The following is a 262589-nucleotide window of genomic DNA, read 5'->3' on the forward strand; positions in this document are numbered from 1 at the left end:
TCTATAAGTCTGTATTTATATAAATAAATAATAGAGTAAATAAATAAAAGAAGTAGAAGCTCTTTTTAGTAAAATAATTCTTATTAATAAATGTAGAAAGACTGAGAGAAATGCAAAACTATCATTAGGCAAACACCATCATCATAATTGCTGCATGCAAGATCCACCAGTGAATGAAAACTGCAGCGAATGAAAATTTGAGGAGAAACAGAATATTTACAGAACCTCAAAATATCTCCCCCCAAGATGCTTAAAATTGCAAAGGAAAAATGGTAAATTTACATTAGAGAAACGTAGGGAACACCACATTAGCCACATGACTGAAGGCCCTACCACTGATTATAACGCATATGAAAATCATTTCCCCCTTGTTATGATGCAGTGAAAAAAATCACTTCTCCAGTTCTTTTACCAAAGTGAATAACCTCATTTTAATCATGAGAAAACGTCAGACAAAAACAGACTGAAAGATACTCTACAAAATAACTGACCAGTATTCATAATGTGTCAAAACACGGAAGATAGGGAAAGAATGAGGACTGTCACAGCTCAGACACAACAACTAACTGTGATGCGGAATTCTCATTGGATCATGGAATCAAAATGGGATATAAGGGGAACACTGAAATCTGTAGTCCAGCTAATAGTGGCATAGCAATGTTAATTTCCTGGTTTTGATCATTGTACTATGGCTTCGAAAATTATTAACACCATGGGAATCCGAGTGAGGGTTATGTGTGAACTCTCTGTGCTACATTTGTAACTTTTCTGTAAGTTTAAAGTTATTTCAAAAATTTTAAAAAGTTGTGTTATAGAAGAATTATAAAAATGGATGCATTTCTAGAAGTTTATTTTTGAATCACAATAGAAGAAAGTATCAGTCACTTCTTTATCTCTCACAATTTAATGTAAAATCATGCTATTGTTTCAATGTAGAAAACTTCCTAGGTTTGAAGTACTAAACCAAAGGCAATATTGAAAACCTCATCTTGTTTTTCTAAAAATTAAAGAAGATTGAATCTCAGGCACAAAATTTCAGGTTTGTTGCTATCAGGGAAGACTTCTTAGGAAACTTGAAAAAAAGTGATTGTATTATGTCATTTTATTTCATTTTATTCAGTGCTCTTATTTGGTTTTTTATGTTTTTTTTTTAGACTCCAAGTAGTTAACATATAGTGTTGTCTTGTTTTAGGCGTACAATATATTGATTCCATACTTATATACAATACCTTGTATTCATCACACCAAGTGCACTTCTTAATCCCCTTCCTTGTTTCACCCATCCTCCCCCGCTTCACTTCTGGTAACCATTAGTTTATTCTCTCTAGTTAAGAGTCTGTTTCTTGCTTTGCCTCTCTCTCTATCTCTCTCTTTTTCCCCTTTGCCCCTTCATTTTGTTTCTTAAATTCCACATATGAGTTAAATCATATGGCATTTGTCTTTCTCTGACTGACTTATTTTGTTAAGTATAATACTCCTCTAGCTCTATCCATGTCATTGCAAATGGCAAGATTTCATTCTTTTTTATGGCTGGGTATTATTCCATTATATATATATATATACCACATCTTTCTTATCCATTCATCAGTCGATGGACACTTGTGCTGACCATAATTTGCTTATTGTAGGTAATGCTACTATAAACATTGGGGCGCATGTGTCCCTTTGAACTAGTATTTTTGTATTCTTTGGGTAAATAGTAATGCAATTTCTAGATTGTAGGGTATTTCTATTTTTAACTTTTTGAGGAAACTTCATGCTGTTCTTCCAAAGTACTAATTATTTTTGAAAAGAGCAAAATTCTTGCTCAGAAATAAAAGAAATTGACCCAGCAAAACATTTTTGAAAAATTTACCCATGCATGGCCTCACACATGCATGTAAACTTGTATCAGGATTTTTAAAATAGAGTACTTTGCAACTAATAAAAAGAATAAGGTTGGCCTGTACATTTTCATGAGGAAATAAGAATTAGTTGTAAAATAAAAAGGTAAACCAGAATAGTGTATATTTCATATGCCAAGTGGTTGGTGCTTAAAAATCTCTATAATTTATATCTATATATCAGTAGGTATGAGTTTTTAGGTGAGAATTTTCTCCAAATTCCTCCATGAAAATCTTAAAAAAATTTTTTTTAATGTTTTTTATTTATTTCTAGGAGAGAGAGAGAGACAGCATGAGCAGGGGAGGGTCAGAGAGAGAGGGAGTCACAGACTGAAACAGGCTCCAGGCTCTGAGCTGGCAGTCAGCACAGAGCCCGACGCGGGGCTCGAACCCACGAACCGCAAGATCATGACCTAAGCGAAAGTCGGACGCTTAACCGACTAAGCCACCCAGGCGCCCCTCCTCCATCAAAATCTTAATAGTATACTTCCAGAGAGTAGAGTTACCAGGGTAGAATAATTGTATATCCTTCTATGTCATTTGAATTTTTGTTATAAGACCTCTAGTTTTCACAACAGAAACAGTAAAAAGAAAATCTTTTTGGTAATTGGAATAGAAATTTCAGCATATTTCAGAATCTAAATGAAACCAATTGAAGGACATCTCAGAAAATATTCAATCACAACATGTACACATTTTTGCTTGCAATCAAAATTGTCCAAAGAGAGAATTTTACTGTTTCAAACCACCATGTCAATTCTATTAATAGAAGTATTCAGGCACTGGCTCATGAGATAATAACTTTGGATAAATCCATGGATAAATAACTTTGGACTCCCAAGCATGGAAGAGTGGTCAGACTGGATGATTTTGAGATCCATTTCATCTCTCTACTTTAAACAATTAGTGTACAGAATGGTATCTGGGTCACCTGAGTGGCTCAGTCGGTTGAGCGTCCAACTTCAGATCTACTGTCTCCCTCTCTTTCTGCCTCTCTTCTACTCTCTCTCTTTCAAAAATAAATAAACCTTAAAAATTAAAAAACAAAAAGAATAGTGTCATGCTTCAGTCTTAGAGTACATTTACAAAGTGATGAGACTTTTCTATTTTTTCAGAATTTTGGTAATTTTCTGAATAATGAAAAAATTATTATTATTACTTAGATATTTAAATATTTCAAATTGGCATATTGAGATGCCATAAGCATTCTGTCTCCCACAGGAGGGAAATTATTAGAACAGTGTGAATGTAAAGAGTGAGTTACATTTATTTGGCTCAGTGGTATCAATGTCTTTTTCCTAGAAGATGAGTAAAGTTTAGATGTGTCCTTTAAATTCAGATATAGGACTTAGTGGAAGAACAAGCAGGAGATTCAGTCTTTGAAATAAAAGAAACCACCTTTTATTTACCTGAAAAGCAAAGCACAGATGAATGAGGTGTGGATACCACGACTTAATGTAATCCCAACTTAGATCCTAGTTTAAAACAAAAATATGTTGGAATCAATAAATTTGATAAAGTTTATTTCATGCTTCTTATTCAGGTGAGAATAAAGTTATATACATATACATACACACACATATATATCCATATATATATATATATATATATATCCATATAGAGTTATATATAACTGAGCAGAAGTGAAGAAAATATGATGAACTGTTTTGGCATGAGGGAGTCTTTGATGGGACTGGCAGATCTGTTAGCAAGATGAACTTCTGGAGTAGGGTGGGTTCTGCTTTGATTATCGTCTTCTTTTTTGAAAAGGTGTTTTCTTATAAATTGGAATATATAAGAAATTTATGTGTCAGTAAGGCCCTGGATTCAGCCTTCTAAAAGCTGAATATTTGAAAAATAACCTAGGAGCAGCATCAACGTGAGTATAGCGTTTGCCAACTTAAATCTTACCAGTGAATAAACAGATGGAGAGAAAAATTATTGAACGGTATAAATGTCACCTTCACTTTTTTCCATACAAGCAAAGAATTGTGTGCCTACTTGCTTAGAAGATTTTTGCTGGACAGATGTATGCTCAGATCCAGCCTATTTATTAGAGAACAGTCTCGGATCTCATTTTCAATTTTAATCACTGTGTCAATTTTAAAAGGGCAGTTCTCATTATATAAACATTTGGAAGTTATAAAGCTGAAAGGTCAGAGTATAGACAAGACAAAAGATAACATGCCAGCAGCTGGCATACACTTCCATAAGCAAGAGTTTTCTCTCAATAAGCTCATCCCTAAGATAATAAGGTCCTAAGACATGGTCCTTAAACATTCTTCTATTTCTCCAGAAGAATAATTTTATTTTATTATTATTTTTTATAGATAGTTTATTGTCAAGTTGGTTTCCATATAACACTCAGTGCACATCCCCACAAGTGCCCTCCTCCATGCCCATCCCCCCCTCCCCCCACATCCCTCAGTCCTCAGTNAATAATTTTACTTGTGTTGGGAGAGTTACACATATCTTTCTACCCAAGGATTATGCAAAATGCAATAAAACTTTGTGACAATTAATATAATGATTTGATTCAACCAAATATTATAATCTAGAATAATAATCATAATTGCTACTATTTGTTTAGCAATACTATGTACCAATTGTTTTCCCTGTGTTGTCTCATTTAATCCTTACCACATCTCTGTGAGGTGGGTATTTCCATTACCAACATACAGAGATTGAAATAAGATATTGGGAAATTAAGTGATTTTCTCAATTATCATACAACAGGTATGGGTACATCTGACACTTTAACCCATGCCATTGTCACTGTGATATGAACCTCTATACTACAGTATCTCCTTTAATGAGTACTGCTTGGGCTGAAGCTTTTATTCAAGATACAATAAAACTTGTACTGTAGGAATCAAGAAATTCTAAAACACCTGAAGCGCAAAGGAAGTATCATAAATCGTTGACCTCACTTTATTGTCTTTATGTAAAAGGTGCAATATAAACTGAAAGCTTTGAAGAGTCTTGAGGGGACTCCCAGTCAAATATGGCAAGTTTTTTTTTCTCATTCTTTTTCTTTGAAACCAGTGGAAAATAATAAATACTAAAAATACAGATAAACTCAAACCCAAAAAACACATTTGCAAAATAATATAAAATCTGCATCAAAATACAGGATAAAAGGAGATTTGACATAGTTTCTCCAGAGTTTTCTTGAAAGTAAGGAGAATCATCTCCAATGGCCCATATAAATGTAACATTGAGCTGAGAGACCAGAACCAGGGCTATATGTGCATCACAGGAGAGAATGGGTAAGATGCTGTTAGAGCTTCTTAGACCACAGAATGCAAAAGGAGGTAGACCTGAAGGAGTAACTGTAGATCAGGTACTTTTATGTTCTGTCTGTCAGTCCGGGGAAGCCACTGGAAGGGAAGATCGGATGAAGGAGAAAAGGTATAAGTGATTGTATGGTAGTAGTACAGAGAGCTGCCACCTAATGACTTCCCCAATAAACCTCTTGGGCACTAAACAACAATGATAACAATGACAAGTAAATTGTCCCCAGGGCAAAAGAAATAACACATTTATTGAGAGTCCTTGCAACCTCAACCCCAAAAGGAAGTTGATTACTCCCCACATGACTCTTTAACAAATAGCTTCATTCGAAGTAATGACCACAATGGAATCAGTATAAAACTTTCAGATGGGGAAGGGGATGAATAGAGAACTGGGAATAGGTAAAATCCAGATAAAAGATATAGCACGAGAGTAAACCGCTAAGGAAACAGAAAAGGAAATCATAAAACTAGTTCTTCATGGACATCGCTGTATTTTGTAAAGACAAAAAAATACAACTAAGCTTTCAAAGATAAAATTACAAAAGAAAAAAAAAAATCAAGAGATGAGACTGGACCAGCAAACTTTTAAATCAAATGTAAGAAGAACAAGTACATTTAGAGCAGAAATCTGCATTAAAAGTAACAGCAAAATAGATATGATTTAAAAGAGAAAATGGTAAATAGAATAGAGAAAATCACACAAAAAGGACCTTCAAAGAGGTCTTATAGAAGTCCCACTTTTTACAGAATAGTTGTATTGAACTAACTCATTGCACTGATAGCAGTTATTAAGACATGTGAAAACAACCTAACAACCATATGCGCCGCTAAAGAGTGACTAGTAACCGGCAGCAGCTGGAAGAAAGTGAACCTTTTAAGAAACTTTAAAGAAAACAAACAAAAACATAACAACAACAACAACAACAAAAAAAACTTTTAAGAAAGTTTCAGAAAAATCTTTTAAGAAAAAAGGAACTGCACTTTGTGACATGGCTTTTCAACTGATGGCACTTCCCAGTGACAGCAACATGGTAAAAAGCTGTAGTCTTCCTGACTTGAGAGGTACCAGGACAGAGTTTGGAGCGGCCAGAATCAGGAAGACAAAGGTGTTGCACTGGGGAGAGCCACTGGAGAGCACCAAAATTTAGTGTATCAACTGCTCATATTTTTTACCCAAATTTGCAAATAAGTGGACTGAATCTGAAAAGAGCAGGAGACCTCAGCTGGTAACAAGATGATTGAACCAAGTAGAGAGTTCAGTTGGCTTTCTGCAGGAGAGACAGAGCTGAGTTTGAGTCAAGCGACATTAACTGCCTTCTTGAACTAAAACAACACTCTTTCAGAAAATATACAGAATTAGAGTCTCTACAATGGATTACCCAAAATGCATAGGATAAAATTAAAAATTGATACTATCAAAGAAACAGGAAAATGTCACTTGTAATAAAGATAAAAAATAGCCAACTGAAACCAAACCTTAGATGACACAGATGTCAGGATTAGTTTATAAGAATTCAAAATAGCTATAAATATTTTCCAAAACCAAGTAAAAGAGGGTCACAATATATTAATAGACAGACCATTCCAACAAAGAAATGGAGACTATGGTTTTTACAAAAGCAAATTAAAATTAGAACCTAAAATAAAGTATCTGAAATGATAAACCCACTAAATAGGCTTAACAACTGCTTAAAGATGGCATCAGTGAACTTAAAGACAGATTAATAGAAAATATTTAATCTATAAATAGGAGATTTAAAAAAAAAAAAGGAAGCCTATATGGACTGGGGAACAATATCAAGGAATCTATTACAAATATAATATAATCTCAGACATGGCCAAGAGAGAATAGATCTCCCCAAAAGTTTGCCAAGCTAAAGTTTGGCAAGATGTTGTGAAAAACATAAGTTTACAGATGCAGGAAGCTCAATGAAACCAAGCAGTCTGCTGAAAACCAAAGATAAAGAAAAAATATTGAAAGTTGTCAGGGAAAACAACAAGTTATACACCGGGAAGAAATGATACAAATGATAGCAGACTTCTTTATTAGAAATAATAGAAGCCAGAAGGTAATGAAATTCCTTTTTTTTTTTTTAATTTCTGAGAGAGGAGAGAGAGAGAGAGACAACATGTGCAGGGGAGGGTCAGACAGAGAGGGAGACACAGAATCTGAAATAGGCTCCAGGCTCTGAGCTATTGTCAGCACAGAGCTGGACACGAGGCTGGAACCCACGAACTGTGAGATCATGACCTGAGCCAAAGTTGGGCGCTCAACCAACTGAGGCACCCAGGCACAGTGAAATAATAGCTTTAAAATGCTAAAAGAATTCTATATTCAGTTTCAATGTATTTTTCAAAAACTAAGGAAAATATATACATTCGCAGAAGAATGAAAACATGGAAAATTTTAGCAAGACATTGTAAAAGTTCTTTTGGCTGAAAGTATGCAACACCAAATGAGAAATCAGACTTATAGAAACAAATGAGGAACACTGGGGATGATGGTTATATTATTTTTCTTCTATTAGTTTCTTTAAAAGTATGCAAAGCTTTAATAAAAAGCCAAAAGTAAAATGTAAATGCAATGCTAAAAATTGTTTGATGACCTCAAAGGAAGTCAAAAGAGAAACAGAAGAATAAAAACCTGAGGAAACAAATAAAAAGAAAATAGCAAATGGCAGACATAAATCCAATTATATAAGCTGATCGAATTATATATAAAATGAACATTCCATTTAAAAATCAGAGATTGTCAGACTATATATAAGAGTAGGATTCAACTAGATGCTTTCTCTAAATGATTCACGTTAAGAGATAAGCTGGATAAATAAACATGAAAACAAACACCATGAAGACGATAAGCCTAAGGAAATTGTCACGACCATATTAATATCCAAAAATATGAAAGATTATACCACCTTCACGGTTTGGAAGATTCAGTATTGTAAAAATGTAAATTGCCATCAAATTAATATATAAATCAAATTTAACTATGAAAATTGACAAAATGCTTATAAATTTATATGGAAATGTAAAGGCCCAAGAATATCCAAGGCGTTACTGGAGAAGAACAAGGCTGGATGTTACAGTGCTGGATATCAAAATTTATTACTAGGTCTAATAATTAGGAATATATGGTAATAGTTCAAGGAAAAAGAAATAAACCAATAGAATAAAATTGAGAGCAGAGAAATCATGATCTCTTTTATGGTCTGGGTGACTATTCAGTGTATTACAGAAAAGATAGTCTTTTCAATAAGTGGTGCTAGGAAAATTGAATATTCAAAAAAAACAAATTATTACCACTACCTCACTTAACATACGAAAATAAAGTCAAAATCTTAACATTGAAGTTAAAACAATAAAGCTTTTAGGAGAAAACATAGGAGAATATCTTCATGACTTTGGAAGTAGGGAAATATTTTCTGAACAGGACACAAAATAAATTTTTAAAAAATTAATAAATCAGACCACATTATAATTAAGACCTTATTTTCATCAAAACACCATTAAAAGAGTAAAAACAGCAGAATATGTTTGAATTACATATTATTCAACAAAAACATTCTTATCCAGAGTATATAAAGAAAATGTAAAAAATCAATATGAAAAATGCACACAACAGGATACAACAGAATGGAAAATGTGCAAAATACCTGAAGACAAAGGAGAACACGCAAAAAGTACTCAACTTTCCCTTTTTTTCAATGATATTTAAATGAAAACTATAATGTGATCTATCTTTACCCCCAACAGAATGGCTAAAATAAAAAATACTCCTTCTGTGGAGCAACTGGCACTCACACATTGCTTGTGGACTGGAAGTTCATAAAAGAACTAGGAAATTTGGTAAAATCTACTGAAACTGAATACATGAATCAAATGTTCACCAAAAGACATGTCCAGCAATGCGTATGGCAGCTCTATCTGTAATAATTTCAAACTAGAAACAAACTAATGTCCATCTACCATAGGATGGCCGAAAACATCGTGGTATATTTACACAATGGACATATTCACACAGGAAACTGAAGAACAAGAATGGACAATCTACAACTGCAAGAATAAGAAAGATGCATCTCACAAACAGAATACTGAGCAAAATAAGCCAGTTACAAAAGACTTCAAGTGCATGATCCCATCGTTATCAAGTTCAATCCAGGAAGCTACCTACGTGTTAGAAGTTAGTGTGGTAACCCCTTGATAAGGTGAATGAACAGATGGAAGGGGACGCCTGAGTACTTCAGGGAGCAGGGGCTAAGATGCATTAGGGGTGTGATAGGTTTATGGGGAAGTAACAACTGAGACTTAGAAGTGAGATGGAAGCCCGACTGGGAAGTGAAAGCCATTATACCCTATGCTGCTCTGACAGACTTGAGCAAGAAGAGCCTCGAAGTGAAATGCCAATTTGAGAAAGTCTCAGCCAATCCAAGGGGAAACTCTCCAAAAAGACTACCACATAGAGGAGTTCTACATCAGGCGTAAATGGTCAGGCCATGGTAACCAACTCTGCACTCAGTGACTGGCTGGGGGCTGCCACAGAAGAGTGGCAGCTGGCTCACTGCACTCCTAGCAGATGAAGACAAGTGCTTTCTCACAGAGAGATGAGAGCAACACTTCCATGGCCGCCACAGGCGGAAGGAGAGCTTCTGAGCTGCCAAAAGTGTAGCTTTCTTCATCCCCCTTCAGTTTATTATTCAAGTGAGCTCACTTTGTGAAAAATTTTTTAACTCTAGGCTCATGAGTTGTGTATTTTCTATAGTATATTATACTATAATAAAATAATTTACTGAAAATTACTCTAATCTCTTAATGTTTGGCCTAATATTTTATTCTTACCTGGGCCATCTCTGGCTCTTGCCCTTTTTTTGTTCAGCTCTGGGGCTGAGAATGCTTTTTAAATTTGTAAATGATTGTGAAGTGCAGACATCTCACACAGACATCATGTGTAGTCCACAGCCTAAAACATTTGCTCTCGGACCTTCGACAGAAAGAGTTTTCCCACTTCTGCTTTTGCAGTGGTTCTTCTAGAACTAATCTGTCATGTGGTGAGAATGGGGAGGTGGCGTGAGTGGCAATGCCCATTCGACACGCCTGAGGTTGACCAGTACACCTGGTGATCTGGTGACCTGGGGGGCAGGTGGTGTCACCAAGATGTCCCAGCACAGAGTGGTGCCTAACAGAGGTAGCAGAATAAATCTAAAGTTCAGCATATCTTTAACTTTTTGTCTCAAGTAAAACTCTATTTCATTGATTATTAAAATACTATTGTAGTATATTCATTTTTGTCCTATTCTTTTTATCTGTATGTGTACAGAAAACTATGTCTACAATAAAGGTAACTGAAGACAGTAAAATTATTTCTAGGTTTTGGGATTACAAATAACTTAAGAAAACCTCCTTAGGACTTTTCTTAGTTACATAATTTATATAAAATATGACCATCACATGCTGAAAACAATAAAACAATGAAATCTATTTATTTTAAAAAATAAAATAAATTTCTAAGTGGATTGCATAGTTTGATATAACTCCCACTTCACACACACACACACAGTTTAATGTAAAGATATGGTACTTATTTGCATGTTGCTAAATGCTGCTTTCCATAGTCTTAGAGATCCACAGGAAACAGCAACATGTGATGATGAACTAGCATAATGTGATTTATAAGAAACTGGTTCATCAAGAGTTGGGCTTGGTGTGTTGTTTTCTCAGCAAGGAAGAAATAAATAAGGAGGAATCACATGAACTCTGGAAGTTCCCACAAACCACAGATGCATTTCTCACTTCAGAAGCATAGTTAATCTTACCCAACACCATGGTGTTGCCAAATATCTTTTGATCTTTATGTTCCTTGTGAAAACAACTAGAGGCATAACAACTTTAGTAAAGCCACATGTAAGGGGACGTTTCCTTTGAATTCTATGACCTCATATATGTGAGACTTCACCACTGACTTGACAGAACTCTAATTCTCTAGTTCTTACTTCTTTTCCCAACCCTCTTTTCCTTCCAAAAAATAGGGCACATTAGAAAAAAATACTAACCACAGAGTCAAAAGTCTTGTATTGAAATCTTTCTGCCTGTCCTTGGCAAAATTAGTTTCTAGCACTGAATCTCCATTCTTCTTTTGTGAAGTGAAATGAAAGGGGATTTGTATTGGTTTACTATTGCCGTTGTAACCAATTACCTACCTCAAATATAAGGACTTCACCAACGGCAAATTTAATATTTCTCAGTTTCTGTCTATCACACAGGACCACTCAGGATCTCACCAGGCTGAAACTCAGCTGTCAGCTGGATCTACGGTTTCCATCTGTGGCTCAGGATCCTTTTCAGAGTTCAAGGGCCGTTGGCAGAATTCCTGTCTCTTCTGGTGTCGAACTGATACCCTCGTTCTGCTACAGCTGCAGATGTGGGACCAGTCTTGTCACCTGGAAGCTACCCACATTCCTTGCCATGTGGTCCCTCCATCTGCAAAGGCAGCAACAGAGAAACCTGTCACACAAAATCTGTTGTTTCTCATCTCCAACTTCTTCTGTGTCTGACCTCCAAACCCAGACTTAAAGGGTTCATTTGATTAGATCCGACCCACCCAGACAGTCTCTCTTTCTACAAGTCAGGGGTGCCCCGCCAGAATAATGTAATTACAGAAGTAAACTCTATGAGATTTACAGTCCCAGGGTAATGTGCAAAAATATACAAATATGGAGACCTTGGAGGCCATTTCAGAATTTTGCTTGCCACAGGATTTTTTTAAGTGTTAAATAAGATAGCACACAAAAACACTTATCTGAATACCTGGCTCTTAAGGGGGGTCTACTAAATTGTGATTTAGTCTGAGTATACTTGGGGGGGACTAGTCAGTAGTAGTGAACTAGTACTAACTACTAGTAGTTCACTACTGCTAGCTAGTCATCTACTCAGGTGAACCACAGGAAATGACCATTTTGTAGATTAAAAATAATAATATATAAATGATTTCATCTGGCTCTATTTACTATATCTGGTTAATGTTATATTTCACAAAACATCGAAGAAACATCTCTGTATTAATTTTTAATCAGTAATTCATTCTCTTCTTTCATTCACTCATTGATTTGTAAGTCTGGGCTAGCATGTAGTTCCAATATGTGCTAGCCACAGAGCAGGGCAATTCAGAACATCTGGAAAGGGACAAGATCGTATCTCTAACCCTCAAAACTTGAGGATCTAATGGATCCGAGTCCTCATAGATTTTAACAGTACAGTTGATACTAAACAAAGCTGCTTCTGAGAGAGCTAAAAGAAGCAACACATATAGCTTTCTCATGTGTCTAACCTCATATTGTTTATAATCGTATGACAAAAACAAATGGAGAAGATAAATTTAGAGGAAACTCGGTACTACACAGGCTCTCTGACAAATGGAGTTTATAGTGTTGGCAAGCAGCCTCCAAGGTTTTTCAGTGTTCGCTGGCATCCTACTTTGGAAATACCTTTCTTAGTTTCCCAGCAACAGTTCAGATATGACAAACAATTCTAGTGTCTCCTTTTTTGGCTTCAAATAAAATAGCATAAGCATATTTAAACATCTAGCTTCTTCTGGCTTCTAAAATCCTCTCTCGCATAAGCACTTAATTCATGGCTCTGTGCACCTTACTAGAGTCTCCTAAGGAGAGTTTTCCAAACTTTCCTGGAAACTGAAATCTTCCTTTGTCACATGACTCAGAATTCTGTGCTTTCCCCATTTGTTTTTCAGAATGCAGGCAATTACTGCTACAGATACAGTCATCTTTTCTGTCCTGCTGACTGATGGCTCCTTGGTTGAGTTACACTGTGATAGAAAGACAATTCCCACATCATTTTTAACTCTGCTCTCTTGATATAATGAAAATGATAAAAGGCATGATAGAATATATCTTTGACACAATCTAGTCTGATCCCCATTATACTCTGAACTCTTACTGCAATATCTGTACGTAGTTGACATTCAGTGTCTCCTCAAACACTGGGATTAAAGGGAATCCACAAGCAGAGAAGCATTGCTCACACATTTTGTTCTTCATTTCCAACTTGAAAAAAACTGCATTACAACTACATCACTGCTGAATTCCTGGTATTTGGACTGGCAAGAAGAGACTCCCCCTTTCTCCCCATATACACACACGTTAGATTAAATTCTGGATTTAATTAGCCATGAACACAAATAATTAACAGAAGCAATATGGACCACACAAGTGAGACACAGATGTAATTTATCTTGATGTGACTTTTCCTGGGCCTCCAGTTCACTAAAAAGGCAGAAATGGATAATGCTTTGAACAGGGTGAGATAATGCCTTATCTGAGAAAACAGTCTAATTTTTGATACCAGGAGCCTTTTATACTCAGGGTTTACAATATGATATATTGTAACATATAAGAAGGGCACCCCCTTCCTACTCCCAGAACCTGAGATTATGCTAAGTTTCTTGGAAAAGTGTGAATTAAGGTTGCAAATAGAATTAAGGTGGCTAATCAGGTGACTTTACGGAGCCTAATGCAAACACAAGGGTCTCTTAAAGCAGAAGAGGGAGGCAGAAGAGGAGGTCAGAGTGATTTGATGTGAGAAGAAATTCAACTAGCCTTCTCTGGCTTTGAAGTTAGAAAGAGGGTCATCAGCCAGGGAATGTAGGTGGCCTTTAGAACCTGTGAGAAGATTCTCCCCTAGAGCCCTGAGAAAGAAATGAAACCCTACGGCACCTTGGTTTTAGTCCAGTGGGTGGTTTTTAACAGTGACTTGATTTTAACTCTTTTTGACTTCTGACTTTCAGAACTGCAAGATAACATGTTTGTGTTCTTAAAGTCACTGATTTTGGGGTAATTTATTACAGCAGCAAACCCAAAACTACTACTCTTTAGTTAGGTTGGTTTTAGGCTGTGGAGTAAGAATTCACACGAAAGTGTGTTATTAGCAAGTGTTCCCAGAAAAAAAATTGTTTAGGAGCATAGGGAAGTGAGATCAGCAAGGAAAGGAAGCCACTCAAGGGAACCATTTTAAGCTAAGTCCATGGAACTTTGGCTTGGTTCCACTGGGGAGCTCTGGAGACAGCGTGGGTCACTTCTCAAAGTCATTCTAAATCAAATGTCAACAGGACTGAGTTATTAATTCTCCTCTGCCTGGATGTTGCTTGTGCATTGCCCATGGTGGTGAGGCTATAGAATTCCACTCCCAGGTATTTTTAGATCTCTCTGCAGGTAGAAAAGTGGGAACCTAAGGTCTGAGGGCACTTGCCTACCAAGAGATTCAGTGTCTCACTCTTAGAAGTAATGGAGCTCATGTATATGAAACAATAGAGACCTGACTGGAGATGGGTTGAATGACAGCAGTGTCCACCACAGTCTTGAGTGCCTTAGGCATTGGTGTAACCTATGCATTTCCACTTAAATGAATGTTAACACATAATAGATTTTTCTGTGTTTTTGTATCAAATTCACCATATACAAGGCTACATACCAATTAGGGATAGAAAGCAGAATAAGTGTGCAAATGGTTTTGGAAAGTATCTTTGCCTTCTCAAAGATCCAATCATCGTTAAACAGCTTGAGTACCTACTGTGTTCCAGAAACATTTCTGAGTATCTAAGATATATAACACATCTCCTAGGCTTCAGTGGGTATACAATTTTTAGAGAGCTAGCTAGCTAGCTAGCTAGATAATTATACTGGGTGAGAATAATCCCATTTTATATCATCTGTCACTGACCTGCTAGTATGCAACTACATAACTCCAAAATTTTTAGAATCACCCCTGACTCTCCCCACAGCCCCAAGTTTTCTTTATTAACTATCTATAAATGGATCTGTTTCTGAAAGAATTAGCTACATCACTTTTCTAAATCACCATTTATCTTGAATGGATATCGTCTTTAAGATTATATATTCAAAACTGATTGTTTTTCCCACTAAATTTGCTGTTTTCCCTATGTCTTTCTTCTTATTGAAGTCATCACTATTTTTCTGGCCTTGTGTGTTAAATTTAGTAAGCTTGGATTTATTCTCCAGGGTCAACTTTGTCACTAAGTCTTGTGATATCTCAGCGGTGGTCTCTGTGTCCCCAACTTCTGACACAATTTGTGTTTATGCTGCTGTTACAGCTTAGTGTAGTGAGTCCACTCTTCAATGAATCCCTTTCCATGGTACCAGAAAATATGCCCAAAATACTGTTTATCACTTTCCACATGAGGGGTCTTTATACAAACTAGCCAATTTCTCACCACTTGCCTGTACCCCACGTGGGCCCTTTGAACTCACCTCATAATTGGTCATTTTCAAAGGATCCTCAAAAGTCATGATTGGGTCCCACCAAAAGTAATGAACACCTCACAGATACTGAATGGTCAAAGCTGTTACCATGGGTGCTGTACATTTGTGATTGGTGCTTATATGATGATGTTATACGTGCAATGTGTGCACTGTAACACCTCTGTCCCTTACACCATAAAAACCCTACTTGCTATTGTTCGGGGCTTCACCCAGCTGCCACTACACCGGTGGACGGGTGAGTCCTGGCTTGAGCTTGCAATAGAGACCCTTTTGTACTTGCATCGGTGTCGGCTCCTTGGGGGTCTCTGAGGACTCGCGAATCAGGCACAACAGGGTCAAAAGCCACAATCTATCTCTGTTTACTAAACATTTTTCTATTTGATGCCACCCTGTTCGTGTCCTTTATTTTTTTAATTTAAATTGAAGTTTGTTAACACACAGTGTAGTTCTGTTTGTTTCCTTTATACAATTTGAAATTGTAGATATTCTTTGTTTACTGATTTATTTTCTATTTCTTCAATTAAACTATAAGTTTCCCATTGGCAAGAACTAGACCTTTATGTTCTCTGCATATCTTGTACCTATGACAGGCTACTGTATGCACCAGGCAAATCAAAGGTACTTAATAAATACCTGACACAATGGGAAAAGGAAGCAAGGATGGAAAAGAGCAAAGAGGGGAGGAAGGGATTGTTCTGGTTTTCTCACTGACCACACCACCCACTTTTTTCTTCCTCTACCCTCGCCTCCCACACATACTTCAGGATAACTGTCTGCCTTTTCTTATGCTCGACTCCTTCCCTCAGATATTTCCCTGCTTTCCTTCCAAATCATCAACTCACAGGACAAGTCTTGTCTCATCTCAGCTTTTGCTGGTTTCTGCACCCATGCTCCTACTAACAGAGGCATTTCTCACACTTAAGAGAAGTGTGGTTTCCATCTGTACAATTTTGAGCATCTAATAACGTATTTTCTTATGCTATCATATAACTGTTTTAGCATTTGGTATCATTTCTGCAAATAGACAATATCCTTCAATGTTTGGCCTCTACCTGTCTGCTCTCAGATTCATGCTCACTCCTTCCCTGCTTTGCTCTGCATTATTTTCATCTACTTTGACCAGGTTCCCTAGTCTCTAGCTTCCCAGTAAATTCAGTAGTGGGAGGAATCCATGGCAAGGGAGAGGGAGGAGAGTAAAACACAGCACATTTTTATTTTCAGCAGCCATTCTTGCAGGTGCTATACTCTATCCGTGGCTCCAGCTCCTGACAGGTAGCATCTGACATGGGTCTTCCTCTCACCAGATACCCCAGGTCCTGGGTTCTGATAATATCATGTCTCCCTGTCAGTTCTCTATTTATTAGGAAGGGCAGGACTTCCTGCTGACTAATCTCTGGGTTACTCCAACCTGACTTGGTCTGGCTTATCAGTTCTTCCATTGCATCTATCAGAAAAAAAAAAAAAGTTTCTTTTTTTCCAGCAGGACACTGACTGACATACCTTCTTAACCAGGATAAAATTTAAATCCTATTTTATAGGATTAAAAATTGCCCTATATTCTTCCACAGCTGGTTATATAAAAATTGCTTAGGTCTATTGACTATTCTCTATGAGGTCCACATGTTTATATCAGAAACAATCATCTGGAAAATATTCCACTGTTCTTTATAAACAAGAGTCAAACAGTGAATCCCCAACTCATTGGGGAAAGTGGTTTTCTTTTCTATAGAGCTCACCTAAACTGACTAGATTTTACCTGGGATAAATAAAGGTCCTTAAACGCTAAAGTGAGTTTGACTGTGTCACAGATATCAAGGAAAATAAAAGTATGTTCTCTGCTTTTAGCAGTACACATAAAATAAGCCTTCTTCTTTCCCTTCTTATTTTATGTCCCGAGTCACATCCTAAGCAACTATAAGAAGTGTTAGCTAAGACTCTAAAGATAAGAATCAGAGTTAAATTGTAACTAAAGTTGCAGTCTATGCTTTCAAGATAGCAAGTGTAGTCTGTATATCAGTTAATAGACAAGATGTATTTAAATTATTTTATTTTCATCACCAGAAATGAAACAACTTCAAAGCTTACCAGCACACATGCCTTCTAGATATTTTATTGTTGTTGTTCAACGTATTATTTTATTTTATTTTATTATTTATATTCAAGTTAGTTAACATACAATGTAGTCTTGGCTTTAGAAATAGAGCCCAATGATTCATCTCTTACATAGAACACCTGGTGCTCATCCTGAAAAGTGGCCTCCTTAATGCCCATCACCCTTTTAACCCACCACCATCAAACCTTAGTTTATTCTCTGTATTTAAGAATCTCTTATGGTTTGAAAACCTTATTTTTTTCCTTATTTCATCCTACCACTGACTGAATCTCATTATCACCTTTTCCACTGTCTTCTACTTTTCTCAACTCAACAAATGACCATATTCCAAAAAAATAAATGTGAAAATTTTTAATCAGAACAAAAGGGGTCATCTAGGTGGCTCATTCAGTAAGTGTCTAACTCTTGATCTCAGCTCAGGTCATGATCGCATGGTTCATGAGATTGAGCTCCATCACAGGCTCTGTGCTACAGCACAGAGCCTGCTTGGGATTCTCTCTCTCTCTCTCTCTCTCTCTCTCTCTCAAAAGGAGTTCTTAAAAAATGCGTACTGTTCGTGACTATCTGAGTATAAAACAGAACTGTAAAATTTCATTAGAAAGAAAAGGCACTAGATCTAGAAGGCCTGGAAAGATAGAGGAATGGTACTAAACCCAGGGCTGTTCAAGATGTGAAATGTGGCTTTAAGAAAGTCAGTGAAATAGTTAGTTTCCTTCTGTCTCCTCATCTTCGACATTCAGAGCTGGACTGACTAATCTATTAAGACTCTTTAGCTGAAGAAAGAAATTGATACAAACAAGTAAAAACCAGAATTGGGTGGTACTTCTTTTGATACTAGTAAAAGATCAATCACAAATCCTTTGTGCATTGAAGGACTGTGGAGGTTGAAGCTCATACTCGGAGGCTCCAACAACACCTTTGTAATTGTTGAGCCAATTCCTTTATGGACGACTGAACATTGAATAGATTGAGAAATAATCTTTTTTTTTTTATGGCAGGAGGTAAGCAAGTTTATAATATTCAAGACTGAAACTATAGGTTTAGTTAATGGTATTGTATAATTTGAAAGCTATTAAGAGACTTGGGAACATTCCATGCAGTTTTCTACCATTTTGAAGGAAATCATTTTCCCATTGGAAAATCACTTGATAGCTATGCGATTTTCTAATAAAAACCAAACAAAAACAAACTTAGGTAATGAGAAAATTGCGCATAAAACTTTGGGCCATTTATAGACCTGCTGAAGTGATGTGTGTGACCCATGACCAAGCCATCCCATTATTTAACAGATAAAAATTTGGTACTCAAAGAATTTAAACAGATAGTCCAGAGAAAGCAGGGCACTTATGGTGAAAACTATACAAAAATACATTTCCCTTACTCAATTACTCTATTTCAAGTGACTAATTTGGCTAGCAAATGTTAATAATTAATATTATTGATAAAATAATAGGATTATTGTTTCTAATTAACATTGTTGATTTAAAAGGAAAAGGCCGTAATATTTGAACCAAATGGTGAAATGTCCAAGAGATAGGATTTAAAAAATAAAACAACAGTGAAAGATTTCAAGCATGTGTGAGAGACCCCTTGTTGATTGTTGGGTCCTGCCTGACACTTGTCCTCTCTCTCTCCTTTTCCTTCTGCATCACAAAACTATGCCAGTGCAGGAGCTCCTTGGGATTCCAAGAGAGGGTAAGAAACAGCATATGAAGTCAATATCACATTTAGCAAGGAGAGGTTATGGGAAAGACCAAGAATATTCATTATTTATCATTGCACGTGTTTCTGTGGATTTGAGCTACCATCTGGAGTCATTCCCTTAGCCCACTTGAGCTGTGTTCTCTCTCACCTCCTTTGCACTGTTAATGGCAAATATATTACATCTCTATAGGTCATAGGCTCAGAAATTCATTATATGTCTATTGTTTTGTTTTATACAATTGGTGTTTAAAATAGTTAAGAGAAGAAAAGAGAAGAAATAGTCAGTGTACTCTTCCATAATTACTTAATAACTCTTACAGACGTTCTTTGTTTTTTGTGTGGATTTGAAAAAAATAAGATCCTTTGCTTTTAGCCTGAATGACTTCTTTTAGTATTTCTCAAAGGTACATCTACGAATAATATATTCTTTCACTTTCAGCTTATTTCTTAATGTCTTTTTCCTATTTTCATTTATGAAATGATTCAGAATTTTCTGAATATTGGATTGTTGGTTAACACTTCCTTTTTTGAGCATATTGGATTTGTTATCCCTCTGTCTTCTGGCCTCCCTCGTGTCTCAGAGAACTTACCTGTTAACCTTATTGGAGTTCCCATGCAATGATGACTCATTTTTTTCTTGCTACTTTCAAGATTTTTTCCTTGCCTTTGGTTTTCAGCATTTTACTGTGACTTGTAGATCTGTTTGCATTTATCCTATGGAGTTTGGTGATGTGGAGATTGTTTGCCTTGATGTACCTTGATGTATAGATTAATGTTTTCTAAGAAATTTGGCACATTTTCAACTATTATTTCTTCAAACTTTCTTTTTCTCTTTCTTCTCCTCTGCTTCTGGTATCACATTATTTGGTATAGTTAGTAGTGTCTCATATTTCTCTCAGAGTCCTTTTATTTTTCTTCATTTTTTCCTTGTGCTCTACAGATTGCCTAATCTCTATCAATCTACTTTCGAGTTTGCTAATTCTTGCTCCTACTTGTTCATATCTACTGTTGAGCTCCTCCAATGAATTTATCATTTTGGTTACTGAAATGTTCAACTCCAGAATTTTCATTTGGTTCTTTTTCTTTAAAATAATTTCTATCTTCTTACTGATACTGTCTATTTGTTGCAACATTGTCATGACAATCTTCCTTAACTTCTTGGATCATAATTTTCTTTAATTACTTGAACATATTAGTAACAGTTCCTTTGAAGTGAAGTCTTTGTTAAATCTGACATTTATTCACACAGTCTACTTTTTCCCCAATGTATGGGTCATATGTTCTTGTTTCTTCGAGTGTCTCATACATTTTTGTTGGAAATGACATTATAGACAATATATTGCATCAATTCTGGTACCGGTCCCTCCTCTCCAGGGATTGTCATTGCTGTTGCTTTTTTAATTTTTAAATGACTGGCTGGACAATTTTAGCAAAGTATATGACCCATCCCATGCCACCCCCACCTGCTACTTGAATAGCCCACAGTTAAAGCGTTGAATAGCCCACAGTGACCTTGGTATGGTAGTGTTTTGGCAGGACTCTCTCTCGTCTCTTTCTCTGCCCACACCTAGCTCAAACTGCAATAATTGTCAGCTAACTGCTTTATTGTTTTCAACAATGCCCTGGGGTAAGAATGTTCAACAGACTGATCCAATCAAATTTGGACTCATTTGAAGGGATAGCTCCTAGGCCAGTGTTGGAGATTTGTTCTTGCTCAAGGAGTGTCCTCCCAGCTGTCTCTTTCCACTGGCTCTCGTCGGCAAACTAACGAGCCAACGCTATTGCCTATATCCCCAATGACTCTACCAATCTTTTACCTATTGTTTGGCACCGCAACTCCCACTGAGTTTGAAAGAAAACTTTAGGCTTGAATTTCTCCACGCTCTGTTGCAAATTAAGTCCGTTCCTTTGGGAAGAGATTCAAAGCTCTATAATATATATCCTGATTCTCCCTCGAGGCAAAACATATTAGTGATAACTCTGGGGCTAGGTATGGGGACAATGGTCAAGTCTTTCTCTGAGACATTTGCTTTAGTACCTGAATGCTGAGTGGAAAGGGGCAGATAGTAACCTCAGGTCTTCTCAGCTCGCATCTCTCAGCATGGAAAACCAAGAAAAAGCAATCCCCAGGATTCTCAGTGGTGCTGTACACAAGGTAGAGTCTTTGTTCCATGACTGACAGCAGAGAATGGAAGAGAGGATCTCCACTTGTCAGTTATAACAGACCTAGAACTTACCCTGAGCAACAGATAGCTGAGAGCAGGCTGAGAAATGTGGTGTCCTACCCCTTCTAGGAAATCACTCTCTGACTTGGAGCTAGGATGAGAGGGAGCCCTGGGTTCTTAGCTATCCAAATCTAGGGCGGATTTTCCATGTGGCTGAGACAGGAGAGCAAAGGAGAGAGTGGGTCTTTGTTGGCATAGCACCAACTCTCACTGTTCTTGCCAAGCTGTAGTAGATTTTCTTGAATAAATAGTTCTTTGTTTGCTGCATGCCCTTACATCTATTTACAGGTTGATTTTCAATATTTTTCATTAGTTTTTCAAGAAAGCAGATCCACAGAACTCCTCACTATTATCATACTGGAAGTAGAGTTTGCCTATTAACTTACTTTACCTTCAAATATTTTGAAATACTTTGAAAAACCCACCTGTGAATTTAAGTATTATATTGATTGTATAAAGAAATTGTTCTTATTCCCCACTGCAATTCATTTGTGAGTGAGGATTTGAATAGAGTCCTTAAAAATGCAGATTTCAAAGCTCCTTCTCTTTTTTTTCTTAAATAGTTTATTGTCGAGTTGGTTTCCATACAACACCCAGTGCTCCTCCCAACAAGTGCCCTCCTCCATGCCCATCATGCCCCCTCCCCTCTCCCCAACTAATTTTCCCTTTCTTCTACTGCATGGTCCTCCCTTAGCTTCCTCCTAATCCATCTACATATGCAAACATATGGTATCTGTCTTTCTCTGCCTGACTTATTTAGCTCAGCATAACACCCTCAAGTTCCATCCACATTGCCAGACANTATAACACTAACTAGTTTAATAGCAAAGAGGGGATATAGAAGAGAAATAATTACTTAAGTAAAATAGTGAGATAACTTACTTACGATTTTGAAGTGCAGAGACCTATCAGAATAGATACCTCAGAGAGCAGGTGCCCTGTGTTATTTTATATTCTGGGACTGAGGGAGTGTCTGGTAATAGAGATTATTTAATAGGTTTATTGCTGAGTTAATGCAAAAATGAATTATGGTGGGGGAAACTTTAATGGCTTTGTTCTTTCATTTTTAATTTCAGTTGATCATTTTGAGATAATATATGACAATTTTGTAGATTAGGAGGAAAAAATCTATGTAGAAACACTGGAGGTAAATAGCCTGAAGGACTCTCTATTGGTAAAGATAAATCAAGTCTAAGAGCAATTAAATCATTAGGGGCATTCATAGGCTTTATATCAACCTCTGACACTTCAAGACAAAAGAATACGCAAATAAATAAGTAATCAGCTAGTGAGTGTGAGTACTACGCAACCTCTATGTAACTACTTCAACACTGGCTCCTTCTTATTATTTGTAAATTTTCATGAAAAATTTAAGGTAGATAGCAATATTAGATTAAGCAATGATTATTTTACTTAATAATTATACATATTAATGGTTTTAGATAGTTATATATCTACAATAAGTATCTTAGATAAGTATACTTTTAGATAAGTATATTTCCTATATAATTATGATCAGCATTATAACGTAAATATTCTGTACTAAGTTTGTTGTAAATTTTGATAAACCTATATTTTAAGTAATATACCCAAATAGTTCTAATAAATATTTTTGTTTTTATCTTACCTATTTAAGTTGTAATTTGTTTTGAGTAATGTTTTTAAAGTATGAAAGTTTTTAGTTTTCATGTTTTTAAAAACTGTATGGATGAGGTCTATACATTTAGCAATTTGTGGTAAATGGCATCCTACAATCTGATGGGAGTTACTAAAATCACTGCCATAATACTTAGGATAGTGTTTGCCCAAATGTGGGACTCAGACTATTTGCAAAAGAAATTTCTAAAATCCTTCTTACAAGTGTGCATCCTTTGGCTCCACTTCACAGCCTTCGAAACAGAATTTCTAGCAATGTGGCCCAAGAACCTAGTTTTTTGTTGTTTTTTGGGGTTTTTTTTGTTTATTTGTTTGTTTTAGTTTAGAGGAAAGATTGAGTGTTTGCATGGGGGGAGGGAAGGACTGAAGGAGAGAGAGAGAATCCTAAGCAGGCTTCACTCTTAGCGGGGTTCAATTCCACACTCTAGGATGGTGACCTAAGTGGAAATCAAATCAAAGTAGGATGGTCAACCACATGAGCCACCAGGCACCCCCTCCTCTTCTTTTTTAGGAATCTAGTTTTTTGTTATGCATTCCCCAGATGATTCTTAAGCACACAAATATTTGAGAACTATGAATCAAACAAATCAAATACTAATAGATATACTCTAAACATCCAACCTACCCGAAAATACCAAACACTAAGCAGGGATAAAGCAAAGAACCTTTGAAAAAGACACTAGAGCAATCAGAGGTAAAGAGATGGAAGGACCGGTCAGAGATGAAAAATTTCTTTGCTAATATGTAGAGTTAATATGTAAACAATTGTAAGTCCGACAGAGGAGAAATGGAAAATGTTTATTTGATATAAATAATTTACAAGCCACATACACAATCAGACCAAATTTAAAAAATATGTTTTGTCTTGTGTGTGAATGAGCATAATTATAGTCCCTCAGTCTTGGCATATGACAGAGCAGTTTAAGTTTGATATTTCCTTTTGACAGTAGACCTCTAAAGGGATGCAAAGTAAAGAAAATGATTTCTCCTTTTTTATATTAGGTTAAATGGGTAATGGTATATTGAAGAATTAGAATTTCATCAAAGGTCATTTAAAGCAAAGCACTGTAATTATTCACTTTTTATAGATGCTAATTATGTTTTTACTCATGCTTTTCAGTATTTCAAAATGAAATTGCTGTACACTTTCATGCCAAAACATCTTTACAAAAGTTGTTACAGATTATTTCCAATACCTTTTGCTCAGCCATTTGGCATCATCACTATTCAGGCAACAATGTTCATATGGTAATAGTTAAATTTGTTTTTCACTAGGGTCCTCTCATCCAAATTTTTCATTTCCAGCCTGCACATGCTGAACTCTAGAAAGTGTTTTAATTATTTTATTTGAATGTGGGTATTTCTAATTCAATTGATCTCAAATATGTTGCCAATTATTTTTTTCTGCGCTAAGGATAGGCCTTACTGTACAAATTTAAGATTCTTTTGATTTTATTTTTCGGGTTTCATCGAGTCAAGAAGACGTGGGTTTGAATTCCAACTCTACTTCTTCCTAGCTGTGTGACATTATGAGAGTGTTAACCTCTCTGAAACTCACTTTATTCATCTCTAAAGTGCAATAACACTCACTTTGCAGTATAGACAAGATTTAGGGAGTTGGTTGAGATAATGTGCAGAGCAGAGTAAATGGCACATACTAATTGGTTGTTATTGCTGCCTAACAAATTACCTCAAAATTATGAGAGCAAACATTTTACTTTGTTCTGCATGCATTGATTATATATTTGAGGAAAGCTTGACTGCGCCATTTACTCTAAAGTTCTCTGATACTCTTACACTCAGATGTTGACTGGGACTATGGCCATCTGAAAATCTAAGTGGTTTGGATGTCAAAGATGGCTCACTCAATTACTGACACTTGGAGTCGACTGTAGGCTGGAAGATTAGCTGTGCCATTGCTTCAGTGTCTACCTGTGTCTTCTCCAGCATGTAGATATCAAGATAATTAGACATAAGACATGGTTTCTGACTTCTCCCAGAGTGAACTTCCCAAGAGAGCCAGTTGGAAGATTCATGGTCTTTTCTGATCTGGCCTTGAAGTTGCATAGCTTACATCTAGTACATTCTTTTAACTACAAGAGTCACTAAAGCCAGTTCATATTCAATGGAAGGTAATTTTAGACCCCAAATCTTGATGAGAAGATATTCAAACAATTTTTTAAAATCCACCACCGAATCCTACAGATTTGAGATATGAATAGTCCATGTAATTTTGTTAACTTTCTCTTAAGTTTTCATATTTTTATATCATTGGATGTATATATAGAGATGAGTAGCTATAGTTTACTTGTTATTATACATATACTTTACATGTTATATACATGTTTTATAGGTGTATATTTTATATATAAATTCTCCTAACATGTATATCTATAGATAGGTGTAGACATTAGAAAAATTCACCTACAGTTGTCAGCTAAAGATTATTAACCAACAAACACATGAAAATATACTCAACGTCACTCATCGTCAGGGAAATGTTAATCAAAACTACAATGAAATATCTCCTCACATTTGTTAATGGCTAAAATCAAGAAGATAAAAAACAGGTGTTGTCCAGGATGTGGAGAAAAAAGAACCTCATGCACTGTTGGTGGGAATGTAAATTGGTATAGTCACTGTGGAAAACAGTATGGAGGTTCTTTAAAAAATTAAGACTAGAATTACTATATGGTCCAATAATTCCACTATTGGATATTTACCTATTTTCCTTGGGAAATACTCAATGATATATATGCACTCCCATGTTGATTGCACCATTATTTACAGTAGCGATACAAGGAAGCAACATAAGTGTTCATCAATAGACAGATGGATAAAGAAAATGTGGAATTTATACACAATGGAATATTATACAACCATAAAAAGGATGAGATCATGTCATTTGAGACAACATGGATGGACTTAGAGGGTATTATGCTAAGTAAAATAGGTTACGCTGAGAAAGACAGATATCATACGATTCCACTCATAAATGGAATCTAAAACAATGAATAAACAAACAAAAAGCAGAACCAGAACTATAAATACAGAGAACAAGCTGATGATTGCCAGAGGACAAGGAGGTTGAACAAAATAGGTGAAGGGAAGAGAGATATAGGTGTCCAGTTATGGAAGGAGTAGCTTATGGGAATAAAAGCAGATCATAAAAAATACAGTTAATGATATTACAATAGCGATGTAATGAGACAGATAGTAACTACACTTGTGGTGAAGACCTCATAATGTACAAACTTGTCAAATCACTAAATTGTACACCTGAAATTACTTTGATATTGTGCATTAAGTAGATCCATATAAAATAAATAAATAAATAAATAAATACTATTTCTTCCAGAGGATTAATTTTTTAATCATAAGTGTGTAAACATAGGCACAGACACTGACTAAAAGATGTTTTAAAATAAATAGTAACCTAAGGGTTCTATAAATCTATATTCTGAAGAGAAAACATAATACACAAAGAAATTGCGATTTTACTCTATTCAGACACTGGTTGCCTAAAGAGCAAATTGAAAATATCTTGTAAGCATTCCTATCATATATATGTTCTTTTGCTCAGTCATTTCATTGTTACATCTATGAATTTTTTTCTGTTTAAAACAATGAGTTCATATGTGAATGCTCAACTTTGATTTGTGCCCCAGTATTCTAATAACCTAATTCTCCATGAGATTGCTATAGTCATCGATAAACACACAGATTAAAAGCAAAGTTAAGTAAGTTTCTTAAGGACAGGTTTTTCATCAATGTGGTAAATTTCTAGATAGGAATTTAGCTTTCTTGCTTCCAGTGACTGAAAAATATAGGCATTCAGATCCAGATTTTTTTACCTGCAATAACAAATAACTTTGGGGCCAGAGCTGCCCATCATAAGCTGGGTATTGGATGACCAACCAAACCAAAAGGTTCAGTGGGCACAACAGCAAACCTGTGTGTGAATGGAGACAATGACTCTTACAGGTTCAGACTTGAGCAGGTTCAGAAAGAACAAGCAAATCACATTAACAGACTTCCATGGAAGCCACCTCTGTTGTATTACTGCCCTTCCTTCAAATCATATCTTCTAGAGGTTGACCACTCTGGCAAATGCTGAGATTTCCTACCCAGATCTCCCTTCAGGAATAAAGGACTCATCAACACCACATACTGCAATAACCAGCCCTCAGCTGTCAGCCCTTTTTGGGATTGCCTCAGCTGAACAGACTTCCCTGCCAAAGATCACTTTCCTTCTTGGGTAGCCTACATTCTAGGACCATTGATAAAGGATATAAAGAAAGGCCTGGTGCTTTAGTTGAGATCAGGACAGCTCTCAAGAGTCTTCTGGTCTTCAGCCTTCTTTTCAGGGCTGTCTAAGGCATTCCACAGATACTGTGTCACAGCTCAATTTTCTTCCTGCCCAATCCTGCTCCCTCCCCTTCCCTTCCACAGATATTGTTCTCAAGAGCACACTCTAATAAATGTCTTGCATGTTAAATCTTGCATGTTAAACAGAATCTGCTTCCTGGGAAACCCAACCTGAAACAATTATGACCAAATAACGGAGAAGGAGAACCTCTGGTCTGGTCCACAGATGGCAATACATAACACATTGGGACTAGCCAGAAATGTATTGTGGCCACACCACAGCCTCACTCAGAGGTGGCCCCACAAGGCTGTGGTTAAGAATTTTCTATCAATGTTAAAAACTGTGAGCAGTACAGTTCATTGTTTACCGTGTGTGGAAGGGATAGTGCTTGAGCTATGAGTATATATTGATTCCTGTTCCTGAAGGAACAATAATAAAAAGTCAGAGACAAGGAAGTCTGGAGAATAGACAAATCGATGGAACAATGCCAATGTTCATGGTTTACCTCAATACCTACTGAAGAGCATTCAACACACAAAAAGGCAATCAACAGCCAACTGGACAAGATGATCCATCTTGTGTCAATCATCATATTTACTCAGCCCAGTGGGGCTGACACGATGAGTTATGAACGATGTGGCCATTTTGCCAGAGATAAAGACTACCTATGGACTATGTAGCATGGGCTCTCTCTCATCCAGAATGATCGAGCTGCTGCCATTATTGAATGTCCTATCACGAGCAGCAATGTAGCACCATCATGGAGGAGAATAGCCAATCACCTGATTTCAATTCCATTGGACCTCTTCCACCCTTTATCATCCTTACCAGAATTGACATCTAGGCTTTTGTTTTAGGTCTACAGAGCAATTCCAGCACTACCATTAGAGTATTTGCCTACTACATGAACCATTGACATGGTATCATGTACGACATCGCCTCACACTAACAAGTATTGTTTTCTACATTTCAGATATATCATACATGTTTATTGCAATTCATGATAAGATGAAACACAGCACATGCTCCTTGACATTGAGGTCTGAGTCCACATAGTGAGCAGTCACAATCTCATGGGCAGCTCTGTCTTCCCTCCGAGGCCAGAATTAAGGCAGCCTCCTCTTCTGAATACTCTATAAAAGAAGCTTCTGTTTGGTCTGGAAACTGGATGACACATTTCTCATATATATCTAATGCCACATTTCCCTCATTTTATATTTTCACTGATGTCACTGACACATTCGGTTCCATCACCTCATGCTGCCAGGGGGTGGAGACACCCTGTAACAAACTGAACAGAGAAGGTATTATCTGTGGTGCCCAGCTAAGTTCTTTTCACTGTAGAGAACTGCTCAAAACCCAAGATGTCCATGGGGATGTCTGCATAATAAACTGCATGGAGATTGAGACAGAAAGGGGCAATCTAACATATTTGCTTCCAGCCTCTTGAAGTTAATGTTCTTAAGCACAGGGTGTTCTCTCCAGCTGCTCCATGGCCCTCACAGTCCAGTTGTTTGAGGATTCTTGGTGAGTAACAACAGCCACCATGTCTGAGTGTCAGCAGCAGCAGGGACCTACTTCTCCTGGCTCTCCTGACCCTCACACATGCTGTGCTGTGCTGTGCCTTCCTCATGGCCTATACACACACTCTGTCCACTCCCTTATTTTGAAGTTTATTTATTCTAAGTTTAAAATGTACCCTTCTGCACTATTGCAAAAATTCACTGGTACCAAACACTTTGCAGCTAGTGAGAAAGCAATAAAAAGTGGATTTTTAAAGTTTTTTTTTAAATTTTAGACAGAGAGATAGCAGAGGAGATAGAGAGAGAGAGAGAGAGAGAGAATCTCAAACTGGCTCCATGTTCAACACAGCCCAAAGCAGGGCTCAATCCCATGACCCTGGGATCATGACCTGAGGAGAAATCAAGAGAATGACACTCAACCAACTGAGCCACCCAGATACCCTTCAAAAGTTTATTTTTAAACTCATTACTATCAGTTATTCTTATAGTCCTTTGCAAATTCAGAATTTCAAATTGCATTTTGCTTTTCTAAATTGCCCACAGCACTTGAGGTTCCTGATGCTAAGGCAGATGTTGCAGAAAGCAGGAGAGCAAGGAGGAGATAGCAGACACCAAGGGATTTCCATTTCTCTTTTGGTGCCCATGTATCATGGGCACCAGCCTGGCTGTATCTGTAATCAAACAAACAGCTCTTCACCATCACTGGATGGCATTCTTAGCAAAATTCCCTACCCTGTGATCACTGCAAACAACCATAACTTTTGCAACACACTTTGGATTTACTGAATAATTTGCAAAATGAATTTTGTTGCCCTAACAGGTTGCATCCACCATGAAATCATTTAAGTTGAATAGAAAGCTGCACATGTATTTGTCATATACTTTCCCTCTTCTATCTGCTTCGTCTTGAGAAGAATAGACCAACTTGAGAGCAAAAGGGACAAAAGAATAGATACATATCCATCGAACCCTTTAGACTTACAATGTAAGATATCAGCTGAAGTAGAGCTGACTATAGAACAGAAGAGTAGAAAGGTTTGACAAAGGCACCAGCTCAAGTAGCAACCTGTGAGGTGCGGAATGTGGTTTGTATTCTGAACGAATGTCTCTTTCTGGTTCTGGGTCCCCAGCTCATTGGATACACAGGTTTGCGAACCAAGGGTAGAAGGGGGGTTGGTACTTCTCACCATCACTCCTGGTGACACGCTTTCAGAATGCATGCTTCTCATCACCACCTTTTACATTACATTATCATTAGCCTTATTTCCCAGGGTGCACTGCGAGCATTCTAGTGTAGCTGCAGGTACAACTACCATCAGGCCATGTTGGGCTCATCATTCCAGAGAACCAATAAACAAAGAGTTAACTCTGCAGGGGATAATAATTGACCTTAACGGGCATGGGGAAGTTAGAATTGCTGCTACATATTGGGAACAGGGAGGAAAGTATATGAAAAAGTGGAGGCTCACTGAGATGTCTTTTGGTGCTTCAGCACATAGTGCTAAGAATCAGCAGGTACAGCAACCACAGCCCAGCAAGGACCAGGCAGTGAAGGCTTCCGAATAAAGGTCTGGAGGCACTCCACCGGGCAGACGATGAGACCATCCTACTAGTCAAATATAACAGAAATTCAAAATAGAGAGTGGAGGAAAGAAAATATTGATTACGGTTTTAGGACTTACATCCAAGCACTGAGGACTAACCTTCATTCAACTAACCTTTTATTAAATCCTCTCAAATCTGGCCACCACCTTGAAAGGGACTGTGTAATGGGAATGAGAGGAACTGAGACATAAAAGGGATGGACTGTAGTAGATACGTCTTGAACTCTGCCTCAAACCCTCCCCACATCCTACTTCAGGACTGCCGGCGACTTGTTCTGCGAAAGCTTCACCCAGCTTTCCGTACGTGCAACCCGACATTCGACTGAGGCCTGGGGTAAGTATCTCTCAATTTCTACCTGGGTATTTTGCTTTTCATTTGTTTTTATTAATGTTTATTTATTTTAGAAAGAGAGGCAGAGAGAGAGAGACGGAGACGGAGACAGAGACAGAGCATGAGCAGCGGAGGGGCAGAGAGAGAGGGAGACAGAATCCAAAGCAGGCTCCCGGCTCTGAGCTGTCAGCACGAAGCCCAACCCATGGGGCTTGAACCCATGAACTGTGAGATCACGACCTAAGCAGAAGTTGGATGTTTAACCGACTGAGCCACCTGGGTGCCCCTGTTCGATTTTGGTTTTGATGCACCTGTGTGGGAAGTATGTAAGAACCTGTGCATCATTCAGAAGTGCAAAGGAGCTTTAGTGTGGTTTCCCTCGACCAGTGGGGGAAAGAAGGTAAAGGATGTGTCCACCATTTTGACACCTCGTTGGTCACTTCTGAAACACCTTCCATAAGGCTCTTTAGAAAAACAAAACAAAACAAAAAACTAAACAAAACAATAAAACAAAAATGAAATACCACTTTGAGTACCGCTGGTGTGGCCAACCTTGTAACTCACCCCTAACCTGGCTTTTCCTCCTTCCTGTTTAAATCCTCCACATCCTGTTTCCCAGTATCATTTCCTTCTTGTTCTTCAGCAATTTATGAATATACCACCTGCAAAGAAGCCTTTGCCTTAGAATCTGCCTTCAGAGAATGTCTAACACAAGTGACTGTCAGGAAACCTAACGTGGTAAGCCAGGATGGAGGAATTTCTGAAACATGAGAGTGTCACCCAACTTGAGGCATTATATTTCTTTCTACACAGGAACCTGGGAAACGGCTTGTTTATTATATCAGGATTCACCCTGATTAAAGTATATTTGAAGCTTTCAGAAAACTAATTTATGGGGGCATTTTATCCTCGTTACATCTGATGCTAAGCCCAGAAACTATTCTGATAGCTAGGTTTTTTTAAAAATCCAGCACATGAGGTAGCCAAGTCTGGAGGGATCTCAACCTGACACTCCCAGTTATGTCACCAGGATGCGCACATGAAGGTCCAGAGACAATGCTTGGCTGGCCTTTAAACAAAGGGCGGTCTCCATGCTGTGGCAGATAGGCACTGACGCACTTCTTTTCTGATTTCAAAACACTTTCCACTCATCTCTGGACATTTCTCAATACCTCTTGGGAAGCTGGTGCCCTAAAAATACAACAAGCAGGATGAATTTGAGGTTCACAAACACTACTTCCAACTTTCCTCTGCGTGCCACATTTTTTAAGCATTCCACATCAGTATGCAAATGTTTCCATGTTTTCTTTGAATAAACAAATTCTCAAACATCACAGGCTTTCTGCTGGCATTGTAGATTTAAAGATTAGACAAAACATATAATGCGGATGGTTATCAACAAAGTTTAATCATTCAGCTCTTCAGATTTGTCACCAGTTCAACATTGTGATGCCTGAAAATTAAGTCAGGATATTTTTAGAGTCTGAAATAATTTAAAAAATTTCCTACATATATACGACACCCTTACCAAGCAAATGTGGAGGGTGCTGAAATTATTTGTGTGTGCATTTTCAAATTAGATAGCAGTGATAATTATGTAAAGTTAATATCAGAAGTTATATGCTATATTCAAACATAAAAGGTACCATTTAAAAATTACTGTATTCTTGACTAACCTGAATTTAAATGAATAATGACGGTGATGATAAAGAGGATGATAGCTAGCACTTACAGGCACTTTCCATGGCCCAGCATTTTGCTAAGCACTTTCCATCTATTATCTCATTTCATCCTCCAACAACTGTATCCAGTAAATTCTGACGCTACCTCCATTGGGTAACCACAATTCCACAGGCACAGAGAGATTAAAAGGTCCCACAGTAATAGCCAGGTTGTAAACCACGAAGCAGCAAGGAAAACCATTCAAAAAAACAAAATAGAGGGGAAAATTGTTTCCTATCTCTCTGAGATTTGCATTCATAGTCATGTCTTTCCATTTAAGGGAATGGGATAAGATTAAATGATAACAACTGTTACTCCCTTAAAATAATTTTAATTCTTATTATGGATCTATCAACAGTACTGAAGAGTCGTTTTAGAAACAGATTTTTTTTTTTTTTAAATGAGGGGCGCCTGGGTGGCTCAGTCGGTTAAGCCTCCGATTCGGCTTAGGTCATGATCTTACTGTCTGTGAGTTCAAGCCTTGCATCGGGCTCTGTGCTGACACCTCAGAGCCTTGAGCCATTTCAGATTCTGTGTGAGTGTATGTGTGTCTTTCTCTCTCTCTCTGCTACTCTGCCACTCACGCTCTGTCTCTCTCTCCTGCAAAAGTAAATAAACATTAGAAAAAAAAAAAGTGAGTCACAATGTAGTCAGTGAGACTGAACCATCGAAAGGGCCTTTAAAATACACATTTCAGGGGCGCCTGGGTGGATCAGTCGGTTAAGCCTTTGACTTCGGCTTAGGTCATGATCTCATGTTCATGGGTTTGAACCCCTTGTCCGGCTCTGTGCTGACAGCTCAGAGCCTGGAGACTGTTTCCGATTCTGTGTCTCCCTCTCTCTCTGCCCCTCCCCCTCTCATGCTCTGTCTCTCTGTCTCAAAAGTAAATAAAACATAAAAAAGTTTTAAAAAAATAAAAATAAAATACGTATTTCAGTTATGAAGACTTCATGTCCTATGGTTGTATCAAGAGCATCTGTTCTCAGGCTTCAGTAAACATGTCTGTCATCATATTACCAAGTGCTAAAAAATGTACAAAACTTTTAGCCTTGTTACAAATGTCTGTTGCCCTGCAATGTGCATTTGGTTTGTCTCTTCTCACACTGTCTTTGTGCTTGATGAAAGTGCCCTTGGGCTCCTCTAGTTTATTCAGGGAAGGGGTTTCTGGACCCTCTGTGGAATCCTTGGGGCTTTTCCCGTTCATCCCTTCCCAGCTGTTCCCCTCCACCTGGCCGGGTTCCGAGTAGATGATGCAACGCTGTGAAATGGGACTGTGCTTGGGATCCAGCTGAGGGGAAAGCATGCCAGAAAGGTCACAGAAACTTCCACATAAACAGCTGTGACTTGACCGGTTGTGTGTTAGCAGGGCTAGAGGCTGGTTGTCCTTCAGAGGGGAACACACAAACAGTACTACTCAACATTCTCCACTCCAGAAATACTTCCCTGTCATTTATGCACCGGTGGGAGGGGCCTTTGAAATTTGTTTCCCTTTTCTTGTGACTACGATTCAATGTCTCATTATAAATTATTTCACCACGTTATGAAACTTACTGTCTGATATGCAGAGCAGGCCCTAAACACGATTATAAAGCAAGCCAGATTCATCTACGGAAGCCTCCTCCTCTTTGGTATTGTCTGACACCATTGTCTTTGCATTTTCTGTGGGATTTTGAATATTTACGTTGTGCTAATCTGATGTTAATGTGCCACACCTAAGCCTGATCTCCCTGATGATTCAGTCAACACAAATTTACTAGACCCTGTGCCATTCTTAGTTTGTCACCTCAGAATCTGTGGTCTTTAACTGGCATATAATTTTCAAGGAGAGTTAAGGTGTTCATTAGGTTTAAATTTTTGAAAGGCTGTTAGGCAATAAACTACTATGCCCCAAAGCAAAGTTCACAGGGAGAATTCAAGCCACACTTGACACAGGAGAGGGCTTTCTTTGTGAATATGTAGTTTCCCCTGTCCCTCAGCCACAAGTGCCTTCTCCATTTCATGGTTATGTATTTATGTATTTTTGCCACCTCTGGAGAAGGCTAAACACATTTTTAAAAATTCCTCATGTGTAATTCTCTTTATCATGCACATTTTGTCTATTGCTTGGAATTCTTGTCTTGGAGGATTTCCCAGTGCCTTGTAATCCAGGTCTTAGCCTTGCCAATCCCTTCCAGTCTGTCCAGTTTGCTCATTTCAACCCTAGTCTGAGCCTTCTCCAGCTTTCTCTTTCTTAAAATAAAAAGCAAAGGAAAGGTAGACAAGAGTGAAGGATCTTTAATACTTAGAAATAAAGCCTTATACCCTCTTGGTCTGAATACAATTACTTAAGAAAAAGTATGGTTTTTATGTGTATGCAATGGAATACTACTACTTGACAATAAAAAAAGAATGAAATCTTGCTATTTGCAACAATGTGGATGGAACTGAAGGGCATCATGCTAAGTGAAATAAGTCAGAGAAAGACAGTTCCACTCTTAGGTGGAACTTGAGAAACTCAACAGATGAACACAGGGGAAAAGAAGGGAAAATAAGATAGAAACACAGGAGGCAAACCATAAGTGACTCTTAAACACACACAACAGACTGAGGGTTGATGGAGAGGTGTTGGGTAGGGCGATGGGTTAAATGGGTGACAGGCATTAAGGAGGGTACATTTCAGGATGAGCACTGAGTGTCATATGCAAAAGAGAAATCACTGGTTTCTACTCCTGAAGCTAAGACTATACTGTATATTAACTAACTTGAATTTAAATTAAAAAAATAGGACATCTCAGTGGCTTATTCAGTGAAGCGTCCAGCTTCAGCTCAGGTCATGATCTTGTGGTTTATGAATTCTAGCTCTGCACTGGGCTCTGTGCTGACAGCTCAGAGCCTGGAGCCTGCTTCAGATTTTGTATCTCCCTCTCTCTGCCCCTCCCCTGCTCATGCTCTCTCTAAGAATAAATAAACATCAAAAAAAGTAAATACATATATATATATCCCAGACATATACATATATATCCCATGTAAAGTAAATACATACACACACACACACACACACACACACACACACATATATAGTCATGGTGTATATATATATATATTTACTTTTTGTTTACTTATATGGAATAAGTAAACAAAAGATGTTTCAGACTCAAAAAAGAAAAAGTATGGTTTTAACTAATAATCTGACTTACCCTAAGAGAATATCTACATTAACCAGAAATGGTCATTTGTTTTTTAAAAAAAAAATTATTTGGCTCAGTATTTTAAGTCTAGAGCAAAAAGTATAGGGACTAGAGTCAAAAAAAAAAAAAAAAAAAAGGATGTTCATTTCTCAGCTGTGTGGGCTTGAGCAAGTTAGTTACCTCCCTGGATCTCAGTGTTTTTGTGAGTAAAACAGGCTAAATATAATTTAGACTGCTACAAAATTAAATAACATGATAGCACATACATAAATGTCTTTATTTAGTAACATATACTTTATATACAAAAAGGAAGAGAAAATCAGCAATAAACAACCAGGCAGAAGCAGGCAAATGTAGGTCTTTAAGTGTTCTGTGATCATTGCCAGGTCCAATGGCACGTGTCCTCTTTAGGGATGTACGATCCCCCAAGGAAATGGAGTAAGTCTACTCATACAATATACAAAGGCCAGTGTGAGCCAAGCTGTAGTTTCTTCTCAGCCTTTTCTCCCGAGGCCTCAGTCTTCCTCCCTCTAGCCACGTCATCCCAAACTGCCTGGACTCCCTCAATTCCTCTGTCATGTCATGCTTTACTACTTCTTGCACAAACCAGTCCTCCCACCTAGGAAATATGTCTCCATCTTAATTTCCTGAAGAAACTAAGACATTTGTACATGCTCATGCGCATGCGTGTGCATGCATTTACACACACACACACACACACACACATTCACTCTTTCAATTGCGTCCATGCTATACCACACCACAAAGATTCTAAAAACAGGGTTAGCCCCAAAATGCACTTTCACAAATGACCTTCAGGAAGTAAAATAACCTCCTGAAATCATATGCAGAATTTTGTTTATATGTGCCTTTGCACATTTTCCTTAAAAAAGGAATTTGCTGTTTTGGTCACATTCTCATGAGGGTCTGTGATCCAAAATAAGTAAGGACTATTATTGCAGTTCTGGGTGCAAATCACCACTCTCCTGTGATATTGTCTGCAGATTGTGTGTTCCTAGCTGCTAAAGTATATAGGGCTCAAAAGGCATTTGACGGATGATTAATTGCATTTGCAAGAGAGCATCCTCTAGGTATCAGAAATGATGGTCACAATGTCACATGAGGAAAAGTGACATTCATAAATCAGAAAAGTCCATCCTTGCTTAGCTGCTATAAGCTAAAGCTCGGTTGGTGGAGTTTACAATTTGCTAATAATTAGTGCCTTTCTATATACAAAATTAATTATAGCATAATAAAATCCAATAGCATTTGTTCTTAATTCTCCTCTGATCTGCATTCTGTTGTTTATTCTCATTTGTTCTGATAAGGTCCATTGTCTCTAATGGTGCTTCATAAAGGGTAAGAAATAAATCAATGGTATTTAGCTTTTCTAACCATCTGGTCTGGCAAACATCCCAAAATTAATGTTTAAATCTGGGTGCAGTTCATGTATTTTGTCTTGTCTTAGGGAATATCTCTGGAGAGAGGAAATGAGGGCTCGGAATTTCCCTCTAATCTCACTGAGAAATTTGATCTTTTTGTAGATAGTGCTCTATAAATACCGTGGGGTTTCATTGCATGTTACGGGGTTCAGTTCTACAACAAAGGCCGTGATTGGTCAGTTTGAAAGCTCCCGCCTAGAGAGAAGGAGTTTTGTGTTTTATGAGAAGGAGTTAGCAAACCTTTTCCACTAAGTGGCTAGGTAGTAACTATTTTAGGCTTTTCCAACTATACAGTTTTTGTTGCAACCACTCAGTTCTGCTGTTGGTGCAAAAACAGCCATAGACAACATGCAAAGAAATGGATGTGGTTGTGTTCCGATGACATTTATTTACAAAGAGAAGTCACTCCTTAAGTCAGATTACGGAGGTTAGTTCACAAAGGACCACACACTCCTGATTCTCCTGGGATGCTCACTCTGAGGAAGCCTGCCTGATTAAGAATAGTATTTAACTCAGCCTTCTAGAACCTTCATATTCTGACACTCAGCTGCTTTCCCTGCCTTACCCTGCTCTATCCCATCGGTATATGGTCTGCTTCTATATGTGGCTTCTGCGACAGCGTCACTGGTGGGAATAGCATGGCAGCTGCTGCTTGGTGGTTGGGGTAATTGGATAGTGAGAGGAAAGAAAATACACAATGATTCTGGAATTCCAAAGTTGAATGAAGAAGAGGTAGTACCTTCGGTAGAAAGGCTGAAGTCACAGTAGGAAATTTATGTGAAAGAAAACACGAATCTTTCTAGCATAAAACCATTGTAATCATGAAAATCCTGTCTTGTGTACAACGTCCCTTCCCTTGCTCATCTCTCATTTTAGCACGTTAGACTGACAAAACCTCCATCCTGGTTAAGTTCAACTCTGATTGCTCTGTTCCGCCCCCAGGCCGAACATGGCTGGGAAAAGCACACAACTTTAAATGTGCACCACTGCGCACCAGGCCCCTGATGTTCCTCTGAAACCACATCTGTTTCCCCAGTCTATCCATTTCCCTACAACTAGAGGAACATTTGGAACCCCCTTCTCTGTGATCATATGCCCAACATTTCCATTCCCACCTTCACTTGAGCTGTTGACCTTGCTTTCTATTCAACAGAGGAAGAGAAACAATGAAAACGCAACTCCCACAGCTTGCATCACCACATCCAGCCACCTATCAGCCTCCTTGCGAATGCATTCTCCCAAGCTTCCTGTCGTCTTGCAATTCTTCCTCTTTTCCAATTTTCTCTCTCCACCAAATAGTTTCCAACAGTTTATATGTGTACTATCATCTCTCTCACAATAAAAAAAAAAGAATCCTTCTCTTGAGCTCACAGACCCCCTCCAGCTCCAAGTCCACTCTGGTCTTCCTTTTATTTTTTTTTTCTTTTAATGGTTTATTGTCAAGTTGTTTTCCATATAACATCCAGGGCTCATCCCCACAAATGCCGTCTTCCATGACCATCACCCCCCTTTCCGTCTCCCCCACACCCATCAGTGCTCAGTTTGTTCTCAGCCTTCAAGAGTCTCTCATGGTTTGCCTTTTAGAAGCTGTTCGCATTCATGGTATTTACTGTTTTGAAGTTTCTTCTCCCTTACTCTTGAACTCCTTCTGATTTTTGCCCCACCGTTATACTTAAGTGGATCTGTCAGGTCGCCAGTGCCCTCCGCATTGCTAAATCCAATGCAGAATTCTCAGTCCTTACCACTCACCTCCCTTCCGGGTTTGAAACTGCTCGAACTCTTTCTCCATCTGGCTGCAAAGATTTCACGCTCTCCCAGTTGCTCTTTACCTCCGTGTCCACTCCTCCCTGGCTCCTACGCAAGTTTCTTGTTAGCTCCCCAACATCTGCACATTGGCGTGACCCAGAGCTCAGTCCCTCAGGCCTCCTCTCTCTCTTCTCTGCAAACACGAACGCAGTGATTCGTTCAGTTTTGTGATTTTTAAATATCATCTATACGATGATGACTCCCAAATTTATAGCTCATCAGGCACTCTTCTGCACTCCAGACACGTATGCCCACTGTCTTGCCTTATTTCTGTTTCCATCTGGAGGGCCAGTCGGTATCTCAAACTTGTTGTATCCAAAACCTCACCCTCTCCCCAAACCTCACCGCTGTCAGTCTTCCCAGCCTCAGTTAATAGCAACGCTTTCCTTCCTGTCTTTCAGTTAAAACTTGAAATTATCCTTCGTTTCTCTCTTCATATCTCCTATCTGGCCTATTAGCAAATTCCTTCGGTGCTACCTTCTAAATATATCCAAAATCTTACCTCATCTTCCACATCCATTGCTTCCACCTCTTACAAGGCTATTGTCTCTGACTGAATTATTACAGTAGTTTCCTAACAGATGTCTCTGCTTCCACACTTGCCCACACACTCTGCATTCTAGTCTCAACACCAGCCACATCATGTCAGCCCTTCTAAAACTTTCCATTCTGTTCCCAGCTCATCAGAGACCACACCACCATCTTTAGGGAAGCCTATGAGGATCTCTGTCTCCTGGCATCATCCCCTCACCTCTTCTGCTCTTCTGCCTCTCTGTTTCTGCCCAGGAACACTGGCTTCCTTGCACCTAGTCGAACATTCCAGCCATGCTGCTGCCCTTAGAGCTACTGCACTCTGTTTCCGGTGCCCACGAGGCTCACTCTCTCACTCTATTCAGGCTTCTGTAGCAATCCCACCTTCCCTGGGAGGTCTTCAATGACCACCTTGCTATAAGCTGTAACCTGTCCTTGGCTGCCCTTCTCTGCCTCCTTGTTTCACTCGCCTCTGTAGCACTAGCACCGGTTGACTTAATTCCAGCCTCATTCTACTCCATGGAGCCTGGATGTGGCTGCGCAGCTTAGGTGAAGTCCTGTCATGTTGCAGCTACACAGCACTGGTTGCTGCACCAATGACTGGAGGAAAAACGGCCCAAGAAGATGTGAGGCAGGACACGTGAGGCCCCCAACACAGATGTCAACTAGCACAATCATACTAAAAAATCAGTCTGGATCTTCGAGCCTGTCTATTTAAAATACTGCTTCTCACCTCCTTTTTTTTTTTTTTTTTTCNTAAATTCCTAGCAGTGCTATTGCTGGGTCATAGGGGAGTTCTATTGTGAGTTTCCTGAGGAACCTCCACACTGTTTTCCAGGTGGGCTGTACCAGTTTACATTCCCACCAACAGTGTAGGAGGGTGTCTCACGTCCTTTTTAAAACTGATTGTATGAACATAGATTTGGAAACAGATTTACATTTCTCTACCTGCACCACCCTTCAACAAGCACATTGATCTTTCATTCACTATTTTTTTTAAGAATTAAAAAAAATTATGCTTACCCTGTCGCACCTTCAGTCCACAAGTGGGAAATGTACTTGACTTTATTGACGTTTCTCTAATCCCAATGCAGCAGTTTGTTGAGCGTCTGGAAGGTGACCTTTTCTGTGAAGGAATAAGGACATAGAATTTTGGTATACTTAGTTACGCTTTTGTTGGGAATGCCTTACCAAATAGATTTTTAAAATCATATTCTAACAATTTGCTATAACTAAATATGAAAGCAATGTCCCTCAATATGTGCATTTGTATGTTTACATGTTTTCAAAAATAAGGGGAAAATACATAATACTTGGGAATAAAATATGAAAATCATTTTCACAAGTTACAGATGTCCTGATAACTCAGAAGTGGTGAAACTATATAAGGTCATCTCTAATGAGTGAAAACATTTTTGATTTCACACTTCCCACATCTTGTACTCTGTTTACAGGAATTAGTTAAGATTTGAAGATTTTAAGAATTTTTAAGTGATAATTTATTTAACTATCAGAACCTAATAAATACATCTTTATACAAGTTTGGTATTACAAAGCTTTCATTTGACACAGAGGGGCTTTGACATTTTTTAAATTGATAGCTGAAAGACATTTCTTATCACTCAGAGCACTCATAAATCCTGTTGTCTTCCTAATCATTATAAATACATCTACCTTAACATGTTTCCATGTGGCAGAGATTTTTTTTTTTGGTGGGTTTTATGATGTAACTGATCTCAGAACAACAAGAAAAATTTTAGACATTTATTCACTTTTTAGGCCATTTCAGGGACAGAGTTCAGCAATAGAAGCATAATAATTTTAAAATTATGTTTCCCTAGCTTGGAGAATTCCAAAAATCACTAGGAAAGTAAGTTCAAAGCCTAAGCTCATGGCAGTCATGTTAATCATGTGTACATTTACCATAATACCTTGCCTTCCATGTCAGTGGGGAGAAGATATGAAGAGACCAAATAAAAACCTCATTTACTGGAACCCGGGTACAAAGTGAGGTATGTGACTCAGATCTGACCACTCACGATATCAATCCAACGGTCCTGGTCACCAGCTCAGGTATATATACATGGCTCCACCATTCCTAGATTTTTTTCATGCAGAGGTTTACGTGAATTTTTCATTCCTGTGAGTTCTCTGAAATGGGAAGATATGAACTCAAGGCTATGTATAAACATATCACCTGTCACATGGGAAAAGTTTATATAGAGTAGGAGAGAATGAGACCAACAAAGACAGGTGTGAAATAATAAGAAATATATATAGTTCTTTCCTCACTGGTGTTGCATCTCTCTTTACGTTACAGCCTCTTCTGTAACTAGAGAAAATGGAAACATAGCAGATAAAGTGATAATTTGGAAAAAACGAGAAACCTAAATTCCCTCCAGGCAATACACATCAGGTGATTGAGAAAAAGAAAAAAAAAAAAAAACCTGCATCAGAATGGGTAGGAGAGACTGAGACACAATCCCATCCTAAACCACAGCCCCAGTGCAGTGATCCACCATCAGGAGGGAACTCATAACCCCGAGCGAGCTTCCTGGGAGCAGTGCTTTCCCCACATGTGGCACCCCAACTTTTAAGACCTGTGCTGAGAGAAGTCCCAAAACATCTAGCTTTGAATGCCAGTGGGGCTTGCATATACAAGATCTACAAGGCTATAGTGCACGGGGAAATGGTTGCTAAATAGTTCAGGCAGACTCACCCTGGCTCTACCCCAGGGCTCAGTACAGAAGCAGCCAGCTGAAACCAGTCTTTCTGTGAGAAAGGCCTATTAGCTTATCTTCAGAGCTGTGGCCCGAAGGGCAGGCTGCAGCTTAAACACACATCTGAAGACCCTCTGTAATCCTCTCCAGAGACCTTAGAAAGGTGGGCACTATCTTTGTGTCCTCCTTCTACATGAAGATACATATATTGGCCTCTGCCTCTTGTTCCTGCTGATATTTGGTCTTTGCTCCTGATTCCTCACCCAGAATTCTTAAAACCTTTGTAATATCCTGTAATCTCTAAAGCACAGGGTTCAGAGAGTTTCCGGTTTGGTGAACACATCCACATGCCAGGATGGTGGCGCATCCCCAACACCATGGGGATAGAAGCTTCTGTATGTGGGTCCCTTCCAGACCTCTGCCCATGTATCTCTTCATCTGAATGTTCACTTTTATCCTTTGTCATATCCTTTATTATGTAATAATCCAGTAACTATAAGTGAATGTTTCCTTGAGTTCAATGAGTTGTTCTAGCAAATTTATTGAACGCAAGGATGAGGTTGTAGGAACTCTGATTTATAGCCAGGCAGACAGCAATATAGATGACAACCTGGGGCTGTGCCTGGCTTCTGAAGTGGGGATGGTCTTGTGGGACTGAGCCCTTAACTTGTGGAATCTGATGCTACCCTCAGGTAGACTGTGTCAGAACTGAACTGAATTGTGAATACCCAGCTGGTATTGGAGAATTGGCCAGTTTGGGAATAAACCCACAACCCACATCTCTGACATCAAAAGTGTTATTAAGTGTGGTTTTCCCCCAACAGTAAGAGATCAGGAGAAAGGAAGTCTTGGTCACATTGCTGGAATCCGGCAATCTTGTACCTGAGTCTTGCTTGTACAGTAATAGTAGTAGTGGTAGTAACAATAATAATAATGATAATTCCTTTGTTTCTTATGATAGAGTTATGTTTGTGTCACTTCTAACTAAAAGAAACTTGATTAAGGGGCGCCTGGGTGGCTCAGTCGGTTAAGGGTCCGACTTCAGCTCAGGTCATGATCTCACGGTTCATAGGTTCGAGCCTTGCATCAGGCTCTGTACTGACAGCCAGCTCAGAACCTGGAGCCTGTTTCAGATTCTGTGTCTCCCTCTCTGACCCTCCCCTGCTCACGCTGTCTCTCTCTCTCTCAGAAATAAATTTAAAAAACATTTAAAAAAAAAGAAAAAAGAAACCTGATTAAGAAACAATGTAAGAAGTTAGTGAATTAATTAATTAATGTGTGATTAAGAAAAAAAAACCTCCCCACTACTGGGAATATTAACTATTCAGTATGCAAATTTTTAATGGTAACAGAAATCTGAATAACTAGCATTTTCCTACTGTTTTATATTTGTATTAAAGCAGTCTTAGCAGTATATTTCAAATCAATATGCTTTACTGCTTTATCTTTCAGCACACCAGTCAGAGGTATAAAACAAGGGCTGCTATCAAGAAAATGGATTTCTAGACACAAGAAATAAATCACAATGACCTCCTTATTTGAGGAAAGTTTCACCTGCAAAGAAAGGAAAGGGGGAGCATGGGAAAGTATCTTCCAGAAAATTATATTTTCCCGAAGGTAATTTTGAATTTTAACAATTTAATCAGCCATCTGATACTGATTTCAAGACTCAGAGAGGTTCTGGAGTGAATTCATAGAGGTTCACTTTATTATAAACAGAAAAACTTTTAGTCATTCAAATATTGATGACAGAGAATATCACCGGTAACTGTACTGGGCAGGAAACAGGAGCCAAAAAAAAGGAGAAAGATGCTTTATGTCACTCATCAATTTTAGAGTATTTGCCACCCCCCAGGACCATCCTCAAGCCAAAAGTGGGGAAACGTTTCCTACTTTTGCACATGATTTTTACCCCATCGCTTGCACGATCTGGGTCTCTGAAACTTGGTTTCTGTCTACGTATCTATAGAAAGCCTTATCCGGGTGAAATATACACTTTTGCAGGCATTGATGTGATCTCCAGGTTTGGGGTTACCAGCGACCTGAACGGAGAGAAACTAGGTAATGCCTGGACAGGACAAGAAGAGAGAGGGGCTCATGGGGCTGCCCCGCTGCCGTTGCTCTGTTCACAGTGAGGACTGAGCCATTCTAATCCCCTTGGATTTTTTATCTACCAAAACAGCTTGGGCCCATCAGCAAATTGCAGTGGCATATGGTGCAGGTTTACGAGTAATCTGGCACATGATTAAGGCAAGGGGGATGTCATCCTTCAGCAAAAACTGAAAATATTGTACAGGAATTTGGTGGGGTTTTAAAAAGTCAAACTGATAAAATTATAATTATGAAATGCTCTCAAAATTCAACAATTTGGAATTCATCACATTAAAATTTCCTTTAGATGTAAGAAGTTACCACGGGGGAGAAAAAAATCATGCCCAAAGTGTTTAGAATTAGTAGTTCTGTTTCTCTGCTGTAGAATTAGTGGCTTGTACGCTGGATCCCATTAGGCCATGTAGACTAGGCGTGGACTTCACTGCAGACCATGTTTCCACTTTGCAGCAATCTTGTACTTACAGCCATTCGAGGGTCCAGTGATGGGGGGAAAAAAGTTCAAAGAGAGGCTGATGTGCAGACAGGTATAACGATAGACTGTATCTAATACAACCTCCTCCATGGTCCTCAAACTGGAGTAAGCCTCCAGCTAGAGCATTGGTGCTTACCCCTAGGGAACTGCTAGATTTATCTGGTGAGATTTTTTAAAATATCGATGCTAAGAATCTTTCCCAGAGAGTCCGATTTAATTGCACTTCAGCAAGACACAGGCATTGGCATTTTTATAACGTTACCCTAGTGTCTTCCCTATTCAGGTAGAGCTTTGACCCTTTGAATTAGGGCAACGCCAGTGTGCTCAGTGGTACAGAAAACTTTTGGAGAAAAACTGAACATACCTTTCTGGACAATTCAAGTTATTCAAAGATTTGGGGAAGAGAAACTGGCTTTTTTTTTTTCTTCCTCTTAAAATGCTACTATAAGATGTTACACAGATATAAATACCCAGGAAAGTACAAAATTCACATGAGATTTTCAGGTGAAACTGTGCCCCCAGCACCTTACTCACTCATCTTTCCCTTCCTTAAGAGACTTATTTTAAGTAGAGACATATTTTAAGTAATAAAATACATCAAATATTATGCTTTCATTGAAACTTCCTCAGTGCTTTAAATTTCTCCCATTTCTTTGCTCATACACAACGATCTAATAATTACATACCTGAGTATTTATCTAATCATCAATTTAGCAATATACGTGTGTGTGTATGTGTGTGGGTGAGTTGCTCTTTAAATCGGGAAAAAGATTTTTTGAAAACAACAACAACAACAAAAAGAACTTGTAATGCTCAATTGCATCTAGTTCCAAACAAGTTTAGCACTTACAGGTTTACAGGTACAGTTACATAAGCCTGATTTACACTCTAATTCCCTCACAGATTATTCAGCATTTATGACTGAGGGAAGGGTAAGTAGCAAATCGAGCAGCAGAAAGAAAAGAGGCAAAAATTTTTATCTCATTCTGCTTAAGACTGCAGTGTTCTTTAGAGCCACAACATAGAGTATAAAATTTTTCAGATTTTCTCGTTGTTTCAGGCATTGTATTCTTACTCTATCAAATTATTTCTCATTGGATTAAAGCTAGTTAGTAATGCAGAAATTCATGACCATATAATTCAATCTGTGTATAAAAGCGATTAAACTTCCCTGAGTTTCTATATTCAGCACATGCCATAGGAGAGACAAGCCAAGTTTAACTTCACTGCCTTTTAGTCTTTGACCTTGAAAACAATACCAGCATTTGCTTCAGTAGGGTTTCAGCAACTACCCTTACCAATGAATGACGTTATGTGTCTTCTATTCTCTCTTTAGGGTTAATTAATCAAAATTAATCAAAATGATCAAAATTATCTATTGATTCATCTTTACTACAGCTTCCGGGAGGAGAAAAAAATAGTTTTATTTTGCTCTCATCAAATCAATTTTTGCAAAATCTCCTGCTGGGTAAATCAACCAGTGAGCACTTGGCCAGCTGCCGCGTCAAAGCAACCTTGTCACGCCATCATGCAAAGACCCCCTGCACTGTGTGGGCTTTCAGGAGGGCGCTGTACCCAGCAGGACAAACTGGCCCGGGAGAGCAGACATGAGAGATTCACAGGCCTGGCTCTGTTGAAAAAAAAAAAAAAAAAAAAAAGCAAAACAAAAAAAACCAAAAACAACTCAAGTTTTCATTTAAGATATTCAGGTTGAATATTTACATCATTTGGAAAACCCCACAACCGTAAATCAAATACGTGGCACAGGAGGTTGGACTTGATCTTTGGCCTTGGAACAAAGTCTTGAACAGGCCGCCAAGCTCACTGGTGGGTGTGGGAAATGAGACTCCAGGGTGGTTTCCAACACTGGAAGGAATCAAGTCACCTCCCCCCAAATGGGAAGATCAGAGTGGATTTGGGTGACTTGCAAGGAAAGTCACTTCAATGGGTGGGAGCTGTTTTGCAGTCTGTGGACTTTTAAAGCAAAAAAAGCAAAAGGATCATAGCATGAGGACACTGTAGGCCAGGCCAGAATCCGTGTCAAAGTGTTGGAAGCGATTTTCCTGGCTTTCCCATGAGTCATATACATTCTAAGAGTATTAGAATGAGTTTGGGAGAAGGAATGAGCTACTTACCTCCAATAAGATGTTTTCAGGGCTGATAGAGAAGGAATTAGAGACCATTGNGGAAGAAACAAAAGAGATGATTAGGTAAGTGAAGGGGGTTTCCTGATAGAGATCACACCAAATTCCTCCCAGCAAATAAAACAGTTAAAGTAATAGTAGCAGCAATAGTTGCCATTTACGGGGTCCCAACTAGATGCCAGGTGCTTCCAGAAACTCTGAAGTGTAGTTACCAACCTAACCTAGAATTCATAAATGAGGAATTTGAATTTTAAAGAAGGACAGCAACTTGCCCAAGATTCGGCCAGGATCCTGACTCAGAGCTCTCTAATTTATGAGCTCGTGCTCTTAACTATTCCCCATTGCCCATTAGCCATTGTCCCATCTCCCAGGATTCACTCATTCTTCTTTTAATAAATGTGGCACACTCACTTAGTGCCAGGTGTGTATTAGATATAGCAATAAACAAAATGCTATGAATTTCTGCTGTCTTGTAGATTACAGCCCATGTTCCACACATACATTTCAGCGGCTATTAAGCATTAGGAAGGCTAGAACAGGGTAGAAGCTTCGATACATGAATGCCTCTCATCCCTGCCCACCTCCAAAAATGCAGACTGACATCTCAGTTACACTTTTTTTCATTACTGTAATAAATGATATATAATAAATATATAAATAAATGTAATAAATCCCTTTCTATAAATTTATCTCTATATCTATATCATCTCTACCTTTCTATTCATCTATCTGTGTACTCAATGTACTTTTTTTCATTACTGTTATGCCCAGCTAGTCTTTTATTTCTATCTCATGACAATCCTCTTATTCTTGCAAACCCTTCCACTCTCCTCTTTGCAGAAAGTTTCCTAGATCTCAGCCTCTTTGTGAAAATCTCTGTCTGATGATACCATACATCTAAAAGCCCACTTAAGAATTAAACTGAAAGGCAGCATTTGCAGTTTCAACTCCACGTGGCTGTATCAAACCTTGCTTCTCTAAATTCTTGCAAAAAGTATGTCTAGCTATATCACCCACATCATCTCCATCTCTTTGTTTACTTCTGTCATCTCAGTGATACTTGGTTGAAGGTTTTCCTCTCTACTCTAAGTTTTATAACCATTCTTAGTGATTTCCACAACCATATGGATGAATTAGTCAACATCAACTCCAGAACATATCTCATCTCCACTGTAGACACACACCTATGGCCATAGCCAGGACTTCACCATCACCCTGAGCTCACATACCTCTGAAATCCTAAAGTTCTGTGTCCAACCTATCCACAGTTTCCTATCCTTCTAGCTATTGTGTTTGTACTAATAACCTGTTTGTTTCCTAACTTTAGTGAGACTTGGAGTTTATTGACTTCCCCAGTCTTACCCATTAGTCAGCCTCCTCCTGTCCCCATTTCCCACGGGGACAATAATCTAGAACTCGAATCATTTCTTCATGCATCAATTGTTGTACCAATGTCATGATCCCCACTACTTAAAATGGAGAGGGAAGAATAAAACATGAAATTTGGTAGGTCCATGTCACTGCAAGTTAATAGCGTCCAGTAGGGCTTTAATAGTGCCTGAAAAGCCTGTCATGTTCTTAATCAGCTTGTCCCTTACTATCCAGAATAACCATACAGTTTTATCTGTTTCTCCCAAGCTCCCTATTCTGTAATTCTAGCCTCCACACTCAGCAGGAGGCCTCCCATCATGCTTTACAGAGAAGACAGAGACCATCCGGTGGAAATTTGGCCAACCTTATACTCACCACCCATGTTTCCTATATTTGCTTTCTATTCATTTTCTGTGGCCTCTCTAGAAAAGATACTCTACCGTTCTTTCTAAAGCTAATCCTGCCATCCACTTTAGTTCCCATACAGCAGGGGTTCAATTGTTTATTCTCTTACGCAAATTCCCTGACTTCTTCTTTGTTGACATGTTATTTTTTTGCGTACAGAGCTGCTCAAGCTTCTGCCAAGCAAAGCGTCTGCCTTTAACCTGCTATTGCCCTCTAACTCACACACACACAGTCTCTCCCCTTTTAAATAGAAGTGGGTTCAAAAAAATAGTCTGTTCATAGGTACTTTAGTTTCTTATCATTCATTTCACTCTTTTCATCTTCTGCCCCCCCCCCCCCCCCNGTTCTTTGTGTGGAGAGCTTCTGGTTTATACTTGTCCTATCATAGGTATCAGTAACAATCTCTGTATTAGTTAGGATTCTCCAGAGAAACAGAACCAACAGAATGTGTAGACAAATTGATAAATAGAATGATAGGTAAAGAGAGACAGAGAGAGAGACAGAGAGAGATAGATCACAGATACATGAATAGAAGGTAGAGATGATATAGATATAGAGATAAATTATATAGAAAGGGCTTTATTACAATTATAGAGGCTGAAAAGATCTGTTGTCTGTAAGCTGGAGACCCAGGAAAGCTGGCTGTGTGTAGTTCCAGTCCAAGCCCAAAGGCCAGGAGAATTGATGGTGTAAATTCCAGTCCAATCTGAAGGTCTGAGAACCAGGATTTCTGATGGCATAAATCCCAGACTGAAGACTGGAGACACCAGTATTTGCACTCACCTGACTCAGGTGGAGAAACAGAATTCTCCCTTCCTCTGCCTTTTTGTTCTATTCACACTCTCAACCTATTGAATGATGCCCTCCCCAGTGGAAGGCATCTGCTTTACTCAGTCTAATGACTCAAATGCTAACTTCATCTAGAAACATCCTTACAGACACATCCAGAAATAATGTTTAGCCAAATATCTGGACACTGCATGGTCCAGTCAACACATAAAGCAACCATCACAGTCCCTTCACTCTCAAATTTATTCTATTTTGGATGACATTTTGTATCATCACTCTTTCGACTTTTTGGTTCTTAATTTACTTGACTGCATTGCAACAATTACCTCTGTGACCCAGCTCTTCCTTTGAACTCCTTGAACTCCGGGACACCACTCTCATGCGATTATACTGAGACTTCACCAGCTAGTCCTTCTCAGTGCCTTTTATAATCTACTCTTTATCTACTTCTTGAATATTTCTCTAGGAATACTCCTACTCCTATTTCTCTAGGTTTATCCCTTGGCCAATCTGACAAATACATCCATACTAACGATGACAACTATTATCACTATTCAATAATTCCCTACTGTACATGTCTAAGTCCAGATCTCACTCCTGACCTCCAGGCTTTTATATATAACACTTACTGTAATTTCCGCTTGGATGCCAAAAAAAAATGCCATAAACAGAATCCATCTCAGAGTGAACCTTAGTTTCCTTCCAGATCTGCTTCTTTTCTCAGCCTACCCTAACTACATAAGTGGCAGCACCCACACCCATTGTTCAAATCAGAGTCTTGAATATCGTCTTTGACTCCTTGTCTTCCCTGACTCCCTTATTCCACATTAAATTTGTCATCAACTTCAGTTAATTCTCCTTTTTTGGAGTACTTCTTAAATTTGGGGGATCTGCTTATGTCAACTATGATTACCTTGGTTTAAGATTTTATTAGTTCTCACTTTGTTAATATAACAATCTTTTATCTGGTCTCCCAACCTCCACTTGTAATCACCTTTAATCTACATGCCACACTGCCATCAATTTGATCTTTCTAAATCCTGCAATGCCTTCACAGTGACTTTAGGCCACACTCTTGCCTAAGTCTACCTGCCTAGTCCTTGCACCACATATGCCAATATATTCAACTCAAAATTGCTCATTTGAGCCATGTCTCTTATGCTTTTGCATATGCTTCTTCCCCCACTCTCATCTGGCTTCAATATCAACCACCTTTGAAACTCTTCTAGTCTGGGTTAGGTGGTTCTTCTTACACAGCATCTGTTGCTGCCTTTCACCACAGAACACATCATCCTGTAGTGCTAATTGGAAAGCTGGTGTTTGCCTCTATTACTAGACTATGAGATTTGGGACATGTCTGCATCCACTGTGCCTATTTAAGATTTGGCATAGAACAGGCACTAAGTTAAGGTTTGTTAAGTTAGTCATTGAATGGATGATGATCAGCCAATTAGAAAAAAATTATGCTACAATAGATAGAGTACAGGGATCTGGGTGGCTCAGTCATTCAAGCAGCTGACTCTTGGTTTCGGCTCAGGTCATGATCTCACGGTTCATGAGTTCAACCTCTATGTCAGGCTCTATGCTGACAGCACAGAACGTGCTTGGGATTCTCTCTTACCCTCTCTCTCTCACCCCCACTCAGGTGCATGCTCCTCCTCTCTCTCTCTCTTTCTCTAAGAATAAATAAACTTTAAACAAAAATAATAGAATGGAGTACATTTGAATAAAACATGTTTTATTATATATATGTATACAATTTCTTTTCTTAAAAAAGATTTTAGTTCAATCCAGAGACTTTACAGTGCTGCAGAAGTGCTTAAGTTACTTGTTAAGTTCTGCTCCATAGCCCAGGACTTTCATTTCACACTTTACCATGTAACATCTGCAGCTTCATTTCTTTCTTGTTATTTATTATTTGATCATTAAGTCATACCCTGCTGTCTGTTATGGTTATACTAAGGCTGTGCTTGTGCAGTATTTCTGGCTTCCAGAAATGCAGACCAGCCATTATAGACATTCTTTTCTTGTACAGCCACCTGCTTCCTGAGGCATATGTTTCTCTCTTTTCTAATACTTGTGTTTCTAAAGTACTTTTAATCTAGGCACTACTCTAAAGACGTTCGGTATTAGAATTTTACTTCTCTTTTAAACTCAAAAAGTTGAAGGAGTAATTCTCTTTTTCTTGGCTAATTTGTGAAATAAGATATTTTCCATTTTGTTTAAAAGAAAAACCGTGAAAGGGAAAAAAAGGACCTATCATTAAAATGGGAAAAATAAATCTTCCTGCTTTTGCCATGCTACCCCAATTGGAAAGTATGAAATAGTCATTTGCTACGAAAGGTCTATGTGAGCATCAATGAGAGATTTGATGTAACTTTGAATACAGAAATATCTCATGCTTATTACCTTACAAAACAAAACAAAAATCCATATTGAAACATGGGAAACTCTAGTTGGAAAATGAAAGAAGCTATCACCTATGGAGAAATTAACTCACTTTATTCTTCAGAAAAGTTTTGGGTGAAAGGAAAGTAATAGAAATATTTCTTATTCCACTAAATTTCTGTTGCGAACTGTTAGAAACCTTTCCTTGCTCATCGATAGAGCAAAATTCTCCAAAACTTCATTCATAAAGAATTCTGTTGGTATTTGCCCCTCTTCCTTAATATTCACTCTGCTTTTCATAGCCTTATACATTGGTAAAATTTGGGGGAAATAACTTTATATATGTTGAAGTCCAACTTGAAACAAAGAGAAATGATATAAAATATATTTAAAGGTGTGTCCAAAGAGGGTAAGGCGGGAATTACTCTTCCAGCCTTCCATCTAATCCAGCAATCTCATTCAGCCTCTTTCTTTAGAATTCCTCACAATAAAGGCATACTTGGATATGTCTTAACCTCAAGAGTTATTCACTTTTTTAGTCGCTACAGACTCTTTCTTTTGTGCCAGCCTAAAAAACATTTAAATAAAACTTTGTATAATTTTTCCATAAGTTTATTTTAATTAAGAGGAAATTTTAGAATAATCTTCTCTACTTCTAGAAACAGAGGCACATCTTATGTCTTTAATATAAAGAAAAACCTGTAAAAAAGACTCCAACATAAAAGAAGAGGCAAAAAAAAAAGGATTATAAGAAAAGATTTCAATTAATATTCCCACAGAAGTTAAAGATGAATTTACAGCCATGTAACACGGACAGGATAACATAAATGGAAAACATTCATATAATGGGAAAGTGCTTTTGGAGCTTAAAGATATGAGAGAAGAAATATAACTAACGAATAAGAATGCTGTAAAATGAAGTTGAGGAATTGATCAAGAAAGTAGAACCAAAAGATGAACAAATGGAAGGGAGTGGTCAGAAAAGGATCAATATGGGAGATCAACATGAAACTGATAGAAAAATAATCTTTCAAAAGAATAAAAGAGGAAATTATTGATGACAAAATACATGGAAGTTTTCCATATTCTAGAACTTAAGAACATGTGTTTGTGATTTCAGATTCCTCAGCAAGAAAACTCCACTTGAAAAAAAGGAAAAGAGAGAGAGAGGAGGGAAGGAAGGAGGGAAGGAAGGAAGGAAGGAAAGAAGGAAGGAAGGAAGGGAGAGAGGAAGGAAGGAAGAAAAGACTGCAAAAGCTTCCAGAGAGACAAAAAAAAAGTTATTTACCAAGGATCAGTAACCAGAACAGCATGAAACTTCTTAGCTGCAGTGCTGGAAGCCAAAATAGGAGATAGTGAAGAAGTGACACACAACCCAGAATCCTACAGCCAAAGGACCAATGTCTGAGAAAATGGAATAGAGATATCTTCAGACATGCAATGTTTCAAAACATCCATCTCTTACACAGTCTTTCTCAGAAAGCTACTGGAGAAAGCACTCCAGCAGAATTAGGAAGTAGATCAATAAAGCAGAAAACATGAAAGCAACGTGAGATCCAAGACAAAAAAAGGACAAGATGACTGTGAAGAAATCCAGAAGATCTGGCGATTGACAGGGAATATTTGAAAAAGAAAATTGAAAGCTCATGGAGAAATATTAAAAAACTCAAAAAAAGTAATTAAGTCGACAGCTTATTTGATGTGTTTGGGTAGTTCTTTCATGGAATTTTATGAGTTAATAATACAGAAGTAAATGAATTCAAAAGAATTAGTAGCGTTTAAAAAGACACAAAAATGCAAAAATTGTAAAAGTATAGGGAAACCACTTTATTATATCAAGTGGCTCAGCAGCTGATAACATCTATGTAATAAAAATAATGTAAATACTGAATACTGCCTTAAGGAAAAGAGGCAAAACAACTATATTAGAATGATAGGGGAGGGTCACATGCACACCTCAGTGACGGCTGCAGGAGGAATAGGGTGTGAATATTTATTGTCTCTAGTAAGGAATGAAATAATAAGGTCTAAAAGTTTTAAAACAAGAAATGACACTAATGTTTTGCTATTTAGGCAAATAGGAATACCAAAAGCAACAGCAAAAAAGGTTCGTGTTGAGAGGTAGAACTCAAGGATGGAGAGTGAGTATGATAAGCGATTACTTGCTTTACCTGAAACCTCTGTATATAGTTTAATTCAAACAAAATTTAAACGCATAATTTAATATAGCCAAGAAGAAATATCAAAATTAAAACTCTATTAACCTGCAAAGGCTTCTGGCCTCTTCATATAATAGTGGCTCTTCCATCAATGGCATAATTTCTGCCAGGTCTGCCAGAGAAAATCAAGTCTTGTGTGGTCGGTCCTTTACCTGCCTCTCTCCTGGTGGTTCTTATGAGTTTGACTCTTGGAAAAACAGGTCCGTCGTTTACACAGTAACACACTAGATCGCTTTCGTCACCAATTTGATCAGCACAAGCAGTGCTCTTGATGTACATTAAGTTTGCAATTCTCAATATACACTGTGCTGTTCGCACCTTCTCACTTCAAACTTCATCAGCTCAGAGTCACTGATGCAAGCCCAGATCATTAGCACTGGGTGCCTTAGTCTGAGAGAGCGTCCTATTCTTACCTAAGGAGGCACACAGCCTCAAGTCTGGTCTCAGCAGGGGAATCTTTGAAATTTACTCCTCACTCACAAGGAGGGCTTCCAGCTAGAAAGTTGTAAAACTCATCAAGATGTCTTATAATCCCTTCCAATCCGTACACTATACAGAGAACAATCCACTGTGGCCAAGAAGAACCAATCCCACAAACAAACAAGCAAACAAACAAATCACTACTACACAAAAAATCTGCGAATACAAGTTCAGTTTGACAACCCTTTGAAAGAATCATGCTGTAGTACTCATGAGAATGTATGAAGAAAATACATTTCACAATATTGCAATGAAGTATTTTTAATTTTATCTAAACTCAGTGAGCTCTTGAGAGGTTTTTGCACCTGTGGTGATTTGCCTCCATATAAACATGTCTGGATAGCGGTACATCTTGGCTTCCTCTCCTTAGAGAGTTTTCATTTAGTATGGGACCCAACCAGAACTAAAAATGCCTTAGAAATCTCATGATGAAGTTTGTTTTCAGGAAGTTTCAACATGAATTACAATTGTATAAGCAGCTCTTAAGAACCTCAGAGAGAGCAAGATGAAAACCTTTCCCAAGTGTGACCCCAGATGTAATTCCAACAATTGGCCTTATGCACCCTAACCTTGTTACCTCCTTAGTCTTTGTGGAATCTAGACCAAAGCCATATAGCACATTTCCCTCTAATTGCAAACATCAGCTGTCCACTTGTGGAGGCTGGTTTATGCCAGTCAACACAGAAGCCACAAGGAAGCCAAAGTCACCATTTGTTTGCTGAAGTCTGGTACCATCTGGTGAATTTCCAGGAATTTGGGGATATTCTGTCTCTAGACCACAATGACCTTTCCTGGGGGCTCAAAAGTAAAGCAAATCTATGCCCAAAGAGGGAAAATGCCCAAACTCAAAGACCTTAGTCCTCCCAAAGCAAACCATGCTTAGCCTGAGGAGATGTTCCAAGCTCATTATCTATTTAAAAGATGCAGACAACTTAGCTTGATATAAAAGTGAGTTGTTACCCAATTAACTGTCATAGAGGGTTGCTCTCCTTATCAAACAAGCTCTCAGGGCTACTGATAGGAATGGCATTATAACTAGATCATAGTTAAGGAAACACATAAGCATGTTGAAGAATACCTCATCTCATCAGTCAGAAAGTGGGTGCCAAGGAGAAAGCAAGAAGAAAGGGAAACAGGGTCCAATCAATTTAATGATGTTTTTCACAGGGATTTTTATAGGAATCAGTGGCCAGAAGAAAATTCCCAAACTGAATATTAACTTTCCATGACTCATGGCAGAAGAAATCGGGAGCACAACTAGCCAACAAGAGGAAATATTTCCCACAAGAAATCCAACAAAACATGACTGATCACTTGACTTCTAACCATATTTTTGTACTGAATTATACTTTTTGGGTTTAACAGATGGGGTCATTTGTCCAAAGAAAATAACTTATTCGTAGAAATTATTCCAAAAGAGATGTTATGTTATATCACATTTTGACAACTGAAGCCCCCACATAATAAATGACACACACACACACACAAAGAATATTGGGTATCTAATAGAATACATCATGTCATAATGAAGTTGAGCTCATAAGCTTTTCTAGTTATTTCTGTACTCTCAGCTAGCACATGTTTCCTGAATGAATAAATGAATGAATAAGTCTATTATGGTGTCTATAACAATGAGTAACAATATTAATACTCTCTTATCTTAATTTCAACACTCCAGCCCTAGGAAGTTAGATTTAGGATAGGTGGCAGAGCACAATCTTAGCCATGTTAGACCAGGGGCAATTCTAAGGATATGCTCACCTTGCTCACCTCTGAAGAAGAGTATACCTAAGGTCAAAAGAAACTCCGAGAGATGACTAATTTTCCAAAATCTATAAAAGATTTTTCATCCTGATTTATAAATTCACTGGCACCTGTGACTAACAGTTTGCTCTAAAGCAAAATTCAGCATAAGGCAGGTCCATCTTGAACTCTATCCAAAGGGGTTTAATTACTGAATCACACACATAAAAAATCTTGTTATAAAATGCATTTACCCAAAGGCAGCCAGATGGCCTACTTCCAATGCATTAGTGAGGATAAAAAGAATGACAAACATGTTGTTTCCCCCTTAAGATGTTTGTTGTGTTGCTTAGAGGAGTCAAAACCCAGGTAATAAGAGGAAGTTGATGCCCGAGAAAGGAGATGAAATTAGCTTTATGACATCTTGCATCAGCAACTGAACAGAATCCTTTGACTGGGGTCTCAGCAGATATTGGGGGAAGACCATTCCTCTAGACCAGGATCACTGTTTCCAGAAAATGTGGGTGCTACTTGCCTCCATGAGCAACTGTATCTTAGGAACAGAAATTTTAATTGACTGAAACCCACTGTGTGAAACTTAGAATGGAAATTGGGTTCTCCACCTCCGCAGCACCTTTATTTTGGGCAATGAAGCTTTGGAAGGACAGCAGGGAGTATAAACTGGCTATTGGCTGTATTATTCATTTATGTAAAAAAAAAAAGGGGGGGGGGGAAGAAAAAGAATAAAAAGACCTTCCTGGTTCTGAAGAAGTTACACAAAAGATAAGAGCACTGCTAGAGGGACATGTGTGTGTGTTGGCTTGTGAAGTAAATGGACCGTTTGTACATTTCATGATGAAAGGAAGAGTCATTGTCATCTACCATCTCTGAGAAGAATGTCACCCTTGAGAATGGCACCAGCACCCTATACTGTAGAGCTTTATCCACCTCTGAAGGGATCTCTCTAAGGGCAGGCACTATGCTTTATTTATGCTTATTGCACCAGAGTCAATAGACTGCCTGGCACTTAGTAGGTTCCCAATAAATATTTGTGGAATGGAAAAACAGGTGAACCAATGAAATAATGAATCCATCCTATGTATACTTCTGTATTTTTTATTTATTTGTTTTGAGAGAGAAATGGAGCAAGTGCATGTGAGTGGGGGAGGGGCAAAGAGAAAGGGACAGAGAGAATCCCAAACAGGCAACCAGCACTAACAGCATGGAGCCTGATGCCAGGCTTGATCTCCGAATGCTGAGATCATGACCTGAGCCTAAATCAAGTGTCAGACGCTTAAGTGACTGGGCCACCCAGGTGCCTTGTATATTTCTGTAGTTTTAGAAAATACAAAAATACGTAGGCAGAGCATATTACAGAATAGAAAAGAAAATGTCTTGTAGGAAAAGATCTTAAAAATCAAGTTTCAGTGTCTTGATTTTAAAGATAAGAAAAAGAAAACTTGTAGAAATTTAACATCTTATATTGACCAGAGGTCTCAAGGTTTTAAAAAATACATATCTAGTATGTGTGAATGCCACACTGTTTCAATTATATCCACTCTACACAGCTCCCTAATGACCTCTAACTCGCTTCTGGATTCCCTTCATGTTTGTTTGCCCAAAGAATGCAAACTATTTTAAAATTAGCTTCAGTAAAACATAATTAAGTAAGCTATATGTTGCAATGATTTCTAAAGATACATGAAAAATTTCTTCTCTGTGGCACTCTCTGAAGATCGATCACAGTATTGTCAGAGTCAGCTGTTTTGAACTGACCAGATTAGATGGAAGGAAGAACCACATTGAGAGGTTTTCCAAATGGATAGAGTGGTAATGTTATACAGTCACCAATCAAATGTGAAAGGCCAAATCTGTACAACAATCATCACGAGCTGAGCAGACACTGACTTCTCTGTAGTGTGCACAAGAGAAAGCAGACGTAACCCCCAATTCATTGCTTAGGCTCCACGTGCACAACCCTAGCCTTACACAACGGGGAACAAGTAAGTAGCCACCATGTAGTGTCGTATAATGAGCCTTTGCCCCAAACTCTCTTTGCAAATAGCTTCCTTCTCAGATGCCTGAAATTTCATTTTGTGTATTAGCAACTTAGCTAAACACAAATGGGCCTGGAAGAATTGTATGTTAAAAGTGTGTCTTTTAGGTAGAAAACCCCACAGTGCCGCAAGTAGGTAGATAAGGATTCAAATTCGGGTGTCATCAACACTTTCTAGTCAGAAGAAAGTTAATCTGTAGAACTTCAGTGTTCTGGTTTTTTTAATCAGTGAAGATTTGACGTCTCACCTTTCAAAGTCATTACAAGAATTATATTAAATATTATATGCAAACGCACTTCAGTGCTTGAGGAAGCGGGAGAAGGGAGCAAGGTGAGGACAGGTGGTTTCTCTTGAAGATCAAACATGTCTGTTAGAAGGTCTGAGGTCAAATCTTGGCTCTCTTAGAGGCTGTGCAACAAGGCTGTGCAACGTTGGGCAAGCTACTTACCTTCTCTGCATCTCTCTCTCTGTTTTTACGTCTATAAATAAGAAATAATAATAGTACATACATCACGGGTTGTTGTATAGACTCAATGATATCATAGTGGTAATATGCTAGTGCTGGGGCTCAATAAATTCAGTTTAGCTGCAGAAATACAGCAGGTGTGTTTGAAGAGATAGTAAGTGAAGAGGAAGCATGTCAGGGAAACAGGTAGTTAGTTGTACAGGGCCTTTAAAAGGAGTATCACTGGGTGTCATGGAGATCTGCTTATTCAAATATTTATCCAGATATGTACAGAGTTCATCTTTTCTAGCATCTTTCCAGAAAAGCTAATTTTTATAATCAGATGTCTTGGACTTATTAATTGTAATTTGTCTCATTTTGATTTTGAATTTAAAGCTAGCATTCAACCACTGGCCTTATGCATGGACTTAAAATTAGCAAGTGAAAACATAACATATTTACATCCCCCCCCTTCCCATACTGACTACAGCGGAACCACCCTTCCTTTAATACTGAGGCTAAATAGATGAGGCTTGCCCTGTGCCCTGGAGGTTAGCGCTCTCAGGCTGCAACAGAATAATGACACAAATCAGTTCCAAAATGGAAAATTCTCCACCCTTCTGGCAGGGTTCAAACTCATGACCTGACAAAGTCCATGGATATCACTAATGGGAGCATTCATATCTCGTCACAAGTTGTAAGTTACTTTCTTCTTGAAATCAGAATGTCCGGGTAGTTACTGGAGTATCTGTTTGTACGTAAAAGGTAGGAAGAAAAGAAGTACCAAGCCACTGAGCTTGGCCCATGTGCCTGGGAGAGTGAAATACTATTGTCAAGTCAGTCCCAATCCTCTGTGTCTGGGCCCAACACAGGTTCCCAAATGAGTTGGATTAAATTATAAACTTCACTCCTGATCCCTTTTCATTTCTGTCAGATGCTTTGCATTTTTGTCTTATTACTCATCACATTTTACTAGTAAATTATGGTTTTCTTTTACACATTTTACACATAGTACAACATACAGAGCTTATGTGTGGAGTTGGCTGAATTTTGACAAATGACACACTTATGTAATATCACCCACTCAAGATGTAGAATTCCTTTACCCCCTTAAACGTTTCATTTCTAGACAATCATCCTCACTCCTCCCTGGAACTTAATTATTTAAAAAAATTTTTTTAATGTTTCTTTTTTGAGAGAGAGACAGAGGGACAGAGTGTGAGCAGGGGAGGTGCAGAGAGAGAGAGAGGGAGACACAGAATCCAAAGCAGGCTCCAGGCTCCAAGCTGTCAGCACAGAGCCCTAAGTGGGGCTGGAACTCACAGATCCTGAGATCATGACCTAGGCCAAAGTTGGACGTTCAATCGACTGAGCCACCCAGTCTGCCCGGAACTTTATTTTAAAATTTTATCACTATAAATTAATTTTGCTTGAACTTGAACTTCTTATAAATACAATCATGCTGTATATACTCTTTCATGCTGTTTTCTTCTGATCCGTATATTTTTGTGATTCATCCATGATGTTGAATATATCGGTATTTTGTTACTATTTTTCCATCAAAGGAATATAACACAAGTTGGGATTTATTTTTATCATGATGGACACTTGATTGTTTTCAGTTATTGGCTGTTATAAATAAAGATACTACAGGCATGAATGTACACGTTTTTGTCCAATATGTGTTTTCATATATCTTGGGTAAATACAAAGGAGTCGAATTGCTAGGCTATAAGGTATGTGTATATTTAACTTTATCAGGTTCTACTAAACCGGTTATGTCATTTTACAATTCTACTAGAGATCTGAGAGTTACCTTGTTCACCACCAATACTTGGAACTGCCTATCTCTTTTGTTTTAGCAATTCTAGTAACTGCAGGGAAATTGCATTTCCTCAAAGACTAATAATGGACAACTTTTCATATGCTTATTGACTATTCGTTTATCTTTTTTTATTAAGTATTTGTTTGCCCACCTTTTTATGGTTTTTACTTTTAATGGACAGTTAAGACTTGTTTTCTGCATGATGGATATAATTGTTTATTGGAATCGCACACTGTAAATATTTTCTTCGAGTGGCTCACTTGTCTTTTCATTTTTAACAGTGTCTTTCCACAGACAAAAGTTTCTGTGTTTGTTTTTGTTTCTAAATGTTTGTTTATTTATTTTTAAGAGAGAGAGAGTGAAGGGCAGGAGAGGGAGACAGAGAATATCAACCAGGCTCAGCACTGTCAGGGCAGAGCCCGATGCAGGGCTTGAGTGATCTGAGCTGAAACCAAGAGTTAAATGTTTAACTGACTGAGCCACCCAGGCACCTCTCTCAAACAAAAGTTTTTATTAATTTTGATGAAGTCCAATTTTCAATTATTATGTTGAATTGTATAATTGTATTATAATTATATTGCATTTAATTGTAAAGCACATTGTATTCTATTGTATATTTATAATTGGTTGAGAATTAATGCATTATATTATACATGTTTCTCCTAAGAACTCTCTGCCTACCCCAAGGTTATGAAGATATTCTCATATGTTTATTTGCTTATAAGCTTTGCAGGTTTAGCTTTTACATTAAAGTCTATGGTCTATCTCCAATTAATTGTTCTGTATGCTGTGTAAGAGACAGTTCGTGTATTTTGTTATGGCAGCCTGAGCAGACTAAGACAGCCTCTACCCTATTCACCAGGCGCTAGCCATGTTAACCTCCTTTTAGTTCAAGTTCATCTAATCCCTCTCAGCCTCAGGACTTGCTGTTCCCTATCCCCGGAACTGGTTTCCAGCTCTTTCTATCTTTTAGACCTCAATTCACATCGTATATACCCTAAGCACTCTTCTCAAATAACCTTATCTGAAGGGGACTTCCCCAATTACTCTCTACTTAACCACCCAGTTTGTATTATTCACAGCACTTTTTTTCATCTGTATTCATTTATTTATTTACTTACCAATTTGCTTACTCACTATCACTCACCACCACTCCCACGCACAATCAGCCCCATCTGAGCAAGGATCTACATATTCACCAGTTTACTGCCAGTTTGTAGCATGCTGGGTTCACTGCTGGGACTCAATAAATATTTTTTTCAATAAATATTTTTGAGTGAATAAATAAATGACCAGTTAATGAAGATTCTGTTATCTAAATAAAGTCTTGCTTTATAATTCAATTTATTGATAGTCTTTATTGAGTGGCAGCATAACATTGAAAAGAAAAGGATTAGGATATATTTTTTTAAAGGAGCAGATTCTAACCTGCCAGTGGTTTTCATATGACTTTGCATAAGTCAATTACCCTCCTGGTTATCATATTTCAAAAATGGGCTTAATAATATTTATCCTACCTGCCTCAAAGAGTAATTCTGAAACTTGAGTAGGGTTCTGTATTTAATTGTATTTATATATTTATTGTAAAATACTTTATAAACATGAGGCACTGCTTCCTGTTAAGTACCAGACACCTTAGGGAGGAGTAATAATTTAAAATATACTCTCTTTGGCATTGAAAATTGCATTGGTCAATATTGTAGCCTCTAGCCACATGTAGCTATTTGCATTTGAATTAATGAAAATTAAATAACTTGAAATTTTAGTTCCTCAGTTACACTAGCCACTTTTCAAGTGCTCAATAGCTAAATATGTCTAGTGAGTATTCTGCTGCATCGCACAGATAGAGACTATGTCCCTTATGGCAGCAAGTCCCATTGGAAAGCTTCTGTCCAGAACTTACAATTATTTTAGAAGACAAAATAAATATCCTTGAAATAACCTGAGAACAATCAACATGATATGTTAGCATCTACAAAGTAATATTCTAAATGATACAATAATATGTAAAATAAAATTCTAAGCAAGCATACAGGAAAAGGAAAGTCGGGGAGAAGTCAGAGTGTGGCAGGTGAATTCAAATAGGCTTCCCTGGAAAATAGGATATTTGAAATGTCTTCTTAAGGAGGTGAATCAGGAAAATGACAGATGGATTTCAGCAAGAGGGGAAGAGAAGGCACGTCAGGATGATACACACCGAAACAGAGATCAGTATATGTGACATATGAGTTTCTAAACTAATCTAAAGATTAGCGGGCATTTATTCATACACTAAACATTTATTTCCTAGTACTAGAATTGAGAGTACATAGACGCATAATATATAGTTTCTGTCTATAAGAAAAAGAAAACTATAAAAAAGGCATCTAACATGCAGGTCCAGTTAAGTGTTATACAATTGTTATAAAGGCCCTAAGGAGTTCTGCACCTCATGTCCATTGAGGGTTCCTGGACAGGGTGCCTAATGAGCAGAACTTAGAAGCACAAGTAAAATTTGGGGAAACAGGTGATTTCAAGGGAAAGCAATGGAGAGAAGAAGAATAATAGAGGCGGTTCACCAGGCTCCGGGTGGTCCAGCTGGATGGAACTAAAACACATAGATACGAGAACTGAGAGAAATCTGGAAAATATAAACCTGAGAGTATAATAGTTAAAAAGATACAATTCCTAGCTTTAAACCTTATAAATAATCAGGAATCTCAATGCAGAATGTTAGGTCCTCTGCTGAAGAAAGTACAGGTGCTTTGGAACTACAGGGAGGGAGTATCTAGTCAAGCCTTTGGGGGGAGTGAAGGATACATTTAGAAAGTGATCTGAGGGCTGATATTGGAAAGATAAGTAGGGACTAGCCAGGTAAAGGGTAGAACATAATATACAACAAAGACAACAATGTTCACAGATTCAAAAAGGGAGGAACATGTTGTATTGAAGTTTAAGGCAAGAGGTTTAGTTAGAGAGACATGCTGGAGAGGAAAGCAAGAACCAGGTCATAAGAGCCACTGCAACCCACTTCCAATTGTTCATACTCAGAAAATATTTAGGGGAACCTGAGTGAGCATCTGATTCTTGATATCTGCTCAGGTGGGTTGAGCATCTGATTCTTGATGTCTGCTCAGGTCGTGATCCCAGAGTCAAGGGAACAAGCCCCATGCTGGGCTCCACACTAAGCATGGAACCTGCTTAAGATTCTCTTTTTCTTTCCTTCTGCCCCTCTCCCCTACTCACACATTTCTCTAAAAAAAAAATTAAAGAAATTATTTAAAGATTTTTCTCAAGGATGAGTCTAAATCAGAGTTTCATCATTCCCCTCTCTCCTTCTCCATGGCTCCTGATCTCTCTCTCTCTTTCTTATAGTGTGGATTGGAGAGAAAGGAGACCAGAAAGCCAGACAGGAGGCTATTGTAGCATATTTGGATGAGAGGCAATGGTGGTCTGAATGTAGGGAGTCATCATGGGCTAGAGAGAAGTGAAACACAGGCTAGAGATGTTTACTACAATAGCAGGACTTGGTCATTGATTGAATTTGGAGTTTGACGGGAAGAGGGTTTTCCCCTTTGTTTTCTGGCTTAGGTAAAATGTCAAAGGTTCTGTTTTGGACATGTTGAGTACAAATTGACTCTGAACTATCCAAGTGATTGGTGTAGGGCAGTGGGTAAACAAGTCTGGAGTAAGAGAGACCTCACTGGAGATAAAGGCTTAAAATTCTATAGCACATCAACAATACCATAAAAACTTCCAGAAAGAACATGGCTCAAGTATTTTCTAATTAGATTTGCTTTTTAAAGAGGAATCAACTCAATTTTCTTGATATTGTGGTAATTACCATGCCATTGCTTGAAGCAGGTGCTTTCATTTCTTGTCATTTACCTCCCCTATATAGAAAAAAAAACTTAATCATCCACATGGAAATCTTAAAGTGCCTATCATAATCTCAATCCTTTCATTTAACTGTTTATTTTTCTTGGGACATTCCTAGAAACATACTGAGATTTCAATGTTGAAATATCAAACGATCTTAATTTTGTAAAGTAACCAGCATTACAGTTTGAGGAGGAAGGATATTGTCAAACGCCTGCCCTTTGAAATACCCTCATAAAGTTTTTTTTCCTGTGACTCACACTATTTCCATGTGTGCAAGAAGAGTTTCTTGATCATGCAAAGCATTTTTACTTCAATGCAGATTAGGATTCCATGGATATCCTAATATGTAAATTTGCATCCAATATAAAGTAGTATATGGAGAGAGAAAAAAGTCGTAGCAAAAGTTCTAAAATCACATGAATCCCTCCATGATTATGAAGTTCTTTCCCTTCTTTAAATTCTTTTGTGACTTTATGATTTGTAAGCATTATTTTACATCATAAAAAATAAATATTATGGATACAGTGGTTTCACTCTCTTACTGCATCATATGTGTACAAAATACTAGCTTCAGTATTGTTTTTAGTGCTTTGAATTGTATTATCCAGCATTCCTTTAAATGTCTTCATTACTCATGGACTCATTGTATTTTATTGTAAGCAAAATGTAGTCCAGGTACAGATGGTATAAGATGACTTAATAAGCAGTGAACAAATCTTTAGCAATCTGGTTCTATATCCATCATGAGACTGTAGCATTAAAAATGGCCTTTATCATACAGATAATGCTGAGAGAAGCCATCCATGGCTGTACAAGTTGCCAGGTAGTGGCAGAAATCTTTACATGTGGGGCTGGGGATAATTATTACCATTTAATATATTTTAAAAAGTCAATTCAATTGACCTTTCTATTTCCAGACTCAGTATAACTGGCAAATCAATATTATCAACAGTAATTAAAACTGCCAGCAATATGAAAGAAGTCAGCCTGATAAATTGTATACAATTAAACTCTTATTTAAGTGGTTTTCTAAAATTATCACAAATGAAGGAACTGAAGGTGAGAACTACATTTTTTAAAAGTGTATTACATGCTTGGTACTGGCAAGGAAAAAAAATAATTCTAAGAACTCTTCTGTTTGTCTCTGCAATAAAATGCTGTCATATTTGTCTTGAGAACGAAAACCAGGCATCCCCTACATACTCTGTACCTTATGGAAGTTTTTAAAAAGCAGGCGAATAAAGAAAAGAAAGAAAGAAACGCTCTATGCACTCATCATCATGTCAGGGACAAGAGTGTTCAACAAAGTATAGCTTCCTTTTTAAAAGAATCAACTGGTTGATTACAAACTACTTTGTACATAGAACAAAAATCTCCTATAAGAGTTACTTAATAGCAGTTACAGGAGGACATGTGAAAATTCAGATTTTAAAAGGGCATATTATTCATTTACTTTCAGTAACAATTGTATAGTAATGCTTCTGTTTATTCACTAAGTCAATGAGAAGAAATGGAGTAACTGTTGTATATAATACCTAAAACAATCTCATTTATTTCATTTCATTCATACTAGCCTAGTATTTTGTTTTGTTTTGTTCTCTAATATAATAAGGTGTCAAATAACATAATTTCCTGTAAATTAGTCATAGCCCTCTTTTTTTTCCAAATAAAATGTTGGTGGCCAGATTCATAACCTATTGGAGTCCTGTATGTGTCTTCCCCTGGAACATTTCAGAGACAGATGTGCTGGCTGGTTTCTGGTTAAGTTTAGTAGTTCCTTAAGGAGAAAACTATTTGTTTTAAAAATGAGTTAGAGGCAGTGTATCACAAGGGCACAAATAAAAATCATTTTATCTCAAATACTTCTCCAACTTCAAGTGATTCTAAACATGGAAGATTATTTTTTCATATGCAGATGTATCTACTGTCCTTTTAATTGTATCTCCATCTTCAGAAATTGTGGCTAACAAATATAATATTCTTCTCCTGAGTATATGATTCTTTGTAGGTTTTTGTTCATTTTGATGTTACCTAACAAAGAGGTAATGTCAGGTTAGAGCCTGAAAACCTATAGAGAGAAGTATAAAAAGTCAGAGGGGAAAGGGCAACATTAAAGCCTTTTTGCTGAGATGTCCTTTCTGACAAGAGCTTGAGACAGAACACTCCTGAATGGCTACTTCCTCTTGAGCAAGTGATTAATGTTATTAGCAGAAAGACATGACCACAACATGTAGCTCAGCAACTCAGTCTCCTGTACCTGATTTATGAACCCTGGGTCAATATAAATTGTTGTAGGAGAGCTCACAACCTTGTAATTCACTAGGGAACAATAATGGAAAAGGAAAACATGGCCTTGATGTTGTCTTTGCTCACCATTTTCATTGGCAGATGTATAATTGAGTAAAAAACTATCTTGGCATTTAATGAGCAGGTAAAATATGAAGAATAGCCCTCTTTGAATTCTGTCTTTAATCTTCAGTGATAGCTCAGGCATTAGAGACAAAGGTGAGTTTAAAAGGGGCAGAGTTGACTGTCATTCCATTAGAGGACTCATCAACCAAGTTCCCTGGTTGAATTGAGGTATTTATTTTTGTGTTTTACATTTTGAGTAAAAGAATTCTTTTAAAGCATGCACATGTTGGGGAGATATTTTGCATGTGAAAACTATGCCTTTCAAAAGTACAGAATTCAACAATTCAACGTAATACAAAAAGTTCCTGACTTTGAAGTTTATTTTAAAGTCAAATGGAAACAGCCATCTACATTATTATCTCCATGTAATATATATCCACCTAGATGATTTTTAAAGGACCTTTCAGGCCATCAGACTAAAATAACAAAATAAGTCCTAAGCACGGCATCATGAGCTTATTATCACCCCATTGTCATCTAAAGGGCTCATTCCTTTTATTACATCTATTTCTCACATTATCCTTTTTTAAAAAAGCTTTCACACTTAAGCAAAATTGTTCTCATCAATAAAAGCGTTGTCTGAATTATATAGTTCTTCAAATGTGGTGTTCGCTCTTTAAAGTTACTCTATGCAACCAACCCAGGAAGAGCAAACAGTCATTCACTCTTTTGAGAGGCACATCCCGGATCCTGAATGAGATGAACAATATTCAATTTCAATTGTAGTTATAGAGGAGAAAGGAGGAAATGGATGAGTCTCCAAGAAGATGTCCAAGTGAAAGACAAACTGGAAGATTGGTAAATAATTGTGGTCATATCAACTTACATTGATTTACAACATGTCACATGATTTTGCTATTCTATTTACCAAATGCATTTTAAAATAATGTTTATTTATTTTTGAGAGAGAGAGATACGGAGTGCGAATGGGGAGGGGCAGAGAGAGAGAGGGAGACACAGAATCTGAAACAGGCTCCAGGCTCTGAGCTAGCTGTCAGTACAGAGCCTGAAGGGGGGCTCGAACCCAAGAACCGTGACAACATGACCTGAGCCGAAGTTGGACGCTTAACCGACTGAGCCACCCAGGCGCCCCTACCAAATGCATTTCTGAAAGTTGGTTTAATTTAAAAATATTTTTTAAAGTATATTTATGTTAAGAGACAGAGAGAGCAGAAGAGGAAAAGAGAGAGAAGGAGAGAGAGAATGTCAGGCAGGTGCTGTGCTGTCAGTGCAGAGCCCTATGAGGGCTTGAACTCATGAACCATGAGATGATGACCAGAGCCAAAACCAAGAGTCAGACACTTAACTGACTGAGCCACTCAGGTGCCCCATGAAAGTTGGCTTAAATTCTCACAAGACTGTGTCTGGACAACCTAAAAGTAAAGTAAAATAAAGCCAAATCAATATTTTTTATTGTTTAATTTTTTGAAGAAAAAGCTAGATATCTGAGAACAAATGACAGGGTGAATTTATTTTCACTTGCCATCTGAATCGTGTAGCAAGAATATGTACATATGCCATAATATGAGTACTGCCAGAGGATGCCTGTTGAACTTCATTTCCGACACAGCATGCCTGGACAGTATGTATGTCTGGAATTCATACTGTCAGTCACTTTTTCAGAGGAAGGTATCAACAGTCCTTATTAAAGTGAGAAAAGAATTCATTGACTTAGTAACCACTCATTACAAATTAGTTAATGAGATTAGTTAAATAGTAATCTGATAGTAATAATATTGGCTAACACCTGTGATAGTTGAGGACATGGGGCCTAAAAGATGGGGGACACAAATAGGCCACCATAATAGTGTCAATGGTGTTACAAAATGGAGAATATTTTTCCCACACACTCCCAAAGATAAATGTAATGCCTCATAGTCTTACCAAGAATCAGTGATAGATAGACTGAGATGAAAATAAATGTGTTTGTGCATATACAAATACATATGTATACATATAAGCACACACACATGCATAACAGGTTTATATAAATGTGAATACCGCTGAGACATTAGTGATGATATGAACTAAAAGACCAATAGTGTCCTAAAATCTAAGGCATAGAACACTTATGTGAAATCTACAGAGTTCAAGTTCTAAGTACACTTTTCATAAAAATTACATTTAATTAGGTTCAAACAGGTATATCTCATTTAGAACTTTTTGCAAGTTTTGTCATTCTTTTCAGTCATTTCATTATCGTTAATTATTATTTATTGAGTAAATGCATGATTGTTTATTAAGGGATTGAAATAATTATTATTTATTGAGTGCTCACAATATGCCAGGGACGGCTGGCAGAGCATAAACGGACACTGTCCTGCCCTTGAAGAATTCTTCAGATAAAGAGGAAAGACAGATGCACTTGGCCTTAGCCTTTAATGAGGTTATTGGTGCTCATGTCACACCAGTAAGATGTTCATGCGTATGAGCGTGTGTGTATTCAGTCAAACAGTATGTGACTGGCTTGACTATTTCATTTCATCACCAATTCTAGAGGTTTGGCCCTCAGAAAGTTGAGATGAAAGTCACATGTCATGTTGGAAATTAGTATTACTATTGGCCTTGTATAACTAGAGAGGGTCCATGATGGTGTTTGGCTCTTTAAAATCATTAAGTATGAATGCTTTTAAACATAATAAACAATAAAAATAAAAAAATAAAAAAATAAACAATAAAAATAAAATACTATAACAGATACCTATAAATACACCAGTAAGAATAATGTTTTATTATATTAGTTAACATCTATTGTATTTATTATGTGTCAGGCATGAGGCTTGACCTAATGCTTCACAGGATCTCCCATTCCTTTCCATTTCGCTCCAACCAGAGGTAACTACGCTGTATCATTCCCATAGGGGTTTTTGTACTTTTAGTCTCTCTATATTTATCTATAATATAACATATATTATTGATTTGTTTGTTTTAAAAATGTATACAAATTTTGCCATATGATAGATTATCTTTAGGCAAGCTGCTTTTTTCACTCAATGTTCTATTCTTGAGATTTCTCCATATTGATACATTTATTTTAACTATATGAATGCTCCATGGCTATTCACCCTGTGATCCACAAAAAAAGCATTAGATGACTTCCACTCTTTCATAAGTACTGGTCCCCAATAAACATTTGCACCCGAAACTCCATCTCACCATCTGCTTCTGAGAAACCAGCCTGTGTATCTCAGGCAGGTAGTCCCAGGCACTGTATTTTGAAACACGCTTCTGATTCCTAAAACAGATATCCAGACTTTTATGACTTTTATAAGCCCTACCCATTCTCATCCTTCTCTATCTCAGTGTCTTCCTCAATTTCCTGCTCTAACTAGAAGCTCTATTTTCACCTTCTCACCTTTTCCCCTCACCACATAAAAAGACAAAGAAAGGCCCATGTCCCATTCATGACAAGGCCTCTGTGTGCATTCTGGATCTTGTTCCGCTCTTTGGGGATTGGGGTCTGGTATCACATGACTTCCTTCTCTACTGGCTTCCTCCCACCTTGGTCAATAAATAAATTTAGGGCATCTCATTTTAGAAGGAAGCAGTAACAAAAAATAAAATTTCTTTGGTCTACAAAGTCCAATATCTGACCTTTCCAGCCAACCTCCCTATTAACTTCTTATCCCACTGAAATCTGGCTTTTACAACCACTAGTTCACTGAAATTTTTTTTATCAAGGTACCTAGTCACCACTTGATCACTAAACCCAGTGGATATTTTTCAGTCCTTGTCCTACTTAACTTTCTTCAGGACTTCGAAAAGTTATTCAATTTTTGGAATTTTATTAATATTATAAGTATTTCAAGTACTCAATTTCGAATATAAAAACACATATAATAAATATAACTGACACTCATTACTTATCATTCAGATTAAACAAATATAGACATGTTGCCATATTTTTTGAGCTCTACTAAAGAATAAATAAAACATAAGAGATACCTAAAAATCCCCATCCTTTCCCTGTTTCTTCCTCTCCAAGAGTAACTTTTAACCTTAAGTCAATGTGTACTCTATTCTGTGCTTCCTTTTACAAATACTATGATCCATTAACTTCTACACATCACTCTTTCGTCTTTCTCCCCACAGATTTGACTATTAGTTTTACAATCATTTTGGGCTCTACCTCCATCCATATATTCCTGCTACAAGTATTCCCTGACAGACAATTGAAAATTGCCATTTACCTATTTCACAAAAGTAAATGAGTGGGACCAGAACTAAGTTCATTGTTCCCCTACAGTAATTAGAGCGAAGCCAACTGCTAGACTAAATAAGCTCATATGTTCCCTACATGAGTGGAGTAATTTTAAAACATACCCACAAATTCTTTGACTCTCCTCCCTTCAAAAGGTGGAGCCTAATCCTCCCATTGATGGTAAGCTGGACTTAATGACTCCATTCTAACAAATAGGATGAGGCCGAAGCAATGGTACCCAGCTTCCAAAGCAAGGTCATTAAAAAGCATCATGTCTCTGTCTCTCTCTTTCTCTCTCTCTCTCTCTCATCTCTCCTCTCACACTTGCTCTGGGGGTGAAACCTTCTGTGTCATCTGGACACTACTCAGGGAACTCTATCAAGAGGTTCACGTGTCTATGACTGAGGTCTTCTATCATAAGCCATGTGAGTGAGTTATCTTAGAAATAATTTTTAGGGCACCTGGGTGACTCAGTCGATGAAGCCTCTGACCTCAGTTCAGGTCATGATCTCATGGTTTGTGAGTTCGAGCCCTGCCTCAGTCTCTGTGCTGACAGTTCGAAGCCTGAAGCCTGCTTTGAATTCCGGGTCTCCCTCTCCCTCTGCTTCTCTTCTGCTTGCACTCTATCTCTGTCTCTCTGTCTCTCTTAAATAAATAAATAAATAAATAATCATTAAACTTTTTTTAAAAGGAATAATTTTTAGCCCAGATCAAACCTTCTCATATTAATGACTTTCGCAAGTCAATCTCTTGCTTAAAAATAAACAAACTTTTAAAAACAAAATAGCCTTGATTAGTCCATTACCTAATAATTATCTTCCAAACACTTTAAAATGGTAGGGGGGGGATGGTAACATGACACTGGAGGTCTTTGAGTAACTTTCTAAGCTCACTCATCTCATGACGTTCTCCTTACTTCAAATTTCAGATTTCAACCATGCTGAACTTCTATAATTTCCCCCCAAGGGGACCATGTTCTCTTTTGCTTCATTGATATTATATATACCTATCTGCTCCTCCTTCATCTTTACCCTTTACCTATTGAGACTCATGTCAAGTGTATCTTCATCGAGAAGTTTTTTTCTGAACACCTAGTTGGTATTTGTCCACTCTCCTATAACCCCCAATAAACACAGCTCTATCACTTTCTTTTCTTTGTCACTAGACCCTTTTGGAATTAGAAGCTTTACTGTGCACCTTTCCAGTAGGATTCCCCTGCAAGATTTTTTTGAGGAAGCAGGGACAGGAGGAGAGGGAGTGTGAGAAGTATAAGCAGGTTCCCCGCCCAGTAAAGAGCCAGACAAGAGGGGGCTTGATCTCATGAACATGAGATCATGACCTGAGCCAAAATAGAGTGAGTCATCCAGACACCCTCCCAAAATATTTTTAAATGACCAAATGCATGTATGGATGAAACAAGTTTATGAAGTCTTTGACTTATGCTGTTCAATATAATAGACACTAGTCATAATCAAATTTAAATTAATAAAAACTAAATAAAATTGAAAATTTAGTGTCTTGGTCATTTTAGCTGTATTTCAAGTGCTCACATAAGCCTAGTGGTTACCATACTATACAGTGTAGATTTATAGAAGTCTTCCATTGTCTCAGAGAGTTTTATTGGACAGTACAAATTAAGATTAAAATAATTGGAGTAGAAATTGTTAAGAAGAGAAAGGGAAAACTTGTGGTAGCTAGTAAGACATAGGAGAATAAAGAAAAGAGGAAACTGATTATGATTTCTAGATGCACGATTAGTTGATGAAGTGATGGACATAGGAAATGCCAAGCTCTGCAGAGGTCAAGATGAGAGATTATTAGTGTTGTTGCTGTTGTAGTTGTTGAGTGTGAGATGGCAGTTGCACATCCTGGTGGATATGTCCTGTGTCACTGCCCAAGGTTAATATTAAAAATCTCTGTTCTACACCTTGCCTTTATATAGGGAGATCCTTCATTAAAGATTTTCCTGTTTCTCCAACTGCTTAATTTGGAGAACACCCCAAACAATGCTGGATTCTCACTGTCCTTGTGATGTCCTACATTTAGAATAAATGCATTTTGTGAAAATCACAAAATTGGGTTGTTTCTCCATTTGTTTTTCCATTCAGAAATATATATATTTTTCCTGTGGATTAAATTTACCATTAAAAAATTCATAATGGTATCATATGGGTAAATGTATAGAAATTTATCCAGCATTTGAATTTGTTTTTAAAAAAATTGCTCTTAAAGACCTCAAAGGACTTTAAGGTTTTTTTCCTAGAATGATACAACACTAACTCCTATTTTAACAACACTGACACACTGCTCCTTAAATGCTTCAATACACTACTTTGAGATTCCTACATTTATCTTGTAAAAGGCATCACGGATTTATACAAATACATATTAAGTATGATAGATTGATTACCTTAGAATTCATAGTTTGTCTATAATGGAACACAGCTGTTAGCACTTGCCCAGTAATTGTCTGGTTACGTTAACTGAATATAAGACTTTCCCTATTCCATATGACTAAACTTTGTTTTTAAGCCAAATGTCTGAGCAGGATATTGAAGAAATCTCTGTCCTAAGAAGTCTTTGATATCTCATGTTCTAAATGTTTTAAAGAGCATTAAAAATTATACAAAATTCTGTCCAATTAATTAAATAAAACTGACTTGCATTTTCCTTTTTATATATAAACCTCATATCACATAGTGATCAATAGATCTTTTTGAAATAAGCCATCTAATTTTTCTTCCAGTTGTATATTTAAGCCAGTCATGGGACATCACATTTCTTTAATTTCAGGTGCCCCAACTCTCCCTGACAGCCTACGCCTCTATTTTCACTTGTGTTTTCCTTGTAAAACTTTATTTGTTGATAATTTGTTTATGTTCTTCTGGGATTTACATTGTTTGGTGGGTTTTGTTTTTACGGTGTTTCTATTTTTATTGTTAGTCCAAAATGCGAGCCTTTTTTTTTTTGAACAGTGAATCTTTATATTTGACTTTTTAAAAGAAGATTATAATCTACATAAAACCTTTTCTAAACATTTAGTTCTGTTGATAATTTTTTACATCTATGTAACTATCAGGCACAACAAAGTACTGATTCTCAAAGGTTTGCATACATTTAAAATCCGTGAGAGAGCTTATTAAGATACAGATTGCTGGTCCCACCTTCTGAATTCCTGTTTCTATTTCAGTAGATCTGTGTGGGACCCAAGAATTTGCATGTTCATCAGGTTCCCAGGTAGTACTTACACTGCTGGTCTGGACCACTATTCAAGGGTCACTGAGTAGAGAGCCCTTTATTTATAGGCAGCACATTCCTTCATTCTCTTTTCCAGTAAATCCAACACTCCGCACACCCACCATCTAACCACTTCCTTATTTCTCCCACTAAAGTTTAGTTTTGTCTGTCCTTAGACTAATATAAGAGGAATGATTACTTTGTGTCTCATTCACTCAATATGAGTCCTTGAATTGTTTTAAGAAGTTCAAACTATTCCATTAGGCATTGTTATATATATGTGTGGTCTTCAAACATTTTGAATTTTTGATTACTGTATTTTATCTTTCATTAACTGCTCATCTTTTATATTATGTGTATTTGATATGTTAAATTTTATTTTGATTTATTCTTTGCTATACTTACTTTATTTGTTATATTTTTGTGTCATTTAGTTAGACTTATTTTTACTTTCCTTTCTATTTTAATCTTTCTCTGATAAAATGGAAACCATTGAATTTTACAAATGAATTTAAGTCATTTTTATTTGTGATTGTAAATGATATACTTGGTCTTCTGACATTATGGTATTTTAGTTTCCATAGTTTGTCATTATTTCATTGCCATTTTATTGCTCGTTTTTATGATCTTATAAGCAACTTTGTTTCATTTAGCTTTATTTTTGTGTTCCTCTGTTACCTGGATATAAATAATTTACTTTTAATGCTATAAATGTCTACTTTTGAAACGACATTAAACATTTTTTCAATATAAGTGATTCTATATTTTCTTTAATTTTTTAATGTTTATTTATTTTTGAGAGAGAGACAGAGTACGAACAGTGGAGGGGCAGAGGGAGAGGGAGACACAGAATCCAAAGCAGGCTCCAGGCTCTGAGCTGTCAGTACAGAGCCCGACGCAGGGCTCGAACTCAAGAACTGCAAGATCATGACCTGAGCTGGAGTCGGACGCTTAACCGACTGAGCCACACAGGTGCCCCTCAACATAAGTGATTCTAAATACCAAACTCAATAAATAATTGACACATTCTTATTCTCCTATATGTAATATCTCGGATAACATGCTACCTGACCAGGCTTTGTGGCTGCCCTTTGCTCTAGGTAAAGAAAGTATGCTTTAACAAGTTAGCAAACACCTAGTGAAATTTCCTTGTTTCTGGTCATGCTGGTCTATAAAAGTCTTTGTCCTCATGAAGCTCTTCAGAGTTCCTTTCTACCTGTTGATTGGATGCTGCCTGATTCATGATTTGCTGAATAAAGCCTATTTGGTCATTGGGTTGTAGAAAAATTTCTTGTGACATTAGTTAGCTGATTAAGGGAGGTAAGTGACTTGGAGGGTAAGGTCTTTTAAGTTCATCATCATGGTTTTATTATTTGTCTCTTTTTTCTTAATTTAAAAAGATTAGCTGTGTTTTTAGTGTGACTAAATATTCTGTAGCATCTATTCTGATAATGTTGGCTTTTGTTCCTCTAGCTATTCAAATTTTAGTTTCTTTCTAGTTTTTACCTTAACTCACATAATTTCCTCTTCATCTCACTATTGTAGTCTTTGTATCTCACACTATTAACTTTTAATTTTATTCTTTTCTTTTATTAAGGATATTTATAAATAGCTGCATCAGAGATTGCAACCACAATGGCATTTTAAATGGAAATATATCTGCTTTTGAGTGAACTTATAATTTCTTAAAAATAAAATTCAGTATTATCACTCTTTTGTGTACATCGACTGCTATGCTTAAATTTATGGATCTAAATCTTCATATGCATTTATTATGTGATTTTAATTGTTTATATAATGAATTCATAGTATAGTTACATATTATAACCTAGTATTTTTAAATTTCCCATGTGATTGAGTATTCTTCAATATATTACATGTACCAGAATTTAATTTATTGTTATTTAGATGGGATCCAATACTTTATTATTATTGATTTGCTACGATATTTTATCATACGGTTATATTTTTGTTTAGGTCTCTAATTTCTTTTCTTTTTTAGGAAATAGAAAGCAAATTATTTGATTCTAGAGGATACACATATTAATTGTCTTCCTGAAGAGTTATTTATTCTCAAGAGCAGTAGACATTAGAAAACTACACACACACACACACACACACACACACAACACACACACACACACTCTTTTTTTTCAATGTTGCCAATTGGTGATCGACTCAATGTCTTCTCATAGAGTTCTTCAGCTTTGTAATAGGAAAATTGAAAGCAATAATTCAGAATTAGGGATTTGCTTTGGTGGATGTGGCCATTGACTATAAACAATGACTCTGATACTGCTGAGCCTTTCAAAATTACTGGTAAAGAGGCCTTGGTTGGCGTGAAGAAAACTAGAATTTTTCCACCTGAGTTTCAATAAATTGGATTGATCTGAAGTTAAAACAAACATAAATTTTCAAATGCCATTATGCAAATCTGAGTAATTTTTAATTCAGTTTCATTCTCAAAGCATATGATATGAATTTAAATTGTTACTTGAAATAAATTTATTTCAAGGAAATATTTTCACAGGCCAAATTCTTAAATTCATTCTCTATGTGAGTGTGGTAGACAGAATAATGCTCCCCGCACCCAAAGATGTCCAGACCATGTGATTATGTTACCTTACATGTCAAAAGGAACCTTTCAGATGTGGTTAAGATGAAGGTCCCTGAAATGAGATTAACCTGGGCTCTCCAATCTAATCATTCTTTAAAAGTAGAAGAGAAATGCAAAAGATTAGGTCTGAGAGATGCAAAGTGAGGAAGGTCTGACTAGCAGTTGTTGGCTTTGAAGGTGGAGGAAGGAAGCCATGAGCCAAGAGATGGGGTTGTCTCCGGTGACCGGGTGGCCATCACTAACAGCCAAGCACAAACCCAGACGCCCTAACCTTATAACCTCAAAGAAACAGATTCTTTTTGCCTCCATAAAAAATGCTGTCAGACTTCTTATCTACAGAACTAGAAGACAGTAAATTTGTGTTGTTTTAAGACTTGAGAGTTATGGTAATTTATTATATCAGCAATAAAAAACTATTAAAATTAGAGATAAGAAGCTTCATAATGGGCAAGAATCCTGTTTCCATCTTTTTCACCGCTGTGAATCAGTGACCAGCAAAATGCCCTGGAATGTTGCCAGTAATTAGTAAATATCTATTGATTTAAATAATTAATTAATCAAGCCCCGTACATTGTTTTCATTATTTTGGCTTTTCTTAGTGGGGGAAATGGTCTCACTAGAGTTTAGAAGAGGAACATAAAACACTGATTAAATTCTGATTTGTAACTAGCTTAAAAATTTGAGCAAAACCCTGGCAAAAGAATAATACTTTATGTGATTAGCTAAATACAGCTTTGTATGAATGGGGAGGATGGATCCTTCCAATGTAATGCTTGATCTCATTTTATTTGATTAGGCAAATTATGGAGCGACAGTATGAAATACATTGCTGTACTAATGCTGCCTCCAAAATATGAATCTCGTTATAGCTGTGGCCTTGAGGCCTTTTAACGTTGAATGGGAACAAAGAAGTTTTCCAAGTTCAAAAGAATGTTCACACACACACACACACACACACACACACACATTATACTCTTTTGCATAGGAAAGCTTAACTCTTGGGCTACAATAAAAAGTAAAGGAAATGGCACATCTGTCAGTTTTTAAACATGATAAAAGTAATCAAACAAGATGAATGTTGCAGCAATTCCAAAACCTGAGTATTTAGGGGCGGAGGTTCAACGGAGCCTTGCTGTTGCTCGCGGTGGGTGAGGGTGAGGCATGGTGGTGACTAGTCCAGCCTTGCAACCTCTAGTGAAGTCTCCTGGCTGCTAGTTCAGGGTGGGCCCTCAACTCACTGCCACTTGTTTCCACTGGATGGAAGCCGGAATCCAGCAGGAGAATAGGAACTCACTGCCTGCTTCTGTGATAGAGGCGTGAGGGCTTGGAATAGCAACTTCCCACTCGGCTCCACTGTAAACACCAGGGTTGGGTGAGGGTGGCATGTTTCTCTTGCTGTTTGGTTGGATTTGACCAAGGATTGCCAGAAAGACTTCCTGTTGGTAGGCCACCTTTCCCTTACCCTTTGGCTGGCTGCAAGAGGTTTCCTTGGTGCTTTCTATGTCCTGTTGGGGATTCCCAGCTGGAAGTCTTGGGGGCAGCCTTTCTGGGGGAATGCAGTAAGAAAACCCAGGGACCTGCATGTTGTTCCTCAAGTTCTATGGCCTCTGCCTTCTTTCCACCTTTCACAGACTTCCTATGTTTTTGTGGTGTTATGTGCAAGAATTTTGGGTTGCAATAAGGAGGACACGGGAGGCACTGGGGATACTCAGTCATGGAGGAACTGGAAGTCTGAATAATCAGTCTCTGACTCATTAACAAATATTCATTGAGAGACTAGTATGCACCAGGCACTCGGCTGTTGTGTTATACTCACGTTGCTAAATGAAGAGGACTGAAGCAAGGAGGGAAGGAAGGAAACACTACAAACCCTAACAGTCTCGGCGACAACTTCCCTGTCTGCCCTAATGACTCGGCCTAGGTTATCCCCCTCCCATTACATGCCCCAAGAGCACTTTATATTTCCCCTTTACAGACCTCATGACCTTGGTATTGTCTTGTTCAATGTCTGTCCTCAGTTGCCAATTAGATTGCCGAGACCAGTTTGGCTTTCTCACTGCAGTATCCCATCGCCCAGTACACAGACTGGCACTAGGCAGGCATCACCAGTATTCATTAGGTGAGCTAAGTGTGTGAATCCAAGGCCGTTTCCTCTCTGCCTGGCTTTGCTCTTATCTTTGCTTTCCATGCCTTATAAAATGGCTGTGTTGAGGTCTCACTTTGTTGGTCAGTTTTGGCAACAGAACCAACTCCCTGAATTTAGGTATGGTTCACATTAATCTGGGGGTGTTCACCTTCCCTGGCTGCTAAGTACAACTAACCTCTTCTACCCCCAGGACTCCACCCCAGACACATCATGCCGCCATTTTCCAGGAGCTATGGGAAAATTAGGGTGCTGAGGGATTGTGGTGCCTGGCTTTGTCCTTCACAACAATGTGCTTCACCTGCTTCGTGTAGGTCAGTTGGTAAAATGGAGGGGAAACATTGATGTCAAATGGAATATACCTGGAAGAGTTAATCATCGCGAGGTAAAAATGCAAACTATAAATCTAGTTCAGTTTTCCATGGTGAAGGGTCACGTCACCATATGATCCTTGGAAATTAAAACCAAGACTGAATTAATTATCCTTTCACTGTCTTGGGTTTTCTTTCCTTTCTTGTTCAACATTAACTGCCTCTGAAATTATGTTAAAGCAATGATCTCTATCATAATGTCCTTCAGCTGGCCCTGAAAACAATTTCCTACAGAAACCTTTATTTTTCCTAGGAATCATGTCAACCTTCTTAACCTCATCAGTTTTATGGTATTTTGTTTTGTTTTGTTTACCCTTAGGGGATATTAAATTTTTATGTGGCTTAACTTATCTGTGAGTTAGACCAAAGTAATGTTTTAAAGTACATTAAATGATTTAAAAGTATTTTGCTTCCTCAGGAAGGCTGTTAATATACATGGAAAATTGTGTGGCAGCAAAATGAGATACTCTCAGCGGTTCAGAGTTTATCTAGGGCTGCCCATATAAAGCAGGCCTCATTTAGCATTAAATCTCATTTTATGTGATCAGGGTTTATTTTTAAATGGGCCACTCAGGATTCATGCTGCAAGACTTTTTACTGAGCATCACGGGAAGGCCATTTTTTTCCACCTGGACCCTTACACCACAATTTCACACTCAATTTGCATAGGTTTTCACCAAGTTTGCACTGTATACATAGTATGCAGCCAATACATATTTATTAAATAAAAACAATGAAAAATACATGTGGAAGTAATTGGGAACATTATAAAAGGATATATGAATGCAAGTTATTAGTGTTAAATGATTTGCCTGGTTTTCTTTGAACATGCTAAGAAATCATTGTTTTCAGATGTCAGAATGCTTATGTCAATAGTCAGGGTTATCGTTAGGGCTGTGAAACACATGAAAGTTCGTAGTTTGGGCCATTTATAGCATTTTCAAACACAAATATGTTTCCTGGAAAGGAGCGTGTGTGTGTGTGTGTGTGTGTGTGTGTGTGTGTGTGTGTGTAGCTATATAAAGTAAAAAATATGAGAGATGTAAATGCTATTCCTATTGCATGTAGGGAACCTAATAATTTCTTCCTAAGAACTCAAGATTCATTGGTACATGATATAATATTTTAGGGGATATCTGGAGAAACTGATCCCTTTTATTTCTATCATTTCAGAGTTTATCAATTTGATGGATGTCTTGTTCAAGATTGCTTCTTGAACAATGTTTGAAATAAGTGTTAGTTTTATTGACTCTAAGATCACTCTCCTTTCTACTATATATATGTATATATGATATATATATCTTATTAAGATATATATCTTACTATATATGTATATATAATATACATATTATTATTATATTATTCTAGGAATAGGTGGGGACAACTTACTATTTAAGATGTCTATAATATTACCTTAAACCCATTCATCAGTTTGAATGGCCAATTCTCAATATTTTTGCACATTTTCAGAGAGGCTCATTTTTATATTAATCTTATGGGTCATTTTACCATGCCTTGACAGCTTTTCCTGAACTCAAGCAACTTCCTTAAATAACACCAACACGGAGTTAGCAGACAAGTGAAATTTTGAGGCGGTAGGGCTTACATCGCAGGAATGCATGTCATTGAAAACGGAGTACCAGGCATTTCCATTCTTAAAAACACAAACATCTCCTGTCATTTCCTCAATTTATGTTCTAACCTCCTACAATGTTCCTCAGCCCTTTTCTCTCTCTCTCTTCTTTTTTCTCCATTTTATTTTCCTTCTATTTCAGGGGAGGGGGAAATGCCTCCAAGAATTGTTTTATACAGAGAAATTCAGGCTCGTGCAGCCGCCGTTGCAGAACTCAGATCAGAGATTCACTTCACGTGGGAGAACTGAGCTGAGGCTTTGAAGGGACGACTTACAAGAGCCCCTCCTCACTGAGTTAAGTTCTTAGACAAAGGCTGTCATGCTTTCATTCGCTACAAAGAGGAGAGCAAAGGCAGTTTATTATTCCAGTTACCCAAGTGCATAGGCAACTGGAGTATGAGATATTTTTAACTCCTCGTACTGCTTTGAATAATAGCAACTTGAAATGCAGTTCCCCTCTATGAATCGCTGTTCTTCGGAAAACATATACATGAACTTATACTTACACAACATTTTAAAGAGAAGATCTTTCAGCACTTCACACACATCTCCCTCCTTCCAGTTTTGCCTCCTAATGCTTACTCTCCACCTAGGAGTTAGAATCATTTTTTCCCATGTATAAAGCAGAACGTATCACTCTGCCGCTCAACTCCTCCAATAGCTGGCTTTCTATCATGGTGAGAGTATCGTCTTCTCTCTTTCTAGGGCCTTGGGAGACTGCTTACACCCTCTGCTTTCAGCCACCTCATCTTCTTCTCCTATCACAGACTTTCTCTCTCTCAACCCCCTGCCCTTCTCTATCCAACTTCTTGTTCTTACCAAGCTCTTTTTGGCTCAGCACCTGAGAATGTGCTCTTCCCTCTATCTGGAATTCTCACACCATCCGAGAAACCTTCCCTGACCACCTCAACTGTAAATCCTTTTCTACTCAGTTTTTATCTCATCCTGCTTTATTTTCTTCACAGCACACATGGCATGTATCATATCTTTGACACTTTAGGAGACCATCCCTGGAAGTCCTGTTGTTTATTTTCTAGTTCCCCTCTTGAATGTAAAATCCACAAAACCAGAGATCTTATTCCTTTTCACTACTATTTCCCCAGACCTTTTAAAATAAAGTATGACATATCATTAAAATGGGACTCTTTTGTCTCAGGTGTAGCAGAAGCCTCAAGAGTCAAGGATAATTTAATAGGAGTGACATCTGAATGTGCATTACACTAGGTCTTCTGGGCAGGACATTCTGATTGTGGAACTGGTTGTAGTAGCATTCACAGGTCACCGCTAGCTACTGTGAGGGTAAGGCTGAAGAATTTACGATGACAACAAGAGACTCAGAGTGACGCCAGACCCCAGTGATGTAGCCACAAGGGGCGAAAAGTCCCACAGAGATGGCATGTGTGGGGGGGAGGTGGTACCATGGGCCAAATTATTCAAAATAGTAGTACTCTTTTTGAATCTTTAAAAGTAGCAGAAAAAAAATACAAGTGTGAAGCAAGAATGACTAGTTCTAACTTTAAACACATGGCATCTGTTTAAAACTGAGGGGTATGTTTTAATTGAGGCAGTAGAAACTAAATGCTCCCATAATTCAAGGGGGTATAAGAAGCTCAGAAATATAATATCCAGACAGTGCACAGTGATGTGAGAGTTTAGGAGAGATGTTGAGTTATTTGTGACACACCCTTTCCTTGATAGCCTATTCTCTAATCTATGCCTCAAAATGTCAACCTGATAATGTTGCTTTCCTGCTTTGGACCTTCAATGCTTGTCCAGTCACTTTTCAACCTGAAGATACAGTAAAAACAGTGAACGTGGCCCTATACATTCTGATCCTTCCTCAACCACCCTGCACCTTCTTTTCCCACTCTTCTTAGCGCTTTATGTTGTAATTCATATCTTTTGGTCCTCGGGTAGCCTAAATTCCTATTAATTCTAGGGCATGCTTTTCCACTGTCTGTAACGTTCTTCTTTCCTTCTCCCTTACTGTCCTTCTCCTTCCAAGTTATTGCTTCTTCCAGTTTTTCACTAAAACCCTCAAGGCAGTTAAATCTTCACTATTTGCAACCATAGCGCTCACACCTTTAAACTGCTCATCCCACTTGTTACCTCTTCACTTAAGCTATTTTCTTCTCCAGTAGGTTAGCTCAGCTTACTCATTATACCACTTCCCTAATGATCCACATATTGCCTAGCCCTCAGTAGGCATCCATTAGTCTTTTGTTGAACTTTCTGTTGTGGAGTGTATGCTCTGGAGTGACATCATACATGGGAACAAACAATATGATTAAGACTTCATTTTAGGGGTGCCTGGATGGCTCAGTCGGTTAAGCATCTGACTTTTGATTTAGGCTCAGGTTATGAGCCTAAATCTCTCACTATTGGAAGATCGAGTTCCATGTTGGGCTCAGTGAAGCCTGCTTGGGATTCTCTCTCTGTACCCCTGCTCAAGCATGTGCACTCTCTCAAAATAAATAAACTTTTTTTAAAAAGACTACATTTTATACATATACATACATACATATTATATATATGTGTGTGTATATATATATATATATATATAAAATGTATGAGAGGAAAGAATGANATGCCACATGATTTGGGACAAAATAGTCAGTACAAACATTTAAGAAATGTTTTTCAAGTTCCTTTTTATATGTGTACTTTCTGATGTTAGCAACATCCACTTATTTTTGTCCTTTGTCTCTAGTGATATTTTAATACCTTCTAACTAGATTTTCAGTAGGATAGCGTAAAGTATCACAGGGACTAAATCTAGGTTAACTTCTGGGCTTGTGCAGATAGGCCAGGTAAATTCTCCAGAGGCAACAAAAAACTGCCCATATGCTTCTCAGCCTTGTGTGAGGGTTATCATCTGGCAAAAAATCTTCCAAGAATGTATCCCTTGGCATTTTTCCTTTTCTGAGAAAAATTTCAAGTAAAATATAAAGCAGTAGAATGGGGACAAATGGAATTCCTCCAAAAACAAAATCACTTGTGTGATGACAAGATCTAAAGAATATGGGCAGGCAAGGATTTAATGGACACAGTTGAACTCAACTGGTGTATTTTCTTAGGGTATCACAGACAAGGAAAGTATTTAATGAAAGGTAAATCATACTAATCTCGGTAGTAAGCTGAATAATCTCCCCACAAGATGTTTATGTCCTAATCCCCAGAACCTGTGACCGTTACCATACATGGCAAAAGGAACTCTCAGATGTGATTATGCTAAGGATTTTGAGGAAGGAAATCAGAAAAACAAAAGGTGATGTGATGACCGTAGCTGAGGCTGGAATGATGCATTTTGAAAACGGTAGAAGGGGACACAAGCCAAGGGTTACACGTGGCCACTAGAAGCTGAAAATGACTAGGAAACAAACTCTCCTCTCAGAGCCTCCAGAAGAATTGAATCCTGTTGAAACCTTAACTTTTTAGCTGATTGAAACTGATTTTGGACTTCTGACCTCCAGACCTGTAAGAAAATAAGTCTGTGTTTTAAGCTATTATTTGTGATAATTTGTGACAGAAGTAATACAAAAGTAATATGAGCCCTGTCTTTCCAATTTAATTGATATAAAATTTTTTTTCCAAGTTGGAAATTATAGACATATGCATAATGACCATAATGATAATTTTGGACTGATTTTGGAAGAGTTGAGGGGAATCATTTTTAAAGTATAGTAATCCCTTCCATTTTATACACAATTAGTAAAAATAATTTGATGAGTATGCTAGTTTTACTCTACCAGTTCAATAGATTTAATAATTCTAAAACCACTTACATATTGGTCTTTATCATTTGAATTGAATTTTTAAAATCACTGATATAAACATATCATTTCAATGCTTTCTGGATGGTTGTAGGAATACAGAGATACTGAACATTAATGCCACTGTGATTTTCTTTTGTGTTTAGTGTTGTGCCATATTATTCTAATCATACCAATGTCTTTTAAAATGAGATAAAACATTCTGAATATTTACCAATATACTCTTTGATACCCTTTTGAAAAATATGTTTAGGGGTACCTGGGTGGCTCTGTCGGTTAAGCGTTCCACTTTGGCTCAGGTCACGATCTTGCTGTTCCAGAGTTTGAGCCCCACGTCAGGCTCTGTGCTGACAGCTCAGAACCTGGAGCCTGCTTCAGATTCCGTGTCTCCCTCTCTTTCTCTGCCCCTCCTCTCAAAAATAAATAAACATTAAAAACTTAAAATATATAATATATATTATATGTATATATATAAAATCTTTTCAAGCCTTCTAAAATATTCAGCTCTTCATGAAGAATTCCATGAAATTAATTACAAAAGTCATGGAGCTTTCTTTCATTTTTTTTTAACATTAAGAATTTGTTGAAGATATTTTACACTTGAACATATTGTTTAAAATATAATCTTTCTCCCCATGTGACAGCCTCACACAAACAAAGTATTTAAAGAAGATGAAGGTCTGTCATTGCTCTATTTAATTAACAGAGACTTTTTGGATTATAGGATGTTAAAAAAAGAACTCAAAAGAAGATAGTCATCTCATTTCACATCAGAATTTCAGCTGGTAAAATTTCTATTTACAGGTGTCATCTGCTAGAACTAGTCAATCTTATTTTATATTGTGAGTTCTTCTTTCCCCGGCTACTTACACAAATCAGATGGTGAAGTGCAAAAGCATGGCTAGAGGTTTACATTTGCTTCTAATTTAGCATATGATGTAACAATTTCCTTTTTCTATCATCTATGATTTTGGAAGCTCTCAGTTCCTTTGTTTTGCATCTAAACTGTTTAATCGCCTTGCCTTTTAGTGCATGAAGGCAATGCATATCTTTTGGATAGTATACATTCTAGAAAATTAACTCTTGATGTTTCTGACCAAATTGAGACTTACTTAAATGTACATCTTAACAACTTTTATAACTAACTTTGGATTGTCCACTGACATTGACAATCTTGCCAATATAATTCATCTAAAACATAAATAACTTTACAGTGATTAGGAGACAATGTTAAGCATCCATTTTCTTTTAATTCTTACTTCCAAAGTTTTCTTCTACAATAAAACAATGGTAATTTTGTGGAGATTTAGCAATTCTAGAATACTGCATATCCTGAGTAGTATTCAAATGACTCAGTAAAATGTCTTCCATTGAATACTTCCTATGGGGAACATAAGCACAGTTACTGTCAATTAAGATTGTTTTCCAATTTTGACTAAGGAAAAGAAAAGTTTAACTTTTCTTAACTTCAGTTAACTTAAAGAATAATTTAATTTCTGCAGCATACACAGTACCTCATTAAAATTAGTAGCATAAATATATTGTAATAATTTCTGTACATCTTCATATATGACTTTGGGGCACGTGCTATGACTGCAAAGTCAGAGTGAAAAACACAAATAGACTTCCCATTCTTTTACTCATCGTTTCAGAGATTTCATCAGATATAAATTTTATTATCAGTTGCCTCTTTGACAAATTTTAGTTGTAAGAAATTAACTGAGAAATTACTCTATTATGGCTAATTATAAAATTATGTACTATGGTTCAATGTCTTTTTGGTACCTAAATGGAAGTTTACAGGGCTAATATTGTGGTGCCCTCCAAATGACGCAAGTCATTAAAAATATGAAATACATAAGTACTAAAACCTCCAATATGACTGTATTCACAGAAATGCTGTCAGAGCTGGAAGGGACTTGAGATATCACCAGTCCATCTCTAGTCTATGGTTGAGAAGCTGATCAGTTTAATTTCAGCAAGCTACCTGTGGCTAGCTCTAGGAGCTAGGATATCCATCACCCGATTCCTATGGGAAGACTGTGTAGCACATCACACTGACTTCCGCTCTCTTTCTTACACACACACACACACACACACACACACACACACACTACCTTGATATAGTTCTTGTAAAGTAATCTGAACAGTTTAATATAAATTTGCATGTTCTACTGTGTACTTTTTAATCAACATTTTCTTTTGGCAGAAAAGCACAAAAATAAAGTACATTTAAAAAAAAAACAGGGGCGCCTGGGTGGCTCAGTAGGTTGAGCATCCGACTTAGGCTCAGGTCATGATCTCACGGTTCATGGGTTCGAGGCCCGCGTCGCGCTCTGTGCTGACAGCTAGCTCAGAGCCTGGAACCTGTTTCGGATTCTGTGTCTCCCTCTCTCTCCGACTCTCCCCTGCTCATGCTGTCTCTCTCTCTCTCTCAGAAATAAGTAAAACATTAAAAATAAAAATAAAAAACGGCACAGGGCTTGCTGCATTATGTTTTCAATTGTTTTTCATTTGACCAATTTGACTGACTTTGATCTTAGAAACTGTAGTAATATACCAAAATTAAAGTGTTTTCAGAAATCTGCCACAGAAATTCACTAAGCAAAGACTTAATCTAACCCCATGACTAGAATACACGGCTGCACTCATTTCATCACCTACAGACAACCTTCTCCAGCCTCGCCTGCCCATTTCTTTCTTTAAACATATGACAGGTGTGCCAGTTTTCTGATTCTACATTTTATAGTTCCTTTCATATTAAAATAAAGAATGGATATATTTCTCTCCTGAATTATATACCCACCAAATTTTTTTTCGTAATAAAACAATAATAAACTTCCTAAAGTAATGTGATGCCATCTAGAACTAGAAGTTAACCACAGGTTTTGCCACAGATAAGGAAGTTACAGTGCTTTACAGCACTTGTAAATGTGGCCTAATCATATTTTGCTCTCTTAAAATTCAAAAATAATATATGTGAAATGATCAATCAAAATGTTTTAGACACCTTTTGGCCATAATACAGACAGTGTTTTAACTTTAAAGATAAACCAAAAAATTGCCTCTGAGCAGTAAACAGTGGTCAGTGATATGTAGATAGTAAAGTTATTAACTGCACAGAGACACCCAGATCTTATATACAGTAAGGATTTATTAGAAAAACAGATATTGAATAATTTATGATTTTAAATGGTTCAAATAAAGTTCAGGAGGAATATAAGCAAATCATTTCTCAAACAATCTGAAATATAGGAGGTTTAAACCTTCTATATTTTTGTCAAAATAAGAATTATCTATAGATGGCATGTGCTGTGCCCTACTTAATGGAGGGTCTCAAATTTGACTCTGCATCTCATTGGGAAGGAAATATAAATTTTTAAAATAGAATTAACTTGGGGAAAGGCATCAGTGCTGTAACTCTTAGCACCAAATGTTTTTTCTTGGAGCACCAAATGCTTTAAGGAAAACATTCCAAGTATCAAAGTTTTCAGATAGATAAATATTTATGGATCAAATCCATAAAGAACAGACATTGTTATGAAATATATATAGATGCCTTCAAAACTTTCTTTCCAGGCGGAATAGACACATAAGTTAGGAGTCATTTCCCACTTAATTGTTGTTGCAACCTTATGCAACACAAATGGATTACGGATAAAGACGTACTCATTTAGACACAGAAAGTAGATCTTGACTGACATTATGTCCAGAAAATTAAACAGGACCAATTCCTCTCTATAAAATATACACAATGTTATTAAACTTATAGAAGTGGTTTTATTCTAACCTTTTACTTTCCTGACTAAAAAGTATAGAGGTTTTTGATTTAGTTCTTTGGTGAGAAAAGAGTACTTTTTCAAGGCAAATTCTTCTATTTGCTAGATAGCAAAATGAGAGAAAATAGCATAGATCTGGTTCATATCATTAAGTGCAATGAAATTCCACCTGTCTTTGAGCTTTATGAATGGTACTCTTTTAGTCTACATATAGGCCATTGCTTCTCCCTCTTCACAGAGAGCTCTTCATAGTGGTATTAGAACTGGAAACCCATTTACGTTACAACCTACAGAAAGCTATTTAGCCCTTTAAGGACAGAGGTCTACTCACATTGCTCATGTAGCAAAATACTAATGCAATACAAATGCATTATGTGAGCCATACGATAGTAGACACATTCCAAGTAACTACTGAAGAAACAGCCTTGGCTTCTGTACTATCTTTGGTGTTCTTAAATGCCATTTACGGGTAAGCAAGGATCAGAAATGAAGTGCCAGTTTGAGAAAACAGCAAGAAGGGCCATCCCAGATGAAAATGTAGAACAAAGGTCTACAAGAACTCATTGGGCATATTGGCTTCCAAGTTACACTTGCACCCATGGATAATCACTGCCAATAGTATCATTTGTCAACGTAAGCGACATTTTGGAACTGAACAGAATTCTGTCCGGAAACTAACCAGGACAATAATATATTTAACCAAACAAAGCTTGAGTTTATGTGGGCTTAAAGAAAATGGTAGCAGAGGCACAGGTAAAATTTTATTTATGAATATGTAGACACATGACTTTGGATCCAGCCAGCCAGTGACATAAATAAACTTGAGCAAAAGATTCAAGCTAGAGGATATGCACGTATACATATATTTGGGTGTGCATGAGTAAGGCTTCTCGGAGCAGTGCCACAAATCTGGACACCAACCAACAGAATCACTCCCGTCCTTTGAAATTTCCATTAAGAGCACAATGGGGGTAATTATACTGGGATGCTCCAAATCGCTGTTTCCATCTTGTGCACTCACATGCCCGCCAAACATGAAATGTTCACCTTCTCCCTTCCAATGTGATGGTTGTTGAACTTATTTTTAGTGTCATTTGATAAGCCTTTGTGCTCACAGAGAGACATCCCACTGACCCAGCCACTGGTCATTGTCTATACCAGTTCACATCAAAGCAGGCGCGCTTTGTCAGGTTTCGAGTCGAATATCCATTTCGCATCTGAAGTACAGTATCGAAAGTGACTAGATCATTTGAGCTTTTTTCTTCAGCTGCTGCCTTCTTCCTCCCCCACAGTGTTTCCGCTCACGCTAACATAATTTGGCATCGTCGATGTGACACGATGGTGGTTTTTCTAAAAAATTAAAATACATACATTTCGACGGTTTGTGGTAGCCGATCCTCCTGAAAATTTAATTTATAAATTGATGAGAGGAAGTCTTTTTTCCTCTACTGAATCATCACCAAGGTAGAGTGCCCCTCAAAATCCAAGTAATGCGCATACAGTAATAGGTCATTCAATGTCAAAAGGCATAAAAAAGATGAGCAAAATCTTCACAGGCTGCTGCTTGCTGTTGCCTTTAATTATATTAATTAAACTTTGAAATTTTCATGCAAAGAGAGTTGCTGGCTTGTGACGCTGAAGAGCCCTTGGAGGCTTGGAGGAAGGAAAAACCCTGAGCGGAAGCTTTGTGGTTACTGCTTCCTTTAAATTAAAAGCAAAACAAACTCCTGGTATGTTTACAGATATTAATGCTTTATGCACTACTAAACCCTAAACATAGAGAGAGGGTATATCTACCAATCCCAGGGATAAGTTCTCGAAGCACAAGTCCCTTAAACTCCACTCAAGATCTCTGCTTAGAGGCTGTCTTCCTGTGGAATAACGCTCTATTAATTTTCTTCTTTTCCTGGGTGCACAATGAAAGAAAGGTGTCTTCAAAAACTAAAGGGCAAAATCTTGCTTGCTACCAACACCTTGAGGCATCCTGTCTACATTTTGTCATGCGTGTGCACTTTTCAGTGTTAGAATGACAAGATTTTCCAGTCAGAAGGTTCCCGTAAGGCACATTGTGATAGGGGACTTAGGAGGGTTTTGTGATCTGACATAGCTATAAGGCAACGGACTCCTTTATTTGCTTTGCCTGGTGAGAAACTTCATACTCTGCCCGTGGCTAACAATCTTGTGCTGTAAAAACACCAGCGCCATGTTTCCATATAAAACACTCCTCTCTCCATTATGGATCCATCACGGCGAGCTGTTCTGTGGTCCCTATTTTGACATCATCTTCATGCTGTCGTTTCTGCTTTTTCCTCTTCTACACATTCAAACGCACTTTCTTGTATAAACCATAGTGTGTAGATTAACATTAGTCTTTATTTTCAATGTCATGAATCATGAGTTACTACTGGGTTCCATCAACTCTCATGTAGATGGCAGAACAAGTATTTAAAAATGTTTGGTGCAAGCAAAGCAGAAGGCAGAGAAAACATTTCCTGACTGAGAGGAATAAAGCTGTTCTTCCAAAAACTTCTGAAATGCATATTTTTTTTCATGTGGTTGGAAATCAGCAGTGTGAAGATGTATCTTCATACCTTCTTGGTCTTCCTGCTTTCCTTTTACTGAGACGGAACTCGGGAGAAGTTTATGCACCGGCCCTAGAGAAGAAAAAATCACTATTGAAATATGAAAGCAATTATAAAAAGGCATAAGAATACCTAATTTTCCTACCATGATATAATAGACAATTACCCCAAAACGGGTCAATGTTAAGATGAAGTACGAAGTCATTTTTTCTTCCCCTTGGGTCAAAGCAAGGTGGTGGTTCATTCAGAACTTTTCTAGAGCAAGTTCACCTACACAATCGTATGGTAAATTAGAGTGGAAAAAACTCTATGTAAAACAGAACTATGTTATTGCTATTTAAAGTATAGCATTACTATCTTAGCAATAAAAATATCAAAGCCAAACCCTATGTTTCCTTCTATAAGGGATTTAAATGAAAGTATTCCTTTATGCAATCTGGTGCTTTTAAAACTGACATAAAAATGGTGCTTCTAAAATGTATACATGAAGAATGTATTTGAGAAGTAGTAAAAGACTGAGGATAAGAAGGCAGGGAGGAAGGGAAGAGATGCCATCTCTTTCTGTTTGCATTTTATAACAGGCTTTTGCAAAAGCCTTAGTAGAAAACTCATCCTCTGTTGTTGACCATTTCTCTGTGTGCAACTACACACCACCATTGTGTGCTCTTTCCAAATGGTGACTATGTATTTGCATTTCATCTTTTCTTTTCTTTGCCTTTTCTTAGAGACCACCTCTGTGCACATGCGCGAACCAGGGAGGGGCAGAGGGAGAGGGCGAGAGAGCATCTCATACTGGCTCCACGTCCAGGGCAGAGCCCGACTTAGGGCTTGATCTCAAGACCACGAGATCATGACTGAGCAGAAATCAAGTCAGACACTCAACTGACTGAGCCACCCAGGTGCCTCTGCTTTCTACATTTCAGACACTTTGTCATTCCAATTTCTTAGCACTTCAAGGAAGGTTATGAAGACACATTGTTTCCTATGTAATTGTAAATAATCCAAGAATTATTTGAAAACAAAGTTTTAAATTATTGATAATGGGTCTCCTCTTTCCATCTCCTGGGTATGGCCATGGTGATATCCTGTACAACGTAAACCACATCCAGATTTCTCAATAGGCAAAAAGCTAAGCATACTGCTTTCTAGTTTTAGGGAAAGACTGTCATCTCACTGAGATCTTCCTATTTGTCATAATATCTGCTCTATAACTTCAGAGTTTAGAACTTCTCTTTATTTTTCTTTAAATGTGAGCAATAAGTTTGTTTTAAATACCCAATACCTGGTAATATTCAAAAGAAACAACAAATATTGTTGGAGAAGATAGCTTAGAACATAAAAACAGGGGGCGCCTGGGTGGCTTAGTTGGTTAAGCAATCGACTTTCGCTTAGGTCATGATCTCGCGGTTCGTGGGTTTAAGCCCCGCGTCGGGCTCTGTGCTGACTGCCAGCTCAGAGCCTGGAGCCTGTTTCAGTCTGTGTCTCCCTCTCTCTCTGACCCGCCCCTTCTCACGCTCTCTCTCTCTCTCCTAGAAATAAATAAAAATATTTTAAAAAAAAGAACATAAAAACAGGATTTTGGTCCATTTTCCTCTCAAAAATGTCTGCTCCATAAATTTAGAAATTTCGGAAATTAATGAAGAAAGAGAAAAGTATAAAAGCAAACTTATTTCCATTAGCTTTTGCTGAAAAGGCAGAAATTCATCAAAAATGTACATTTTCTAAATAGTTTTGGAGGCAACATCATTACAACCGTCAATTTTATTACCTATTTCACACCTAATGTCTATAAAGAATCGCTGTACAAAGGGGAGTGGGAGAAAAGCAGAGAGAAGACCATCTTAGAATGAGGTTAAAATGCCTTTGTCATAGGTCATGGACTCGGCCTATATTTTTGTATTGTCTAGAACCTTCAAACAAGATCTTTAAAATGAATATTAAGTGAAAAGATGCTCTTCTCCAGATTAAATATGACACCAAAAGCCATGGAAACATTAAAAATGTTATTTTCATTACATATCCCTTTTCCAAACATTTTTGAGGAAAGGTAGAAAAAAATGACGAAACTAATAAATGTTTCGGCAAAGCAATAAACAGTGCTTCCAAGCCACAATAGTGTAACTTTATGTGTAATAAGAAACAGTTCTGAACTATGCATATTAAAACAGCGATGGACTGTTTTTTTAATAAAAATATTATCTTCTGGAGCCTTCTGGATCGTATGCCCTCTATAGTGTCACTGCAGTATCTAACATAGAGCAGCCTTGTAATAAATATTCACTTAGAAACAAATGAATGGATGGATGATGAACATATAAATCAATGAATACATAATAATCAGACCTCAAAAATAGGAAGACAGAATAAATGTAAATTTGAAAGAGAAAACGTGTTACAAAGGAGAAAAATACAGCAGTGGAAAATGAGAGAAGAAAATACAGATATGGTGGAAGAGAGTAGTCCTAAAAAGGGAAAGATACAAATGATAACCAAGAAAAAAGGGAACTATTGGACAGAAAGGAATTTTTATTCAGTACTCCATCAGGGATCATACTCCCAGGGAAATCTGTCGACTACTCACTCTTGGGATCACCATCAACTACGAACTATGCAAAGTTTTCCAGCATTCAATGTTCTTATAGATCACTTTTTACTCATCTCTGGGTTGTACTTATAGGTAACACCCTGGTCGAACCCATCTGAATGCAATTCTACTCATGCATGCTCATGCATGAGCATGACACAAGCCAATGTGAATACATTTTATAATCCACAATCAATGCTTCATTCTTACGATACACAGTTCTAAGAGTTTCCATGAAATGCCTGTTCAACCACTTGTTCAGGTCACAAACAGTGATCTAATTTTTAAAAATGTGTTTATGTGTGTGCACACAAATGCACACACACAGCCTATCTGAAATGCCATGCATGCTGGGATTGAATATATTTAAATAAGAATATAGAAAAGCTCTTCAATTTTTATACTGCATCAATCTTTCTAACCATATGCCTGGTATCTAGGGGCACATATTTCTCTATTAAATCAACAATGTAGAATATTTATACCTCTGGCACTAATGGTGATAACTTTGGAATCCTTTCTCTCCAGATCATTTGGCAAAACTATCTTCAAAAGGCAACTTCTAAGTGAAAAGCCAGCCATGTGTTTCTCTATGTCAGGTTTTATACGATAGTCCCTGAAGCCCTGAGTTTTCTATAAGGTGCCTCTGGGGTCACCATGGCTGGCATGGTGCACACGAAGGGGATGGGCTGGCACACTGCAAGCCCCTCCATCCTCATCTGGCTCAAGGAATTCCACTGTCACCTACCTTTTAAGTTGCAATTCATGTCAAGTTTTTGTTTATATTTGTACTAAAAATACATTTTGATAACTGTTATTCAAGATATACATGCTTATGCTAAGGCAGGTCACCGATAAGCTATTTACATATCTGGACGTGGTTCCTTTACTCTTCTTTAGACCTGCTTTCCTAGATCTATGACACCACTGCAGCGTTATTCCCTCATCTTTTGGTCCTATGGAGAGCCCAGATGACTTTTGGTCATATGAAGAGAATTTTGCATTTTGGAAAACTGCTACTGAGAACACAGAGAATAAGGGATTAATTCTTGAAATTAAGAGCCAGCTAGGATAAAGCTTGCCACTTCTGGTTAAGTTTATGTGCTTCCCTTATATTATATAATGGCAACTATATAACTCAGCCTTTCTGTTCGTAACTTGGCTTTCAAAAAACTCAGGCATATGATGTTCTAGAAGCTAGAAGCTAAACCACTATTAGTGTTCATTTTCTAGTATACCTATAGTTTGACTTGGGCCCATAATTCTTTCTTTCTTTTTATTCTGTAGTTTTATGATATATATTTTTTTCTTATGATTTCTTTAGAAGTAGACCCTGTATAATTAAATGTGAACTAACATATATTTCTTTCTTAATTCTCAACTTTCTTACACATAAAGACTCCATATTCAGGTAAATCTTCAAAACCCTCCAAAAAATGAATTACTCAACCTTTATCTTATACCGAAAGATAATATCATGTTTACTTCCCTTCTTTGTTGCTTTTTCTTATTCTGGTGGGACCTAATGAAGTATTCTGCAGAGAGCTGATGTCAAATAATTATTAATTTGAAGTTAATCTTAGTTAACTTAGATAACTAATATGAACCTGAAATTTAAACTTGTAATCATATTAAACCTATAGTATTCTTCATAAAATCCCAAAAGTTCTACGAGAATATCCTAGGTCTAAAGATTGAAAGCTTAACTTTGTGTTCTTTGGCTTCTAAAAAAAATCAACACAATATGATTCTTTATATAAACTTGAAATACATTAACATCTTGATTCATCTATTAGAATAGAACTCTAGGCAGAAGCTTTACTCCATTATTGACTTTCCCTCCACCTAAGAAGGAACAGAAGGTACCAAAGATAAATCATAAATAAAACTCTGGTCATAACAAAGTCTAAATTCACAATTAGGATCTCTCAGCTTTAACATCACTTAAGTGATTTTCAGGCATTTAACAAGTATTTATTAGAGTAAGAAGTTCACTGACATTTCTCCAGAAATCCTTGTTGGCAATAACTTCTCTGGGTCTCATAAGAAGTGGGAAAGGGAAATTGATGCCCCCAAATAAAAGTGCTTGGTGTTGTTACTGCCCTTCAGTTAAGTAAACCAAGAGATGAAAACAAGATAATAGTCGAAACTGACATATTTGCTGTTGGTTACGTATGTAGACCCCAACCTTTTGCGATATTTGAAAACTGATTTCACCCACTCATTTTCACTGTAGCCAGTAAGAGCAGTGTTAGTCAGAGCAACTGTCATGTTTCCAATCTCTTGAGCATTAAAATTCTGCTGGCATTAACGCTTGTGAACTCCTTTACTAGCTATCTGCACAGGATATATTTCACTGCTATAACTGTTATAGTATTATGCTCACCTCATAAATATCCATTGACAAGCTAAAGCATACAACTGCACTTTAGTTGAGACTTTTCAAACACAGATAACTGATTTATTTATATCTTCACTCTTAAATTTACTAAACCTTCGTGCTTTGTGCAACAGTAAATAGTGACTCAAATTTAAAATTGTGTACAAAGTACAAATACATATAGAAACAGACACAAAACAATTCAAGAGGTCCAGAAAATCATTATTGTCAGGAAAGAATGTCAACCTGAGGACACAATAGACTCATTGGGTGGAGATTTTCTGCAGCAACTGAAGGTACAAGACTGAAGAGAAGTCACATACTATCATCTTTCTCTCTTTCCCCTATACGTGTAACAGAGATCTATCTATATATGATATGTATCAAGAGAGCAATTCATATATGTAAACACACAAAATTTTACAATATATACACATATGTGTATGTGTATATATATGAGAGAATCTTTACTATCCTCTGCTCCAACTAAAAGTATATAAATTCCACATACTCTTTTGTAATGGAAACTCAACCTATAAATGTCCCATTTACGGTACAGACCACACACCATACGGATATTCATTAGATGTCATGAAGTGAAGTGCTGAGTTTGCTTGACAAATTTGCTTTCAAATGCTTCCCCCGCCTTTTCTTTCTATTATGGCACCTGCAAAATTATAGTGACTCTACATATACTGTTTAACATTTACTTTGTAAATATTCAGGTCTCTTAATTTTTCTTGATATTCAAGCATATAGTTAAAAGTTAATAAAATATCTAACCCATACTTCACAATAAACAGATATGATATTGACTCTTTAAAGTTATTACTTGATATATATTTATGTAATTTTGATGGTTTTCCAGGAACATTGCTGGCAATATGTTCTTAGGCCTCATGATACATTGTAATGGGAAGTAAATGTCCAGTAGAATTATTTATGTAAAACCAGAATTCCATACATTGTTTCATTTGGACACAAAAGTAGTGTAGGAATGATTTTCCTCTTTCTAATCTCAATTAGGGTACTAATTGTATCTTAGGTCTTAAACTAATGTAAAAAAATAACTACTTAAAAAATATAACTTAAAGCTATAGAAAAACAAAGTATAAGTTCTATACATGCACAGTGTAACATTATGGGCATGTAACAAAAGACTGAAAACTATCCAAATACCCATCAGTAAGAGACAAGATGAATAAACTGTAAGATATAGATAAGATAATAGAATATTATAAATCATATACAGCTGTTAAAAGAGTGGGGGAGATCTCTTTGTACTATTAAAGAATAATGGCCAGAATCTATTAATGGAGGAAAAAAAGCAAGCTGCATATAGTCTATAAATTAGGCTATATTTTATGTTACAAAGAAGAAAAATACACTAGAATTTATATACACTTGTATTTTCAAATGGAAAGAAAAAGCCAATATTTGCTTTGAAAATAAAAGCAGTTGCTGATAGGTGGAAAGGGGACCCAGGGTGAGACCAGGATGAGGAAGTAAAGGAGATCTTTGAACAGATCTTGTTATGTGCTATCAAATGCAATCATAAATATTTCCCATTTGCAAAAAAAATCAATAGAAAAGAAATCCCTAAAAATAAACCTAAAATAGCCTTGACTAAGTACAAGTCAGAACTCTGCCAAAAACTGAAGACATGGCAGGAAAGCTGAGGGAAATCCCTCCATAGTACATGCATGAGGTTTTCCCCAAGAACAAGAGAGTAGTCAACTAAAGATGGGAGAAAGGCAGGAAGAAAGAGAAATATTTCCCTCTCCAAACGGACCTTCCCACAGGGAAAGGAAGCAGATCACTGAAGGTGTGGGGAATGGCAAGAGGGATGAGAAAAATAACCCTGAAGCACCTGGGCCTTAGCAGCCTGCTGAAACTTGAAAACAGGAGAACTGAGAAAAATCCCTTTAAGTTTCATGAGGTTTTCTGAGAGTGCAAAGCATTGGCCAGTCAAAGGCTGTAAGCAGGAATCAATATGGAACGTGGTCTCCCAAGATACAGAAAGTGGCAGAGGGTGTGAGTGAGGGGATGTGATACTGACAGCTGGAGAGCAAAGAAAACTCCTCTGCTAGCCACAAAGCTCACCGGTGGGCTGTAAAACAGAGAGGGAGAGAAAGAGAGCTCTGATGAAAAAAAAATCCCTGATCCTGCCTTCAAAATTTGTTAAGCCAATAGAAAACTAAAAATAACAAAAATGGCAACAAACTGACCCAGCTTAGCTACAGATTAACATTATAATAGAAGAAGTGATATCTATGTTTCTAGAGGTAAATATTATCTAAGTCTCTATTTTTATGTACAATGCCCAGCATAAAATAACAAATTATAGTACACACAAAGAAGTAGGAAAACATGACCCATAATTACTGGAAAACACAGTCAATATAGGGAAATCTGCAGCTAATAGATACAAACTTTAAAATAACTATGATAAAAGTATTAAAATTTCTAATGAGAAAGATAGGTAGCATGCATAAAAATATGGTGAGTTTCAGCAGAAACTGCAAATAAGAATGAAATCGAAAAACTAGAGAGGAAAATGTAATGTTAGAATAATGTTTTTGATTCACGTAAAATAGACAACCTAGCAGAACAAAAGCTTACTAAACTGGAAGGTAGGGGTATAGAAATTGATCAAATTGAAAAACAAAGAAAAAAATAACTAAAGAGAATCTGAGACTTTTGGGGCCATATCTAATGGATTAATGAGTAATTGTTGACCCAGAAGTAGAGGAGAAATAATGGACAAGAAAAACTTTAAAAAATAATGGCAGAGAATGTCCTAGAATTGATGAAAGGCATAAACCTACAGATCAAAGAAATTTAGTGACCCTCAAACAGGATTAAAACACAGAAAACTATATCAGGAAACAAATATTAAAAGTTATGAAAACCAAAGAATATCATAAAAACATACCTCTCTGTCCCTCATCACCCTTCCCAGACATTACATACAAAGAAAACACTAACAAGCAGGACGGCTAACTTTCTATCAGCCACAGTGGATGACACAAGACAATGGAATTCCCCAAAATATGCTAAATGGGGTTGAGGGAAGGTAAATCAACCTAAATTTCCATATCCAGAGAAAATGCCCTTCAAAAATGTAGGCAAAATAAAAACATTTTAAGATAAGCAAAACCTGACATAAATGTATCTATAAGAGACTTCAATGATAACAAGTGCTAAGAGTTCTTGAAACTAAAGTAAAAGACACTAGATGGAAGCCTAGAGTTGCAGGAAGAAATAAAGAAAAACAGAGGAGGAAATATGTGAATAAAGAAGAAATACAAACATAGAAAATAAATGAAATTTCTTTATGACACCCATTGATTACTTAAAGCAAAAATATCCTATTATTGAATTTCTAACATATGTAGAATTACAATACCTGACAACAAAAGCACACAGAGTTAGAGGGGGAAATGGAAATTAGGCCATTGTAATGTTTACATATTGGTCTTAAACTGCTATATTATTTGATAATGAATTGTGAAAAATTCAAAAAGGATATTGTTATCTCTACAGCAACCACAAAGTAACAGCAGAAAAATCTAGTTAAGAGAGAAGATGAAAGGGATTACAAAAAATGGCTATATTAGCACAAAAGAGGGCAGAAAAGGAGAAACAGAATGAAGAATAGATAGAACAAATACAAATCAAATTTGTGGATGTAAGAACTGGAGACTAAAACAAATGAATTGGATGCATAACTACATCCAGAAAATAAGTATTTCAAGTGACTAAAAGAGTATTTTGCCTGTATACCAACTACAGATTATAATCCAAAGATAAACAGAGCAGCAAAGAAAAGTTTTATTTCTAATCCATCTTAATTTTACTAATAGTACTTTATTATTAATTTATAGGTATGCATCTGACAGATTAAAGCAAATAAGTACATCAGTACTGTTAAGGCCAAGATTTTTCATGTAAGGTAAAAGAGGTACAAGTATAAATTTTAAAATATTCAGTAAGAGCTCTTAATGCTAAGCTAAAATTGAAAATATACCAAAATAATTTCATAATATTTTTCAAAACTATTCAATTTTCTAGCTATGTGTACTGAAATGCTTAAAAGCAAGACAGCCCAGTAACAATTAGCACCCCTAATACTCAAAATGTGTTCTCTAGATACCATTACCTACTAAAAACATCTTGGGTTCTTTGGAGTTGAATGGTTTATTCTAGTTTTAAAGCAGAAAATGTAAAAGATGAGTCTAGGACACATTATGCCAAAATAAAATGAATTTATAAAACACTAACATGGGTCATGTTAAAAATATATAATAATCAATACGATGGATCAGCCTTTTACAACCTGCGTTCTCTGATCTATCTTGGCTACCTAATAGTAGAACAATCGATGTGATACATTATAAAGTGCACAGCACCACTTGTGAAGAAGCCATGCCCAAAGAAAAAACTTAATCTGAATCAGAGTAAGGGGGTACACAGTATCAGTATATATCAGTCTGTGTCGGGACCATTGCTGGAGGAGTTGTAATTGTATAAAAAATGTTGAGATAGCGCTAGAGCAGAGATTCAAAGTAAGTCAATGAAACTGTGACTATCTATGGAAGAATAATTCTGTTAGAGAAACCAAGTGCAAAGGCCCTGGTGTAAAAGTACCTCTGGCATATCTATGGACAAGTAAACTAGTGTTGCAGGAGTAGATTGAGCAATAGAGAAAGTGGAAGATGAGGTCAGAGAGGAAGCAGCGATCCTATCACGCAAAGCCTTGTAGGGTAACTGCTATAAATCCTCCCTTTTAAAACCAAAGTTACTAATTATACGAAATTAACATCTGGATCCCCCTCAGCTCTTTTACAGTAGATAGAATTAAGCTGCTAAATGAGTTACTTTTCAAAGTTCTTAAGATTCACATGTAGCGAAATATTCTCCCTCCCTCCCTCCTTCCTCTCCTCTGTCCCTTTCTTACACACACACACACACACACACACACACACACACACACACTCAACAGACCATATCATACTAAAGAACTCAAATACTCACCATTATATCAAATAATGGCTAACTGAAAACTCAATTCATATGTGAATTATGCATTTAGGAAAATGTTTTAAAAATCCAAATGAAAGGTATATTAAATCACTAGTGTTAATCAGGGGAGAAATAGAATAAATTAATTTACGTAGTGTGGAAAAATGCCATGTGAAAATACCAATTTTCACTAGAGTATTTCTAGATTTAAAATTTTACGGTAATATTACAGAGCAAAAAAATTACATGTAATTCATGGATTTTTTCCTAGAAAATTAGGCACTGAAAAAATTTGTCTTTTCAGATTGCTTTTGTCACAGTTAAAAGAAATCCTGAATACTTATACATATTAGCACTGAAAAATATTCATTGAGAGATTTTCCTCATGTATATGACCCTAAGGATGCAATGATGTATCCCTGGATAAGTTAAATTTCTAAGAATTAAATCCTCACTTTGGGACCATAAAACAGTATGTGTTGTCATGCTCAAAAATTAATAACTAAACATATGTTGATGAATTCAGCCTGCTCTTGAGTCATACAGATTTTTATTAGCTCTCTCTACTTAAAAGTATTCACAGTTCTTTGTGTCATTTATCAGACAGCTAAATTCCCAGCTAATTTGAGACTAAGATTTTTCAAAGAAAACCAATTATTAAAAACTTCACTTCAAATTTTTAAATTGATACTGCATGGATAATATCAATTAAAGATGCTTTATAGAAATGTATGGTTTTTAAAGCTTCATTTTGAAGGGCAATTACAGATTACTTTCTAGAAGATTATAAATAAAAACTTTTTATGAAAAATCTGCCTATCACTTCAGCTGGAAAATTAGTTACTCTGATACTGTTTTCTTTCAGCATAGCAAATATTTATGAACTCTTTCCAGGCATTCAGTCTTAAGAGAAGGTATATGTATGCATTCAACAAATATATATAAAAATATATATAATACTTATTGTACTTATTTTTATCAAATTTTGGAAAAACAATTTTATTTTTTTAAGTTTATTTATTTTGAGAGAGCAATAGAGAGAGACAGAGACAGAGACAGAGAGAGAGAGAGAGAGCATGAGAGGGTGATGGGCAGAGAGAAAGAGAGACAGAATCCTAAACAGGCCCTATGCTGTTAGCATGGAACCTGACACGGGGTTTGAACCCACTAACCATGAGATCATGACCTTAGCCAAAACCAAGAGTCAGATAATTAACTGACTGAGCCACCCAGGTGCCCTTGGAAAAACAATTTTAAACAACTGCTGAAGTCATTTTTATATCTACTGAGAAGATATCCAAAACCAAAAAATTAAGTCAGGACTTAATTTTGCGTATTTATTAGAGACCAATATTGAAATGTATGATAGGAAACTATATATGCCTTTCTATAACATTTAAGTAATGTGGATTAAAATTCTTCACATTGTACCTCTACATTCTAGACTGTTAGCGCAGCAGCCAAATGACTACATTTATGACTAAACTTATACTATGGAGAACAAAACTTCAAGAGGCACCTTAAATTGTATATACTAGAATTAGGCTGATATCAGCATGAAATCTATCCCTACTTTTATGTGCAGGCCCCTTTCAAACATAGCCACAGGGATTTATATTGCAAAGATAGATACCACTATGACCCAGATGTCATTTCACTGATCAGTGAGAATAAAATGGTATTTAATGGGAATCACTTGTTCACAGTTTGAAAAGAAACTAAACATGCATTAATTTTGTCCCTTAATCAATATAGGCATTCCTATTCTACATAACGCATCAACTAACTACACTGATTTTAAAAGTAATTGTGGAAATATTAGACCATCTCAGGAGATATAATTAATCCAACATAATTTCCCCAAACAGAAAGAATAAACTTTCAAAGTTTAAACACACACATAAAAGGATAAAGATGCATTCAAATAAGTGAACAAACATATTTATGATAGTGTTTCCAATTACTAACTACTCAACTTGTGTGTAATAAGTTACCTCTGTATTCAAAGGACTGTTTGCCTCTTGGTCCATGGAACTCAAAGAAGATGAAGACATGTATATTGAAGAGTCAAGAAACAAAAAGCGATTGGCTTTATTTAACCTCCATTTGACTGTCTACAGGTAATTACTCAACATAAATCCCTGAACTAGAAGGTAGAGTTTAGGTCTATCTATAAGTATTGGTCTAATGTTTGTGCAAAACATGATAGATGATAGATAAATAGATGAACAGACAGATAGGAAGATATACAGATACACTAATGTGAATATAGATTCAATTTTCAGTTAGTTTAGAAAAACAAATTCTGATATTCCAGACCAAAATGATTCTCTAAACCAAAAATTATATTATTAGCCCAGTATCTTATCCTACTACAAAAAATAGAGACTCTGGATGAGAGCCAAATTTGTTCAGCATTGTAACAGCTCTCCTAATTTATTTTTAACAAAGAAAACTAAGTATTTAAGTTCTATCTTCTTTCCTAGACTACAAGCACCATGTTTTTTCCCCATCACCATTTTGCAAATGTCTAAGACAGTGTTCGCCCCACAGTTTAAGTGCTTAACAATATTTGCTGAGTTAATAACCACTGGGTTTGAAATATTAAATTTAACCTATGCAACTACTATCTCTCTGAAACATGTTACTGACACTGATATCCATATAAATATTGAGATAGTTGAATCTAATAAGACAATGATTAGCAAGCTATAAAATAAAATAGTTACTTGCCTAAACATAAAAATACAAAACAATAAAACTATACTTCAGTTTTTGCTAACTGACTTGTAATTAAGCAGTAGTGGCCATCATACCATGGGCAAAAGTCATCCTGGCTTTTGAGACATAAATATTCAAGCCATCCCAGATGTCCCATTTCCTATATGCCAGGTCAATGGGTAGGCAGAATAGGGAGACGGCTGAGCCACAGGATAGAATTGTTCTAAGCTGGGAAACAAGGAGGCATTAGAGAGAAACTGAACTTTATGTCAATTTTAAATGGAGAGCAGATGGTAGAAAGTGAGGTCTGTTTCATGCTTGAAACCACCAACAGAGAAGATACAGATTAAAGTATATATTCTAAGTCCATTATGATTCTTAGATCTAATCAACACATGTTTTGACAAGCAGAAAGTAGTCATTACGAGCAACCCAACCACATGTAAACATATTATGAAGCAGTGAAACATTAAATCAGTGCCCAGTTAATTAACTGATTTCCTGAGCATTTATTTTCCATTATCCCTTAGCTATTCTCTGTCAAAGAAATCAATATTTAAAGAAATATGATATTTCTCCACACAAGTGGCATACCACTTGCTATCTCTACATGTGTTAAAAAATTCTGGAGACTAAGTTATGCATCAAGGAGGGATTATTCTACATTTGTTACTAACATCATTGAATCTGAAAATAATACAACACAATTTATGCAGATTTTCCAAAACACACATTTTTAAAACACTCTCACCACTGCTGGCATTTGCTGACAAATGTGAAAGTTGAGGATTTAATGCATACTGGGCTCTTCGTCAAAAAGAAAGATTTGGGCTTAAAAAGATTGAGAACATGCTTTAAAAGAATAAATATAACTTGATAAATCAATGTCAACTAATACATCTTTAACCTGCATTGCATTATGGGAGTTATTCTTCCTTTGGTGAGAGGGTATTAGAAAGTATTAATTCTATGGCAGGACTTGAGCAAGGAATGTTCTTCAGAGTCAGGCAACATGAAAGGAAAGGACAAGAAACTGCCTTTTACAATTGCAAAAAATAATAATGTTCATAAAGCTTGCTTTCTTTGAATTCGGCCTCTGGTACACTATTTAAATAGGACAATGAAAATTCACTTTCAAAACGCTGCCGCTTTAAAGCATCTCTTTGACTGAAACAAAAACAAGGTAGTCATGCATCAGTACAATGCCATAATAAAAGCTGTGCCAGGCTGTCATCCTCTAACCTGGCATCCTATCATCACAGATAGAAAGGCTATGTGAGATGACAATGTAATGTGTTGCTTGACTGGCATCCCTGAGAGAAACCCAACTGCAGCAGCACATTTTTAAATCTAAACGTGAAAGATTGGTCATTCTAAATATATATCATTGTATTTTTTCGTCAAAGTCAACACCTATCTTTGGAACTTAGAGAACACTGAATGAATAAAATATTCTTGTATTGGCAAACCCCAAACATGGACAATCGTATCAGCGTTTTTATTCTCTTCTGACAACATCAATGCACCTTGCAAAAGGAAGCCAGAAGTTCATTCTACTTGGTGCTATTAAAAGTCTGTTTTATAGACTTGAATTATATTCAGTTTTTTTCCCCCAAATGATGATGGCATTGAAGCTTTTGATAATGAAGAAAACATATTTTTATGTGGATTTTTGGTACTTCTAGCTGTAAATGTACAATTTAACATACCCTTGAAACAGAGCATATGGAAATAAGAAAAAGAAAATCTGAATTCCAGGCTCAAATATTGGTTCTAAAGCTACTTTAGGTAGTTTCAAATCATGAAGGTTACTGAGACTCAGAACTAACTGAAACATAATCTCTTTACTGTAATCATACTAACCTTCAGGACTTAAAATTTCCACAGTTGATGGTTTATTGTTCAGGTTCTACCAAATTTATTCACAGACTTTTTAAAGGATTATATCAAGAGAATCCTTCTCTTTGTATGACTTGGGGTCATTTTGTACTGAGCAATACTAAAAATAACACTTGTATAAATCAGCCAGTGAATAAATTAATTAACAGCTACCAGTACTATTAGTATAACGACCCTCATCTATCCACTTAACTGCATTATCACAGGAGTGGTGTCCACGAAAAAGTAAGTACTGAGCAACCAAAGTCTGACAAAGAAAATTTAACATCATTCAGCTATTCTCAAGACGAAATTTTTAAAGCAAGCATTTTTCTTTTGTTGCTTTTCACTTTTATGGGAAAAAGACAAATTCTACCGAACAAAATGATCTTAGAAGCTACCTTCCACCAATCGGAGTATTCTTAAACAGTCACTTCAATGTCCTAAGTTATTTACCTTTGGAGAACTGTACATTAAAAATGGATTCAAAGTGATGGCTTTGGAAAACTTTCAAGATGGCCAAGATGTGCTGAATTAATAGTGATTCATATGCATTGAATGAATCGGCCAATATTTGTGAGTGAGAATCTGAATCCAATTTCTGTATGAATTAATAATCCATTTAAGATTTGTATATTCTTGTGCATGTTTTTGAGAAAGTTCAGTTAACCAAAATATTTAACTTACCAAAACACAGCAATCCCAATCACGTCCATGAAAACAGTTTATTGTACCATGTTGTCAATGAGATAGGAAATGTGTCTAACATGATGTCAGAAGTAAGGTTCGAGTTCTAACCCTTATTATTTTATAAACCACATGTCAGCTTCCTATCTTGAAGGTTGTGTTAGCTTATGTGAGTGGAAAGAGAAGTGAGATGGTTGCCATATTGAAGCAAATTAAGAGATAGGATTTTAAGCTGAGAAAGGAAAATGAGAATTTATAAAGATCTGTAAAGACTTGCAAGTGAAAGTAACTATTTTATTTTAAAAATAAATCAATTTCATCAAATGTGGAGACAGCTGAACATAACATGTCTGTAGATATTTTTAAATGAACCAAGAAATCCAACTATGTTTCTTATATGGGAAAGCTGCTATGAGGTTACCATAATTTATCATATAAGTCTTTTATCTTTGTATTCCCATGCCAAGCAAAATGCCTGAGTTGGAAGTACATACTACCTGTTTACAAATGGGAAAAATAAGTAGAAAAGTAAAAACTAAAAAAAAAAACAAAACCTTATCATTATCTCACTTCACATCCATTAAGACAGCTGTTCTCAAAAACATAGGTAAAATAAATAAATAGACAAAAACCAAGTGTTGGAGATGTGGAGAAATTGGAATCCTCACGCATTGCTAGGAGATGTGTAAAATGGCACGCTGTGGAAGACAGTATTGTGATTCCTCAAAAAATTAAACACAGAATTATATGTTCCAGCAATTCCATGGCTGGGAATATACCCCAAACAACTGAAAGCAAGGAACCCCCCCCCAAGAAGGTTTTGTACAGTTCTTATTGCACACCCATGTGGTCAGCAGCATTTTTCACAATAGCCAAAGGAAACAACCCAAAAGTCCATTGACAGATAAATGGATAACTAGAACATGGCATTTGCATACAATGGAATATTACTCAGGCTTAAAAAGAATGAATTTCTGACACATGCTACAATATGGATGAACTCTGGAAACATTATGCTAAGTAAAATAAGGACAAATATTGTATGATTCCACTTTTAGGTGATACCTAAAATAGTCAAATTCACAGAAACAGCAAATGGCTACCAGCAGCTAGGGGAATGGGAGAAGGGGGAGTTATTGTTTAATTGGGATGATGAAAAAGTTCTAGAGATGAACACCGGTGATGGTTACAAAACAATGTCAATGTACTTGATGCTACTGAATTGTGCACAAAAAATGGCTAAAAGTATAAAACTATGTGATACGTATTTTACCGCAATAAATAATTATTATTTATAGGATTTTAAAATCAGCCAAAATAGCATAATTTGTAGAAGTCAGTGATAGGGTGAATTCAAGATATACAAAAATAAAAAATTCCCATATACCAATAATAATTAAGTTAGGAATATTATGGAATATTTATGGTTAAATAAAAACACTTATTAATATACTAAAATATAATATAACAAATTTTACTATAAATTCCTAATACGTGGTTATCTCTGTATATTTAACATGATTACTTTATTTATCACCACTGGTCAATTTATTTTAATGTTATAAAACTAATGATGGCATGTAAAAAAGAAACAATTATTGGTTAATATATATTTTTATAAGACATATAGCCAAGAAAATATCTGACACTTTAAAAATTAACTCAAAATTCTAGTTTAGATATATTTCTGTCCTAACCCAAACAGATGCTAGCAGAAGCAACCAAATCTTAACCATATGTAATAGCAGGGAAATAAGTGATTCAGAGTCGAACACTTAATTATCCTCTTAATTGAGAGTAGGAGGGAAAGGAGCTGCTGGTTTCCCCAGCCTGTGTTCTGTTCCCTGTCATTTGAGCTGGCCCTCGTAGGGAGTCTTCTCCCCCGTTGCCCATCTACTGGTCCAAATTCAGGAGCTGCCATTTATTTGGGATGAACATAGGTAGACACCACTGGGCTAGCTGACTGGGTCATCAAAGATTAAAATGTAAAGACCTTAGCTATTGTTAGTGAAGGCTAAAGTTCTCCTTAGCTGTTCTTAATTCTGGTGCCACCACGAGTGTCTCCAACAGAGACAGGCCCCAGGGCCCAGGACAGGAGCGAGTTCTACAGCAGTTCTTTCTAATAGTGCTACCATTGCTACACAACTGTGATTTCAAAGATTTTTCCAAACAGATATGTAGCTAAATACACATAACATAGTAAAGCAGAGACACCAGTTATAATCATTTTTTAAAAATATATAATTTGAACCATAAAAAATTATATTCCATATGTATATAATCAATTGTTTTCTGACAACAGCAGCAATAATTATGACTAACGATTACACAATTTAGGCCTTACTATATACCAAATGCTTTTCTGAGGGCTTTATAAATACCGGTATTACTTAACCATCACTCTGGCCCTATGTAGCAGGTAATGGTATTCAGGATTTATGGATGGTGAAACTGATGTTTGAAGAAGGCAAATCATTTATTCCAAATCCCATCCCAAGTAAATGGCAGCTCCTGGATTTGGATGCATTCGTGTCAACTTCCAGCACTCACAATCATTACCACCATAGCACAAACAAAATCCTGTATCTTGAGTATTTATATAGGTCTTTTAACTACATTAGAAATAGTAAAATATTACTGGATGAAAAAATGCCCACTTTTATGAAACTTAAAATCCAGTGGAAATACAGAAATTAAATACATGATAAATTAAGTCTAAAGAACATTATGAAAAGGAATATGAAATATATTAGGGAATCTTAAATGAAAGAGACTTCCTATTTGAGACCACAGAAAGTGACTCAGATCTCTAGAACTGAAAACACAACACAAGCTAGTATGTAAAGATAGATGTAGATTAACTACATTAAGTCCTAAAACTTTGTATGTTTTAGAATTTGGATGGAACTCTCTTCAAGAATGTATTATTCATACTTCTATCTTCCTAAACTGGGTTATCTGCACACATTCTCATATCATGATATAACTTTGTAATGATGAATACTAATTATTATACCAAAAGGCATAATGGGGAATGTGAAGCTGTTTTTCTTNCTATCAGTTCTCTTGTTCTCCTTGCAATGCTGACCTCTCATTACTGTGTCATATCTACATCACGGATATGGATATGTAGCTAAATACACATATCATACACACATGTCATATCTACCTTTTGTAGTCCTTTTGCCCCAGTTCTATTGTCCTGCTTCTAATTTGCCACCAACAGGGAAACCAGATAATCAAGCCCGCTAAAAGTAGGTATGAGATAAGAATAGATTATAGTGTCAATGAGTGGACCTCTTCAACATCTGTTTTTACTGATCAGAGTTATTTATTTCCACTTACAGTTTTAGAGTGTGATTTAGAAGTTGCTGATCTATTTTGTAATACTACATACAGTTGACTCTCAAACAACACAGAGGTTAGGAGCTTTGCTGTGCCCCTCTCCCCATAGTTAAAAATCTACATACAACTTTTAACTCCTAAAACTCAACTACTAACAGCCTCCTCCTGACAGGAAGCCTCACGGATAACATAGCCAATTAGCACATACCTTCCATGTTACATGTATTATATAATGTGTTCTTACAAGAAAGTAAGTTAGAGAAATGAAAATGTTATTAAGAAAAAGAGGACCATGCCATTCAAATCCATATTGCTCAAAGGTCAATTGTGGTTTATAATATAATCTCGTGAAGATTCTACAGCATAAATTCAGTATCCTGATTATATGTTGAATATTGAGCCATACTGTTCCTACATGATTGTAATATTCTTAAGTCTACATTTCAACACATTTACCAAAATAGAGTCCAATTCGAGCAGTCTACCAAATCTAAACAACAAAACCAAACTCACATTATGTATATTCACTGTCATATAAGCGCACACATATTCAAATTGTACATAATTTTTCTCAACTTGAAAATTTTGCAAATGTGCTTTGTTATACTTCCTTATTTAAATGCTTGGTTTTATCTTCTTTTGCATATCACAGGCTAAAAGTAAATAACTATTATATTTTATTTTTTAAGAGAACGCAAATGAAGAGTTAGTTTTACAAGGGTTGAAGTCGGGGACACCAGCTGCAAATATTTTATGCTCACTGATGTGTCTTGTCTCCTAGATTCCTCTTGTGCCAACAGAGTAAAATAAATGCTCTTGGATCTCTCCCTCTCCCCCCTCCTCTTTCTGTCCTTTCTCTCTTCCTTTCTTTCTCTCTCTCTCTCTCTCTCTCCTTCCAGATAAATGCCAGTCATTTGGCCAGGGCTAACTCACAGAAGGTACAGCAGGCACAGATGGTACTAATGCATAAATGTAATCTAGTAAAAGAATGCCAACGCCAACCCAGAAAAGATTCCAAATAACTGCAGTGCACTTACAGGAAGTCTGTGATTGGCAAGGTTAAAGCGGCGACTGTGAGAGCTCACTATTTGTTCCCAGAGCAACAATAGAAATTCTGGAACAAATAAGCATATTTAATTCATTTTATTTGCCACAAATGCATTAATTTAGAAGGTATTTAGATGAATGATGTATCCTTAGAAATAACAGAAGAGAATAATCTCTTTTGTGCACCCGCCTGAATGCATTGACATATTTACATGTATCTGAGTAGCCACAGACCCTTCTCACCTAATTCTCTATTTCCTTATATCGTTTTGTTTTCTTTAGGGTTTCTGTTACCTGAAATGCTTATTGGTTGCCTATTAATATACCAAATATGCCCTCCCCCCATTACTCTTATTCACAGGACTTTTCACAGGACTTCGAATTCCATAGAGAAATATTTGTTCTGTGGCTCTTGAGCTAGAGGTAAACTCCACAAAAAGAAAGCCCTGATCCATCTTGTTCACTCATGTCTCTCAGTACTTAATAATAAACTACTGAGTGAGACAGAGTATAAGCAGGAGAGGGGCAGAGAGAGATGGAGGCACAGAATCCAAAGTAGGCTCCAAGCTCTGAGTTGTCAGCACAGAGCCTGACGCATGGCTGGAACTCACAGACCACGAGATCATGACCTGAGCTGAAGTCGGACCCTTAACCAACTGAGCCACCCAGGTGCCCCACTTGAAGACTACCTTAAAAAAAGAAAAAGAAAGTATTAACTAAGTCTAATCACAATACTCTTAAGTTTGGAATGCCCACAAAATATCCATTATATAGGTATATTAAGTCAGGCCTTTACTATTCATATTCAGTTAATTCTAGACACAAGCAAAACATTAATAAAATGACCTTTGTTTGGTAACCCCACCTGTGCCTACCTCATAGTTAAGTTTGTTTCACGAAGACTGCCCCCAAGAGGAGAAAAGGGTTAAACATATAATGCGTGATTCAGTCTAGAGAGAGCAGAAAGCTAAGTGAAGGAGGCACTTCAGGAAGGTAGCAACTGTGTGCCGAAAGAATTTCCTTGTATAATTATTTAAATGGATCACAGCAACTCTTAATGGCATAACAGAGTGATGCCTTTTCCTTGGAAAAAGATATTCCTTCCTAATTTGTCAGTATAAACCTATTTATTTTCTCCAAACATACTCAACTTGAAATCAGAGTCATCGCTGCTACATTGGTTATAATGGTGTCCTTCCCATCACTGAAAAAATTATTAAACATCCTAACACAGAGGATTCCTAAACTGATTATGGGAAAAAGCTTGGAAAATGTCATATGATGGCTATCATAAAAGCTATGCAGCAATAGCAAGAATGATAATCATATAGTTTTAAAGGAGACTAGAACTCAGTATTTCTATAGTATGATTTCAATTATATTTAAAAACAGGCTCAGAAAAAGTTTCGAGGTAATACTTTCTTTAATAGTTTTGGTTTGGGGCGCCTGGGTGGCTCAGTCGGTTAAGCATCCAACTTTGGCTCAGGTCACGATTGCACAGTTCGTGGTTTCTAGCCCCACGTCGGGCTCTATGCTGACAGCTAGCTCAGAGCCTGGAGCCTGTTTCACAGTCTGTGTCTCCCTCTCTCTCTGACCCTCCCCTACTCATGCTCTCTCTCTCTCTCTCTCAGAAATAAAAACATTAAAAAAATAGTTTTGGTTTGTGTGATAGGGGAAGATACTATTTTCTTCTTTGTCTTGAAACTTTTGCAAATTTTCTTTAATAAGTCCATATTTGCTTTGTAATAAGAAAATGTATTAGAAAACTTACTATCTCATTTTTCTCTTTACCCCATCTTCCACATGTAAGAAAAATAATTTTTTTCTAAATTGTAGTCTTCCAACTGAATCAAATTATTAGAAGAAACAAATTAGCTGCAAATAATTTTACTTTCTCCCTCAAATATAAACTGTGGCATGTTTTTTTAAAAAAAAAAGGATACGGGGGTGCCTGGGTGGCTCAGTCAGTTAAGCGTCCGACCTCAGCTCAGGTCATGATCTCGTGGTCCATAGGTTCGAGCTCCGCATCGGGCTCTGTGCTGACAGCTTGGAGCCTGGAGCCTGCTTTGGATTCTGTGTCTCCCTCACTCTCTCTCTGCCCCTCCCCTGATCACACTCTGTCTCTCTCTCAAAAGTAAACAAACATTTAAAGAAATGTTTTTACAAGAGCTTCTGTGACAAGAGTATCCGTACATGACTGTCAATGCTTCTCAATAAGAGGGAAGCGGTGGTTAAGAGTGTAGGCTTTGGTTGTCTCTGAAAACCAAATCCGCCACTTGAGAGCCATGGGACTTGGAACAACCCATCTTTTCCACTTTATTTTCCTTATTTATAAAATGTGAAAAGTGGTAGTAACCGCCCCATGAAATTAGTAGGACAAGTGTGGGCCTGCACAGGACGCTCAGTGTTTGACACACATAAATGCCATTCCTACAGCTGCTACTGGTCCTCCTCCCCCTCCTCCTCCTCCACTTGCTTCTACTTCTGCTCCCACTACTAGTCCCATCTAACAGAGATGAACTGGCAAATAGTTTGATGCATGGAATTGTTTTAAATATAACTTTAAAGCAGCTATTGGAGCAAAAAGCAGAACCTTCATTAGTCGTGTTCCAAGCCATAGAACTATTCAGAACTTCTTTCATGAAGGACACACAGAGTCCTTGGGAGAGAGATCCTGTTGTGTGTTCAGAGGATGGACTCTTGAGCATCTAAGAAAACAATGGAATCCTGCTGGCCATTGCTAAAAGTAGATAGGTTTGTAACATGCTCCTAAAATTAAAGAGCATGCCCTCTACCAACATGAAGAGTTTAAAATTATACGTTCTGGGCTTTTTTTTTTTGTTTTTTTTTTAAGGCACCGCCTCGGCCAATTAGAACAAGCGCCCTTTCTTGTAGGCTGACTCAAGGTGGCCAACACAAAGTGGGCTAGATTTCAATGATCCTCCATTACTCCCTCAGTTTTTACCTTTATGCAGGACATAATTTGCTCAACTAGAAACGGTGTTCTTGAAATTATGGGTAACTTGTGATGGCACATCACAGATCGCAAACAAATAGTAACAAGGAGTTGGGAGAAATACTGATCATAAAAAGAGAAGCTCAAAGGCCAGCTGGTATGGACGAAAAGGGGACTTGAAACAGGGAAATGCCAGAAAGAGCAATGACTTGGGTGAAGCCTGGGTCAACAGGCTAATATGAGGAAGCAGAGTAGAAACAAAAGTGTAAGCAATCACATTGCTATTTATACTTAAGGGCCTAAGGTATGCAGAATAAAGTAAGAAGAAAGTCTTATTTCTTTTGGCTACAGAAATTGTGATGCAAAGAAACTGGAAGACATGTTTGTAATTCAGTCATTGGACTTGGAAATCTAAGGTGGGTTAGAAAGGAGGATGTTGTGTCCATGTGTGTGTGTACACTGACTACCTGTTTTTGGAAGGACACTGGCCACTTCACGTCATCGCCATAATATGCAGTGCCTTTCTATCATAGTCTAGCTGTTGTATAGCCATATTAAAGAGTGACATCTCAGTTAGTATACTCTCCAGAGATGACTTAGCTTCTGGTAGGACCTAGCCTCTGAAACTATAAGTGCATCTGCCTACCCACCTCTCCAAAAAGGACCAAGAACTATGATCTCATTCTAAAGTTGTAAGAAAATGTGATTTACCAGAATTTGACATATTACAACTCAATTACAGATCACACATTCTAAAACAGAGACAGTATTCAGTTCTAAACGTAAGAAGTAACCAGACATCATTGCCAGTATTACTATGATGTTACTTTTTAAGGGGTGCAGTGGTTTCAATCATCACTCAACAAATTCTACAAATGATACAATTATTTAATTCATAGGTACATTCATTTTTGCTGGACTTTTTAATCAATCCCTATTCAGATAAATTTTAAAATGATACATTATGGGGCACCTGGGTGACTCAGTCGGTTGAGTGTCTTACTTTTAATTTCAGCCCAGGCCATGATCTCCTGGTTTGTGGGTTTGAGCCTCATGTTGGGCTCTGCACTGAGTGCAGAGTCTGCTTGGGATTCTCTCTCTCTCTCTCTCTCTCTCTCTCGCTCTTACTCTCTCTGCCCCTCACTCACTCACACGTATGCTCTCTCTTTCTCTCTGAAAAAATAAATATAAAAAAAATGATACAATGCTACTTAACTGTTATTTTCAGATCTTCTTTCATCTGAATTTGGCTACTCTCTTTCAAAACTATTACCATTCTTTTCCCTAAATCAGCACTATAATTGGTAGCACCACATTAGAATCCTACTTTGAGACATCCCATACAAAAAGCTTTCCCCTCAATCTCCAATCCAAAACCTAAATGAACAGGTAAAATGTTCTCACATTTTTCTAACTCTATTCAAGCTTCTTTTCTTTTTAAGATAATTTATTTCCTCATAAAAGTTCAGGTATAATTGCTGATGGGAGAAAATAGTGAGGTATTTCTAAAGCATTCAAGTTGCTCTCAGGGATTGGACAATGATGCAATCAATCAATCATATTAAAAATCATTTATTAAACCTAAATGATAGTGAAGGAAAAAACTACCACACGAAATAATTAGAAAGCAATTAATTTTAAAAATTATTGCACAATCTTTAAAATAACTCACCTTAAGCTGTGGTTATGTATTGTACTGTGGATTATGACCTTTGCACATATACAAGGTACAAGAGTACTATCTAAAGTTTAGATACTATCCTTATCTATGGAAACTTGCTTATATACACAAGGGTACTAACTGAAGGTAAGAATTAGACTTTTTTTTTTCTAGCTCTCATACAAATCTAGGAACAAAGTCAGCAAGTAATGAATAATTCGATTATGTGTTCATTCAATCATCTGGAAGCATTTCTCATTTTAATCTTTGTTACAAAGAAGAAAAAAGTGTACTGCTGATCTTTTTCTTTACTCTTAAGAAATAAATGAATTAGCCCTAATTTTCTGCAGCTTAAAAATACCCATAAACTTAATTAAGCTTTTAACTCAGTTATAGAGAATAGGAGTCAATCACTATAGTCTCAACAGTAGCATTAAGAAAACAAGGTGCCCATTTCAGTTTCTTAATGAGCCAATTACCAGTAATAGGAAAACCTCAAAAGATTCTGATTTGGCTCAATTAAGGTCCTTGAAAACCAATCTCATAGAACCATCTGAAACAGTACAGAACAGAACAGAAGAAGAAAGTCTCTCGAAGACTGTTGGCAATATCCATAGAAATTTAGGCTTGCCTGGCCGGTTTCTGTTTATTTACATTTGGACGTGCTTTCATCAAAGTCTTCACTGCAGTGCATTGGCCATTTGCAGGTAACTCTTTTTGCCACTCACCTGGGCTACTTTTCCCCAACTCTGATTTGCAACTTATATCTACCCTGATAAAGGTACTGCCCAGATTGTGCTGTTCTCAAAAAACAGATTCCTGTTTCATTATCTAAACTAGAAATAGAGAAATCATAAAATGTTGTGTGTCACTAACAAGGTACAACTTGAGCAATTAAGTACATATTGAGGCCATTTTTTTTATATTGAACACCAACTGTATATGTCACACTGTGCTGGTGTTTTTAAAACTCCCTAATACTACTGAATAGTTCATTGCTTTTCAGTCAAAACAAGAAATGATATTTTGACAGCTGGCTACTATTTCACTCTAGTTCTTATTCATAAATGACTGTCTTTCCCATCCCTCATTTTTAGGAATTCGTGGTTTCAGCTTCTTGCAAAAGCTTCCACGAGGTGGATCATAAGCATTACTACTGTCCTTTTAGACAGAGATGGTCACATGGAAAGAACGCTGAACAAGATGGCAAGTAATCTTGCTACGTCTGATGGCAAAATGTCATTCATTCCTGAGTTTGAATCAAGTTAATTAAAACCTGCCAGAGGCTTTGCAAAGCCTAACATCATTGGTAGTGCTACTCATACAAACTAATAAAATATTTTACTCTAGAGGATATCTTTGTGAGATGCAGAATGGTGACGGAAAAGCAGGAAAAAGAAGAGAGCGCTAGAATCCAAGCCCATTAAATGTATCCGAAATGCTTCTGTATTTTCATGCCAAGCTCCCTATAACCAGTTCAGTCCCTACAGAAAAATTTAAATAATGCTGACAAAGTAGTACATTACCTTAAGTATTGCTACTTTGTTATCCATGGTGGTTAATATATTGTATTATATATAGGAATAATTACTACTGTTATACTCATTAAAAGCCACTAAATCACAAGACCATTTTAAACTGCTGCAGTAGGAGAAAAACGTTCAGATTTTTACAGTATCGTATTCTGGCACCATACCAAAAGAATGATGTACTGCACTGCTTGGGGGCACAAATGTGAACATGAATTCTTATACTTAAGTGTATATTTCTAATTTCTGTGACAAATAAAAGGTATTTTTTTCTGAGCCTTCACACTAAAAAAAAAAAAAAAAAAAAAAAAAAAAAAAAAAACAAATAAGGCCTACTCTATGCCTATCAGAATATAAAAGCAAGCCACTGGCCTAGGCTGTAGCCCATATGGTTGTGATACATACGTGTGTGAGTTTGGTATAGCATGCTTTGTGTTGGCGATTTTCATTTCAATAGACTATTAATCTTTTAAATACATTAAGCATGTCCACCACTGCTGCCAGCCACCCTGCCCCTTTGATTCTCTTTCTTTCTGGCCCAGGATTTTCACCCTGGAGGTTTCCGCAGAGTGACTCTTGCCAACAAGACGATAAAGAAGTTTAGCTAAAACTAGAGTTGTTTTGTAATTGCTTCAAGACACGGCCGTTTTCTACGCGTGAGCTTTCTAAAACCAAGCATAAATGGTTTTCCAACAGGTCATTCTTGGCTTTTAAAGCATTACTTGACTTATTTAATGCCTGAGTCTGGGCTTAGTTTCCAGGGCTTTACTAGAGATTGTGGATGCATCCACAGTAGAGCTGCTTCTGTGAGAGCAGATGTTCTCTCTTCTTTCTGCCACATTTCTTCTGCTCAGCATTGCCCACTGAAGGCAGGGATGAGAGAGCAAATATGTGGAGATCTCCTGCCCAATTAGAAGTCGACTTAGTACGTTAAGCAATGCGTGCAGAAGTTCAATATGGAAATCTCATTTTTAGGAGTGTGCCTCAAAGTTTCTTTATATAGCAGTAGTTACCCTAAATGTGGAATGATCTTCCCCAAAATTCTCATTACAATTTCAGCTTCCAGATTTTCATGTCAACCATCATCCATCCCATATCCTTTTATTGGAAGAAATGTACTGGTTTCCTATATATTGTAATCAATGACTAAAAGAGTTGGTAATGTTTATTGAGTGTTTACTCTATGCCAGGCAGTGCTCTAAGTGTTTTGCATGAATTAACTCCTATGACCTCCACAGAAATGACGCCGGGAATTTATATGACATAGCACAAAGCTGGGGAGGCAATTTTATGTTTTCTGCCTTAATAAAACTACTATCTGTTAATGTGAGATCCTCAATACAAGCTGAAACTGAAATACTCAGTTTTTATTATTCTCCTTTATATCAAACAGCATTCAGACTCATTAGGTGGGGTTTGTTTGGCATTCTTCCAGAAAACTGAGCCATCCTGTTTCTGATATAGTAAGAATGGAAGAAGGAGTCCCATGTAGTCAAAAAGGTCTAAGTTACAACAGCTAGAACCTAAACTAAATTTATTCTGGCCATCACAAATAGGCCCTCCTTTAATATATTTGGTCTTACACATAAATACATATCCCAGATTTTTTCACTACATAATGACCTAAAAATTTTAAAAATAAAATAAAAATAATCTGGGGGGTGGGGGGGCAGTAAGGTCTTCCAAAGCAGAATATGTACGGTGGGAAAATGTGGCATGAGAATGAAATTGAGAAATAGAGACTACCAATTTGGAAAATATAATAATCATCATGGTAAAAATAATAATAGCAAATATTTATTACAGACTTTCTGGGTTTCAGTCACTGGGTTACGTGTTTTACTATCTTGCTTAATCTCCAAACAACCCTTCGTGGTAAACTATTATATAACAATTTCTATTTTAAATATTGAAAAAAAAAGGAAAATGAGCTTTAGAGAGCCTAGGAATTTGTGTCAAGGCACAGACTTAGTAAACAGTACAACCAGAAATGGAACCCGTTATGAAAAGAAAGTGATGGGTTACTAGGTGAGGTCACATCCCCCGGCAAACAGACTCTAAGATAATTGTCTGCAAAATGTTCCCTGGGAGTGCTTTCAGAAACAGCCCTGTTTCCATAAAGAAAGTAGGATTGGGCAAAACAAGAATTCGTATTGTGTTGCAGTTTCAAGAGACCTCCCCACTTTACTGGGGATCTCTGGAGTGAGAACGGCCCTTCAAATTGTTCTGAATTGAGCATCCCACATCAATTAGTCACTGAATGTGGGTGGCCCTACTCTGTTTTTGTTGCACCATCAGGGGAAATAGTTTTCCTATGGTTCTCATGAAATGTTCAACAGAAAGAGAAATGAAATGAAACAAAATGAAAGGAAAAGAGGAAAAAGGGAAGGGAAAGGAAATGAAAGAAAAGGGAAGGAAAAGGAGGTAAAAGGAAAAAGAAAAAGGAAGGAAAGAGGGAGGGAGGAAGGAAGACAGAAAAGAAAAAAGGAAAGGAAAGGAAAAGAAAGGAATAGGAAGAAAAGAAAAGAAAAGAGAAGAAAAAAGAAAAGAAGGAAGGAAGGAAGAACAGAAGGAAAAAAGGAAGGAAGGCAGGAAGGCAGGTAGGCAGGAAGGAAGGAAGGAAAGGAAGGAACGAAGGAAAAAAAGGAACGAAGGAACGAATGGAGGAAGAGGAAGGGCAGGAGGGAGGAAAGAAAGAAAGAAAAGAACGAAAGAACGAAAGAAAGAAAGAAAGAAAGAAAGAAAGAGGAAGGAGGAGAGAAAAAGAATGAGAATAGGTGATAAGCCACAAAAACCTCCTTGTTTTTGTTTTTAACTGAAGACATTTATTTTTTAGGATGGTTAACGCTACCTAAAGTTATATACCAGATAGTCTACATCCTCTCTGTGTGCATCCTAACCCTAAAGCTTTAGGAAGCAGACGCCATACACGCTAAAAAGGGCACAATGCTTTCGCTCTTTTCTTACTAAAGTGAAGATTCATACACCCACACAGTCAATATTTCAAATTGCTATGAATCTCTACTATGTGCGAGATGCCTGCTTCTCCTGACCAGACGCAGAGTAGGAACCAACAACAATAACTGAACTCTAATCCCTGTTTCTTAGCCAGATGGGGCTCTGTGAAGACCACTGCGACAGCTACCCAAGGAGAGCAGTTCTGCCCATTACAATTGTTCTCCTTCCTTCAAAGTTTGGGCTAAGAGGATCACGTTTGTCTTCAAACCAGCCACTCTACACAGAGAAGAACGTTCGCATAAGCAAAATATGAAACTGGAAGAAAAAATGAGGATCATGCAGCTCTGCAGTGCTACCTCCTCACACCAAATCTGCTCTTACTCTCCGGTTCCATTAGGTAAGGCTGGCTATTTGGGTAGCAAGGTCCTATTTACAACAGGATTGGTTTGTCAGGACCATCATTCATGTTTTAAGTGCTGCAAGGAAGAAACAGCAAGACAACCTCACAATACAAACAACATAAAAAATGTTTATTATTTTGTTCCAGTAGAACATTTTCGAAATTAGAGCTTCCAAGCACCCTTCACGATGGGTGATGTCAAAAACACTTATTGCACAAGCAGAGATCTGTGTTTTCTTTGCCACAGACAATAAATCTTTAGTGTCGTCTCCTGATACGCACCACTCCACTTGCTCCCAAGAGGCAGTGTATGTCTCTCTTGCCTTCCCTCTCACCTAACAAGGTCACTTTTGAGTGAGGCTACAACTTCATGCAAGAATGTACACACACGCACAATAATGACCTACTGCTATCTTGTCAGTATATCACAAAACTCTAAAAAAGTTTGCTTTCCAAACTTACTATAACATTCATAAACTTAATACCACAAATATAAATTTGAATAAACCCACCTAAAAACAGACTTCTGTCCTTTCTATTCATTATTGTTTTACTTTATCCAGAAGGCCCATATTTGAGAAACAACTTTTAGCTTCAGAGAAATCAGTCTCTTTTTCCCTGATACTCTGGGAAGTGAAAATTAATAAATAAACTGCTAGTTGACTACCATTCACTTGTCAATTCAGTTCAGTTGCATTCACTTCTGGCTTGCAAAACCAAAGCCTTTTGCAATGAATGAGAAAAATAGTGGTAAAAAATATGTAAAGTGGAAAATTTTCATATCCTCATTAGCCTTTCTCAACCAAGGTTCCAGGAGTGCATGAAGACCTTTGGAAGTATCTATTTGTATATGATACACTAACTTGTCACTCACGCCTTATTATGCTAATTGTATGGCATCCTTGGGAGTGTGAGAAAATAGTCCCTTAAAATATTTCTTCTGTTCTATGATTCAGCTAAGGAGCTTCAATCGAAAAATTATGTTTTTTTTAAAGGTTCAGAAAGGTTATATAATTTTCTCAAGACCAATCAGCTATAAATTCAAAATCTGGTATTTGAATCTGGACTTTTGACAATAAAGCTGGGATAAATCACATAATAAATACAAGGCATGCATTACTACAAATTTCAGGCATTACTTATTTTGTTTTCTTAAGCTGTCAAATTAAGATACACAGAAATTCAGAAGCACATTTTAAACTAATTCCTTTAAGTAAAGTAAACCATAACAGATGCCTATGAGTGGGTCTTAAACAAAATAAAGATTATACAAGTCTTTAAAAAAAGTTGCAATCCTCAATCTCTAGGACAAAGCAATTTCTAAACCCATTAAAGAAATACTGCAAGAATATTATAATGACTTAAAATCATGATGAAGGTCCTTTCCACTTGAGTACGTTAGTGAATCCCTTAAGTCTCCCTCAAACTAAATGCAGAATAAAAGTAAGGAAGGGAGGAAGGGAGAGAGGGAGAGAGGAAGGGAGGGAGGGAGGAAAGAGGAAGAAAGAAAGAAAGAAAGAAAGAAAGAAAGAAAGAAAGAAAGAAAGAAAGAAGGAAGGAAGGAAGGAAGGAAGGAAGGAAGGAAGGAAGGAAGGAAGGAAGGAAGGAGAAAAAAGAAAAGAAGAGAAAAGAAAAGAAAAAAGAAAAGAAAGAAAAGAAAAAAGAAAAGAAGAGAAAAGAAAATGGAGGAAGGAAGATGAGGGAGGAAGAAAAGAAAATTGTCCTTGGATGTAACTCAGATCTTTAAGTTAAAACAAAGTTTTTCATACCAGTGTTATAACACCCTCTGTACATGATTTATACTCTGGGTTTGGTCATCATCTTTCCTTGAGTCCCATGCCTTTCTCTGATTTCTACTTTAGCTCCCCAGTATTTTTAGCAGGACAAATGGAGACTGTACATCCTCTGGCCATGTTTTATTTACAGAAAATATTATCCCTTAACATCTGGCCATTATTATCACAAAGGAGATGAACTTTCTATATGAATGACAAAATGAAAATGCTTCAGTTTAAGTATAAAGTGTATCTAAACATCATGAGAAAAGGGAAAAGGCAGAGAGAGGACACAAGTATCCACAAACCGGATGAAAGCACGGCAGCTAACGTGGGTTTGGTACATTGTCACATGATGCTCACATGTCTGGGATGACTAAGAGCTGTCTGTTAGTCTGTTAAATAGGGGGTGACAGGTAGTAATTATTTTAATGTAATACATTGTACACTGAGCCAGGATGGCTGGGATAAAGTGTCACATGCAGGTCATTAATGATGACAAGGGCCGGATTCGGCTGCAACAGCTGTCACTGTCCCAGGTGGGTAACCATACTGCCATAATCCTTATCCCAATGGAGGCCCTTCCTGGGAAACTGCAGGCTTTACTATAGCGGGTTAGAAAATATAAGTAATAATATTACAGACACATGCACAGAAAATCTCAGTGTCCTCAATGCCCCAAGAATTTACACCTTGATAGATTATGTCTTTATAAGGCACTAATTCAAGCATAATGTAAGTGAAAGCTTTGATGTCATCAGGCTCTAAGTTAAAAACAAACCACTGTTTGATCTTCGTTAAATTCCTTCATGCATAATGGAAAACCTGCTCTTTATAAGGATTAAGTTAAAAACCACACATAACATAGCTGACACACAGAAGTGTGGGATAAGGTTTAGTTATCTGCTATGCCACTGAACAAATTGGTCAAATCTAGATTAAAATTGCTTTCTCCAAGGAACATATTCTTACATATTCTTACAAAGTTTTGCTGAAAATACATCAACTTATAACTACTATAACTTCTGAATTATGGTCCAATATTTTAAAAATAAGACGTACAACTGATGACTATATTTATATGTGTAGGAAGGGAACAGAATGGCTATCATATCAGAGCTGTCCTCTTTGAATATGCATCGTTCCAACTAAGTCTAAAAAACCACTAACAAACTTCTTTTAAAAATTCCCACTCAATATTCATTATTTTATTCATTATCTGTTATATTCTTTTTAACTGAACAGTCATCCTGAAACTCTTTGTTGGATCATCAATCTTAGAAATAGTTGTAGGAAAAAGCCCCAAATTCCTTTATGATATCTTCATTCATACTCTAAGATTTCTATAGTTACTATTTGTACCATTTAACACATCAAATATCATCACTCATGGGCACCTGGGTGGCTCAGTCCGTTAAGTGTCTGACTTCAGCTCAGGTCATGATCTCACAGTTCATGAGTTAGAGCCACACACTGGGGTCTGTGCTGACAGCTCAGGGCCTGGAGCCTGTTCGGATTCTGTGTGTGTGTGTGTGTGTGTGTGTGTGTGTGTGTGTGTGGGTGTGTGTGTCTCTCTTCCCCTCCCCTACCTGTGTGCTTGCTCTCACGTGCTCTCTCTCTCTCAAAAAGAAAATAAGCCTTAAACATTTTTCTAAAATATCATCATTCACATCATTCTTTAACACTGTTTTTGGATACAACAGCTCACAAGAACCTACAGACCCTCAGCTCTCAGTTACTATCTATGTTCATTTATGAAACTCTTACTGCTTTCGAAGAAAAGCCACATCTCTGAGAGCTACATATATCTCCACCTCTTAAAAGAATTAAGCTGCTGTAAACAGCGCAAGTTAACAGCTTCAGAAGTTTACAAACCAAAGCTACTATTTCGTCTTTCTTCTCCCACCTGCCCCATTCTCTCTGCTCATCCATCCTCCATCATAGATTATTCAAACCCTTTGGGTTTTTGTATCTTTCATGCAACCAAAAATGGCAAAGAATTGGAAAATAAAAACAACTGCCAAGGAGTGGTCAGGGAGCGATTTCTAATTTAAAAAAAATAAAATAAAACAGATGTGGTTTTTGATCTACAAGAGAGAAAAATACCTGATATAAAGTAGGACAAACACATCCTCAATCTCTTAAACACTGCCACAGTTTCAGTTATGTTAAGGAGTCCCTCTGGTCTGATTTTTCTGACAAGTCTAGTATTTCCAATTTTTTTTTTCCCTTCAAGCTCAACTCCATGGTACCAACCTCAGGTGCTCTGTCTTCTTTCTTTTTCTCTCTTTCTTTCTAGATGTATGGCTCTCTCTAGTGCCACTTACTAATGAAGTCTTGTTAGGAGCCCCGTTTTTACTCATATTTCCCATTCCAATGAAATCCCATTATCCCTTGCTCCTGCATTAGCCCAGCCTTCTTCAGTTCTCTCAACCTATCCAGGAGTATATGCAATGTTGGTCACCAAGCTAATACCTCTTAAAAAATGTTTTCATGGGGCACGTGGGTGGCTCAGGCAGTAAAGCATCTGACTTCAGCTCAGATCTCAGAGTTCATGTCTCTCACACACACTCTCTCTGGCTCTCCCTCTCCACACAAAAGTAAATGTTAAAAGTATATTTTAAAAAGAAGAAAACTAAATTCAATAAAATATCTTTGGAGGGGGAAAGGTTTTAATACAACTTGAGACACAGAGCAATAAGTACTTACTGGACATTGATTGCTATATGTAAGTCAAATATCCTAGACCCTTGAGAACTAGACATGACCTTGGTTTATTCCCTACCATTTCTTTCCACAGAGCTTGGAAGTTGCTTTCCAAGAAAATAGTTGAACCGCTGTCCTAGAACAAATGTTAACTTTCCTACCTTTTCCACCTGTACAAATCCTTCAAGGTTAAACTCCTATGTTTCTTCATCTGTTAACTGTCCTTCCCTGAAACGCTAATCCCCTTCAGACTAATTTCCTAGTCTGAAGTGCTCTTCCCTGATAACTCCAATAGCAATTAATATCTAGACCATTCATTTGGAAAGGAGGGGATACTTGTGCAACATCTCTTTGTTACTGCCTTGGTATTTAAATATTCCATTATTTTGTTTTCTATATATGCATTCTTGGTCCTGTGAGTAGATTATAACTTTATCAAGGATTGTGTACTAAATATTTTAGGGTCTCAAAGATAGCTTAAAGTAGTGAATGTTCAAAAAGAAATGAATAATTTTATTTTTATGCCTCTTATTATTTTAAACTACTAATTATTTATGAAATTGCAGTTATAGATACATGTACACATACACCTATATATGTATATGTATGTATATATGATACCAGGCTTTGCTATCAATATATATAAATATGTATTACAGATTATCAGTAAAACATTCATGTATATATTAAGAATTAAAATAAAGCAAAATATTTTAATTCTTCAAATACAGTATTTATCAATAGCAACATTATCATAGATTTCATATCCATACAATAGTAGAAAGTTGGATTAGGAATTAGAATCCATCTAGATTGTTCAATTGGCTTCATTTTTTGTTTTTGGTTTTGTTGGTCAACTGAACTTTACTCGACTTGCTTTGAGTTATAATTTGTGAGATTTACCTTATCTCCCGCCCCAATAGATGATAAGTTCCTTGTAAGTAGGGACTATCTAGTTATCATTAATTTTTTTAAAGGGTCTATTCATGAGATTATAGTTCATTTTCCTCTTGGTCTGATTTTACTAAAAAACATTTTAACCAAAACTTCAGAAGACACAAAAGTAAGAAATGTGTTTAAATGCTCATTTTTTCCACATATCAAAATAGAAAAATTCTAGCATTCATAATTTTAAAAATTGAATATTCACCTGTAATCTTCTAGACCATATATTATAATTGCATTAATACCATTAATTATTTCTGTGTTTTCCTTGCTCTTACTTACAAAAACAAAGCAGTGTTTAGAAATGACTAGAAAACTATTTATTCTAAATCCTCTAACTTAAGCTTTAAAATTCGGTTCATATAAACATTGCCATAATGCCTTCAGTTACATAAATTCATCATTATGGTTACTATTAACATTAGTATCTTTGTATGGAAGGGAGCGAACAGAATGATAACCTGGAAATAAGAAAGACTTATTATTTCTTATAATTTGGTAAAGAGGTATTTTCTCAGCAAACTAAAAACAAAAATATTAATGACGTCAGCATGCCATGAGAGGCAAGTCTTTCAAGATGCCGCATCGAAACAGAATCAGGGACAGTTTTCAATTGAGGAAGCCCTGCCCTCCCATGTGACAGGTAAGACATGCAGGCACCAGTACACTGTAGACCATGGCACTGATGGCAGACAGACTGGGAGGAAGCAGACTTTCAGATGTTCAACTTCGAATTCACTACTTACATGCTAGGGATTTCTCTTAAAAGTGATGTCTGGCAGCCTGTTTGCCTTAATTTTCACTAATGTACTTGAGGAAAGAGAAACTTTAAAGCGCACTGCAGTGAGGTTTTTTTAAAGATAATTTTAGGCATACTATTTTCAGCTAGATCAAAGGATAGCTTTGACAAGTGGAATCGGCTGCTCCATAGATCAAAATGAGACCTGAAACCAGAGAGAATTAGCAGGGAAATAAACAGAAAATGTAATATAAGTTTAGCTGAAGTCTAAAATGATGATGAAATATTCTGAAAACTAGATTAAATTTTTTAAATATTTATTTGTTTTTGAGAGACAGAGAGAGACAAAATGTGAGTGGGGGAAGGTGAGAGAGACAGGTAGACACAGAATCCAAAGCAGGCTCCAGGCTCTGAGCTGAACACAGAGCCCGATTTGGGGCTTGAACTCACAAACCATGAGATCATTATCTGAGCTGAAGTCAGCCGCCCAGCCAACTGAACCATCCAGGCGCTCTGAAAACTAGATTTTAAGGGGGATTATGAATAATAAATTGCAAGAATGTGCCAACAATATCCTAAACTAAAGTTATGGCTTTTCTATTTTAATTTAATTTTATTTTATAATTTAGATTCAAGTTAGTAATATACAGTGTAGTCTTGGCTTCAGGAGGAGAATCCAGTGATTCATCTTTTACATATGACACCAACTGCTCATCCTGAAAACTGCCCTCCTTAATCACCCATTTCACCCATTCCCCTCACTCACCTTGTCTCCAGCAACCCTCAGTCTGTTCTCTATATTTAGGAGTCTTTTATGGTTTGTATGGCTTTTCTATAGTGACTACGAAGGTTGATGTGAAGCACATTTGGAAAATATAATTGGGAACTGTGTCATAATCTAAGCCTCTAAAGATGAAACTCTTTAGTTTGATTTTATACATCAGAAAGAATGATTTTTAAAGTTTAATGTTACAAATAACCTGTTGAATTGACCATAGCAACATCTTCCCAAATATGTGTCCGCAGGCAAGGGAAATAAAAGCAAAAATAAATTATTGGGACTACATGAAAATAAAAAGCATAGCAAAGGAAACAACGAACAAAACTAAGTGACAACCTACTGACTGGGAGACCTTCATCTTCTATCACTAACCCTGATAAATGGTTAGTATCCAACATCTATAAAGAACTGATACAACTCAACTCAACACCAAACCCCCCCCCAAATAATCCAATTAAAAATGGGCAGAAGACATGAACAGACATTTCTCCAAAGACATATAGATGGCCAACGGACAAATGAAAAGATGCTCAACATCACTGTTCATCAGGGAAATGCAAATCACCACAAAGAGATATGACTTCAAACCTGTCAAAATGGCTAAAATAAGAAACACAAGAGAGTGCCTGGGGGGGCTTAGTCGGTTAGGCATCTGACTCTTGATTTCAGCTCAGGTTATGATCTCAAAGTACATGCGATCAAGCCCAGTATTGGGCTCAGCACTGGGCATGGTGCCTTCTTAACATTTTCTGTCTCTTTCTCTCTCTCCCTCTCTCTCTCTCTCTTTCACTCTGCCCCTTCCTCACTTGCACACGCATATGGGCTCTCTCTCCCTCTTCTCTCAACAAACAAAACAAAACAAAAAACAAAAATCTCACAATAAAAACAAAAACCCCACAATAACCAAGCGCTAGAGAGGATGTAGAGGAAAAGGAACACTTTTGGTGGAAATGCAAACTGGTGCAAACTCTGTGGAAGAAAGTACAAAGGTTCTGCAAAAAATTAAAAATATAACTACCCTATGATCCAGTTATCACACTAGTGGGTATTTACCAAAAACACTAATTCAGAGGAATATATGCACCCGTTTGTTGCATTATTTATAACACCCAACCGAAGTAGCAGCACAAGTGTCCATCCATAGATGAATAAATAAAGAAGCTGTGGTATTTATAGAGAATGGAATACTATTCAGCCACAAAAAAAAGAATGAAATCTTCCCATTTGCAACAACATGGACGGATCTAGACAGTATAATGTTAAGTGAAATAAGCCAATCCAAGAAAGACAAATACCACATGATTTCACTCATTGGAGTTTAAGAAAGAAAATGATCAAAAGAAAAAAGAGAAACAAACCAAAAAATACTCTTAATTATAGAAAACAAACTGATGATTACCAGAGAAGCAGGAAGGCGGCAGGATGGGTGAAATAGGTAAAGCAGATTAAAAGTACACTTATCATGATGAGCACCAAGTGATAACCGCGGAATCACTAGATTTTACACCTGAAACTAATATAACACTGTATGATAACTACACTGAAATGAAATGTAAATAAATAGAGTAGCCTGTTGATTTATTTGCTACCATTACTTGTATTTCTTTTTCTTTTTTTAAGGAAAAGATGTTTTATAATAGTTCCTAAGCCTTGGTCCCTGCAGAGTATTGTAGATGCTCAAAAACCAATCCACAAATGATTTTCTGACCCTAATATTTACAACAGTGTGTTTTAAATGCTTAATATTTATGTTTTGGATATTTTATGTTTAAATTGTCACTAGTGGTGCTTAGGTTATTTAAATAGCTTAGTTAACTATTCTATTCCCATTTCTCTGTTGGCCTTTTCAACTTAATTTCATGGGTATAATTTTCCCAATTCAACGCATGAGCCTATAAATTACAACTAAAACACTGAATTTTAAACTGTGGTGCATTTTCTGTATAATTGGCCAATTAAATTTAACACATAAGTTAAAGGAGAATTTAATTGGCAAACTGATTCCTCTAATAATGTACTTAAAGTTCAAAGAAAGTTAATATCACTCACTCACCACCTACCTGTATGACTCTGGCAAATTACCTGAACTTTCTAGGCCTCAGTTTTCTTATCTATAAAATGGGGATAAATGTACTTTGCAGTGAGTTGTTTTGAAAATTAGAGCAACATATATGTCACTTGTATAGCACCTGGCACATAGCTGCTTCTCTATAAATAAAGCTGGATTTTGTTATTAATGATGATGTTAATAATGATTGGTGAGGTGTGCTGCCTTCCAAAGAACCAAATTCTTGAACAATTTTTTGTTTAGTTAAGTCTATTCTTCAAGTTTTGACTTTCAATGTTGGCCATCACAGTTTTAGATTCTGACACTGTCCCAACATCACTATAATTAGTTAAGATATATGTCACATTGGGGTATTTCCTGACTTTTTATCTTTGCCTGTTTTTTTTTTTTCAATGTTTATTTTATTTCTGAGAGATAGAGAGAGTGAGTGTAAGCAGAGGAGGGGCAAAAGAGAGAGGGAGACATAGAATCTAAAGCAGGCTCCAGGCTCTGAGATGCTAGCACAGAGCCTGATGCAGGGCCTAAACCCACAAACCGTGAGATCATGACCTGAGCCAAAGTCAGATGCTTAAGGGGCTGAACCACCCAGGTGCCCCTATCTTTGCCTATTTTAAAGTCATGGGGATAGAGGGCACAGCATAAGGAACATAATCAGTGGCACTGTAATGGTGTTGTATAGTGACAGATGGTGGCTGTACTTGTGGTGACCAGAGCATGGCATATGGGCTGATCAAATCACCATGCTGTACACCTGAAACTGAGAGAACATTATATCTCAACTAAACTTCAATTTAAAAAATAATAATAAATAAGCAAATAAATAGGCATAGTCTGTGGAAAACAGTACAGATGTTTCTCAAAATATTAAAAACAGAACTACCATATGCTCTATGATCCAGAAAAAAAAAAGTATAGTATGTTACTAAATGTTGCTCTTTCCACAGCTTCCTTTATCTTTATAATTCCCAACAACATGTTGCTATTTATATCCACATTGTATTCTTAATAAAATATTTTTTCAATGTGATTTCATTTTTGAGAGACAGAGAGACAGAGCATGAGCAGGAGAGGGACAGAGACAGAAAGAGGGAGACACAGAAATCTGAAGCAGGCTCCAGGCTCTGAGCTGTCAGCACAGAGCCCAACACGGGGCTTGAACTCCTGAACTGCAAGATCATGATCTGAGCTAAAGTCGGACATTTAACCGACTGAGACACCCAGGTGCACCCTTAATGAAATATTTCTGATATATATTTGAAATATTAAAGATCTAAGAATTTGAGGCTAATATTAACTCAGTATTTTTCAATATGTAAAGAATATCTAAAATACATTTTTATCTAACTGATCAAGAGTAAGATAATTCTACTATAAGAATAAAACTATGATCAAACCATTGTCCTAAGAGGTTTATGTTAAGAGCATTCAAAGGCTAAGAGGTTACCAAAAGTGTTATTTGTCATCCAGTTAGGGGAAAAGACCACTTAATAAAAGGAGTGTATTTGGTTAGTTTAAATCAAAATGATTGATTTTCAGTTAACATTTGTCCACTACTGATAACTCAAATTGGAAAATCAATTTCAGAGTGACCCAATGGGAGAAGGGTTCCATGTAGCTATATATATTTAATGACAGAAACATATTAGTATTTCACTACTTATAATGGCATTAAATAAAAGAAACTTTGTGTTGAAATTACTTTGCAGTTGTGACACAAGGCAGCAAACTGCAACATATCAAAATGACAATGGAGATAATCCAATATCACACATTAACATCTTCTTTTTTATTTTGAAAGAAGAAAAGCAGTAATAGACTAGTCTTAGAAAGACAGAAAACTGGCATAAAATTTAAATACACTGCTCCCTTAAATCTGTATTCTTTCTAATTTCTTCCATATGCAGTTATTTTCAATTTATTTAAAACATAATAGTACCAAAATATCTATTAGGGATCTGGAATCATAGTACTGTTATAGTTATTCAGACATGTTTCAGAATATTGCGAGAAATATATGCTATTCTTTAAATCTTACAATACCTTGTAAAATGTTTATATGTGTTATCGTTTTTAAATTTTAATTCCAGTGTAGTTGATATACAGTATTATATTAGTTTCAGGTTGTTTCTATGTATTATTAAATCATTGATGGGCTTACAAAATGTCTAACTATAAAAAAGTATAAATTACTTTAAACAGGTTTATAAAAAGTAGACCAAACTTTCTACTTACACAAACTTTCATTCATCAACTATTATTATTAAAGCCTACTGTCTGAGAGGCGATGCGCCATGTCCTGGGGATACCCCAGTGAAAATTACAGGAAAAGTGCTGTCTTCAGACAGCTGGCTTGGTTGGAATTAGATAAAAAGACCAGACAGTAAGAATTCGAAGGCATCCTTGAGATCATTTATTTCTCTATACATAAATGAGAAAACTGAGGACCAGAGAGAGGAGGAAATTTATGCAGGGTTTCAAGCTAATTGACAGCAGTGTAGAGATACAGGGCTCTGGACTCCCAGTGCAGTGATATGGCCAATACATCACCAAGCACTTCGGCACTTCTGTAATTCTGCTTTCTTCTCATAACTTACTTCCCCAATTCTGACACTCTTGTGCCAGCCGAGAACACAGCTATTCCTGGAATACACAGCTATTTCGTTCTTCTTGTTCCTCTGAACATGTTCTACCTTCTGGGGCATAGAACTGAAATGGAGGGGAAGTTTCTGCATAGAAAGGGGAGGAATTACACAACTTCTAAGCTCCATTATGATGCAAAAAAGATCCTTATTAACTTTCTGTAGACTGTGTTGCCAATTCTAAATATTATCTTTTATTTACGGATGCAGTTTTTTAACCTTCTATGGAATTTATTGCCACTTCTAAACGTTATCTTCTATTTACAAATGTATGCAAAATTAAATGTATGTCATATTATATATAGTAATAGAATATGTATGCATTCTGTATATATTCCAAAACAACTTATCGATATGGACATCAGTACAATATCAATAATTTCCATACCAGAAGAATCAGATTCAAAACTGAAATTTTAGAAGTACTTTCTTACATGTATAATAGTCTTAATTCAGGCTGTTGTTGACTGAGGAGGGAGAAAAATGAAGTACTGCATGGTAAAATGACAGCATGGCATAGTGGAGTTGCTCACTGAGCCAGAAATAAACAAAACTTGGGTTTGAATCTAAGTTCTGTTACTTTTCAGCAATGTAACCTTGGGAAATTCACTAAGTATTTCTGAGTCACATATTCTTCATCTGTAATATGGGAATAATATGACACCTAACTCTTTCACTGTGAAGAGTTTAATATACAGAACATACATAAGACAGAGTAGGCAGTCAATCAATGATGGTTAGCTAATTTGAGTTTTGAACCTTTTCTATGAAAGATTTCCTCCTTCCTGAAATTAAGAGCACCCTCAACAAGTATAAAGCACTGTCACTCCCATTAGACACACAAACACCCCACATGTATATGCATACGTACGCATGAGCACACACATGCATTTATGAATATCAATATTACAAGCTTGAGCCTTGTTAATATCAAGAAAAATATCTGAAGCCATGAATCTCTTTTTTTGTAGCTAATAAACCTAAGTTGATATCCACCATAGAACAACAACAGCAACAACAACAGATAGAATTCCTACTAGAAAAGTGTTACTTTATCGAAGAAACCACATGACCACTTGACAATCCACCAGACCTTCTATATCAAAACTTTTATACAATTCTTTTTTTGTGACTCATGATGAAAGATTATATCCAAAGACAAAAACATTGAAAGCAAGGCCAAGCTATACGGGAAAACACAAATTATCTCTAGTCCTGTCACAAATTTATTTGAGAAACTTCCAAGAGCCCAGTTTAATTTTATTTACGTTACTGCCCAGCTACAATCCTTCACTGGCTCCCCACTAACTATAAATTAAAATCTAAACTCTTGACACCTGCAGATTTTTGCTTGTCTCTCCAATAATTAGTTACTCTGTACAACATAAATAGCTGAATACATAAAATAAATACTATTTCACTTTCATGTTTTTCCCTATTTATATTCAAAGCTAACATAAAAGAAAGGAAACGCTGATGCAAAGAGTAAATATATGTTTCACAGCCAAATCTGGGATTTCAAATTTGCAGACAATAATATTCAAGCCACTGATTACAACTTTCTACTGAAACTGAGTTCACAGTTATCAGAAATAAGAAATACGTGTAGAAACTAAATGGATTTAGCGTGTCACATATTTTCATTACAGACTTTTTTTTATTTTGTCCAAATGCATGGAGAACATGAAACATAATACTGAAATTATGTTCTTAAATTTTGAGACTGAATTGCCAGCCGTTTTTCATAGCCAAAATACTCATAATGAATATAGTCTGCTGTGATTTCACATTGAAAAGTATCACAGAATAATAACATAGATTGAATCGTGAAGGGAGATTAACCTAAGAAACATGAATGGAACAGCCACAGGGAGAGATTTTAAGAAGACGGTTTAGTCATTTCGAGGGTCAATTTCACTCCAAACTGCACTACAGTGGAGCGGGCAGCCTTACAAACACAGAATCTGTAGCTTATTATTTAATAAATAAACAACTGAATCCCCTTTTGCCTGCATGTGCTTCAGAGGAATCCTCTTTCTTCCCCAGTGTTCATTCCTTTTTCCTCTTTCTTCCCTTCTTTTCCTCTTTCTGCTCCTGATCCTCCCTCTTTCAATTTTAGCCCATAATCTGACATGTCCTCTTCAGTGAAGTATTTTGTATGCTGGTAACCAGGAAAGTAATATTATTCAGATTTACTGCTGATGCTATACCTAGGGATTTTATCTGGATTTATTGTTACTTGTCTATAATTCCTGGCTGCCCTACAGTAACTGTCAAAAGGTGAAGGCCTGAATATTAACCCAGGGAAATGTTTGAAAGATGTAAATGAAAATATTTATGTAAGTCTCTATCCCTCACTCTCCCTCTCTCTTCTCCTTTCTCTCCTAACCTCTTATCTCATAAAAGAGCATCTGATGCCAAAGCAAGAACAGTGTATTAAGGGCTTAACTTCAGTATTAATAACTCAGATTTAAAACTCTTGGCAATTAATTAAGACTAATGACAGAAGTCATTCACTTTTCCTCAATGTAACAGTCCTTCCTACCTCTCCAGTTTCTCATTCCTGCGACCATTCCAAGCTCATTTCAGACTGTGGAATCCCAAGGTCCTAAAACTTTGTTCCCGTCATCTGTTGCCTTTTGTATCTGAGATTAACGAAGTACACATTAGCAAATTTACAACCAACAGCTCAGACAGCTGCCCAACTTTAAGCAGTTAATGGAAAAGGAACTAATCTAGGTAAGAGCATAGGACTAGTTCATAAATCTGGATTCAGAGGATGGATAAAGCCATCACACCTCTTCTGGAGAGTAGGAACTGAATTCAATCAGCAGCCCTCTTCTGTTTGCTGGGAAGAGCCAGCATTTCTATCAACTGAACCAACAAGGCGCTCAGAGCTAGCAGAAGCCACATACAGCCCTGCAGAGAGATGATTATGGAAGAGATTGACATTAATGTATGATTTCACTGGGACAAACACAGATCTCACAAGAATTCCAATCACTGAAAACTCTTCTTGGATGAAATATGAAACGAAGATTAAATCTGTTTTAGAAAAAAATAAGCAGAATGCAACTGCAAGCAACAAAATAATAAACATCTTGATAAAGATAATTAATAAAAATTATAAGCCTTCATCTATTCAGAATTCCACCTAAAAGAAAATGAGTGTGTCGTGCTTTTATAACTCAGAAAATGTTTAATAGATTGAATTATAAAAGTTAATCATCATCCAAAATGATCAATCTTAGCTCCATATAAATAACATTTTTATGTATCAGCATCCCCAGTTATATTTTATAAGAAATAATTCAAATTTATCAAATTTCATAACTGCTCTGTGTTTTAATTGCTGTAGTCCCATAGACTCAGGGGAAAAATCATGAACCTAAAATAAGACGTGATAACAAAAGCTTTTAAATTGTACAAAGTCAAAATTATGTGCCTCTTAAGAATCACTAGAGTCTAATGCATATATTCCTCAATAGCTCATTTTTATTTTTAATCAATTATAATAGAACTAGGAGACATTAAGACACACAGTTCTGCTCAGTATCTTGTGCACATTATAGTGCAATCCTGTGATTTGTTGGCACGGGACCTCCCATCCAGAACGAGAAAGTTAAAGTCTTGACTGTGCTCACTGCATTGGTGGGAATTATGAAGTCGGATGGGTCTCTGCTTCAATACATCAGGTTACAGGCAGAGAGATTAACAGGCTAAAATGTTATACGGTAACTACGACTGGAAAGCCATACATAGAGAATACAGTAGAAGTCTGGGTGAGCACAGATGGTATGGTGACAAGAGAATTCCAAGAGGAAATTCATAGAAGTTCTCAGAGGTGTGCAAGTAGAATTTAGGGGAGAGGATGGAATTGTCTAAAAATGATGTACTTAACAATGATAGCAAAGCAGTGCAAGTCCATGTGATCTCGAGAAGAGTGAGATGTGAGAATAGCAAGAGACCAAGAGTTAAACCTGAGGAACTAAGCAAAGTTAGGAGGAAGGAGAAGACAGAGAAACAAAGATGTAGAGGAAGAAATCAGAGAGTAAACACTCTTTAAGTCTAGAGCTTTTATCTGTATGCTATATATAAAAATGTCCTATTTGAATTCTTCAGCGAAATAGTTTTTATACATTTACTTTGTTGGGCAAATAAGATATGATTTGATATATAATATGATTATCAGGATGTATAATTGCAAAACCATATATTCCTGTCTGTGTATAGCCAATTCTCATTAGGGGAGATCTTAATGCTATTTGAATAAAATTTATTGAATTAATAATAAACTCTTTGTTAAGATATCATTAGTGTCAGGAAATGGCTTTCATAGAAGGATTTATCATAAGCAGGAAACAGTGCTTGATTTAAGAAAAAAAAATGTTTGAAATCTCTAATTTTTGATCCCAAACAAAAACGTGCTTAGTACTGGATGATTGTAAAATATAGATTGAATATATATTATTTTCAGTACACTATCCTACTTACTACAAAACATTATGGGAATCTAAAGTTTAGGAAATTAGATGCATTCCTTTTTTCCACATTCTCAAAGTGAAAAGAGCTCTCTAAGGAGAAAGATATGAGAGTACAATTGCTTTGAAATGGGAACAAGTCTGTAAAAACGATTCCAACCTCAAATTAAAAAAAGAAAACGCAAAAAGAACGATAAACAAGACATTTCTCATAGCCCTTTGAAATAAAAGAGTTAATTTTTATTCCAAAGTCATAAAATGGTAAACAAATGAATGCCTACTGGTATTCTTAAACCCAATTTCTTGCAAAGTTTGAAAAGGAAATCACTTATTTTATACTTCAAAATTATGTAAGTTTTAAGTTTCTCAAGTGTTAGATGTTGTGTGATTTGATTCAGGGCAGAATTAATGGAAAGTATAGAGATTATGTGAAGCAAATTCAAAAAGGACTTAGTTGGAGATTAAAACGTATGTTATAAAAATCCGAGTGTTTTATTTAGAAATAAAAATTAAAGATATTTAGCAAGAAAAGACATTTGTTAAAAGTATATATTTGAATAATGTGTGAGTATAAATTCATTTTTAAGAATAAGGGAGCAATAAAAGCTTCCTACTCAAGCCAATTTCCTGAACTGAGTTATGAAGCTTTCCTTAAACTAAACTTATAAGTGAGGGTCTGGTAGACACAAAGGCACCATCGTAATGTGCTTTGGTAAAATAATAAACTATCTACAAAAATAATGCACTTCCCCCCCTCACCCCTTGGACTGGGTCCTTTGAGCTCTAAATTGGAAATTGAATATTTAATATATGCAGAATAATATAGATTTTTGTAAATCACTAGGGATTATAAGATGATTTACTTAAATATATTTAATCTTCTGTAATTAAAATTATTAAAAGGCCATACCTGAAGTACTCAAAATAGTAAAAAAAAATAAAGTTAAAAATTATACCTGTGCTGACACTTCTGCCCCCAGCTAGATGATTTAATTGATGTCCTCAAGATGTTCTATAGCAATGCTGTATATTAAGACTAAGAAAATAATGTATTTAGCCCTAGACAACCGATATTAACTCTTGGTATTTTTAAAGTATGGTTTTAGTGTGCCAAACCCTATGATGATGGGGAAAAAAAAGTTTATATCTAAAATAAGCACATTGATTTGAGAGGAGGGTATTCACGCTAATGTAATAATTTTTGTCCCTTGATAATCAAAGCTTGTTGATCGATTTTAAACAGGAAATTTCTCTACCTAAACGTATTTATAAGCTGATACATAAAATATGTATGAGACCACTAAATACAAATTATGCCAGGTTTGGGGGCTTAAAAAGCCAATTAAGTATCTAGATGGTATATATACTTTTTTTGGAAAAATCAATCTTTTTGGATGATTTAAATGATTACATTTCACATATTCTATATTTCACTTTAGGGAACCAAACTGAGTCAACACTTTTGCCAGCTTATACACATAATTAAGAGATAGTTTTATTTAAGCTAAGAAATAGTATCCAAAAAAAGCACTCTATTTCATGAAATTGTTATTTTCTACTGAAATAGGCATTTGTTGATGTCATACACACTGAGAAAATATGTTCTATAGGTACACACACATATATATTTATAGTAAACATACACACACATATATACACTTACTCAGTGGGATTATAGCAATCATGGCAGGTCTATCTTGTGTTATTCTAGTTAAAATTTACCTATATAAACCAAGTTAATTACTTCTATTAATTTAAACGAAATATTTAAAGAATTTTCAGGATGCCCTGAAACATTAAGACAAGAGATAATAAGAATGAAAGATACTAGTGATAACGCAAAGGGTAGAAAAATCTGAGTCATCTTTCCCTGTGATATCACATCATAATAAGTTTAAAGGATCATATAAAATTTCAGATCTTAACAAAAATAAAAGGTAAGCAATCATTTGACTTTTAAAATATCTCGATATTTTTCTCTGAGTTAAGAATTCAAAAAAGAAAAGATCCGAAAGTGCCAGGGGTATTTTTGTATATAGTAGGACCGAATGACTCAGGCTAAAACAAAGGATTTTCTTATAACTCTTAAAATCTATTGCAAAGTCCGGCTATATGACACAAAATATTAAAATGGAACCTAAAAACTAAGTATAAAAACGCAGTCATTAGCAGCATACTTTCAAGCACTGAAAACATTTGAAATATCAAACCATTTGAGTGAAGGTTTCAATCTGTTCAGAAACACCCACAAGTGGTTTACATTTTGCAAATGTGATGAGGAACTTAAAGGCAGTGTGACACAAAATCTCTGCTACCGAATTGCTATTCAGTCTGAAGATGAAGTGGTTTAATAGCACTGAGCACTCGGGGACTTGTAAGCATAATGGACTTCACAGTGATCCTCAGGAGGTTAGGATCATTGAAGAAGCTGCCGTTGAAGACAGCGAGGCAGGTTGTTTTGAACTTGAGAATGCAGATGCAGGACAGGCAGAGGAGTGAACATAAATCTAGAACTAGAGATATAAACAAGAGGTCAAGCCTTAATCATTTGCCATTGAGGTTATCAGGTTTCTCTGATGCCTTTTAAATAAGCCTATGCTGTCTATGTTCTTGGGGTCTTTTTCCCCCCGTAGATTTTTTTTTTTAAACCAGAGGACTGACATTGGGTTCTGTCAAAATGGACTTTGTTTTTTAAAGCAGCTACCACCAATCATCTCAAAAAACGAGAATTATAGCTGTACGATTAATAAAAGTCTTCACAACATAATAAATTTAGCTGAATTGGAAACTCACGAAGCATTTCTATTGCTTATTTCACTACTGAAGGATGAAAACTTTGCCAAGGTCTAGAGGCTCTCCCCAGGCCATTGTTCCTTGGCTGTTCCCACTCCAAAGGATACCTTTGAGTTAGCATCTTTCCTGTATCTCAGAGTAGCCTTGCAGGTATTTCTTCAGGTGAGGGAGCCTATACTTTATTAAAAACAACAGTTTACATTACCATAGAATATTATCCTACCGTACCCTGGAGCTTTATTTGTCAGACTAATGTTCAAACCGATTCTAATTACGTCATATGAGTGTGTGCACAACTATGAGCTTTTGCAATATTCCCACTGGAAAGTATACACGTTCTCGAATTTTTCTTCTGGCTAAATCTACCTGGTAGAGTGGAAAAAACCTCTCAAAAAGAAAGCTGTTCCCTTGAACATGCACTTCTCACTTTTGACTTAAAATTTTATTTTTACTATCCAACTGTAGGCATAAAGCCTTTTATAAATCGTAAATTAAAGCAAATAGAGTTTTCTCAATTTTGTTTCACTAAAAATTTACATCCACCTGAAAAAAAAATCGAATTTCATTTCGCCCCAGGTAGTAAAAAGCCGCATGACAGAAGCTTGAAAGCGAACAGTGGATGCACGATATGGGTGTCACTATTACTAGGGTTCTTCTAGTGCAGCGTGTAAATCTATGTCCGCTTCCTGGTGAATGAGGGATTGAGGTCTAAAGGTTAACATAACCTCCATTACAGCCAAGAAGCTCCTTCGAGATTTAATTGGTTTGTGGAACAACTCCAAAACTAGGGCCGCGCTTTCTTCTTTCTTTGCCTTTCTGCTTCTCCAACTCTCACTTTTCAAATAAAAAAAAGAAGAGCGCGTGGTAATGCATCATTTATAAATTACCTTGTTATTGCAAAAACAAAACGCCGCTTTGAAAACCAAACAAACTCCTGCTGCGGACTCCAGCATGTTTGATGGAGGCCCTTCAAAAGAGTCCATGGCTTAATGGAGGTTGTTTATGTGGAGACTTCAATCTGTACCTGCTGTCCCCCGTCACTCCCTGGAAACTTGGCGGCAGATGTTGCAGCGTTAAGTTGTCTCTGAAGTGGCTTTCTGTCCTCGTCTCCCCACCGCACCGGAGTCAAACTGCATTAGATCTCTTTATTTGTGCCTAAGGCAAGTTTGGGAGCGCAGCTGTGTCCACCCCCACTCCTACCTTTGGTGTTTCAGGCCTCCAGGCAGCGAGCGTGAGACCAAAATGGTTCTGCCGCTCTCAACTACCTCCGCGGACGATGCGGCCGCTCGCTGCGGGCTGGGGAGGCCGCTGCCGCCGCTGCAAACAGATGTCGGCGACAACCTGCTAGCTTACACCTGGACGCGCGGCCCTCACCTCGCGCGCCGCGCTCTGAAACATTCATGACTCGGAGGAGTTGCAGCCACAATCAAAGCCGGTGCCGGGTCTGTGTGCGGCGCGCGGACCCCGCCGCCTCCGCAGGAGCTGGCGGCGCGCAAAGGGAGCGGGCGCGAGGGCCGGAGCCAGAGATTTCGCGCCGCTTTGATACCTTATGCCTGAACTTCAATTACTTGATCAAGGACTTCAATTCAGCGATGAATTCTTCTGCAAATGAGCCCGGTGCGGCCGCGGAGCCATTAAAGGAGAACATTTGGCTTGAAATTCGGCGTGAAGGGACTTGCAGAGTAAATGTGCCTGAGTCCGGGTTTAGTTCTACGTATGCTGATTTGTTTACTAAACTAAACTCTCAAGAGGCAGAATCTGCAGTAAACAATTTATAAATAAATGACAAGATTGTTTTCCAAGGTAGGATACATGCCGTTGACTAGGCATTGGTTCTGTTATTTTGGAACCGTCAGCCACAACCTGAGAAACAATTGTTTATCGTCTCTCAAGTGGCAGGAAGTTTGTTTCGTCTTTTTTTTTTTTAAGAATGACTATTACTTCCTTTAAAATTCACGAGTAAGAAAACATTCTTGCTAATTCCTTGACAATATGAAACAAACTTTATCCATTTCCAACGACTAGAAAATTATTCCAAGTCTTCTTAATTTCTACAATGTACAAATTGCCTCCTAGATACACATGCCTCATATGACATTATACAACTAATTCTCAGAAGTATAATCAAAAGTAAACACGTAAAAGATTTCATGAGCTCAATAACTATTTGCAAATTTTTCACCAGTTTATGTGTTGATCAGTTTCTTTTAAAAAGATTGTCCTTGAATAGCTAATAACATTTTTCCAATGCATTATATGATATGCAGACAGTTTTTGTGGGAATCAATGTATCTAAGCTGATACAATACTACTTACCAATTCGCTACTATTTAATGGCAAAATTTAATGGAAAAATATATTTGTGAAATAAAAGTGATACACAGTTTGGAAGGACAATGATTATCTTTACTATAGAGATGTGTCCAGTACACACACGTATGAAACCTTTCATGAATACTCTGAGTAGTTTAATTTAGTTTAATTAAGTACTGATTGGCTTCAGGGGAGTAAGGCTGAAGATAGGATTCTACCCATCCACATGCTATAGCACCTAGTCACTGGTGAGTATGGTTTTAAGCTATCAAACACACACACACACACACACACACACACACACACACACACACACAAACCCAAGACTAATTTTTCTCCTTCAATGATTCTACTCTGGCCTACTTAGAGTAGTCAACACAAAGGATAGCCAGAGACCTGAAGGATGCTGCCACTTGGATATTTTAATCTCCTAAATTTAAAATTGTCTCTACTCCATGTAATCCTAGGGCACAAGCCATGTCTACATACACTGAATTGGTGAAAATTGCACAGTTCAGTCCATTTAATTTTTGAGGGCTTAACTAGCCATAGTAAGTAAGAAGGTAATGGTGAGCCACAGTCCTCATGAATAAAGAAAGCATTACCAAAGCAAATCATCCCGTGTTAATATACTACCAAATGTACATCAAAATTAGCAGTGCAAAATATGCTCCATATCCTTATTCTTTCTCTACCTGCAGGTCATTTTCTTAAGAGGCAAATCACTTTAAGTTTCTCTAATGAAAGATAGTCTAAAGGTAAAAAGGTATTGGAACTTGAGAAATACTGTTGCTCTGTTTTAAAATCAAATTTGTGGGATGTTGGGATGTCCATATAGATTCTGCCATGGTGCCATGCAATCATGATTTTATATAAATAATTAAATATCATTTGGGGATAATATTATTTGACCAGGAGTTAAGAAAGCAAGAGAGAATGTGCAAAGTCAAGGAAATGGACTGAACACATCTGAATAGTAGTAAGCATGGTGGGGAGAGGACATGGGTACCAAGAGAACAAGACAGGACATTGGAAGTCAAAAGAAGTACATAAATAAAAGTATTTCAGTTACTGTACAGTCTTTTATAAAGTTGACCCAATATGTACTATGATTACGTGTGTCTTATGATTGGTGCAGATTTTTTGGCACAAATATCACAGAGTCACACGGTTGGCCTTGTCAATACCAATATTTACTGTGCTCATGAGGGTAAGAATAAAATAACTCAAAGGCTTCATTCATTCAAAAGAAGCAAAAAGAAAATTACTACAGCATATAAGAATATGCATAAACTGGTATAAGAAATTAGTAAACTTGAAAGTGAAAGCCTAGTAGAGATAAACATGTTCAAAAAGAAACAAATAGGAAAAATGAAGCTGGATGAACGGACAGATAAATGCATAGACTTACGGATGGCCGGAAGGAAGGAAGAAAGGAAGGAAGGAAGGAAAGAAGGAAGGGGGGAGGGAAGGAAGGAAGGGAGAGGGAAAGAGTGAAGGAATGAAAACATTTTAGAGACCATGCAACCAAACAGTATGGTGGGTTCCTAAACATAATATAAACATATAAAAAAATTTCAGGACTCTTCAGTTGTCCTAAGAATGTACAGAATGGTAACTCTGATACAATATTGGAATACTTTTTTTGGTGTATAATTCTATAATCTCTGAAAAATACAGATTATAGTTATATAATAGTTATGTATGCCTGTGGGATGGGAAGTTTATATTGGAATTAATTATATCAAATAAAAAATACCTGATTGATGATGGGGAGATGGGAAATAAAAAAGAAGGAAGGCAAAGTAAGCACATAATCATAATATATTTTTGATGGAGTATACATAGGTGTCTAGTGGAAAAACTGGAGACTTAATCACACACAATAAAAACCTACTGTCTTTTGTCTATACACGTTGAAATACAAAATCTCTGAAAACTGTAAGTTTTGTGCTGAGTGTGTCACCAAAATTCATTTGGAAGTAATACCTGACTTGAATTCAAGACTATTAATAGTCTATATCTACTTGTAGTAACTAATATCTCTGTAGCAAAAATGTCTAAGTCATGTAATCAGGAGGTGCTGCTTTACATAAACATATAATATATGGGCTGTATCAGATTCCTGAAATGTGAAAAATTCTGAATTTCATAACAATTTGACCTAAGAGTTAGAATAAAAGGCTTTGGGGCTATAAGAGCCAAATTACTAACACAAAGGAAATCATGGTTAAATTAATGGAAAGATTACTCTTCAATTATGGAAAAACAAATAATGACTTACCCTTCTAGGACATGTAGAATATTCAAGCACTATATTTTTTTTAAAAATATTAAACTTATTTAGTAAGTTCTTGGCATATGTTAGGCACTAGATAAATATTTGTTGAATGAATGAATGAGTATAATGCATCATTTAAAACACCAAATATATCAATTTATCCAATCTTAAAGATTTTTTTCTCTTCTATTCCCAACCTATCATTCTGGTTTCAATCCCCAACCCCCGGAATAGTAATCCATGAATCACTGTGTTCTTGGCTGCCTCAGTGACTTTGTTCTTGCTGCTTCATCCATTGGAAAAGCTCATTCCACTTAACTCCACCTGTTGAAATCCTATTCCTACTTAAAGATAGAAGGCCTTTATTTTTGAAGAAGCGTTCCAAAGTTCCTCCAAAAAAGAGTTCATCTCTCTTCTTCTGTATACTCAAGAGTACTTGATAACTACCTAAACTATAGCTCAGATCACCTTCTAGAATAAATACTTCTTTCCTAGCTGTCTTCTTCCCCAGACAAGTTTTGGGCTTCTTAAGGATAAAGGCTACAGTTTGTACCTACCTACCGCTCAGTATTACCCGATGTCATTATTAAGGCACATGTATCATCCAAAAACTATTGAATTAAATCAGAATGAGTAGGAAGGATGAAAGACAAATCTAAATTTTAATCATGAGAGTGAAAAGAATATATACAGTATTGGCAAGAATGCTAGAGCCGCTGTCTGCTTCTGCCAGCCAATACAGCTTTAGTGCCATCACAATACCCAACGCTTTGGCAGGTGAAAATTATTAAACAAGTAATCTAATGTCTAATCCCAGGAATAGAAAATGAACAAGATGCACAAAAACAATTTTAACAAAAGAACAGACTCTGAAGTATAGAGAACAAACTTATAGTCTGGGGAGGTGCGTGGGAGGATGGGTGAAATAGGTGATGGGGATTAAGGAGTGCACTTATTCTGATGACCCCTGACTAATGTATAGAATTGTTGAAACACTATTGTGCCCCTGAAATGAATATAACACTGTAAGTTAATTAAACTTAAATTTAAAAAAAGTAAAAACGTCAACAGATTAAAACAACAACATATAAAGTGAAAGCCTAGCATATTAAAGAGTAAATAGAGCTTACTTTCTATTAACTACAGTGGTCTGGTAATGAAAGAGGCTGTTCCATAAACCACCTGCTTCACTCTACCTATGGTCCAAGCAAAGGGTAAATGATTTGTTGAGAATTTTCAAACTGGATTTCCTAACGGTTAAGCTCAGAGGTCTTTAAAATGACCCCCATTTCATAGAAGTAAAATTTTAAAGACGTAGATGTTTTTGTATGTTAAGCACCAAGCTAAAATATGTAACACTAAATATAACTTAATTTGGCACTATAAAATAAATATTAGCTTCATCAATTATTCATCTTAAAACAAAAGCCTATCAAACCTTAAGGAACCTGAAGTCCTCTAAAGTTGAAGTGAATGAAGTTCACCTATGTTCCCTGGGCCTCACGGCTGGTAAATGGTAGAGAAAGGCTCCAGCGACTAATTCTCAGTCTGTCCTTCCCACCTCGTAAAACCTCAGAATGCAGTGTCATCTAAGTCAAAGGCTGAAGCAACCAGTGTGCATACAAAATTATGCGTACAACAGACCAATTTTTATGTATTATTTGAGAAGGGCCTTGTGTTGAGCCCTGACTTGTAGATATATTCTTTTTTAAAATTTTTCTAATGTTTATTTATTTTTGAGACAGAGAGAGACAGAGCATGAGCAAGGGAAGGGCAGAGAGTGAGAGAGACACAGAATCTGAAACAGGCTCCAAGCTCCAAGCTGTCAGCACAGAGCCCGATGTGGGGCTCAAACTCAGAATCTGGAGATCATGACTTGAGCCAAAGTCGGACACTTAACCGACTGAGCCACCCAGGTGCCCCGAAGATATATTCTAATAATAGATAATAACTTTTTAGGCACCCTATGTAATAGGAACTTGCGTAAGACAATAATTACTTCCTCAAGTGTGATGATGGCTTTAAATTCTTTTTAATCATTATTTCACTACCTTCATTATACTGATCCAAGCACTCAGCTCTTTCTCAACACATCCCCACGTACAAACCTCATCTCCTTCCTGAGGCCGCATCAAGGAAACCCGGTCGTACTGCCGCCGTAACAAAGCCCAGAGTGCATCAAGACGACCCTAAAGGGAAACATGATATGTAAATTCCTACGGGATGCATTCAATCCCTATATACTAAATAAATGAAGAATGAAAATGAAAAAGGTAAAGTCTTATTCTCGACTCTCATTTCTTTACTAAATTAAACAAATAATAATAAAAATGTAGGTTCTTGTTGCTGAGAAAGCATTCAGTTAGTAGAATGCATAATGAATGTCTGCTACTTGAGGTACTATGGTCCTCCTTCAGACAGTTGGGAGCTTGGAGGAGCTGAAGAAGTCACAGTTTCTCTGGTTACAGTTTCTCAGTTAAATCACAGAAAATGTAAACAATTACCTTAATCGGTGTGTACCACTTGTTCTGAGGAGGCTGGTATGTGGGTTTGGGACGAGGCGGTCTAGGCCTGACAGGTTCCTCCACTTCTTCAGGAATCCTCACCACAGCATTTTTGGCTTTCTCTAGCCTCGCGCCTTCTTCGGTAGATCCTTTATCACCCCAACGAACCTTCAAAACAATGGGGAAATACTTGTATCAGACATATAGAGTCCTAGAAGAACAACCTCTTATTTAATAGATGGCCTTTTGGCTCACCATCATGGAGTAAAGAGATGAGTAGTATACTAACTCTAAATTTCTCCTCTTCTGAAGTCTATTCCTCTTCTAGCTAACTACATACCCATATATACTAATGGCACTGGGAGAAATAGATGATAAGGACAATTCACATTTACTGAATGACTACCATGTGACAATTTGCACTCAATCCATACAAAAATGCAGTGGAATAGACAGTATAGATATTCTATATTTTTCCTTCCAGAAGAGGAAGCTGAGGCCCAGAAAGGTTAAGTGATATGCCCCCAGCAACAAGGCTAGCAAGTGGCAGGGTGGGGATTTGAACACTAAGAAGTCTGAAATAAGTCAATACCTTTCAAAGAGGTTCGAATTTTACAAATATAATTTACACGTATTTTACAACTTTATTTTATACAAAGGAGTACATTGTTCCTTCCAAACTTTTCATCAAGTTTGCCTAAGTCAAAAAGTATGACTTAAACATTTAGACTTTAGAAGTAAAATAACTATAAGTCTGACTTTGGCTCAGGTCATGATCTCACGGTCTGTGGGTTCAAGCCCCTTGTTGGGCTCTGTGCTGACAGCTCAGAGCCTGGAGCCTGCTTCGGAATCTGTGTCTCCCTCTTTCTCTGCCCCTTCCCAGCTTGTACTCTGTCTCTCTCTCTCATTCTCTCTCTCTCTCAAAAATAAATAAAAACCTTTTTTAAAAAAGAGTATCTTAAAAAATATTTGAAGTAAAATAACTATATATGATTTTTCTTTAATTTGGAAAATTTGACTTTCTAAGTAGCTTTCAGTCTTTAGTTCTGATGCTCATTTGGGTATGGTTATTTGACATGTCAATTTTTCATTGAGGAAGGAAAATCTGAAAAGACTCTGCTTTGAAAAGACAAATTCAGAGGCACCAGAGAATTGCACGAATTTTAGGGTATTTCCTTCTCTAAAAACTCTAGACATTGAAAAACTATAGGGTCAAATGATTACTTTTCTTATTCTTCAATGAATAGGAATTAAGAGCTAAATCTGGGCTAAACTTTATCTTATTGTCATGGGAATAGGATGTGACTCCTGGAGAAAAATTTTGTCCAACTATGAGCAGTGGAGAAGTCCTACAAAAATCCAGGGACATTAACAAAGATGATAACGATAAGGTAAGTGAAGGTCTAAAAAGAAATATGAAGCCTTGTCCATAGCACACTGATTCACCAGAGTTAAGTGATTTCTACAAAGGAAAAAAATATTAAGCACTTTTTAAAGCATTTTAATGACCTGAGTTAGTGGGTAGGGATACAGATGATTACCGTTCACAGAGAGAACTATTCATGGCTTTTCGATAAGGCTTACTTAGATGTTTTTAGCTTTTTTACTACAATTTTAGAACAGGCTTTCAACTTCAAGTGGACCCTGTTGAGTCATTAAAATGTATCTGTATCTTTCAGTGTGATCAGTGGTACTAGAATGTTCTTTATGAGGTTGTTAAAATTGTTTTAAACACCATTAAACCTTTAGAGCTAGATAGTTGGCTTTCTTTCCAGAGAAATGACCTTCTCTTTCAAATCACAGTGTCTTCACCTAGATAAACTAAAACTTATGAAATCTTTAGATATAGCTAAACTGAGCTTAAAAAACACAGAAAACAAAACAAAACAAAACAAAATACCCTCTAAAACCAGGATATATATTCTGGCGGTTGTGACATCTCAATTTTAAGGGGAAAAAACAAAAAAGAAAAAATATATATACAATTAAGTAAACAAATAAATGTCAAAACTCAGAAAAGTAATTCAAACTAAAAATGTAAGTGGAATAAAGGTTAGATCTATTCAGAAATTATGGATTTAACATATACCCCTCCCCAGGTTAGCCTTCACAGTTGGTATCTCAGAGGTAATGATAATCATATTCTTCCTTCAAGTATCACTGGCACCATTCTCAGATAAAGAACATGAAGAAGTTGTTGAACTGGAGTTCTGACTCAATGTATTTCTAGAGACTCAACTATTAAGACTATATACTGTGAAGTCTAAAGGAAATACATTAATTAAATCCTTAGTGTTAGTTCTTAAAGTAGGTATTTGATCATCATTATCACCATAATCACAAAGAACAAAACAAATAATTCTCGTTTCAAAGTCTAAAATTAGGAAATACTTCATAGATTTCTCCTAAAACTTTCAAAGCAATTATAGGCATACCTCAGAGATATGGAAGGTTTGCGTCCACACCTTCACAATAAACTCAATAGTGCAGTAAATGAGTCAAATGAATATTTTTGGTCTCCCAGGGCATACAAATGTTACGTTTACACTGTTCATTAGTCTATTAAATATGCAATAGTGTTATGTCTAAAAAAGCAATATATATAACTTAAGTAAAAATATTTTATTGCTACAAAATTCTAACCATCATCTGAACTTTTAACAAGCGGTAATCACTGATTACAGATCATCAAAATAAATATAATAATAATGAAAAAGTTTGAAATATTGCAAGATTACCAAGGCATAAAACAAAGACATTAAGTGAGCAAATGCTATTGGGAAAATGACCCTGACAGACTTGCTCAATGCAGGGTTGCCACAAACCTTCCATTTCTAAAAACACACAGTATCTGTGAAGCGCAATTAAGTAAGGTGTAATAAAACAAGGTATGCCTGTAAACATATACGCATTTGGTTGTATAAATTTGTAATATTTTAGTTTAACCACTTTAAGATAGTCAAAAAAGGATTTAAAATAAACAAGAATAAATTGCTAAAAGGGAACTTTAGCAGAATTAATATACGTGGCTTTTTTACTATGGAAGAAAAAAATAAGTGCAAGCTTGATTGCTAAATCCTTCCAACTCTACTTGGCTTTCATAATAAACAATAAAATTCCATAATTGCCAGAGTATATTTGGATGACTAGGAGGTTGTATCATAAAGGAGCAATTTCAGAATTGAGAAAAGAAACAAAAACAGTTTCACGCTGAATTGGCAGAAACACACATTTGAAGTCATTAGGTGTTGTGGATCAGTTGTGCTAACAGCTGTTATTAACATCAGCTCAGTTCCAGCATTCTGCAAATTGCCATTACCGTAATGTTTAAATATTTAATTTAAAGGAGGAGTAAGAAAAAAATCTATGTAAAATCCCTATCCTGGCTTAAAATAACATGTAATTCAGATGTGCACATAACTTCTAGAATTCCATTTATTTCTCCTACTTAGAGGTTTTTTTTTTTTTTTTAAGGAAAATACTTTCCAGGGTTAAATAGGCATGGTTTTAAAACAGATTATATTTTTTAGTTTCCCTAACTTTAGGTAAGATCAGGTTTGAGTAAATTTCATGGTGCTTAATTCTTGATTCAGTTTTTATTGTGTATTTTTATATATTGTTTACCCTTTGTAATGTTCACACTTCCTTTCTCATTTTTTCTCATTCCCATCACCATCCCATTGATGAACACCTTATACAATGCAGCCAAAATTGTCCAAAACTAAAATGCACCCCAATTATTAACAGTGAGCCCTTTCCATAAGTTTTCTTAAACTGAAAAGGACAGGCAATATCAGTCACATATTAAGAGTTAATAACTCTTGAAATTTGAAATGTGAGCTACTCAAGAGTGCACATAAGCCTTTGACTTTTTAGCTCAGGACCTCTTCAGGAGTTCATGTGTATACTTCCCCCCACCCCTACCCTTTAGAAAGAGATCTCAATCTTTAGTACACTAGAATACTGGACTCACAAAAATCTGGCATAATTCCTAGTCTTTTCAGCAAGAACATTATTCATTTAAGGCTCACTTCCTAGCATATCCATATATCACAGTCATGTGGTATTTTATATGTGTGGATTTTAAAATGGAATTAAATGTATTATTCTGAATCTGAAGTAGTGCATGTTCATTATCAAATGAGTTAGAAAAAATAGGGAAATACGTAGCACAAATTGAAAATCACTCCATCCAGAGAAACCTACTAACATTTTGTACTTTGTCTTGTCAAAACTTTCTCCCTTGCACTCATTTGTTACATACACATATTGGAATGAGACGAAATAAGCTAAAAATAAGTTGAGATAGACAATATTAGGATATCCATTGGTAACTATTTTAGCTACAAGTTTTTCATATACATTAGACGATGCAGTCTATTCTTTCCCCCACCCCTCCAAGCCTTGAATGACACAACACAGGTAAGCAGAAGGAAAGTGTTCTTGGTTCTATGTCAGACAACAAGAGCTAACACAGCCTGTTTGATATTCTTGTGGACTGTTTGATATTCTCAATCACTCACATGTGAACACATACACACCATCTTTGCCAAAAGACAAATTTAATAGCTTCTAGCACCTGCTTTTTCCAGGGCTTATTAGCAATGAGGTACCTGTCTCAGAGGATATTTCTGCAATAGAGTGGCATGCTTTTACGGAAAGTGTGCATTATTTTAACATTTTGTGTGGTCAAGAAAGTGAGAATCACTATCTGATGGCTTGAATAACCACTTCTTCAGAAGCATACTGAAATTTATTCTGAAAAGGGGAAACTCTCCTGGTGAATCTGAATTTTATGGAAATGTATGAAAAGAGATAACTGCAACAGTTCTGAGGCTGTTTCTTAATTAGCTTCCTGGTTTTTGCTGGCAGTGATACAACAAGGCAGGTACGGTGGTAGGAGATGTGCAATAAGTGCAGAAGATATAAAAACTCCTTCTTATCAAGAAGTAGAGTTAAAGGATAACTAATAAGGAAGAAATGCCAGAATTTGTGTTTCGAAATAAAGTCAGCCTACCAATGACAAAACTCCTCCAACTATTCCATGAGGTGGGATGCTGGCCTATCTACACTGCTGCTAAGGGCTCAGCGCTGGCAATAATTGCTTATTATTAATTAATCTATCACTTTGAAAGCGATTTCTGTTGTGTGAAGAAGACCACATTTCATTTTTAAGATATAATATTGAAGTTCAATTTGAGCCAGTCTAAAAGTTCAATACATTCTGTAAGTGATATATAAAATTAATTATGATAGGGGTGCTTGCGTGGTTCATTCGGTTAAGCATCAGGCTCTTGATTTTGGTTCAGGTCATGTATTTCATGTATCATGAGTTCAAGCCCCCACATCGGACTCCATGCTGACCATACAGAACCTGCTTGGGATTCTGTCTCTCTCTCCAACTCTCTCTGCCCTTCCCCCACTCACGCTCACTTGCACTTGCTCATGTGTGCATGCTCTCTGTTTCTCGCTCTCAAAATAAATATGTAAACTTAAAAAAACAAATTAAATTAATTATAATTGTTCATAAGTGGTAACTAAAAGCTGTTTTAAAAAAAAGCCTTGGGGCGCCTGGGTGGCTCAGTCAGTTAAGCATCCGACTTTGGCTCAGGTCATGATCTCACGGTTTGTGGGTTTGAGCCCCACATCAGGGTCTGTGCTGACAGCTCAGAGCCTGGAGCCTGTTTCAGATTCTGCGTCTCCCTCTCTCTCTGACCCTCCCCTCCTCACACTGCCTCTCTCTCTCTCAGAAATAAATAAAAAACATTAAATAAATAAATAAATAAATAAACCCTTCAATGTTCTTCCTCTACATTTGTGATTAGGTCATACCCATATTACTGAATATTTTAACATTTTTATCCCTAAATATTACATAACTATTGGATCCTTTCAAAGAAAAGCATTGTTGCAACTTTAAGTGGTTGGCTTCTACAAAGTTGATGCTGTCTGCAGTAATTTTTTCCAAAATAGTGAGAAAAATTCTAACTTTGTTTTGCCTTTTAGAGTTCAAACGTCTTATCAATGCAATGCTTTGACTAAATGAATTCAGTTCTTCTTGGACAGTTTTGAAATGGCCAGGATGATTCCATAGAAAAAAATTATCCAAAAAAGACCCAGTGTTAAATAAAATTGGATAGTATTAAGTTGTGAAAAGTGCAGTTTCCATGGTTTAATAGTTCTAGAATTACATGTTCATATTAGCAGCGGCATTTTTTTTTTTTTTAAAGATACCAACCTCCATTCTTTTAATTCCTCCAACCCCTCGGCCACCATAATAGGAAGCATCCACTGTGGGCCATTTCTTGGTGGGTAGAGGTTCCTCTTCTTCCTACGGAGATACAAGTTTTTAAACATGGGTTTAATTAATTTCTTAAAATACTGTTTTTTCATAACAAACTCACATTTAAACATTTTTCTCCAAATAATGCCGCTGACATCGAAGAAATGTAGTAGCAATTATGTAGAGGGCATGTAGATGCACTTAGGCTTACATGCATAAATTTCAAGTGGAATTCTACAGAATACTGACCTCCCTTATTTTACCAGGTCACCAGAAGTTGCTTCCTAACTATGAGAATCATTTGCTTTTCCAATTCTATACATCACTTCATATTTAAAAAGACATTAAATTTAGAACAGCATTCCAGTAATCATTTTAAGCATCAACATACAATGTTAAGTTAAACTGCAAAATTTGTACTAAAAGGATAGGCAGCTGAGAAGCTTAGAAAATGCACTACACTACTACCTTCCATATTTCATGATGCTAACCCAATTTTGGCTAACAAAGAGTGTAATATAAAAGTAAGAATCATTCTGAAGACAGGAATAACATCTTTAAACTACCAGCTTGGATCTTCTAGCTTTTTATAAATAGGTAACATCAGGACTATTGATGTATTGATATAAAAAGTAAAGTAAATCTCTATGCACTATTGATCCTCATGGTCAGTCTATATTTATCAGGTTTTGAAGGTCCTATTCCTTGATCACACAAAAAAAGTCATAAGAAGATGAAAAATAACAATTAATTTTCATAAATTCAGAAGTCAATAACAGGTCTCATAGTTACAAAGTAATTGATCATAATTGTTGATAATATCTAAATACAGAAAAAAGTATCCACATCACTTATTAGGTACTTATTTACCACTTTTGGTGCAGGAGGTGGTGGAGGAGGAGGATCCTTGATAACCTGTCCAAAAAAAAAAAAAAAAACAATCAAATGTAAGAACTTTGGTGGTGGCATAGGAAGGAGAAAGCAAAGATGTATAAAAATAACTAGATTAATAACATACTGTGGTAGTGTCAAAAATGTCCCGTGTGAACCTTGCCTCTCAATGTAGATACCTCTCCCTTCGAATACAGGCTTGCCTGTAACTAGCTTCTGACTGACTAGCTTGAAGTATAGGTGCTACCACGTGACTCCTGCAGCTAGGTCAGAAGAAGCTTTTCCACTTCCCTCGACATCCTTGGGACACACACTCTGTAGGAAGCCTGCTGTGCTGTCAGAAGTCTATCCTGAGACCATCAGGCCAGGGGGTGGAAGCCCGGGATAACCTTATGGAAAGGTTGGATGATGAGAGAGATGCCTGGCCAACCTCCAGCTATGACAGCCATCCCAACTGAAGTGTCAAGCATGGTTCTCTCAGACCTGGGTCTGTCGAGCTTTCCAATGACTCCAGCCCAGGTGCCACCTGACTGCAATCACAGGAGAGAACCCCGGAGTGAGAATCTCCTGGCAGAGCCAGTCTCCACAGAGCTAGTTGCTAGAAGACACTAGCTTGTGGAGTGGTTTGTTAGGCAACACTAGATAACAGGCACCTAACGATTCACAAAACTCCTTCATATCCATTCATTCATTTTAGCTTGATGCCATAGACATCTTAGTAGCTTCGTTTGTCAGGTGAATAACAAGACCAAAAACTGTCAAATAGCTTGCACAAAGTTTCACTAAATGGATCTTCTAATGTCAAAATGCAACCATTTTTCACTAGATTACAGTATGTCCCTTCAAACAGAGCAGGAATTTACTAGCAAAATCTTCCTTCTGTGACCCATTGACTTTTCCACAAATTTAAAATGCACAAGTTAGCTTGCTTTGGAAGAGATGATGGGGAAATAAACACTTTCTCTTTCCCCACCCTCTAAGCTAGAAACAAACATTCTTAAAGAAGATGCCTTTTCTGTGAATCATTACTCAATATATTCTTTCATTACACTGTATATGGCCGATTCTTTATGTGACAGAAATGAAGCCTGAGATCTAATCTAAATGGCCTTTACCAGTATGAGGTAGCCAACTTTCACATCATCATGATAGAAAGTTACTGACCAAGTGGCAATGGTTTCTGATGATTTAGATGTACATCCAAGTCTCTAGACACAGAGGAAAATCTGTCTGAAAATATAACTGCTTCGCCATAATGTCAAATGTTTCGATTCTGTTTTAACATTTTAAAAAGTTCAAAACAATAATAATTTTAAAAATGAATATCATCAAAGAATTATTATTACTATTTAGGTATATTACTGTAGTCATGAATATGTTGTTAAGAGAGTGCTCATCTTTGTAAAGATATACACTGAAAATGATATGATTCTGATATTTCACCAAAATAATTTGTGATGGGTAAGTGGAAGGGATTATAGATGAAATACAATTAGCCATAAATTGAGAATCACTGAAGCTGAGTGAAAGAGACATGAGGGAACTCATTATTTTAGACTTTCTCTTTGTATATGTTTGAAATTTTCCATAGTGAAAGGTTTTTAATATGTAATGCTATTGATAGTGTTGAGAGAACTGACTCTTACTTTTCTTTATGTATAATGTTTTCATTGTTCAAATTTTAGTTTGGATCTAAATTTCAGATAGATCCAATCTCCACATAGATGTGACTAGACAGTAATTTGACAGTTTAACTGAATCTAGTTTATTCAAAAATTTGAATGTTACAAACAATGCTGTTATTTCTATTTGGCCCTTTTATTTAATTCAATTTTATCCGTAATAAAAATTTCAGTTCCCATTAGTAATTGTGAAGGATAAAAAGCTGTGAATTTTTACAGTTAGCCCAGAAATAAATGTCAGTGGAGGATTAAGACTTAAAACAATGCTGTAGTAAAATAAAATAAAGGTTATCAAGCCAGAGGTGTATTTATAGAAAGGAAACACCACATATCATTATCCAAACTGTATGTTCAAACTCAATCAGTAAAACTGGATCTATCAACATTTCTCACTCAAAATGATCAAAATAGCCAACCCTTCTTCCATATTTCTTTCAACTCAATTAATTATTCTTTCCAGTTGCAGCCTCAAAATTTTCACATAATCTATACTTTCTTCTTCATTTCTAAATGATTTCACCAAGTCATTTACCATGTCCAACAGATTTTTTGAAATATTTCTCTCTCTCTGTCTGTGTCCCTCATCTTCCCACTCAGGACTTTCCCCAATCTTCCCAACACAGATAAGATTCCCCACATATGCATAAATGCCTATTTGTTCCCTAGATCAACTCCCTAGCATTTATCAGAATTAATAATTTTATCCAGCTCCATAAAACTGTAATTTCCATGAGAAGGAAATTTATGTCTGTTTTTCTAGTACTTAGTAAATGATCTGGCATAAAATAAAGTTAAGGTTATCAAGCCACAGATGCATTTTCTTATTTTGTAAGAAAGGAAGGAAGGAATAAAGAAAAGTTAGGAGGAGAGGAAAAGGATGGAGGTGGGAAAAGAAGAAAAAAAGAAGGGAGAAAGGGACAAAGAGAGAAAGGAAAAAGGAAGGAAGGAAGGAGAAGAAGAACAAGGGAAGAAGGAAGGATTCTTTGCATTCTATTCCCACTGTTCCCACCCAAAATCATAAACTCATAATTCTCTGGACCTTAAAAATACTGAGTTGAGATACATTTTCCAACTTCTTCAATACACACTCAACCAAAACCTCAAGATTCTGACAACTTCTCACCAAGCTCTAGTCCAACTATGTTTGAATTCCTGTAATAAAGAGACATTCACTACCTCACAAAGCAATTGACTCCATTGGCAAGGAATTTGCATCATTTGAAAGCTTTTCCCCCCAAAGAAGCCAAACCACCTCTCTTTCTATAGTTTCCAGTCTTTAGTCCTGATCCTGGGATGTGGACACACACACACACACACACACACCCCTAATCTTTCTACCAGAAGAGGGCAGTTCCTATATTTGAATACTAGGATAATAACCATATATCTACTGGGCCTACTCATCTGGAAGATAAACATCACAACAATTTTTCACGCAATGGTTCTGAGTTATTGGGTCACCTTGGTCCATTTCTTTAGTACATATTCTTTTGATCAATACCTCCAAGTGGGGTTTCCAGAACTGATAATAGCTTTTTAAGTGTAACCAAGCCATTATAAGTAAATGTATGGTACTCATATAAAACAGATGCACCCCCACCAGTTTGTACTTCCATTCTATACATTTTAATTAATAACACAGTGATAACACTGATTGGTAGTCAATAATTGCCATAGCTTTTTTTTTTTTTTTGGCATCAATGTCCACATGCTCTATTTACTTAAATCAGATATTTATCTTGTCTTTCTATCTCTGACACATCCCTGATTCTAACCTGTGTAACTAGCTATATTTTTCTAACAGTAGCTTAAGTGTTTCTCTGGTCAAAATGGATCAATTGTTCCAATAACCACTATTGAATTCATTGAATTAGTGAATTGTATTGGAAGATCTGTACAAATCATGCTCTACTCTTAGCTCTGCAAATTACCCTGAAGTGCTCCCTAGAATTCTTTCACTAGAAAAAGACCAAGGCACATCCTTCATTCCAATAAGTCTGACCACGATGTATCTGAACTCCTTTTCATCTCTTTATGAGAATTTCACATTTACCCTGCTTATTACCTATACATCTTGTACTAGTATACATATTTCTGAGGACATAAACAGTTATCCCTACCTGGTTCTATATTATATCCTCCTGAAAATTATTGAAAATCCTCCTCCATGACTCATCCTTTTTTTATGTCACCCTTGTCATATTCATTATCCTGCACAGCATCTAGTTTTAGTGCTTATATGGACAAATTGAGTTTCAATATAAAATCCTCATATGACCACAGCCAACAGACTCACAGCAGGTTAACAAGAAGCACCTTTGCATTTTTTCAACAGTCACAACCTGGAAAAGCAAAGCTCCTTTTCAGTACAGATACATGAGCCAGGTCTTCTATGCTCATTGTTCAAATGGTTCTGTATGATGCAGTTCTGCCCTCACATCCTATCTACTAACAGTCCTATGTGCATTGCTACTCTAGAAAAAGTGAAGATTCTTTTGCTTGCCCCAAATAAAATGCCCCTTTCCATGTTAAGTCCCATCCAACTTTCACAGAACCATCCCCCCAGCATCGTATTGCTTTATCTAAAAGCTTGAAAACTTCTAAAAATAAATGTTGCTGCACAGTTAAGTCATTCATGATTTATTAAGTTGGGCTAGTATGATTATTTGGGAATGTTTAATCACTTCTCCTTCTTTGTAAGTATCACCAGTTCCTCATAAAGCGCTCTGAGAATAGCAGATACTAAAAATATGATTGTAAGTAACCTGAAGGAGCTAGCTGAGAATGTTCACAAAGGCTTATAGCCAACCTCTAAATTTAAAGAAAAATACTGAGGAAAAAAAATATAAATGATAAACAGATGGATGTAGGTTCCCATGAAACTAAAATATTGCTAGTTTCAAAGAAAATGAAGCATCAAATTTCTCTTTCAACCAATAAAATCAGAGAACTAATTAACTAAATGGCAGGTGGGAAGATGTTAGACTGTCCTAAGCTTCTTCATATGGGAAATAAATTTGATTAATTGTAGGTCATGTCCAACATGAAATTTCTGATAAGACATTTAAAAAATCCATATCACATTTTTTTCACCAGGTCTTTGTTTCTGCCTTTCCAAAATTAAGTAGGCTATGTATCAATATGCATTTGTATTCACCTTGTTCCAGAAAAGAACATATGGGTTTCTTTTTCCAAAAATGTATAATTAATCTTATTTATAATTAAATGTATGACATTATACATTTCAATTGGTTTTGAAATTCTAGCAAGTATATTTTCTACATTGTTAACAATGGAAACACAGCCCTTAAAACTCTACCTACATCATATTTTGACTACATCTAGTAAATTAAGGGACACAACCACCACAATGAATAGCGCCTTTAGAAACTGAACCAGAGCTAAGGCTCATCCCTGTGTTGTTATGACTATTAACAGCAACCCTTTATTGATGCTACAATATGCCACACACTCTATATTGTTCTTATTCTCATAATAGCCCTGTGCAGTTACCAAACTTATCCCCATTTTAAATGTAGGGAGAGGGAGATGCTAATTTCAATAACTTGCCCCGGGATACACAAAGAGAAAACAGAATTAGGACTCAAATACAGGACCCAGGTCCATCTATCTCCAAACTCTGAGTTCAATTTCTTCTGCCACATGACATCCTTTTAAAATAAGGTTTGGACTGCAAAGGGAAAGGATGCAAAAGAAAAAAGACCTAAGATGTGTTGACTATCTGTTAATTGCTAGAATGCATGAATGATAGATAGATGGATGGATGGGTAGATGGATGAATAAGTAAGTAGGTAGGTAGGTAGGTAGATAAAAATAGAGGTTAATTTAAATCTTATAGTAACTATGAAAGATAGAGGTTATCATTCCCACTTTATAGAGACATGGCTTGTTAATTGATATGCCTAACATCACCGACCTAGAAACTTGGGAACAGGAAATAAAACGGTTTTTATGTGATGTTTCAATATGTTCCCTCCCTCCACTCTATTACAGGGTCTCATAAGTAACAAAAGCCAGTGAAAATAATCTGAAGCCATTTGGGTCAAAAGCCAAAATGGCAAAAATTTGTGTCCAACTGATAACCCTACATTTCAGCAACGCTAGTGCAGAAGAAAAAGAAACCTTACCGTCCATGTAAATACATTAAAAATAACAGTCATGAGAATCTCATTCTTGTACTAAATAGTTCAAGAACACATCCATTTCAGAAAAGGATGTATTCATATGCACCATATTTTATGAGAATTTGCAGATTTTAAAAGGCATAATATTGCCTAGTTGCCAGGATTTTTTTCCACTTAGCATCCTTTAGTTCTGTATTGAAGATTCTGGAAAACACTTTCACCACTTTATGAACCATATGTAGAGTTTGATTCTCCTCCAATTTTTTTTCATTTGTTATTATCATCATCAGGGAGGATTACATCTCATCTACTTAGCTGCTAGAATGAAGATTTCAGTTTGGAGGAGAGCCGATTTCTTAAAAAAAAAAAAAGTTAGCTGCTTCAGGCAACAGTCCTTTTGATCCGCTCATTAACACTTTTCAAATGTTCGAGTGATGTGGGCATTCTTTGCGCTAGAAAATGTCAGCACTGGAGCCTGCAGCCAGCTTGATGCAATCATATGTTCCAATATTCAGAAAAGAGTGAAAAGAACTGTCAACAGTGAACTGCCTTGGATTAAAAAAGAATAAGATACTGTACAACGCCTGTAGATCAAGTCATGTTTCAGGACTGATTCTTGCCAGTGACAAAAACAAATGCCCAATTTATCAGCAATGTCATCTAAGTGACTAAGAGCCCACAAACAATAGAGAAGTCGCTCTCAGTGTTTAGAAAAGTTTGTTTGAAATATATGGGGGTCTTCCTTTCATTCTCCCTTTCTTTTGAAAAGATCAGAGAGCAAGTGTGGTGCCTTTCCTCTGAAGTGCATAAACACAACGTTCTCTTACATTCGCTTTTGGGAAGTTTTTTTCCCTGACTCTCACAAAGTTAGATGCTTTCATCATCCAGATTAAAATACGGTCTGAGTTATCTCATCCGCCCTTTCCTTTTCTCCTTGACATACTCATCAATGATCAAAGATTCCTGCTCTGAACAAATAAAGAGCTGGTGGGACGTCTGGACAATGAATATAATTTAAAATGCCAAATGGGAACTGGGAAGAATAGTGTGAGAGTGTATTCTGCCAAGAGTTAAGTAAAGGTGCTGCTGTCAAAGCAAATAAACTAATACCAGGAAGAGTTTGATACCCTGTTTTCGCAAATGATGCTCTGTTGGAAAACATCACCACGGAAGCTGTAAGTACTAACATCACACTCTATTTCAAGGAGGCAACCAAACATAAATCATTTTAATTAATGGTGCAAAGAAGGCATATTAAAATTTAAATTACTTCGGTTTTATTGTGCATTCCCTCCCAAAAAATCAGACTACTCTCAAAGTAACTCAATAAAGGCACCGAAAGCCCTCCTCAACAATAAAAGACAAGTGCAATATAGAAGCATTATTACTATTTAGAAAGAACAGCACAGCTGCTGCTGGCTAAGAAAACGATTCCTTGGAGCTCCAGTCAGATATATCCTCATCATGAAAGCTCAACTTACTTATAAGCAAATTGAGCTTTAAAAAGATAACTTTTTTAAAATGGTTTTTTAAATCAAGATTTATGAGATCTTTTTGTAATGTCTTAAATGCTCCAAGGAAAAATGAGCTTGCAATTTTCCCTTGAGGATGGAGAACTTTGGCCAAGGACACTAGAGCAACGTGAACATTTATCATTTCCAGCATATTCAGATATTTATTTGCAGCTGTAGAATACACTCTAATTGACAACACTCCAGAAAGCCTTTGTTTGCCACCTCATTAGCCTTACATCTGTAATTCTGCAGAGTGTCTGGTTATTCCAAACAATACAACTATAGGACTCTCATTTCTGCCATCAGGCAGCAAAACAAATCTGTCATGAGCTCAACACAACTTCTAAGCTAAACAATGATGAAAACATCCATATTTTCTGATATTTCACTCATGATTCAGTACACGATAAATTTTTGTTAACCTCTTCGGCCCCCATTTTTAATTTAAGGAATAGGAAGGATGCAGCTGATGTCTTTGTTAAAGAAAAGCAGTTATAAAGGACGGATGTGAGGATCCTCAATGAGCAGGATATAGACTCTTAAACAGATGGTAAGAAATAACTTCACACAAAGTGAGAACTTCTCCCCTTACGGAAGAGTTTGCAAACTCAACACTCTCTATAATTCACTAATGACAGTACCTAAAAATTTCAGCTTTGCATGAAGGTCCTTTTACTATGATTACTACTAGATAAAGTTTTCCAACTATCATTGCTTCAGATTTCTAATTGTCATGGAAAGCCCCGGTACACAGAAGACACTATTCTGCAACATTTTAAATTTTTTTAAAATATTTTTTAACGTTTACTCATTTTTGAGAGACAGAGAGAGACAGAAGCATGAATGGGGGAAGAGCAGAGAGAGAGGGAGACACAGAATCAGAAGCAGGCTCCAGGCCCTAAGCTGTCAGCACAGAGCCCAACACAGGGCTTGAACTCATGAACCATGAAATTATGATCTGAGCCAAAGTCAGACACTTAACCGACTGAGCCACTCAGGTGCCCCTGTTCTGCATTTTAAATGATTCTCTCTCTCTCAATCTCTCCCTTGAAAATACTCATTAAACAGATATGAAAGATTCAAAATGTGTAAGTAGTCTCATATTTTTTACATTTATTTATTTATTTATTTATTTTGAGAGAGAGAGAGAAAGCAAGTCAGGGAAGGTCAGAGTGGGAAGGAGAGAGAAATCATAAGCAGGCTCCACGCTGTCAGACAGAGCCTGATACAAGGCTCCAATTCATATACTGTGAGATCATGGCCTGAGCTGAAACCAAGAGTCCAACTCTTAACCGAATGAGCCACCCAGATGCTCTGTAAGTAGTCTGTAAGTGGACAGATTTTCTATTGCACAGGTTTTTCCTTAACCTTTTTCATTCTACGCCTTTTTGGTAATCTGGTGAACCAATGGATCTCTTCCCAGAATAATTAAGCTACGTTAAAATAAAAAATAATTTTAAGGAATCCAATTATATTGAAAACTAATGACCAATTATGTTAAAACAACACAAATTTGTGATATAGAAGTATATACTATTTTATTCATTCCTTAAATAATGAGAACTGGGAACTACCCGGATTTTGAAGTTATGTTACTTGTAAAATACATTTCAAAAATATCGGAAGAATTATATGTGATATAGGATACCTGCAGTTACTATTGATGACAAAATCTTCAGAACTGTGAACACTTTTGTGGATAGCAGCCTACATTTATAAATGTAGGAAATGATAAATTTCAGTTGGAATTTTTTCTCACCCAAGTTCACAATCCTCAGGTTAGAAACCCCTGTGGGGTATATGTAGAAGCAACTAGACAAAGGTTAAATTGTTTCTACTTCAGAGTTTTATTATAATAAAAAATTCTTATGTGCTTGTATCTCAGTTCCTGTTGTATAGAAATGGCAAAGGCCACATCTCCTATTGTATATACGTTATAAAGAATACCTTTTAAATAAAATCAGTGAAAATCATACAATGAACTAAGATTGTACCGTAAATCCTCTCATGCAAAATGCTTCTCCATAGTTGACAGAATTTTGGTTAAAACTCGCAACAGGTTACCCAATTTTGAAGTCGTCTTCCAGATAAAGAGAAGTCAAGTGTTTTAATTTTAAGAATTGAAATAGTTCAAAGAAGATGTGTTTGCTGTATAACATGCCTGTTGTACGACGACGAATAAAATACACACAATACTTGATTTCATGAAATTAGTAGGCTATAAAGTAAGAGAAATGTTCAACAAATGATCACATAAATAATCGCTTAACCTTAATCTCATTTAAGTATCACCAAAAATGTACCACTGGGTAACTTTTTTGAGGATTTTGGTTAAAATTTTAATATAAAATATTCTAGAGGAGATACTTATGACTTTGGTGTGTTTCTTGTTCCTCATGCCAACTAGTCAAGCTAATGAGTATATGTCATAGTTCCAGAGATAGTTAAATGAGTTAAATGTTCAAATTCTTTGCCTCACCTGCAGAGTAAAATGGTCACTTTCTAGCTTTCAGGGAATTCAGTGATTCAGCTTTTGAATACGAACGGGATGGTACTGGCCTCTTCTAGCAAAGTAACAAGCTCCCGAGAGAGCTGTCCGTGGATCCCGGTTGTCTGATGGTTCTAACAACATATATGCCTTGGATACATCTAAAAATCAGAAACCTGTTTCTTCCAAAACTTCCTGTCACTCCGAAACAACAAAGTCACTTCTACTCAGTATATAAAACATTATGCACATTTATTTTATGGTTACTCAAAACAAAACAGAAATGTAATTCTAATTTTTAAAAATGCATATTGACTCCTTAATAGCCTTGGAACCACTGCTAACATTTTGAAGAATAGTTCATTGTCTTCCATTTTACAACCTCTTGTACTCCATGAACAGTTTCTGTAAGGAGCCGCTCGGAAAACATGTTACATAAGACGCGCCAAATCAATAGCCCTAGGCACTCATTCCCAACCCTGGGGAAGAGAAGAATCCTTTAAAAACTGTATTAGTTTCTTAACACTGCTGCAACAAGCCACCACAATTGCAATGGCTTAAGACAAACAGAAAATTTATTTTCTTACGGTTCTGGAAGTCAGAGGTCTGAATGGAGTCTTAGAAGGCTAAAATCAGGTATCAGTAGAGCTGGTTCCTTCTATAGGCTCCGGGGCTGTATCTGTTGCTTGTCTCCCTGAGCTCCTGTGATGGTCATCATTCCCTAGGCAGTAACAGCACCCTCCAGTCTCTGCCTCCATGGTCACACTGCCACTTCCCCTTCCGTAGGCTCATCTCCCTCTGTCTCCCTCTTACAAGGACACTTGTGACTGCATTTAGAGCCCACCAGTAGGTCCTCCTGGCTAACCTCCCTAGCTCAAGATCCTTAATTTAATCACATCTCAAAGTTCCTTCTGCCACAGAAGATAACATTCACAGTTTCCAGGAATTAAGACCTGCATATCTTAAGGGACCATTATTCATCCAACCCCGAGGGCTTCTTCAAGTGGCTCTGAATCCTGGAGAACCAGCCTTGTCCTTCCCCTTCAGGGAGAATCACCGCCATGGGAAATCTTATCACTACTTCTCTGAGACCTTCTGGTTATTTGGGGCAGGGAAAAAAAAAAATGAGAGCCACTGTCTGAAGTACAAGGAACACTGTCATTTTTGAGTTATTGATCAGGTATCTGTGGAATTTTAATCTCTGAATAATGAACAAATCACTTCATAAGATATATGCATAAAATATTAAATGATTGAATGAGAATGTGTGACAAATATTAGGGCCTCTGTTCAGGGCTTCATATCTAGGCTTTCTATCTTTATAAGAGCTCCTGAGCATATGATCCTCAAGGAAGTAGACCACTCACATAATCTAAATGTGCCTGAGAACAAACATTTTTAAGCTCTTAGTCATGTGTCAGCTGAAAGATTACATTTGATTTTTTAAATGTTTATTTACTTTTGAGAGAGAGAGAGAGAGAGACAAAGAGACAGAGAGAGAGAGAGACAGAGCATGAGTAGGGGAGAAACAGAGAGAGAGGGAGACACAGAATCCAAAGCAGGCTCCAGGATCTGAGCCGTCCGCACAGAGCCCAACATGGGGTGCAAACCCACGAACTATGAATTCATGACCTGAGCCAAAATCAGACACTTAACTGACTGAGCCACCCAGACACCTCAGAAATATTAAATTTAAATGTTTGCCACTAGCACTTTTATTTTTTTTATGTTTATTGTTTTTGAGAGAGAGAGAGACAGAACATGAAAGGGTGGGGGGGGGAGCATGCATGAGTGTGGNNGGGGGGGACAGAGGATCCAAACGGGGCTCTGTGCTGACAGCAGAGAGCCTGTTGCAGGCCTCAAACTCACAAACCATGAGATTGACTTGAGCAGAAGTCGAACACTCAACCGACTGAGCTACCCAGGTAGCCCTGCCACTAGTACTTTAAAAACACTCAAAATCTGTACAACACCAAGCTGAAATAAATGCATCTCATTTCACATTCGAAAGTAATATTACTGGCAACAACAGACAGTCAAAGTTAAATTGATCCCTAACAATTTAACTGCTCAGAATTATTTAGCTAACTACGTTCTAAGTCCCGCATTGTGCAAACATATTCTCGTAAAGGAACAAAGTAAAACAAATATCCTGCAATTGCACCACAACACCCTTGGACACTCTCGAGACTGTGTCACAAGGCTATGGTCCCTGTGCCCCTTTTTCTTCACATCACCTCTTCACTCTTCCCTAGCTCACTTAGCTTCCATCTTCCTTCCTATATGCACTTTGTTAGCCCTCCTTTGCTTTGGCCATATCCAAGGCATATCATCTGTCACTGGCTTTCCATTTCAATTGTTGATGGAAACTCAGCAGGATACAGACTTAATCCCCACCAGGACCGGACCTGGGTAGACACTGCTGTAAACCAAGCAAAGCTTCTTTCAGGGGATTATACTGATCAAATCTCTCCAGTGGCTTCTCATCCTCCCGGGGGGAGTTCAAACTTCGGAAAAGACAGAGGAAGCCTCCCTAATGAGATTCCTGCTTAAATCCCAACCCGTCTTTCACACTTCCCTTTCACTGGCGCACCAGGTAAAAGCCTCAGCCTAGGGCTCCCCAAAGCATGCCAGAATAACTCAGTGTAATTCCACACACACACTTCATCTGAAATATGCCTCATCAACTGTAAACATCTTATTCATTATTCAAAACTCAGTGTGGAGTCATCAGCCCAGTGAGGTTTCCCTGAAACAATCCTGTGACTCTGGTAAATCCCTTCTCCTATGTTCTTAGTGTGCTTTACATATGTCGCTATGGGGACACTCATGCCCCTCCATTTATACTTTGCCCACATTTCTGTGTTTCCATATTAAAATATGAGTTTCCGTATCATCTTATAGTCATTTTTGTACCCCCAGTTCCTAATATAGTACTGACACAGATTCCAAGGGCTGAATACAGAATTTTGCTTCTACCCTGCTTTAAATCTACTTTAGAAGACATTTGCTATGATTCATTTATACCTAAGTATAAATATAAGTTCATACTCGACGCCTGCTGCTCTTTTATCTATAGTTATCAATGTAAAATACAGGGGGATCTCTCTATTAAGTTTCAGAAATCAGTAAGCACTCATAATGTCTGTAAGGATAAAAGGCCATTCTGACATCCTGACAACATACCTTAAAGGTATCCCTCTGTGCTTTGCATAAAGAAATACACCTTGTGATCTCTCGTGATCCATGATCCCTAGTCTCAGGATTAAAATGAATCTATTCTCACCACCTGGAGATCGAGTCCTCTCTGTAACATCCAAAATGGTGGTCAAGATCGTTATTTGAGCACAGCTAGCAATGTCCCAGAGAGCCCATTTTAGTTTTCACACAGGTCTTTAAATGAATCGTATACTTTGACACTTTTGAGCCATCTGATCAATAATAAAGGAAACTGCAAAATAAAGATGGAAAGCACATCCACCACTGCAAAAGATAAATTAAAAAAACAAGAACACATCATATTAAGGCACCTTTTTGCTTTCAATTTGACTCAAGAATGCTAGCCACCCAAAAATAGCCATATCTAGGATAATCGAGATTACAACAGGAAACCATTTGAGCATAAACTGCTATGACAGGAGACTGATTAGTTCAGTAAAGAGACAGGATGTTTCTTGTCTCTAACGTTGTCTGAGTTAATTCTATACCTCTTGTATGGGCCAACCGCTCTGAGACAAAGGATTGTAAAGCTGACTCACAAAAACAGAATGAAGTACAATTAATAATAAATGCAGGAGTGATGCAAAGTAGTGCCTGAAGTTATAAGGAGGCTGAAATTAGTCAGCAAAGGTGGGGGAGAAGAGAGGCAATCTAGTAATATTAGGTACAACACCACTGTGATCTACAGAATATAACATTCTACCTAATGTGCTGACAATAAAAAGAATACAAACGTGAGCATACCTCAAACTGAGTAGGAGGTATGCTTTGAATGAGTGCTTCTTCAGATAATCTTTCCTATGATTAGGAAACCTGAACAATCTAAATTGGGTTACTTAAAATGTGTTGAATTTTATTACTCAACATTCCATCCTGCAGTAGACAGAATAATGCCCCCCCCCCCCAAATGTCCCTGGAACTATGAATAATGTCCATTACATAGCAAAAGGAACTTTGCAGATATGATAAAGTTAAGGACCTTGAGGGGGTAGATTATCCTGGGTCCAATTTCTTCACATGGTTCCTGAACATTGGAGGTCCTTTCTCAGCTGGGCTGAGAGAGAAGATGGAGGAAACAAGGTAGGAGTTTGGCCTCGAGAAGCCAGAGAAGGCTAGGGACCCATCCCGAGCATTAAGACAGGAATGTAACTTAGTCCAGTTTAGTCCAGCCTCACTGGACCCATCTTAGATCTGTGATTAAATCACTGCTAGATAACAAATTTGTGTTGCTTTAAACCATGGAATGCACTGCAATTTTTTAAAATAGCAATAGAAAATGAATATAAACCTGTATTCTTTCAAAGGCGTTACTCAAACAGGAAAAATAACACAAATACACCATCATAACTTCAAAACTGCCTGTGTGACAGACACCCTAACATTTGCATACAGTTTATTTCTAAAATGTTTCTCTGAGAGGCAAACAGAGAAGGTCCTGAAATAGATCTTCCAAAGAGGTAATGAAAGATTCAATGAGCACTGACAAGAAAACCTGACAGATTATCAACCTCTCTCCATGAATCCAACAGAAAGTATCATTCAACTTACTGGAAATTCTTTTGTACTAAAGTAGAAAGCCCTTTATCCCTACTACCTCTCCTCCTACCCTCTCGCCTTCTCCCTCCAAGCTTGATTTTGAAATGTTTTTTTAGATGAAGTTTTATAAGAAACATTTATTGGTATGGATGTTTTCTAGAATTTATTAGAGTCATAAAAAACTACTAAAATTCAATTCACTAACTGAAACTTTACTGTTGTTGACAAGAGAGCATGGATTCACAGTTCAGGCCTTACTTTATATCTCATTGCTTCACAAACGAGTAGAGTTGAAAATCCTCCTTACTCACCACTTTGCAGCACAGGGGCCAAAACCACCACATCAAACCAATGCCCAGTAGTAGCAGTAACACCAAAATGGCAATGACGGCTGCAATCCCATTAGACTAGAAGAGGCAGAAGACAAAAAAAACAAAGTGGTCAGTAAAGCATAGGGTTAAAACCCAAATACACGTGTTTTTAAGGAAACACCAGAAAATGATGTGAAAGCATAATGATGTCAAATCAAATTTCTATTATATTCTTCTAAATTCTGCAAATTCCTTTATAATCGATTTCATATATGTTAAAAATCTATAATAAATACGAAATATTCCAAAGCACTATAGACACTTTCAATTTTTTTTAATGTTTTATTTCTTTTTGAGAGACTGAAAGAGACAGAGCGTGAGCAGAGGAGGGGCAGAGAGAGAGAGGGAGACACAGAATCCAAAGTGGGCTCTAGGCTCTGAGCTGTCAGCACGGAGCCTGATGCGGGGCTCAAACCCACAAAACATGAGATTATGACCTGAGCCAAAGTCAGACGCTTAACCAACTGAGCCACCCAGGCGCCCTTATGATAATTATTTCTTGACCTTTTACCTTTTTCTTGTCAGTGAGTATATATATAATTTCTAATCCTTTATTAGTATTCACAACTAAATGATGACACTTCTAAATGATGCCTTAAAGAATGCAGGAAAAATCACTATCTAGAGTTATTTGAATGGGCTGTCTGGGTGCCTGTCTTGTCTCTGGGAAAGGATTATTTTCATTACAAGGGTGATTACTTCTAGGCAGAATGTATGCAGCATTTTCCCAGACTTTTTGATGATAGAAAACTACTTTCATTATACATATAAATGACAGGGCAAGAGGAACATCAAAACTCACCAGGCAAATGGCACACCAACAACAATGGCTCTTGTTGGCAAACAGTACATATGCATCAGGGCAAGAAAGCAACCTCGTGCACTCACATATCAGATTTCGCACCTCAGCTCAAGCACTACCCACACAAGAACCACACCAATTTCTGCACACTTCTTAATGCCAAGCTCTTGTAGCCCTAAGGAACCTGCCCTTAGCTCTGCCTCCAACCCCCTTCCTGTAAGGGTAACCTAGGCATCTTACAGGGCTCAGCTTAAGTCACTTCCCCAGGAAGCCTGCTTTGCACCCTCTGGCTAGAAAAGGCCCCTCTTGAAATAAACCATAAGAGACTCTTTACAATAGAGAATAAACTCAGGGTTGGTGGAGGAGGGGTGGGGGTGGGGGATGGGCTAGATGGGTGGGTATTAAGGAGGGCACTTGTTATGATGAGCACTGGGTGTTGTCTGAAAGTGATGAGTCACTAAGTTCTACTCCTGAAACTAATATTACACTATATGTTAACTAATGAGAACTTAAATAAAATTTGAAGAACAAAAATAAAGTGTTCTATCGATTATTAAACATTTTCTGAAAAAAAAAAGAAAATGCCCCTCTTTATTATACAATTCATAGTTCTCTGTAACATTTATCATAATTTGTTTATTTTTGATAAATTGATTATTTCTTTAATTTCGCTTTTCTGCCATTCGACATTAGGAGCTCTAGAAAGTCATGGGGTTACATCCAACCTACTTACCCATGTATACTCTATGCTTGGCATTTAAAATTATTTACTAAGAACATGAACTCCAAAGAAATAAGACTGCAAAAGCCACAGATACACTGAAATTTTAGTGTGGGGATGAAGTTTCCAAGGCAACAAGGTGTGTCTCTAAAACCCTACTCTGGTATCCCCTATAATAATGATTTGGGTTTTTGTACGTGTCTCTTTCTTTCTTTCTTTCTTTCTTTCTTTCTTTCTTTCTTTCTTTCTTTCTTTCTTTCTTTCAGGGAAAGAATGCAGGGAAGAAAAAAATGTAAATAACTCAATATACTCCCCAGGTGGAAATCTGGAACTTCATGGGCAGTTTTTCAGAAATACATCTCTTGTCATTCAAAACAAATAAGAAGTACAATCCCAGAGTCAGAATAAGGGCTACTTTTATCACAAGGTGTGGTCTCAGCAGTACCCATCTTAGAATGTCACTGTAGTGAAAGTCTGGAGGTTTAATTGTAAGCAAGTTGGTTAATTTCTCAGGGCCTGTTTTCTTATCTCCAAAATAAGAAAGCCAGTTAGTCCCAAAGCATAAAACTCTTTGCAGAAAAGCCTTTACTATTATCTCTCTCTTAGGAAATCATTATGCACATTAACATACTTATAAATATCTGAATCACTCTGCAGCAAAGAAGTTCAACTTACATCACCACAGAACCATCTTTTTTTCTCATAACATTTGAAATATCTAAATGTTTAAATCTAGGATTCCCTAGAATCCACACTGAGAAATGTTGTGGTTGATCAAAGTAGGTGACAATGGTGATTGTATTCAGTCAGTACATTTTAGAATGAAATTTAAAGTGCAAAACATAATGACGTATGCAGATAGCAATCTTCATGTAGACAGTTACATGTGAATAACTGAGAAGAGAAGAGAAGAGAAAAGAAGAGAAGAGAAGGTAGTTTTCAAAACAAGTGGCAAGGAGGTGTTAGCCAAATATACTTGGTTCACCTAATCAGAAAAATCTTGACATGTATACCATTTCCTTGTATCATCTGTTATTATCACAAAGGAAGAAAAAGGAAAAAAAAAGATGAGCATATAGTGGCTTGGAAACTATCCCGAAATAGATCCATTTTTAGAGATATTGATTACTAGCAGTCTTTGAGTTTTAATAAATCTATTTTTAAGGTAATTAACTCTCAGAGCAGCATAAACCATAAAACATTCGCTACTTTCAGAAATTTTTAGATTAAGAATCAACTACACATGAACAACTAAAGCTATCCTTTGATTTCTGACTTTGCGGCTGAAAGGAAAAGGAAACAACCATACAAGGTATTTATGTAGCTGTTGTTAGGTTCCAAATTAACCAAAACTGGTACCACCAAGGTATCACGTAGAATCTTTGATCATTTTATTTAATTCTTCTCACAGAAGACAACAACAACAAAAAACTATCAAAACTTCACACATGCACACACTATCTTCACTGAGTTCTATCACTCACTATCTGCCCATTCTTAAGGCTCTAGAAGATGCAATTACATGATATTTACAATAAAGAATTAACCTAAAATATAAGAAATAAAAAGACATGGACTCGTGCAGCAATTTCTTGAGGTAGAGTTTGGTAGAATGAAAATATAATCTCAAATCTGGTTATTAACACATCTGAAATATCGAAATCACTGTCTTGCACATAGAAATGTGTGTGTGTGTGTGTGCGCGCGCGCGCACGCGTGCAGGTATGTGTCAGAGAAAGAGAGAATATAAATACTTTACAAAAAATTTTCAGGCAAATATCTAAGTTCTCTGTTCCTAAAGCCAAAAAAAAATAAATCAGAACACAGATCAGACTACCTGAGAAATACTCAAAGTGCATCTTTCTACACAGGCTTCTAAACATTCATAAACAAGTCATGTGACTTTCCACAGCCTTGATTATGCTAAGCTCTAAAATCTAGGCAAACGGGAATATGACAGGAAAAGTATGTAAAAAAAAAAAAAATACATAGAAAAGTGTGATATCCTATAGGAGAAAGGCTATCTAAGGCATAAATTCATGATTCTACCTTCAAGTATCAGGTCTTGTATAAAATACTCCCCATCTGACTATTTATGCGCAGAATGAAGACANTGGGAATATGACAGGAAAAGTATGTAAAAAAAAAATACATAGAAAAGTGTGATATCCTATAGGAGAAAGGCTATCTAAGGCATAAATTCATGATTCTACCTTCAAGTATCAGGTCTTGTATAAAATACTCCCCATCTGACTATTTATGCGCAGAATGAAGACAGCACTCCCTATCAGTCCTTTCCCACATGAGGATCTAGTCACAGCACTCAAGAAATGGCTCACCATTTGCCTGTGCTATAGTTTTCAAAAGGCTCTATGAACATTTGGTTTCCTCTTTTCTTAGAACTCAAACTCTGTGTTCAGAAATAAGAACATGCATCTAGAAGATATGAATCTGCTCAAATTTTATTGGTTAGTTTTTTTTCTTTCTATGAATGTGTCATTAGCAGGAAATTCAGAAAATCATACTGACAGAACAGAGAGTAGATGGGCTCACCATGATAGGCAGTTAAAATTCTTGATTTTTCCTCCAAAACAATAATTCTATTAAGAACATTAATAAGACACTATACACATCCACATGCAAATATACATTTGCTATGACAATATTATCATGTCAACTGACTCCAAAGACTCATCTTCAATAAAATTAAAAAGAAAATACACACTTTCTAAAGACCTACAGACTTAATCTTTATCATATTTAAGCTGAGCACGATGGAAAACAGGTCAAAGGAAGCGAAGAATGTAATATAACCCAAACTTGTCATCAGTGCCTCAAGAGTATGACACACAGTCCCTGGGTGTCCCAATCCCAGACATTAGCTCAGTTAACTGGATACAAATTCAGGCTTTCCCAGTTCCGTTGTTTTCATTTGCCAGAGCCATTATCAGAGCATGAAAGTCTTCATCTTGAAAGGGAAATAATTCCATTGTTCACATAACTTTATAAACAAATTAAGGAAAGGTCAAATACATAGACTTCAGTTCTATGAGCAGCCAGCAGGCTGCAAACTGCAGTTAGGAGACAAATGAAACTAGCCATGATGACACATAGATCTGTGTCACAGGTAGAAACTAAAAGCCTCTCATGCCCGGTTGGTATGCCTGCCTTTAAATAAGTAGGTGCCAGAGTTACCAAGTTGGACAAGTCTTCAGGAAGCCCACAGGTTAGCTGGAGAGACAAACCTTGAACAAGGTTTGAGCAAGGAAGGCGACTACAATAGAGACAAGTAAAAATAGGGACTAACCTGGTCTTCCGTTCTGAGAGGACCACCTCGAGGAAATAAGAAAGTGCAGGGAGAAAGTGAGGCAGAATTAGTGGCTCTTGCAAGGACAAGAGAAAGACAATTTTGGATGGAGCATAGAGTTAGAGGGGACTTAGCAGCACCTGAAGAAGCTAAAGAGAAGGTATGAAACACAACGTTCTCAAAAGTGGTAGTTCTTTTTAATATGGAGAGAACTGGCCATCTGTCAAATTAACATCCATTTATTGGATGACCTTTCATTTGGCCATTTGTTGGACTGAATCTTTCTAACCATAGTTTTGAAAAAATGGCATTCTCAGATGTCTGTGAAGATTAGGTTGTGCAAGTTTTCTGAGGAGTCCACTTTGATATTTATTACCCAGATGATGATCATAGCTATGAAGCCAAAACTCTTTTAAGGGTTAACTGAGGATATACCACAACCGTGCACTTGACATTGGGGTAGAAAGAACATATTTTGTAGTCATCCTGGACATATTAAGTTTTTGAATTTCATCTGCATCTGATTTCCTTTTCTCCATTAAAACAACTTTTCCAATCAAAAACTTCATTCCATCTAATGTAAGTGAAATTCTAGCTGAGAGAATCATAGAAGTATAAAAACAAATCAGTCCCTACTGTACTTGCAAAATAACTATAAGAATCACTCAAATTTTTCAAAACTCAAATAACTATGGGAAAGAAGAATAACTCAAAATTTTTCAAAACTGTTGTAATCTACCTAGAAACTATTCACAGCAACCACATTAAAAACAAAACAAAACAAGAAAAACAAAAAGCAAAGAGAGTCACAGAAGGGGAAGTGGGTCTCCACAATATTTTTCTTCTATGGATTCAGAGTTCAGGAAAGAAAAAAATAGTCACAGAATGAGTGATGATTTCATGTTCTGGATTCTTTTGGAATATGTGATATGCGGAATTAGCAAACTATGCCCCAAAGGCCAAATCAGCTCATCTGTTTCATAAGACCCCTGGCAAGCTAATATTTTTTTTTACCTTATTACATAGCTGCAAAAAAAATTTTTTTTTAATTTGTAATGGGGCGACTGAGTGGCTCAGTCAGTTGAGAGTCCAACTCTTGATTTCGGCTCAGGTCATGATCCCAGGGTCATGGGATCAAGCCCCCCATAGGACTCCATGCTGAGTGTGAAGCCTGCTTGGGATTCTCTCTCTCTCTCCCTCTGCCCCTCTCCCACTTCCTTCTCAAAAACAGAAAAATAATATGTTACATAAAATTCAAACTTCAGTGTTTGAAGTCGTTTGAACACAGCCACATGGATTTGTTTACATAGTATTTACAGATGTCTTTGTGCTAGAATGGCAGAGTTGAATAGTTGTGATGGAAACTGTAGCCCTCAAACTCTGAAATAGTTACTATCTGACCTTTTACAGAAGAAAAATAAGTTGCCAACCCCAGTTTTATATAAATCAAATGAGGACCTAGTTACAAAGGGCAGATTGCACAAGTGGTCAGGCCAGTGGGGGGGAAGACAGACTTGGATTCAATTCTCAATTCTAGCATCTACTTGACTGTGAGGCTGAGCAGATAATTTAACTTTTAGAGCCTTCAGGCTACAAGTTTCCCCTGTCAGGGGCAGAGCTAAAAGCAACCTACATTCTTTCTCATCAAGCCATGCGCCCTGCTGAGAGCTAGATGTACCTAACAGAGGAAGCACCTTCTAATGCGTTTGCATAAATGTGTGCTGTGCGAGAGGTTAGAGATGGCTCTCTGTTCCTCGTCTGTAAGATTAAGGTAATAGTAAGAGCCTCCTCTTAAGTTTTAAGTATTAAATGAAGTCATAAAGTGCTTAGCACATGTATGGTGCTTAGCACTGTGTGCTCAGGAAACATATTCTTGATACGGTTATGTCAAGAGTCAGAAAAACAGAGGTTCAAAGGGGGAAAAAAAGGTATCTTTTACTATTTTTTTAAGCGGAGATATATTTAGGAGATATTCTGAGATAGATAAAGAGAAATGTCCATCTAAATACAAGCCCTTCTCAGGCCCTAATCTTAAATCTCATAAATCGAAGCCTTCATTTTCCCACTTTTAAACTAGATATACAGCTACTTTCATCCATTCATTTAACAAATAATTTGGGAGCACAAGCCCTGTGTAAGGACCAGGCACTGGTACGAAGGCAGTGAGTAAGACAGGCCCTGCTGTCAATATCTCGAAATGACTAAGAAAAGCCCAGAAGTAAACAGGAAATTACAGTTCAGTGACATACTGCCTTAACAGGACGGAGCCTGGATGCCCTCGGAGCACACAGAGGGGCTGCTCTATCTGTAGGATTTCCATGAAGATTAATCAATTGCCAAAGCAATGGTGCTTTGTTTGATTGGCTTTCAAAGGCCTGTGAGAGCCAAAAGCATCATCCTAGAATGAGTAACCCCACTAACTGCATCTCATCACATCTGAAAATGCCTGACAGACTGAATATCACTTAATACAACACCCGAGTGTTTATCATCATTTTACCCATCTTGTTTTGAAAAGAGATTTAATGCACACATCAGCAGGAACATCTCACAGCAACAGGCTCACTTTTCATGTCTATAAAATGATAATATTACTACCACACACTCGAGGTATTTGAGTGTGAATACAAAATAATGGCTAATTCTAATGGGAAAAATGAATTATGCTATGATTTTTAGCAAAACAATCACGTGAATTATAGTATTTATTATCCTATAATAATCACTGGAATAATAAAAATTCACACAGAAGACATGTGTGATTCACACATCATGAACCTAGACTGAAGCATCAAGGTAACTGTGACCCCTGTGACCTTTCATCTTTCACCTCTCTGAAGCACTTAATGTTGCCTTCTTTTCATATTGGAATTCCAAACTTCCTTTGGCTCCTTTACAGAGTAAGTGTCCTGGGGTTTTCCCATTTCTTGAGCTAGTCCCTGTCTTATTCACTAATTCTACTGACCAAGATGGGCTTACATTTTCCCTCAGCTTGATTAAACTTCAGATAAGTTTCTTCTTGACAATAGGCCCATGACTTCTCTCTCTTTTTTTTTTTTAGAGAATCTACTTTAGAAAACTTCTAATTCCAAAATCTTTCTCTCCCTCTTTGAAATGTATGTAAGTCTCCTTTGAAGTTTCTTCCCAGTTTTACAGATCCAAGGGGGAAGTTCTTTCTCAACCTGAGAGCCATCCCTTTGAAGTGTATTCATCAAACAAGATGGTGCCCCTACTTCCCAGTCTCTGTGGGAGGGCAGGAGCCTAACTTCATGGGTGCCTAGCTCCAAATTTTAACACTACCTCCTGTCTGGTAAATAAGAGAAAGTTTACTTCTCTTTTGGGTAAAACCAGTTAGCATATACAGGTGGCCTGCAATTCTCTCCACCTCCTTGTCCCATCTCTGTTGAGTTCAATCTCTCCCCTATTGTAATAGTCTTTTATTTTATTTTATTTTTTAAGTAATCTCTATACGCAACGTAGGGCTTGAACCCACAACCTCAAGATCAGACGAGTCACATGCTCCAGTCAGGCACCCTTGTAATAGCCTTGAATAAGGTCTTCCTTACCTGTTTAATTTTGTCGAGTGCCGTTTTTCTTTATCACTACATACTTCTCCCATTCCAAGGAAGAAAAGAGAGCAAGGAGGAAAGAGAGAGGGAAGGCGAGAAAAAAAAGGAAGGAAGGGCAGATCCAACAAACTATTACAGTTATCCTTTCTTCAGTTAAAGGATATTTCAAAATTAAAATGGCAGAAAGAGCTATTTTGGAACAAAAGAATTCTTTCAAGTTGAATAAATCTAGCATTATGAAAATATAATCCGCTTTTTTTTTTTCTTTTTTCATTTCAGCACAGACTTCTGTGCACTTAGGTTTAGGAGCCACAGACCTACAGGATAAACTCTTAACTTCACCTGGTTGTTTTCTTTTTTGAGGCTACTGATAATCTGGTCTAAATTTTCTACTTTCAAGCTTCCTTCCCACCATCTTTACTCCAACCAAATAGATCCACTCTCTGTTTTGTTTTTCTATTTATCTGTAATCTGCTATTCCTTCCTTTCTTCTTGCCTAAATCCAAAACCTTTCTCAAGAACAAACTGGTGGTTGCCAAAGGGGAGGGATTTGGGGGTATGGATGAAATTGGTGAAGGAGATTAAGAGATACAATCCTCCAGTTGTAAAATACATGAAACACAGGAATGTAATGCACAGTGCAGGGAACATGGTCAATAATATTGTAACAACTTTGTATAGTGACAGGTGGTAACTACGCTTATTGTGGTTACCATTTCAAAATGTACATAAATATCAAATCAACTATGTTGTATACCGGAAACTAATACAATGTTGTATGTCAACTATTCTCCAAATTAAAACAAAACAAAACCTTTCTCTGATGTTCTTTCTCTCCTTGCTCTAACCTCTTAAAAGTCACTTTCATTTTTTTTTCTTTTTTCAGTAAAAATCATGTGGAATTTCATTGACTACCCCAGGCTATACAACCCTCAAATGTGTACTTTCAATCCAGACCTCTCTCTGGAATTCTTGACTTGTAGATTCAACTGCTTTATGATATTTCCACTGAAATGGCTGTATACACATCTTTCACTCAACCTTTCCAAAACAAAAGAAGTCTTCATCTTCTTCCAAACACTGCTCTACCTGATGACAACACATTCTTCTAGTCGCTCAGGTGAAAACACTTAGAATTATTGTGAATGTCCTCTCACACCCACATCTACTCTGTCTAGACATCCCAGGGATCCCACCTTTACTCAGATGTATTCAAATCCAATCACTTCTTTCCACCTCACATTTAGTGGAGCCATCCTCCCCTCTTCTAGATTATTTAAATAGTCAACAAATTGGTCTCTGTATTTCCACATTTGCCCCTCTCTGCAAAGTGTATTTTTACACAGTAGCCAGAGTGATCTTTTCAAAGTACTAAGTCATATCACATCACCTTCCAATAGCTCCCCAATCCACTCTGAAGAAAAAGTTGGCCCCTTCCCCTCATTCTCTCCTACTTTTCTTGAGACTCCTGCTCTCCCAGGATACCTCCATTCCAGCCCACTGGCCACCTTGCTTTGCTTTAAGCTTGTCAGATAGAATGACCGAATGACCCTTTAGGCTTCATTCTATTTACTCCTGCTGCACGAAACACTCTTTCCTTGTGTGGTCTTCAGAGTTCACTTCCTCACCTTCCTCAGTCTTTATTCAAATTTCACCTGTGCAATGAAAATTACTTTGATCCCCTACTGAATATTACAACTTGTCCCTACCTACACCCTCTCCATCTCTGACACAACCAAGGTCACTCCTTCTAAAATCGCCTCACTCTTAAACTACCTTGAGTCACAATGTTCTCTCCTGAGAACCAGAAAGACCTAGGAAGACTTCCTTAAAAGTACATGACTTGTACATTCCAAAGTGAATCAATTAACCTCAGCATCCTGCACACCATAATTGTCAACGGCTATAGGATACAAGGCTTTGTATAAGATACAATAGTATGGGAGCTGATCACTGAGAATCTACATAATTTGTAATCCTACCACATCCTGAGAGATGAGAAAACCTGCAAGTTGCAAGATGAATTGTAAATAAAAAGAGGAAAATGAAAAAGAAAACAATAATTAGAAGTAAATTTAAAAAACAGAGGATTGTGGGAGATTTTTCTTTCTGTATATAATACAGAATACAAAGACTTGTATCCTATACAAGGATGAGAAAGAATGGCTAGAAGAACAGAATAAGAGGAAGGATGAGATGCCTGCGTGACTCAGTTGGTGAAGCATCTGACTTCAGCTCAGGTCATGATCTCACAGTTTGTGGGTTTGAGCCCCACATCGGGCTGTGTGCTGACAGTTCAGAGTCTGGACCCTGTTTAGATTCTGTGTCTCCCTCTCTCTCTGCCCCTCCCCAGCTCACACACACTCTCTCTCTCTCCCTCTCTCTCAAAAATAAGGAAACATTAAAAAAAATTAAAAAAAAAAAAGAATAAGAGGAAGGATGGAGAAAGAGCGTCATTTTAGTGAGCTAATCACCAAGAAACTACCTAATTTGTAATCTAACCACATCCTGAGAGACAAGAAAACCTGCAAATTGCAACATGACTTGCAAATAAAAAGAGGAAAAAAACTTAGGTAGTTAAAACAGAGACAGGTGTTGATAAAGAGTTATCCAGAGCATTCAGTAGTGGCCCAGGGTCCCTATGGTTGTTTTGTTTTCCTTGCAATGTTTTCTTACAGTGAGAAAGACAACTGTCTCTATATAATAGTGAGTTATTTTGTATTTTAAAGGAAGGATGTCTCTCCAATGAAAAGATCAAAATATAGGGGCACCTGGGTGGCTCAGTCAGTTAAGCATCTGACTCTTGATTTAGGCTCAGGTCATGATCTCATGGTCTGTGGATTCAAGCCCCATGTCGGGCTCTCCACTGGCAGCAGGTTGCCTGCTTGAGATTCTCTCCCTCTCTCTCTGCCCCATGCCTGCTCTCTCTCCACCCCCATCTCAAAATAAATAAAAATAAAAATATTTATTAAAAAATAAAGATCAAAATATAAAACCATGAACCATGAGATAAGAGAAAGTGTTTTGAAGGGAAAGAATTTTGGGTTTTTTACTTTGATTACTGTAGTTTTACAAAGATAATATAAAAATAATAGCCATGTGATCAGTCTCTTTTAGTGTTGTCTTCACGTTCAACTTAATATTAAAAGTTTCCATGAACCCCCAAAATTATCTACAAGGCAAACACTATCTTAAAATGAAGTTTACAGTTGAAATTATTGCATCTTAGGTAAAACAAATGAATCATTTCAAGTAAAATAGAGTTTCTAACCAAGATATATCAAGGTATCAAAATCAAATTATTTACTCACGTTATAAAGCACCAACATTTAAAAAGGACAAAAATATGAGATCACATTAAAATACACTCATAATTTCATAACATGGTCAATGTCTTAGACACAATAATCCAACCTTCATAAGAGAAAAAATGATTCCATTTTGATAATGATGTTTTAAGAAAAATGTTTCATCTGAAAATCATTCTCCTACCTTATTTTGACTTTTAAATAGGACTTTTGAATTTTATGAATATCAGAATAATTTTTATACTATCTTAAAATCTCTTTTTAATGAGACTAAAGAAAGAAAACAAAATCTAAAATAAATTCTATACAAAGTTTTCCTAGTGGCCGTCTCCAGTGTCATTGCTGGCATCTTCCTTTTTATAATATCCAACAACACTCAGAATCCAAAAATTATTTCTGTATAGAATCATTTTTAAAAGTAACCTTATGCAACTTTTTACTTACACATTCTGTGGCTGTGACTATCAATGAGCTCGAAATGACAGATTTTCCGCCATTAAAGCTCACTGAAACATCAAGAGTTCTGGAAGAAACAATAATTAAAAATAAATTAAAAACCAGAGGATTGTGAGAGATTTTTATTTCTGCATGTAATTCAAAACCAGCAAGAACGTTTACTTTTCATCAGTTATCCTAGCTTTTTTCTTTCTTATATCCAGTCCTTACTTGGTAGCCAAAGGCAAATTCCTTAAATGATCTAATTTTTCCTAAAAGAAGTATTAGCATAAATAGAAACATTAAAAAACTCATTAAGAGAAATGCTGAGGCTGTCTTTCCAAAAACCCAAAAAGAATGAAAAAAAAAATGCTTAGAACTGACTTAGCATATTTCCCCTGTCTTCAGATATTACTACCATCACAAGATTATGAAGGATAAAAAAGTTGGAGGGGCGCCTAGGTGGCTTAGTCAATTAAGTGTCCCACTTCTGCTCAGGTCATGATCTCATGGTTTGTGGGTTCGAGCCCCACATCAAGCTGTCAGCTCAGAGTTTGGAGCCTGCTTTGGATTCTGCCTCCCTCTCTCTCTGCCCCTCCCCCATTGCAATGTCTCTATCAAAAATAAGCATTTAAAAATTCTTTAAAAATAGATAAATAAATAAATAATTGGAAATAATAAACCATTCAAAGGTAAAATATAGAGAAAGTATAATCTCTTGTATTATCAAGAGAGAGAAACTGAAGAAAAAAGAGAATGCAATGTTCATGTTATTTGTTATAGATGGTCTCAGGACATTAAAGTATCTTGACAAAGGTAGAAGAAGAAAGGATAATTTTCTTTTTCATAGCTAAGATACATCAGAATTAGAATATAGCTCTTACTTTGGAAACATGTTTCAAAATATAAGAATTAACAATAATTAAAATTTCATAATTTAGATTCTTGTAATTATTTGTGATCAGTCAGCCAGGAGTTGGTAATTTTTTAAAAAATAGCTCTAAGCTATCAAAAGGGGGAAAAATGACAAGGAGATTTTTTTTTAATGTTTTATTTATTTTTTAGAGAGAGAGAGAGCACGAGCAGGGGAGGGTCAGAGAGAGAGGGAGACAGAATCCGAAGACAGGCTCCAGGCTCTGAGCTGTCAGCACAGAGCTGGACGTCCGCAGGGCTCAAACCCATGAACTGTGAGATCATGAGCTGAGCCGAAGTCGGATGCTTACCCAACTGGGCCACTCAGGCGCCCCGAGATTTTAAAATATTAAGTAAACAACCCTTTTCCAAAATAGTTTACACAGTATATTATCCTATAGTAATCAGAATGCCAACATTTCAAAGCTACCCATTCATTAAAGCAGAAAGTAGTATTTTGGTAATCTAACTTCGATAGAGTGCCATGCTCCCATTCTCCTAAAATATTCTAAATTCCAAGAATTAATAGCTAAAAACTTTGACTGAATTACTCTGAATCAGTAAAATGTTGTTATAGTTTGAAGATTTTTTTCTCTATCCCTTGAATTGAAAGCCAAATTTGCTACTGCTTACAAAGAATTCTGATAAAAGAGAAGCAATCTCAAACCACTGGTAAAGTTTTCAATTATAATGCCAAAGAGGGGAGATGAGAAGCATTATTTAACCCTGCTATGTGTCAGATACCAGCCTTGGCATTTTAGGGACATCATCTCATTAATCCTCACAACGGCCTTTAAAATAAGTAGTAGTTTCACAGTTGTGCAGATGGGGTACATAAGGCCAAGAAATGCTAATTACCTTGACTAAAGTGGTAAAGCTAGTAGGGTTCTAACTAATTTTGAAGTCTTTCCATCAGACCTTGCAAACTTGTTGAAATCAGAGTCCTTAGTATGTTTCTTTTCTCAATGTGACCTTTAGTTTGGATTCACACAGGAACAGAGCCACTCCTAGCAAACCTGAAGCTGAACTCTTCTTAAAAAAATGGTAATGCTTCTAAAACTATTTCTTTAAATTATTCCCTTCAAAATACCTTGTTTTAAAAAAAGGTTTAGCTATATGCAGAGAAGAATGTGAACTTAAGATGTTTGTATCAACTTGTTTGAACTTTTGAACTAGTTCAACACAGAATGCCAAGTGGCTTACTTAAGAGAGAAAACTTAAACCCAATTGCTTATTCTGCAGAACCAAGTGCCTTGTTTTGTTTTATTTTTATTTTATTTTTTTTGGAGACTAAGCAGAGTTGAATCCAAAAATAATCTTTCCTAGTTCCCAATTCCTCTATTTTGAACAATGTCCAAGAAAGCATATGACATGATAGGCATGGTTTTAGTTTGGAGGAAGAGACTATCTAATTCACAATAATATATGATAGTCACAAGTAATCTTACTGATTCCACTTTTATGGGTTCAGGGGATACTGACTGAAGTTGTTTGTAATCTGGCACTTAGATGTCACCAGAAATAAACCAATTCTCTAATTAATGAAGAAACCATTAAAAATGTTGATGCTTCCAGACTGAGAAAAAAAGGAAAAAGGATTTTAATGCTTCTCCAAATGGAATAAGAAGATCTATTTTACAACAAAGTTTGCTCTTTCCTGTAGTAGAAATGCATGCCCACGAGATCTTGTAGTTAACCAAAATAACTGCAGTCTCTCCAAATCTCAGGCTCATATAATGTGGCTGGTTTCACACAAACCTGAGGCCAGTCTCCACAGATATGGAAAGCCACCTGATGTTTTTTTTTTGACATGTGGACTCAACTGAAACAATATGGTCTTCCCCTTCGTGAGAGCAGAGCATGGCCATCAACAACAGCACTAACAATAATGGCATTTATCTAGTCCCTGCTACGAGCCAGGCACAATGCTCTCCTCTCATTAAATCTTCACAGAGACCCCTCTGACCTAGGCAGCAGCATTTTCTCCACTTTCCAAGAGAGGAAACTGAAGCTTACAAAGGTAACTTGCCCAAACCTTAAACTGCTCTGACTCTAGAGTCAAAGTGCTTCTGTGACTTCTGCCCCTTCCTTCCTTCATCCCTGATAAACACAAGAGAATCTTCCATTTAAATTTCTCTCATTGGCAAGAGCTGAGTAACACTCCTCCAGGTTTTTACTACATTCACATATTGCTCATGGTTAACTAGAATGGCATTTACTAAATGCTAAGATAACATGACAAACACAGTCCAAAAGTTACTCCTGCATTTAAATGTTGTTTCTTTAGAAAAACATTTTTTAAATTATTGGTATGATGTTGGCACTGTCATGAATGATACCTTTGACCAATGGTATGTTACTCCTTTGCATGCAGATGGATAAAGCCACCCCAACTCTAACCCTAACCTAATACCCTGACCTTTTGTTGCCTCAAAACTCCAATGCTTGTATTTAATTTTTTCCATCTTATTTTATGTCGTTTCTGTTTGTATCTACGGATTGCTCATGCCTACATAACTCCTACTTCTGGTTAATGTTTTACTAACAGTAGAATCCACACTCTCAGTTATAGTCATTTTATTATGGATGAAAATGTATGAAAGCCATGTTGGTTTTACCTAACTCCATACAGAAGTGAGAGGTGAGGGGGGAGTTCATTTTATTTGTCCCAAGAGTCAACTGAAATTATAAAAGGGGAAAGGTCTCGCCCACAAATTATAAAAGGGGAAAGGATGAAAATGTATGAAAGCCATGTTGGTTTTACTTAACTCCATACAGAAGTGAGAGGTGAGGGGGGAGTTCATTTTATTTGTCCCAAGAGTCAACTGAAATTATAAAAGGGGAAAGGTCTCGCCCACAAACTCAAGGAATCAGGAGTCCTGGGTTTGAAGCATAGTCCCTGTACTCTCAACCATGTAAAATGGGAAATGATTTTGAGGGGAAAACCTCAATCTGTAAAATGGGAATGATTTTACCTATTTCAGAGTTGTCTGAGCGAGGAGAGCTTGACAAAATAATAAACATAAAATATCCAACACTGTGGTTGGAACACAGCAGGTGTTCTTATATTATTGTAATAGTTGACTATTTTTCTAACAGATTATTCGGAGTAACAAGGTACTTTTATATAAACCTTTTAGACTCAAGTGAAAAAATAACACAAATAATACAGAAGACTATATAGCAACAATAAAATAATTACCTTACACTTTTTGGCTCAAAGAACTTCTATTCTACTCACTGCCATGTAAAAATAGAGATAAACTGCCTAATATACTGCCTAGTATATATCATGCAGGTTCGTGTAAAGAACTTTTTCAGTGCTATTTCCTTCCTGTTACAAAACGTCATCTGATCAAACCCAACATCATAGCTCTGTTGGGCTGTATGTTTACACGTCAAATCTAAAACTGCACTCTTAATTGGTTTATGAATGTTTGCCAATAAGTTCATCAATCACTCAATCATTCTGTTACTAGTTAATTAAACTTATATTATAAATTAAATACTTCTAAATTGCTACAAAGCCAAGCTAGACTGTGCTTGGTAACAGGACTGCAATAACAAATAAAGCACAGTATTACAGTGTAAGTGAAAGGAAGCTACATGAACAGTTACAATAGAGTGTAACATTAACTGAAACAGGGATAAGCACGGGAGTACCAGGGACCAGGCTGTGAGAGATACAACCTGCTCAGCTTTGCCAAGGGGACATCAACAAAGGTTTCCTGCAAGAAGTCACTCTAAGATGAATCCTAAATAATGACCAGGAGAGAATAAGGAAAAGAAATCAGACAGGGATCCAAGAAGAAGGAGGGTATTTGAGGGCTGGAAGCTAATAAAGGCACAGAATAGTCAAGGAACTAGAAACCATTCAACGTAGCAGCAACACAAGATATGCGAGTGAGAATATATGGCCTGAGACTGGAAAAGGGAGTAGGAAAGGATCAGGGAAAACCCAGGATGCCACCTTTAGACAGACATTTGGAATTATTCTTAAGAGTTTTTAAATTATGGAGAAATATTGTCAGAACAGTGTTTTTACAAATATCGTTCTTTTTACAGGGTAGAGCAGGGAGTGGAAGAGTAAATTCTACAGTAGAAAGACCATTTATGAATGTCTTGGTATAGTTCACATAAAAGCCAAAGTAGAAATGAACTAAAATAGTAGCAATAAGGGTAGTATGAAAATCTAAGCTGGGAGATATTAAGGAGTTAGAATACAAATGATTGGACATTTAGTGGATATTAATGGTGAGGAAGAAGGAAATCGTGAACGATGACTTGAGTCTCTGTCTTGTGAGGTGGGTCACACAGGAAACACAGGACGCGGAGCAGGTTTGAACAGAAATACATAGGCTTAACTTGGGAACTTCAAGTTGAATGAATGTGCCGTGAGAAGTCCAAGTGAGGCAGTAGACTTTTGAATAATGGACTTGTGGATAGTGCCTTTAGAGCTAAGGACAAGATCTTGTCTTGAGATTTGGAGATCCTCAGCAAGAAAAGGAAGCCTGATAGAAGTTGCATGTATGAATCAGTATTCCAACTATGGTGATAACGGAGAGTGAGGGACAGTAAGAAAAAGGGCCTGCAGTGACGTCTGAGAAGAAACAGCCAGGTAGGTGAGAATATAAAGTCATGAAAGACAAAGGGAGAACTTTCTGAGACAAGAATGGCCCACAGTGCCTAAGGCAGGGTGGTCAGGGAAAAGAAGGCCGAGAACTGACAATTTCCAACATCCTTTTCTATAAATTGATTCTACATTGTTTAGAACTGCTCACAAACGTCTTAATCCACTATTGGTTCCATCCTTGGCATTTTTTTTTTTTTTTTTTTTCAAAATAGAAGGATCAGGGAGCCTGGGTGGCTCCTTTCATAGAACATGCAACTCTTGATCTCCGGGATGTAAGCTCAAGCCCCGTGTTGGGCCTAGAGATCACATAAGCAAAAACAAACAAACAAAAATGGTAGAAGGATAGAAGATACCTAAACAACTCACCATAACAAAAGATTGCTTGAAGCGCATTTTAATGTCAACTGGTCCTCAGTTAATAGTGACAAAACAAATACATTCCACATGAAATATTATTAAATAGTATTAGAATTCAGTAATTCCTAATGGTCACAGCAAGAGTTAAGTGTCCAACCTCAGCTCAGGTCATGATCTTGAGGTCCATGAGTTCGAGCCCCATGCCCAGCTCTGTGCTGACAGCTCAGAGTCCGGGGGCTGCTTCAGATTCTGTGTCTCCCTCTCTCTCTGCCTCTCTCCCACTCCCACTCTCCCTCTTTCTCGCAAAAATAAATAAACTTTAAAAAAATTAGAAACAATAAAGATAACTCAGTGCCATATGTCAGAGCCAAGAAACTTCATACACCATGAAATAAGCTTGACATTTCAATTCATGGTAGCCTATTTGCAAAGTATTCATTTACTACTGACTTTGTGCGTATCCAATAAAAGATGCCATTTTATGATCCATTAAAAAAGATGAAAAAATTTAAATAAAATTACGAAAGGCATTTGTTAGAAGTAATAAATAATTTACCTCCAATTTGCACATACTGAATATTAAGCTGGCAACGACTCAAAAAGTTATTAAAATTATGGTGACTTAAGATATTTTGAAATCAAGTGCTACTATTAAATACTCTGCAGAGCTTTTAAAAAGTTAGTTTTGTGCTAATACTGTGAGTTGGAAAGTAAGTCTTCATATTTGTGAATAATTTAAAGATCCCACTTCTAGTGATGAGGATGTATGTAAATTAATGTTCTGTCTAAAAATATATTTTTGAAGTGGCTAAAGGATTCTTGAATAAAATAATTTCATTTAAGATATTTCAAAATGTGTGTATAGTAAAACAATTGGGAAGATTGCTAGATTTCAGAAAGAACAAAAGCTTATTGAGAGATGTGCTGGCCATTACACCTGAAGCTGCACTGTAAATGTTTACAGTATTACACCGAAAAGAATCCCTTGTCAACTGTGTTTGCACATTTTAATAAAATAATGAAAGGATACTTGGAAATAATCACTCATTTTTAGTGCCTTTCATCAAAAAAAGCCAAATCCCTTAATCATAGCAAAAAAATGATAATGCAAAATTTAGGAGCAGTACATAAGAAGATTTAAACACATATTTAAGGATATCCTCTATCTCATCATATCTCTGTCCCTCTTTGAACACCTGTGGTTACCAAAACACTCGCTAAATTGTTAGAGAGATCTTCCTTGTATTGAGCTGAAATGTACCTCCCTTTACCTTTCACTCTTTCCTTCTCCTTTCCTTAGAGCAATAAAGAATAAGTCAGATCTGTCTTTCACATGACAGAGCTGATGTTTGAAGACATCTGATGCATCACGCATGAATCATATTTTAGAGTATTTTAAATTACATCCTATTAAACATTTCCATACTTGCAACATCTCATTGGCCACCTTTAGATGTGCTCCAATTAATTGTTCCTCTTAAAAGACAACTTCCAGAACTAAAAATAATTCTTAGGATAGAGATGCAATACAGATTAGGTGAACTGATGACATTTATACATATAATCAGAAAGCAATACACTGTGGGAAAGAAAAGATAAAATGCCCCACCACCAGGGGTGGGGGATAGAGAAATAAAGAAACAGATATTATTCCTCAGCCTTAACCTATCTCACCAAGATTCTACAAGATTCTAATGTTTACATTAGAAGACATAACTAATGTCCTAGAATCCATGATAAAAACAAATAAATCAAGTTTCATTCCTTATAAGGAAAAGAAGAGAGAATAAAGGCATTCCTCTAGCACCTGCTGGTAACATAATGTTATTAGGTATTGTATAGATATACATACACATACATGCATAGGTATATTTTTGAAAAGAAGTGTTCATGTGTGAAGCCGTGCTAAAGGCAATAATGTTTCCAACCAAGAAAGAGAAGTGGAATGAATCAGTTTTATCCCAGGTAAAATGATCATATTGAAAAAAATAACAACGTCAAAGAAGAAAATAAAAAGATTCTATTACCAAGTCAGACTCTAACCCCAAGTCAGCCACACCATTCATCTGAATGAACTTTCAATATCAGATGCCTAAAATTTTCCACATACACTAATGTCCCACCACTTCTTACTCAAAACACTCTGTCAACTGTCTTCCCACACTGCCTTTTAAGAGAACTAATACTATCAGTTTCATCTGACTTAGATATTTATTTCATATTTGCCAGAAGATTCTGGCCAATGTTTTTGAAAGCACATTTAACTATACCATATGCCTCCTTAAATCATCTCTATCAAACAAGCTGTAGGATAAGGCTCTGGTTCATTCTGTTCTGTTTTTCTTTCTTCACAATGTGTTTATGTATATTTACCCAATTTGCTCTGCTCTTCTTGCCAAATTACAGGTTTGAGATCTCAACTATTGCAGAACAGCTGTGCTATTGTTGACATCTCACTCAACAAGGGTCAGAAGAGAAGCCCATCCTTCAAGTACTGGGACACCTGCACTTATACCACGAGGCAAACACCCTGCGTGGGGAGGATTCAAAGAACCCCACAGAGTCTTTCCTGTTCAAACTTAATACATTTTGGTACAAGTGAGCCACTGGCAGAAGTAAACGGCCAACGATCTACAGATTTTTCTTGCTAAGACAACTTATTTAATCACATGACATTTTAAAACAAAACTGTATCCAGTGAAAGAAGTACAAAAGAACAACTTCATTACCACCACCTTTACATTCTTCCTGTTTAAATGCTAAGAATCCAGGGGTGCCTGGGTGGCTCAGCCAGTTAAGCGGCTAGCTCTTGGTTTCAGCTCCGATCATGATCTCGTGGTTTTGTGAGCTTGAGCCCTGTGGACTCCACGCTGTTGGGATTCCTTCTCCCTCTCTCTCTACCCCTCCCCCACTCACACTGTCTCTGTCTCTCTAAAAATTAATAAATAAACTGAAATAAATAAATAAATACTAAGAATCCACTCCTCTCAATCAGGAAATCTATATCAAATAAAGACATTTAAGAAACAGAAATCTCTCTCAAAGAAAGTACTTCAAAGACCCATTTTCAATAACACTAACCAATGATATGCCCGCATAAGATTTGCCCAGATAGCTTTAATGTTTGTTTACTCCAAATCAATTTCCAAATGCAAAGCTATGGTCCTAGCTCTGCTGCTATATTCTTCATCCCCATCTCCAAGTAAAGCATTTTCATGTTAGCCTTCTTACAAACTAACATTCACAAGCGTTTAGGTTTTAAAAGAATAATCCTCAAACAAAATGAAATTCAGGAAGTAACAGCAAGATGCGAAAGGAACTGATAGAGCAGGTTAATGAGATAAGGCACGCGTCCACGGAACCAGCTCTGAGACTAAGCATCTGGCTTTGAGGCTGTCTATCTAGGGTTACTTCACCAGGGTGTTGTTAATTATTTAAGTGAGAGAACACGGGGAACCATCACCACATCTGTCACCCTCGCACAAGAAAATCCTTCATTCATTATTGGGCCAGATGTGTTTATTTGAAACATAGACTAACTAGCTACTTAATGGGTTTGAATCCTTAGCCAAAAGCTAATTAGGCAAACATATTAAGCATCAGTCACCTTACAAGGCTAAACTGTTTCACTTGTGTTGATTTTTATAAAATCTCATAAGAGCGCTCATCACCTACAATAGTATCTGAAGAAAAGTCAAGGCAAAGGAAAGGTCCAAATTACTTGCAACATACTTAGAGCAATCGTGATGTCTCCAAGTGCCCAGTATACTAACAAACAAAACCTTCTCATGTTTTGCCTCAGTGGTATCATGTGCTTGATACCAAAAAGCAAGAAAACAAGCAAGCAAGCAAACAAACAAACAAGAAAGAAAGAGAAGGCAAAAGTAATTATCTAAAATGTCCTTCCTCCTAAATCCCCAGTTCACTTGTAGGTGAAATATTCATGTCAAAAGCCAAACCAATGATGACTTCTCATGTCTGATAATATTGTGCTCTATATGATTTTTTTTTTAAAATCACATGTCCTGGGTATTTAGCCAATCCACAAATCACTGAAGAATATCAGCAGTCTCTATAGTTGTCTCTTAAAATGAGAGTGCCCAAAGGCAAATTCTAGAGAAGACAAACTCAGTGTCTGGGATAAAACAGGCATACTGCATGTTATAACTACTTTGAAGAAGAAAGTAAGCTGTCTTCCTTAACCAATCACTGCTATTAAAAAGCCAAGATAGTTTTCTCTTCTCTTTCTTCTTCTTTAAACGTTTATCTATTTTGAGAGAAAGAGAGAGAGAAAGCCGGGGAGACTCAGAGGGAGAGGAAGAGAGAGAATCCCAAGTAGGCTCGGCACTGTCAGTGCAGATCCCAACACAGGCTCAATCCCACGAGCCATGAGACCAGGACCTGAGCTGAAATCAAGAGTTGGACGTTCAACCAACTAAGCCACCCAGGCACCCTTCTGTTCTTTTACATGGCATGCCCTCCCCACCCCCCACCCCCACATAGGATTTGGGCATTTTTCTCCTACCTGATAGAAGTCCCTGACCTCTCCCGCCCCCTGCAATCAAAGGTACTCTTTTTGCTCTTAATATAACTAGTAATTCAAAATATTTGAGAAAAATGTGTCCATGTTCTCATCTAGCAAACATTTATGAATCTATTGTGTGCCAAGCATCGTGTTTGGTGTTACAGATACAAAACAAAATCTATCCTACCAGGAAAGAAACCCCAGATAAAATAAACGCTTGGGAGAAAAAAATTAACCATGAAAAGGCAATAGGGAGTGCCAAACTCAAGAGGGGAAAGACTGTATTGATTAAATAGGGTGACCAGGAAGGGTTTACCAAGAAGGTGACATTTGAACAAGGCCTAAAGAAGGTGAGAGTGAACCATGAGGAGAAGAGCATTTCAAGCAGCGGGAACAACTGGTATACAAGTGTCAACACAGTTAAGGAACAGCAAAGAGGCCTGTGTGACCATCACAGAAAGGGCAAAAGGAAGATGAAGACTCTGACATGGTGAGGGCCAGATCGTACAGAACCTTGTAGATCATCGCAATGTTTAGATTTCCACTCTGAGTGGAATAGGGAACTCATTATCAAGGCTTCAAAGTGGAGAGGTGATATAAATGAATGGTTTTAAAAGGATCACTTCCGCCAAGAACAGAAGCAGAAAAACCAGAAGAAGCTAATAAACCTTGTATATTTCATTTGTTCTATATGCAAGATCAATTTAAAGTAATCTCGTATCTTATTTATTATCCTAAACATATTATATCCACTACTGCTGAGCTAAGGAACATCTGAACTGTCTGCAATTGTTTCTTTCATAATAGAGAGGATAAAAAAAATCATAAATGGAAATACGAAATTACTAATGAAATCATTTGTGTTTATGTGATTTAAATAAAAGCTCTTCTTCCAAACATTCCTTATTTTAACCAGGTGTCATTATGGTTTATTGCCACAGCCAAAAAACATAGGAAAAGAGACCTTAACGGGATGTGGATTTTAAATTAAAGCACAAATATTTCCTAGTCCAAGATATGCCTTATTGAGCCATGTTCCTTTTGCTCTTTCATCTTGATATTTAAACACTATAGTAGTTAGTCAAACTCACTTTGTAACTCACGTGTGTGTAAAATGTGCGTAGGTGCATGTGTAAATTTAATACTGCACAGTTCAAAATAATGACCATGGCACTGATTATTTAAAGCCTCTAATGATAGTTCTCTTACCCATCCAGATAAAAACTTATGGAGCCTTTTATTCAATATTTAAGCAATACGGTAAAGGAGACTGAAGCATTTTCAACCTACTAAGAGTACATATAAAGTACTAGCCAGAGTAGTTTGCCTAGAACTACTACTTCATGTTCACTCTACACATTTTTTAAAAAAGACAAGAATAATTAATGCATATTTGTCACCATTTCCTAATAATCTGTACTTAAAATGTTTTAAAAATATTTTAAATGAAGTACTTACTCTCCAACTTTATTCAGTGTAGGTGCAGGACAAAGCATAGAATTAAGCTCCACACTTACTGGGTTAACACCTAGAAAATAAAATGGCACTGAATTAATAAAGAGCTTTATTTTTCTCAGTTTCATTAATAATATGTAAAACATGAGGCACCTGGGTGGCTCAGCTGGTTAAGCGTCTGGCTCTGGATTTCAGCTCAGGTCATGATCTCATGGTTTGTGAGATTGAGCCCCACATTGGGCTCTGCACTGACAATAAGAGGGACTCTCCCCCACTCGCACCCTCTCTCTCCCAAAATAAATAAATAAACTTGAAAAAAAATGTAAAAAATAATCTAAAAAACATGTGGCAATCAGGGTTTAATGGTGTAATGTTAGATATATATTAGAATGAAACACCAAATAGATTCTCATCTAGAAAGAGGAGAAGGAAAAGAGAATGAAAACATAGAGATTATATGCCTCATTGATATACATTGTTGGTAAATTAAGTTGTGATTTTTTTCTTAGACCAAATTCACATATATTTGTAGACAAAATTATCATCTTCTCCATCTCCATTTTCCAAGTATCTTATGAGCTTTTAAGGATAAATGATATATATTTTTAAAGCAGAACTTAAAACAATGGAGAAAAGATGAGCATCCAAGAAGAATGAATATATTTCAAGGGTTTAATAAAATAGTTGTATCTACAATAAATAAATACATTTCATAAAATAGAATGCTTAAATTGCCCTAATATTTTTAACATTATAGGAGCAAGAAAATCCGGACTATAAACATTCAGAAAAGTTACATAATCAAACGAATAATCCTGGGATATGAGGGAAGAAAACACAATATGACTCCATTTATTTGTTCAAGGATTTACTTTAATAAATTTAATCTTAGGTAGCTAAGGAATAACTATGTTTATACTATAATCAAACATGTACTCAAAGGGAGCTAGGTAAAGCTAACTCTTAGATTCAGAAGACTAGAGAATAAAAATAAAATTACTTTGTCCTCTTCACTTGTAGAATCTACTATGAAGTGTTTGTTACAAATATTATTGTCTTGCCTTACCAAAATGATGATCCTAACAGGAAAGAGAGGATTTAATTATGACATTTACCATGCTGAGATCCTCATCACGTTAATTCAACAAACACACACTGAACAGTTGCTGTGTACATAGCCAAAGCTGTGCCATTGGAGTGTTTAGTACCATCAGAAAAACAGCAAAATTGTAGATGAACCTCACAAAACATAACTCTACCAGGGTTCAGAGTTGTAGCATCTGCCTTACAGATTAAAATTTTAGAAGCCAATATAATCATTGATAAAGAAAAAATGTCTTAATAGAGATCCAAAATGCTCAGAATATTAAGATTATTTAAGGAGTTTTTCTCAGAATGAAGATTAAAAACATTATATTCATCTGCTTTTCTAAAAGCTGTATTAGAGAAAATAAAACCCCCTTCCATAAATATGATAATTTTCAATAAACAGTGCTGGGTGGGCACTGAAGATCAAAATATGCGATGTATCCAAAAATATAAAATATACGAAATGTCAACCAGGCAAAAAGCCTATCTCAAGAAGCTGACTGGTAAACTATTGGGAAATTAGATGAAGAAAATGAATGAGAATAAAATAAGGCAATAAGTAGTAGAGTGGTCCAAGATAGTTAGATTTTCAGGCAAGAGTGACAATAAATAAATCTGGAGAAAGAGGCAATTAAATCAAGCAGTTGATGCAGTCCACACAGAATGAAGGGAGGAAACATGGGTTCAACTCTCAGCTTTTCCCATTATTGGCTGTGTCACCACACCCAAGGTATCTGACTCTTTTAGCCACTGGACCACTACCTGTAAAATGAGGGTACTTAGGATAGGGTTCAGCATTTCTTAAGTTATTAACAAAGGTTATAATCATGAAATAACAAAAAAAAAATTTATTATTACTACTGGTACTCTACTGGACTTCATTTCTTTCTTCCTTGATTGAAAAATATGGTTTAGTTGATTTCAGCTGGGAAAAAGAGGAAAACACTTGATGTTTATGTGCTGTGCAGATATTCAAGCAACATGGAGATTACAGGGAACCTACTCTTTGTGTATGTTTCATTTACAGTGTAAGTACACAGAACATTCCCATTCCGACTGCCCAAGATGAATCCTCTTCCATTCAAAACAATTTGAAATTCCTCTAGAAGTAAAAAGAAAAATAAACATTTTAATCTCTGCTTTACAAAAAAAAAAGAAAAAAGCATAGCTTGAAAGGTAAATGTACACAGAATGAATATCTTCATAGTGATATGTCTTCATATCTTCAATGAAGACATCACTCTGTCTCCAACTCTACTTGCTTTCTTGGACCCCTCTAGGGAAATTCAGAGAAGCTATCATTCGTTGCCATAGAAAGGCATCATTTTATTTTTTAAACAAAGTGCTTTCCAATAGTAACCAAGGTATTAGAACTGAAGCCTAACAGTTAGTCCCACATATCATAGAAACTTCCTCTTACCTCCTGTCTTTGTCTCCAGGGGATGGAAGGAAGGAACGAAGAAGGAAGGAGAGAGGGAGAGATAGAAAGGGAAAGAAAGAAAGGGAAAGAAAGAAAGAAAGAAAGAAAGAAAGAAAGAAAGAAAGAAAGAAAGAAAGAAAGAAAGAAAGAGAAAGAAAGAAAGAAAGAAAGAAAGAAAGAAAGAAAGAAAGAAAGAAAGAAAGAAAGGCAGAAAGAAAGAAAGAAAAAGAAAGGAAAGAAAGAAAGAAAGAAAGAAAGAAAGAAAGAAAGAAAGAAAGAAAGAAAGAAAGAAAGAAAGAAAAAAAGAAAGAAAGAAAGAAAGAAAAAGAAAGAAAGAAACTTTCCTCAATTCTATCCTTAGGAAAATATCAGTAGGAAAGAACCCTCTTTGTTTTTCACTACTCCCAAGTATTAAGATGTGGAATGTAAAGAAAATTACTCATTCATGTTCTTTGTTTCTTAGAACAGTGACATGTTGTATTTTCTTTAATCTCTGACACCCATACAGAGCTCTTTAACAGTTTCTTGATATTACAAATCCCGGTTTCGTTTTCTGTTGCATACAAACTTAGAACCCCAGCAGAGGTCATGCACTTTGGACTACTAATAATCTATCGCCAGTCAGTAAAGGAAGTTTATTCAACACATTGCTCAGGACTCTATAAAGAAGGAGGAGTCATTAAATGTTAGAGAGTAAGATAAAATACTAGAAAAAAAGGTTAACTGATCACATACCTTGAAAGGCAATTAAATATTTGCTGTTTAGCTTTAAGATAGTATATTAACTATTTTAACAGTGATTAACTCTCAATCTTCTCAAGCAATCTCCTAGCATAATCTAACAAATACACAATAATGTATTGTGGAAGAAAATATTGCTATGCCACTCTGCACTGAGTATATTATAAAGTAATTTTACTTAAAAATTGCAGGTAAAACTTATAATGTGACTCTGTGAAAAGAGCATGGGTTTCAGAGTCAGATAGACAAGAGTCAAATAGGACAATTACTAAAGTGAGTATTAACCCACTCTGCCTGGGTTTCCTCATTTGTGAACCAGGGATTATAAAAACATCAAATAGTCCTGTTATGAAGATTAAGTAAAGTTACAAAAGGCAAAGGGATGCTCTGGGATATTCAAACACATTATTCCTTTTAAACATCCCAATCATTAATTAGGGGGTCTAAAAGATAGAGGACTTAAGACTATATCTAGTGGTTAGAAGACTCTGTGGTAAATCACACAGCGCATTTCCTTCTCCATCAGACCCGATATTTTGTTTTTCTAAAAGTCAGATTAAGGGGCGTCTGGGTGACTCAGTCAGTTAAGCCTCTGACTTCGGCTCAGGTCATGATCTCATGGTTCGTGGGTTCGAGCCCCGCGTCGGGCTCTGTGCTGACAGCCAGCTCAGAGCCTGGAGCCTGCTTCAGATTCTGTGTCTCCCTCTCTCTCTGACCCTCCCCTGCTCACGCTGTCTCTCGCTGTCTCTCTCCCTCTCTCTCTCTCTCTTTCAGGAATAAATGAAACATTAAAAAAAAAGTTCAACATTCATCATTTACAATTGTGCATTAAAATAATAAATAAATAAATAAATATATAAATAAATAAATAAATATCAGATTAAACTGAACTGCAGGTCAGATTTGAAGAAAAAGAAACAGAACAAGCCAGAGAGAATCACACTCTCTTTGGGTAAGGATAGCTTGGAAGTGCTAAAACCTGAGCCTGTTCTTAGCTAATGAAGCCACCTGCTTCTTTCCTGCTTTCCACCCATACATCACTCCCTTATGTGCCCCGAGCTGGAGGGCACTGTACTTTGGGCAGGTCATCAAACCAGGGAGCTCAAAGTCCACAGATACATGACTGTATAATCAGATAAGAGAAAAAAATTCATATTTTATTTTACTTGTCATAGGAAAGGTCTCAAACATGAACTAAATATACAGAAAATTCTAAAAGCCTGTCACACAATATGTTCATTATTTAAAATAACACTCCAATCTTAAAAAATTTGAATTTAAAATAGAAATATTTCAAGGAATTATTTAAAAATTCTTACAGAAAAGGATGCCAAAAAAGTTAATTTTGTTATTCTCATTCCAACATGAGTTTCAAATCATATATTTTAACTAGGGGGAAAAAATACAATTTCTTATATGGTATTTTTAAATTCTAACCACTTACCCCCTACACAGACACTTGAAGGCCGCAATTCCAGGATTTCAGTGCATGACTGAGCTAGTATCTAAAGGGGAAAAAGACCAAGATAGAGAACTAAATTATAACATGTAAAGCGAATTATAAGATTGCTAATAACCTTAAGGTCCTCCCCTTAACTTTAATAGATGGCAAAGAAAAATCTATTAACTATCGTATATACAGCTACCAAGCTCTTGGGAAATTTCTGTGCTTTCAGTATATATTCTATGACCATATGCTGTAGGAACCCTTACTTGATTAGAGTAAATATAGACAGGTGCCGATAAAGCGGATGTTGCCTCAAAGTCTGGTAGCCTTGAATACAAACAGATAACTAAAATTTCTTGATGGCCATAAAAATCAATGCTGACTCCCTATCAGGCAAAAGCAAGACAGCAAATCAGACCCCGTGTTTAGTTATGCAGATTTAATATGTTTTTTATTAAGAGGTTCAATATCACATCCAAAATTAAACACTTCTTTATTTGTGGTGTTTCTATTCGATTTCTCAACCTCAATTCCCACGGATGCCAATCCTCCTTGTTTGCAGCAAACCTTGGGCTTGGGGGGACACAGGCTCCTTACACTAGCCCAACATTTTCCTCAAAATCACAGACTCTGTACTCCAGCATTCCCAGAGCACAGGAACAGAACGGCTCTTCTTAGCTTGTCCTGAGAAACAGAAACCGCCATACAAGGAACAAGGCTACAAGTGAAAAACAACAATGATGAACTAAGCTGCTGTGACTGGACCCAACAATCCTGTCTTTATTTTTAGAACTGCCCTGCACTTCATTATCAAATTCAGACAAATTCCAGATGATCTCTGAAAGACATTCCTTTCTTGACAGAGTTGAAGACAGATGATGTACAGTGGTCTCTAGCATCTCCTGCTCATAACTAAAGCAGGAAGGAAAAAAATAGAAACACTTTCTATGCTTTCTTTAATAATAGTGGAAGTATAAACTGTGAGACTAAAATTCAGCTGGTAATTTTTGTTGCTGAATATGCATCCCTGAAAAGGGGAATCATTTGTACTTCTTAAGATCATTTCCCAGTGAATCCACTTTTCACAAAGCAACTGAAGCTTTAGTGATTAGGAAACAAATACAGTAAAATTTTATATCGGAGAAATTCTAGGTAACATCTATTTCAACTCAGAAATGACCGAAAAGATTGATTCCATGGTCACCCAAAGATCTTTCAATGCCCAAAGACCTCCTCTTGGTCTCTTATTTTATCTCCTATAATCAACACTCATTCCTCTGAAGAGTGTATACCGTTGTTCAGTTAAGAATTGGGGAAAGAACTGAGGACCACCGTCAAAGGTTTACATGCCCTCTTGGAGGGAAAGTATCTCAAATCAGTGACCTCCTTATATATTTTAACACAATACAGGTAACAAGACTCTGAAAGGAACAGAACAGAGAGTTTTGCTAAAGGAATATGGAGGTAAAAAGGTTCAACTAACAAAAATGGAGCCTTATAGCTTTCACTTTGGGTGTTCTGAGATAAAAGAACAGTGAGCCATGGAAATGGAAGGGTCAAAGGAAAACATAAAGCCTCCAAATCTACTTTAGCTGCCAGGAAGTCTGAAGAAACCTATTTTACAACAGGTCCCAGTAAAGCTGCTCCTGTTAACGGAACATCTTTCAGTTCACAATGTCGTTATTAGTTATTTTAGGCACACCTCTAGCAGCATTACTGAAAAATGTTTCAAACATCAAGAAAAATTATGTGAGGCTTAAAGACTGAATCCATTGGAAATTGCAACCGTTTTTTAAAAATGCCTTAGGAAAAAGTAAATCAAGAAATTACAATGAGATTTTCCAGAGGCCATGTCAAAGAACATGCAACCCAGAATGACCTGTGTGAATTTCTAAAATTACCTTGGTTTTCTCTCTACCACCAATATTGGCCGTAAGTAAATCAGCTCTCATAATATTTAAGACAAATGCATGGGACTTGACTTTCTCTTTTAATTTGATGTAACCCATCAAACAGTTCAAAATGATAGTTTCAGTAGTAAAATCAAATGATTAATTCTATGGCATTCTCCATAAAACTAGAGAATAAACACCTTTAAATACTGTTGATGGTATACATCTCTGAAGCCAGGCCCTTTTTACACCCTGTAATGTATTTTGATTTTAAAGAAAATGTTCAAACTTATTTAGAAATTTATTTTCTACTCAAGCCTGAGATTAAAGAAATCACACTACATTAAGTAGGAGCTAAAAAAAAGCTGAAGATTGATTATATATTGCAATAAATTACATAATATACATTTATACCTAAAAATACATTTACATTAGTTAATATTATTACTTATTTTAATAAGATGAATTTTATAGAAATGATATTACTAAATGGAAAAATGACTCCACTAACACATTCATTGAAAGGCAAGCAGTTTGGGGACACCTGGGTGGCTCGTTGGTGAAGCATTTGACTCTTGGTTTCAGCTCAGGGTCATGACCTCACAGTTTCATGGGTTCGAGCCCGCATTAGGCTCCACAGTGTCGGCCTGGGATTCTCTCTCTCTCCCTCTCTCTCTCTGCCCTTACCCCACTTATGCTGTCTCTGTCCCTCTCAAAAATAAATAAACTTTAAAAAAAGAATAAAAAGAAAAAAAAGGGAGGGCGAGCACTTTAGACCGTGAGTCATAAAATTGGACTCACCATCTAAAGTCATTCAGTGGAATTTCCCACAGGACATTACCTGCCCCCCTCTAAAGTTTGTATTGATTTTTTAAATGTATTTCTTGGGACCTTATGTTATATTAGTTAAGTATATGAATCTCCTCTGTTAGAACACAAAATCTTTTGGAGTATAAAAATAAGATGTTATACTATACAACCTTTTCAGGAGTAGCAAATTGTTTTGTATATGCAGTACAACCAATAAATGCTTAGGAAATACAGGTTACATGAATTAATGAGAATATTAAGAATGTGTTTCTAGTAAGCAAATCAACAACCATACTAAGATACAACCATGACTAAGATAAGGCAGAATAAAGTTATATGAAAAAGCCAATAAGTTGTGAATGTTGGAAATCCAGAAACCCACAATTTGAAATGACCCAAACGATTCCAAATAAAAAGTAATCAAAGAGAGGAAAAGAGAATGTAGTGGGGAGAGAAGAGAGAAAAACACGTGTCTGCATTCTTAAAAAAATAAAATTTGTCCTAAATCAGGCTTTTCCACCCAGAGTTTACCATGTTCCTATATTAAGAAAATAATGAGGTACTTGGGTGGCTCAGTCAGTTAAGCATCTGACTCTTGGTTTCAGCTCCCGTCATGATCTTACAGTTTCTGAGGTCGAGCCCCGTGGTAGGCTCTGCGCTGACAGCATAGAGCTTGCTTGGGGTTCTCTCTCTCTGTCTCTCTCTCTCTCTCCATCCCCTGTACACATGCTCTCTCTTTTTCTCTCTCTCAAAATAAATAAATAACCATTTTTTTAAAAAAGGAAAACAACTGGAAGTCCAAATAATCCAATGTTTGTATGTAGACAGTTGACATCATAAGATTTTTAAACAGTTCCATAAACACAAAACAGTTTAAAATTTACTTTCACCAAGTAACTGCACAATTTCAAATGTTCAAGATATCAAAATAGGTATATTATATTAAAACTGTCATCTCTAAATGACACCTGACAGAGCAGACAAATATTTTAAACAGTCTAGCTAATTTCTACTGAATTAAATATAGTTATTGACTGATTGAACACTGGGTCAGGTGTCTCATCTACGATAATTGACACGTTATCTTTCATATCTGCACTTCCATCGTTTGTACAGCAGAGCATCTTGTAAAGATGTTTCTTCAAATATGTGTTGCCATCTGTCTTCATTATATCTCAATAGAAACAGAAAATAGTTTCCACTAAAGGTCGGCCTTGGTTGACATCAGAGAGAGCTAATAGTACCATAGACCAAATTTAAAGACATGCCAAATGCTATTAATAAAACCAGGGCACTGCACACACTGGATGTAAAATTGCATCATTTGAGATTCTGAAATATGTGTGTGTGTGTATATATATATATATATACACACACATATATATATGTATACACACACACACACACACACACACACACACACACAAATTGGCAAAGAACTTGATGCTCACCATGAAGGAAAGTATAGTACTGAAGCATCTGTTCACTCACAAGCATCTGTTCACTCAAAAAGTAGTGTTAGTGTTAAGGAATATTCACAAATGAAAATAATAGGTGCATTATTACCTACTCCCTACTTTTAAGTCCTCAAAATATTAATATGGATAACAAAACTCAAATTTACTAAAAGCCAAACTTCCTAAATTTAGTACAAATATCAGTATCCAAAAATTCAAAAGAATCCCTAACAATGGTAATAATAACTATCATTTGTTGAGGACTAATTATGTTCCAGGAAGTGTGCTAAGCACTTTACCTGAATCTCTTCAGTTAATCTTTTCAAGTCTTATGAATACATACTATTTTTTAACGTCTATTTATTTTGAGAGAGAGAGGGAGAGCATGTGTGTAAGCGAGAGAGAGGGGAAGAGGCAGAGAGAGGGAGAAAGGAGGTCCTAAGGACCTCGCTGCTGTCAGTGCAGAGCCAAACCAGGGTTCAGTCTTTTGAACCATGAGATCATGACCTAAGCCAAAATCAAGAGCCACCCATGATGCGCCTCAAATACACTATTTTTATTCCCACTTTATAGATGAGAAAACTAAGGTTCAGAGAGACTTTGTTTTAATTGTTCAATTTTTTTGCTAAGAAAGAGTAGTTTTTAAATAGCACAGCAAGATCTCCCCAGGTTTGACTCTAAAGCCTGTTCTAACCAGTGCACTCTGCTACCCTCCTGGCTTGTGACAGACAGTCTAATCATTACAAAATCTAATATCTACAAACTTGTGAAATTTATCTGCCTGTTTTGCCCAGATTCTTTTTATACTATCAAAACAATCTAAATCTATCTTATTTCAAATAAATAAATTACGATTCTATTCAGCAATATCACTCTCTCCACCTTTATCCCTCTCCTACCTGTGTTTTTGTGTACTTCTATACACTATCTAAGCTGCATCTTTTAAAAACAAAATTTTAATCCTAGTATATGGAGTTGGTGTTTGCTTTTCCAGTTAATATAATTGCAAAGTTTTCCCCATGTCAAGTAAATTATGGCACATCCAGGTACTTTACAAACACTAAAATGATGTCTTACAACAGTGCTTCTCAAATCTGAACAAGCATACAAATCACCTGGGATATTGCTGAAATACAGGTTCTGGTCCAGTAGGTCTTGAGATGGGTCCCAAGATGCTGCATTTCTATAAACCTCCCAGATGATAACACAGACTGCTGGTCTGTGGGCCACACTGGGTAGCAAGGGCTTAGGAAATACATATATTCCAATAATAAGGAACACACATAAGTTTCAATGTCTAGCTCATATGCGGTGAAATATCACATCAATGGAGTGATAATCCTTACACACAGGCAGGAATAATACAAATATTTATCGTGTACACTATGTATGCATATAGACACAAAGATTACTAAAAATCTAATTACTGGTCAATGTCAATATGTATCAATATTTCCAAGACTCCGGATGCACACAAAGGACATTCCATAGGGACAGAAAGCAGACCTGGGATTTCCAGGGAACAAAGGACAAGGCAAAGAGGAAAGAAACTTTTAGGGGTGCTGGATATGTTCATTATCTTGATGGTGATGATACTTCCATGGATACTTTATACATAAAATCTGTTAACATTTATCAAATTATGCACTTTAAATATATGAAGTTTGTAGTTTGTCAATTATACTTCAACAAAGCTACTTTCTAATATGAAAAATAAATAAAATCTATCTTGTACTTTATCTTCAAAAGTATGTCACAAAGCTTCACCCACATTTTTTAAATTATTATTTTTTTTTTATTTTAGAGGAAGAGAGCACAAGTGGAGTAGAGGAAAAGAGGGAGACAGAGAGAGAATCTTAAGCAGCTTCCACACTCAGCATGGAGCCCAACATGGGGCTCAATCCCAAGGCCCTGGGATCATGACCTGAACCAAAATCAAGAGTAGGACACTCCACCGACTGAGCCATCCAGGCGCCCCTCACCTACATTTGTTGGGGGTTTTATAGATTTGTCCTAAAATGACCAACTACACTGATGTTGAATAAATTAACATTTTAGATCATCCCATGAATTAGTAATATGTAGGATATGCAAATGCTTACGGCCTCTCTATTTTTTTCTCTCTACGGTCTTATTTTATTATCGCTTTCTATCTCAAATTTGTTTTGTACAGATAAAAACACTTGTGCTTCTTACTTCTCAGCATAATCCAGAACTTAAAAGACAAGAGAGGCTGTACTAGAACAAGAGGTCCTAACTCCGGTTTGAGAGCACCAGAAGCACTTGGAAAACTAAAATCAAACTGTGTTTAGAAACACATAATTTGTTATTTGATCTTAGAATACATTTTTTTTCTTAAATGTAAAGATGTCAGTGGCATTGAAGGGCATTTCGGTTTCATACGTTTCCAGAACTTGCCTGAGTTCTGGGAACAGAAAGGACATTTGGAGCCAGGAGGCCGAAGCCTGGGGTTTTTTCTTTCGTTTTCTTTTGTTTTTCTTCATTTTTTCTGCATACGGAACTGACTTTAGGAGAATTTTTTGATACAAAGTAAGTTAGTCCTTGTCCTTCCCTTGCTCGTGGTCTCACCTAGGTTGCTAGACACACAGATATCCTTTTTCTAAACACCATCACTGTCCAGGTTTCCTACTGCCCAAAGTATTCCATTTCAATGAGGCTGTTCTCATTTCCTGAACACAGTCATACTAATACATAAATGAATATATGAAATGATGGCCTTTCAAACAACTTAAATGGGGTTATACCTCGAAAAGAAATTTTTTAAGCCATGAAAATCCCTATATATGGAAATTCAGACAGCACAATCATTTAGTAAAGCAAGAAATGCAAGTAGCATGGCAGAAAATGTTTTCTAAAATGGGACGCCTACATCGGAAAATGAGGTCTGCTTATATGTCTGCCCGACAGAGGTCTGTTCCTCTGCTGATATTTTTCTTGGTTTCTTTCCCTCCTATATTTGTGAGAACGTTTTAACCTACAGCCGCACCCACAGGGCCAGGTTGGGTAGGAGACGAAGGTGTGAACTTCCAGGAGAGAGAGACCTAAGCAAAGTAGCCAATGGTATACACAAGGCCATCTGCGAGACTTGTGTTTACAAGCCAGTACAAATCTGTAATAGAAAAGAAGTTAAAATACATAGAATTCTAAATTCTGGTACTTTGTGTAAAAATTCCACATTCCAACATGTTGTCCCAAACTGTGAATTAAATGCCTAAAGATGGTTTTATATATTTAATCCCTATAATCACAGTCACTGTCCTTTCTCATTATCAAAACTTTCTGTTCTATTTAAAATATATCTGTCTTGGGGCGCCTGGGTGGCTCAGTCACTTAAGTGTCCAACCTCGGCTCAGGTCATGATCTCATGACTCATGGATTCAAGCCCCGAGTTGGGCTCTGTACTGACAGCTCAGAGCCTAGGAGCCTGCTTCAGGTTCTGTGTCTCCTTCTCTCTCTGTCTCTCTCTCTCTCTCTCTCAAAAATAAATAAACATTAAAAAAATGTTTAAGTATATTTGTCTGGAATGCTTCCTTTTAAATGTATGTTTAAAAAGTCTGCCATGTATTATGATAATAAAGCCAAACCTAAACATTTCCCCTCTTCCAAGTTGTTTGGGGTAAAATTGCAAAGTGGAACAATAGCATTCACTCTTATAAGCTGTAATTATTTTCTGTTGCTAACTTGTGTACAATTTTAATTCAGCGCACAATTCTGATAATCAAAATATTCTCTTAGATCACTGTACACCGTAAATACTAATTTCATGGAATTTCTCTATTGGGCAAAGGAGAGGGATAGACTAAGATAAGGTTATTTATGTCTCCCTGTAGGTTGATTGTTGGTTAACAGTAAAACCAGATGCAGCCTTAGGAGTCAGCTCTGACCTTGTGCCTGCTGGCCTCTCTGAGATTATAATGTTTGGCAGAAGATCAAAGTAGATCCCATTGTGCTGTCGCTTCTCTGCAGAGCTTGTTGAATGGAGTACCAGAATGGTGTTTCACCCTGACTACTCCAGACGCGTTCCAAATTAATTTGGATTGAGTCTACATCAATATCATGCGGTCAAGTTACAGGATTTCACTGTAGGCCAAATTTACATACAAAGTAACAAGTGGCAGACATGTGCTCTGAAGCCAGAACTGGCAGTATTTGTTGGAGTATAGGTGAGAACAATTGCTACATCAGACACAACTCTTTCAAGAATGTCGCTGCTTAGAAAGCAATTTCTTATCTTGCTTGTCTTTAAAGTTACAATCAGTTCTTTGTAAGTACTGAATATTAATCAGGTAAATGACAGTATTACCAAGGAACCATTCCAACAGAAATAACCAGACAGCATCATATTTGATTTCTTCTTTCTCAGATATTTTAAGAAGCATATTGATTTGAAATCTTATAAATCCTCAACATGTTTACATAATGAACACAGGTTATAATAATAGATATGGGACACGGAAGAAGTAGTAAAAGCCATATTATGGCCTGAAAAAAAATGCATACAATGTATATAGTTGTGGCTTTTTCCTTCTGACATTTAAGATAAAATGGGATTAACTAATGGAGAACCCTGGTTGAGATATAGCATTTAATCTCTATAAGATGGAGAAATGAAGTCAAAATATGACTTAGGACATACAATATCTCTCAGGTTTACATTGAAATATCTAGATTTTATGATTTGAGAATCAAGCATTCAGTTAAAAAAGAAAAGAAAAATTTCCCACAACTAATATAAACCAAAATAGATTTGAACATCTGTACTTTTTCCGATTTCTAAATGGCAATAGAAAGGTTATCATACTGGGAAACAGAATAGAGCCCATTCCAGAAGAAACTAGATAAACACTTCTCTAATGAATGATAATGCCATATATTCAAAACCAATCTAATATAAAAAGCAGATAGCACAATATATTAAAAATAGCAGCTGCTCAATTAATGTTTATTGAATTAATTGAAGAGTAAATGTAAAACTTTCTAATAAAAAGCATGAGCATTTTGACTATAAGACAAATAAATGAGGTGTGTAACACTGAACAGTTAAGCATATAAAAAAATACAGAGCTTAATTAGGCGCTACTTGAATTAATCAAATCACATATTCAGTCACACTCATGAAGAGAAAGCTTATTTGCATAGTACAAATTTTGGTAATCAATGGCACCCATAAAGCATCAAGCCAAATGGAAGAAAATTAAGAAACAATAAAATGACATAAAAAGAAACATGAATTTAATATACATGTCATTTTTTTAATGTTTATTTATTCATTTTGAGAGAGAGTACAAGCAGGGGAAGAGCAGACGGAAAGGGAGAGAGACAGGGAGAAAGAATCCTAAGTAAGCTCCCCACCACCAGTGCAGAGCCCGAAGCAGGACTTGAACTCATGGGCTGTGCCACTATGACCTGAGCCAAAACCAAGGGACAGACTCAATCAACTGAGCCACCCAGCGCCCCAAATATACGTTATCTTCTTAAGAAAGGAAGGCTAATTCTAGATAGGATATATGAAAAGAGAAAAATAAATAAATAAACCCCATTGAATGGCTTCCTTTGTGATCTCATTTCTAAAGGCCAATTCTAAATATTAGAGATTTTCCCCCAAAATAGAAATATTGCATTACACTTAAATTCAACATGCTACCCAAACATATATAACATTTTTTAAACTTTATTAGAAATTAAAAATATTCATCCTAGTAATAAAGTTTAACACTGACTTTGGGTATATAACGTCATCTACAATAGAACATTATAGATAATTTACAAGCATCCAAGGTATATCTTTAACAGATAGAAACTGCAAATTTCCATGACATACAGCATGTCAGAAAATATCTGTAAGGATAATAATAAGTCTAAAAAAGCAAGCATTTTTTTCCTTACTTATGGAGCAGTTTTAAATACTATAGGAGTTCATCCTAATGAAAGATTCCAAGTTTATATCTCATAAGGAAAAATCACAAACAGCATTATTCCAAAGGTCTCAACAAAATGAAGCCTTAGTAATTAACCACACATTTAAAAACTTTTTTTAATATTTTATTTATTTCTGAGAAAAAGAGAGACCACGTGAGCAGGGGAGGGTCAGAGAATGAGGGAGATACAGAATTCGAAGCAGGCGCCAAGCTCTGAGCTACCTGTCAGCCCACAGCCCGATGCCGGGCTCAAACCCACAAAACGTGGGATCATGACCTGAATCAAAGTCAGACACTTAACCAACTGAGCCACCCAGGCGCCTCGACATTTGCATAAAATAAGCAGCTAAAATAATTGTAAGGATGTTTTCACAGTCTTTTCTTGCTTGCTTTTTAGCTTTCAATGTTCAGATGATCTTTATTTTCTCTCTGGCTGTCAAACATCCCTATCAAATATATTTTTATTTAAGAGGTGATACTTCAGTGAAAAACAATTATAATTTGTAACCACGAGGCACCTGGCTGGCTCAGTCAGTAGAACATGTGACTCTTGATCTCAGGATTGCAGGTTTAAGCTCCATATTGGGTGCAGATACGACTTAAAAATAATAAAATCTGGGGTGACTGAGTAGCTCAGTCAGTTAATCATCTGACTTTGGCTCAGGTCATGATCTCACAGTTCATGAGTTTGAAGCCCACATAGGGTTCTCTGCTGTCAGCACACAGCCCACTTCAGATCTTCAGTCCCCCTCTCTCTCTGCTCCTCCCCTGCTGGCTCTCACTCTTTCTCAAAATAAATAAATAAACTTTAAAAAATAATAATAAAATCTTGAAGCACCTGGGAGGTTCAGCCAGTTAAGTGTCCAACTTTTGATTTTGACTCAGGTAACACTTTCAGAGTTTGTGGGGTCTAGCCCCGCCTCGGGCTCAGTGCTGACAGGGTAGAGCCAGCTTGGGATTCTCTCTCTCCCTCTTTGTCCCTCCCCTGCCCATGCACAGGCTCTTTCTTCTTCTGTCTCTCTCAAAATAAATAAATAAACTTAAAAAAAATAATAATAAAAAAAAGTAATTTGTAATCACATGTTTTGGTTGAGTTCATTTCTGAAAAGTGCTTGAAGCTTCAAAATACCAGTTGCTCAATACAGCTCATTCTGCACTGGCCCATTGCTAAAAATGGATTCTCTCTTCCTTCCAAGTAAGTGAGTTGTATAAGCACAAGTGACAAATTTTTAAACAAACTTTTACTCTAAGAAATCTAAGGAAGAATGTGAGTTATAATCATTGCCTTTTACTCTTCTCAGTTCCAAACATAACAGAAGAATTGTTTTGATTATACTGTTGGTGAAAAGAATGCCCATATCACAAATTGTGAAACAAAAATGCCAAATGACATTTAGGTTCCTCTGCAACTCACAACTACAATTTTCAAAAACAAATGGTATTAGCAAGTCTTCCTTCCTCACTACAACATAGAAATCCACCGGAAAATGGTTGTGATTTGCAACAAAAGCTTACTATCTCTCTCTCTCTCTCTTTTTGGTCAGCACAAACTCAGAATAACCATTTAATGCTTTCTTGAAGGTTAAAGACTCTCCATAAAAAGCACACTAAAATTACGGATAAAGTTATAACAAATATACTATTTGTTTTAGAATCTAAAGAAACTGAATTCCAATATGTTTTTCACTCTGATACATATATTATTTCATATTAGTCCTGTGTGCCACTCTCTTGTTTTCTTAACTAAAACATGAAATAGATCTCTCATTATAAGTCTATATCTGTTCTAGTCAATCTTTTAAAATTCAGAGCGGCAAACAAAACATATCCCTATGTGTCAAGAATAGAAAAAAAAACAAAAGCCTTATCAACTCTTCTATTAGCTTTACAACCAAACACACACGGCTCAAAGTGGTCAACTCAGAAGAGTCAACGGTACCAGATCCATCTTTATAACCCAACACCAGGAAAGTGTCTTAAACACAGCTAGTTTAAAAAAAAAAAACATTTCCAAATAAATTGAGAATTATTGTATTTTGGGACAAATAAGATATAATTGAGAAATCATTTGTTACAATTCCTATTGGTGGTACATTTAAGTCATAAATATTCACCACTGTATCCTCCTTTTCAATGTCCTACTTGATTGAATTTGCTTTCAAGAACAGATGAGTCTCCAAAGGTCATCTTTTGTAGCCCAACAGATTGATGTTAAGAAATAAATTTCTGGCACTTAAATTTGGCTATGTAACCCTATGGTTAGTTTTCTCACAAAATATCATAAAGCTGTATTTATTCAAAGTAGGTTTAATTTTCTTAAGTCCCAACCAAATAAAGAAAAAGAATAATATTGTTATCGAGTAAAACTATCATACAAATGCAAATAGAACATTGGACTATGGACTCAAGGTAAGATTATAAAATTTCACTATATAAAATGAATAACTTGAAACAAATTTTCTATTTGTATTTGTTTCCAATTGAAATCTGGAAGGAATGAAGTGTCTTATTAGAATATATGTCAGGGATGCCTGGGTGGCTCAGTCAGTTAAGCATTCCACTCTCGATTTCGGCTCAGGTCATCATCTCAGGGTCATGAGAGCAAGCCCTGCGTCAGGCTCCATGCTGAGCACAGAACCTGCTTAAGATTCTCTCTTTCCCTTTGTCCCCTCCCCCACCTGTACTCTCTCTGTCTAAAATATAAATGAATAGAATAGAATAGAATAGAATAGAATAGAATAGAATAGATGTCAAAAATATGTAAAGGTATTTGAATATAGTGGACTATAATAGCTATTTTTTCCCTGCCCAGAATACTTTTTCACCCTTACGTGTCTATGAACAGTGGAACAGTGTTTCCTTTCTACTGAGAAAGTGTTCTTCTCCAGTCCATGCGGTCTGAGTGACGCTATGGATCACGATGCCTCCTCCCTCTCTGCCTTGCTATCCACCTCTTATCACAGGGTAGGCATGATACTTAGGCTGGTCCAAATATGTTGACAGAAATGAGCACTTGACTCATCTGGGTCACTGAGAGTCCTTATCTGGGACAGAATTATTGGTGCCCCAGAACAATAGTGCTCTCTTTTCAACATGCTTGAGGCCCATACAAGCCTTAAACCTTTGGCAATGACCTTCATCAGACACTCATTTGAACAAAAAAAGAGTGAGGCAAATAAAATCATAGGTAACATTTACAAAGAGAGATCCTAAGAACAAGGACTGATCCTCTGGCTCCAATTGTACTTGAGGTAATTTCCTCCCTCTGCACCATCCAGTTATATAAGCTAATAATTCTTTTTCCTCTTAAGCTAGTATGAACCTGATTTTTGTAAACAAAGTCATAATACAGAGGAATATAAATAAGAAGATGAAATAAATGTTATATGGAATCATGTCAATTCAAAATATTCTCTGGCCAAAAAAAAAAGTTGATTTTTTTAATGCTTAAATACATTATAATTATATTATAAAACTATGAAAATATGCTCAAAAACACTGACTTTACACCATAATTATATTATAAAACTATGAAAATATTTTCAAAAAGCACTGATTTTATTTATTCATTCATTCATTGCTAAATATGAATTAATCAATAACTATTTACCCAGTGCTATATTAGGCACTAGATAAAAAAAGGAGGAGGAGGAAATATAGTCCCAACCTTCCTACCATTAATGTGAAAGATGTTGTTATGAGACATTTCATCTACATTCAGTACCAAAGATTCTTGGATAAATAGAGGCCTGGAAGAAGCTGATTTATTGTGAGCCTCATACTATAGCCAATCTTTTTTTTTAAAAAAAAGAGTCCTACAAACTGATTTCCAATTTTGAGTAAGTCCTATCAGTTTGGGGGTTTTCCTGTGGATATATTTTTATAGTTAGCCTAGATGTTAGATTTTTTTTTTATCAAACCATGATTTTATAGAGATTTCCACAACTAAGTAGTCAACATTCATATTCATAGCAGAACCTGCTAAAATCACTTAAACTGAGTTCTTATCAGAATGTTCATTAGGTACCTCTTCTATGAAAAGGATTTGCCTGCAAAGAAAACAATTTTGCAGTGTCTTCTCATCTTATTAAAACATAACGTAGACACCTTTCTTAGAAACTTTTCAAAACAACAACAACATTACTGAGAAAATACAATTTGGCTGCAAAGGTCAGATAAAGCTTACATTTCCAGTACATTTCCAGTACTATGAATGAAGCTATTTTTTGAAATGTATATTGCACTTTTTTCCCCCTTTATAAACAATCTATTACAGTTTTATTTAAATGTCCGATATGTATGAGTGATCATTTCCTTCCTATTTATGTTCCCATACTTCCCTATTAGGTACTTAGGAACTCTGGCATTAGCTGCCATCACCTGGGATATAGTGTTCTGAATTATTTCGGATCAGGGTTGTTAATAAGACCAGGTTCACGGGGCGCCTGGGTGGCTTAGTCGGTTAGGCTTTCGACTTTCGCTTAGGTCATGATCTCGCGGTTCATGGGTTCGAGCCCCGCGTCGGGCTCTGTGCTGACTGCCAGCTCAGAGCCTGGAGCCTGTTTCAGAGTCTGTCACTCCCTCTCTCTCTGACCCTCCCCAGCTCACGCTGTCTCTCTCTCTCCTAGAAATAAATAAAAATATTAAAAAAAAAAAAAGACCAGGTTCACAATTGACTTACCTCTTCAGCTTAATACATTCTGAGGTACTCTATCAAAAAAGATTATTGAAATAACTGCAAAGGGTATAACATCCCCATAGTCTTGCTTTTAGGGGAAAAGAAAAGGAGGGAAGGGGGTTTTCCACAGATTATTTTTATTTTTATTCTCTCCATATTATTCACCAATGTGTGGTTTTGTTTTATTTTGAATGCTACCATCCACAGCACTGCCTTGTGAAACACTGAACCAGGACCCGCGTGGTACTCACATGTCAGTCTGATCTGTACTAGTTCGAATAGAAATTCATTTTCAAATTAAAGCCTTGCAATCACCTTTCCAAGAAACTGAAAATAATTGTTTAACATTCTAAGATATTAAAGATAAGCTAAAGTGGAAAATAGAAGAATTATGTCCTTGTGTTTGTGGCTAGCGGGGGGGGGCGAAAACACAAGAGGAGGAACAATGACTCAATTCTGAAATTTTCTGACTCGAACATTTTGCTAGGCCTCCGCTTCCCAAAGGGACATCTCCACGGGGACTTCCCAGACCCAGTGCCACTTCTCCCTATGCCCCGCTGTCCAATTCCAGTGTGTTCTCTGGCACACACTGGAAAAACTAGGGCAAAATGCTCAAGTTACATTCAACTCCCCTCTGTCTTTTTCACCCTATATCCAGTCATCTCTCAGCTTCCATTAACTTTTAACGTTTCCCAAATTTACCTTTTTATTTCCAGTTTCACTGCCATCACAATAATAACAGCAGCTAATGTTTTCCAGAGCCGTTAGAGACTGGCTCAGCAAGAGAAAACAATTTTATCCCTGGAGGCTCTGCCCCACCCTGTTTCTGACATGATTCTGACCAGGGCAGAGAGTTTATTACATGTTTTCCTTGTGGTCCTTGACCTAGTTTTATTGGGAAAGACCTAGAATCTCAGTACCTAAAATAAGCCCTAAGGAACTATGGTTCATTGAAGATGGTTTTTCCCTCTTAAAAGCTGGGTTTCTACTTTCAATCACTAAATAGCACAAGTTCCCCGACAAGATCTGTGGCTCTTTTCTGAATACAGCGTCCTGAAATTCTACATAGATTTTGTCATGGGAATACTGCATCTCCTTTCCCAGTTGTTGGCTGGGTCCTAGCCTAGGGCCTGAAGATTCGGAACTAGGACACAGCCAAATACCTGACTTTGGTTAGCGACACCATCTAGAAGTCCTTGTGCTTATGACCCACTTGTTAGATTTTCTCCTCTCACATATCAATGTCATGCCCTTCTAAGACACTGATTATTTAGCATTCTGGCCATCTCTCTCAGTGGACTGCCCAGCAGAAAGATCAAAACCCATCCTATACGGTACCAACTTCCTGCCATTCCTAACTTCCTACCAAATGTTTTAAAGCCTAGTCCTTCTTAGTTAGATCATTCTTAATCATTATCTCATTTTATTCACAAAACAACCCAATGAAATAGAATTGGTCCCATTTGACTTGATGAGAATTCTAAAAATCAGAGAGATTACATTTAGGAAGTACACAAGGCCACATAGATAGGCAGCGGCAGAGTCAGAACTCACATTCACGTCTTCCTATTCCCAATCTCAACACACCTTTGCATATTCCAAATTATCCTATTACCATTAAGAATATTCTTCCTAAACATTCTCAGCTATCATATCAATCCCGTCCCTCAACTGCTCTCCATCATTCCGCAATTACTTATGATAGAAGTGTCAATCCCCCATTCAAACATTTGAGAGTTTCCAGAATCTGGATCCGGCCTGATATCCCTCACGGCATTCCATAATACAAGCCAGCCACACACTGCCTCCCATGCTTCAGCCACTCAGCCCAGGTTCTTTCTGAAGTTCTGCGTTCCTTGTTTCTATTTTACTCCAACTGTCAGAGCACAGTTCAAATCCCACCACCCAAAGTTCCCATGACTTCACATATCCAAACTGATCTCATCCTTCTGTTAACTTTACGCTAGCCATACTGGCATCTTAACACAAACTGCATGCCAGGATTCCTTCTTATCACCTAGAGTGACTCACTGAAGTTACCCGCCTCCTTATCTGCACATTTTGTAGCTCCTGCAAAGGGACAACCATATTCCAAACTTCAAGTCATCATTATTTTCAAGCTCCTTTAGAACAGAGAGTTTGTCTTGTTTTGCTTATGTCCCTTCTTCTGAGCAGCTTAACACAGTGCCCTAAGCATAGGGCTTAAATAGAGCTCAATAAATGAATGAAAGAATAAATTAGATAATGGGGAGGGAATGGAGGTGAAAAAGAGGAAAGTTTTTCACCAGCACCTACTTGAGACAATAGTGAATTTTAAGAGAATCTTTATACTCCTAATTAAGATTGGAGATTAAACCAATATTCCAAAAGATGTCACATATCATGTTTGCCTAAAATCTAAAAATCTTGAAAGGATTCATTTCATTCCAAATTAAAATAAAATGTTAAAATGATTTTCTGAATCAAATAGATTTTAGAGACGGTATTATATTGTTAACGTGCAAAATATTCATAACAAAGTCTTTTCCATCCCTTGCTTTTGAAGTTACAAAAGACAGAACTACTACAGTGCTTTTTTTTTTTTTAACTACAGGAAGGAAGGCTCCAAAGTGAAACACCTATCCTTGCCGATTAAAAAGTTGATTCCACACAAACTATGTCTTAATGTGATACACAATAAGGGACCAGACAATCTAGGTCACTGGTTTCTGGTGGGTCGGGAAGAGAGGATCAAGAAAACCACATTACATTTTTTTTTTCAATTAAAGATTAACTGCAAAGAAATTAATTCATTGACAATAAGGCCAGATGTATTTGAATAACTATTAGCATGAAAAATAAATTATCTCTCAATTTAACTAATACTCTGCAGACATCTGAGGGCACATGGGTGGCTCAGTCCATTAAGTGTCCAACTTCACTCATATCATGATCTCATGGTCGGCAAGTTCCACCCCCAGTCAGGCTCTCTGCTGACAGCTCAAAGACTGGAGCCTGCTTCGGATTCTGTGTCTCTATCTCTGCCCCACCCCCACTCATGTGCCCTCACTCTCTCTCGCAAGCTCTCTCTCTCTCTCTCAAATGAATATGTAAAAAATTTTAAATTCAAAGAGTTCCAGACATCCGAAAGAGTTAAATTTTCTAATTTTTTTTACACTTGCTTGGCTTTGCATAAATACATTTCACAGTACATTTTTACCTACTCGTTTGATAAATCATAAAGAATAAAGGGATAGTCTCTTCTCTCTGCCCTTACCCTGAAATAGATACAGTATATTTGTTTTAAATACCAAATACGATTTTTTTGAAGATAACATGGTACTTGGTAAGTATAAAGTCCAATTCAAATTTAAGGCAGAATTATAGCTTTTGTATATTATCAGAGATGGAGCAATCTCTGCCTTGAAGAGAGATAAGGTGTTTGAATTGCCTTAAATTTCTACATAGTAAGCAAAAATCCCAAGCTATCATCATGTTGATAAAATCTCAACCATTAGTGAGATCACCTTTGATTGTGATGGCTCCATTTGTCTCCTTGTCAACTCCCGCCATGGCTGCCACACTTTACCCAGAGGCCGGCTTCGCTGAGGAGAATTTACTCCTCCTTTAGTAAACAAAATAGCTGATGTGTAACTGTATTAAAATGAACACTCTACCCATCAGCCTCCACCAGATGAAACTCAGGTGGCTTTGTTTGCAATCCGTAGCTAAAATAATACAAATCTTCCTCATTTCATGCTAACTCATACCACAAAACTTATTCATGCTAAAGTCCATCAAGAACTCCAGGCTAGAAAGACTGCAGTTAGAAACTCCATTCTAAACCTTCTCCAATACAAATAAAATAAATGATGCTTAACAAATAAAACAACTGTATCTTCTCTGGTTGTCAACTACTAATTTCTTAAAGGAGAAATATGCAGTCACAGCCCATAAGCAAAGAATTTTTAAAAACCAATTAGTCACCAAGAATTTTGAATTGAACCTTTTTTATACAGAGAAAAAAAATTCAAATAAAATAATCCAGAGAGGTCTTCTCTCCTTCCCAGTATAATTATAAAAATAACTGAAAGTTCTCAAGCACAATGAAATTCTACTTAAAATACAATCTGCTGGTTTATTTCTAGGACCAAATTATCCTCCCTGTTGCATTGACCGTCCATGTTTCTGTATTTTAAAACAAATCATAGTTGCATACTATTTACCTTGAATCCAACTATAAAAATATTTACTGTTTTATACATTGCAATTTTTTCTAAATACTAATCATAATTAAACTCCTAAAATAACAAAATCTCTGTTCCATTTCATATTTATATTCAGCCTGTCCATTAGAAGTACTGATATGTGATAGAACCAAATCATATTTTTTTCTTTGGAAAATTCCATGAATGAGGGAGGAAAAAAACCCACATGCTTCTTAAAAACAAAATTAATCCATCTCACTCTGTTTGTGAAGCACACGATCTCAAAAGAGAAATTTTAAAAGCCAGAACCAAATATCCGAAGACACTGAGTTTTTGTTTGTTTCCCTTCAGCAAATACCTAAAGATTAAAGGACAAGCTCTGGCTTAGAGAATATATATTATTCACTTCCATTTTAGGATGATGTTTACCAAAATATCATAAATACTTAATAGCAACTGTTCCTAGTGCTTCCAGCAAAAGGCAGTAAAATGAAACATAAACCTCAGCATTGAAAGCCCAGGAGTTTTGCCCCGCATTTCATCATCCCACTTCCTGATACACTCTTTAGGATAGCCTCAATTCTAACGATCACCAGAGACAGAGCAACTGAATTCCAAACAGAAATATTATGAGCTCCAGTGAAACTATTAATCATTAAAATGGAAAGAACAACAGCAGCAGTCAAATACTCAGCCGCTGGGGCAAGGTGCCTGACAGCTATGAAACACCAGATTTGGAGGAGGGAGAAATCACACATTCCAATCCAAATCTTTATTTTATACTTCTTCTATAAATCCTATAAAGCTTACAAGATATCAAGACAGCGAGGTACTCCATGCTTAAAGGGTGGAAGGGACTAAGACTGTTTTATGAAGATCTTAAACTTGAAATCCCAAACCCAGGCTCAGAGTTGAATTCAAATCTCACGTACAAACAAAATCCAGATCTTTAGAATTATGCTGTGTTCACAATACCAAACAAACCTCCTCTTTAATGTCTTTCAACATTAATGATCACCTGAACTGGATATTGAGATTACTTCTTACATTTGTCAAATGTAGATAAAATCATGAGCCTTTTTTACTCCCAGAAAAATACTCACAGAATTAATTATTCCTTTAAGAGCTTGAAATCCGCCTTTGACAGGGAAGACTTGTTCCTTGGAATCGGCAATTCTTTCCAGCTTTAGAAAGAGGAGGAACATTTAATTAACGGGTAGTTGCGACATACAAGATTTTATACACTTCATTATGTTTCAGTTATGTTCATCTGAAAAATTACACTACATATTAATTCACCAGTGTAGCCTTGTCAGGAATTGAAGGAGATGGCTCTAGTGTCACTCTAAATGTATCACAATGAAATGCATCAGTCACAGCCACTTTACATCGCCCCCAAGACTGAATCTCAAAACAGTGCAGAGCTCTACTAGCTGGAAATGCCATGAGATACAGGAGTCTTGTGTCATATTCAACCACAGATTTAAATGCAAAATCATCTTGTTGAACAAAAAAAATTAATATATCAACCCTCAAAGCCTCATGAAAAAATTTGGTTTTCCCAAACCCCTGTAATCCTAAGAGTTAAGTTTTCAATCAAACTAAAACATTTAACTAAGACTGTCATAATAATCCTGTCAGTTGAGTTCAAGGAGTATCCATATCATTTTGATTCAAACGTATATCCTATATCAGTTCTTCCAAACCAAATGAATAGTCAAGAATTTAAAGCTTTGTTTTCAGTAATGAAACCTATCAAAACCAGACATTATTGATGCAGCTTTCAAGACATATGGCCATGTTAGAGAAAATCTTTAGCAAATGGTTAGCATCAAAAGAAGTCGTCAGTGAGAAGAATTTGATAAACTGTCCTTACGACAATTATGCGATTTAGATTAAAGTCTGCAGATCTGCCGTGCTTACCTGAGCTTGTTCAAAGTCCAGGACACCAACACAATAAACTCTAGCCCCAAATGACCTGGATATCTTTGCCTATGGAGACAGAGAAAGACAGAGGGAGAGAGACAGAGGTGAATTATCCAAATATCAGGCTATACATAGAGACACACAACCAAATACACTGGGGTATAAAGCACAAGTTCAGTTCAATACTCACCTCTCTCTCTGCATATGATGGCACCAGACCGTCCAACTTACCATCTGTCAAAGCAATTATGATACTGGAGGTTTTTAAGCCTCCTGCTTTCTGAATTTGTTCATTTGCCTGAAAATGAAGAATAATTATCCAACTAACAATTTAATCTTAACTTTTAACCAGCACACTCTATCAAGCTGAGTTTATGAGTCTGACAAAATCAAAATATTATAGACTGGCTTTTCAAACAGGGTATTTGGGGTTAACTATTTTATTTGAAATAGGCATATATTCACAGTAAAGAGTAGTTACGATTGGGTTTAAAGGAGATAAATTTTAAGCTTTGGTTGACTGGTCTGAATGTAAGCACACAGAAAATGAAAATTCCTTAAAAGGCAAAATGCCATTCAAATTTTTTCTTATCACCACAGTAAGTCAGTCTCATCCTTAGAACAACTAAAAGCATTTTTTAAAAATGTTAAAGATAAACACGTAAGGGGACCTTTGAGTTTTACTAGAGATTAGGGTTTATTGTATTACAGAATAAGAACACATTCTCCCCTATCCCTATAAATGTAAAAGAACTTACTAGCTTTAGTCCTTCATGGATGTATGTCTCTCCTACTGGACTAACACGTTTTAAATCCTCCAAGCCTTTACTAATTTTGCCCCTGAAAAATAATGCATCATAAAATCAAACAAAAGAAAAATAAGCAAAGATCACAATAAGCACTTATCAAAAAACACGGCGACATTACAACTGAGGTTTCTTCAGTAAGAGGAAAGAACACGAACTTTGAAGACAGATAACTTCTCATACTTTTTGTTATTTTAGTAAGTATTTTGTAGCATTTGTATTTTAACTACAAAAAAATAAAAGTACTGACAATGTGAAACATCTTGAAAAATCTAGGGATATTCTAGGCATTTTTGAGCTTAGAACAGATAACTTCTATCGTATTTTATACTAAATGCTAAAACACTTTCCTTCATCCAAAAGAAACAAAGATTGAATAGGTCAGCTGAAGTGAAAAAGCGTTTCTGAAGCACTTGGCCACTACCTACAAGCTGGAAATTTTCTTTGTTACCTGCAAATTTCTAATTTGCACATACTTAATCCTTCACTCATAGAAATTAACATTGTCTATTTGTGCTTCCAGAGTCAAATGTCTCAGAATCTAGTCACTTTTGTAACATCTCATCCATCCAAACACCAGACAGCTCATTCTCTTGAATATGGCAGGTGTTAGTTAATACATATTTGATGAACAAATAAAAGAATAAATGGGTAGATGGGTGGATGGGTAGATGGATAGATGAATGGATGGATGGTAGTGGATTCATTTAAGAGGAAATATAAATGAAAAAGATGAAAAAGAATAAAAGAATCTTTTCCATCATGACTAATTAGTGTTTCAATGCAGTATGTCTAAATGAAGTATGACTACACTATTGAGAGCTGTTTTATGTGTATTAAGTAAAAGAAGATCATTTTTTAGATGTTTTTTAATATAGGTTCCAAAGACTCCTTGAAAAATAAGGAAACCATAAGAGTGGTGTGAGATAAGTATAACAACGTTGCAAAAACAATCCGAGATTGTTTTATGAAAAAGATTCATAATTCCACGGATGGTGAAGTAAATCACATAATTTGTAAGCTTGTTTTACCCAAATATTTATGTTTAGTATCTACAGAAACAACTTGAAGCTGATTGTGTCTGAACACAGACAAAAGCCAACTATTTGATGCTTCTCAGAAATGAGTGGCAGCATGTCCTCAAGCATTAATGTTCCGCTACCAAAAGGGAAATGAAAAAGATAACTGAAACTTAAGTTTACACAGATTCTGCAAGGTAAAAATCACCTTCTCCATTCAGTTTAGATTCACCTCACCCTTTAATTACTTCTAAGAACCAGGCAACACCAGCAGATGACTCAAAGCTAAATGAACTTGCCCACTGTGGAATTCAGCTTTTTTGGAAGGCTGGTCTCAACTAGCTCATTTCATTAGAAGAAGCAGAGTACCCCTGGCTTTTCTATCCATCCCCATACCTGACACCATAACGTTCTAAGTAGCACTGAATTCCATCCTTCCTTTTGCAGCTGCGTTGTCCCTAGAGGAAAAGTGTTTCGTGCCCACAGTCAACATCAACACTCATGAGCCCTGGTCTTATCTGCTTCCAGGGTAACGACACAGTCTGTCAGCCTCTTCTCCATCAACAAGTCTCACTTTAGGGGAAAGGAAAGCTAAAACAAGACAGGGAAGATCTCAGGGCTTCAAAAAATCCCAAGCCACTAAAAATAAGTCCTAAATTTGTCTATCAGTAAACAGCTAATTTAGGGGAAAGCAAATGATGTTGAAGGTTAAAAACAAGACTCATTCATCTACATTAAGACTTGGAGAAAACTCTAAAAGAAAAAGCAAGTGAGGAATGATAAAAAACAAAAGAAAAAATTTACATACAACAGCATCTTAGATCAACCTCACCAAGTTTGGTTTTAACTTTAGGTCTTCAACTACAGGAATAGAGATACTGAAACTACTTTGGTATTTGTTGTGAAGCTGTAGTCAAGGGCGCTGCTATCATAACACATAATGTCCCCTATAAGGTCTTGTGGCAGAAGTTCCTTGTCATCCCTGAGTAATCACTACATACTTCCTCCTTTCTGCTAACAACAACTATGTCAACTGTTTCATGTCCTAATTATTGGGAAGCCCACTGTAAATTTCTTACTCACAAAATTATGCTAAGTTCCTATGGTGAACATATTGCTACATCTCTTTTGCAAGATCTTAACTTTTCTTCTTATATGTTGTTATCTTTCTGCAATGTTATGCTCAGTGCAGCTTCAAATACTTTTTGGAAAGAGGCAGAATTGAAACAAATATAATGGGATATTAAAGCTCTGATTTTTTTGTTGAGAATCAGGGGGCCAAAATCTATAAGCAACTCTTTCTTTTTTACTTTATAATTATACTGATTGGAGAGAGAGAGAGAGAGACAGAGGGAGGGAGGCAAAAACACACAGACTCATTTTTTAAATCTATAAAATAACACTTTCCACTCTGTTAATATCTCTCAAATTTCTCTGCTGAGGAGGGAAAGGAAGAGATGAAGGGAAGGGAAAGGACAAAAAGACAAGAGAAAGGAAGAGAAGAAAACATAGCAACATCTGTGCCACATCAGTGGCTTTTCCCCATCCATAGAACACTTTCAACTTTGAAAAGTGTTCAAGATGTCATAAATATAATAAATATATATTGTAAATAGGGGCATAATAAAATAGTTGGCAAAGAATTCTGACTTGCCTAACTAACACAAATAAGGCACATTTTTTTTTTATTTTAAGTACATTTTACTTAAGGTACTTAAATATCCTGTGACTTAATATCCTGTGACTAAAGATATTATGTTTATACAATATATCTGAATAGCACTTGAACTGTCCAGGTTTCAAAGCTCTTTCCAGATGTCAGTCAATCTACACCCACCTGCTGAGCACCCACCACAAGTGAACACTGAATCTATACGGTGACATGAGAAGGGCTCAAACATAGTCCACACATCTCTACAGATGCCCTTTAATTCTCCACTGTGGCTATATCCTGGAATCACTGGTGGGCTTTAAAAAAGAACCTCTTCAGGGCTTTAACTGAAGAGATTCCAATTTACTTGCTTTGTGATAGGTTCAGGGTATTTTTTTAGAAACTCCCCAGAGTATTCTCATGTGCATCCAGAATTAAGAACTTTTGATCTAAACTAATTTAAAAACCCTCCCATGTTATTGGAATGCTCTTTTCCTTAACTATTTTGCCAGTCAGTCCTCTACTGAAGGGGGTTGAGTGGTGCCTAGGATAATCTTTTAAACTGTATAATATAGTTTCTCAGATGGCATAGCTTATCGCCAGAGATAATATAGATTAAGTCCAAGCCCTCTCTTGTTTCTTCATCTGTAAAATAGAAGTGAAAATATGTACCCCATGGGGCCATCATGAGGATTCAGTGGCACATAAGAAGTACCAAGTAAGTTGTAGCTACTATTGTTGTTAAGTTAATACTAGTCATTTCCCATGTTAGTAGGATTTTGTTCACCCAGTTTATTTTCTCCTTGATTCCAAGGAGAGCTTAACCAACAAACTGAGAGTTGAACATTTTGATATAGAAACCAGAAAGGAGGAGGGGAGAGGAAAGAGTTCTACTGAACTTCCTGGAAAGAAGTTAAATGGAAAACTATGTAATAAGGTAGGAAGACTCAGGGATTAGAGTAAATTAAAGATGAACTACAAGTCTGGTTCTACAACTAATGAACTGTACAACACCAGCAGTTATTTAATCTCCTGGAGCTCAGTTTCCATATCCATAAAAGGCAAATAATAATGCCTGCCATAGTTGGGTTTCATTCATTCATTTTGTAGGTATTTATTTGGTGTCCACTATGATATTTATAACATAATGTTATTTGGCACCTTTGAGCATTCGGAAGGAAGCAGGTGCCTAGTCAAAGAGGGTATTTGGAGAGAGACAGGAGAAAAAAGTGAGTACTGCCCCCAAAACAATCCTGTTCATTATAATTTCTCCTTTCCATTGCCATGCTGCTCTTCAGGAAAACCTATCATATAATGTATATTTGTAAGTGTTTGGTACAAAGTGAGTGCTGCATAGACGTTAGTTATTATTCTTTTATCACATAATGTGTCAAGGATCGAGTGAGTTCATGCACCAGCCAACCCTCAATTCTTTCCTTATGCTACTCTGCATCAAATAATGAATGCAGCATACAGGTCAAGCAATGGGGCCTTGGCCTCAGTTCCTAGCCCTAATGCTTCCTAGCTTGGCAACTTTCAGTAAGTTATGTAGCCTTTCTAGTCCTCCATTTCTCCCACATGAAAAATGGGGGTGATGGTAGTACTTACTTAGTAGAGTTGTTGTAAAAATTAAAGATGCTATTATATGTAAAACAGTATATTGCATGGCATGTAAGTACTCAATTATCAATACCAATTTTATGCCTATTCATCGTACTATCTCTTTATCCATAAAAGAAAACATAAGTATGAATTATCTGCTTTGTTAGTCACAGTTTATAAGCCTCATTTGAGAACTATCACTTAACTCATCCTTCATGAAACACACCATTTTAAAACTATATATTCAATCACACAAACTACAAATCATATGCATAAGGTTCACTATGGCTTTTGAGTAAACAGCTGAATACCAACAATCTCAAAATGTTCTTCTTTTATAGCACAAATTTTTAAGATATTTTTTAAAATTTGCAGTCATTTCTAATTAATAAAACCTCCATCCTCACTTTGTGCTAGAAAGGATTTCTGCATATTGTTAATTATTAAGTCCTTGAGAGTTTAAATTTAATAATACCATTCAAAATCATGGAGGCAAAGCAGAATATGCCAGTCTATTCTAACATAACTCAAGAAAGACATAATGGTAATATTAAAATGACAAAAGAGAATGTATTAATGTTGTTAATAAACAAATATTTTAATGTATAGAAAACAATAGATGAGAGGAAAAGGTTAATAATAAATAATAAAGGTAAAGGACACTTGGCATTTAAAATTACAGAGATGGATTGTGGGTCACACCACAATCTAAAGACTAGCACTAAAATCACCAATCTCATTTATTATTTTGATTATATACAAGGTTTATATTTTTTCTCTAAGCTAACATTTATTTCGGAAGAGATTCATCTTGGAATTTCATTATTACTTTATATAAAACTCCATAGTAGATAATCTCCAAATATGACCTCTGCCAATTCCTTCCCACTCATATATGCCCATTCTTCCTTCAAGAGATGGCATTTACCTCCTCTCTCCCCTTGAATCCGGCCTACCCGTTACTGTTTGGCAACAGAATAAGGTAGAAGTGATATTCTTGAACTGAGTCCAACCCTTAAGAAAACTTGGGATTTTGTTTCCTTCATCTTGTAATACTTGCTCTTGGAATGCTCTCTCTTGGAGCCCAGTTATCATGCTGTGAGAAGCTATGCCACATGCAGAGGTCCCATGGAGGTGAACCAAGTTCTTCCGTTAAACAGCTCTAGCTGAGCTCTGAAATCAACAATGAGCCTCAGAAACAAACAAACCAGCCTCTATGACTACAGCACCAGGTAATATCACATGGGCAGAGAAACATCCCAGCCAAGCTGTCAAACCACAGAATCGTGAATGGTAATAATATTGTTCTTATTTAAGCCACTAAGTTTTGGGGTGTTTTGTCATGAATCACTGAACAACCAAAAGAGAAATCGGTACCAAAAGTGTCATATTTCATCTCTGTGGATATTCCCAATTCTTTGATTAGGGCTCAGTTGTATTTACTGGAACTGTCTCTTCGACTCTCAGCTTCACACTCTGGGCTTTGGTTCTACTTTCTGAGTCATTCTTTCTTTACAAGTAGACCACAGCTTATATGTGTGATTCTTTCCTGAAGTCTCTCATTTTGAAATGTCTATCTCTTTTAATCCAAGTTGATAAAAGCCCTTTAAAAATCTTATGAGATCCCCATATATCAAATCATGATCCACTCTATTAGACAAAAGCTATATGCAAAAAATTTCTTCAAAAAAAGCCTCCTCTCTACTTTAGGTTTTAAATCAGGTGGGGCACACACCCAACTGCACCTATAATCTGATTTTTATTCTGATACCACATTTTGTAGGCAGCAATGTGGGTTTGATCACTGACGTAAGGCTATTTCTTAAAGTTGGGGAATATTTTTGTCAAGGGAGACTGGTGGATATTTTCAAATACATCAATTCCTGGCTCTTTATATGTCCTCTGAGTCCCGCTTGAAAACTGAAAAGTTTCCTCTTTGAGTCATCTCACACCTCTATGTAGCATGATAGGTAGCTGAAAGAAGCCAGTTGAAACCTCCAACATTCTTCCTAGAAATCAGTTTTGCTATAGCCACTATTCATTATGCACATTTTCTATTTTCTACATTATCACCACACTTTCCAATACTACCTACAATGGTCCTTTCTTCTTCAACCTCCAACGTAACAGTTTTGCTCACTGCCCTTCCAGTTTTCACTATCAATCTTTTCAAGGTCATTTGGCACCCTACCTTAGTCACATTTCCATTTTGGCCATATTAAACTACCCTCAAATTAGTGCTATAAACATAATTTATTATTTCTCATAATCCTGTGCATTGAATGGGCAGTTCTTAAGTTTCACACATTGTCAGCTGGAAAGTAGGAATGGTTAGAAGAGTTGAAATGACCTCGTTCACATGGTTAGCAAGTCAGTACTGATGCTGGCTATTGCCTAGGATCTCAGCTAGGACGGTTGATCATTCTTTTCTCCACATGGCAGGGTTGCGATGGTGGTCTTGGGGTAATGAAAGTTTTTATATGACAGCTGGCTATTGGGAGCACAGGAAAGGAAACTCCCATGCCTTATTATACACTTAGTTCCATGTTTTCATGCGCTGTACTCTATTGGTTAAAGTAAGCCATAAGCCCAGAACAGATTTTTTTAATTATATATTTAAATAAATTTATAAATTTAATTTATAAACCTAAATATATTTGAGTCAACTATGTACATAAATACATACATGTTTGTATGTATTCTGTACATAAACGGAAGCCACAGAACAAGCCACCACAAAGCTACAAAGCTTCATATACTTATGCTACCAAACGCCAGTTTAGATAAGTGCATGAGCATAAATGTTACAGATATTTGTATCATAGGTAAATTCTGTTCTTTGTCCTCAGGAGATTATTACCCAGGAACATTAATTCTTGAAATAAACAGTAACTGCAAACAAAATGTAGCAATGAGGTAATTTTGTAATGGTTAGCCAATTACATAATTAGATGGTTTTTTTTTGTTTATTTATTTTGAGAGAGAGAGAGAGACAGCATGTGTTCAAGAGGGAGAGGGAGAGAGAGTCCAAGCAGGCTCCACATTCTGTGCAGAGTCCATTGCAGGGCTCTATCCCACGACCCTGAGATCACGACCTTAGCCAAAATCAAGAGACAAACACTCAAGCGACCAATCCATCCAGGTGCCCCAATTAAATGTATTCTAGAAGGTGGGACACCTGGGCGGCTCAGTCAGTTAAACGTCTGACTTCAGCTTAGGTCATGATCTCGTGGTCTGTGGGTGCTGATAGCTCAGAGCCTGGAGCCTGCTTGGGATTATGTGTCTCCCTTCTCTGTCCCTCCCCCGTTCATGCCTCTCTCTCTCTCTCTCTCTCTCTCTCTCTCTCTCTCTCTCAAAAGTAAATAAACAAAAAAAAATTAAGAAATGTTTTCTAGGTGGTAAAATTTAACCGATTGAGTAGAATATGAAACAAAACAATGTTCTCAAGATGTTATTTTACATCTCTACAAATTATCAATATTTACAACCCACTTAGCACTTTAGTCCTTAGTACTTTACCTGAGCTATTGCATATAAAGCATTTAGCAAAATGTCTGACACATAGTAAGTGCCCAATAAACTCTATCTACTACTTTTACTGTCTCCCTCCATTAATAAACCACAATGTTAACAAAGCTGATAAAATTAGGAAAAAAATAATGAAGGAAAATCTGTTCATTCATTGACATATACCTGCCTTATTTAATCATGTTATTATATACTACTATACTACACTTTATTTAATTATGTTATTATATATTACTATACTACATACCGCATGAAGGATAAACTGCAAAATAGTAATTGCTCTCTACCAGCTCCTCAACTTAAAAAACGTTTAAAGATTACAAAGCAGTGGAGTATCTTCTAAGCACAAACATTGCTATTTGTGCATTCTATTATCTTAGAAACTAACAGGTTTAGCTATCTTTAATGTACTTTATATAAAAATTTGCTTATTGTTTATTTAGCAGGTCACTCTACGACCAGCATAAGCCAATGTCTCCATGGTACAAAGTCCAAACCAATGAATCCAAGGTAGCAGTCGTGAATTCAAAAATATCTGCTTACAAAATGCTCTGCACAATCTGGGTTTTGTGAAACACGTTCGCTCCAATTTAGTCTATACTTAACGGAAGTGTGATACATGGATCACACCTGAAGTTCATACTTGCTGCATTTTGTGTATGTTTATGCCATTTCAATATGCTTTACTGGGTCATAAGAAACTGACCTCTATATTTAACCAGTTCAGTGTGCAGGTTTGTCTCCCAGGTTTGAGCAACAATATATTTAATTTTCTAGAATATAAAACAGATGTAGGACTGCACTGAAAGTAACTATTAGCATATCCATGACTAGACTCTGAGCTGCTGCCTTGCCCAGACCTCTCAGGATTAGTACGATGTCTGGCCAAAAACTTACTTTACTAGACAGAATTACTTCCCTAATATAATTAACAACAACCAACAAACTATAGTCCCTTCCCATGACATCACCAGTTTGTAAGAGAATAGAGTAAATTTAGAGGATGACTGAGTCTTTGAATTATGACAAATTCTCACTATTTGTGAAATATGGAAAAGGGGGAACATAGAAGGTCTGAGGCAATGCAGTGGTTAGGTGCTTACGCTCAGCAGTTAGACCTGGGCATGAATCCTGGCTCTGACTACTTGGCTGTGTCACTTCGAGGAAATTTATTCGACTTCTCTATGCTACTGTTAGAATCTTTGCACATTAGGATGAAAATGATGATGGAAGTACATACTGATAACCTCCAAATCTCATCTCAACCTTAGACTCCTTTCCACCCAACAACAATTAGGCATTCTCACACATCATATGTCTTTCATCATCCCAACCTTGCTGTATGGGAGGAATGATTAGCTCCTTTTAACAGGCAAGAGAATTGGCCAGCAAGAGATGAAATCACTTGCCCAAGGTACCCAACTAGTATATAGCTTCCATGTCTACTTGGCTGAAGGTCCACTCCTGGTGTTTTCATTTTAACAAGGATCCATCAAGACCCTCCAAGGCAGCAATTGGATATGTGTTACTCCCAAATGCTTTCTCTCTTTAACCCCTACATTCCATTCTGACTCCAAGCTATCTCTGGCTAAAGAGAGAGCTAACTATTTTTTTTAATTTGAGCATTTGTTTAATTTTTTACAAATAATAAAGTAATGTTGAAATAAAATCGAATAGCCAAGTTGTATGGAAATTTTTAAAAAAATGAAGGTTCTCCCCTCCCTGAATCTCACTGCAAAGACAGTATTGTCCTTAGCAGTTTGTTGCACATCTTCTAGACTTTTTTCCATGCATTTATGATCACACACAAAGACACACACACACACACACACACACACACACACCCGATAAAAACAGGTAAAGATTTTTTTGTTTTTATTTTAGAAAAATAGGATCATACTTAGCAGAGTGTTCTACAACCTGCTTTTCCCAATTAATGTATCTTAAATACATTTTCATGTTAATATAGATTTTCCAATTCTTTTAATGACTACATAGTATCCCATTCTATATATACTTTAATTATAGTACCATCAACTGATAAGCATTTAGATCAAATGTTTTCACTATTATGAGCAACTCCACAGTGTCCAATTTTACACATACCTATCTTTGCACACTGGTACTGGTATTTCAGTGGAACACGGTCCTAAAAAGTAGAATGGCTGATAGGAATTGTCTATACTTTTATAGGTACTGCCAAATTTCTGTGCAAAATGAATGAATCAATTTATAAGCTACCAATTCTTATGAAGGGCTATTTTATTGCAAGTAAATTTTTAATTCATATTTTAAGAAATTAGAAGAAATCTTTTTAAACAATAGAAATGTACATATCATCTAAACTTAATCAAATGACTTCTATTTAATTTTCTATAAGTTTGCCTATGGAATATTTTTTCCTAAGCAATTGATTGTTATTCTCAGGTAAAAATATTATATGACTTTTTTTGTTTAATATGGGGAACAAATATATTAAAAAGAGAGTTAGAGGGGCACCTAGGTGGCTTAGTTGGTTAAGTATCTGACTTCAGCTCAGGTCATGATCTCATCACTTGTGAGTTCGAGACCCGCTTTGCACTTTGTGCTGACTGGCCTGGAGCCTGCTTGGGATTCTGTGTCTGCTTGGGATTCTGTGTCTCCCTCTCTCTCTGTCCCTACCCCACTCATGCACTCACGTGCGCTCTCTCTCAAAAATAAACATTAAAAATTTTTTAAAAATATATTTAAAAAAAGAGAGTTGGAAATGTTCATAGCTAGTCTATAAGAGTAGGAAAGATAATTAACATATCTAAGTCATCACTTATCATTTCTCAAAGAGAAAAAATATATGACAGTGCTTAATAACTCAAGTTCTAATGTCAGACCAATTCAACTGTTCATTCAGCTAGTATTTGTTGAGCATCTACTGTGTGCCAGGCTCTGGTGTTGAATATATGAGTGAACAAGACAAAGAAGACCCCTCTGCTCTCACACAATTTATGGTAGGGTAATGGAGATAAAAAGTAATTATTCAAAAATTAATTAATTATTAATTATCTGATAACCAAATAGAGTATTGTGAGAGATTTCTGGAGAGGAGGGCCAGGGTTCCTGTAGACTTGATGGCCAGGGTATGGGTCTCAGAGGAGGGGAAACATGAGGTGATGCTTGAATGATAAGAATGGGCTAGCCAGAGGAAGTTCTGGGGCAGAGGAAGAGCAAAATTCGTAATCTGGAAACAAGCTTAGCCAGTGCAGGGAATGGAAAGATCAGTAGGCTAAACCGTGGCACAATGTTGTAGAGGAGGATTGGGTAAGGCCATCAGGTAGGGCTTTTAAGCCACCAGGAGACACGGGTTTTCTATTCTAAGCCATTAGAACAGCCTTAAGCATGAGTGGCATGCTCTACTTTATACTTTAAAAGACCACTTTGGCTAATATACTGCTCACCACGTATCAAGTGTATGTCCTTGGATAAGCTACATTATCTTTCTTAGCTTCTGTCTCCTCATTTGTAAAGTTAAGATAATAACAGTATGTATTACATGTGTTAATATGAGCATGAAATGAGGTAATGAATGGAAAGCATTTTGCACACTGCCTAGCACAAAATAACTGTTCACTAAATGTTTTCAACTAAATCACTTTTACATCATTAAGATCACACTGAAGCGAGCTTGACTCATCATCCCCAATTATTAGCATAATAGCCAAAAATATCCTTTAAAACTAGTCCTGATTCAAATTCTCTAATATTGAGAGGCTGGATTTGTCCATATTGAATCAACATGGCACTTTTCTCCTATCTGATCCATTAATACAGCCCTGAGCTATTTTTGTGTATGCGCACACTCCTTCCTCTCACACACACTAGATTATTCATCTCTGTGTTAGCCCCATAGCTCATAATACTCAATACATCATATATAAGGTAGGCAAACACATAGGTAGGTAGGTGGATGGATGGGCTAACAGATACACAGAGGACAAAAATCAAGGGGGCAAGAGAAAAGAAGAGAGTGTTTCAAACTGAAATACTTGAAAGAGTAAAGTTTCTATATTATGAGTATGCAAAATGTATAACTTATCACTTCTTGCCAAGTTTCTTATTCTCTTCATGTATTTGCATATACTGGACCCCATGCTGAAACCCCATGAGAAGACACTGCACTGTCATAAGGACTTACTGCCTTCCAATCTTGATTCATCTCTACTGAAAATAGTTAGCAATACTCTGAAAAACAGGAAAGAAGCACCTCTCATAATAATCAATGTACTGAAGAGTTATGAGTAATAGAACCAAAGTTGTGAAATCAGCCATGTTTCCCATTTACTCAGGTCTCTTTGTGAGTGTGATATGCGACATCGAGAAAGTTTATATGTAGGGGCGCCTAGGTGGCTCAGTCGGCTGGGCCGCTCACTTCGGCTCAGGTCATGATCTCAAAGCTTGTGGGTTCGAGCCCCACGTCAGGCTCTGTGCTGACAGCTTGGAGCCTGGAGCCTGCTTCAGATTCTATGTCTCCCTCTCTGTCTCTATCTCTATCTCTTTCTGTCTCTCAATCTCTATTTCTCAAAAAATGAATAAACACTAAAAATTTTTTTAAAAACATTTATATGTAGAATTCGAATTTCTAGGCTTTAAAACAAAGATCTACAATAGTTGTGGAATCATTTATTCAGTGATTTTGCATCTAAATATGTGAATGATTTCTACATACCAGAGAGCATGTAACGGATGAAAAGTGACCTTATATCCAAATACACAGAACCACAGAAATTTGAGAAGTTACTGATTTAATAAAATAATATTAGTAAAAGAACAACTAGGAAATAATATCCTTTAATGGAGACTGTTCTGTGATATACAAAGTACTTTTCTATGCACTGTCTTATTTTGATCTTCACAACTCTCTTAAGAAAATAGCAAATAATGAATAATAAAGATTACAAAAGGAGAAAGAAAACATGGCCAATTGTAACCTGCAGTTCATAGACATAAAAACCGACACACTGAGCAGATGATTTGCCCCAAGTAAATCAGTAAGTGGGACAGCTGTAATTCTAACGTAGGCCCTCTTGGCATACTTTCTGCCATTCCACACTAATTCAACATGCCACAAATAGCGCGAGTCATTAAAACTGAATGTATCCCTATTTAAAAAAAGAGGAGAAAACTGTATATAATTTGCAAGTAGCATTATTAAAATTTCTCCTAGAATATTTAAATCCACCCAAGCAGGACAATTGTCCCTTTAAATAAGCATAAGTACTCGCTAACCATTAAAATACTACATATTCCCTAGATCCAAATAATAATAATAGTTATAAATAATAACAACAAAGCTTTCATCTCGTGAATACAAACAGACCAGACTCTGTCCTGCATTCTCCACATTCACTGAGTTTAGTTTTCACAACCACCCTATGAGGCAGATACTGTTATCACAATCATCACTGTCATCTTTACACAAATAAATGGACAAAACTGAGGCATAAAGAGATTAAGTATCTTGTCTGTGACCATTTGGCTAGTAAATTGGTTCAGTGACTGTTAATTGCAAAATGCTCATGTTTATGCTGCCTCTTGAAATAGAAGCCTCTTGATCCCATTCCTCTCCTCAATTAGATTCAACCAGTGATAAAGGAAAAATCTCCAACTTAAACATTTTAAACCATTCCCATGCATGTCTAAGCAATACCAATTTTGTTGACCAATGACTGCACTGCACCTATAAAGTGCCTAACAGAGAACCTGGCACAACATATGCAGGTGACAATTCCTGAGACCTGAGAGTCTAGTGTGTGTCTGGCATTATGCTAAGCACTCTTCCCTGCACATGCACCCCATAGATGTTAACCCTGTTCTTTCTTTCTGCTAATGAATAGACTCGATTAGAGTTATCTGGATCCAAAGCTGTTTCTTTGAAAATGAAGCTGGGAATGAACAAAATTTCTTCTCATGGAGGCAAAGAGTGTTATACACCCGGTATAGAAAGCTACTGTATGTGGGTTATAAGGGACTCTATTGCTCTGGCTCTTGATGTCACACAGATACATACAAGAAAATACAGAAGGAAAGTATCAATGAGAAGACTGAAGGCATAAACTGGACACCTCACCTACAGAGGTTATTTCCTCTCCAGAAAAAGTAAAACTTAAACACAAATAAATTAGAATTTATATATGGATATACACGTATATATGTATATAATATATATATACATATGTATACATATATGTGTATACACACACATACACACACATATGGGCACCTAAGTGGCTCAGTTGGTTGAGTATCTGACTCTTGGTTTTGGCTCAGGTCATGATCTCATGATTCATGGGCTCAAGCTCCACATCAGGCTTTTCGGTGACAGCGTGGAGCCTGCATAGGATTCTCTCTCTCCCTCTCTCCCCCTCCCATGTTCATGTTCTCTCCTTCAAATAAATAAATTTTCTAAAAAGAAGNTTTTCCAAATTAATTCTGTGAAATATAAATATGTTCTCTCCTTGAGTCCCTTTAAATATTATGTTTCCTTAACTAAAATTTAAATAAAAAATTGAAACAAATAAATATTATGCTTCCTTGACATTTTTATTATTTTTTTTTTATTTATTTCTAGGAGAGAGAGAGAGAGACACAGCGTGAGCAGGGGAGGGTCAGAGAGAGAGGGAGTCACAGACTCTGAAACAGGCTCCAGGCTCTGAGCTGGCAGTCAGCACAGAGCCCGACGCGGGGCTCGAACCCACGAACCGCAAGATCATGACCTAAGCGAAAGTCGGATGCTTAACCGACTAAGCCACCCAGGTGCCCCTTCCTTGACATTTTTAAAGAAAATACTAATTTATAGAAAAAGCTGTATTCAAGTATAACTTTTCAGAAATCCACACATTAAGCAAAACACAGCTTTCACAATATATATTCTGTCATTTACGTGTATAATCTTTGTATTTGTGTTTATAAATCTTTATATATATTTAAACATACAATATATATTTTATTCGTATATATTTATGGGTTTATATATAATATTATATATATATTATAAATAAAAACAGAAAGCAAGTTCCTTTTCAAGGATAAATATATTCAGCATCGGTGGACCTCCGAGTAAGACTAAAGATCGGGGATGTCTGCAGAATCTAGTAATCATACAAAGAAATCTATATCTCTCGCCTCCCTAATGTTCTGCAAATTCCTAGTCGATTAATATATTATATTTAAACAAGAAAGATGTAGAACTACTTATAGTAACAGATAGGTGGAAAGTAGTGAACACACCACTAAGGCAGAGATCTGGGTTTCATTGTACATTCCATGGACAATATGAATGATATTGATTCTCAGATTATCTGCTCTTTTATATTACTCATACCTCCTTTCCCCTCTATTAGTGAAGAGAGCTGAATTGTCTGTGCATTTGCTTGATTCCACTGGGAGGCCCAAATCACCGCTTGGAAATATCAATCATTCCTTCCAGATTAGTCTCTACTAAAAGCCTACAGTGAAATGATAATGCACTAACCTGTCTCCAGTTAATGGCAAAATAATGGTTGCTTGAGAAGAAAACACAATGAAAGATAATCTCATTTGAGGGCTGCAAAATAAGAAAAGAGGCAGTTAAAGCATATTTAAAAGAAATATTGATACAATACAGATATATAGTTATGGAGTCTCAGTCAAAATGGGGCTCTGATGGTCCAGGCTTCTTTTAAATAGAACTTCCTAAATAGATACACTAACTCTGCTTAACATTACTGCATAAGCCATTTTGGATTTAGTCAGTGTTTCTCAGCACTCAAGCAATTCTCTATGACCCATAGGGCCATTTAAGGAAGAGGCTAACTAGACAGATAAATTCTCTGCCAGAAATCCTTTTGCAGAAAACACTTCTTCCCTCGGTCCTACCTCATCTCCTTAAAGGATGCCAGAACCTTCTGAGCAATTGTCTTTAACGATATTTAGGGCTAGAGAGCAGCCAGCTTGATTTAATTACCACAATCATGATAGGAGTTCAAACAAAAGCTATCTGGAAGTAAGAATCCTTAAAGAGTGCCATGGACAATGTGAAAGAGACTAACCAATCAGTTTGATTAGACATTTCCAATTGTCCAAGTCTCAAATATCATACTTCTAACTGGCAACACCTCCCCCAGTTAGCGACATCTTTTAAGCTTGGGCATTTATCTCACAGAATGGTTCTTGACTGCATGGCACTCTGTGCAACTACTACTAAGACCTGAAACCGCAGACAGGAAAGGAAGATCTGTAAACTGAAGATCAGAGTGATCTCAAAGCCTTATCCACCGTTGAAGTCATTCTCTTCCGTAGTCACCCTTTATTCACTCCCTACAATGTATTATGAGTCAGTAACTAAGCAACTAAATTTGAGCCAGAAAACTGTGTATTACAGAATTCCAACTTGCAATCCAGACCAAATAAATAAAGGCCTCACTCCTTGAAAACATTGTATTGAAAGGATCCATTGCCTTTGATCAAAATCTGTGTGATACTTTCTGCACCCTCTCAGATTAAATCACAAAATTTATAAACAACTGTCTCTGATGCCTTTAACATTTAAAGATATAGGGCCTTATTTATTTTTCTTTCCTAGACAGTTTTACTTCAGACCCTGTCCAGAAATGAGAGTGTTATACTTGGCTTCTTAAGCAGGAGACTGATGATTGAACATGGACAAGCATACATTTTTATAGGGATAAGTTTACTGCTGCCAATAACCGAAAGCAAGGATTGCCTAGGCCTCTACAGATTGTTTGAAGTTACTTGCAACATGACTTTCAAAATGTTTTGATCATCCAAGCCTGTTTTACAGAAAACATTTGGGCTAACAAGACTGAAAGAAGCAATATTTAATGATACACTCCTTTTTGTGTCCTTTCCATTATCTTGATAAACTTGCATTTGCTCGTTGCATTTTTTTCTTTAAAAAAAGAAGGAAAAAGAAGGCTCAAAAGCCTGGTATCCTGGGGTTATTTTTAAACAGAGATGCCACTAATTCCTGGTTACCTCTAAATAAGAGAGTAAGCTGGATTTCATAGCAGTTATGCTTTTTATAGGAGACAAAACCAGTCTTCCTAGTAAGGCTTATTGCATATATAGAACAGTTAAATTTTAAACCAGCCACACACCCACACATTGGGTAAACACAACTCGTTTCTTTAAACACACACAAGTGCCTTTTCTGGTAGTGGGTTATTAACACATGTTCATTTGAAATTTACCAACACTTTTTTTTTTTTTTAATGAGGACCTCTACAATGCTAAGAACTGTGTGGAAAGAAAAATATATTATGGATACTATTAGCATAAAATTTGTTTAATGTGATAAATTATGAGAAAGCATAACTGAAATTCAAAACAGATGAAAATTCAGAAGGGAAAAGACATTTGTAATAGTATTTGAAGATGCTTCCCCAGGACCTGAGCCAAATTTCTGGGATCCAGATGAAATAAGCCCTGAGCAACTGAAGGGCTGTCCTAATAACTACATATATGTAATAATGATCTTGAGGCACTTAAAAATCAACATCTCAATAAAGGCTCTCCCTGAAAACGGTTTCAAAAAAGGGATAACTTACACTTCAGTCTACTTCCCTCCACCTCAAACTCCCCTGCGGAGAAAAGTTAAGTGGGAAAAATACCTTACAAATCTCTCTGTAAGTTGCTGGACAAAATTGTAAATTTCAATCCAATTGTTTGCCACACTCCCAGACCTGTAAAATGAAATTGAGCTGATTAGAAAAAAGAAAAGAACAAAATATTTATATGGGGGATAACCTGACCTCTTCTTCAAACAAAGTAGGGGTGTCAGTAGCTGAAACTTAGGTGCTAGAAGAATCAAGGAAGCAAGTCATCTTCTGGGACCACCCGCCCAATTGTTTGGAGTAGGATCCCGGCTCTTCAAAATAAACACAACCTCACAGGAAAGGAAAAACACCCTGCGTGTGTGGACCCTAGGCTTTTCCTGGCCACAAAGAAAGCGCTGTGATCAAGATAAGACCAGGCAAACTTTAGCCAGTGAGGGTTGAGGACAGAGGGGGCCTAAGAACAGGCCCGTATGGGTTCCAGTGACTGCAGACCGCTACCCCAAACAGACACGCTCCTCCGATCACCTCCCCCACCTCCCCCAATACACACACACACCCAGGACTGGGAAGCAGTGACTGCCCCACTTCCCAAGAGAGCCCAGCAGCTCCAGGCTCCTCCGATCACCCCCCACCCACCTCCCCCAATACACACACACACGCACACACACACACACACACTGGGCACAGATAAGAAAGCGCTTGCCCTTCGCACGGGAATAACACAAAGTACCCGTCCTCGGGGTTCTAATACCCCTCCCCAGGGCGCACACACATCTCTGTCTCCCCAGCCACAGCTCCTCCAGCGCCACCGACAGAAGACCCAGGACCTCCCTCCGGCACTCACTTGTCCAGAACGAAGTAGAGATCAAAGGCTCCTCTGCAGGAGGGCTGCTCCTGGGCGCTCACCAGTCCCCCAGGACAGCTAAGCACCAGCAGCCACAGCCCAGGGACCAGCCAGCTCCCGGGACTGCGGGCCAGAGACAGCCCCGCCACCATCCTGCGGCTAGGGGCCTGCGACCTTCTCCTGCTCGCAGCCTCCTCGCCTCGACTCGGCGGGGACGCTAAGGTGGCAGGGGTTAGCAGGGACGCACCCCGGGTGGGGGCCAGCGGGCGGCTGGGGCGCCGGCGCCTGGGGCAGCAGGACCCACTAACGGACGGACTGAGGGAGGGAGAGAGGAAGGGAGGGAGGTCCTAGGAGGACAAAGGAGACACTACAACCGCCGCAGCTGCCGCCGGAACTCTTGACGAATCCCAGTGGAAGAGCGATCCAGTCCTCCCCCTCCGGATTCCGGAGAGTGTCTGCAGACAATGAGGGCCCGCGGCTACAGCGCTCACAAGTTCCCCCCGGCTTCTGGCCGAGCCTCTAGCAGCCGCCGCGGGACCCGACCGGGAGCCCCATTCCGCCCGGAGCGCTCGAGTCCCGCTGCTGCAGGGTGGGGAGGGACGGGCGCCCCCGGGACGCGGGGACGACCGCACAAACTCGGAGCGGAGATCCCGGTCCGCCGGTTCCCTTCCTCCCGCGGCCCGACTCCCCGCGGCGCTCCAAACTTTCTTCCTAGTGTTGTGCTCGGGCGCGGCGCGGCCGGGCGGTCCCCTTCAGGGGAGGAGGCGGAGCGGGCCCGGAGGCGAGTGGTTCCCGAGAAGCCGCTGCAACCAAGGCCAAGAGCACGATCTGGCCAGGTCTCTCCCAAGTGTGTCAGTGTGCGTCTGAGGGCGAGGGCGGGGCTTGATCTGAAGGCACACACGCACACTTGTGGGTTCGTGCCTGAGTTGAAGTTGACTAACGTTTGCCAGATTTTGAAAGGGGAAAAGGAGTTTACAAAAACAAGTGTCCCCTAAAAGCTAAACACGTCCGTATAGCCTGCAGGCCGGGCCTATTTCAGCAGCTGTGCGGAAAGCCGCTCTGTGTTTGCGAGACCAAAGCCTAGCAATTCCGAGGGAGGCGGTGGCCTCCCCGCTCCGCCCCACCCCCACTACCGCCCTCGCAGCTGGACTAGCTGCCGGTCTACCTCTGCAAGGCAACTTCCTCTTTAGGAACCTGCTTTGTAGTTTCAACTCAACGAGCCCGAAATCTGCACGTGGGTGCGGGGTGGGGAGGGGAGACGGGGGGAGGAGGGGAGACCGGGGGGGAGGGGGAGGAGAGAGAGGGGCGAGGGTGGGAGAGAAGCCTCTGCAGAACTCTTTAGGAGTGTAAAGTTGAACTTCAAAATATTCCATCCAACTGTCGTTATCCCAAGTTCCAAATAATCAAGAATTTCATCTCCTGTCAAGCTAGGCCGTCCTTACCAAACTTGTGCTGGAGCTGAAGATTCAAGTGCATTCACACTGTGCGCTTACTCATTCTGCACTTCCCCCAGTCTTCCCATCACCTCCACCTATGACTTCCCCCTTGTTGAAAATGGCTTTCAGAACTTGGAGTCTCAGTGCTATGATGAATGGGAAAATGAAGTGTCCCCTCCTCCTTTATATTTTATCTAAATGGATGCTTTATGATAAAAAGTTCATGTAGTACTTAATCACCTACTACCTTTTAGCACCTCTTGGTTGTTGTGTGTATTTAACTTTTCATTTACATTATCTTCAGTGTACAGCCAGATTTGTAAGCTCTTTAAGGATAGAAACCAGTCACTTTAAAAAGGTTCACTGAGTACCAACTATCTACTAAGCACTGTTCTAGGACTTACAGTGGTTGCACAGAACAAGATGACCAGTCCTTGCTTTCATGAAGCTTGCAGTCAGGTTGAGGAGGAAAAGCAGACAAAAATAAGTAAATGTCCATATTAGCCGGTAGTTTGCAGAGAGTTCAAATATGGTAATGGTAAAATGATAGAGAATGACTGACTAGGTGACCAACAAAAGGAAGCCGGCTATTCCAAAATCCAAAACAGAAATTCCTGGCTTTTGCAGGCCACCATAGGCATTAGCTTAGCACATGTGAGAGACAGACAGAAAGGCAGTATGGTTAGAGCTTTGCGAGTAAGATGAAGTACGAAAGACAGGCAGTGGGCAGATTATGCGGTGCTTTGTAAGTTGTGATAAACAATTCAGATATTTTATATTAAGTGTGATAGGCACCCATTAGAGGAGATTAACCTTTGGAGAGGGGTAGAGGATAAGTTATTATGATCTATGTTTTTCAAAGATCATTCTGGCTGATATGCCCCAATGTATTTGGAAGCAGCAACAGTGAAAGCAAGGAGACCAGTCAGGAAGCTATTGCAGTATCAGGGCACAGTAAAACGGTACCTGGGACCGTCACCGCTATAGCAGCTAAACTGAAGGATATGAACGGCCAGAAGTTTTAATAAACCCAAAGGGGCACCTGGATGGCTCAGTAGGTTGAGTGACCGACTTTGGCTCAGCTCATGATCTCACAGTTTGGTGTGTGAGTTCAAGCCCTGCATCGAGTTCTCTGCTGTCAGCACAGAGCCTACTTTGGATCCTCTGCCCCCTCTCTCTCTTACCCTCCCCCTCTTGCTCTGTCTGTCTTTCTGTCTCTCTCAAAAATAAATCAGCATTAAAAAAAACAAAAAACGAAAAAAACAGACCTATAGTCTGGAAATATCTGCCTCCTGGAGATGGAAATTCCAATACCACCACTGGATCTACCACTTCTTACCTGAAGGGGTGGGGAGGTACTGATAGAAAAAGAGGTTGACTGAATGAATGGAAGATAATTTATCCTTCTTTAGAAATCAACACAAACCCTCTATTGTTTTCAAATAACTGAGCTCCAGAAGAAAGTCTAAGGAAGAGGATGACTATATTAAAAGAATCCTAATTCCTTCCTCCTTGGCTTCATCTTCTCTTGAAGTTCTGAATTTTTTTTTAATATTTTTATTTATTTCTAGGAGAGAGAGAGAGAGAGAGAGCGTGAGCAGGGGAGGGTCAGAGAGAGAGGGAGATACAGACTCCGAAATAGGCTCCAGGCTCTGAGCTGGCAGTCAGCACAGAGCCCGACGCAGGGCTTGAACCCACGAACCGCAAGATCATGACCTAAGCAAAAGTCCAACAATCGACCGACTAAGCCACCCAGGCGCCCCGAAGTTCTGAAATTTTGATTCTTCTGTAGCCATTGGGTCTCCAGGGATTTGCTGCCACCTTGTTTCACATTTGGGTCCAACTGTAGATACACTAATCTCCTTGATGTCCCACAACAAAGCTGGAACAGACTGACCTTTTCAGGAAACTTGTACTAACAGCTTTTTAACGTCTCTTGTCAAGGTTTTTATTGTTCACTGTTGGTTAAAACTGGTTTCCATTTCCAACTTTTAATCAAGACAAAATCAAAGAAATGATATACCTTTAGCAATTAATACCGTATCAGTATGTGACTGAATAAAACCTGGGAGAAAAATATGACAGAAAGTAATAAAAACTGGTTTAAAAGGGGACAGAAGGTGAGGAAATATGAGACACGATGCCAACTATGTCCTCTGTCCTCATGATTAAGTATTTTAAACCCATATTTATGGGCTTTCTTTTCCCCTAGCTTCTTGACTCCTTGCCTGTTCATCTTCTGGGACTCCACATACTGATCTAAGGGTCTATCTTGTCCAGGCCTACACTAAAGCAAAATATCTTGAACTTAAAACTTGTTCTTCCTCAAAATTCCCTGACCCACGTCAGGTCTCCTTACTCAGTTCTTCTTTCCTGACTACAAGAGCAGCAGAGCTGATGGACATACTAAAGCATATTACCATTCTTTAGGTTATTTGTTTGGGTAATTAGCTGAGTCAAGTTCTAGAACTCTTTTTTTCATTATACTCATTTGCTCATGTAAGATCTACAATAAAGCAGGGAATTGGCCTCACCTAACAGAGACCAACAATTAATCAAATCTCTTTCATCTAGTAAAACTTAGGAGGAGGTCATTAATTATGGAGGCAATCAACTGTCCAGATTTGCCCCAGACTGAGGGGTGTCCAAGGAGACAGGGATTTCACGCTAAAACTGGAGCAGTCCCTGGGGTGGTCCACGGCAAAGAAGGCTGTGGGCCACCCTGTTTCCAAGCAACAATGAGGGACAGTGTAAGCAAGGGAAGGTTTGGGAATTTCACCAGGCCATGAAGAAGGAGGAGTACTGACAGCAGCCCTCTCTGTCCCCATCTATCAGGTGAGAGGCCTCGGGCAGTATGTCAGCTGGACACTAGCCAGCTAAGGTTTCAAACTGACCTTTTCGCACCATGAGAGACATGCTGGGACCCTGTGTAACTTTCCAAATCAAGAATAGGCTACAGAATGCAGATGTCTAAGCAGAAAGAGAGAGGTTAGACTGAGTTATTTAAATAAACAAATCTAAAACAATTCTCTTGTATTCAAATTATCTGGATTTCTGCTGAAGTATTTTGTTTCATAATCCATGCAAGCATCCATTCTTTGAAAATTACTCTTTGTAGCAAACCAAACTTCTAATTCGGTGTTAGAATCTATTGCTGCATTTCATGAAATATGCTAATAAATCCAAAAACATTTTAAACTCAGTGTCATGCAGTTAGTATTGCTGGAGATTGACACTTGGTAATTAAAAATGTTCAGTATCATTGTCTACCTCCTTGACCTGCGGAGCTCCTATGGAATTCATGTTAGATTTTATTTGTTTGTTTGTTTATTATTAACTAATATTTATTGATTCCTACTATGTAACTATTAATGTTCTAAGCACAAATCTTATATTCCCTGCTCTCAGGAGTTCACCATTCTAATATGCTATCACCAAGTTTTTTCCATCTCTCCCAAGGCCCACAAACAATAGACAGAAGGGGCAAATAAACAACAACAATAAACATAGGAAAATAAAACAAAATACATGTATCCTTTATGTGTGAGAAAAATCATGTAATCTATATTGTTTTCAGTAAATATCTTGCATGGCATCCACAATGACAAATATGACTCTCCTGGAAGTTAACTACCACACTGGAAGTGATTCATATCCACATTACATGTGGAGTGATTCATTATATGAAATCTACAGTGATTCAGAGGAAGAAAATAAATCTTCAGTATCTATAGGTGACAAAGCTTATTTAACTTTTATAGAATACAGTCATTACACGCAGATTTCCCCAGTATCGGAACTAGCTCCTGAGAGCGAAGGGAATGGCTTTGGAAGGTGTGATTACTCCTAAATTAACATCTCTATGTATGATAACAGGGTCTGCACTTGGGATTAAGTGTGTTTTAAATCCAGTTTTTCAGAAACAGATCTGAGACTCTGAGATTTTCATGCAGGAGGCATACTGGAGCATGCTCTCAAGAGCACAATGCTGGAAGGGTGAGGGAAGCAGGATGGTCAGAGGGAAAGTTGAACCATGGCACAATCGCAAAGGAAGGCACAGCCAACCACAATGGCAGCTCTGAAGCTTGGAATGGTCTTTTACAATTGTCCTGAATTGGGTGAGGCAATGCAGCCAGTGTTTTGTGGCCCCTCCTGGACCAGTTATTAAATGTGGGCGGCCCCTACAGAAGAAGCATACCCTGGGGCAAAGCAGCTTCCTCTGGCTTAGGGCCAGTATAAGAAGGACCTCAGCTGGGAACTGTCAGCAGCCAAGCTCCTAGCTGTGGGGAATGAGTGCGTCAGTTCTGAAGCAGCAATCTAGGTGATACAGCCACAGCATCCAGAACACCCACAAAAAGCCAAGAGACCTGGCAGCTTGGTTGATGAAAGTCTTATTTCAGGTGTAATGTCAGACCTTCACAAACTAGGTCGGGCTCAGAATGGTGTCCTGGAATGATAAAATCATGTATCTGTCTCCCTTCTTCTCCAGATCAGTTTCTCAGTGCTCAGTGGAATTATTCTGTAGTAGTATTATAGTAGCATTCCATCTTCCTACACCTACACACTTCAATGTGACTTATTTTCTGAAGTGTAAAGCCAATCACACTATCATCTATCTAACAACTGCCAATGAGAGATCACTTCTGAACAATTTAAGGCCCTCCACAACAGCAGCACAGATTAGTTCTATATCCTCACCTCTACCATGTCTCTCATGTACTCTATGCTCCAGAGGAACCATGACAGTCACTGTACTATCATATATGCAACTGCACCTTTGAGCCTTACCTCATTTGTACCCCCACTGCCTGACATCATGCTCCAGGTGTCAAATTCTACCTCTTCTTTCTCCTCCTTTCCATTCTCTTACCATTTCCCAATTCAAGCCAAAAGCCATTAGGTGGGTGCAAGCAAATAGTGTCAGGATGGGCAGGAGCTATAGTAGTCTAGAGTAGGGTGTCAGAAGCAAAGCAGATTGAGGAGTATCCTCCTGGTGCAGGGAGGGGCTTGCCTGGCATGGGGTTTTGGAGCCCAAGAAGGATGAGAGAAATGCCCACATGTAGTGGCCTAACATGAGGAGTCAGAGAATGGCCCAGGTGAGGAGATTATCTCTGGTCGTGTATGTGTGCAGGTATGTAGAGGAGGCACTGCCCAATGTGCGGTTCCTGAGCCTAAGAGAGGGGAGAAGAACTTCTGTACAAGGGGGATGCTCACTGTGGAGCAGCTAGAGTCCAGCATGGACTTCCACGCAGGCATGTCACCCCCACTGCAGGGTATCAAAGCATGAACAGAATGTTCAGAATGTTGGAACATGAGTGAGCAAGAAGGCAGCTGGTAGTACAGTGCAGGGTATAAGAACCAGCAGTGTGAAGAGGAATTCTGCAAAAGGGAACCAGCTTGATGTGGGGCTGAACCCAGAGAAAGGAGAGCTTCAGAACAGGGAGTAGCCTGGCAGGGGATATTGAAACCCAAGTAATATATGGAGGACTTTTTTTGCAAAGATCACCCCCCATAGGGTATAGAAAGTGTCCAGGCAATGCGGCAGCCAGGTACAGAGTAATAGAGTCTGAGTGGGGGTGCAGGGTGGTGACAATGTCAGAATTCCTGCAGGACGAAGGAATCAGTATTGCCGGAAGAGAGCAGTGGTGATAAGATAGTGGTTACATACAGAGGATTGATAAATTAAGTAAACATAGATAATGGAAGTTACATTTTTCACCATCAGATAAGGAAGTTATAAATAAGGAAATGGGAAAATAGGTATTCTCATAAGTCCTTAACACATCTTGACACAGCTTGATTCATATTCCAATTTTCTTTTTTTTCCTTTTTTTAATTTTTTATTTATTTTTGAGAGTGAGACAGAGAGAGACTGAGTGTGAGCAGGGGAGAGGCAGACACAGAATCTGAAACAGGCTCTACTCTCTGAGCTGTCAGCACAGAGCCTGACGTGGGGCTCGAACCCACAAACTGTGAGATCATGACCTGAGCCGAAGTTGGACACTTAACCGACTGAGCCACCCAGGCACCCCTCCAATTTTCAAATTCTAGTCATTTTGCTGTATATCAGCATCCCAGCTAGGGGAGAAGTGAAAATCAAAGAAAACAATGAAAAGTTGCCTGAAATGGAGGACACCATGAATGCACTCACTCAACACTTATCTAACTCCCCTCTACCATGTTTTTCTACATGCTAGAAAAATTAAGGTGGGCATTTCGTAAACTGCCCTATAGGTAGGTTTCTTCCTGGTTTAGAATCCACCCATAAATGCTCATGCCAGACTTTGAATCAGAACCAAGTTACAGGAGGAGAGACACAGGGCATGAAGTATCCTTTCTTGCTGGTACAGGTCACAGCAAAGAAGGTGTGTGCAGGAGGCACCCTCTGGGACTCATTAAGTGGTTTCCTGGCTCACCTCCTCCCTGATTTCCACAGAGTGGGCAGGCAGCTCCCTTACAGCCCAGTGCTGTACTGCACTTGGAGAATTATTCCTGAAAGCTTGGCCTTCACTCTCCTTCTTCAACAATCCAATGACTCTATAAGTTATTTATTTATTTATTTATTTATTTATTTATTTATTTATTTATTTATTTATTTTAAGTTTTTATTTATTGTTGAGAAAGAGAGAGAGACAGAGCATGAGTGGGGGAGGATCAGAGAGAGAGGAAGACACAGAATCCGAAGCAGGCTCCAGGCTCTGAGCTGTCAGCACAGAGCCCGATATGGGGCTCTAACTCACAAACTGTGAGATCATGACCTGAACCGAAGTCGGAGCTCAACCAACTGAGCCACCCAGGTGCCCCTCTATAAGCTATTTATACTCCTTAACAAATCCCTTTCATTTAAAGTAACCATAGCATGGGGCGCCTGGGTGGCTTAGTCAGTTAAGCGTCCGACTTTCACTTAGGTCATGATCTTGCTGTTCGTGGGTTCGAGCCCCACGTCGGGCTCTGTGCTGACTGCCAGCTCAGAGCCTGGAGCCTGTTTCAGTCTGTGACTCCCTCTCTCTCTGACCCTCCCCTGCTCACACTGTCTCTCTCTCTCTCAGAAATAAATAAAAACATTAAAAAATTTTTTGAAAAAAAAATAAAGTAGGCATAGCAGATTCTGTTTTCAAAGACATCTATAATTTCTAACATTCTGTAATCTCTATGAACCTTAAGTTAGTCATTTTTGCTGCCATTTATAATTACAATAAAAGCATGTAAATGGAAGAAAAAAGATAAGGAATTGTGAATTTTTGAATTATCGATTGCATTTATTTGACATAATTCCTTTCCTTGGTAAACTCAGATACTCTGGAGGAAAAAGAGAAATTAGATTTTAAAAGAAGAAGACCCAACCTACTTCTTTGAGAATCTTGAAAGATAAGTACAAATCTTCTTAGCTACTTATGGACACAGAAGTAAGAATTTTAAATAATAAATTCAAACAACAGGAATGACTGTAAATAGAAGCAGACAACTCAGAAAGGATACAAAACAAGTTACAGCTAGGAATTCTTAAAATCGCAAAGGACATAAGTAATCCTTCAATTTGCTTGTCACAGATTAAACAAACAAGTTGCATGTTTACACCTACTTTTAAGAGGTTACAATACAGAATAACTTGGAAGAGTTTAAATTAACTTTCTAATATTTAATTATGTATTATAATAGTATAAAACTTGGAAAATAACAATAACAATGAATTTGGATAACAATTTATAGTTTTTAAGATACTTCTATCTACACTGTCTTTTTGATAAAACATTTCCAGTTTTCAACCAGCTGACCTTAGATGCCGGGTGCATTAAAAATTAACAGTGTAAATCTTAATTCTTTCTTATTTATCGCCTTCCTCAAAAGAAACAAACGAATGAAAAAGACTGGATGATCCTGGGAATTATACGTAAGGATGATGCCTAAATGACAAATCTCTTAGCTAATCCCATTCAGCTGATAAAATTCAAGTTTATCTGTCTTTGTTTTCTTGCTTACAATCTGTCATGGGAAAGGAGCACCCTATACCTTGGTCTCCACCATTTTCATAATGCAAAAAAAAAATTTTTAAGTCTCTTCTAAGCTAAGCATTAATTTAAAGATTTTGTAGGCAACATGAAAAAGAAAACTTTTTTTTTGCTTGTTTCAAACTTTTTTATATAACATTTAAACAGCCACAGTGTTTCTGCTCCAAGATATTTAAGCTTTGGTATAAACTATTTTTTTTAGATAAAAAAGTTTGAAATGTAATTTTGCTATTTGGAGTGCTTACCATAAGTACTACAATTAAAAAGATTTTTCATAGTTTTGAGTCCTTGTGTTTCTCATGGAAACCGCTTGATTAGTGCATATCCAACTTTATTTTAACAGCACATATGGCACATAGATTATCTATCCCAGTTTTCTTGGGAAGTTCTTTGAAAGGAGCAGTAGGAAAGTTGTCAATCCCCAAATGGCCAATGGGTTTCATATGTAGCAAATTTGGCTAGCAAAAATACCAACTTAAGTTCAATCATATTGGACCACAAGTGCCTGAGGATATTTTTAAAAGATAACTAAACCAGAGGTTGACTTTTGACCCTTATCTTTATACAGAGTTAATACAGCTTCATCAAATAAATGGAACTTTGATTGAAAAAATTCATGTCTACAAACTTTTTGGGTGTATTAATCAAATTACTATTTAATCCTTACTCTCTGCAAAGCACTGCTCTTTGGGATACCCAGAGTCTGTTAAGAATGATACCCTGGTTATATATTTGACCGATTGAACTAAGATACTTAAACAAATAAACCATAAGACTAAGATTAAAGGGATGTGATAGAGTGCAATAGAAAGTTCGAAGAATGAGAAATTACTCTTAGCTGCAGAGATCAGGATTAATAAAGGAAAGAGCATTTAAATTGCATCTTAAAGATGGGTAGTGCTTTTAAAATTAGTACAGGGGCACCTGGGTAGCTCAGGTGGTTGAGGGTCCAACTTTGGCTCAGGTCATGATCTCACAGTTTGTGGGTTCAAGCTCCATGTGGGGCTCTGTGCTGACAGCTCGGAGCCTGGAGCCTGCTTTGGATTCTGTGTCTCCCTCTCTCTCTCTGCCCCTCGCCCCGTTCACACACTCTCTCTCAAAAATAAACATTATTTTTTTTAAAGTTTAGTACCGGTAAAAGGAAGACAGCTGCAGGAAGAAAGGGCATAACCAGCTTCCACCTGAGGGTGAGGAGTGACAAAAGGACAGCATCAGTTACTGAGTTGAGTACAAGAGCAAGCAGATTTTTAAAAATAAGCACAACTTTTTGACAACTTTCCTTACCTGTCTCATAGTAGGACTTGTATCATAGTACTAGTATTGTGCTCTGTTTTGTTTTTATTTTAGAGAGAGAGGATCTGAATGAGTGGGAGAGAGGAGCAGAGGGAGATAGAGAGAATCTTAAGCAAGCTTCACACTCAGCATTCAGCATAGAGACCGACTCAAGGCTCAATCCCACGACCCTGGAATCATGACCTGAGACAAATTCAAGAACCAGCAGCTCAACCCACTGAGCCACCCAGGCACCCCAGCATTCTGTTTTAATCGTGCATTTAATTATGCTTTCTCTGGAGTACTGTCATCACACTTTTAATATTGTCTGACCACATATTATCTTGAGAGTTGATACAAAGGCATTATGTATTGGAAATGTGCTTAGAGAAATGACAGTTCCCCTGTGTCCTACCCCAGCCCCTATCCAAGGGAACAGAATCATAGAATAATGAATGTATAGAGCACCTACAGGGCATAGAAACTTAATTTCAGTTGAGTACTGAGTGTATGATGTGATAGATTGGAAAGCAAAACAAACAAATTTGGATAAGTTTCAACACATAAAATACTTTAGGTCAGTCCTGCCCACCATCTATTTTTATAAATGAAGTTTTCCTGAACACAGCCATGCCCATTTGCTACTCACTGTTTGTAGCTACTTTTGTGCTACAATTGTAGAGTTGAGTAGTTGAGACAGAAACTTTATGTTTCAGAAGCCTAAAGTATTTACTAACTGGTCTTTAATAAAAAGGTTGCCAACCTCTACCTTAGATAAAAACATTTTAGTCTATGTACTGCTTTGTGTACAGAAAGTAAAGATGATAAATTTAAACATCAGAGAGGTTTGAGCACGCTATGGTTTTGGAAGAACACTCAAGTTACTGTTGCAAGACAAGTTAGAGAGAAAAGACATTGAGGAGCCTGGAGCCCTTAAAACTACTCTCAAAATAGATTAAATGTAGTACAATTAAATTGCTTTTTATCTTGTCTTCAATGAAATACTATAGCCTAGATTCATTCAAAGTTGTAAATTTAACAGTAAAATCAGAAGAATGACACGCTTAAGAGTGGAAAGGTAAGGGAATTTCTATGCATTACAGGAATATGTAGGTAAGATGTGCCTGGAAAAGAGTTGGAGACAGAGCAGCTGTGTGTGGACTGGATGGGAAGGCTCAGAGGAAACAACACATGGGAAATCTCATTGTTGCAATAGAGTCCCAGAATATCTTTACAGTTAATAGTAAGCCTGCCATTTCTAAATTAGTCTTGAGTTCAATTCATGGAGATCATCCCAAGAAAGAAGTAAATATGGTTATAGTATCTGATACCAATGTGAACCAGGTAAAGAAAAAAATAAACATTGCTAAGCTATAAAATGTCTCACGGAAACTAAGGAGAGGACTGTAATGGCACTTATGGATGGGACTAGAGTCTACCCTGGAAAGTCAGGTCCCAATTTCAAATTCTCAGGCAAGAAGATTTTGCTGTATTGATTTAGTTCGGATCAGGTGTCCACCCTGGACTGCCGGTCAGGTGCTGAGGCATGAACATGTAACCAACCATGAACATGGAACATGGCGGACAGGGTGCGATCCCTAGTGGTCAGAGGACATTTCCTAGAGATGAGAAGAGATTTGCCTAGGAAGATATTTCCAAAGGTGTTCTCCGCCAGTAGTGTAACCCCTCTCTTTGTAGAGAAGCAAGATTCACTTTGCACAAATTCTGCTTTCAGCCACATTCTTTAGGATACCTCGGTTCCACGGAGGGCAATATCTGGATTATCTATACCAATCTATCCCATCTCCTCTCTCACATCAGACAAAGAAAAGGCTGTAAATGGCTTTTTATACATTAATTTTTAAACGATTATAGTCAACATTTTGATTGATAATCCAACCAACTACTAAAGGGAAATAAAATGCAGTGCATGGCTCAACCAACAAGCTACTGTTTTTGAAACTCTGACCTTGACAAATTTGCATTTTAAAGGCATTCATTAATGATTTCCTTTCTGTGGCACAAATACTGAATATAAACCAAGGCAGTTGAGTATGCACAGACATCAATATGTAAAAGATATTGCTGATAAATTCATTTCACCTTGAGGTGATTAGTTTAAAACTCATTGAATTTCTAGTCTTTGAATTAATGCCTTTTTTGTTCATACATGATATAATACAAGAAGAATCATGTGGCAGTCAAAAAAAATAAGCTAACACAGTTGATATCTTCACCATTCATCATATCCTTGACACTTCTAACGAAATGGTTTTCCACCCTGAATTGACAGTCCAAACAGAGGGACTTCACATAGAATTTTAAACTGCATTCGTGTTAGATGCTATCACAACACAATACCAAACTCAAGAGATCAAACAAATAATTTCTCTTTTTCCTAATGCAGAGTTAAGAAGCATATCATCCCTTTTAACTAGTAATCTTTCTTACAAGAAAATCTTGTAGGAGATAAAGTGCATTGACATTCTTCATACATTACTCTATGCTGGGATTTAAACTGAAAGCTAGTTCCATGGGGAAACAAAGAGGGAAAAAATAGTGTTTTTAAGTATCCTTCTGTGACTTACCAAGAAAGCTCATAGTGCAGACTAAAAACTATGTATGTGAATATGAACCAAATTTCTGAAGCATTATGAGAAAATATTTGCAATCACCCCTTTACTAAAAGCTACAAGCTATTCCATTCCAACATATAGGAGGATAAGCCCTATGATTGGTTAGTCAGACTTCCACTAGCAACATAGATATTTACTATTCTTGATCCTAATCATTGAGGAAAAAGTTCTGGATTTTATTGGGGGAGTATTTCTCCTCTCCCTCTTTGTCGTCTCATCCTAACTTTGCTGATTTATTGATCCCTATTTATACACATATGTCTCTGAAACATTTGTTTGTGACCACATATATGTAGATTAATTACTTCCCATGGATTAGCCTTAGGACCTGACTCAGATAAAGAACATATTCTTTCCTTTTTACCTGTGCCTTTAATTTGTGCATCCTCTTGAGATTAAACATTCATTTCTTTCAAACTTTCTTGTCTGTCTGGCACCTCACTTGGAGCTTATATACAGATTATATAATCTGACCTTCACAATTACTTTTCATCTTTTCTGGATGAAAAAATTGAGGCATAGAAAACCTGGACTTAGCTAGTATACATTGCAGAGCAGACTTAAGTTCAAGTCTTTAGATGGATGACACATGTAGTTTTCTTTCCTTTCCACTATGCCTTGGTCTTTGCTCTGCAGGGCCTTACCACTGAAGGACACAACTTCTCTCAGGCAGTCCTCTGTACACAAGTCTCTGTTTCTAGAATCTTCTCCTTCCTGATGTATTCATTCCCCATCCTTTATAAATCATCTCTCTACCAGATTATCCATTTGAATGTTTTCTGTTTCCTGCTGAGAACCTGATTAGTATGGTGTAACCCTAAACAGCATTCTCCAACTCTCTTCCAACTTCTATCCCACTTCCCATTTCCACCACACTCCATCTCAACTGCTCTGTCCTTGCTTCCACTGAAGTCACCATTCCTGCTATCTTTGTTCCAGATAAACAAGCTCTTCAAGCTTTCCTCATAAAAAGAAAAATCTGATTTTTAAACATTCACATTAATATTTGCATCACTAATAAATAAATAGTGTATTACCTTTCTACCTTATCTCCAAACTGGCCAACAGCATTTGCATATTTGCCTTAATCTCAAAAAATAAACATCTAATGTCAACATTCCAGGCATCTGCTGCAGGTGGGTTACGACCAGATGTTCTTGACCATATAAGCTCAAAAGTACAGCATCTAACTTACTCTCTCCCTACTTTGAATCTGATTAGTAATAAAAGCATATAATAGATAAAACTTGATAAGTAATACATTAAATTAAACAAGAGTAAAAGAGTGTGTTTGAATGGAAAGTTCCTGAAGAGCTTTCTATATAGAATGCTTATCTGTTGTCTCCAATTCTAAGCACACAGGAAGTTTTGTTTCATTAAAAAAAAATCGAGATATAATATAGTCAAGTAGTTTTCAGTGAACGCATTCTTTGTCATTCCATGTAATTTTCCTATTTAATATGGATGCAAGAAGTCTTACATACATTTCAACTAAATAAAATAGGGATATAAAAAATATAACCATTTAAAATTTCCTATGGACTTTTTTCTAAATAGACACATTAGAGAAGATTGGAGATTGGATTGCCTGTACATTATCAAATAATAACCCAAATAAAAATATGCTTCCAGACATGTACAGATGGCTGTTTTATAATCACTGAAACTTAAGAAATGATGAAATATGGCTGGCCTTTAGGTTTCCTGGATGAAATCTAATACAGGATGATTTAGCATCTGAGGATCCAGAGGATGTATAACAAGTGTTATCACCAAAATAATGTTGGATAAAGTCTTCAGCCGAGCAGAAGTTAGAAAGCAGCCTGGGGCCTCGGGAACCTTCTGTCTGGCCTGTGGCATCGTTATCTGCCACAGTATCTAGTCTGTACAGAAACCTTATTTTAATTTCACTTGGGATCCATATGTTTCTACCGACCTTTCCTTGCAAAGATGACTTTTTTCCCACATTTTGCTATTTTCTGCTATCTAAGCATGTGGGTATTTTTTAAAATTCTTTTGGTTTTGTTGAAGTGACATTTCACTAGCTAAGACAAACAAAGCTTCCAACATAAGGGTGGTGATTAAAAGAGTTTGATAGTATTCTAAATGTACACACAATATAAAGAATATCACAGACTGTGCATTCTATACTCTGACACTAGCACCTACGCTTCTAATGGCATATTTGTTTAATCCAATAGATTAATCATCTTTAGCTTCATTCTTATCAAAATGAACTCGAGTTCATCTTAGTTAATTGTTGGGTTTTCATTTAATGCACTTAAAAATATTAGAAAACCATATGGATATATTACTCATTTTTAATCCCTGCAGAACTGAGTTTTCCAACTGTCATTTAAAATACAGAATACTCAAGAAGGCATGCCTGGAATGTGACTTGATATAAGAGAAGGCTTTAACCTAACCAACTGTACTGATATAGCTGAAGAATAAATGTCACCAGATGGTCTGCATGAAGTCAAGGAACACAATTCTGTCAGTGTAGTTTCAGCACCACCCAGAGATGGAGGTGACTTGGCCAGCTGACATGGACATTCTGGCTGCTTGGCAAATATACCCTCAGAGTGTGTAGGGGGACATCATGGGTCATAATTTGATGATATCAGCCATTTAAAACATTCCATAACTGTTCTGAATGTATTTCTACCAACTCATTTGAATCTCCATGGAAATGTATTCCCCCCCGCCCCCCACAGGGGAGAATGAAAACCAGGTGATACCAGTATCTTAGTTCATTTGGCAACTGTATTTTTCACTGAAAATTGGTACACTGCGTTATAAAAATAGACAGATGTAACAAAATTATTATCTCTATTTTGCTTCCATAGCTATGCTAATGGCTAGGCAACTTTCACAGTTTCCTTTTCTCTTTACCATTCTTCCCCATTTATTATCTCTAATTATGAATTGTTATCCTATGGATTTTACAGGGCAATTATAAAAATAAAGTGAAAAGATACATGAAAGTACTTTTATTAAATGTAACTATGTAATTTTGTAATTAAAAATAGTGCCTTCCACATTGCAGATACTCAGTAAATTCTTCGGATTTATTTATATGCCACCCTGTTCCACAAAGGAGTGAAGGTGAGACAGCAAAAGATTATTTAGAAAATGTATCTCTTGTTTTCTTTCTTCCTAGAATTGGCATTCTTTCTTTTAATCTGGTTCTTCTTCTCATTCACCTCTCCTTTTTTTAATATACTCTGTGTTTGTGTGTGTGTGTGTGTGTGTGTGTGTGTGTGTACTCAGAGCTAAATATTCTTCTCCATACTCTAAGGATTCTTACTCCTTACTGATTTTTCTTCCCACCTTTCACAAAATAGTCTTACATAATAGTCATAATAGTCTTACTTAAGCTTTATTGTGTATACAGTATTTAAATATACTATTTCACTTAATATTCAAAATAACCCTAAGGGCACCTGGGTGGCTCAGTTGGTTAAGCGTCTGACTTTGGCTCAGGTCATGATCTCCGATTGATGAGTTCGAGCCCTGCATTGGGCTCTGTGCTGTCAGCTCAGAACCTGGAGCCTGCTTTGAATTTTGTGTCTCCCTTCTCTCTCTGCCCCACCGCCACTTGCACTCTGTCTCTCAAAAGTAAATATTTAAATTTTTTTTAAAAATTCAAAATAACCCTAAAATATAGCTATTATTTATTGATGGCTTACTGTCTGCTTGATCCTGTTTTTCCCTTTACCAAGGAGAGAACTAAAGTTTAGAAAATTTAAGCAGTCTGACCAAGGTCACAGAGCTTATGCCTGGAGAAGCTAAAACTTGAATCCAGATTTGACTCTATGGAACTCTACTGATTTTCTTTATATTTTTATTTTTTATAAAGTAACACATTTCTCCTTTACTTACCCAACTTCCAATCCTTAATAGGAGGAAAATTAACAAATACATTTTCAAATGTGTGAGCAGGATTTTATGATATTATCTCTATGTTTTCGATACTATGTAATTACAAGTAACATGCTTATTGTGTGTGATATATCCTCATTTTTTGTTAATGACTACATGCTATAAAAGTTGGGATTTAACTCTCTATACCACTGCCTCACATGCAAACATTTCCTTCCCCCATCTTTCCATTCCAGAAAACCTGTATTCCTGATAATATCTGTAGGTCTTTTTTTCAGGAGCCAATCTCCTGCCTGACGAGTATAAATGTAGCCTCCAGTACTCTGGATATTAAGAACACCATGGAAAGGGATTCTGAAGGTCTCATTTTTCAGAATGCAGACTTTCACATTCCCCTAGATTTACTATGCTGTCTCCCCAGCATATCCACACTTAACCATATCTGATATCTCCAAGAGCAGAACATCTGTGATTCAACCAGTTAACCTCCAAGCTTCTGCTTGGGGAGAAGCAGGAATAAAGAGGAATGGGAACTCCTCCTTAGAACACTGCCAACCCATCCTCTGCTTTCAGCTCGGCCCTGCTTTCTCACCTTCAGGAGCACCTGGTGGTTTCAGTTTGGGAGCCTTTCCAGGGTTCAGCAGTTTTAATTAACTTATTGAGAGGCTTACGTTTCAGCTTTCCTAGACCTGCTAAGTCAGTTACCATTTACCCATCTGCTTGGCAGCTTCCAAAATTATCTGTTGTTCCAAAAATGTACTGGAATGTTAAGTAAGTGATGGAGAGGTGAAGTCTATACTTCGAATCAGCAACTCAGATCAACCAATAAGAACACACTTGCCCACAGAGTTCTCAGTATCCTGGCCTTCTCCAAAGCTATTTAGGGAAAGGGAATGTTGGTTGAGAGAGAATATTACAGATTATCCATTCAAGTCTATTATTAAATAACCTTATGTTACTTATAAGTTACTTATAAGACCCATACTTTTGTCACTATTATTTCACATAGAATTTTAGCCTGACTACTTGCAAACAACGTCTCTCCTTGGATCATGTATGTTCTCGTCAGTATATCCCAGTGCCAAACATGTAGCCTGACCTCTAACTGGTGCTCAATAAATGCTGAAAGAATGAACACAAAGAGCTATCCCTCAGGTAGAGGTTTAGTTCAGTTCAGCAGGAAATTATTATGATTCATGGTTGTAAAGAACAGCAGTGAAATCTTCATGAAAAACTTCCTTATACTTCCTTGTTCGCAAGTAATACAAGAATATGAATTATTTTATTATTTTATTTTATTTTATTTTATTTTATGTGCAAAAAGATGCTTTTATTATAGCACGGGGACAGGGCCTGTGGCCAGAAAGAGCTGCCCTGGATTGTGAGAGCATCTGATTATACACTTTTTAGTTAAGAGGGGGTAAGGATAACATAAGTTTCTAAGGAATCTTCTCTGTTGAGAGCAAGATCTCCAGGACCTTAGAAGGCTAGTTATGGTCAAGATAAGATTGTTTTTAGTCTTTAATGAAACATCAACTTTAAGGCAGCCATGAGTTCTTTGAGCTATGTCACGTTCTGCATGTCTCAGGAATTTATCAGTGAGCTGCAAGTTGTAAGGAGACTTCATTTTAGCTGCATTTCTCTTGCCTTTGTTGTCCTCATTATTTTCCCCCTAAGCAATTTTGACCCTCCCTGCTGAACAGGGAGGTAGAAATTTCCCTACCTATGGATTGCTGGGACATTGGTCAGCTAGAGATGTAGGAGTTACAGAAGGCAGAGGCAGCTGAATCCAAGGTAGACAATATACATGAATCTCCTTGAGTAGAAAGGATCATGTGTTGGCTTGAAGTTATACCAGTGAAGGAGTCTTGGCACCAGGCAGAGACACATTGGAGAAGAAAACAAAACAAAACAAAAAAGATTAATATTATTGCAAGAATAGGAATCCTTTTAAAGATATTCTACCTAATGTCTACTTTGAATAGACACTGGAAACTTAAGAGGAAAAAATATATAATTTATATATGCTTCACATTTGAATCTCATCTTCAAACTCAGATGTTCAAAAATTTAAATATTATGTCCTTAGTTCTAACTACTAAATTCGTACTGGGGTAGAAAGTCCCTGATACAATTAAACATCTCAGTCAATACCAGTGATTCCCCACTCCCTTTTTCTTCAGGGTGCGTCTAGAATCAGAGGAGTTTCTTTAGTACCAAGGCATTTATATAAGTGGAAGGAATAGAGGAAGGTCAGGTAGAATCTGGTTCTCTGTGTCATCTATCTGCATGGCATGTACCAACCAATTCAGTCTGCAAAGAAGGGGGTGTGAAGGACGGGCTTAGGAGAAAGGACAGTGGGAATGGAATGCCAAGAAAAACTTGATTTTATCTCAAAAATATTATCCCACCCTTTCCAATTGGAATCCCATGGAGTTGACCAACTTAAACTTTAATTTTATCACATCTTTTCCCAAACCTCTTCCTCGTCTTATTTGCCTTTCCAGGAGTGCTCTGCATGCCCTTCTCACATTCCCCAGTGGTTTATTTCACCTGGCCCAGGCTGTTTATTTCTATCTCACAGTTGTCTTGCTGCCAGTAGGGTGGGATGACCAGGCTGAGCCAAGCTATCCGGATAATGTCACTCCTGGCAGGAAGCGAGATTTGCTACAGTAACACACATTGCGCCTTCCTCACATTCCGGACACTCCCAGGAATCATGTGGGGCCCACTTGTATAAAATTGGCTCTCCACTTCATTCATCTGGCAGCCAAGACCCATAAACTAAATCTGGTTTCCAGCAACAGCAGTGGTAACATCAATATCAAAACTAGTTTGGTCCATTCCACAAATGTAAAAATTTTTTTAATTTGCTTTGACAAATACTCCTGTGAGCAGGATTTCTGGAAACCACCTCCAACCATATTTTTACCAAGAAATTGTCTTTTTATCAATCATAACAATAATAACAACTGACATACAGTGAACCGTTTTCTGGGCTTAGGCTAAATAAACTTTCTCACTAAATCCCCATCATGAGCTCATCTCCATTTCACAGATAAAGAAATAGGATTATAGGGGCGCCTGGGTGGCTCAGTCTGTTGGGCGGCCGACTTCAGCTCAGGTCATGATCTCACAGCTTGTGGGTTCGAGCCCTGCATCAGCTCTGTACTGACAGCTTGGAGCCTGGAGCCTGCTTTGGATTCTGTGTCTCCTTCTCTCTCTCTGAACCTCCCCTGCTGACACTCTATCTCTCTCTCTCAAAAACTAAACAAACACTGAAAAAAAAAAAAAGAAATGGGATTATAGAGTACTTACATTATTTGCCTAAAGTCACATAGCTGGTAAATACTTAGTCCAGAATTAGCCAGGAATTATGCCAGAACCTGAACTCTTAACTACTGTCATATTTGGCCAGACAAATTGGTATAAAAATTTAAGCAGTCTGTAATTTAAAAGATAGTACCAAGAAATTAAATGTCATTAGGAAAAAGAAAGATTCACTCATATTAGCTGTTCTGGGTTAAAATAATATTTATTTCTCAATTGAAATATTAGCACATATGTATAAATAATACCAAAATGTAACCTGAAGAAAGCAAGAATGAATGGGTCTGTTTTTTTTAATTTTAGAAACACATTCATAACCACCACAGTGATGAAACCACTAACCAGAGAGCCAAAAAACAAAACAAAACAAATAAACCAAAAACATATCCCATTCCATTTCTGCCTCTACTCCTTTTTATAATTTTCTTCTTCTCATATTGGATATAAAATACAATGGAAATGTACATTTATTCATCCTCATGGTATAAAAAGATAACCTGAGAGAGCTGAGCCATCACTAAGAGTAAAAAATTATTCAGTCCAACTCAACTAGTAACCAGCTATAAGAATTTAGTAGACATGGCTCTTGATCTCTGTCTTAAAGAAATATGCAAAATAAGAGGGCTAGACTGAATAAACGTGTGGGTTCTTTCCAGCTTGAACATTCTTTTATGTCAATCATGTAGCTCAAATTATGAATATATCTTTTCTGAATTAGCAGGCCCAGAGGGAGCTCTTGAAGAAGAAATATATAACAGGAAATTAAAAATAAGTAAGGATCTATCATTACAGATCGAGCCCAAAGTTGCATATTTCTAAAAGGCTAGTAATCTTGTTTGCTCAACTGCTATAAAAATGCAGTTAAAATGACCCAATAATAGTCTTTTTAGGCCATCTAGGGACTTCTGTCTTAAATATTACCCCACCTCTCGTTGTCTTATTGCCCCTTTTACTCTGTGTTCTCACCTTAAACGTAGTTTACTCCAAGAATTTTTCCTTGACCCTCTCGGGAGAAAAATACATCCACCCTTAGCATGCTGTGAATTTCCCAGTAGAGACTTTTTATAATTTATTATACTGGCTTATGAGTTGACTTCTTCTGATAACATCATAAGCTCTGAGAATCTCTTTTCCCTACCAGCACCTGCAGGAGTTGCGGGCGCATGGTAGTTGCTCAATGAATGTTGACTAAAATTTTCTCTAGTCCAATTTCCTCACTTATAGATGAGAAACTGCATCTCCTGGACACAAAACTCCTGGCAAAGAGCTCTTTTCACCACACAACACTGTCTCTCAAACTTTGAAGTATGCATTATATATTTTCAGACTAGCTTTAAGTAGAGACAGGGATGATAATAACTATATTATAAAATGCAAATATGCTGAGACATATGTGGAGTTAAAAAAAAGTCTTGCCCTAGATAAATGCAAGCAGAAAAATTTTTTTAAAGCACTAGCTGATTGTGAGATACAGATAGGATCAAAGAAGTTGCTGACAATTCCTCAGCCTTTAAATCAGATCACAACCATCGACAAGTTAAAGACATAAACATGGGTGTTTACTCCCAGGACCTGACAAAAAAAAAAAAAAAAAAAAAAAAGGAAAGAAAAGAAAAGAAAGAGGAAAAATCCAGAGTTCTCAGAAGAAAAAGGAAAGTTTGAAAATTTTAACATCTTATTAGTAGACAAACAAGAATGATTTGTAAAGATACACATACACAATACCACCACCACCTTCAGTATGCAAGGGTTTTTAGGGTTATTAACAATATCCATAGGTGTACCTGTGCATCATATGGAAACAGTCTGGATAAACTCTAAAATTATAAAAGATTGAATGCGTTGTCAGTACATGACACTGTGGATCAAACTCTGGATACGTGATTTTATTCCCAAATATGACTCTGACTTGTTGGATCATTTTGGGTACCTAATACTCCTAGAGTCCTCCAAAGGCAAAATGAAAGCATTCACTGGTTATGGACCTGAAACCTTCACTAGCTTATCTGGAAAACGGAATGAAGTCTGGGATGGGGAGTAGGAAGGACAGACACCAGAAGAAAAGAGAGTAAAAGAAAGCAAACCGAGGTCCTCCTCAGCATAATGTCTTCAAACAACCCACATCTCACCTTTCATCTAATTGGTAATTTTTGGTGCTGCCGCAGTTATTGGGATCCATGAGGAAGCAGCATGGGAACAAAAAATAATACACTAAGTATAGCAGATTAAAAAGAGGAAAAAGCCTTTTTAATATTACTTGAAGAGATTCTTGTAATTCAATATGATTTAATATAACAGAAGAATTTATTGAAAATAAGTGATTTATATTCTATAATCAAACTATGTATAGCTCACTAAGAAGTTTAAAATAAGCACCTTACACACACTCAATTTAGCATTCATATATACACATACTGAAAACTGACAATACTTCATAATTTGTATATTAATGTAACTTAGAGTAGAGGATATGATTAAGGGAGATTTCTTGCCTGTTTCTAGTTAGAATCTTTTCTCTTTATTTCCAAATTGTTGAAAAGCAACCTCTTTCCAATGCTTTTGGAAGGAAAAAAGAATATACCATTTCCCCATGTAAATCCTCCAAACATTATTATCAAAATGTACCCTACATTGTAATAAAAGTTACAATAATAAAAATAGAACGTGTGCATTGCTAAGCAAAACAATGCTTGAAAAATAGAAAAGATGGGGGACATTTTAAATTAAAATTTTTTAAGTATAAAATAGGTATCATTTTAAAAACTGTGTAGTTTCAAAAATGTAAAATAGAACATCAAAACTAGAAAAGACAAAAGATATCCTTTAGATCATTTTAAGGAAAAGGAATCTATCAGTGCTAAGTGACCGAAAGCATAAGAACTCCTCGACCCGTGCTTTTGTACAGACTTTTTCAACCTTTACTAACAGAACAAATGAGAGAGGGGAGGATCACTCATTCAAAGCCATGCTATTCCACCTCCCCTAATTTGACTTTGTATTATTCTTTATCAATCTCAAGCTCTGAGTGAATTCCCCAACTTCTCTCTGGCCATTCTCCTTTGCACTCTCCACAGCTGGGTTGTGTCTAGTTTTTCTTTTTGTCTATTTAGAAAAACATGCCAAATTAAAAGTACTGCTCCCATTTCAGTGTCATTTTATAAAATTCTCAGGTTCCACAATTTTCCTCCCAACTTCTCTTGAAGAAAGAGAAATCCTTAGAATAACAAATGATCACTCCTTTACCAGGAGTAGGAATGGGAAGAAATAATAACCCAAGGGAGAAAAAGTGATAAAAAACAACTGCTTATAGTGGCGTTTGGAGAAAATTATGTAAATATTTATGCAAAGACAGCTTTGCAGAACACATCGAGATGCATCAGAACCGCTTGTGCCAGTGCGCACAGGCAGCCTCACAGTTGGATCAACAGCCTGAAAAGCAGATGTGCCAATTTCCTGTATTTGATTATGATGATTCCTAATTACGCCAAAGCTGTGGCAATGTCCTTCCCTAGAATGACTCTTAATTTTGTTTTGCTAAGCCACACACACAACCTGTTTTGGACGTGCAATTCATTGTCACGTTAAGTCTATGAAATACTCATTCGCTTGCCTAATAGTTCTGAGGACAATGGCTCACATGGATGCTGTTTTCTCTTTTAATTTGGCATTTTCAAGCATGAAGGGGAAAAAAGAAAGAAAATATGCATAGTGATAGAGCCATGCTGTTTAACCTCAATGGGTCTCAGGCTTGTCCACCATGGTCTGTAAATGAAAAGAATACCATTATATGGTTATTCTTTAAAGGGCAGTTTTTTTGCTTTTCTTGTGTTTACAATGACAATGTCATTGTCAACAAAAAGCTCAGCACCATTGAGATTAGGCAAGGACTATAAGCCACAGTAAACTGATAATACCTTTATCAGATGTCAAAATTAACAAGTAGCTTGACCATTCAGGTGCTTAGACCCAACTGTATGGTAGTTGGAGGTGGAAAAGCAAAGTATGACTGATTCAGTAGTCACAGAACCCTCCATATGAACCTTGAACTTTTCTGGCACACACGTTTGCTAATCTGTCTTTAACAGATACTATATTCTTTCGCACTTCAGACCCCACAACTAATATTCATATGTGCTTTATAATTTACAATGAGCTTTTCACTTATAATCCTTTATTTGCACTGAACAAAAATCCTATGAGGTTAGTACTGTTATTTTCCTTATTTATACTTGTAGAAATAAGTACAGAGAAGTTAAGGAATCTGTAGATGTAACTCCTCAAAGTCTAATGACAAGTTTTTTGGGAATTTTCAGGTTTGAAGAACATATACATACTATATACTATATACAGTATATATATGTTCTAGTATATATGTGTTCTATGTAGGACATAATATAGTANTCCTATGAGGTTAGTACTGTTATTTTCCTTATTTATACTTGTAGAAATAAGTACAGAGAAGTTAAGGAATCTGTAGATGTAACTCCTCAAAGTCTAATGACAAGTTTTTTGGGAATTTTCAGGTTTGAAGAACATATACATACTATATACTATATACAGTATATATATGTTCTAGTATATATGTGTTCTATGTAGGACATAATATAGTA

The 262589-nt window shown here is 37.0% G+C and overlaps 1 protein-coding gene across 2 annotated transcripts; it reads right to left on the reverse strand.

Annotated features, from left to right (window-relative positions):
• Positions 1–89606: 89606 nt before the first annotated feature.
• On the reverse strand, positions 89607–237658 carry ANTXR2 (ANTXR cell adhesion molecule 2). Of its 2 annotated transcripts, XM_077752813.1 has the most exons (17): positions 237412–237658; positions 236622–236693; positions 234485–234556; positions 219133–219214; positions 218565–218672; positions 218372–218440; positions 217552–217632; positions 197483–197543; positions 194881–194979; positions 192792–192861; positions 180916–180994; positions 168705–168800; positions 153789–153833; positions 152874–152966; positions 146636–146803; positions 146240–146320; positions 89607–91512 (listed from the first exon to the last, which is right to left on the reverse strand). In XM_077752813.1, exons 1-17 carry the CDS (start codon positions 237561–237563, stop codon positions 91474–91476), a joined length of 1467 nt encoding a protein of 488 aa, XP_077608939.1. In that variant the 5' UTR covers positions 237564–237658; the 3' UTR covers positions 89607–91473. The 2 variants fall into 2 exon arrangements, with proteins under 2 accessions (XP_077608939.1, XP_077608940.1); XM_077752814.1 differs by lacking the exon at positions 194881–194979.
• Between the last annotated feature and the right edge of the window lie 24931 nt (positions 237659–262589).

Source organism: Crocuta crocuta, unplaced genomic scaffold (genome assembly GCF_008692635.1).
Source record: "Crocuta crocuta isolate KB4526 unplaced genomic scaffold, BGI_CrCroc_1.0 scaffold674, whole genome shotgun sequence".
Classification (NCBI taxonomy): domain Eukaryota; kingdom Metazoa; phylum Chordata; class Mammalia; order Carnivora; family Hyaenidae; genus Crocuta; species Crocuta crocuta.

What these genes read in the sequence shown, in the direction of transcription:
- ANTXR2 (XM_077752813.1), bottom strand. Translation starts at nt 237,563, where the DNA reads ATGGTGGCGGGGCTGTCTCTGGCCCGCAGTCCCGGGAGCTGGCTGGTC. An exon ending in CTCTACTTCGTTCTGGACAA is followed by an intron (nt 236,694 to 237,411) that starts GTGAGTGCCGGA and finishes TTCATTTTACAG; the next exon opens with GTCTGGGAGTGTGGCAAACA. An exon ending in TCCATGAAGGACTAAAGCTA is followed by an intron (nt 218,673 to 219,132) that starts GTAAGTTCTTTT and finishes CTTCATTTTCAG; the next exon opens with GCAAATGAACAAATTCAGAA.